General features: G+C 41.2%; 2 protein-coding genes across 2 annotated transcripts; one reads left to right on the forward strand and one right to left on the reverse strand.

Annotated features, from left to right (window-relative positions):
* Positions 1-11,433: 11,433 nt before the first annotated feature.
* LOC124605766 (E3 ubiquitin-protein ligase TM129) lies at positions 11,434-69,265 on the reverse strand. Its single transcript, XM_047137651.1, has 6 exons — positions 69,037-69,265; positions 68,718-68,964; positions 45,978-46,208; positions 33,045-33,198; positions 32,571-32,716; positions 11,434-11,636 (listed from the first exon to the last, which is right to left on the reverse strand). Exons 1-6 carry the CDS (start codon positions 69,233-69,235, stop codon positions 11,522-11,524), a joined length of 1,092 nt encoding a protein of 363 aa, XP_046993607.1. The 5' UTR covers positions 69,236-69,265; the 3' UTR covers positions 11,434-11,521.
* A 541-nt stretch (positions 69,266-69,806) lies between these two features.
* LOC124605713 (probable helicase with zinc finger domain) lies at positions 69,807-220,368 on the forward strand. Its single transcript, XM_047137586.1, has 19 exons — positions 69,807-70,590; positions 86,685-87,051; positions 102,119-102,316; positions 102,501-103,053; positions 112,378-112,588; positions 123,481-123,784; positions 126,302-126,408; positions 127,736-127,835; positions 141,069-141,195; positions 141,272-141,404; positions 171,814-171,932; positions 173,411-173,557; positions 173,791-173,937; positions 174,036-174,219; positions 181,141-181,339; positions 194,920-195,670; positions 195,795-195,916; positions 205,193-205,310; positions 215,491-220,368. The coding sequence occupies exons 1-19, from the start codon at positions 69,858-69,860 to the stop codon at positions 216,961-216,963; spliced, it is 6,093 nt and encodes a 2,030-aa protein (XP_046993542.1). The 5' UTR covers positions 69,807-69,857; the 3' UTR covers positions 216,964-220,368.
* Positions 220,369-288,358: the final 67,990 nt, after the last annotated feature.

Below are 288,358 nucleotides of genomic sequence, written 5' to 3' on the forward strand. Positions count from 1 at the left end.
AGCTTAAGGGCCTATTTTGAAAAATATTTGAATAAAACCAGATACTGGTTGAACCCGGTGTCTCAAGTTGATGTGCTGAAAATTTTAAAGAGCCATCTACCTGCCCACATTAGGGAAAAACTCATTAACACCCCGGAACACAACACCGAATACTTTCATTCTGTCCTGGACTCAATAGATTTGATATACGAAGAGGGACCAGTACAACCGAAGATTGTTAATATGCAGGTAGTGCCATAGAGATTTACGGACCAATAAGTGAACAACAGATTCATAGTACAACACAGATGGCAACCTTACCCCATACAGACCTATGGTAATCGTCCCTACAGAAATCGTCCCTTTGTCAGCCGCACATTATCCAAAGCTGAACGTTGATATTCAGTTATGGAGTTGGAGGGTTTGGCTGTAATATGGTCATTTAAAAAGTTTGGATATTTCCTTTGGGGTAAACGTACAAAAGTATACTGTGACCATCAGTCCCTATAATTTTTGTTAACTTGCAGATTGCTTCACCAATGGATAACCAGGTGGTGTACATATCTTCAAGAATTCAATTTTGAAGTAGTGTACATAAAAGGAAACCAGAACAGCTGATGCTCTTTCTTGATTACCACAAGGCTTAGAGGAATTCAATGATCTTTCAGAGTAGGAAGGGGAAATGGAAGACAAAACTCTCTGACTATACTATGTCCACATGTGTAAACACATGGAGAAATTACAGCAGGAAGACACACACTGGAATAAGGTAAGAGCAAAACTTATGCAAAATGATGATGAAAACTTAAAAAGGTTTTTCACTATTCACAAAAGTATTCTGCACCATAGGAGCCATCCCGAACAAGAACAATGGCACATGTGTGTGCCAGAGGAATATGTGGATGATTTTACCATGTCCGTATACAATACTGCAAAGTGCACTGACAAAATAGGTAAATATTGTTATTTACACAACCTTAGACAAAGAGTACTACTGGTGGTAAGGAAGTGTATTGTCTGCCAGAAAACAAAACATTCTAACATCTCTAAACTGATTGAACTACAACCCATTGTGGCTAAAACGGAAAAAAAAGGTCTAGAGAAGGTATCTGTGGGTGTGGCTGGACCCTGTCTCAGAGGTAGGCGTGGCATAAAGTATATAGTTTGTTTGTATGATATTTTCACCAAATATGCAAAACTGAAGACTGTACAAAACAATACAGCCAGTTCAATTATAAGACAAATCAAACAAGATTATTTTGTAAGAGTAGGAAAACCAGAAGTCATATTAATAGATAATGCCTCATTGTTTGTTGGATGTAAATGGAAAGAGTTTGTAGATTCCAACCAAATCAAACACATTTCAGTATCCAAATTTCATCTCGAAGCATCCCCCATAGAAAGGGTGTTTAAGGAATTCAACAGGTTGTGAGGACCCATATGCCCCATAAACATACCAAGAGGTTTGAATATGTCACTCCCTTCTTACAACTTGTTAACAACCTTCCCCATACATCAACTAGATTTACACCAAATGAGCTAATGTTCAATTGCAAACAAGTAGGTGAGTGGGAGAAGCCTTTGCCCAAGATACCATTACAGGAATTATCACTGGAGGATAAAATACAAGCAGTAATCAACCTTGAAACCTGGGCTAAATACAGTAAAGGAATTTATGATAGAAAGCTGAAATATACAACACAATTTTATATAGGACAAAAGGTGTTACTTGGAACACATCCCCAATCCACAAAAATTGGAAAATTGAACGGTAAGTGGCAACTACTATACACTAGACCATACATAATTACTAAAATCCCCTACCTGGGAGCATACACATTGATACAAACGAACACGTGTAAAGAAAAGGGCCTTTACCCACACAAAGACTTGAAAATGTTTATATATTGAAAGAAGGGCTGTATACACTGTAAGTTGTATAAATGTATAATAATATTAGATTTACACTGCTGGAAAGTCACATTCCAGAATTTATGTTGTTAGTTGTTAAGGAAAATTTTTGTTTGCGTTTTTTTCTTATATATCTAATGTGTAAATGATGAGTGGTTGTAATGAGGAAGACTTTTACTTTTATGTGTCTAGTGATTACAACAGTCTAAATACAGTGCTTTGCTTTGCTTGTAGCCCAGTTGTAAACAAATAAATGAACTTGTGAAATGCACAGTAGCGTGCACTGCAATACACAACTCGCCATGACCCAAGTTGTATCAGAGCGACACAGAGCATACGCATTGGGAAACAAGCTGGTCAACAAACCACAAGTGCATGCATGCCAGACAGGCACAGCTGGAAGTGTTGGAACCTCCAAAACAAACAAAACTGATGAGTTACAGCCTGCACTAGCATTTGTAAAGCTTACTGAATAAACAGACATAGAAAATTAAGGGAGAGATTTACTACACCTACAACTATCTACACAATACACACACACAAAGATAAGTTAAGGGATTATATACACAGGAAAGGTATGCTAAACTAGGAGATATCTGCTTAAGCTATGCTACTATATATGTACTATATTCACACATTTAAGTGCTGCAAGTGCACACACTAATTATACTTGGTAGATGAGAAAAGTCTTGCTGAAGGTCAACGAGCGAGTACAGTATAAGTGGCAAACTGAATAAGAGGCCGCACCATGCCTCTAATACACTTTATCTTTCAGATTTATATGGAATGACATGAAATACGTTTTGTGATAAAACAACTGCACACTGAAGTCAATGAATACATTGTTGAATATATGAAGAAAGTATTAGTACCCACTGAGCCACTATACACTTATCTATGAAGATTTAGTTTTAAGTTAGTATTCAGTTTTTTCTTCCACGGAACAATGCAGTGACACATCCCAAAGTGAAGAAAGATAAATGCTTGTAGAGTGTTAGGTACCATATAAACATAAAAAAGGACCGCACTGCAAGTAAATATGGCTATAAGTTTATGATATGTATGAATGTGATAGTGTAAAAGTATGTGAAGAAGAAAACAGCTGCACTACATCACATATCATGATGCTGAACTGAGGTTGGGTACTACCAAATAATCAAGGGGTCTAAACCTAACTACTGTGAGCATTGACTACCTATGAAGGCATCAAACACCTGGATTACATTTAAATTTTTATGCACATTTGTTTCTTATGTAAACATTGTGTTATGCTCATTATATGTAACATATTGTATTTATGATACAACTCTGCAAACCTCAGCACATGAAATGGTTACCCTTTACACAATAAACATAACAAGTAAATACTGAGCTGCACTTTTAAATAATGAACAGGTATTTAATACAACTGGTATCGTCAGATTTGAGTTGTGTTTAGAAACAACAAATTATTTTGTTCTTGGGATCACCATTAAGTCTATTAATGAGACATAACTGAGCACATAAATGCCTTTCTGTGGAATTTCAACAACCATATAGTCTGTAGACCCTTCCTGGAGAAAGCAAGAGAGGCAAGGCCATGCATAGTTATATGGGCGGTGTGTAGTGTCTATTGTGGCGACTATTGTTTACTTCTTTGATTCTTTTTGAATTGATAAATATGCTCTGACAAGAAGTTACTGTAAATTGAAATGAAATGTTTATCAATTTATGCTATAAATGAAAACAGAATCTATTATTTTATGAATGTTATATGAAGTATGTATAATCAAACACGAGTAAAATGTGTACTCATATAACTGGAATCAAATAATGCAATGAAAAAGAAATCTGGTAAAATGTACTAAAACCAAATGACAAGTAATGACCCTACATATAAAAAGGGGAGAGAATATGTTACAGACTATGATGCATATGAGTGACGATAATGGCATGTCAGCAAATGAATAGGATAAGTGTATTTTGTAATTGTATTTGTATTTTATTATGTTATGTGTACAGTATGCGGAAAGGACAGTGCAGGAAATTTATGTATTGCAACCGTATGAAACACTCTCAAAAACAAAGTGCAAAAACAAGCGAAATCTGGCTGCAAAGTGTTACATGTACATGTATTAAAACAATATGTGGGTGTGCATGTGGTATACTAAAAATGGCAATACTTCATGTAATACGAATTTTTTTGTGCTCGACAACGTCATACAAGCAGCAAGGAACTTACCTTGTCGACGGATGTTGGATGTACGGCTGGATCCCCACAGAATAAGTGAGAGCAACGAGGTGAAACAAATTCCTCAGGCCGCTGATATGGAAACCAGTTGTTACCACATTGAAGATTTCACAAGCGATCACACCGCTGAACACGAGCTTCACAAATTTGTGCAGTGAAAGCCTCTGGCCTCATACTGTACATATGAGTGCGAACTGTGGTGATAATGGACATTGGGCTGCGTGCGTGTACTTCGCAAGCTAAACACTGTGCAGATGATGACTGACAATAATGGGACTATGTGGTTACAGCATGCACTTTGTTAGGAGAGAAAACTTATATATGTATGGGTTAAAATAAGCTGACATGTCCATATTAATTGATAACCACTCAAGATAACTACAATGGCCAAAAATAAAGGTTATGCCCATTCCGGCCAGGATTATCAAACCTCAAAAAGGGAAAATAAGCTCAGCAACTGTGCACCTCCATATGAAATCAGTGCGCAGTGGGAGGCAATTGTATTGAAACAATTTTTTTCTTTTTTTTCTTTTCATATATGTAAGTTATATGTAAACTGAATGAGTTATAAGCCAAAGACACCACCAAAGGTAAATTAACAAGTTGTTTTGTGACAAGGATAATGTTTTGATACATCGTTAAATATCTGTATGAAACAAAGTAAGAAATACACTCTTCAATTTATTAATTCATGTATCTTCACCCTTTTGTTTCAGGGAGTGGTAGCGTAAGGACGTGTGCTTGGATCCGTTGTACGAGTATTGTTAAAAATGTGCATTTTAACCGTTCATTAAAAGTATTATAAAAAGTTATTAGAAAAGGAATATTTATTTGCACAGTCATAATTTCATATCCTATCTGTTCATCATTTTACTCACTGCCGAGATCCTGCATCAAGAGGTTTGGTGCAGACAATAATAATTCATGTGGTACCTGGAGGAGTGTTCTTGCATTCAACAGTGTCACACTAAAGACTAAACACAATGGAATTAATGTGAAGCTAATGACACAGACTTGATAGGCGTCTATTGAACTTGGTTTACTTATACTGAAAATATTGTACTTCGTGTGACATATTGACAGTTTCAATGGTTGCGGTGATTATTTGGTACCGCACACTACTGGAAGCAACAGTACGTAATGCAAATTATGTTTATTGACCTGGAAAAGTTAAAGTTCACCCAAGACTGTGCACAGATTAATAAATTACTTTCAAATTTTTGTTTTGCAATTATTCTTTCCAATCAATTTTTCCAGTTATTCAAGCAATTAATAATACATTTCCATTTCCAAGTCTCTATTCACCATTCAGTGTTGACTGGCCACCATATCATCCTCTGTCCTTGGCTTCATTCATATGCATTTGGAGGGGCATGTGGTCAAGCACACTGCTCTTCAGGCCATTGTCAGATTCCCAGATCATGGAGCAACTGCTTCTCATTCAGGTAGCTATCATTTGGAATCACAAGACTGAGTGGAACCTTCCAGTTCTCCCACCAAAGAAAAATTTCTGGCAGTACCAGGAAATAAACCCAGGTCCTCTGCATGGCAAGTTATCAATCCTCTCTCCATAACATAAAATATGTGCACTAAAACTATCCCCATGTGACGGTGTCTACCTGCACTGTTCAGTAAGCTCTCAGTCTCACTGATTGATGTCTTGTATAATAGCTATAAACTGATTTCTAGAAAAAACAATCCTGTCAAAGGAACATCCGCAATTGAGCATTATATCAGCAGTTGAAAATACTGCTACAGTTGTAAGATTCTTTTATTAACACACGACCGGTTTCGGGCTCTTGCACTAGTTGGTAGCACACCACATCTTGTACACGTCCACCGCAGTGCTTGGAGTGACAGCACCAAGTTATGACACCTGAAGGTGGGCGTATAAGAGCCCGAAACCGGTCATGTGTTAATAAAAGAACATTACAACTGTATTGGTATTTTCAGGCTCTGGTGATTTCTAGAAACTGTGCAAATGATGTAAACTGTACACATTTCCAGGTAATGTCCCTTTTTCCACGTTATCACTAAAAACATTGTAACAATGAAAACAATCAATTATTGACAAAATTATTTAATTTTTGACAAAATTATCAAAAAATTATTGACAAAGTTATTTAATTGGACAGATAAAAAATCTACTCACCAAGTGGCAGCGGAACATGCACATATAAAAGACGGTTGTAATTGGCAAGCTTTCAGAGCCAATAGCTCCTCCTTCAGGAATAAGGGTTGAAGCAGAAGTAAGAGGGATGAAGGAAAAGGACAGGAGAGGTCCAGGGAAAGGGGTAGATTTTGGGAAAGTCACCCAGAACCACGAGTCGGGGAGACCTATCGTACGGGATGAGAAGGAAAGACTGATTGTTGGGGACTGCATTGAGCGCAATTTGAACGAGAGCTTAAAGGTGGAATACAGGGTAGTATGCAGACAGAGATTACTGCTTAAACATCATGCATGAGTTAATAAGAGCAAAAAGATAAGTGCATTGTACGTAACAGAGGTGGGAGGGGGTGGGGGGTGAAAAATAGATGAGTAAGACAATGAAAGATGTAGAAAACTAAAACGGAGTGAAGCAAAGAGTAGTTATAAGGAAGAAATGCTGAGACGGAAGTAATTAACGTAAGTTAAGACCAGGTCAGTGGTGAGAACCAAGGACATGTTGTAGTGCTAGTTCCCACCTGTGGAGTTCTGAGAAACTGGTGTCTGGGGGAAGAATCCAGATGGTGTGTGTAGTGAAACAGGTGCTGAGGTCACAATTGTCATGTTGTGGTTTAATGTGGCTGGAAGTATGTAGCTGGCCTTCGGTGAGGATGAGATCAACATCAAGGAAAGTGGGAAGGGGTTCAGAATACGACCACGTGAAATTTAACTGGGAGAAGGTATTCAGAGATTCCAGGAATTTTAGCACTTGTGGTAAAGATGTCATCAATGTATCTAAACCAAACCAAGGCTGAAGACTTATCGCCCAAGAAAGCCCCCTCCAAGTGACTCATGAAAAGGTTGGCACATGACGGAGCCATCCTGGTTCCCATGGCCGTACCCTGATCTGTTTATATGTCTGGTCCTCAAAGGTGAAGCAGTTGTTGGTAAGTATAAAGATGATTAAGTTGAGTATGAAGGATGCCATAGGTTTGGAATCAGGTGGGTGTTGACTGAGGAAACGTTCAGTAACAGACAGAGCATGTACGTGGGGGATGTTGGTACAGAGGAAGGTGGCATCAATGGTAAAAAGCAAGGTGTGTGGTGGGAGTGGGATGGTCAGATTTCAGACGATCTATAAAATAGTTGGTACCTTTGATACAGTGCTACAACATGTGTTTGGTTCTCACCACCCACCTGGCCTTAATTTACATTAATTTCTTCCATCTCACCGTTTATTCACAGTGGCTACTCTTTTCTTCACTCTGTTTTAGTTTTCTACATCTTTCATTGTCTTACATGTCTATTTTTCACCACTCACCTCTGTTATGTACAATGTACTTAGCTTTTCACCTTTATTAACTCATGCAAGATGTTTAAGCAGTAACCTCTCTCCTGCATATTACTCTGTCTTCCACCTTTACGCTCTCAGGTTTTCAAATCTCACCCAATGTGGTCCCCAAAAAACAGTCTTTCCTTCTCATCCCATGCGTTAAGTGTCCCCTGATCCATGGTTCTGGGTGACTTTCACGAAATCTATCCTTTTACTAGACCTCTCCAGTCCTTTTCCTTCACCCTCCTTCCTTCCGCTTCTGCCTGAGGAGGAAGGCACCTGCTCCAAAAGCTTGCCTAATTACGATCTTCTTTTATGTGTGTGTTCTGCCACTGATAGTGAGTAGATTTTTTATCTATCTGTCAAAAATTGATTGTTTCTGTAAGTTAATTAGTTTCACAGAGATTGAAATGCATTACTGTAAAGTTGGAATGCTAGTCTTTTGTAATGAATTGTGTCACTAAGTCCATAAATACATACTAACTCACATGAAAATTGCCAAGCTGAACTATAGTCAAAAGTTCAAATCAGTCATATCATTTGATTAACAGATTTTCCAGTGAAACTAGCTGGATAAAGAGTTCTTCTTATGGGGCAACCACAGCTGTGTATGTCTATTTTGTAAAACGAAGGAACTGCACCACAGCTTTTTAATACACACTCTCTTATTATGTACAATAATAGATTACGGACTAAGCTGCTGTTCTGCAGTTCCTTCATTTCACAAAACGAAACTAGCTGCATCTTTGGAATCAGGATATTGAAAATAGTGCCTTGAATAATGAATTTAAATGAGGACAAGCATAGCTAAGGTTTTGAAATATTTGAGTACCTACATTCTGTATACTACTTAGAAAATATATGGATATTGAAAAATGAATAAAATAAAAAAAAAATTAGTAGAGCTGCAGTAAAACAGATGGGAGTTCCAGCTTGCTCTCCTTCAACCAACCACATAGAAAAAGTGATAGACTTCAGCCAGGCAAAGGAACAAGTTGGATTTAGAAGTGGATATAGTACAACGAATCATTTTAATTTGTATACAAAACTGGAGAATAGAGCAATGGGTAAGAATGACCAATTTGCCTGGGATTCCTTGATTTAGAGAAATTTTCTAAATCAGTTCAACAAAATCTGCCCTAGCAGTCCTTGGGTAACAAGGCACTGATTCAGTCTTTCCTCGTCCTCTGTTTACACTCCATCAGGCCACAGTCAGACTAGAGGTTCAAAACCACTAGTCTCAGAAACAATAAAGCAATTTTTCAGATCCTAAACTGGGAGAAAGAAGAAGGAATACATGTTAAATGAATGTAAGTGAATCAACTTTGTTTGCTGATGTAATTTTAATATCTGCCTCTTGTGCAGATAAAAAAGGAATGAAAAATCTGTATTGTGCAATTTGGAAAGTAAAGTTGAAAATCAGTTACAATAAGACTAAAATAATGACTAACCAACATACTGAAAAGAAATTAGTATAAATTAACAACATAATCACAGAACCAACTGTAAATTGTTGTATTCTTGTTTTTTTTCTATTGAATCCTGTAACTAGATGGACAGGAAAGAAATAAAGCAATAAAAGTGGGATGAAATGTTTAAGCTGAAAATGATTTTGAAATCTAAACCTCTGATCTGGCTGAAAACGAAATTTTACAATTTGTTTGCATTGAAAGTTTTACTTATGGCAGTAACATGTGAAAACCTTTCAAAATGTATGGACTGCTCAAAAACTAATAAAGAAATGAATGTTGGGAATTACTAAAAAGACAGCAAAACAAATAAATGGATCAGGTAACAAAAGACAGGAAAACAAATCAATGGATCAGATAACAAACGACTGGAAAACAAATAAATTGGTCATGTAATTATGACCACATGGAAATAAAATGGAGGTAGGGAAGGCATATAGACATATCAGTGGATTGTAGATAGCCCAAGAAAGCTCTTTGCTGGGTCCCAAAATGACTTAATGAAAAGTGAGCAGAGGACATTAGAAAACATGCAGGAGCAACATGGAGGCTTATGACTACAAGCTATAATGCATGAAAAAGTGCAGGATAGATCTTTATCTAACAGTTATATCACATGGGTACTGCTACTGACATTGACTATGATGTGCATATGAAAATGCTTAGCTCTTGTTCTACTGTAGTTTGGTTTCATCTAGTGGAGCAGTTTTTCATCTTACTTAGAAGTGAAATTTCAAAATGACATCACTCAGAATGAGAAGTTTTGACAAGTTACATTTTGTAACTGGTCTAATAAACTATAGTTATGTTACATAAAAATTACTGGTCCTATGTTTTCTTACGGTTGTGCAATTACTCACAAATAGAGAAAGTATTTCAGAATTTTACTCTCATGAGAATCACTACCAGATAGGCTAAACTTTCTTTTGTCGGCAATAATAAACAGATGCAGTCCTTGTGATTCAAATATATTATTGACTTGCCTTAGTGCTGTAGTTACTCGCCTATTTTGTGTTTTCCAAATAAAAATAAAAAATAGAGAACTATAATCTTTTAAAAAATGGCTATCCAAACTGAATAACTTCCTTTTTTCTAACAAAGAAACTATTCAGTTAGTGGTCAATGTTTTATGAATGGCTTCTGGCATCCTTTATGCTCCATCTATCAGTTTAGTTGATCACTTACACTTTAAACAAATGCCCTCCATTCTTCTGATCTCTTATCTCCTTTACCTGTGTGCTGGTACAGGAACTTATGATTACAAAAGAAGTCTACGACGCCTTTAATTGTCTATATGTATGTAAGTCTGGAATGTTCTCCCAAAACCCTGGATGGATTTCAGTCAAATTTGGCACATCAACAGCAAACGTCACGAGTATCAGCACTGTGTGGTTTGTAACCTCCTAACTCCAATAGGTGCACATATATGGAAAGATTGTCCCCCCCCCCTCAAGGTCTTGATGTATAGGCTGACTTGCAAGACAGGTGTGTTGTGTTGTAGAGTATGAGCCTGCCTTGTCAACCTGATTTGCTGGGCAGCCTAAAAGTCAGGGGTAAAAAAGTGGTTTTCCAGCACACGATGTGTAGACTGCCCAGCTCGCCAGGTGTGCTGTGGCAGTAGTATTGGCATGGTTTTTTTGACCTATTTTGCAGGAGTTATATGTGTGGATGGGCATGGCTGGTGAAAGTTTGAGACAGATAGGGGAGGGGAGGGGCTGGTCTGTTCGTGCAAGTGTTTGGAGCTCATAGGCACTCAACTCTGAAGTTATCAGTCACTGGGGGAGGGGGGGGGAGGGAGGAGGATAAGCAGAGAGATCAGGAAGGCATGAACAGAGTGAGGGCATGAGTGGATGGACAGAGAAATGGAAAAAGGAAAGAGAAATGGAGAGAATGAGATTGTTAGGGAGAGAGGGTGGAGGATATCAAGAGAGAGAGAGAGAGAGAGAGAGAGAGAGAGAGAGAGGGTGAGGAGGATATGGAAGGATGGAGGAGAGGGGGAAGACATTTTCCAAGAGAGGGGGCAGAGGATATGAACAAAGGGAGTGGAGCAGGAGGAGATGGAGAGACAGAGAGACTGGGGAAAAGGAAATAAGTAGAGTTTGGAGGACGAGGTGGGCAGAGAGACAGAGAGTGGAAGTGGGGGACAAAGGGAAGGGGCAGCAGGAGGTTTGTGAAATTTATGTGTTGAATACATCTGCAGGTGAAGCTGCAGGAAACAGGGAAAAGTCTAGTAAATATGTAGGTGTGTGTGTGTGTGTGTGTGTGTGTGTGTGTGTGAGAGAGAGAGAGAGAGAGAGAGAGAGAGAGAGAGAGAGAGAGAGAGAGAGAGAGAGAGAGACTGTGAGGATTAAAAGAAACTACCATCTGGAACGAAAATTCTTTATTATGAAGATACACAATTACAAATATAAAAAAATCTTGTTTATCTTAAACATACAAAAATACTTTTGTTGTCACTTTTGTATCATGCACACATCAAGGATACAAAATGTACTGCGACACAGAGGGCAAGTGCACTTTGAACTCAGCCATGTTTCTGGATGCTGCTGATCCTGCCTTGAAGCAAACCTGAAAATATATCAGTGCTTCATTTTCACAGTCTTCACTAAACATTACCTCAATGTTTTGTGATGTTATAACATTCAAACATTCTGCTTCACCTGTTTAAATTTAAAAGAAATGCCTTAGTACTTTGGGACAGCTACACATATTTTCTATCACATTCAGGTGCAGAACAAGGCATGAACATGGTGCAATATGGTCATATGGCCTAAATAATACCTACACCTACATGTGGATGGACACCACATGGGGCAGTGTTGCAACAACCTAGGACAAACATTAGGAAAGGGGGGAGGAATGCACAACTTTTTATTAGGTCATACACAACTGGTAACTGATATTGGCAAGTTTGTGATGCTTGTCAAGGTCTTTCTTTATCACATTTGACAGTTTAATTCCCAATTCAATCTTGTCCAAGTGACATACATTTCTTGATTGTATAAAGTGCAAGGAATTTTGATAAGTTTGACAGGAAATGATAATATGGATTTCAAAAGGATATATCCATAGCTGGAACTAAATTCTCAGTGACAAATGTCTGTGTAAAGCAGTACAGCATCAGAGGATCTGTGGGAAAGTGATTAAAATCCTACCTCCACAACAAGAAGCAGAAGGTAGCCTTGTATAAATGCTGCACAGTTGACTGGGGTGTGGGTCACTGTGTGTGTACCATGCAGTCTTGTGGGGATATGTCATTACTCTTAAATATAAATGACTCACCCTTGCCCTAAAAAGGTTAACTTTGCAAACATTTTGGCTTTGTGGTGACATTAAATTTTTAACTGATCTACAGGCAGATAATAATAAATTTGGTGTGAGAGTTTCTTACTTGGTTTGACGTAAATTCTTTATAAAACTGAACAAAACAAATTACATCCATTTACCATTCTGGTAGAGAATTACACAGGAAGTCCCCGCTGTATGTTGCACCAGATAGAAAAATACATGGTTCCACATGTTAAGGCAACTTAGACATACCTAGAAACAACACATGTTTAAAGGATTGGCCACAATTACATTCAGTGCTGGTAGAGTTTTGAAGATCAGAGTCGTCAGTATCAGAAAGTACATTTATTTTGGGTTCTGAGTCTTTCTATATTGCATTATGCAACTACCTTTTGAAGTTGTATAACAATTTCAAAGAAAATTTTCAGTTTTTTAAAATGTTATCCACATCATGTGGAGAGTATCTTGGTGTTCTGAAGAGTTTCTTGCTATAGTATTTTGAAGAATGTCAGCTTTCTTGCCACTACTTCCCAACAGATGTATTCAATCATAAGCTTCACGATTTACAAGCCAGCACACTGTGCATCAAATGACATGTATCATGGTCACAGCACAAGAAGGAAGTCTCACCTTTATTGCGATCTACTAAGATTAACACCAGTAAAGAAAAATTTAAGTCAAGCCTGGCAGTCTAGCAGTAGAGCTAATGCTGGTCAAAACACAGAAATTTCCAGTCTTGCTTTAATCTAACCTCTCAATGAAGTGTTGCGTATCCAGGAACCACATGTGGTTTGGACTCCATCTTAAACTGTGGGTCCCCTTTTCTCAATTGCATGACTTGGGCACGTTAGGGGCATGCAAGTCACTGAAGTGGCACACAACTGAAAGACTTGTACTCTGCCATCGAGCCACACACAATCATTATTAAAATCTTCCAGCCACTGCCAAATAGCATTAAATGTTTATGCAATAACAATACATTAATTGCAAATAAAATAAAAATTAAAATACTTCTACATAAGATTTTTTTATTCTTTAAATGAACTTTTTAGAGTGAGAGACATTTGGTCTGTTTCATGCTGCTTTAGAAGGGAACAAAATCTACACCCACTTAAGTAGGAAGTAGGTGAGCACATCCTACACTAGATAGACCACAACACTCCTAAAAAAGGAAAAGAAGTGTTCTTAAAAAGGCAAGAAAAGAACAAAGAAGAACTGAAGACAGCCGTTATGAAAACTAAATGTAGTGTAGTTCCTGGTGACTTTGTTGGGAAACTGTGTAGTTGTTCACTGAAGTGTGAAGAAATATAATTACACGTTAAGAATGAAAATGTTAATGGCTTCCAGAATCTGGCTCATTTTGACAAACAAAATTCCCTTCACAGAGGAATGGGGTACTTAAAACTCTAGTACATAGGGCGCGCACTATCTCTGACGCAGAGGGTCTACCCCAGGAATTGGAACATCTGAGAAATGTATTTCGAAAAAATGGGTACTCAGAGTGGCAGATTCAACGTGCTCTCCGCCCAACCACTACAGCACAACCTGTGGAGATGGATGAAATCACGAGGGAGGAGGTAGGCACTGCGTTTATTCCATATACAGGCACACTCTCGGGGAAAATCGCTCGTATTTTGAAGAAACACCGGGTCGGAACTGTGTTTTGTTCTCCGAATAAAACTCATGCACTGGTGGGGAGCGCCAAAGATGACCTCGGTTTGAGGAAGGCTGGCGTGTACCAGATTCCGTGTCAGTGTGGCAAGTCGTATATTGGTAGGACGATGCGTACCGTCGAGGATCGATGCCGTGAACACCAGAGGCACACTCGACTGATGTATCCGAGCAAGTCGGCGGTTGCTGAACACTGTTTGTTGGAAAATCACGCTATGGAGTACGAACGCACGAAGATTCTGGTACAGACGTAGAGATACTGGGACAGCGTTGTTAGAGAGGCCATCGAAATTCGCACCAATGACGACCTCATAAACTGTGACTGTGGCTATAATCTTAGCAAGGCTTGGGAACCAGCAATTGGGTTAATCAAGAGTAAATCGAGCAAACATATAGTTGTGACGACCACGGCAGACAGAGCCATCACACCGACGTCATCTCATTTGCCGTCGCAATCTGTTCCACCGCGCGACTGTGGCACGGGGCGAGGACGGCGGAGTGAGTGCGCCGCGGGCGGAGGGTATTTAAATCGGCCGCCGCTGCGACCGAACCCAGTTCCCCCCGAGCAGCCATAGCGTACAGATCTCCGTGCCGGCACGTTCACAGGAGCTCAGTCCATCAGTTCAGCTGATGATGGCGACATGTATGATCACCGAAATATTGTGCCCGTTGGACACTGTAGACCGGCAGCACACCCGTGGATATTTTGATTATCAAATACGCCAGGAGAAACTCAAGAATCACAAAATTCATACTCATACACAAAGGAACTACAAACACTGGCTGTGAGTCAGTGTTGATTTAAATCAATGGGGAAAGTTGAAAATTTCTGCTGGACTGGGATTTGAAACTGGGTCTCCTGTTTACTAGGCAGATGATCTGACCACTAAGCCACCTGGACACAGTGGTCATCGCAACTGCACGGACTATCCTAGCATGACTGCCGTTAGACACATATTCTCAACTTATCCACACATAACTAATGTAGCGCTCCTTGCCCCTTATCCTCATTATTCACAGCGTTTTGCCAATTCCCATAAGAGTTTGAGTCTGGTGTACATCGTCACTGAACAGATTACTGCTGTTCTCACTTTAATTATATATGTGGTGTCCATTCTTTTGGACACGCACAATGAAAACAAATAAAGGCCTGTCCATAAATAAAAAAATAAGTCAGTTTTCTTGCACAAGTGAGCTCACAATAAATGACAACAGATTGCCATTAAATACTGTTTAAAAAATTAAAACAATTGTTTAGTCCTCCTCGTGAGAAGCATCTTTCGGCACTCTTTTGCAGCTCTCCCGCATCGTCCCCTATGCTCCACGGAGTATGGGACCTCTTCATCATCATCATTACAAAGACAACGTCAGCCAATGCATGCAAGTGACCACTTCTTAAATTACTGTGATTTTGCATTGTTGTTGTGGTCTTCAGTCCTGAGACTGGTTTGATGCAGCTCTCCATGCTACTCTATCCTGTGCAAGCTTCTTCATCTCCCAGTACCTACTGCAACCTACATCCTTCTCAATCTACTTAGTGTATTCATCTCTTGGTCTCCCTCTACGATTTTTACCCTCCACGCTGCCCTCCAATACTAAATTAGTGATCCCTTGATGCCTCAGAACATGTCCTACCAACCGATCCCTTCTTCTGGTCAAGTTGTGCCACAAACTTCTCATCTCCCCAATCCTACTCAATACTTCCTCATTAGTTACGTGATCTACCCATCTAATCTTCAGCATTCTTCTGTAGCACCACATTTCAAAAGCTTCTATTCTCTTCTTGTCCAAACTATTTATTGTCCATGTTTTACTTCCATACATGGCTACACTCCATACAAATACTTTCAGAAAAAACTTCCTGACACTTGAATCTACACTCGATGTTAACAAATTTCTCTTCTTCAGAAACACTTTCCTTGCCATTGCCAGTCTACATTTTATATCCTCTCTACTTTGACCATCATCGGTTATTTTGCTCCCCAAATAGTAAAACTCCTTTACTACTTTCAGTGTCTCATTTCCTAATCTAATTCCCTCAGCATCACCCGACTTAATTCGACTACATTCCATTATCCTCGTTTTGCTTTTGTTGATGTTCATCTTATATCCTCCTTTCAAGACACTGTCCATTCCATTCATCTGCTCTTCCAAGTCCTTTGTTGTCTCTGACAGAATTACAATGTCATCGGCGAGCCTCAAAGTTTTTATTTCTTCTCCATGGATTTTAATACCTACTCCGAAATTTTCTTTTGTTTCCTTTACTGCTTGCTCAATATACAGATTGAACAGCATTGGGGAGAGGCTACAACCCTGTCTTACTCCCTTCCCAACCAATGCTTCCCTTTCATGTCCCTCGACTCTTATAACTGCCATCTGGTTTCTGTACAAATTGTAAATAGCCTTTCGCTCCCTGTATTTTACCCCTGCCACCTTTAGAATTTGAAAGAGAGTATTCCAGTCAACATTGTCAAAAGCTTTCTCTAAGTCTACAAAAGCTAGAAACGTAGGTTTGCCTTTCCTTAATCTTTCTTCTAAGATAAGTCGTAAGGTCAGTATTGCCTCACGTGTTCCAGTGTTTCTACGGAATCCAAACTGATCTTCCCCGAGGTTGGCTTCTACTAGTTTTTCCATTCGTCTGTAAAGAATTCATGTTAGTATTTTGCAGCTGTGACTTATTAAACTGATAGTTCGGTAATTTTCACATCTGTCAACAGCTGCTTTCTTTGGGATTGGAATTATTATACAGGGTGATTCAAAAAGAAGACCACAACTTTAAAAATGTGTATTTAATGAAAGAAACATAATATAACCTTCTGTTATACATCATTACAAAGAGTATTTAAAAAGGTTTTTTTTCACTCAAAAACAAGTTCAGAGATGTTCAATATGGTCCCCTCCAGACACTCGAGCAATATCAACCCGATACTCCAACTCGTTCCACACTCTCTGTAGCATATCAGGCGTAACAGTTTGGATAGCTGCTGTTATTTCTCGTTTCAAATCATCAATGGTGGCTGGGAGAGGTGGCCGAAACACCATATCCTTAACATACCCCCATAAGAAAAAATCGCAGGGGGTAAGATCAGGGCTTCTTGGAGGCCAGTGATGAAGCGCTCTGTCACGGGCTGCCTGGCGGCCGATCCATCGCCTTGGGTAGTTGACGTTCAGGTAGTTACGGACAGATAAGTGCCAATGTGGTGGTGCTCCATCCTGCTGAAATATGAATTGTTGTGCTTCTTGTTCGAGCTGAGGGAACAGCCAATTCTCTAACATCTCCAGATACTGTAGTCCAGTTACAGTAGCACCTTCGAAGAAAAAGGGACCAAAAACTTTATTGGCTGAAATGGCACAGAAAACGTTCACCTTAGGCGAGTCATGTTCATACTGAGTTATTTCCTGCGGATTCTCAGTGCCCCATATACAGACATTGTGACGGTTGACTTTCCCGTTAGTGTGGAAAGTTGCTTCATCACTAAACACAATCTTTGAAACGAAAGATTCATCTGTTTCCATTTGAGCAAGGATAAAAGCGAACAAATGTACAACTAAATGAAACTTTATAGCTCCCTTAATTCGCCGACAGATAGTGCTTAGCTCTGCCTTTTGTCGTTGCAGAGTTTTAAATTCCTAAAGTTGTGGTATTCTTTTTGAATCACCCTGTATTCTTCTTGAAGTCTGAGGGTATTTCGCCTGTTTCATACATCTTGCTCACCAGATGGTAGAGTATTGTCAGGACTGGCTCTCCCAAGGCTGTCAGTAGTTCCAATGGAATGTTGTCTACTCCGGGGGCTTTGTTTCGACTCAGGTCTTTCAGTGCTCTGTCAAACTCTTCACGCAGTATCATATCTCCCATTTCATCTTCATCTACATCCTCTTCCATTTCCATAATATTGTCCTCAAGTACATCGCCCTTGTATAGACCCTCTATATACTCCTTCCACCTTTCTGCTTTCCCTTCTTTGCTTAGAACTGGGTTGCCATCTGAGCTCTTGATATTCATACAAGTCGTTCTCTTATCTCCAAAGGTCTCTTTAATTTTCCTGTAGGCAGTATCTATCTTACCCCTAGTGAGATAGGCCTCTACATCCTTACATTTGTCCTCTAGCCATCCCTGCTTAGCCATTTTGCACTTCCTGTCGATATCATTTTTGAGACGTTTGTATTCCATTTTGCCTGCTTCATTTACTGCATTTTTATATTTTCTCCTTTCATCAATTAAATTCAATATTTCTTCTGTTACCCAAGGATTTCTACTAGCCCTCGTCTTTTTACCTACTTGATCCTCTGCTGCCTTCACTACTTCATCCCTCAAAGCTACCCATTCTTCTTCTACTGTATTTCTTTCCCCCATTCCTGTCAATTGTTCCCTTACGCTCTCCCTGAATCTCTGTACAACCTCTGGTTCTTTCAGTTTATCCAGGTCCCATTTCCTTAAATTCCCACCTTTTTGCAGTTTCTTCAGTTTTAATCTACAGGTCATAACCAATAGATTGTGGTCAGAGTCCACATCTGCCCCTGGAAATGTCTTACAATTTAAAACCTGGTTCCTAAATCTCTGTCTTACCATTATATAATCTATCTGATACCTTTTAGTATCTCCAGGGTTCTTCCATGTATACAACCTTCTTTCATGATTCTTAAACCAAGTGTTAGCTATGATTATGTTGTGCTCTGTGCAAAATTCTACCAGGCGGCTTCCTCTTTCATTTCTTAGCCCCAATCCATATTCACCTACTATGTTTCCCTCTCTCCCTTTTCCTACACTCGAATTCCAGTCACCCATGACTATTAAATTTTTGTCTCCCTTCATAATCTGAATAATTTCTTTTATTTCATCATACATTTCTTCAATTTCTTCGTCATCTGCAGAGCCAGTTGGCATATAAACTTGTACTACTGTAGTAGGTGTGGGCTTCGTATCTATCTTGGCCACAATAATGCATTCACTATGCTGTTTGTAGTAGCTTACCCACATTCCTATTTTCCTATTCATTATTAAACCTACTCCTGCATTACCCCTATTTGATTTTGTGTTTATAACCCTGTAGTCACCTGACCAAAAGTCTTGTTCCTCCTGCCACCGAACTTCACTAATTCCCACTATATCTAACTTCAACCTATCCATTTCCCTTTTTAAATTTTCTAACCTACCTGCCCGATTAAGGGATCTGACATTCCACGCTCCGATCCGTAGAACGCCAGTTTTCTTTCTCCTGATAACGACATCCTCTTCAGTAGTCCCCGCCCGGAGATCCGAATGGGGGACTATTTTACCTCCGGAATATTTTACCCAAGAGGACGCCATCATCATTTAATCATACAGTAAAGCTGCATGCCCTCAGGAAAAATTACGGCTGTAGTTTCCCATTGCTTTCAGCCGTTCGCAGTACCAGCACAGCAAGGCTGTTTTGGTTATTGTTACAAGGCCAGATCAGTCAATCATCCAGACTGTTGCCCTTGCAACTACTGAAAAGGCTGCTGCCCCTCTTCAGGAACCACACGTTTGTCTGGCCTCTCAACAGATACCCCTCCGTTGTGGTTGCACCTACGGTACGGCTATCTGTATCGCTGAGGCACGCAAGCCTCCCCACCAACGGCAAGGTCCATGGTTCATGGGGGGGGGGGGGGGGGGGGATTTTGCATTATCAATTGTAATTTATGTTTAAATATAAAGTTACTGGCAAAACAGTGAACTGTTCATTATATAAATACTGTAGTATGACAAAATGTGAGGTGTTCATTCTGTATCCATTTTCTGTGTAATTGTGAAGGATACAATGCTCTGACAAACATTGGCGTAATAAAAAGATATAAAGAACACAATAAATCAAGAAATAAATTCGATAAATTATTTAGCTTTCAGAGATGATAGCTATAGTGTAATGCTATCATTTAAGATATCATAAGTTGAAATCACATGAAGCTTGTAAAAGCTGTTAATTCAAACGTTCAGTGTGAAAAAGTTTATTCGCTGTGAATATTAACTTCAATAGTTTTAAAGGTATTGGGATGCTGTTGTCACTGGATGCATCTCATTTTTCTGAGATTGGAGATGTGTTCAGGTTTGCTTTATTACTTGACTGTGAATTATTACAGATCCTTGAAGAGCTTAACAAGCTGTCATTCAGTTTGTCTGACATTCCATCATTTCTTGGGGAACTGTCTCCTCAACAAATGTCATGCAAGCAACAGCCGTCCAAATTCCCAGCTTAAGGATTTACCCATTTCCAGTGGTGCTGCTCATGTTTGTATCTGGCTGGCCTGTACCGGTTGTTGTGGCTTGCCCACACATGGCACTTCGGCTGAGGTGGCCATGCCAGACCCTGAGCCCCAGGGCTGCACAAGAAAATTCACCTCACCTCCTACCAACTCTACATGGCCATATCGCTCACCTACATACACATAACAATACAACCCGGATACCTACTTACCACGAGCAGTCATCTTAATGACTTCAGCTATTCATGCACACTCTCCAGACTGACCCAAACTTCCATGTGATACACTGTCTACATCATTATATCATAGTCCACTAAATTCCTCACCTAATGGTTGCAGCATAACGCGGATTCCTGCAATAGAAAGGATGTGACAACAAGGGATTGAGACCACTGTTGTTATCATTGTGTGCCAGGCTAGGCTTGTAATACATGCATGTCTGAAAGAATAGACACTGCTGAGTGATGAATTTAGTGGAATACAATATAAGGATGCATAGTGTGTTTAAAATTAGTTGTGACTCTTGACGTTTGGCTGACCGGAGGAGGATGTTGGCCAGGTAACACCAATGGAAAAATGGGTTTCCCTACCATGCCAAGTGCCCCTGTTGCCAAAACATGAGTAAATAGTACCATGTGGTTTCATCCATTAGATGCATTGACGTTTGTCAGCTCTCGTATTAAAGTCATATTTTCTGGCATTGAAGTATTTTGTGGTCATCAGGTATTGTGAACAAGTGATTTGTGATGGCAATGCATTAATGGCAACAGTGCAGTACATCTGAATATGAGATTTGCAATAAAAGAGTTATTCAAGAACACGTTCACCAGCTGGGAAGATAATGTACTGCTGCAAAACATTCCTTGGAATTCAACAATAGTAACAGACAAAATGCCATACCACTCCGTTGTGATGCATGAAGCTCCAACAATGCAGTGGACGAAAGAGGATATTTTGCTCTGAGTACAAAGATATGTCCCATGAGATAAAGTTTAACCTACCATGTATAATGCAAAGTTAATGGAACTTTTAGTGTTGTACAAGCCAAAACTTCATGCTACCATATCAGGCCAATGAACTGGCTAACAGTAAAGGGCATAGATTAATCAGGCTTCATTCGTATCTTGCTCATTTAAATCCGGCAGAGTATATGGGCCTAAGTGAAAAGTAATGTGGCAAGAAACTGTTGTAACCACGACCGTTCCAGTCGCAGGATTGGCGTGAAGGGAAGTGCAGCGGGACCCATGGAGTGGCCCGCGAACAAAAACACGAACAGGAGAGGACGGACATGAACAATGAAGGACCTTACGAACAACAACCAGATAGAAACAACAGAGTCACAAGAAAACCTAACAAATCAACCACGTCCACTTGTACACGGAACAAAGAACGTAAATACGGTGTCTGAGGTGAGATGTCGATAGATGCACACCAAGGTTACACTGACTGGTGGAGGGAGAGGCAGGCACTTAAATACGTGATCGAGGACGCCGCTATTGGTCGCTGGGACCAAGTTTTCCACCATGGCCCCCTCACATTAAACGTGGGCCATGAGGCACGCGCCGCCACGACTTACGGTGCGACAGTGCAGAGACCTCTACGGGTCTTCGACGTCCATGCCATCTGGCGTGGATTCAAAACCTACGGCACGCGGTACCAGAGAAATAGCAAGAAGTTTACACTCACTGAGGCTGAAATGTTGATAAAAGAAGCCACTGCAGACATTACACAACAGGGCTCATCTTGAGCTATTAGCCATAATATCAAGAAGGTTGTTGAGCAGACATTGATTCATGAAGGACTGTGATGAGTTTTGAGGAATATGTAACTTCTCCTGTTGTCACATTAAAAACTGCTTCTCTTGTTAAAACATAGCAGAGTTTACAAATATTAATCCAACATTGTAGTGCAGTTAAAATTGCTACAGAATCCTGAAATAATGTATCATTAAACTAACAACTGAGTGCAAGTCAGGTCAATAGTTTATGAAACAGCAAATTTTCAGTATAAAAGTAAACGTGTATTTTCTTCACCTATATTTTTACAAAACCCACAGCAGTTCTAGTTCCACCATGGCCCTCAATCATTACATTATTTCTTTGAAAGAATCTGTAGTCACCTGAATATCACTGTAGATATGGAAATTCCACAAATTAATCATATGACAAAATAGTCTCATAATCATCATTATTTGCCATAATCTTGTTTCGAGAGAGTCCCCCATGGTATTCTGGAAATCGGCATGAATGTCCTTTGCTTTCATACCTTTATTTATGGATTACTTAATCACTGCTCGAATCTTGATTTTTTCCATCTTTGCAAATCAATATGTGGCAACAACGACAGAGCCACATCACCGCCACAGCTGTCTTCTGAGAGCACTGACCTTGCACATGTTTACAGGCAACAGTCCAATGAATATCACGTGAACAACTCATTGCACTAAAGCTGGCCTCTCGTGGTGATTCTGAGAACTTTACAAACCACCCTCGTAGTATAAAAAAATTAAGTTGACAAACCCTCATATGGCATTACATTTAACCATTCTACACACGAGATCTGAAAGGTGATAATAAGCAAAGAATATTATGCGAATGCTTGGTCCCTGTTCTTTCAGACATGTCCAAAAGAACAGACACCACAGAGAAACCACAACTGTGATACATTATATCTAAACTGAAGGTGGAGGTGGGGAGAAAGGCAAGGAAAGGGATCGCTGATTACGCAGACTCAGTGGTGATGAGTGAAAATGTGTACCTGATCGGGATTCGAATCTGAGGTCTCTTGCTTACTAGGCAGAGACGTTAACCACTCACACCATCTGGGCACAGTGTCATTGCAACCGTGTGGACTATCTAGGCACTCCCACTGAGTGCCACCTATCTGCAGTCCCTGTCCATTTGCTATATGTTCACTACTCTGAGCATGCCTGAAAGGAGTGACACCATGCATTCATATAATTCATTTGCCTAGATAAGCAATGGCACAACCTTCTTCAATGTAGATGCACAAGTACATCTGACCACCTGTAGGAATGCCAGAGTAGCTAGCACGGAGGAAATGGATGGGAACTGCAGATAGGCGGCGCTCAGTTGAGGTGTGGATCGGCCCTGAGGCGTGCCCAGATAGTCCACCCAGTTGCAATAACACTATGCTCCAGATGGTACAGTGATTAATGCATCTGCCAATTAAGCAGGAACTCCCGTGCTTGTTTGAATTCTGGTCCGGTGCACTTTTTCACTCTTCACTGCTGATTCTGCATAATGTTGCAATGCAGTTGACATCCGTAACACTTCCCTTTCCTTTCCTTTCTCCCTACCTCCACCTTCAGTTTAGATATAATGTATCACAGCTGTGGATTTCATGTTGTGTCTGTTTTTATGGAGATGTCAGACAGAACAGACACCGTGCATTCATATAATTGATTCGCCTAGATGGGCAATGGGTCTACCAACTTCAGGGTGCATGCACAAGTACATCTGACAGCCCGTGGGAATCTCAGAGTAGTGAGCACAGAGAAAACGGACAGGGTCTGCGGACAGGTGGTGCTCGGTGGGAGTGTGAATCAGCTTTGAGGCGTGTCGAGATAATCCGCACCATTGCAATAGTATTTTGTCCCGGATGGTGCAGTGGTTAACGACCTGCCTGGTAAGCAGGAGATCCCCGGTTCGAATCCCAGTCCAGTACACATTTTCACTTGTCACCACTGATTCCGTATAGTGTCCCGATGCATCTGACATCAGTAATCCCTTCCCCTTTCCCACAACTCCACCTTCAATTTACAAACAAAGCATAACTTCACAGAATACTGATGCAGCTGCTTGTACATCTTCAGATAAAAGGCTTGTTGAATTTTGTCATACTGTTCCAAAAATAAATTCTGTAAAACTTACGTTAACCCTGAAAACTAAAATTTAGTAAAACTTGTTTCATCTTGAAACTAACTCAAAATTGGATGGCCTCTTCTTCCACTTAGCTACTCAATTATTCTTTGAAAAGCTGCTTATACTGGAGTGGCTGGAACAAGTCAGAATGACTATTAGGCTCTTAAGACACTATATTATGGTCACAGGTGTTATAATATATTAACCTCATACAATAGAAAGTCCAGGATGGAATAATATTATGAAAAGGATAGATTGCTACTCACCAAATAGATGAAGTGATGAATTGCACACAGACACAATCAAAAGACTGCTAAACATTTAAGCTTTCAGCCAAAAGGCCTTCCTCGGAAACAGAGAGCACAACACACACACATGACCACTGTCTTCATCCGATGTGGTTTGCGTGTGTGTGTGTGTGTGTGTGTGCGTGTGTGTGTGTGTGTGTGTGTGTGTGTGTTTTCTCTGCTTAAAAGAAGGCCTTTAGGCTGAAACTTTAAATGTTTATCAGTCTTTTCATTGTGGCTGTCTGCAGCTCAATGCTTTCTCTACATGGTGAGTAGCAATCTGTCCTTTTCATAATACTATTATATAGAAACATTTATGACAAAATAATAATTTCATGTGGCTCAATGGCCAGATGCAAGCCTTACAAGTGGACACCACTTCAGCAGGTTGTGTGTCCCTAGTCTACTCCAGCTATCTGCGTAAAGGGGACATACATTTTGATGTGGGATTTGAATCACATGTCATTTCTTGTGGCTCCTCACATCATGGAGAGGTGAAGGCCAGATTAAATGTAGACCAAAAATTTATTTGGTCCAACCAAGATTTGACCTCATGACCTCAGTTTCCAGGTACATTCTTTACCACTATACCAACAGGCCTGACAATATCTGTTATATGACAGATGTTACACTGAATAATTTATACTGTTTAGAAACAAATATAATTCACCACTTTGTACATTAAATTGGTGACCAGTGTGTTTGTTTGGATGAATGTGGGTTATTTTCAGTAATTATTGATGTAGCTGGCACTGATGTACTCATGGCATACTTCCCATATTGCTTACTCAGAGAGCTTGATAGGTGCCACAGAGAATGTTGTACATCCTAATTGTATGTAATTGTTTACGAATGATGATGTTTTCCATTAAGAAAGCAGTGTTTATGTTGTATTATCTGAATATATTAGCAATTCTGTATGAGACTTTTGAATGAATGATATGCAGGCATGGTTTTACATTTTCATTCCATGGTATTACTTTCAAATACTATACAAAATGAATCAGGGACATCAAATGGACATATATTATATTGCAGCCACACGTATGTCCACATTGGTGCCAAGTTGTTCTAGCACTCCCCAGCATCTTTGCTGCTTGGCATTGCATTGCTTTCACCATGTCCTCCTGGCTGAGCTTCTTGACGTGATAACTCTGGTGGCTGCCATAATTCGAACCTGCCTTCTGTGAGCCCCAGACACCTAACCAATGTCATTGCAGACGGTCCATTTTTGGCTGAGCTGATAGGCACTCCGCTGGCTTCCAACTGGCCTTGAGAGGCATGCGGCAGTGCCATCAGAGACTTGACGCATGCCTCACTGCTTGGCCGACATCCTGCTGGTAACTTTGAGTCTTTGGCAGACATCATTGGCAAAGCTCCTGCCTTCCATCAGTCATTTCACAAAACTACGATGCTTCCTCAGGCTGTTGGTACTCTTGGGTTTTGGGTAGCTACTGATGGTCGAGCTCCTGTCTCCCATCGGCTGCAGATATCCTGCTGATGGTGCCTCACAGTTTCCTGCTGTCATGGACTCCTGTCGTCGGCCCTCCTGTTGCTCTTCCATGTCTTCTGTGTCTCTTCAGCATTTCCACACCCTACACCCATTGTCCCCTCTATCAGGTGCATCACATTTTCAGCTCACAACTCTATTATGGGCAGCTGGGCATCGTGCTGTCTTTCTTTTCTTTGGCGCCTTTTCTTGGTGTTGCCATGCTCCCATCTGTGGCACACCTTCTGCTGTTTTTGGGCCTCCTTCCTAGGCCTCCCATACTGTTTGTGTGTTTTTTCTGCTTGCCTTGGAGATCTGACCAGTAGCCACGGCTGTCATCAGCCGAGCTTTTGATTCCCATGACTGCCAATGCTCTAACAATCCATCCTTTCCACGTCACTCACTTAGGCACCAGAGCCCCATATCCGCCCGCCATGTGTCTCTCTCCCTATTCTCTCTTTCCATTTTGGCTGAGGTGGTGCCATCATCTCCTCTTAAGGGTGCGGCTGGAAGGGTATTGTAGTCGACCCCTAACTGAGCCATTACAAACACTAATACTACCCCCCTCCCCCCCCCCCCCCCCCCCCCCCGGAATCCTGTGCGATGTATAGAGGCTGGCCACAGGCGTTTCTCTGTCAAAGATGTGAGTTTTCTCACTACACTGTGTGTGCCACTATAGCGGTGCTGTGACCACAGAACTGTTTTCTTCATCCATGATCCTGTAGCTAGACATATCTACATCTGCACCAGCCATAGTAGTGCTACAATCATAGTTGTGTGATACTGCACATCTCAACCTGCCTGTCTTTAAGGGCCTTGATGAGGCCACCTGCAGAAAGATCAGTCTCCCGCTTGGGGCAATTACACTGGTCACTTATGCCCCACCCCCCAGTCTGGGCCTTATCACTGCCTCACTGGCATTTCCACATTGCTGATGTACTTGGGGGCCACCATACAATGAGCCTTCACTCCCATCAGTCCCAGATGCTTGCTGACATCGTCAACAGCTCACAGGGTCTAGCCCCTTTAATTCATCGGCATTCTCGTGACTCAGGTGGTCCAGCTGGTTGAGTGTTGCCTCCTGGCTGCTGCTGATGCCCTCACTGGCCCATCGACTTTGCCACATCCAAGATGGTCACATATGATCAATCACTGCCTAGCCAGCAGCTGCCAATGCTGACACTGGCTACCCACACTGCCAGCACCACTGGGCACCAGCTGTACACATGCCACAGTGCTACTCTGTGTCTAGACCAGATAAAGAAGAGGCTTCAGTATTGTAATACCAGATATTGTTATATCAAACAATGGAAAATCCAGGATGGAATGTAACAATACAAGAGAAGGAAAGTTGCTACTCACCATTAGCGGAGATTCTGAGTCGCGATAGGCACAACAAAAAGGTTCACACAATTAGTCTCGGAGAGCTGAAACCACACAGCTCTCTGAGACTGCAGATGTGTGTGCAAGTTGCATTTACGTGTGTGTGTGTGTGTGTGTGTGTGTGTGTGTGTGTGTGTACTGCTGACAAAGGCCTTAATGGCCGAAAGCTTCATTTATGTGAATCTTTTGCTGTGCCTATCGCGACTCAGCATCTCCGCTATATGGTGAGTAGCAACTTTCCTTCAGATGTTGTTATATATTGTTAACCACTGGACAATAAATCCTTACAGATGTCACTGCTTTACTTCCTGTATCCTTGCTGCCATGGTTGCAATGCAAGGACAAAACATTAGTAATCTGAAAAATTCATCTATTGTACGGTATCAGGAAACAATCTGCTAAATGACTGAGTAGAAAGTAACTGCATTTCCTCACTGGTTTCTCTTCACAAAAATTTCTGATTCATTAATAAAAACAACTCTATAAGATCTTGAATAATCACCACTTGGCTGCCCTAGTGAATAATTTATTTTGTTTGTTTGTTAGGCTGTGTGGATTTTTCTTGCTGATTCTTACAGTTCTTAAAAAATTTCTTAGGCCCGCTCTAGGAATCATGGATTTATGCTTTCTACATACCTTATGAATCATTAATTGCGTCAGTTATTCACAGACAACGAATGTTTGGTCCCATTCATGTGGAAAGTTTAATGTTGTGAATTAACAAGTAAGTAATTTGCTCTCTTTCATGCTATTCATTGTGACTATAATAGTCAACAATTTAAGCAAACAATTTTTTTTGATGATTTGGCTTCTAAGCTACAAAAGCAGTCTTTAAGTAAATGATTTACAAGAGCAGCCAAGCAGTTACAAGGTGTACAACTTTGCTTCTGCTGTTTTTTCTCAACAAGTGGTTACACATGTCTAGTACCTCCCGCCGCGGAAGTCGAACACGCGCCAGAACAAATGGACGTTGCCAGCCCACAGAGGGCTCCGCGTCCACGGCGGCTCTTCCGTGCAGTGGCTCTCACGCAGCGAGGGCGCCACCGCTACACCACGTGCAGACCACAGCCAATAGCCGCTCCCTAGGGTTTTGTATATAGGGACCCGGTCTGCCCTAGTCCAGTCAGTCTGGTACTCACTCTGGATTGCGTCTCTATCTTGGCGGTACTGCGTTCTGGTCATTGCTCGTTGTTGACATTTGCCTGGCTCTGGTTCCGAGTGGATTTACTGTTGGTGTTTGGTGTTGTGGTTTCTACAAGCCTCCGTTGTTTATCTCTTCCTTGTTGTGTCGGTCATAGTTGGTCGTTGTTGATTGTCGTTGGTCTGTCGTCCGACTCGTCCTTGTGTTTACCTGGTGGTGCATGCTCCACCGCTGGCGGCTTCCCCGCCAGGCGGCTCCGATCCCACTGCCCAAGGTGTTCCCGCAGTTGGTTTTGGTTACTACAACATGTATCATTCAAAGTATTTTCCATCGCTGGCCACTACTTTCTCCCATCTTTTGGGCAGTGTACAAATCAGGCATTGAAAAAATTGTTCATCTTTCGAAGTGAGCCATGAATCGATCCAATTTTTGACTTCTTCATGAGATCAGAAGTGTTGGTCAGCCAGGCCATGCACCATTGATCTAAACAGGCGATAGTCAGAGGGAGCAATGTCTGGAGAACACGGCGGGTGGGGTAGGACTTCCCATTTTAACGTTCCCAAGAATGTTTTGACCTCTTTTTGCAATGTGGAGTCGAGCATTGTTGTACTGCCAAATCACTTTATCGTGCCTCTCGCTGTATTGCGTCCATTTGTCTTTTAATGCTCTGCTCAAACGCATTAATTGTGTTCGATAACGAGCACTTGTGATTGTTTCACTTGGTTTTAACACCTCATAGTACACGGCGCCGAGCTGGTCCCACCAAATGCAGAGCATGATATTGGAGACGTGAATATTTGGTTTGGCCATCGATATGGAAGCATGGTTAGGATATCCCCATGATTTTTTTTGTTTAGGGATATGGTAGTGAACCCATTTCTTGTCCCTGGTCACAAAGCGATGCAGAAATCCCTTCCGTTTTTGCCTCTGAAGCAACTGTTCACAAACACACAAATGCCGTTCAATGTCTCTTGGTTTCAGCTCACATGGGACCAAAGTTCCTTCTTTCTGGATCATGCCCATAGCCATGGGACATTTTGAATTGGCTTGCTGTGTCACTCCCACTAATCGTGCCAATTCTTCTTGAGTTTAACATGAGTCTTCACTCAGCAATGTCTCCAGTTCTGCATCTTCGAAAACATTCTTTTCCACTACTATGCTGGTCTACGACGTTAAAATCACAGTTCTTGAAGCACTGAAACCACTCACGCCACGTTCTTTAACTAACAGCATCCTTACCATACGTACTTGAGAGCATCTGATGAGACTCGGCCACTGTTTTATTCATATTGAAACAAAGCAGCAACACCTCCTGCAAATGACGATAATTAGGCTCGTAAACTGACATTTTAAATCAAGAACAACTTTATGATGCAGACACAAACAGACTAATGTTTGAATGAGGTTATGTTGACCAAGGTCTAAGCTAACTGCCTGATGTCTGCAATCTGTTTCTATCGACCGTTACTTACCATTGTCGCCATCTATCAGCAAACGGCAAAAGCAAAGTTGTACACCTTGTATTATTCAAAATGTCACATTGTCCCTAATGCAAGATACTGTGTAATGCTGTGATAAATTGTGCATGTTTCAAAATAATATAATTCAGGCAGTAGAGAGAGAGAGAGAGAGAGAGAGAGAGAGAGAGAGAGAGAGAGAGAGAGTGTTAGTCTGTTAGTTCCATGGAAAAACACAGTCCAAATGCTTAGCAACGAATTCAATACCTATATTGTTTCTGTGCTTACTGATCGCTCAGTGCTTCAGGTATACAGTAAGTGGTTGCCTCTACACCTGTTGTTACTTATATTCCATCCACAACTTACCACTATAGTATCAAAATGTTTATGCATAATAGCAGTAGTGTGTACAGTATAGCATTTTAACAGCTTAATAATGTCTATGACCTTCTCCAGCCACCCAATGTAAACTTCTGTATGATGATGAACTTTGAGGTGTTGCATGCTGTTGCTTGAGTCATGCCATCAAAGAGCTCACACTTGCCATCAAAGAATTCAGAAAATTAATTTATTTAAACTTTCCTGGCAAGAGATGATATTTCATCCTCTTGCGTAGCTGTTACACTCAACAGAAATAACACATTTGTAATGAGTGTGGAATACACAAAATAATGTAATAACAGCACTGAGTATATGAAGATGGCAGTGTATGGTTGAAATATACTATACTGAAAATATAAAGTGATAGAAGACAAATATATGCACCAAGTTCTGTAAACATCCAAGTTTATTTGCTACAATTTTAGCCTTTGAAGTGCCAGACAGAAGATGATGATCAGTGCATTATGCCCACCTTTACGGCTTTTTACCTTCTCAATTGTTCTCACTGTCATCATCGTCATAAAACACTAAAGGCGATGCCTTGTTGATGTAGCCATTCTTCTTCCCCCTTACTCTCTGTAAAACACAGCTGTTGCTGTTGCTGCTGCAGGTCATGGCACTGGTAACACTTTTTAATATGGATATTCTGGAACTGCTTCTTCATTTTTTCACAGGTTTCTTCCTGCCAAGATGTTTTTAATGGAGCTGTTACGTCGAATTAAGTGTTCAAATAATTCAGTTTTTTTTTTCTCTCTATCATGTCAATCAAGGTCCCTTTCTCTTTAATTTCTTTAAGATTTGCTTTCAGTCCAGGAAGTTTTCATGATTCATCTCCATATCAACATCCACATCTTTATTGCTTCTGTTTTTCTCTTTTCTTTTTTACCCCCAGAGTACACCCTTCTCACAGCTTAAATGCTCCAAATAAACATTCTGACAAATTTTCTTTTTATTTCTATTTAGGGTGCTTTTTTGTTAGAAAATTACTCTCATTTCTGAATGTTTCTTTAGCTACTGCAATTTATCTTTTAATGCCCACTATACTTCTGTTGTCATCTGTTATTCTACTTGCAAATTAGCAAAATTCATTTACTTACACTAGCATTTGATTTCTTATCTCAATGTTTGCTGTTACTTGTCTTTTCAATTTGACTATCACCATTAGTTTAGTCTTGTTGGCATTTATTTTCAGTTTGTGGCCCTCTGAGATGTTGGCAACAATTTTTAACATAGTGTTCCTGTTCTTTTCAGTCTGTTAAGAGTATTATTTCATCAGCAAATCAGATGCAATGCATTTATTTATCACTGATTTTGATCCCTTTAGTGTTACTTTTCATTGTTTGTATTGCACTGTTTATGAGTAATTTAAATAAACAAGGGGAGAGAGAGCAGCATGTTGGACATCTTTCATTATCCTAGCCTCTTTCTTAGTGCCACTGATATCTGTTTCTGTACTCTGGTCTTTGTGTAGATGGAGACTCAATCCTTTATCTCTCCAGTCTATTCCAATTTTATTCAGTTTTCCAAACAGTACCCCCAGTTCACTCTATGAAAAGCCTTCTCTAGGTCAATGTTCACTTCAATTCTTCTTCCTAAGATCATTCATGGCACTATTATAGCTTTGCTGGTTCCTTTTCCTTTCCTAAATCCAAATTGGTCTTCTTGTAAACACTGGTTGATTTTTGCTTTTAGCATTTCATCCTCATCAAATGCTTTTACTGCTCTGTTCAAGAGTTAATGCTCATTTACTTGCCCTCTTCTAAGCAGTCCTTGAAATGATTGAACCTTTGTCACATCTTCCAAGCAAATTATATCTCTACTCATTCAACACCTCAGTGCATTACACACGCTCAATGATAGGTGGAAACATGAGACCTTTCTGTGTCACAGAATGGAAAAGGCAAAATGTAAAGCAGAATCAATCCTGACTCACATACATGTAAGTTCTGTTTCTACAACTGACAAAAGGCTTTTGAATATTAGGCACATTCTTTCTGTTTTATTTATTTTAGAAACATCTTTAAGACTTTTTTTATGGGCAAAGCCCAATCATCACTGTGCTGGATATCTTTCTAAGTTACACTCACATAGCACTAGGTAATAAATTTCACTGTTTATTAAACTCACATGTCACTGGCTGTTACTAGAGCATTCATTCTCCACAGAGGAGAGACAGAGATAGATAGACAGACAGACAGGCAGAGAGAGAGAGAGAGAGAGAGAGAGAGAGAGAGAGAGAGAGAGAGAGAGAGCAATGACTATCTCAGTGGAAAAGAAACATAGGAACAAAATGACTTACCATCGGCCCATACAATCCACACACCACATAGGTCGGCAGTAACATACTGAACACGCATCAGGTGCTGATGTATTTTCACAATGTCTTTCAAGTTTTACATCTGATGGAATCTGCATACAGCCAGCACAAGGTTCCAGTTCCTGTTGCTAAAAGTGAAAACAATAGCTCAGGTTTATATATTTGCTGCAAAAAGAGTGAATATCAGTCTACATCAAAACAGTCGTGTTCATTACAAACAACAGTAATTCATGTGTGAGTAATTTATAAAGTACTAATATGCACCTAATGAAGTGCTGTCTGTATCCACTGTTGCAGGCAATGAAAACAAGTATTTTCCAAAATTATTGTACAGTCATAATTTTAACAGCAAACTCTCAGTACAAGGTAGAGCACACATAAAATGTTCCAGGCTACAGAAGACTGTTTCACAGTGATTAACTGTAGTTTCTGAAAACAATAATCAAGCTGATTTACCTCATCAATCCTATAACGGGGATTCTGTGCAACAAGTTCACGGAAAGTTTCTAAGAACTGATCACTCAGGGAGCGGAACAAGGTAACATTTTGCAGAACTGTTATTGGACGACTAATCTTGTCTTGCAAATCACGGAAGTCTGTTGATTCCAACCTGTGAAAAATTTGCAATAAAGGGATAAGTTATAATCAAAATAAAGCAGCTGAAAACAAAACATCAACTTTTTGAATATGTGGGAAACAATTTAATTGGCTGATGGAAATGAAAAGGATGTGGTAGGAAAAAATGTAAATAATACAAGAGGCAGCACAAAGAGAGGACATAAATAAGAGCTGATTCTTAATGTGCTCTATACATGGCCTCATCAAAATTAAATCAAAGTTAAATCACAACCTTGGTCAACAACATTTAAGAAAACATTTTTTTTAATAGCTGGGGATTTCCAGTTTTCCATCTAATGCAACCTGTTATAGATTTTTAAACAAGAATATAAAACTCCATTCTGAACCTTACATAGACATGTATACTCTACCTGGAAATCATTTTTACTTCTAATACTGTGGTTGTGAACTGCACAGTTCATCCAAAATTCCATTCAAAATTCACTCCTATAACTAACTGCAAATACAAATTGGGGAATATACGAGGTCTGTTCAAAAAATTACAGAACATTCATAATTTTCCGCCAATGATGAGTTGAAGTGCAATGTGGTTGGCATTCCTGCACACACCTGTGTTTAATGTGTAACTGCTGGAATTTCATTGTTGTACGTGTGTTAGTTATTGTGCAGTGCTGTATTGAGTAGAAAATTGTGTTGCATGGTTTGCAAATTTCGATGGCAGGGATAGGCGAGCAATGCATCTGTATTAAGTTTTGCATGAAACTCAAGAAAACCTTTACAGAGACACACCAAATGATGCAGGAAGCCTATAGTGATGGGTGATTAAGCCACTCAGTGTTACAAATGGTTCACAGGGTTCAAAAATAGCTGGGCGGAAGTTAAAGATGATCCTCATTCAGGACATCCTAACACTCATGTCCATCCTAACACTCATGTCAGGAATGTCAATGAAATTGTATGTGCCAATCGCAAACCATCTGTCTGAGAGAGTGCAGAGAATGTAACCCTTCAGTTGGATCATGTCACGAAATCCTGACAAAGCATCTTCGAATGCATCGTGTTGCTGTCAAGTTTGTCCCATGGCTCATGTGTCAAAGCAACTTTCACCTCACAATCTGTGAACAGCTCTTGGAATGAGCAAATGAGAACCAGATTTTCCTTAAGAGAATCATAACTGGTGATGAGATGTGGATCTACATTTATGACATTGAGACCAAATTTTAATCTTTAAAATGGGTCGGGAAAGGTTCTCCAAGACCAAAAAAGCTTTTCAGGTCAGGTCAAATGTGAAAGCCATGCTGATCGTTTTGAAGGATTAGTTCAACATGAATTCGTACCACAAGGACAAACTGTTAATTGATGGTACTATTGGGATGTGTTGCAACTGCCTGCATTCAATGTGACAAGGAAAATGCCTGAAATGTGACGACACAATTCATGGCTCTTGCATCGTGATAATGCACTCACACATTCATCCCTGTTGGTGTTTGACTATCGCACAAAAAATGAAATTATTCTGCTGCCTCATCCTTTGCATTCTCCAGACCTGGCCCTGCAGACTTTTTTGTAATTTCCGAAGTTGAAAACCCCATTGAAAGGACAAAGATTTGCAGCAATAGACGAGATAAAAGAAAATTTGCAGAAAGTGATTTGAGCAATATAGCAAGAGGCACACCAAGACTGCTTCCGGAAGTGGAAACAGCATTGGGAGTGGTGTATCAATTGTGGAGGAGAGTATTTTTTTGAAGGAGACCATGCACAATAAGTAAAATGTAAGTGTAGAACAATTTTATGGACAAAGTTCCAGAATTTTTTGAACAGACCTCATATGTATTGGCTCTTAAATATAAGAATCCTTAAGTCCCTGAAGAGGCTTCTGCAAGATATTCCGTTTTATTCTTAATGCATTTTTTGTGTTTTTTTGTTTTGTTTTTTTTTGTTTTTAGGAAACCTCTTTCTTTCCCCTTAGCCGCACTGCCCCAAAAGTTTATACCATGGGGTAGCAATGAGCGAAAGCCAGCAAAATGTGCTAGCAATACAGACAGCACGCCATCCCAATCACAGACAGTGCAAAACATCCAAAACTGAGCTATTTGCTTAACTTATCCACATACTGGTGCCATCTCAGTTTATTAGTCATCTGGATGCTCAGAAAATTTATACATGGGGCCTTATCCCATATGTGCCTGTTGATATCTACTTCTGGTAATGTAAGTCATTTTAATTTTGTTTACAACTGCATAACATGAGTCTTTGTGTGACTAAATGGTAAACTGTTTGATGTGAACCAGTTGTAAGCTTGTTCCATTATTCTCCTGGCTACGTCTGGTATATGTTTGGGATCTTTATTGGCATACTAATAGGGGGACAGGATCCACCAATATATTGTAAATCTCTACAGTCAATGCTTTTGCAGTGGATTCACCTTTCAAGACAATAATGTAATAGCACACTGTGTGTACCTTGTGAACACTTACTTCCAGAAGGCAAAAATCAACCAAATGGAATGTGTTGTGGTATCTGCTGAAAAGAACCCAACTGAGCATATCCAGGATCAATTGAAAATTCACAGGAACCCGCCATTTGCAATGGATGACCTCAAGATGGCATTTGTTAAAGAATGGGATAGGCTAAAGCAGTAATGTCTCGACCACCCTGTGGACAGAATCTAAAGGAGGATCCAAGCATATTATAATAAGTGGGGTGGAGCAACACAACAGTGAATGTTACCCAGCACCAGATTTTGATTTTCATAGATATGCATAGTGAAACAGACAGTCTTAATTTTGGTAATTGTTTTGTTTTTATTTCAGAGTAAAGTTACTTCTTTAGGTTCGTAGTTCTTTGATTCCCTGCTCCATTCAAATCAAAGCCTACACACGTTCCTGGTGGTGCAAAATTTATTTTGAGCAGTTCACATGATGCTGTGCAACACTTATCTGTATTATCCAAAGTATGATAGGGTAATGGAAACTGGCAGTTGGCAAGAAGGTAGCTAGGAGGAGGAGGTATTCAGATAGTTGTACTTTGCATATATGCAATAGATTTGACCAACTGTCAGAGTTGAGTGGAGAGAAGCCTCTTGTAGCTGTAGGTGTAGGTGTAGGAAACATACAGCAGTTAGGAGGCCTAAGTCAGTTGCAAAGTCTAACAGAAAGAAGAAGGCTCTGCTGCTAGGTAGTTCACACGGCAGAGGTGTGGGCCAGCAGTTGCAGGTAGTGCTGTTGAGTGGGTACCAGGTCATCAGTACTGTGAAGCATAGTGCAGGTTTGGCTCAGGTGACTGAAAACATAGGGGAGTAATGTAGGAACTTTACGAAGGAAGATCAGGTACTGACAGTGGGTGGAACAGCGAATATTCTTGATAGGGATGAGGAATATGATGTAGGTGGTGACCTGGTAAAGATAGCTACTCCAACTAGTGGCACTAATGTGCATTTTGTGCAACTGTTTCCGCATCATGATTGGTCTCATCTTAATGCGGCTGTTAGGCTTGTTAACACGGGGCTCGAGAAGGCATTGATGGCAGAGGGCACGGATCACAGTGCAGTGGTGCTGGCTGAGTCTATTAGTAGATCGGTTTTTACTAGGCATGCCTGCACCTCAATAGGTATGGGAGGGCGAGGCTGCAAAGCTTATAGGTGACAGTATAGTGAGTGGTGGCGGTGGGATCACTCATGGAAAAATTCCTGTAGTATTTGGTGTTACAGCTTTGCCTCATTTAGGTTGAAGTCAGCCAATAGGTGTACCTGCTTAAAGGAAGTCTCTCTAAAAAATCACATTCAGAGGATGCCACATTTCCACGTATAGAAGGAATTAGCATATTTCATCAAAATATAAGAGGTATTAAAGATAAAGTTAGTGAACTGCTTATAGATGTTGATTCTGAAAATATTGGTATATCAGAGCACCACTTAAATAATTTGACAATTCAGAGGCTTCCTTTACCAGGATACACATTAGCTGGCTGTTTTTCAAGGAGTTCCTTGTGGAGTGGGAGATTGGCCATATACATAAAAAGCAGTATTTTATTTGAGTCCATAGATGTATCATGGCACTGCATTGAACAGATATTTGAATGTTGTGCAGGGCCAGTTGAATTTGGTGAAACTTAACTTCTATTTTTTGTTGTTTATAGATTTCCTAACTCTGACTTCAGAGCATTTCTGCACAAGCTAGAGAGAGTTCTTGATTCACTTTGTAGGAAGTACCAGAAATTAGTTATATGAGGCGATTTCAATATTAATTTTGTATGTGGTTGTGCAAGAAAAAGGATGTTGGTAGATCTAAATTCATATGATTTGATGCAGACTGTATTTTTCCAACTAGGGTGCAGGGGAACAATAGCACAGTCATAGAAAATATTTGTATTCATTCTTCATTACTAGATGGGCAGTCTGTTAGTAAAAGGGTGAATGATCTTTCAGACAATGATGCACAAATTTTAACAGTAAAAGATATTTGACTCAAACAAATGTCACATATAATTACAAACTGTGTAGGAAAGTTAATCCAATGGCAATAGAGACTTTTTTAAACCTCATAAAGAGTGGCAGGATGTTTATCGTGCCGATAACATAGATAACAAATACAATGCTTTCCTTAACACATTTCTCATGCTCTTTGAAAGTTGCTTTCCATTAGAACATTCTGAACAGGGTACTAGCATTAAAGGCAGCCTACAAAGTGGGAATTATATCAAAATGTTAGAAGTAGCCACAATCAAGCTACAGTAGCCCATTACAAACAGTACTTTAAGATGCTTAAAAACATTATTAGGAAGGCAAAGAGTATGAGGTATGCAAATAGAATAGTTAATTCACAGGATAAAATTAAAACCATATGGTCAGTTGTGAAGGAAGTGTCTGGTCAGCAGCACAAAGTCGATGATATAAAGTCAGTTTGTAGTAAAAATATGTCTGTTACTGATAAATCAGATATATGTAGAGTATTTAACAATCATTTTCTGAGCATTGCTGGTGAAATAAATAAAAATTTAATTTCTATAGGGAATCATATAACTCTCTTGGCATATGCCTTTCCGAGATTGATGTCTGAAATACTCCTCTGTGATACAGACAAGGGAGAGATTGAGTCAATAATTAAATCACTGAATACTAAGGACTCTCATGGATATCATAGAGTGTGTAGCAGAATACTAAAGTACTGTGTGGCAACATGTTAACTCTGTATTTAGCCTTATTTGTAATTTTTCCTTTAGGAATGGTCAGATTTCTGAACAAATTAAATACTCAGTAGTAAAGCCACTTTATAAAAGGTAAGAAAGGGATAATGTAGACACTTTTAGACCTATTTCTATGCCATCAGTTTTTGCTAAAGTTATTGAAAAGGCTGTGTATGTAAGGATAAATGATCATTTTATATCACACAGTTTGCTTTCAAATATACAGTCATTTAACAACTGAAAATGCTATACTCTCTTTTCTCTGCAAGGTACTGGATGGTTTAAACAAAAGGTTTCGAATGTTAGCCATATTTTTTGATTTAACTAAGGTGTTTGATTGTGTTGATCACAAAATATTTCTCCAGAAGTTGGACCATTACAGAATATGGGGAGTAGCTCACACTTGGTTCACCTCTTACTTCAGCAACACATAGTAAAAGATCATTACTCACAGTATTGAGAAAGGCTGTGATGTGGGGTCTGAGTGGGCTATGGTCAACTGGGGGGTGCCCCAGGGATCAGTCTTGGGGCCACTCCTGTTCCGTATTTATATAAACGATAAGCCCTCTAGTTTTACGGGTAGTTCTAAAATATTTCTGTTTGCTGATGACACTAACTTGATAGTAAAGAATGTTGTGTGCAACATTAGCTCAGTTTCAAATAGTGCAGTTCATAACATAAGCTTGTAGAAAATAAAATAATGCTAAATCACAGCAAGACTCAGTTTTTACAGTTTCTAACACACAATTCAACAAAACTCAATGTTCTAATTTCACAGAATGGGCTAATGATTAGTGAACCTCAACAGTTCAAATTTCTAGGTGTTCAGATAGTTGGTAAACTGTCGTGGAAGGCCCACACTCACGACCTTGTTCAAAGACTTAATGCTGCCATTTGGACAGTATCTGAAGTAAGTGATCGTTCGACATGAAAATTAGTCTACTTTGCTTATTTTCATTCGCTTGTGCTGTATGGTATTATATTCTGGAGTAACTCTTCCCATTCTAGAAGGATATTTTTGGCTCAGAAACAGGCAATTCAGGCAATAAGTGGTGTAAGTTCACGAGCCTGTTGTCAACCCCTGTTCAGTAGTCTGGGTATTTTGACGTTGGCCTCTTGATACATATATTCTTTACTGTCATTTCTTATTAACAATATCAGCTGATTCCCAAGAATAAGCAGCTTTCACTCAGTTAATACTTGGCAGAAATCAAACCTGCATTTGGATTGGACTTCCTTAACTCAAGTGCGGAAAGGTGTGCAGTATACTGCTGCATCCATTATCAATAAGCTACCACAAGAATTCAAAAATCTTAGCAGTAATCCACGGGCTTTCATATAGAAACTGAAGAGTTTCCTTATAGGTCACTCATTCTATTCTGTTGAGGAGTTCCTTAAAAAATTAAGCTGATTCTTATGTTGTATTGTTGAATGTGTTTACTGAAACCTATGGCTTGATTTTTTTTTTGGTTCATAAACATTTTATTTTTATCTGTTATTACTTGTACATTGTAAATTCATGTACTGACATGTTTCATGACCTAGGAGATCTGCTCCTCAATTTGGTCTTACGGAACTTAACATGTAAGTAAATAAATAAATAAATAAATAACAGTGTCAGCAGCAACGGAGTAGCTTAGAAAACTGACAAACAGCTATCAATACTGCTCACAGAAACAATATGAAATCACCAACAATGGCAAAGTTTGGCTGAATGGCATGGATTAAAGCATATTCCGTGTGGAACACTACGCAGAACTGTATAAGAGCAAATTTTGGCTCTGGATCAATTGTGCGAAGTGCTTCTTGGCAAATGTCCAATGTATTCAATAGAAGCCCAGTCTGGAAAGCACACTGATCATTGTGTTGAACTGATTTTCTCTTCTTAAAGCATGTTCTCCAACAGCAGAGCCCTATGGGGATGATCTCTGTTGCCTGCTATGCAGTAAGACTCCTTAATACCATCAGTATACGACAAAAACTTGTAAACAGATGTCATATCAGTATCTTTGAACCATCAATGAAGCATTTCGGATGACGTGATGTTTCGTATGGCTTCCTCTGGTCAATCCCACCATCTCTTTAACAACTAAATAGTCAGATATTCTGTGAACATATACGCAGATGGGTCATTCCATATCAAATCACCCAGTAAAAAATAAATTTTACACCCACCTCCTTAGATTTTCATGAAATTTGGCTCAAATGGTTCTAATACCATCCTCACAACACCTGCAAATTTTTTTTACTGTATCTCTTTTAGTTTTTTTTTATAAATTTTTAAAGTTTTTATGTTTTGCGTTTTCCGAACCTTTGGAAATGGTAAATTTAATTTGTACTAAAAACTTTAAAATTGCTTATCTTAAAAACTCTTTTAGATAACATCATGAATTTTTGCAGCAAGTTTATTTATTATACATATTTGAAGATAAAAATGATACTATTAAAATACATTAATATTTTCTATGAAAAAAAAATATATTTTTTTTTCTTTTTTTTTTTTAACGGATGTTTTGTTTTATAAGAATTGCAATATCTAGAGTCTCAGACCTGATAGAATGCTCAAATTTGTTTTAATTTACTCTTAAACATATAGGCTACTTGATAAAACAAAAATAATGATGGCTTTTTAACATGTTTATTAATTATAGTAGATTACATTAGAATTATGTACAAAGATAGTGTTCTTACAACACTTACGTATAACCCAACTGATTGCTTGAAACATTGAATTTTTTGAGTAATTTTGTCTTTTTAATAAACATTAATGCTGATTCAAACTGTTTTTCCACTTCATCCAAGAGCTTTCAGTTCTTTTGATACAGTCTTTTTTGAAGTAATACATTCTTCCAGTGCAGCTTGATTGAGGTGCGTCTACTACACAGACTATGTGCTCCAAAGGCACTATGCAAGAATCTTCTCTTTCAGGCCAATAAAATGATGCAGCTGGTCCTGAAGGATGTAGAAATAGAATTTCTGCATCTTCTTCATCATTGAATATTGTTTTTACCTGTCCAAAGTACCAGTTACCATCATGATTTGCATGGTTCAACACGAACCCAATCAGAAGAAGAATGGAAAGAAAAGACTAAGGAGGGTTTTACACTATCTGTAGTCCTTCTAATTTCAAGGTTGTTTGTTGGAAGTGGTTTGAAGTTATGAAAACTTCTTGTTCCACGAATGGTTCGGGTTGCTGAAAAAAAATTTTTCTAGTTTTAACCGTAGCATATCAGCTTCTTTTTTGTCAATAAAGCGAAAATGAATGTTTTCAATATTTTTTTCACAAAACTTGTACACATCGATTGCTGTCATTATTTGTTCATCTGAAAGCTGTAGACTGGCTTTCCTTAAAATTCTTTTAATAGTTCCTCCTGGGCCATCACAAATTGACTTCCCATGACTTGTTGCAAAAAAAGAGTGTTGGACCTTCAAATTAAAGTCTCTCAAGTGTTCAGTCAAATTTTTAAAACTGTTTCTATTTTTGTACTGCCCAGCACAACCATCTGTAAAGTAGTGAACTGAGTCAATGTCAGTATGATGTAATGACAGCCACTTTGTAATTTATTTTTGTACAAAGATAACAAAACCAGTGTCATGTTCTTGGTCATCACTAATAAAACAGTGGTTGGAAACAAAAACATTGTTTTCCTCATTTCCTAGGAAAACTCCAACTGGGTGTAGAGTACAACCACCTCTATTCCAGTGGTAACTTTGGATCTCATTTTGTATAACAAAGGAATAATTTTCACTGAAATCCATCACAATAATTGCTGTTTTGGGTGGTGGGTCTTCTTTCAATCTTTTAAAGGCTGCTGATTGGGATTTTGCTATAAACGAGTGCGGGGTGAGCTTTTCCAATGACCTAACCAATAAAGAAATGTAGTCTTCAACACTGATAGACTGTTGGATCATTTCTGCCCTGTCTGTGTTAACCCACTGACTGATTACAATTTCTTCTTCTAAATCATAATCTTCACTTAGTTTTTCAGTTAAGTACTCAGTTAGTGCAGCATTTGCAGGACAGCTGTCGCAATGATGTAGCATGCAGTTTTGGTTTTCCGTGTTGCACACAAGCATCTTAATTAGGTCTCTATAAGATTCTTCAATTTTCACAGCATCCAATAATAGTTTAATATTCCGGTGGATACTGCATACACATACAGTGTGTGTGCCTGCAGCACCAGTAAGGATACACCATTTAGGTGTCAAGAAACAAAATTTTGAAAATCCTACTTCTACCGTGGGATTATCCCATTTGAAAGAATAATGAGTTCTCTCAAGTTACACAAAATGAGTCTTTTTTGCATGTACACATTTTTTTGAACACTTACTTTGTCTTTTGTTCCAGGTAGCACTCTGGAACTTTCATCCTTTTCATAAAAATCTGTTACAAGTCTTACTGTATTTTCAGAAAGAGTTTTACCTTTTTTTGGACCAGGAGTTTCCAAAATACCCTTTTCAGATTTTAGCTTTCTAGCTTGTCGCACCATGTACTCACTTACATTAAATTCTTTCATCACTTTATTTCGACTCCAAGAATCTGGAGCCAAGGTCAGAATCTGGATTTTTCTAGACCTCCAACAGATGACATCTTCTCTTTCATAAGAGAAATCATTACATCAAAATCCTTTGCTTTCTCAACCACACTTGTATCTTCTTCGTCATCATCAGAACTTGGTGCATCATATTTTAATGCTTTTGAAACCGCCTTTTTTGCAGTCTTTTCAATACTACTAACCTTCCTTGTAAAATAAGACCCTTTACTTTGTTCTGACAAGCCATGAAGCTTTATCGGTGTTAAACCTAAATTATCAAAAGCAATGTTTGTTTGTACGAGGGATTCATTTCTGGATTCCAATGATTCTAATTCAACCATGACTTCATCATCTGTTTCACTTTCATTGACTTCAACTCTTAATTTTTCCTCACAAAAGTTACGGCATGTTGAGCAAAGCTTTTGTCCAGGTTTTATGCTACTATTTTTTGTCAGTAATTATTTAGAAAGATCCAAGCCTACACTTCTCAACGACTTTTGATGGGCTTTTTGTGTTCTTTTTAGTGGGTCTACACATGTTGTTTGATACTTTTCAAAAACATTTAAAAAGTAGTAGCTGTGGTGTGAACATATATTCTTAAATACACACAAATTAATTCCAGATCGTAAGTGGATCACATTTTTTTCTTCCTCACTCAATTCAGGTACCGGTTGTAACTTTTTTGAAGGTGTGTAGGTTGTTTGGAAACAGTCAGATTTTTTAAATAACCCTACGCTACAGGTTTGAATATCTGACATACTGATTTCACTTTTGGTCTGATTACTGTTCTGGTTACTTTTATAGGATATTGGAAAAGAATCTCTGTAAACTAAGTAACAGTACTTACTGAAAGTTCGAATAAAATACTATCCAAGCACTATTTAACACTGTAATAATTTTTTACTTCAAAACACAGGAATAACAAGACAAAATCCAAGCATACATTGTTACTCCAAGAAGACAAAAACTTATTTTTGGTGTCTAAGTCACTTGGTATTTTTTATTTTTAAAATATAATTAATATTATTTACAAAATTAGATAACTATTGAACAGGTTAAAAAGCCAACATAATTTTTCTTTTATCTAATAGCCTATACAATTAAGAGTATTTTAAAACAAATTTGAGCTTTCTATCAGGTCTGAGACTCTAGATATAGCAGTTTTTGTAAAACTAAACAACAAAACCAACAACTAATTGTAATTTTTTTTTCATTTGGAAGATTTTAATATATCTTTATGGTAATTTTTTTAACATTTAGATATAATACACAAACTTATTCCAAAATTTCATACTGATATCTTGAGTGTTCTTTAACATACAAAACTTTTTTAGTTGTGAGGACACGTTTAAGTTACGATTTCCGACTGCTGAAACAACACCAAATCTAAAAATTTTAAAAATTTATAAAAAAAAAAAAAAACTATAAGAGATAGAGCAAAAAAATTTTACAAGTGCTTTCAGGATGATAAAAGAAGTAATTGTACCAAGTTTCATCAAAATCTGACATGGTTGGTGTCAAGGCCTGGGTGACTTGACATGGAATGACCCAGATGTTTCATATTCACACTATTATCAGACATAAATAAGTTAATGTTCAATTCTGACATTATATTTATGGGTTCTCAGCCATAAAGTCCCTCTTCAGATACATTACTGCCATAAGGTAAATACACTGATTGACATAAAAAGTAAAGCACCCAGAAGGGATGGAGAAATGAAAGAAAATTTGTGGGTTGAGAGGGTATGTGATCTTATGTCAGTGATTACAAAATCAAGTCAAATTTACAAAGAACATGGCACTATGAGCCTGATTACCAGGATGTCATTGCACCCCCTCTGGCCTGGATGTATACACTGGCTCAGTTGGGAATGGTGTCATAAAACCTTTGTATCATCTCCTGAGGCGAGCTGGGCCACAACTGCTGTAACTGGCCTTTGATATCCTAGATACTACCACGGGGATGGAACTGACATTTGAATTGGCCCCAGGCGTGTTATGTCAAGGACATATCTGGAGATTTTGCTGGCCCTGAGTACCTCAACTTGATTCTGGCTGCTCACAGAGACATGTGCCACACATGGAAGGACATGGTTCTGTCGGAAACTAACAACACAATACTGTCCCAAGGGAGATAATACACAAGGAAGCACAATGTCCGCGACCTACAGTTGTGCCATCAGAGCATAGCACTGTGACACTAGAAGTAACATCACTTTGCCCCTCCAAAGCATTGGAAGAATGGGACCTCTCTCCAGGTCACCACCATACTCACTGACAATGGTCTTCCAGAGTAGTGCAAAACCAGGATTCATCATTGAATACAATGCAACACCATTCACCAGCAGTCCACGCTTCCCAGTCGTGGCACCATTCCAAATTCAGACACTTGTGTTGTGGCAGCATACACACGGGATGGTAATTTTCTAGTCTGGCCATTGGTAGTCTCCGACCAATAGTACTGAATGACACAGAATGTTGGAGGGAGTCCATTATTTGTTCTCAGATGGCAGTTGCATATGTGAATTGGTTACGGTGTGCCTGGTGCACAACACAGTGATATTCCCTTGTGGTAGTCAGATGTGGTCAACTAGAACCTAGGCGATGAGTCTGCCAGCCATCACGTTCCCATCCTGCCCGACATTTGGCCACTGTCACATCTGGATGCTCCATAAATCTGGATACTGCAAGATTTGACCAGGTCTGCCAAATGTAGACCTACAATGAGGCCCCTTTTGAACTCTGTCAAGTGCTGCCAATGCTGTCTCACATGAGTATGCAGCATGTCCTTGTCCTTAACAATGATCACTCGACATCTGATGCTGTTCACACCCTTTGTATATCCTACCGGACCTGGTAACAACACTAAACATGAACAACACTATCACACTCTGGTGGTCATTCTAACAGTCACAGTGAATTTCAACCCTAAATCATTTACACACATACTGATGGAGTGTTTATACAGACATCCTCCATTTCTTCTGGGTGCTTCTCTGTTTTTGTAAGTAGTGTGTATTAGCCCTTGTTACTGTAAGGCAATGACAAATGACAGAAAGTGCTTTACTTATATATTAGAACTCTTACTTGCCTTATTGTGAATGATGGCACAAACTGTCTTGTAGGATGAACTTCAATGTTTAAGAATTGTGTCCCAATAGGACTTTCAGGAGCAATGTGATGAGTGTCACTGCTACACACAATCAAGGCTGTGTCACTCTGGTGGGCACAGTCCATACCATATGGTCGCACCCAAAAAACCCAGTTGTCTGTTGCCACTACCTTGGTCACGGGACTTGTTTGCACACAGAATTTATCTAACCTGAAAAGAGCACAGCATAGTGAAAAACATACATAGCGCACAATAGCTAGGAGTAGCTAATGGTGTACATTTTAATTTACTTTTGGATTGGTAGGGTTTCTGTGATCTTGCAAAACACAGTTCTGTTGAAACTACTTTATTGTCACCAGTAGTGAACGCCATTAAGAAGTAAATGTACAGGAAGTGAGAATAACAACTCCATGATCTACAAAGAGACTTCCAGAAGATGCATGTTTATTTACTTCACACAATATTCATACTGCTTGTTTCAGGTGAATAAACCCTTTGTTTACTTTTAGTGCTCTGCACCAGAAAATTATTCCATACGGCAAAAGGGAGAGAAAATAGGCACAATAAGCAAAATTTCTTATCTTTGGGCCAAATCCATTACAAATACTTTTAAGAGCAGAACATGCTAGACTGAGCTTTTCGATTAGTTTACCGTTTTATTGACTCCATTGTAACTTGTTCAGTTTCACCCCAAAAAAATTTATTTCCTATCCTTGAAGAAGCAGGTGCTGACAGGTGTGAAAACTATTGAACTATTAGTTTAATACTAACATGAATCCTTTACAGAAGAATGGAAAAACTGGTTGAAGCCAACCTCGGGGAAGATCAGTTTGGATTCCAGAGAAATGTAGGAACGTGCGAGGCAATACTGATCCTATGGCTTCTCACAAAAGATACGTTAAGGAAAGGCGAATCTACATTTACAACATCTGTAGATTTAGGGAAAGCTTTTGACAATGTTGACTGGAATACTCTCTTTCAAATTTTAAACGTGGCGGGGGTAAAATAAAGGGAGAGAAAGTCTATTTACAATTTGTACAGAAACCAGATGGCAGTTATAAGAGATGGAGGGCACGAAAGGGAAGCAGTGGTGGAGAAGGGAGTGAGACAGGGTTGTAGCCTATACCCGATGTTACTCAATCTGTATATTGAGCAAGCAGTAAAGGAAGCAAAAGAAAGATCTGGAGTAGCAATTAAAGTCCAGGGAGAGGAGAAAAAACTTTGAGGTTTGCCAATGACATTGTAATTCTGTCAAAGACAGCAAAGGACTTGGGAAAGCAGTTGAATGGAGCAGATAGTGTCTTGAAAGTAGGATATAAGAAGAAAATCAACAAAAGCAAAATAAGGATAATGGAATGTAGTCAAATAATATCAAATCATGTTGAGGAAATTAGATTAGGAACTGAGACATTTAACGTAGCAGATGAGTTTTGCTATTTGGGAAGCAGAATAACGGATATAAAATGTATTAATATAATAGAGGGAAACATTCCACGTGGGAAAAATATATCAAAAAACAAAGATGATGTGACTTACCAAACGAAAGCGCTGGCAGGTCGAAAGACACACAAACAAACACAAACATACACACAAAATTCAAGCTTTTGCAACAAACTGTTGCCTCATCAGAAAAGAGGGAAGGAGAGGGAAAGACGAAAGGATGTGGGTTTTAAGGGAGAGGGTAAGGAGTCATTCCAATCCCGGGAGCGGAAAGACTTACCTTAGGGGGAAAAAAGGACGGGTATACACTCGCGCACACACACACATATCCATCCACACATATACAGACACAAGCAGACATATCTTTAAATATGTCTGCTTGTGGGGGAAGACATAAAATTTTATAGACATACGATTTCTACTCACCACATAGTGGAGGTGAGCTGCAGAAAGTAACAATGAAAAAAAATTGCGTGTCAAGCCCCAGTGCCCGGAGACAGTGGCCATATGTGCTAGTGTTTTCTATTTAAGAAGAAGGACCTTTCAGTCCAAAAGCTTAAATGTTTAGCAGACTGTTTCATTGTTCCTGTCTGTGACTCAGTGCCTCCTCTAAGTGGTGAGCAGCAATCTATTCTTTTCGTATTGTTATATATATTTTATTATATGCAATTGGACTCTATTAGATCATATGAAGCTATTATGTTTCAATCTTCAGAGTTTCCAGGTTGCTCTCAATTTTTTATTTGTGGATTTTTTTTTCTTTCTTCTGGCCACTTTGTCCTTGGTCTGGTGCTGACTTTGTTCTTTCGGAGTACTTCCCATTTGCCAATATTTTATCTGTATGAAATCTGTAGAAAATGTCTGATGGGCTTATTTGAACCTATCCATGTATATAAATATGCATGTGTGTGTGAGTACGTGCATGTATTTAGAGAAGATCCCACAATTATGTTGTTAAACACACTTCTGTCATGTTACCAAATCTGTGATGACACTACAAGAAAACAGGATGCGAGGATGAAGTGTACTCTCTAAATGGTGATTGATTATTAAAATGAATTTACAACACAATTTACTTTTGAACATAAAACAGTAGGATATGGGAGTAATGCCAATCTGTTTATACAGTCAAAATTCGCTAAAAGACCTTTGTGTCGCCGATCTGTCTGTAAATTCAAAGTAGAATTAGATAATCTCTTTACAGCATGATAAATCTCAACTTCTTCTAAAATATTAATGGTATCCCCTTCGCTTTCGAAATGTAGTACCCGTATATTCTTTTGGATGCTGGTAATAAGATGACCAGTCCTGTGCAAATGTGCTCTTAGTGCCAACTTTGTGCTGGAATCATTGATGTGCTCTCTGACACAGGTTCGTAAGATTCTTCCCATTTGACCTATATATTTAGCATTATAGTCATCACAAGAGATACTATATATCCCTGATGAATTAAAATTAACCTGTTTTGCAGTCTCCCTATGTCTGTATTTTTGACCATTGTTCTTGGGATGTAAGAAACTGGAGTTATATCTTTAGAAGTCAAACACATTTTACAGCCAGTGCAGATCATTTCATTCAAAATCCACAGCCTCACAAAACATAGCTTCGTTAGAGACTGTCTGATCCTGAAAATTGGTTGTTTTGCCCTCTCATTCCTACATTACAACAGCATGATCGTGCACCCAACTTCCACACCACGTCACGACCAGCTTTACAACCTTGCATGCTTCTGTAAGAGAGAATGAGACAATGAGTAGGAAGTGTCTCCTGTGTCATGGTTCTCAGACTCTTCATACTCACAGAAGGTACAGTGGGAAGAAAAGACACTGGTATAGCACTGGCATAATAGAGGCACCTTGATTTCTAAGATATGCAACCCTCACCATTAGATTTGTACCCATTGCAATTCTGATATCTACTGTGCCTGTTGATACTGTGGCTTGAGTAGAAAATGGGTAAGAGATGTGCATACGTGCAGTCCCACTGCTACCACCTGGCCCATGTTGACATCAGTCACATACACTCTTGTATGTGCTGTGGAAGCTATACAATCTGCCATTGCTGCTTTTGCAATGCAACAATCTTGGTGGGTGTCCATGCTGCTTGGATGTCCATTACCTTGTCTATGAGTGTGAGAATGTGCATGTGTCCACTGCTGCAAGCATCACTACACAAACAGTGTGGCATGTCCGACTTGTATGGCGATTCTCCAAAATCGCCATCCCATCACACGAGAGACCACAATTTAATCCCTCTCAAACTGTAGGAAGCAAATGTGCATCTCAGTGGTATGGAGCCTGCTTGCTCTACACACATCTGCACCACACTGAGCCCTATGACAATGGGCATTCCCTTTTAAAAGATAGACACAAATGGGATTCTGGTAGCTACGATACTATGTCTACTGCTCCAGAGATGCCATTCTGTTAATTGGTGTTAGTCTTATCAGTACTGTACATGTACCATCTTGCAGGTGGAATATTTGGTTCATCACTGATGAAGTCCTTTTATCAGAAATCCCTGAATCAATTGGAAAAATGTCCTCATGAAACACTAAACTATAATCATGGAAAGTTCTGGCAGAATGTAAATAATTTAAGGAGAAAAGGTAACAATTCAATGCATAGTAGAGGCACTGGGCCATTGAAAGGCACATAAAGAAGTGTGTGTGTGTGTGTGTGTGTGTGTGTGTGTGTGTACTTTACAGCTCAAAAATGGATTCATCCAAAAACTAGCAAAGTTTCCATCCTTATTTATGTCCCTATCAACAAATCAAGACGTCTATTATTCTGTGAGTTGTTATCTTTTCTCCTTAAGCCATGTACTCAGCTTACTGGTCCCAAGCAGAGGAGCTAATTAGTGGCGAATTTAATATATCTAAAAGCTGCATCACTAAGGCCCACAGATTTTTTCTTGAAAAGTTAGTGAAGATGCTTAAAAGGATGCACAATTTTTTTTAAAGTAGAGGGTAACAGAAAAATTAAATGAGGGTGTTATTGTTGTCACTAACAGTTGCTTCTTCACAGATGAATAAAACTGTACTGATCTGGAGCTGAGATGCTATTTAATGGAATGAGAGTCATCGGAATCAAATGCTAAAACTATTTATTATACGTGGATAGCTGACCACTTAATAAGAAACAGTGGCCAAGCTGTCCACTCTGATACCACTGGCATCTGCTCCAAATATATTTTAGCTATGAGGCCCAAAACTTCACCAAATTTCAAAATGAGTATTAAGCTAGGATGGTGGATAGGTTTTCAGTCTGGCTGAGGACTGTTCTTATGTCAACTTATGAAACATTTGCAGTTAAAATTTGTTGTACAAAAAGTCGTATTCCACTGGAGGACCATCCCACTGGAAGAGGAAACTCTGTCAATGGAAAGTGACCGATTTTTGATCTGACTGGCATCATTCCCTTCCATTGATGTGGCTGACATGAGGTTTGCCACAGCTAGTTGGAAAATCTGATTGACTACTGCTTGTCGTTTACCACCTCCAACCACTCCTCTTCACATTGACATGTGATCCTTCTGTACAATAGCGAGCCAACAGCTTACAGGAAGACAGCAGACTAAAACAACACCTGCTCTACATGCCTTTTTGTCAGATGCATCATTTTCCCATATCCCAACATGACCCACTACCTAGCAGAATACCACCTCTTTCCCTTGATTTTGGGTCTGCTCTTAGGCATCTTGGAGAGCCTGAACCATTTCTTTTATTGGATATAGTTGTTGTAGAGACTGCAGAGCATTTTGAAGGTTAATTAACTTTTAAAAAAAAAATGTGAAAACTTGTTTTATTTAGTGATTACTTAATTTTTAAAACACAATTAAAAAAAAAAAATAACGCCAGTGTTCTGTGGAACACAGTTTGGGAAACCCTGTGATACACGAGCATAGCAGCAGTGGGCAGTGGCTGATGCAGCCTAATTGCTCTTGGAAACTCCTACAATACAACAAGACTAACACCAATTAACAGAATGGCATCTTAATACGTATGCAACAGCCATACAATCCAGAAAGCTTACAAAAAATAACTATGAATCAGTTTCTGGGCAAAGTTGTTGTCTCATGGGATGAGCAAAGGTACCCCTCCTTATATTATGGCCTGGTTTGGCCATATACTTTTACTGACAGGCAAAAAACCACAGAAGTGCCACAGTCTCATATAGCAATGTTAATGAGGTTGCTTTTCCTAATGATACTCACTTTTAAAAAATGTGACTGTCGCATATGCGCCTCCACACACTGCTCGTGGCAATCTGAAGTTTTATGCTTTCAATGTTTTTATCATACATATCACCCTGCGGTATGCACTGGTTCTCCTAAAGTATAAAAGTAAAAAAAAAAAAAAAAAAAAAAGAAATCCAAGCAAATAATGAAACACCTTTTTTTTCAATTACCATTAAATATATAAGATTATATAAGATCAGCGACTATAAAATCGTATGTAGACATACAATTGTATTTGAACATGGAGTGCAAAAAATTTGAAATTGTGCTCTAAGTCACTATGCTACTGACTCACTTGGTTTAATGCTGTGTATGCAAACTGATGAAGTAGCATCAACTACAGAATGTTGCACCTAAGATAAAATAAGTGTCTCATTATTTTCATCCTCTTTTCACCAAGCAAGTCACCACAGTCATTGTGTCAGTGAGCGACCTATGGCGGGTTCCCTTTGTTAGCCATGCTTTCCGATGAAGTCGCAGGGTGCTAGTTGGGCATTATGTGGACTCTGGAAATGGTGCATGTTTCCGGATTAGTAGTACCAATCTGGAAGTTACATGAAGGAATCCCAACTGCTACAGAGAGGATGGTGATGTAGAACTGGTCACTTGTTTATCCTCACCTCGTGGGTCAAGGTGAGACTGGTGAGCCTTATATAAACTATTTCATTAAAACCAAGATGAAGGGTATTGATCTGTGTCTGCTAGAAATTTTTCCAATAATGGTATAATAGCACCAGTTAGTGGGAATGCTTGCTACATTGCACCAGGAATGTAAAGACAATAGTATACGGTGTAGGAAGCTCCACATTGCAACCTCGAGTTATCAAAGTAAGAGTCTAAAATGGCTTGAAGATATCTTCAGTGACACATATTTGGCATCTGTTAACTTGTAGGTCAATTTCAAAATGGGAGTACTTATAAAAGCAGTGATCCATATTTTATCTCAAAATGATTAATTTATTTCATCAGCCTGATTTCATCTAAATTCAATGCCTAACCAATATTCAACTTTTTCAAGTTGTTCCATGGTGATGTAAGGAGAGTGGTTTTTGGTCTCAATGTCCTTCTGATTTTGCCCTATTTATGTGAGCCTCAATTTTTAGCTAAGCAAGAGCCAATGAACAACTGTATCAGAAGACATGTTGATGCAAGGTGCGAAGGATCTATCTTAAAAGCATTATTAAGCCTTCCAACAATCTTTAAGATGAAATGAAATTTCCCACCGAGTCAAATTCACCCACAAACAATGTAATATTTAATGTAGCTGTCTGTTTTAACAGTTACACATTGATACAATTCTCATATGAATGTTATGACAGTCTGAAGTCATCATTACTGTGAAACAACCACAAAATAAACTATGAGCAAAATGCACCAACTGTGAAGTACTGCATAGAAATTCCGTCCCATATTCCCCCCCCCCCCCCCCATGAACCATGGACCTTGCCGTTGGTGGGGAGGCTTGCGTGCCTCAGCGATACAGATAGCCGTACCGTAGGTGCAACCACAACGGAGGGGTATCTGTTGAGAGGCCAGACAAACGTGTGGTTCCTGAAGAGGGGCAGCAGCCTTTTCAGTAGTTGCAAGGGCAACAGTCTGGATGATTGACTGATCTGGCCTTGTAACAATAACCAAAACGGCATTGCTGTGTTGGTACTGCGAACGGCTGAAAGCAAGGGGAAACTACGGCCGTAATTTTTCCCGAGGGCATGCAGCTTTACTGTATGATTAAATGATGATGGCGTCCTCTTGGGTAAAATATTCCGGAGGTAAAATAGTCCCCCATTCGGATCTATGGGCGGGGACTACTCAAGAGGATGTCGTTATCAGGAGAAAGAAAACTGCCGTTCTGCGGATCGGAGCGTGGAATGTCAGATCACTTAATCGGGCAGGTAGGTTTGAAAATTTAAAAAGGGAAATGGATAGGTTAAAGTTAGATATAGTGGGAATTAGTGAAGTTCGGTGGCAGGAGGAACAAGACATCTGGTCAGGTGACTACAGGGTTATAAACACAAAATCAAAGAGGGGTAATGCAGGAGTAGGTTTAATAATGAATAGGAAAATAGGAATGCGGGTAAGCTACTACAAACAGCATAGTGAACGCATTATTGTTGCCAAGATAGATACGAAGCCCACACCTACTACAGTAGTACAAGTTTATATGCCAACTGGCTCTGCTCATGACGAAGAAATTGAAGAAATGTATGATGAAATAAAAGAAATTATTCAGATAGTGAAGGGTGACGAAAATTCAATAGTCATGGGTGACTGGAATTCGGTAGTAGGAAAAGGGAGAGAAGGAAACGTAGTAGGTGAATATGGATTGGGGCTAAGAAATGAAAGAGGAAGCCGCCTGGTAGAATTTTGCGCAGAGCACAACTTAATCATAGCTAACACTTGGTTTAAGAATCATGAAAGAAGGTTGTATACATGGAAGAACCCTGGAGATACTAAAAGGTATCAGATAGATTATATAATGGTAAGACAGAGATTTAGGAACCAGGTTTTAAATTGTAAGACATTTCCAGGGGCAGATGTGGCCTCTGACCACAATCTATTGGTTATGACCTGTAGATTAAAATTGAAGAAACTGCAAAAAGGTGGGAACTTATGGAGATGGGACCTGGATAAACTGAAAGAACCAGAGGCTGTACAGAGATTCAGGGAGAGCATAAGGGAACAATTGACAGGAATGGGGGAAAGAAATACAGAAGAAGAAGAATGGGTAGCTTTGAGGGATGAAGTACTGAAGGCAGCAGAGGGTCAAGTAGGTAAAAAGATGAGGGCTAGTAGAAATCCTTGGGTAACAGAAGAAATATTGAATTTAACTGATGAAAGGAGAAAATATAAAAATGCAGTAAATGAAGCAGGCAAAATGGAATACAAACATCTCAAAAATGAGATCGACAGGAAGTGCAAAATGGCTAAGCAGGGATGGCTAGAGGACAAATGTAAGGATGTAGAGGCTTATCTCACTGGGGGTAAGATAGATACTGCCTACAGGAAAATTAGAGAGACCTTTGGAGATAAGAGAACCACTTGTATGAACATCAAGAGCTCAGATGGAAACCCAGTTCTAAGCAAAGAAGGGAAAGCAGAAAGGTGGAAGGAGTATATAGAGGGTCTATACAAGGGCGATGTACTTGAGGACAATATTATGGAAATGGAAGAGGATGTAGATGAAGATGCAATGGGAGATACGATACTGCGTGAAGAGTTTGACAGAGCACTGAAAGACCTGAGTCGAAACAAGGCCCCAGGAGTAGACAACATTCCATTGGAACTACTGACGGCCTTGGGAGAGCCAGTCCTGACAATACTCTACCATTTGGTGAGCAAGATGTATGAAACAGGCGAAATACCCTCAGACTTCAAGAAGAATATAATAATTTCAATCCCAAAGAAAGCGGTGTTGACAGATGTGAAAATTACCGAACAATCAGTTTAATAAGCCACAGCTGCAAAATACTAACACGAATTCTTTACAGACGAATGGAAAAACTAGTAGAAACCGATCTCGGAGAAGATCAGTTTGGATTCCGTAGAAATACTGGAACATGTGAGGCAATACTGACCTTACGACTTATCTTAGAAGAAAGATTAAGGAAAGGCAACCCTACGTTTCTAGCATTTGTAGACTTAGAGAAAGCTTTTGACAATGTTGACTGGAATACTCTCTTTCAAATTCTAAAGGTGGCAGGGGTAAAACACAGGGAGCGAAAGGCTATTTACAATTTGTACAGAAACCAGATGGCAGTTATATGAGTCGAGGGACATGAAAGGGAAGCAGTGGTTGGGAAGGGAGTAAGACAGGGTTGTAACCTCTCCCCGATGTTATTCAATCTGTATATTGAGCAAGCAGTAAAGGAAACAAAAGAAAAATTCGGAGTAGGTATTAAAATCCATGGAGAAGTAATAAAAACTTTGAGGTTCGCCGATGACATTGTAATTCTGTCAGAGACAGCAAAGGACTTGGAAGAGCAGTTGAATGGAATGGATAGCGTCTTGAAAGGAGGATATAAGATGAACATCAACAAAAGCAAAACGAGGATAATGGAATGTAGTCGAATTAAGTTGGGTGATGCTGAGGGAATTAGATTAGGAAATGAGACTCTTAAAGTAGTAAAGGAGTTTTGCTATTTGGGAACCAAAATAACTGATGATGGTCGAAGTAGAGAGGATATAAAATGTAGACTGGCAATGGCAAGGAAAGCGTTTCTGAAGAAGAGAAATTTGTTAAAATTGAGTATAGATTTAAGTGTGAGGAAGTCATTTCTGAAAGTATTTGTATGGAGTGTAGCCATGTATGCCCGCATCTCGTGGTCGTGCGGTAGCGTTCTCGCTTCCCACGCCCGGGTTCCCGGGTTCGATTCCCGGCGGGGTCAGGGATTTTCTCTGCCTCGTGATGGCTGGGTGTTGTGTGCTGTCCTTAGGTTAGTTAGGTTTAAGTAGTTGTAAGTTCTAGGGGACTTATGGCCAAAGCAGTTGAGTCCCATAGTGCTCAGAGCCATTTGAACCATTTGTAGCCATGTATGGAAGTGAAACATGGACGATAAATAGTTTGGACAAGAAGAGAAAAGAAGCTTCCGAAATGTGGTGCTACAGAAGAATGCTGAAGATTAGATGGGTAGATCACATAACTAATGAGGAAGTATTGAATAGGATTGGGGAGAAGAGAAGTTTGTGGCACAACTTGACCAGAAGAAGGGATCGGTTGGTAGGACATGTTCTGAGGCATCAAGGGATCACCAATTTAGTATTGGAGGGCAGCGTGGAGGGTAAAAATCGTAGAGGGAGACCAAGAGATGAATACACTAAGCAGATTCAGAAGGATGTAGGCTGCAGTAGGTACTGGGAGATGATGAAGCTTGCACAGGATAGAGTAGTATGGAGAGCTGCATCAAACCAGTCTCAGGACTGAAGACCACAACAACAACAACAACAACAACATTCCCCTATAGTAATATCTTCTTGTTACTTTGGTTCCTCTTTGTCTTAAGTTGTCCGAAAACTTAAAACCTCATTCACCAGGCACTTTTGGCTTTTGTTGACAAGATACAGGTAGTTATATTGAAGTCATTACAAGTAGACAATACTTTTCAATCCTTTCATTTCCATGGAATGAATGACAGTTTTGCTTAAGAATGGCATATTTGAGACATTACTGTCAGCACTTTTTTCCCTTGTTTCACATTCTCATCACATCTGCTTCTCCTTTCATGTTACCAGAAGCTGGGATAGAAATTGCACTGCACTCATTCACTTGTTTAATTTTCTTCACGGCTTTTGAATCCTATTTTTGGGTCATAATGGAAGGTTTCCTTGTATGTCTTCCTTTTCTGATTTGAAACTGTATGTTATTTGCATCATATGGAATTTCCTTGTGGATGTTCACTTTTGTGTAATTTGTGTTATGCTATCTTTGCATTTGTCTTATTATGTGCTAGAGGTGTTGCAACAAAAACATTCATAAGAAAAAGTGTATTCAAGTAAATAATGTTAAAATGAATGTTTTCTATTCATAATGTTATCAGCATCTGGCGATTAAAAAAAAAAAGCAAATCTTTTCCAGTGAATGAGTTTTTTTAGTTAGCAGTTCACTTAAGGTAGAAAAATAAAAATAGCTGCAATAGCCAGTGAAGCGGAGAGCAGACATGAAATTCAAAAGGAAGAGGATGGATCATATTGCAGAAGTCAAGTAATGGAATGAGTTAGTCATTTTAGCTGCTCTCACTAGAACAGAAGCGACCAGACACATTTCATGGAAGTAGTCTTTATATGTAGGATGTATCAAAATGAGTAGCAGAGGAGCAATTAGAAGTTTCCACACAAGGGCAGGAACAGGTAAATGGTAGCATCTAAAACACACATCAAAGACAGCAAATAATAGTGTGAACCAGAGTTCTTTCATTATGTGCCTCTGAAAGAGGGTAAACTATGGAAGCAGAAAAACGAACAGGATTCAAAACAAAAGGACAACAACAGAAGAGCAAAAGTTAACTACTATCTGTCTCTCTCTCTCTCTCTCTCTCTCTCTCTCTCTCTCTCTCTCTTAGTCTGCAATCCTGAGACATTTACATGCTCCCACATTATTTCTTTATCATTTCCTTTCCTTTCCTCCTCTCCTAAATGAGCTTCACAAAATGGCACTGTTGGTTTCAAAGGCTCAGTATTTTACTGTCTTCTTATGCAATCCTTGTACTGCTGCTCTTACAATAAATGAACCTCAGTATCTTTTTGTCTAATGAAATGTTCTTGTACTTTTGTCCACATGATTTCACAAAATGTGTATGGCATCTTGAAAAGTCTGTCTTTTCTCATCTCTTAGCAAAAGACCAGTATGACCCCCTAACACTAATATGTCAAACAATAAAAGGAAAGTGCTATTACAGAATGTTGTAATCAGAGAAAGAAATGTGAGTAAAGGAAACAGGAAATCTGCAAACATTTCATTTCAAGAATGAGATTTTCACTCTGCAGCGGAGTGTGCGCTGATATGAAACTTCCTAGCAGATTAAAACTGTGTGCAGGACCGAGACTCGAACATGCGACCTTTGCCTTTTGCGGGCAAGTGCTCTACCATCTGAGCTACCCATGCATGACTCAGGCCCCGTCCTCACAGTTCTGCCAGTACCTCATCTCCTACCTTCCAAACTTCACAGAAGCTCTCCTGCAAACCTTGCAGAACTAGCACACCTGTGAGAAAGGATATTGCGAAGACATGGTTTAGCCACAGCCTGGGGGAAGGTAGGAGACGAGGTACTGGCAGAACTAAAGCTATGAGGGCAAGGTGTGAGCCGTGCATGGGTAGCTCAGATGGTAGAGCACTTGCCCGTGAAAGGCAAAGGTCCCGTGTTCGAGTCTCGGTCTAGCACACTGTTTTAATCTGCCAGGAAGTTTTATTTCATTTCAGATCAAACAGTCCTCGGGTGTATTGCCCACCTACAGTATTGAACAGACACAATATTTCAGCGATCAGACATGTCGCCACTATCAAGTGTGCTGACGAACTGAGCTCCTGAGCATCGCCGTGTGTGCTGACATGCATCGTCAATTGCAGACTGTGGGGTTTTATCTTTCTCTGAGGACAACATACATTGCAGCAAAAATGCATTAAATGGATTGTTATGCAAAAAACTATAAATTTTTTTTGGAAAAGCTGTGTTTCATGGCCAGATTAAAGAATGTAAATACAATATAAATGTTTATAGATTTCTTGTACAAAATACACATGTTAAAATGATAGTTTGCAAATGTTTCACTGTTCTAGTTTCAGCTAGATGGTCTTCAAAACAAACAAAACCTTTTGTAGTACAAAAACACCTGAGCTTTCCAATGAAAATGGAGACAATATTTATTAATAGTAGAGCAAAGTACACGCAAATTTGATGTACAATTTTTTGGATAGCATGTTTACATACCAATAACTTTCAGAATATTAACACATAAATGCTGAAGTTTACTAGAACTGATAACAAGTGTAACTTTTCTGCATAACTTCTGAAGGGCAATTAATATTATTTATTTATTTATTTATTTATTTATTTCTCTCTCTTTATTCATCGAAGGATCATCCCCAAATGATGCAGTAATTGTCATTATAACATAACATGAATCAATAAGTCAAAACTTAACAATGGAAACTCCAGGTAGGAAAATCAACAATGTAGGAAAAGACAGATTTCTACTTACCGTAAAGAAAACACCTTACATAGCAGACATGCACAATTAAAAGACATTTCCATAAAGCTTTCAGTCACAGCCTTTGTAAGTGAGGCTGTGGCCGAAAGCTTTATGTAGCATCTTTTAATTGTGCCTGTCTGCAACTTAACACATCTTCTTTATAGGAAGTAGCAGTCTGTCTTTTCCTACATTGTTGATACTCTTAGCTCAAAATATAGATATACACCGAAACATAAGTATGCTTCATAAGGACAGGGCAGCTGTTTTGCTGTGGCCTTGAAAAGTAACCATTTTGGCACTTGTCTGAAGTGATTATAGAAAACCTACCTCACGATGGCCAGCATAGCTGGCCTGCACATATTCTACAAGGAACACTAGTGCAAAATTGTACTGCTATTGGAGATGGTCAGGTAGGGCTCACTAGTCCACTTGGTGTGGAGTGACCTATAGTTTATTTATTTATTTGCATTTTCAACAACTTGCTCTGATATGGAAAGTGCCAGTAGTGAGCACAGGGAAAAGGTCAACTCAAGTTTATCGACTCTTGGCCATTCTCCTCTACAATGTCAGAAAGTCTCAAAATTGGAGTCACAAGAGTATATAAAGTGAAACATTTTGTCAATTATGAAGTGAAATTTGTAGACAGATTATAGTCTCTATAGGGTTTAGGCCCAATAAATTTCTAAAGCTTCCGCTAGAAATTAAAATTGTGAAGAAGGCACAAACTACATATACTTTCATTTACTGACATCTTTCATTTAGCAGACATGAGCATTTTCATAAATTACTAGCCAAGGGCCGCATGTTAAATGTATCTAACTGTGTGTAGTGCTGCCATTGTACATAAAACATGTAATTACAGACCAATATCATTATCACTTTGCTGCAGAATTCTCGAACACATTCTTAGTTCAAACATAATAAACTTCCTTGAGACAGAAAAGCTTCTGTCAACAAATCACCATGGATTTAGAAAGCATTATTTGTGTGAAACTCAGCTTGTCCTTTTCTTGCATGATATCCTGTGAACCATGGGTGAAGGGCAACAGGCAGGTTCCACACTCCCAAATTTCCGGAAAACATTTGAAACAGTGCGCCACTGGAAACTTTTGACAAAAGAACATGTTTATGGACTAGGTTCTCAGATAAGTGACTGGCTCCATGACTTCTTAAGTAATCGAATTGAGTATGTTGTCCTCAACAGTGAGTGTTGATCAGAGACAATGGTACCATCAGGAGAAAGGGAAGTGTGATAGGACTGCTATTATACTCTCTTTATAGGTATAAATGATTAGACAGAAAGGGTGAGTAGCAATCTACAGCTGTGTGTTGATGATGGGAAGCTCTAATATTGAGCGACTGTAGGATTATGCAAGATGACTTAAACAAAATGACTGCTAACTTTAAATGCAGAAGACCGTTATTGTGACCCATTCTTGAGTACTGCTCAAGTGTTTGTGATCCCAACCAGGTTGGATGAAAGGAAGACTATGAAGCAATTAAGAAGCACACTTCCAGGTTTGTTACTGGCTAGGTTTGAGCAGCACGAAAGTGCTACAGAGATGCTTCATGAACTCCAATGGGAACCCCTGGAGGGAGGACAATATTCTTTTCATGAGGCACTACTGATGAAATTTAGAGAACCAGTATTGAGGCAGACTGCACAATGATTATACAGCTACCAGTGTACATTTCACATAAGGACCACGGAGATGAGATGAGAGAAATTAAGGCTCATATGGAGGATTATACATAAACGCTTTTCCCCTCACTCTATTTGCAAGTGAAACAGGAAAGGAAATGACTAGCAGTGCTATGTGGTACCCTCCTCCACGTACTGTGTGGTGGCTTGTGGGGTATGTATATAGAATATTTCTTTTATTGTCCTTCTGTTGTTCCAGCTCTGTTGGGCCTGATTACAAAGCCTGCATCATCAGCAAAGAGAACTATTTCTGCTTTATCAGTATAAATTGGAAAGTCATTTATGTACAGCAAGAACATTAGCAATACTTTTAGATTCATCATGTGTGCTGCATGATATAGCCAACATGGTCATTTGATTCCTATCAGTTAAATATCAAATGAATGCCTCACTCATTGTACCTTGAAAGCCACAGGGTCATTCCATATCAGTTCAACCAGGGGCTCCAGCTCATAGTCTAAGATTTGACTGAAATTCAGTACACTAATTCCATCATGTGTGGAACACTCGTGTACAAAGTATTAGTTTCCCCTACCAATTAGTTTCAGAATTATGACTTGTGAAATAAGGTGGTGTGACCCGGAAATTGCAACCCGCATCTGGCAATCTATCTTCAGACCCAACTTCAGGTCTTAATAACTTTGGAACTATTCCACACAGTCCACTGAAATTTTTACAATCCAGTAACATCCATTTAGAGAACACACTCCATGAATCAAAACACCAACAACATATTTCTGATGGAAAACAAAAAATTCCAAAATATGATTTAAAAAAATGTAATATGTTAAAAGGTACATATTGTAGGTGCCCTCTATGCTAAATATAATTCACCCAAAAAGGATATAAATTTTTTTTGTGGTAAGCTTAATGTGGCCTAAACACACTTGGAACTCATCATGCCCATATCAGTCACAAAAACTGAGTTACATGCACACGAAAATATAAAAATTTGAAAAATTACCTGAAAAACATGGATTTTCGAAGTGTGATAGCACAAATCGGACAAGTGGCATCCAAGCCAAATTTCACACACTGCATAATTAGACCATAATGATATATATCTCAAAATTTCAGCATGTTATTGCAAGACATTTGTGTAGAATGGAAGTTGACAGATGTATTTGGTGATGTGGTCATTGTTACACAACACAATTTTGTAAAAACATATCGTAAACTGTTCTGCCTCTTCTTATCCTCTTCCACAACTGTTTAATCTCTAAGCAACAACATATAGACAGATTAACACACCCTATAATTAATGTTTACTGCACCTTAACTGCTAAAAACCAGTCAATTGTGCTTCGAACAGTTCTCCCACACTTTAGCTACTGTACTCTGTACATTGAGTGGCAAATTGTACTGTCTTCCCGACACTGTGGTAGGAACTGGAACTGTCATAAGAATATGTTCAAAAGGAATCCAACACCTGTCTGTCAAACATGGCCAATGAAATGATCTTGCTGATCCTGATGGTGCCATGAAGTTCACAAGTACATCGCCTTCTGCTTCACAGCACTCTGCAACACATCCTAAGTACCACTTGTCATCATAAACAGCAATAACATAGCAACCTGGTTGTATGTTGCTGCTTTTGCTTCTGAATCCTGAGTCAGACACACTATGAAGACACATGTGCATGAACCTATAGTTATAACTGGACAGTCTGCTCATCTGCACATTGTCAGAGTCCGCTGGATGGGCCCTTGTGCCTGCAATAGTTTTTACGTGTTCTAGTCTGCTTTTTAGCAACTCTTCGACTGATTTCACCTCATCTTCCGAAACATAGAGTAATTGTATGCCAGAGATATTTTTCTGTACCCAGGTAAATAATTGAAGAGGTGTTAGAATGTGACCTTCTTTAGGGTGCTGCAGACTAGCTTGTGATGCCATGCACTTAATGGCAGCTCCAATACCATCACATACATTTTTACCATGACTTGTTGCGAAAAAAATTCCATTCTGTGTGAATCTGAAAATCATGGTAATGCATGCATAAATTTTTGAGATTTTTACAGTTTTTGTACTGTCTGGCTGCCCCATCACTGAAGTATTTCGCAAAATGTATGTGAGGCAGCTTGTTTTTCACATATGCCATGACAGTGCGAATGTGGGCATGAACTGCAATGGCATCATGAATTAAACAGTAACTAAAAACGCATAGGTTCATGACAGACACATCACCTGATTCACCTCTATAGTAAATTGCAAATGGCTGGAGAGTTGCTTGTCTGTTGTCCCAATGATATCCTTGGATGGCATCTTGAACTACAAATGCATAATTTTCAGAAAAGTCTAGTATTACTATATTTCATCTTGTTTCAAATTATCCTTACAAAACTGGAGATAAGCCGACTGTGCTGTTGTTGTGTGTGGTCAGTTTGTCCGTTTTCTGACAACACATTTCAACAAAATCTTCCACTGTACTTTGCTTTGTTTCAAGACTTGTGTGATCCATGTGTGTCCATTGTTTATAAGAAACAAGTTCATCATCATCCATAAGGAGTTCGCCATACAGTTTGTTATTCATGTGTTCTGCTAGATTTTCCATACCAGGACACTTTTCACACCTGTGTATCTTGCACTGGTAGGAACTGATGTCACACACTAGTAGCTTCATTGCATCTTTATAATCCAGACCAGAATCCTTTAGAGCAGCAAACATCAGCTTAGCATTTTGATGGGTCTCACATACACAAACATTGTGTGTGCACCTTGCAGCTACAGGCACAACCCATTTTGGCCGAAGATTGAAAAAAGATGATAAACCTACTTTGGTATTGGGATACTTTCCCTTGAATTCTACATATAGTTCTGATATGTTGTATAGCAACAGTCTCTTTTGCATCTGTACACGTACATTTCCCATTTTTACTGTTACATAGTCTTTTTTTCCAGGCATTATTCAGCTGTAGTCATTATTTTCATAAAACTCCGACACCAGCACCTTTATCTCTGAACTTAATTGCTTACCCTGAGCCTGCTGAAGTTGTAGAAGCACTCCTTGGGTTGCATTTATTTTCCTAGCTTGCTTTACCATATATGTAGAAACACTGAATTCCATTGCAGTGTAGTCAATAGACCAGCTGGAAGGTGCAAGGGTAAGAATAGGTACTTTTTTTCTGGAATGTGGATATGGCACATTTTTCTTTCAAATCATGCACAATTTTGTCCAAATCAGCGCATTTCTGGCATGATTTCTGATCCTTTGGAGCAGATAGTTCTTCCTCTTCCACCATTAGTGTGTCAGCTATTTTGTGTTTTAATTCCATTTGAGCTTCTTGTAGTTTTCTTCTACTGTAGCTGGGCCTGTCTCTCTTCCCAACTTTGTGTGTCTTCATGGGAGACAAACCAAGAGCAGCCACTGAAGTATTTAATTGCTCATCCACTGAGGTTGTAGGTGGCTGATACTCTTCATCACTGTCACGTAAATTATCAGAATATTTTTCATTTTTTAGCAGTGTAACACACCTGGAACATAACTTTTGTCCTGGTTTCATGTTAAGTCCCGTGCACTGATTCAATTTCAACACTGATTTTATATCACTTTCTCTGAGGCTACACTTCACTGTCTTCTTATGATTCCGAAGTTGATCAAAACAACTTCTTTGTAAGAAAGAATACTTAACCAGAAACACTTTCATATGATGAAAACAAACACTAAAGTTTCCTGGAACTGTACTTCTTGTGCCCACAGGGTGTATCCTGGATCTCCATAGCAACAAATCTTGGTCCAATTCATCCAGATCACACAGTACAAAGCGAATGTCACATTTTGTTCCATGTGTTGTTTTATGACATTCAGATGCTTGTGCTCCACCAATACTGCAACTTGTTTGAACAAAAGCACCACTAGTACACACTTCTGCCTGCATACTGACTTTCCACAACAGTACTGACCAGTCTGAACTAGAATCTTAAAAATATGAGTAACCTGTAATTGTTGCTTGTTTCCTTTGTTGTTCCTGCCTAACAATGATTCATTCTATCCCTGAAAACTACCATTGTTAAACTTTCTGTTGCCTAATGGTTCCCAACAATTGCTGCAGCTTTATCTGAAACAAGCTGTCTGCATCATCACAATTACTTGCTAAATTGTGTTAAAAGAAATGTAACCAAATACATCTCTTTCAATTTTTATTGTACACAAATGCCTTGCAATAACAAGTTGAAATTTTGCCACATATTATATTATGGTCTAGTTATGCAGTGTTTGAAATTTGGCTTGGATATCACTTGTCCCTTTTGTGCTACCACACTTAGGTGATTTTTCAAATTTTTGTATTTTTGTGTGCATGTAACACTGTTTGTGTGACTGATATTGGCAAGATGAGCTCTGTGTGTGTTTAGGCCACATTAAGCTTACCACAAAAAAATTATACCCTTTTTGAGTGAATTATATTTGGCATAGAGGGCACCTGCAATATGTACCTTTTAACGTATTACATTTTTAATCACATTTTGGAATTTTTTACTTTTCCTCAGAAATATGTTGTTGGTGTTTTGATTAATAGAGTGTGTTCTCTAAGTGGATGTTACTGGGTTGTAAAAATTTCACTGGACTGTGTGGAATAATTCCAAAGTTATTAAAACCTGAAGTTGGGTCTGAAGATAGATTGCCAGATGCGGGTTGCAATTTCCGGGTCACCCCACTTTCTTTCACAAGCCATAATTCTGGAACTAATTGGCAGCGGAAGTTAAAATTTTGTACATGAGTGTTCCACACTTGGTATCATTGGTGTGCAAAATTTCAGTCAAATCTGAGACTATCAGCTGGAACATTTTCTCAAATTGGTTGAATTTACACGGAATGGCCCCATATACCTTCAGGCTCCTCCAACATAATGTGCAACAAAATGGCTTAGACAGACCACAAAAAGAGGTGAAATCTTTTCATATTGTCGTGCATGATCAGTGAAATAGTAGATGGCATGTTCAGCAGAGGAGGCCTTATGCAATCCAAAATGTGACAGAGTCAGAATCTTAAATTTTGGGATGTAGACGTACTCAGTCATTGTTACATACATCACCTTTTCAAATATTTTATAGATGGTAGTCAATAGCAAAATGTCTTGATAGTTATTAATATCTGTCTTACTTCATTTGAAGGAAAATAAGCATACTTTAGTTTGCCTGTATAGGTACCTTGTGAAAGTGATGAATTAAACATATGACCAAGTATAGTAGCTAAATCAGAAGAATATAATTTTTAATATTCTTCTGGGAATGATAAATTTTGTTAAATATTTTCCTGAATTCCCTGGAAGAAGTTATGAGTGATCTTGAACTGACTGAATGCATGGGGTACATGTATTGGATTGACCTTTCTTTTCTGAGTTGACTATACGAACTTTCCCATTTGCTTAGAGAGTGACTGTTAGCAGGAGTGGCCATACCTGTGGCAGGGGGGTGGGGGTGGGGTTGAGAGCGGTGGCCCATCCATAGTTCTCGAGTAAAGAAAAACCTGCAGTGAAGATGGCTGCGTTCCTTTCAAGAAAATGATTATGCTAAAGAACTTGCCCCCTTTCTATCAGCAATTTATCGTAGATCGCTGGAAGAACGTAAAGTACCTAGCGACTGGAAGAAAGCGCAGGTCGTTCCCATTTTCAAGAAGGGTCATAAATCAGATGCGAATAATTATAGGCCTATTTCGCTTACGTCAATCTGTTGTAGAATAATGGAACATGTTTTGTGTTCTCGTATTATGACGTTCTTAGATAATACAAATCTCCTTCATCATAACCAACATGGATTCCGCAAACAGAGATCATGTGAAACTCAGCTCGCCCTATTTGCCCAAGAAATTCACAGTGCCGTAGACACTGGCGAGCAGATTGATGCCGTATTCCTGGACTTCAGGAAGGCATTTGATACGGTTCCGCACTTACGTTTCGTGAAAAAAATACGAGCTTACGGAATATCGGACCAGGTTTGTGATTGGATTCAGGATTTCCTAGAAGAAAGAACACAACATGTCATTCTTAACGGTTCAAAATCTGCAGATGTAGAGGTAATTTCGGGAGTATCGCAGGGAAGCGTGATAGGACCTTTATTGTTTACAATATACATAAATGACTTAGTTGACAACATCGGTAGCTCCGTGAGGCTATTTGCAGATGACACGGTTGTCTACAAGAAAGTAGCAACATCAGAAGACTCATACGTACTCCAGGAGGACCTGCAGAGGATTAATGCATGGTGCGACAGCTGGCAGCTTTCCCTAAACGTAGATAAATGTAATATAATGCGCATACATAGGGGCAGAAATCCATTCCAGTACGATTATGCCATAGGTGGTAAATCATTGGAAGCGGTAACGACCGTAAAATACTTAGGAGTTACTATCCGGAGCGATCTGAAGTGGAATGATCACATAAAACAAATAGTGGGAAAAGCAGGCGCCAGGTTGAGATTCATAGGAAGAATTCTAAGAAAATGTGACTCATCGACGAAAGAAGTAGCTTACAAAACGCTTGTTCGTCCGATTCTTGAGTATTGCTCATCAGTATGGGACCCTTACCAGGTTGGATTAATAGAAGAGATAGACATGATCCAGCGAAAAGCAGCGCGATTCGTCATGGGGACATTTAGTCAGCGCGAGAGCGTTACGGAGATGCTGAACAAGCTCCAGTGGCGGACACTTCAAGAAAGGCGTTACGCAATACGGAGAGGTTTATTATCGAAATTACGAGAGAGCACATTCCGGGAAGAGATGGGTAACATATTACTACCGCCCACATATATCTCGCGTAATGATCACAACGAAAAGATCCGAGAAATTAGAGCAAATACGGAGACTTACAAGCAGTCGTTCTTCCCACGCACAATTCGTGAATGGAACAGGGAAGGGGGGATCAGATAGTGGTACAATAAGTACCCTCCGCCACACACCGTAAGGTGGCTCGCGGAGTATAGATGTAGATGTAGATGATTTGAAAATCTGCATTATACAGGTTTTCAACATGGTCAGAGATGACAGTTTTTATGGCTACCTACAAGTCACCATTCATCTTCCAAAATATTAAAATACAGTATACCTAGAAGTCTAGCCTCTCCCCTTCTTCATAAGCTATAAAATGGGCGCTCTTGATTGTTAGACTTGTTTTAAGTTTAGGGTCATGGGCCATTTAATCATATCTTTAAATACAAGATCATCTTGTTCCCTGATGGGAGTTTCCTGTTTTCCTTTTAACTACACTTCATATTGTTTTTATTTTATTTTCAGAATTGTAAATCTCTGACATGACATGTTAATACTTTTTTTTATAGCACTTTTCAATAAAGATAAATATCTTATACAATTTGAAAGCAATTTGACTTCTGTGCTTATTATGACTATTTTGTACAGTTTTGACTTTCTGCTTCATGATAATGACTTTGCTACTCAAGGTTTCTACTACTTGTGCTATAATTCAGTTTCTATGGCAGAGATAAATTTAATTAGAAATGCATTAAATTTAGAATCCATTGCCACATATACTTCATTCGAGGTGATCCTTTGCGAGTTTCTTCTAAAGACGGACAGTAGTTTATAGCATTTTATAGGAGGCCTTAGATCGCCACTATATTTGTTACAGTCAGCAATCAGAAATTATTGTATACGATTGCACTGTGTACCGATGATGTTATACGTTAACATTAAGATTGTTGAATACCTTCTAAATTCCAAGTTTATATCTGATGCTACAGATTCCCAGGCTGTATTTTCGGTAGCAAATAACCTCAACGTCTGGCAAATTGGATGTCGTTTCCAGTTGTCTTTCCACCACGTCCATATAACACATGCTGTTGCTATAGGTAGCAGTACTGAAGCAATTACAAAAATGTTCCACAAGTATCCTCCTTCAAAGAACAACATATGCAGGTCTTCAGTGATAAACAGACATAAACCCACCACATAACCTAAAAAAAATAGAAACATTTACTCAATGTCAAGTGAGATTTGGCAGTTGCAAATTGACAAATACCGCATACCTAACGGTAAAAGTGAGTGGGAGAGTATAGTTATAGATGAACGTCGAATATGGTATAAAACAAAATTTTCAAACTCGCTACCGAGCCAGCTACTGAAAAGCTCTTCGACAGTTAGTCCTGCATAAACGAACGCACTCGTTGGATAAATAAAACAGATGGACACAGCAATATAGAAGAGCGTGAACAAATGAAGTGCCATAACAATAAACTATATACAATTATATACAAAACATACATCAGAGATGTTATGCTACGTTGAACGAAAACATAAATATCTACTCTGTTTGTAGTCGTACTGGCACAAGATCTCTGAAGAGCATATTGTATTCATCTGAATATGTTTACATTTTATCTTTGGTACTGAAGACTATGGGGACATGTACTTTCTTGCTCCCGTAGTTTTACGTGTACTATCAATATTCTTTGTAACGCATGGAACAGAACAAACAATGTGCAGTTTGCGTCAGTCTAGTAATGACTAATGGGTATTGATTTTTAGTTTTTTGTAATGTATATGTAGAAGGGGAAGATGCAAAACTAGCGTGTAGATGTCTACTTTGTCTCTGATTATCTTTGACAAGTTTGTATTTGAGAATCAGTGTATATATGATCAAGATGGCGGTAAGGTTCGGTTTGATGATATGGTGGGTGGCACACAGTGACTAAATTAATGTTGTTTGGAGTAAAAAATGTGTAAAATGTATACGTTTGTGTTATCCGCAAGAAATAATTACACACTGAAATTTATGACAGCGGATTTACTGCCTTAATTTGATCTTACCGCTTTTGTCATGTTACGGGATGTTTAAGAAGATACTCGTATGGCAAATGCTAGGCCTTTAGCGTCAGATATGAATGATCCAGAGCTACAGGCTCATGAGTACGTACGTCGGAAAGACTGGTTTAATGCTAAGGAACTTTTTGATCAACTTTTGCTTTCAGCGCTGAACAAAGGCACTCCAAAAGAAAAAGTTGTATCGTTTCTTCTAGCACGCTCCGAATGTTGTGTGGAACTCGGGTTGCATGAATTAACTGTTTCAGACTGCCGACATATAATCAAACTCACGTCTGATACCGATACTGTAAATCACAATGGAGCAAGAGCGAGACGTCGCTTGGTACATGCATTGTTTTCCTTGCATAAATTTTCTGAAGCCGAAACAGCAGCAAGAGAATGGGTAGATTCAAGTACTGGAGGACCAAGCCTTCAAGAAGCAGCGAAAGTCTTGGAACGCATTCGGATTGTGCTTCAGATGGTGAAGGGCCAGAAAACAAATAATCACAAACATGTACCGCCTCAACAAAGATTGGAACCAGAGTCCTGTGTAGAAACAAAAATTGAAAATTGGCCTGGTTTGGATGTGGTTGATCGACAACGAAGAAGCAGGAAACATCCCGTAGAACTTTTAGCTGAATCGAGTGAACAGCATCCTGTTGTACAAGATGGTTTGGTACCTGCATTTACTTTGGAACCTTTAAGGGGAAAGCAAACAGTGGAAGTTTTGCCTACAGAATGTGCCAGATCATCAACTCAGTCTCAACAAATTAATAAAGGTATGTATAGATTTATGTTTTTATTATGAGCAGAAAATATATTTCTCTTGATTTAATCTTGTTCTCTTGACTGAATCCTTTTTACAGGTAACAAATCCTATTTGCATTAGAGATTATTGTTCAAATGTAACTGATTTAATACACATTTTTAAAGGGAGTTGAGGTAGTCTCATAGGCTTAAAAATAGTGCTTGCATGGCAAATGAAGGCTGTTAGCAGCATCACAGGACTTTTAACTCTGTGAATCGTATGGAGATCATTTCAAACAACTAAATATAATGATAGTACCTAGCCTGTATATCTACTTCTTTGTTAAAGAAAACCTAAGTAAATTTGACCAAAGGTGGGTAATTCATGACCACAACAAAAGAAATGGACATACAATTTTCCATACACTGGGCTGCCAAAGAATCATAAAAGCTACAAATGTCATAGCTCTCTCTACTTCAGCAAATTACCTGAAAATGCCTACCAGTGCAAGTAAATAAATTTGAAACTAGTGTTGTGAAATGACGTAAAGTTAAAGAATTTTATTATGTTGCTCAGGAGTCATTTGAGTGTGTGGCAAATGAGCTACATTTAGTATGAGAATGAACACTAAACAAGCAACAGACTTTATTTAACACACACAAACATATATATTTCAAGCTTTGTAACTATTTTATTAACAACCAATGTTGATTATCAATTTACCTGTTTAATTCTTGGTTCCATTGGTCGTTCATTTGGTTATGTAGTGCAGTTAATTTTTAATTGCCCTATTATGGAATTATGTATTGTTATTGTGATTTACTTAGTTATATGGCGCATAACATTGTGTTTTTTGTTATACTTAGTTTTTTGGAAGATTTTTAGGCCCTGTAAGTGCTGAGGACTGAGGCAGCTGGTACCCTACTTTTCAGTCAGAATCTTAGAAAAAGGAGCATATTCACCCTTTTTGTACTCCAATAGGAACATTTGTCTGCTCGTTTTCTTCTTTTCGCTGCTACAGTAGGACGTGTCACTTATATGAAAAAAACTTTAAGTTTAGATAGTTTACGCATGTGAAATCAGAATAATGAAAACTAGTTTTACACCTCTGACTGGATTTTATGTGCACATACATTTTTTGTGTGCTTTAGTCATGCACCATGGGGTTCCCAAAATACTTTTCATGATAAGGAGACATTTTACAGAATATTTCTCCATGTGCATCACATGTTTTCAATGTATACTGCATTTTATGTTCATATTTTATGTGTATGAGGAGGGTAACATCGAACCTCTGTATCTCAGAAATGGATAAAGATATCAAGAAAATTTTCAAGACTGTTAGAGGTTGTGATCTTAAGAACATATTGTGAAAATTGCAGCCATGCAAAAATAACCAACCAATTGGCTCCATTTGCATAAACTGGAAGAAAAGTGTAATATTATAATTTTGGCCTTGTGCTGTAGGATGGTTAGAGTAAGACTATCCTTCTGTTGGGTATAAAAATGTTCCTTACCTCAAGGTCTGTCCAAAAAGCTTGAACCTTCCGTCCTATCACCAATAGAACCCAAGGTTTGAAGCTTGAAAAACTGTTCACTTTTATATGCGACTTTTTGGAACATATTGGTAGCATATGATGTCACATGCATACCGATTTTGACCGGAAAGTTTCATTGTCATATGAAGATTGTTTAGGCCTACTGAAAGAATGGCAAGGGTGAAAACATATAACTTTAAAGTTTTAGGATTGTGCTTTCAATTTGCTTACGTATTTAGGGCTGAGAGGAACATTTGATATCTGTTGTCAAGTTTGACCAGTGATGTAATGTTAATGGCTGCTGTGACGTCACCTTTTGGTGCATATTTTTATATTCTGGTTATTAGTTGACTAAGCCCAGAAATACGAAGCCAAAAAATCCGTTGTGATAAGGTTTCTGATCTGTAGCTTAGCCAAAGATCTAGATTGAATTGGAAGGTGACAGTTTAGTTGTGAATGAACAAAGCCAACAGATGTTAAAGAAAAACCCTGGTTATGATGACAGTCTAATCTGTAGCTTAGTCCATTTGAGGGGGGAAAATGCTATTGATGTCACTTTGCAATTGTCATGTTGAAACTTCTTGGCAGATTAAAACTGTGTGCTGGGCCAAGACTTGACCTCGGGATGTTTGCCTTTCGTGGACAAGGGTTCTGTTGTCTGAGCTACCCAAGCATGACCTGTCCTCACAGCTGTACATCCACCAATACCTTATCTCCTACTTTCCAAACTTCACACAAGCTCTCCTCTGAAACTCGCAAGAGTAGAACTCCTGGAAGGAAGAGTATTGCGGAGAAATGGCTTAGCCACAGCCTGGGGAATGTTACCAGAAGGAAATTTTCGTTCTGCAGTGGAGTGTACACTGATATGAAACTTCTTGGCACATTAACTGGTGCTGGACGAAGTCACGAACTGAAGTTGGAAGGTAGGAGATGAGGTCTGTAGAGCACTTGCCAGCGAAAGGCAAAGGACCTGAGTTCGTGTCTCAATCTGGCACACAGTTTTAATTTGCCAGGAAGTTACATATCAATGCACACTTGGCTGCAGAGCAAAAATTTCATTTAGGAATTGTCATGTTGTTTACAACAATTGTCTCAGTTCTCACTTGTCAAAGCCAATAACTAGTATCGAATATTCTGACATTATGGAAGCATCCGATTCCACTTGTCTGCTGTGGCTCGTAATGTCATCAGTATGGTGGCAATGACTACTTCCATGGTATACAAGATGACAGTAACATCACTACATACACATGTCAACAAATGTGAACAAAATTTAAAATGACACAATAACATCTCAAAAAAAGGGGGGGGGGTAACTAATGGGACAAGCCAAATATACAACAATAAAAGAACCCAGCACCACACCAAAACAAATAATATATAAAAAAATTAATTCACAGCATTCTGCTACACCAACATTAAAAAAACCCAATCACCTACAGCTCTGAAAAGTGGACCCAAAACCCCAAAAACTCAAATACCCCCTATTCACTTCACCAATTAAAACACAAACGACCTACCATTAATATGCAACACACAAAACATCACGATTATCGTAAAATAAAACCAAACTAAAAATTACTTACCAAAAAAAGCCTCTGGTAATACCACCTACGTCGGCCACCACACACGAGTGTGTGCCCTCACACACACACACACACACACACAGTGCGTGGCCTGAGCTGCAGGGACTCTCATCAACATCATGTTATTGCCACAAATGTGAAACCTAACATACATGTGCAGAAACTCATCTCAGAACGTAATGATATACTCATGAACTTCACTGTTATATCTGTACCCAACAAAGGGGGAATTTAAAAAAAAAAAAAAAAAAAAAATAGACTTCTTTCCACACAACAAACACCAAACTAATCGGACCTAACAAAAATGTCAAACATACGAACAAGAAAATACCGTAATAACTCACTGAAAACACTTCCACAACCCATGTAATCAAATCAACTACCTAAATTCAAAACCACGTTACCATGATGACAAGAAAAACTCAAATGAACCCAATACCACAGTTAAACTCACTACATCCACATCCACCACCGGATGGCACCATCAAATAGAACAACATGATATCTGCAAAGACAACCAACTCAGAAACTCCACACTGTAGTGACTTCACACACCATTATGTCGTGGGTCAAAGGAGGCAGGTGGAATCGGACACTTCCAGTGACACTCCTCTTCATCCCATATTTCAGTTTGATGAACAGAGCACTTACAAGTTGTTGTCTATGTACAGTTTGATGTGAGAAAATCTGTAATGCAGCAATACCACCCATCTACTGTCAGCCATAACACCATCAAACTGGGGGAACAAACCACGTATAGAAACCTGGTTTGCATAAAATATGTGTAATAAAAATACAGATATTATCGTGTCATGTTTGTTATCGTTGTTAATTATCAACCAAACTGTTACATTTCAGACTAACCTAAGCCTTGAACTAAGCTACAACTAATCGATCCCCACTACTAAAACGTCTTATTCACATTTTCTGTCTTCAACTACTCGCAATCAGTTACCTTCCAACCAAACTAGACTATAGAGTATGCTACAGGTCAGTCCAAAACTGCAACCTATGCACCAAAAAACCAAAAGTTGTCATTGTTCAGTCCTATCTCCATTTGCACACACATGGACAATAATAATTAGAAAAATATTACCTTTAGAATACCTTTGTGTTTTGTGTATGACATACATGAACTAGATATTGTACAGATACTTTAATATGGTAATATTTAACATAGGGGTCTGAGCAGTGGTTGTCTAAAATACTGATGTAGGGTGGGCCTTTACTACTAAATTTATGGCACTGCCATTCTCATCAAGCAGTTGCACTAGGCATTACCGAATAGTTTGTGTTGTACATTGCCAATGCTTCCTTTCCTTGTTTTAAAATTGCTGAAGAGTCTACTATGCGTCCATCTCAGGATTTGGGTACTACTCCCGCTACGTGAAAAAGTATCTTCGATCACCAGCACCTTGTGTCAGTTCTGCTTGCACAGAAGCTTATGTGTAGGTTCCAAGGCATGTTGGGGGGGGGGGGGGGATGTTGAGCCCCTACACTGTTCCGTTCCTCGTGGTGGTCCAAGTTCGTGTTTGTGCTCACAGCTGTCATTTGTCTAGGTGTTGTGTGTTTAATATTGATGCAGTAGTCTACCTGTTTCATTATTTAAAAAGTTCTGACAAATGATATTTAAATACACAGATCCTTGTTAGCTAGTTTGGTCAAAATTATTCTATGTTTGTTGTTTCTTACACCTTTCAGCCCGTGGTTGAAATGGAACAAAATAAGGTGTGAATTTTAACCCCCACTCCCCTGTGTTGTGTGTGTGTGTGTGTGTGTGTGAATCAATCGCACAGTTGTTAATTGGGTTATTTGCATTAAAATAGAAAGAGTTCACTCGGGTAACTACCTGCCATTAAATTAAGTTACTGTGTCAAAATAAGTTACGAGATTTATGGGGGGTGGTTAAGTTCGCAGATCAGCACAGCTATATATAAAAATCATTTTAGAATACACAGAGATTATTTCATGACTGCTTATAATACTGAATCAAAGTCTTTATTAGTCACAGTACTCTAAGGAATTAAAATTGTTATTTAAGAAAAATACTGAAAGTATGAGTAAAGCATTTGGTGACATGTTAGGTGGTTGGAGCATATGAAGTTGCAGAAATAGTGACAACATTGTGTCCAGTGTGTATCATTGTGGCACTACACATGTCATAATCCAAACTAAAGTAGAATAACTCTCAAAAAATTTGTGAAGTATGCCATTTAACACTTTTTAAACCACATTTGACTGGCTTTGACATACACAGCCAAACTGTCATATTGTCACATAGAAGAAGGTGTAATTAGATGAATGACGAACACTGACTTCACTTAACAAAGGTTTATTCAATGCATGCACATACAAGAGCATAGAGCGAACTGCCTCTGGCCAGAACACATACAGTATATAAACAGCTACAGAACATTCCAGTACAATTTGTGGATACTTCTAGAATGTACTCGAAGCGAATATAAAAATTAAAATTGTACAGTTCAGTTGAGTTTTGAACTCACGACCATCCATGCAACAGTTTAGTATCATACACCACAGTGCTACTCAGCTTCTTCTGCGACATTGCTCCCTCCTTAAGAGAACAGTGTCTCGGTGTTACGTCCTCCTAGTCCGGGAACAAGTCATCGGTCCTTCATCCTCCGACTCCCGATGACCGATGTTTGTCCTGGCAGTGATCTTCTTAGAACTTCCGTTGCCGCTATGCTCTTTGTCACCTTTCCGCTTGTTGTCTGTCACTTGAGCTTCGAATTTACCCTGAGTTGCAGGATCCTTATAGGGCTTCATTCGAAGGACGTGGACTGTACCTGTGGGGGTCGAAATCTTCAACTTCATAAGTAACTGTCTTACAACCTTATAAGGTCGAAAATAGTGCCTGAGAAGCTTATCAGAGAGACCAGCCTTCCGAACAGAAGTGAAGATCCAGACGAGGTCACCAGGCTGGTAGACAACAGGACGGTGGCTTGCGTCATACGTTTGGTGATAATTCTCTTGAGCCTGCAGCGTGTGGAGTAGACCTAACTGCCAAGCTTCCTCAGCTTTGGTTAACACCTGGCCGATGTAGTCATCATCCATGTCATCAGGATGTAACGGAAACACAGTGTCCATCGTCGTCGTCGCCTCACACCCGTGCACTAGGAAAAATGGCGTAAATCCTTGTGTCTTGTTTGGCGGTGTTATAGGCAAACGTCACGAAAGGTAGCACCTCATCCCAGTTGCACATTGACAGCATGTCGGCCAAGGTCTTATTAAGGAGTTCAGTAAGCCCGCTAGTTTGCGGATGGTAGGCAGTTGTCATGTAATGAGTAATGTTGAACCGACGGTTTATCTCTGTCACAAGATTCGATTGAAAAACTTTCCATTGATCCGTAATTAATGACCTTGGTGTACCGTGTTTTAATACAATGTCTTCCACGATAAATTTGGCTACCTCAGATGCTTTAGCTGTTTTCATGGCTTTTGTAATGGCGTAACATGTCACATAATCAGTGCAAACAATAATCCATCTATTGCCACTAGCAGATGTTGGAAATCGTCCGAGGAGGTCAATCCCAACACGCTGCAAAGGCGGTCGGCTGGTGGAATTGGTATGAGTCGGCCAGGTGGTTTCTGAGGTTCTGCCTTTCTCCTCTGGCACTCTCGACAGTGCGACATATGGTGACTGACACTCCTAAATAAACCTGGCCAAAAAAATCTCTTGCGGATTCTATTGTATGTCTTAATAAATCCTAAATGTCTCGCATTAGGTGTATTACAGAATTTCTGTTGAACATCTAAGCGTATGTGTTTAGGAATTACTGGTAGCCATTTCTTTCTAAATGGATCAAAGTTTTTCTTGCAAAGTAAGCCATTAACTGCTGTAAAATTGTCCTTTCACATCCTCTGACCAATTTAAGGCAACCATAATTTGAGATATCTTGGCGTCCTCCTTCTGCTCAGCAGAGAGATCCTGGAATGCAGCGAGACAGTCACTATCTTCATCGAAGTCTTGATTATCTTGCACAGGGTTTCTTGAGAGGCAGTTGGCATCTTGGTGTTTTCTTCTACTTTTGTACACTATGGTAATGTCACACTCTTGAAGACGTAATGGCCACCTGGCGAGCCGTCCTTTTGGATCCTTAAGGCCTGTCAACCAACAAAGTGAATGACGGTCTGTAACAACTGTGAATTGCCTTCCATAGAGATACTTTTGAAATTTGCACATGGCCCAGATCACACTAAGACATTTTCTTTCTGTAGTTGAGTAGTTTCTCTTGACTTTTGTAAGTGTCCTAGAAGCATAGGCTATAACCTAGTCTTTTCCACTGGAACTTTGCACCAGAACAGCATACCCACTGGCATCTGTGTGCAGTTCTGTAGGTGCTCTCTCATCATACAGATCAAGTACAGGGTCAGTCGTCAGAGCTTTTCGCAGCACATTGAAATAATCTTGTTGAGCACCACCCCAGATAAATTTAGCATCAGCTTTTAACAACTCTTGGAGTGGCCTGGCTTTGCTACAAAAGTCTTTGATAAAACAATGGTGTTAAGAACATAATCAAAGGAAGCTTCTCACATCTCTAAAACTTTTAGGAATAGGAAATTCCATTATCTCACCTTTTCTGGGTGTGGCCACACACCTTCATTTGACACAAGGTGTCCAAGTATTTTGATTTCTTTTGCTCCAGAGTCCACAAGAGCTTGGACTGATCGGCCATCCAGGAGGATATTGACATAGTTTACTATCATTTTTGTAGTGATTGGCAGTGGAGGATTTTTCTCTTCAGTGGCCCCACCTCCAAGGAAGGTCGCACACTTTAGTTTTCCAGGTTGCGAGGCTAGGTGATCGGCTGGAGCTTCTAAACATCGATGGAGACCTTGATTGGCGTGTTGGGGAGCATCCTCTCCAGCTGCTAGCTTGCAGCAATGATTACCTAAGTCGTCCTGACCCACATATTCTTGTTCACCTTCATTGTTCCGGAGTTGGTGTCGGCTAAGATTGATTTGCTGTCTTCTGGCATGGGCATCATCAAATATCTGCCACCTTTCTTGACAATAGCGCACCACATGTCCTGGTCGTCCACAGTGGAAACATACTGGCTGGTTATCCTGGGTCCTCCAGACGTCAGTCTTCCTTGGTGCCTAAACAGGTTCCTCATGCGGCATTGTAGAAACGTAACTCCACCTGGGTCTTGACATTTTCACCATTTTAAAGGGAAATGAAGGATGAGAGATTGGGTCCAGTGTCTGTTCCACTTCCTCCCTTATGACTTCTTGAAGCGTCTTGGTTTTTTGCTCACCATGCAATCCAAGTGCCTTCTGAACTTCCTCTATCACTATCTGATGAAGAACATTTGTGAAATCAGTTGCTTCCTCCATCACAGACACAGATAATACATTTGGAAGCCGTCCAAACTTCTTGCATGTGATTCTTTTTTGATGCATTGTCTCGATATACTGGCACCATTTTATGAAGTCGTCTGCTGTCAAAACCTCCTTCAGGAGTAGGGCTTGATACATATCCTCAGCAACACCCTTCGTGAGATGTGCAACCTTACCTTCCTCCTTCATTCTAGAATCTACTATTTTATACAGCTCCAAGACGTCTTGAATGTAGGATGCTGTAGTTTCTCCTGGACGGTGTGCCCTGCACTTTAATTTATCTTCAGCCTTGCACTTTTGTCATTGTGTGTCGCCGAAATACTTGCTCAGTTCGGCCTGGAATACTTCCCAGCTTGTAAACTTCTCCTCGTTGTTATCATATCATTGCTTGGCAGTTCCCTCCAAGTAAAAAATATGTTAGCCAAACGCACGGTGTCATCCCATTTGCTAAATTTGGCTATACGCTCATATTCCTTCAGCCACTTGTTTGGATCTTGGCCATTGTCATCAGAGAACGGGGAAGGATGTCTCATGTGGTGGCACACAGTTGCTGTTATAGTAATGTCCTCTTCTTCTTCTGTCTCCAGTATATTGTGATGTGTTGAATATGGCTCAATCTCGGGTTTCTCGCCACGTAAACAGCGGCTCTGTCGTGGCCTGATGCGAGCCACTGTGTCGTCGATAATGCGCGCTATCACAAGTTCCGATACCCAGCATCTCCACCAGAATAATGTCATATAGAAGAAGGTGTAATTAGATGAATGACGAACACTAACTTCACTTAACAAAGGTTTATTAAGCACTTGCACATACAAGAGCACGGAGTGAACTACCTCTGGCCAGAACACATACAGTATACATACAGCTACAGAACATTCCAGTACAATGAGTCTTGATGTTTTTGGATACTTCTAGAATGTACTCAAACTGAATATAGAAATTAAAATTGTACAGTTCAGTTGAATTTTGAACTCGCGACCCTCCATGCAACAGTTTAGCATCATAACCACTACACCACACTGCTACTCAGCTTCTTCTGTGACAATATTTCAACATAACCTAGACATCATACAGTACTTTGCTCACATTTGTTGACTTCACCATCTCACACTTAAACTCTCACTACGACGTGCATTCCAAAAAATTATAAAGAACAAAACTGAGTATTGTCAGTGTTCTGTTATATTTTCGTTCTCTTTTCGATACCTTGCTCACATTGAGACAAAATCATGTCACAAGTACATTGTCTCTGTTAGCTGATATCTTGTTCCATAAGAAGTGCTAGCACTGCTCTGAGATAAGAGTTGCTAGCTGTCCTTCATTTCAAATATATGCCTAAGTTTATTCATTTAAGAAACAATTCCACATTTATGGATACAAAAGTTGAGAATATTCAGATTTTACACAGACCTGAATTATACTTGATGGGGATTCCGAATTGCCCCTTTGAGCACATAATGCAAACAGCTCTTAAGTGTAATTTGAAAATACTGTATGATACATTTTACTTTTTGGAACACTTTTCCTTCTTGCTCATACTGAAACTGTCACAAACTTTGCAGCCACATTTGGTGAAGTTGTTTTTCAGTAGCTGGTATTTTTCCAGAAAACTGCCTACCATAAAGTATATTTGGTGCTTGGGCTAAGCTAAGACTGGAAATGACGAGTTTCTTGATTTTAGTTGCCTTTGCTGCAAAATAATTTCTTATATCTACAAGGAAATTGGAGGCTCTTCACTTCTGAAACAATGTTAGCAATGCCAATCACAGAAAATCGAGAGATGTTATTCCCTCCATTTGAACTGCATTCAATTGAAAAATCAATACCTAGACATCAAAAAGTGCTTTTCATATTAGTGTATGGAAACTATAACCCCATATTACACTGCTTTGATTTTCATAACTAGATCTTCTTTCAGTTGCTTTGGTATCCATTGCTAGATTAGCATGACATGTTGATACATCTAAACAGCTCTTGTGTGTGACTTTGTTCCAGGCAGAGCTGATTCTTCTACTGCAAAAATGTTTTTCCCCCTGTCTTTTTTTGTCTCTTAGTGCGAGTTATGCATTGGGGGTGAGCCTTTCTTTTCATAATACAGGTGTCTGTCATCTTAAATTTGTGCAATGGAACACATCATTAACAGATAGCGATAGTCATATATTCATTATAAGATTTGGTGAAATAATCTGCCTGACAAAAAAGTGAAGCAATCAAAAGTCTTGGACAGATATCAGCGTAACTTTGCAGAAGTACACTCCATCAGCAGGTATGTAAATTATTAGAGTTGCAATTCCCTGTGGCAGGTAGAACAGCTACCAGTATGTGACAGTGTTTTTTGTGTTTAGTGTTGTTACCATGTCTTATAGGGTATGTAAGAAGCTTGAACAGCTTCAAATGTTGAGTGATACATGCGAAGGATGTGGACAATGTCTCTTGAGACAGCGTTATCAGCACCTGATGGAGTTTGAAAGGGGACCATTGTGGATCTCTGGCTGGCCAGCTGGTTGAATCATGCAATATCCAGATTTTTGAGGCATTTGGTTATGACAGAGGCATAATGTTGGACTACATGCGGATTTGATGGCCGGCATACTTGTTGGTAAGGTTCCAGTTGACAGTGTCTGACCACCACAAAGAAGAATCACTCTATTCTGTACAAAGCACATCATAACCCCTTGACATTCATGCCTGTGATCTGAGGCCAAGTAATCGACATCCTGCTACATTCTGCATCATCCCGCACCATTAGTCAGGAGACTAGCAGCAAACCGGATTAGGGAATTCTGTTCCATGTATAAGCTGCCATTAACACAACACCACGAATGGCATTGTTTGGATTAATGCCATGACTGGGAAGCATGGACTGCTGATGAATTGAGCTTGGTAATGAGTCACGATTCAGCATTACCGGATGTGACGGTTTTCGGCAAGTACAACTGTGGCTTGGGGTGAGATCTGGTTATTCCAATGTTTTGGAGAGGCAGAGTGGTGTTACTCCTTGTGTCATGGTGTGGGATCCATTATTTGTGACTTTGGTCATGGCTGACAGTGATTGAAGGAACTCTGATGCCACAACAAACTGTCACAGGTGTCCTGCGTCCTTGTATGTAACCTCTCATTTAACAGTATTGTGCCAATTTTCATCAGTACATTGCCTTTGGAGAGGTTACAACGGCTTTATGACAACCATCCTAACCAGTGCATGCATTCGGGCTAGAGAATGTGGTGTGTCATAATGATAGGCGAGCTACTACTGTCAAGTTCTTTGCATATTTGACTTGATTTTGTAATCACTGAAGTAACACCACATGCCTCTCAATTCATGAAATGTCATTTCATTTCTTCCTTCCCACATGGGTGCTTCCTTTTTTTTTTTTTTTTTTTTTTTCCAGTCAGTGTAGTTCATGGGCAGTCCATAGAAAAGTACCATAACCACTAGCTCCTGTGGCATTTACCGTGCAGTAATCTCTATCCTCAGCATATAGCCAGTCAAAGAGTTTGGCAAAAAAAAACTTTGATGTATCGTGTTTATCTGGTTCATCATTCAAGTTGTACTGTGTGCCAGACCAAGATTTGAAGCCGGATTTCTGCAATTCGTCGGCTGTGTGCCATCACTTATACTGTCAAAGCATAACTCGTAGACCAGTTCAAATTTTCAGCTTGTCACAGGTTTTGAAAGATGAGTGAGAGACTCATTTTTCAAGCATTTTAAATGGTTCCAAAGTGTATTTGAAAGATTCAAAGGCATAAAGGTTTCAATTTATACAACTTCTGTGCATTCTGTTTTGTACTGAAAAATGCCAGTCAATGTACTAAAAATGTGTTCCGCTGCTTCAGTATCTTCCATTGAGATAGTGAAGCCTTCCTGTTGAACCAATAGGAACTGGAACACTTACAATCTTCAAAACATTGTGAACAGGAAGTGAGCACTGATGACATTGCTGCTGTCCTTCAGTGGGAAACCTGTATCCAGCAGCTGGTCCATGTGGTAGCATAAAGTTCACTACAATTTCATTTAACTCATAACTGGAGTCTATAATCTCTGCAATACACCAGTCACAGTCATGCACACACACAACAAACCTCCCCCTTATCAGGTTGTAAAGCTGAATATTATCATGCTGTTTCTGAGGAGTTGGCCGAACAAACAAAATTTCTTCTTTCTTGCCATTTAAAGTGCATGCAATATGAGTTTGCCCATCACTTTGAGTCCAAAGAGGTGTCTTCTGAATTGCTTTCACAGGAGTAGTTTGTTTGGACCAGTCTTCTTTTTTCTGCTCATGGAATTCTTCGATTTCCTCTTTGGACAAAAGAATGAGGACGCTGTGCATGTGTAAGTTTTCATGACTCTCGTAAAATTGTCAGCATTCTGAATCACAGCTGTATTTGTCCTGGAGAGATTATGTTTTGTAGTGTGGTGCTTCAGCAGGCCTCTTACGCCATCACAAGGACTAACACCTACCTCTGTAGTTAACTGATTCAGGGTATTTAATTCTTCCTCTATTGATGCAAAATCTGCATCATCAGCACAGTGGGAGGCTTCACCTTGTTCAGATACTATCATTGTTGTTGTTCCGTCAAAACATTTAGAACCCAAAAAGTTTTCACTGGAAACATCTTCACTTTGAAACAGAGTCTTCAAATGAGAACTTATTCCCAACATGAACAAAGTCTGTTTTTGTTTGTTTGTTTTATATATCACTCTTCTATGGATATGCAAATAGTCAGCACATTTCACTCTCGTGTGGCCCCAGTCAGAAGACATTTCAAACAGTCCTTTTCACAAAACACCCTGCAACTGTGTCAACTGGCAAATTCCTCACGAAAACACAGAACTCACTGGATGGTCTCGGCTTTCTTAGCAGCCTCGTCAGTAAACAAATTAGCACTGAACAATTACAATACAGAAACCCGCAATGAACTAAAATGACAAAGAAACTGACAAGAAACTACAACAAAGTGTAAGAAATATCTGCGACAATGAAAGTGAAAAGAAGTAACTGCAACAAAGGAAGTGATAAGAAATAACTGAAACAAAGACAATAGAAATAAACATTGTAACAAAGTAATTAGTAAGAAACAACTTCAGTGGAGACATACATTACCCTTGAAAGTTAAAAAAATGATTTTTTAAAATAAAACCTGTCCAACTGAAAAGTGGAAGCTCTTCTTTACAGAGAATATAGTACTGCATGGTACTAATCAACAGAAAAAATCTAACTTTTCTCGATTGGCATTTTTGAAAAAAAAATTTTTTTCTGTAAATTATTAAAAAAAAAAGTCTAAAGGCAACAGTAAAAGAACTTTGACAGATGTGTCCAAAGGGAGGATACCATTGTAATCATAAAGCAATTATCTTTCAAATAAAAGAAAACTCTAACATAATATCTAGAACTGTTACAATCTCTACACATTCAGAGTACCAGGTAGAAGAACTGGTGGAGCGCGTAAACACGTTCAGAGCACACAGGGACAGGTACAAAGGCGCACGCATTAACACGTCCAGAGCAGTTAAAGGGTTAATGAGTAGGCTACAGGTGATTGGCTGTGGTCTTGGTGGAGGAACCATTCTGACATTGCCTGAATTGCTTTAGGAAAATCTAAATTGGAGCACAGGGCATGGGCCTCCATCTCTTGAATCTGACAAGGGAACCTCCCCATCGCACCCCCCTCAGATTTAGTTATAAGTTGGCACAGTGGATAGGCCTTGAAAAATTGAACACAGATCAATCGAGGAAACAGGAAGAAGTTGCGTGGAACTATGAAAAAAATAAGCAGAATATACAAACTGCGTAGTCCATGTGCAACATAGGCAACATCAAGGAGAACTCAGAGCTCAGGAGCGCCATGGTCCCGTGGTTAGCGTGAGCTGCTGCGGAACGAGAGGTCCTTGGTTCAAGTCTTCCCTTGAGTGAAAATTTTATCTTCTTCATTTTCGCAAAGTTATGATCTGTCCGTTCGTTCATTAATGTCTATGTTCACTGTAATAAGTTCAGTGTCTGTGTTTTGCGACCGTACCGCAAAACCGTGCGATTAGTAGACGAAAGGACGTGCCTCTCCAATGGGAACCGAAAACATTTGATCGCAAGGTCATAGGTCAACTGATTCCTCCACAGGAAAACACGTCTGATATATTCTAGACGACACTGGTGACGGCATGTGCGTCACGTGACAGGAATATGTTGTCGACCCACCTAACTTGTACACTTGACGAATGGGTAAAAAGATTCTTCTACCTTGTCCGATTTAGGTTTTCTTGTGGATGTGATAATCACTCACAAAAAAGTGATGAAAATAAAAAAATTAAACATTTCACTCGAGGAAGGACTTTAACCAAGGACCTCACGTTCTTCAGCTGCACACGCTAACCACGGGACCACGGCGCTCGTGCGCTATCAGTTCTCCTTGATGTTGCCTATCTTGTGCATGGACTACTCAGTTTGTAAATTTGCTTATTTTTTTCATAGTTCCACACAATTTTTTCCTGTTTTCTCGATTGATCTGTGTTCAGTTTTTCAAGGCCTATCCACTGTGCCAGCTTATAACTAAATCTGAGGGGGGTGCGATGGGGAGGTTCCCTTGTGAGGCCAGTGTCGTAACAAATGTAACACATGTTCAGTTTGATTTTAGACTGTGCTCTTATGCTGTCATGTACAGGAAAGAATGCACATGTAAACAACTCCAGATGACTTAAAACAGCACATCAAGGAAACTTACTGCTCTCTCATCCATAGGCAAGTTAAGTTGTATATTCAGGAAAATGGGCATTCGTTTGAACACCCCATGAAAATGTATGTCCCCCACCAGAACGTCCATTCAAGCACAGCCAATTATGTATGTTCAGCATGGTGTATCTACCCCCAAAATTTTGAATATTCACAGTTCTAATGTTTTGTTTAAAAAATTAGAACTCATTACTGTAACACTTAGGAAAATAACTAAATAAGCCATGATCACAACTCCACGGAGTGAGTAACATTTTCTAGATTCACTCTAACTAAATAAATATTCCTTGCGCTTATTATTTTGTAAGTTACAGAGGACACCACCTTTTCTGAGACACCCTATATGCAGAAGAGATTATGGAAATCAGTTATGGAGAGTAAAAGCAAAAGAAAATATGCTAAACAGTATCTGCTTGTTGGCTGTGTGCATCAGTGTGTTTGCAATAGATTGTGCAAAAATGTAAAATCCTGAGCAAACGTGAACCATGCATTTTATTCTTCATCATTGTCTAAAATGAACATGCACTCAGTGTCTAATGACAACCTTTTTGATGACACATTAAATTTTGCTGCTCCTCCTTACCTTCTTCTTCTTGAACTATAAACAGTTTTACAAGGGGAACTGCCACTCACAGTGTTGAGAGTAGACAAGCAAATAAACTAGGTTTGTTTGTTGGCTGCTTTAGCCATTGAACTTTTATTACACACACACACACACACACACACACACACACACTATTTGGCATGGGTGGGGGGAATAATGTCATTTGTGTGCCTCTCTCATGCTTAGTGCTGTTTGTTTATCAGAATAAAAAAAAAACTTTAAATAACAAAATATTTCTTTTTGGTATCTTATTTTTCAACAGCTGCTCAAAACCATTAAAATTAAGGTTTTTGTTGTTTTTTATGTCTTAGTGCCCTCGGCAGTCAATAAAGAAAACAGCAATGACCAGAAAACGGCTTGTAGTTATTGCTGTCTCAATTTCCCTGATCGAGCTGCACTGCGTGCTCATTGCCAGACACCTGCACATCAAACGGTTATCATGTCAGATGAAGGGAGAGACTGGCAGTTTCGCCCACCCCCACGTGGTTTTACAGCTGATACTTATAGTTTATGTGAAAGTGGCACACACTGCCGCTACGGTAACCAGTGTGTGGAAGCTCATTCTGCCGATGAACTGGCTGAATGGCGGGAGCGGTTTGAATATCGACGGATGAAGATACAACGAGCCTGTGAGAAGGAACTTTTTGGAAAATCATATACAGAGCAATTACTCGAGAGGTATGATGTCCTGAATTAATGTAGTTCATATGTATTTCTTTGCTTATAAATTTTTTCTGTGTGCTTTATCATGGCAGTTTTATGCTGCAAAATATCATAGGAGTCTATTTTTGTAAGCTGAATCATGACCTTCTTTCGCATGTTTCTGTATGAGAGAAGAAATCGTGTCATTTGTCACATGTCTCTATCAGTAGAGTGAAGATACTTGTGTTTTATTTCTTAACTGAGAAACGTCTGCACATATTAGCAATGTTGGATACTGATTGATTATACTTCTTCAGCTGTGACACTTCAAACTATTTGCTTTCTGTGCTATTGTGTGGGTTTATTGCCATTATTTAATTGTTTAATGCAGTGTACCCAAAAATTTAAAACCAAATAGATTGGCAGTTCTTTGTTAGTCAATGAATGTTCTGCACAGTAAGCTCACAAAAACTTGATTTCAACTTATTTCTTCATACAGGCCTTTCTTTATGAAGCCTAGTATGACTTGACAAAATAGCTGAATATGAAATTAAAATTTTGATAACATATCAAATTAATCTGGATAATTTCAATACGCAAGTTGTGAAATTTGTATCTCTCTGGTTACCATTTTTGTGTTGATCTACTGACAGACTATTTCTTCTTAAGATACATGATCCTTTCTTTACACTTAGTGTGCAACTACAACAAAGTTCAGAGCAGTGATCACAACAGTGGAGACACTATTGTACTACCAGACACAAACAGTTATGTCATTTTTTTTTTTAAATATTCCAGAGTGTGTGCAGCAGTTAAGTTACATTGGATGAGTCCAAAGGACCACCAGTAATATTTGGTAAGTTAGTGGGTCATCTTTGATGGGAAACTAATTTTGTTTATGTTTAAGCGAGTTTCTACAGGTAATCAGACTGTCGCTATGTCTCCCAATTCTTTTCCTGCATCCACTGCATTGTCCACTTGCTTTATCCACTCTTTCTGCAACCTTATCTGTATTTTTAAAATGTGGATTACATACAAAAAGCTTCTCTACCCACAGCCTCTATTAAAGTGGATCCAAATAATCAAGCACGTAACATATTGGGTCTGCCATTTCCTCTAAAACTGGCTTCTTCCCCGGTTTCGAATTCTACCTTTTAATTTCACTATTGGTGATTCTCTTTAATTGTAACACTCCATTATTTCTCAAAGTGCCTTTATTGTGTTAAATTTCTACATTTTATGCACAGTGTTGTTTTTATTTTCATATGACATTACAGGGATACACTTCTTGACAGCACAGTGTATTGCGTTTCTTATTCAACTGAGAAAGACAATGCTATATTTAAGATACTGGACTCGCATTTAGGAGGATGAAAATTAAAGTCTGTGCTCTGATATTTAGGTTTAGGTTTCTCAGTGTTTCCTTTAATCGATTAAGGGGAATTGGAACGCCCTATCCCAACAGTGTTAAATTTAGTGACTTGGCTTCCCTGTATTTCAGGAACCACTGTAGCCATTGACATGAAACTTTTACAGGACATTAAACTGTATGTTCTGAGTCTACTGAACTACAATAATTGTGTTTCAGCCACTGCTTTCGGAAATACAATATTTTAATTATACTTATCATTATGATCTTCTTTTAGTTCAGTAGTCTCAGGATATGTATGTTATTACTCCCTGAAAATTTGAATACTCTACTCGAAGTGGTTTCTGAGATTTCAAGAAAAATGCAACAGAAGATGTAAATTTTCAGGAACGGCTTCTAAAGTTTCAAGAGACTGTAACTCACTTAATATATGCTTAATTTTTTTAAATTTTTAATCACTCGGAAGAACCCTGCATCATACTGTATATCGTCCTCTTGACCTTTTTTCTTCTTCCTGGACCCCTTAATGGCTGTAGGATTAATTCCCATATGCTGTAGTACTTTCACCCCACCAATGTTGCCATCATTAAAAGCAATAACAGCATCACTGAACCCCCACTTTAGTGTCTTCATTCCAACAAAAACATTTTTTGGTAAGGGAATCCATATAAGATTAATGAACAACTCATTGGGATTTTGAGTCTGACCTTGCACACACTTCATCAGTAATTCAGGATTTTCCAGGTTTCTGTAAATGAGTTTTATGATATCCATGACTGCTGCTGGGATGGAATGTTTGTGGCTGTATGAACTGTTTGCGTACTGGGCATTGTGATAATTGCACCATGAATCGTGTTCGAGAGGGCAAAGGTGGTGTACTTATTTTTCATCAGTTGATAGAATGTGGAAGAAGTTAGCCCATATTGCCTGCTTTATTTTCAACAAATCCTCAGTATTAGTTCTAATGGTCATCCCATAATACTGCTGGAATTCATCAATCATTTTGTCTGTCAGCATGCCTCTTATGGTTTTACCATCAGAAAGTCTCTTGTCTCTCAAACTTTTTTTCTATTTCCTCAGACTGGTGCCCATCCTCTTCTGGGCATGACCAACACATTCCAGTTTTGTGACAACCTTCTCACCATAAGGTTGAGTGGCTACTACATTCCCCCCTTTCATTCACAGATCGACTAAAATTTTCAACAGCTGCAGAGGCCTCCATACCACCACTTGTTCCTTCATAATTTGTGTCACAGATATGCCTTTCTTCATTCCCTGATTTACACTTATAACAGTGTTTGGTTAAAATCTGGAAATCTATTACCTTTCCAGAATCCACACTGATCACCGTAGCAACAGAATTCTTAGAACTGTAGCCGTGCTTCTGCCAGGTGCCATCAAACACTACTGGTATGTCAGTCATACCATCATTTATTTCAACAGCTTCATTTGCAGCACCATTCATTGGCTCACATGCAACAGATTCCACAGCAGCTCCAATAAATCCTGCATACTTGTCCATTTTACAAGGTGGGTGTGGCATATTCATCACGGCACACATGGTTTCTGCTGCAGTGTGTCCTTTGCCAATGGCTGTCAATCATTAAAACCACCTAACATTTAGGCTACTTCAAAATAATTATCTTTACACTAATCAGAATTCCAAAATGAATGAGTATATTTACAACTGGCACAATTAATGATAAGTTTCCTGGCTAGTCCATTTGATACCTCAGTTTTCATGTAAACTAACTGTCCCTCCACATATTTTACAACACACACATTCATCTAACAACCTTGCTAGGATGTATAAATCTATCAGAATATAACCTAACCTACCATTTACATCACTTTCATTTTGAAAAAACTGTCTATCACAACGCTTTTTTAATCTTCGAAGCACTAATGGATTTTTCTCTGAAGACTGATGAGTTTGCCTGTATTTCATCGTCTGTAACTTCACACGCCACATGTTGAACACAGTGTTTCCATTTATTCGAAAATCTATTACCATGAAACCTGTGTTTCTTGAAAACTCTTCATTTTGGCACCATACTTTACTTTTTGAGAGGTTTACCAATCTATTCGTCACTTTTCCTCGGAAAAGTGTTAGCACTTCGACATACAATGAGTGTTTACACTATGAAACGATATGATACTGTTTTTGATAGTGCTACCAATACGAACCCGCAATTTAACTGTTATAACACAGTAATCCACAACCTTCTATATAAAAAGTTACCGATTTTATTAGATCTTGAAGTAATCCACATAAAAATTTTAACATTTTCAACCGGTGTAGAATGATATTTAAAAAATAAATAAATAAAATACTTCCCATGTGAGTTTATAAGTGATATATGTTATTATATTTGGAAAATTGCAAATTTTATCATTATATTTGGAAAATAGCAAATTTTATAATGAGATAAAAATCCGAAAATGTGAAAAAAAATGTTTTCCATTCTGACTGCCCTTAAGATGACTGTTAAGATGACACTCTTGAAAAAGAGGTGAATTCTTTTTGTTCCCTCTCTTTGTCTGTTACGAACATGTGCTCCATCACCAATGGCCAGATCATTGATAATGTGGTAAAAACTTTATTTTACTTGTTTCATGCTTTATTTTATGTATCCTGTGCCTTCCTGAAATAACTATATTGCATTAGGTATTGGTTGATAAGTTGTGAATATTCTTAATTTTGATTTGTGTATACTAGCACCCAAAGTTAGTGTTTGCTGTTATGTCTCAATTACGAGCAGATGACACACATTCCATGTTGCAGATTCGTATGAAATGCCAGTACCTTAGACACAAGTCTCTAATTACTAAACAATATGTAGAGCAAATTGAGATAATAATATAGTGTTATGAAAATCTACAGAATACTGAACAACAAAATGGATGTAGGATAAGGAAACCTAAATTTGTTTCTACTGGGAAGGACCTTAATGAGAAGCAACACAACAAAAGTCCTGTCTCAGGGTAATTGTAAGATGACATTTATGTACACTTTCATGGAGCATTTGCAGTCATGGAAATTTATGGCTAGTTGGCATTGATAGAGTAGAAAAATGTTCTCTCAGAGCAATCCTAGGCATTTGCTATATCCTTTCTTCCAGATGTGCTGTTTCAGCCTGGCTGCATTTCCTCCACCCTGCCCCCCCTCCCTATCCTTGCTCCTTCCCCACTGTCTCCTCCTTTACCCTCTCGGTATTCTGATTTATGTCGTCCTGGCTATCAACCTAGTTCCCTGTATTGCTTGTAATTTTGTTCCTCCTGCCTCTTCTTTCATCCTTTTTGGCGTTTAGGTCCCCACTTCAGATTTGACCTCCATTTCTAAATTTTCTGTTTTTAGGGTGAGCCATTTGAACTCCCTTCCTAATGTCTATGGTGTGGCTTTCTCTCTCCCCCCTTTCCTTCTCCTTTTCCTTCCCCACCATAGCCTCCTCCCAACCCGCTAGATCCCCAGCACTTGTAGCCAGTCCGTGCAGTGGGGCTGTTATGTACCCATCTGGCTGAGCCTCATGACACCACAGGGATCACACTACTGATACCAGAGCAGTTCGTTCCCCATATATGCCAGGGTGTGGTTGCTTGTCTTCCCGGAGCATCGGAATTTCTGGCAATGGCCGCCATGCCAGGCAATTCTCACTGTGGCTGTATGGCGCCCATGGTGAGAGCCCCTGATTGGAGTGGGTTGTATCAGGACAGATCCTTGGTGCATGAAGCGTATAAAGCTGCAAAAATCTGACTGTTCTCAAGTGGCCGGATCATTGAATGCTGCTCCATGTGACCCAGCTGCCTTCACTTTCCTGTCTACACCCTGGGAGGAGGGCCAGGCTCACTGTCTTGGGATGAAACACTGTCCCTGCTACCTTGTCTGCACTAGGACGGAGGGGGACACATTCACCACCATTAAGCCATTGTTTTATGTTGAGTTGAGGACAGGTTTGGTGAATTGGAGTATCTCAGTAGGATGCAGTTGTGCTCCCTGTTGATCAAAGCTTCTTCTGCCACCCAGTCTGCAGCTCTTCTTGCATGTGATTGTGTTGGTAATGTTCCAGTGTCTGTTGCTCTTCATCTGTCTCTGAATGTAGTCCAGGGAGTGATTTTTCATAGGGACCTCATTCTGCAAACTGATGAGGAACTCTGGGCTAATCTGGAGCGATGCGGCGTTCAGTGTGGCAGAAGGGTTGTAAAGGTAACTGCACGAAACTTGCGCCTTCATTCTGGCTTTCGAGGGAAATAACCTCCCAGAGAATGTCAAGGTTATGTGCCACAGATGTGATGCAAAGCCATACGTCCCACCACCCATGAGGTGCTTTCGGTGCTTGCATTTTGGGCATATGTTTTCCCTCTGTACAGTGGACCCTTTGTGTGGTGTCTGGGGACACCCAATCCATGAGGGAAGCCCCTTTGTTCCGCCACCCGTGTGTGTCAGTTGTCTTGACCGCCACTCACCAGATTGCCCTGCTTACAAGAAAGAAAAGAAGATCCAAGAGTACAAGTCCCTGGATTGCCTATCTTATGCTGACACTTGCCAAAAGTATGATTGACTCCATGGAGTGTTGCTTTCTTCAACTTTTGCCTGTTACATCCTTTCCTCTTCTACCTCTTCCTTACCTCAGCTCCATCCCCTTCTCCCCTCCACTTCCCCCTCCCCCTCCCTTGCAGTTCCCAGGACCTCCTCCCCCCCCCCCCCCCATCTCTGGGAGCCACTCCCCCTCCCTCACCAAAGAAGTGCGCCTCTTCTTCGGCACCTGCCAGTGTGATGGGGCTCCCCTCCACCTCAGGACCCCTCCCCCTGGTGTCTCTCAGGCTGGAAGCCTACTACCACAACTCAGCGTGAGACACACCATATGTGTGTCCCGTGGTTGCCCATACTCTTTCGGTTCTGGATCTTGATGATGCCTATTCTCCCTCTGTGCCCGGCCCTCCTCCACCTCTGAAAGAGAAGAAGAAGCAACTAAGTCCTAGGACAAGGCTCCTCCCTCCCCCAGTGTCCCTAGAGGTGCCATCTTCCCCCTCGCAACCTGAGTCTGAAATTTAATTTATGGATGTCACCCAGTCCTTGTCTGTGACAAACAATGGCCGAGTGACATGACCTCTGTCCTCCCCTCTGCTTCTTTATGTCTAATCTGGCCTCTCACCACATGGTAATCCAGTGTAATTACAACGGATACTATCATCACCTACTGGAAATGCCTCCTTTCCTCCTATTCTGTGTTCTGTCTTGTTCTTCAAGAAATGCACCTCTGTGATGACCACTCTCCAACATTTCATGGTTATTGGGCATTGTGTTGGAACCATGCTGGCTCCGAGATAGCATTTGGAGGAGCCTGTGCTTTGGTTCATGCTGATGTCTTTAGTGACTGGATCCCCCTTCGTACCAACCTGGAAACGATAGTGGGGGAAGCCAAGGCCATCCACACGAGTGCAGGAAAGGTTCTGCTGACGTTCTTATTTGATCAAGATGGCCTCCTTCTGATTCACTTTCTGCAGCACGGGACAACAGTGAATGCCCAGCATTACTCACAAACCTTGACCACCCTTTGCCAAGCGATCAAATCAAAACGATCAAATCAAATCTCACCTGTGGGGTCATTCTGCTCTACGACAATGCATAGCCTCATATGACCAACACAGTCACGGCGTTCCTGCAGAAATTCAAATGGGAGGTTCTCGGTCACCTTCCGTACAGTCTTCACTTCTCTCCCTACGATTACGCCATTTTTGGTCCCCGTAAAAAGGCGCTGAGGAGCAAACGAATCACCTCGGACTACGAAGTCCAGCTGTACATGCACAACTGGTTAACATCGCAGGCCCGGGAATTTTATGAGACAGCCATTCATCGTCTTGTGTCGCAGTGAGACAAGTGTCTCAACAGCCAGGGTCAATACTTCTAACATAGAGGTACGGTTTCTGCAATTATGCCTGCGGCTCGTTTCTTTTTGATTGCCCCTTATAGTTGTCCACGTCTGTAAGGCTGGGAAGAACCCAACATTTCTTGACAGCTATTGCCCGATTGGCCTGAAAAACATACTTTGTACACTGCTTGAGAGGATGGTTAGCTTCCGATTTTGTTGGGTACATGAATTTCGGGGCATTTTGTCCCCATATCAATTTGGCTTCTGGACAGAACGATCTCCAACTGACCATTTTCTCAGATTTGAAACAGCAACCTGATGGGCTCTTACTAACCATCATCACCATGTCGCATTCTCCTTCAACCTCCATAAGGCATAAGACACAGTTTGACCCCGTCATCACACTCTTCCTCATAGTCATCAATGAGCTTGTAGCTTCTGTTGGGCATCTGGTCATTCCAGCATTGTATGCCGACAATTTTTGCATCTGGTGCAGCTCCCACTCAGTAGCATCTGCTGAGCACTGGCTCCAAAGTGCCATCCGACGGGCCTCTGCATGGGCTGTATGCTTTGGCTTTCAGTTTTCTCCCTCCAAAATTTGCGTTATGGTTTTTTGTAATTGACCCGTAGTACACCCCGATCCAGAACTTAATTAGGCGACCAGCTCCTAGATGTTTTAGCAAAGTTCTGTTACTTGGGCCTTATTTTTGATAAAAAGCTAATGTGGCCGCCCCATATTTGTCACCTGAAGACTATATGCATACGGAAGCTTAATGCTCTCTGCCGTCTGGCCCTCACATAATGGGGTACATAAAATCTCTCTTTGTCCAAAAGTCGAACGACATCTGGTGCACTACTGCTATCAGGAATAAACTCTGCACAATCAAGGAGACTACTATGGTTTGGCACTCTTCCTTCTGCTCCTCTCAGAAGCCGTCCGCTGACTAATGCCATCTATGCATTGGCCATACCAGGCTGACCCAATATTTTCTTTCCTGTGTAGTCTTCGAGATTCCTTAATTTTAATATTAGCAGGCGATTCGCTTTCCTCTGTGAAAGTGGTTTTTATTTTCAGATATGAGAATTTGCTTTACTCCTGGAGCAGGGGCAGAGTGGTTGTGGTTGTGTGACAGTTCTTCGTGTTTACTCGGTCCACTTCCCCGTGGAAAGATCGCACTTTTTTCCAGTTTTTATGTTTTGTCTACCCATTTATGTCTTCTACTGTGTGTTTTAACATCTTTATTTCATAATTTGTCTTCTCTGACTGGATCCTTCCACTTTCAATTGAGCCTCTCTTTTCTGTGAGTAAACTTAACAATCACGGGATTGATGACCTCTCCGTCTGATCCCATAACCCCTCTCAATCAATCATTCAGTTACAGTGAACTTTGATTTTAAGTTCTATGATTTTATGTTCGTGATTCTACACCATAAACATGTAGCCCCTTTGAAAAACCCATAAGATCAGTGCTAAAAATTCCCTGATTTTACATTTCTTTCTAGTACAGTTTACCTCAGTTCTAACTTCTTGCTTGACCTTGTCCTGTTTTCTTGCTACTGATGTTTGATGTGACTGAACGAGTTACAAGTGGCTCAAAAGACAGATGGTTCACACCATTGGTTGTTATGGAGTTATGGGAATATTTTAGGCCATTGTGAGGGTGGGGTCGTGAGAGAGGAAATGTTGCATTAATCTATGATCGGTGTTGCCAATAGAACTTGCAATACTTAACTTCACCACGCAATTATGATACAACTACTGCTTGGTTGCAGCGGTAATGGAAAAAAAAGACAATCTATGCAAAGTGTTCCAGACCGAGCCAATACGTGATGAAGGGGGCAGCCACCACCTTTTCTTGTGCCACCTGTAACTTGGTCTTATCTTTTTGCATTTAATTCTGATGTAGTGTGTTCAGCAACAGTGTCAATCGTTTAAATTCAAACCCTGAGTCTCAAAGAATATGCTCAGTTATAACTGAGGAAATGTCGCCCATTTCCGTCTAGTGAACTCTTATTGGCTGGTGAATTGTTAAGTCACTCAATAGCCAGTGCAGTCACCACAGCATACTTGCCAACTGGATGTGTGGACGGGGAGTGGCCCTTCAACAATGGGAGTGAAGGTAGGGGTGAAAGCATTTTGTGAAGTGCCGAAAATATACTTTTTGTGCAGATGATGATGTGCTATGATGGAGATGTCATATGCAAATAGAACAAGGGTTTTGCGATAGTACATTTTAAAGACTTTCCTGTTCGTTTCACACCACACCCTGCAGATCATAAAGATTGGCAGCAGAGATAGAGGGCATGAAGCAAAACTGTGGCACCTGAACTTTCTTTCAAATTTACATTTTACACGGTGTAGAAAAATTCATTGAGGCGACTTCTAATAAGGTTGTAATGTCAGTTGGGGAAGTAAACTCATTTTTTCATGTCTCTGTTTCTCTCGTCAAGCCTAAAATAACACTTTAATGGTGGTGAGCATATGAAGTGCAGCTCATAAGAGAAGCATTAAGCAATAAAAGCAGTGGTGATAATAAAGTATGTCATTAAGCAGATGTTCACAGTTATAGTTTAACCACTTAGCTGCTGTGAGGTTTTTGGTTTAATTCTACACATTCATCAGTTTTTGCTTTTTTCTGGGTGAGCACAAAGGGTGATGTCTCAAAAAATGCGTGTTTTGAACTTATAATTTGTGGTCATAGCATGTCCAAAAATAGCTTGATTACCATTAACTCAGATACCAGTTTAAATTTTTTGATGACTTTGTACTTGCTGTCACACATCTGTGATTTTTTAAGAACTGATGAAATTCATTACCACAAATTATTGTATAAGTGTTGTATTATAGTGCATTTAATTTCCTTCACTTACAGAGATTTTATACAAATTGTTGGAAATTATTGTGATTTTTAATCATATATGCCTATTACATGTGTTTTTTCTTATATTTTGAGGGGTTTTAATATTTTCCTTGATTGCCGCATTTTTCTCAAATTTGTGTTTTTGAGTCTGACGGCAGGTTCCACTGTATTTGTTTATATCTCATGCTAATACATACCACATTTGTGTTATTCTTTACTATAATCTGTCACGACAGTGTGCATCAGTGTCAGGTATGTAATAAATGACAAAATAAATAAACACATGGATAAAAAAACTTTGTTAAAATAACACGTCAAACTCCAGTATGTTGATGCATGATTGTTACAGCTGCAAGCCTATCTATAGACTTAGATGTTCACAAATTATGAGACATCCACGGCTGAGACTCCTGATCGGGATAGCATATTGTACTGTAATTCCGGAAATCATTGCAACTTTTAACCCTCGAGCAGGTGTGCAGCTCTCTGTACACATGTAAAGAGTAGTTGGCTTTAGGCTGCCAAGGTAGACATGTGCAAGCAGAATCACAGTTTAAACTTAGTTTAATTAAACAATGTTAAAATAAAGTTACATAATATGAGCCAAAGCATTGTCGTGTTTAACAATAATGAAATAAACTTTCATTACATCACTCTGTTGCCACACAGACAGGTGTTACTGAGGCAGTAATGACCCACTTGAACCATTAAATAGTGCAATTGCATCAGATCTGAGCCAACCACTTATTTGATTACTAATTATCTCGCAGAAAACTGCCTATTGTGGAATTGTGCTCCTAGCTCGTAATCTGGGTCATTTTCTTGCACAGACTGTAAATTTTTTCCTCATCTAGCTCATTTTGTATTTTCTGTTACTGCTGCTCACTTTGTGCAATAACACAATTTTGTTTTAGCTGAAGAAATAATGAAGGAATATTGGCTTGCAATTGTGAAACAACAATGAAAATGTCCAAAACCACTTTATTTGTGGTTGGTGCACTCTGGACCCAGGCATGCCCACTCGAGGGTTAAAGTCTTTATGATTGAAAGCCACTGGCTGACACTGTGTCACATGGCAGCAACTGTAAGCGTTAGTCATGGCTCAGCATAGCATATGGTTTTTGATGTGCTACAGTCTCACAAGTCTCTGCAGGATTGGCGTTCAATAGGAGCTGTTGTACAGAATCACTGACAAGTTCATTCCTGAACACATGATCATCTTTGTCAATTAGGAAAAGGTGCTGTGTACCTTGAGAACAAAACCTGGGTGCTCTACCACTAATCAGTAGTGAAAAGAGCAAATAAAGAATGACGCTGTTGCATGCCAACCAAAACAAAGACGTTCTGAACTCAACCACCAGCAAGAGAAGTTATGCTGAGCTTAATTTGGGCAAAGAAAGCATAACTGAGGAACAGTATGTGTTGTAAGGGACTCCTGTCTCTAGTGCTTCACACTTGCACCTTCTGAAAATTTTTCTTTGGCTTGCAATCAAAGTAAACAATGTGGACTTTTATCCATTGCCCAATATGGCCAGTGCAAATATTGTGATGATCATATTACTTGTATTTGGTGTGGCTTCTGTGTAAACCTTACTTGCGAAACTCTTCCCCAATCAATTTCCATAGTTTTGGACCACTCTAAGAAGGGCTGGGTGGCAAGGAGTTCCGTTCTGAAAAGGAAGTATGCCATGTGAAGTGCAAGTGCACTTTTTTCCTGTGGGATCTCAAGCACTTTATTAGTATTTGCAAACTTGCATTGAATGTGATGGAAATTATGATGAAAAAGGTACTGCTTTCTGCCATTTATGTACAGCAGAGAACATGTAAAATAATATTATCATTTTGGTTTTTATTTGATTCGCACTTGGTATTTGACAGTGTTGATTTACTTGAAGGAGTTGTTAGAGAAGACAAGCACATAAACATAAAACAAAAATAGTTAATGCTACAGATGCAACAACAAAAAAGTGACGCACCTTTAAAATATTTCACTGAGGTAGATGCACCTGTAAACAGTACTACCAAGATATCCAACATATCACAAGAAGTTGAAAACCCCTAAGTTTGTGCTCAGGCGGCATTCTTGCAGTTTTACTATGGAGGAATACAATTTTTATTACATGGATTGTCATGATAGCCTAAAGAAAATAAACAAATTGACTAAGAATGACAACACTGAGCCTCGGGAAACTAAAAGAACAAGAAAGAATGTTGTGTTTCTCTGATAATTTTTGAGGTAGTGTCATGTTTCAGTAAAAGAATCCAGCTCTGGAACATGACAAATGATTAGTAGTCTTTTTCACATCAAAAAATGGTATTTCGTAATGAAGCATATCAATTGCATAAAAAGTTATAAAGGTGACAACAGTTTGATTGCTATCAGAATTGTCAGTTGAAAATATACAAATTCTAAAGTATTTTCTCAAACATACATTTGGAAATGAAAACAGAATTATGGAATGCACAGCAGTGTTAAAGGTATAAGATAGCAGATAAACTGAAAGAACAAAGGCTATGTTAGTGGTATCACTATTAGTTTCAGACTAAATTTTTGTGGTTGAATAACCACGGCTATTAGGTACGATTAAACAAGTGCACCTTGTTCGTAGATTGTTTGCAGATACTGAGAGAGTGTGGAAATCATACATCTCAACAAGAATAGCAGTGACTCATAACAAACGAGAATGGTTGTGAGTCTTATTCTTGCAAATATCAGTGTGAATCACTTCTTTGTTTCATTTACTGTCCATACTTACAGTATGGAATTTTTGAAATTAATGTGCATAACTTTTAGAAACAGGATCAGCTTTGTTTAGCAATTTGTTACAAACCAGTGGACCAACATAAACAGAACCTTAATATTAAACCATCACTATGCAGTATGTTACAATTAGTCATACTGAGTATGGCAGATGTATATTTGATTATTTTGAGCTCTTATTTGGTAAAGATCATCTTTATATCAAAGGCTTCTGTGTCATTGAGGAACTCGGAACTTGCTTGGATGAAATTTGGGATACTGTAATAGGATCACAGTAATTGTTAGCATTTTAGGGCACAAAAAAAAAAAAATGCAATTGTAGAGCGCTTTTGGATGACCATTTCATTTGTTATGATCTCAGGAGAGTGCTGCTTCAGAATCAAGCCTTTGTCTGCTACGAATCAGTTTGGTGTAATGATAAATGCCCATTGTGGATATGAAGAAATGAGAAGTAACAGTAATACACTGTGGCTTTTTGTAGCGATACATAAGAGAGATTTAGTGGGTTGGTGATTATTTTCTCCTACGAACTTTGCTCTAAGTTACAAAACTTTATATAAATACAATTTAAAAATGGGTTGTAACTGAGGCTGTCAGTGATAGTGAGAAGCATCGAGAATATTAAAAATGTGATGGTGATGCAGCAAATGTTAAAAGTGTTCAGTTGTTTTTCTATCATAGCATTATCCCTCTTCAATCATCTGATGACTTTCCTGGCAATGGAAAACAGTGGAAGCACTAGAAGGTTGCATTTTCTATTGCAGTTAGTGCCTGGGTGAGTTGAAATAAGACGAACAAAGCAAGAACAGAAAAAGATCTATAAATAAATGTCACGCAGAATATAACCGTACATATTCAAATAGAACTCACTAGGATGCTGCCAATTACTTCCTGCTTCCAATCATTTTCTGCATAGATCCATCAACTTCAGTGCTTTTGCCACAACTTCATTATGTTTTACTATTTGTTCCTAATACATCAGGAATTCCTTGTGGTGCTAGATACATCAGTTTGTAGACATTTCTCCGTAACTAAATCAGATCTTTGTTAAAACTGTGTAGTATATGTTGTACCATTAGTAATGAGTAACAACAAATGTTCTTTTTATTTCCTAAATTTTTCGTATCTCAGTCACGTAAGTCAGTCTTATCTTCTACAGTGGTCTTCAAAAAGTCAAGATCCACAGATACTTGTGTGCATGACAGTTATCTGCTTTTCATTCACAACCATAGTCTTTTGTTTCCTTTCAGGTGTGCTACATTCCCCTACAGAGAATGTGTTTGATGTTTTATTTATTCCTTGGCTTCTTAGGTTTACATCAAATAACAATTTTTGCTTATAACTTTTTAATTGTTTTTCACTACGCATTTCGGGAGTGCCTTTCCATCGGGTTACATTTATTTATTTCATAATTCCTTGTGACAAGATGTAGATTCAGAATGATCCTGCTATACTTTCATTTGAATTCTTGAATGGCCCTCACCAACCATGGTAGTGCAGTGGTTAGCATGCTGGGGTTGCATTTTGGGAGGATGACAGTTCAAATCTGTGTCCGGCCATCCTGATTTAGGTTTTCCATTATTTCCCTAAATTGCTTAAGGCAAATGCTGGGATGGTTCCTTTGAAAGCGCACAGCCACTTTCATTCACCATCCTTCTCTAATTCAAGTTTGTGCTGAGTCTCTAATTACCTGTTGTCAATGAAATCATAATCTCCTCCCCCTTAAATGGTCCTCTAAATGCGTAGTGAAGAGCAAATAGGTATTTTTGATTGCATCTACTAATTTTCCTCTTACCAATTTGAAACAGCCTTAGCATTTAAATGCTTGGTGCTTTGTGGATGTTTTCATTGTAAAGCTCTAATAACTATAGCTGAAGTGACTGTGTACAATACTAAGTGTTTTCTGCTCATCAGTTGTGTCTTGCTCTGAAAAATCTGCTGGTCATCACTAACGTGCCTGACATCACCACCATGTGTTTTAATATCTTAATTTATTTGTATTTAAGCTTTAATTAGTCTAAAAAAATATGTTGCTGATGTCTGTGCATATGACCGTTTCGGCTGTTTTGTCGTAATTATTTACATTGTACTATGAAGGATATATTGAAAGTTTTGTAAGTAACATGAAATTCTTCAATTTTTACTTTTCTTAATTAACTAATCAAATATACAAAATTTCTGAAGGTGTGTTGCAGTACATATGTGATTATCACTTACGTAGAAAATGTTACTACTGTTTCAGGTGGATACAAGCGCCAAGCCCTGAGAAAGTTATGCGGGAAAAGTTGGAAGGAGTGGAAGATAGTTGTTCAGCAGATCTTATCACAACTATTTCATCAAAAGTTAGTCATAAAGAGTGGAAATTTGTGCTCCACACAAACCAAAGGCTCCATGTCATTGCCCTGCTGCAAGATGCCCACCGAAATCATTTCTCCATCAGGTTGGTGTCTCAAGTGTACTTAAAACAGTAGCTATGTATGAAAAAATCCTAGATAGTCTCATATGAAGCAGTTGATTTTATTATGCAGAAAATTTTTAGTGCTTTACTAGGAAATGTGCAAGGCATTGTTCATTTATTAATATGACATTTTCTTTCATAAAGTGTGCTTTTTATTTATTTTCAGGAATATTTCAACTAAGGAAAGAGATGGGAAGCAAGTTGGGGAGTGGGTACCCACAAATGATCAAGAATGGACGGCAGGGCCTTTGCCAGACAACAGTGATTTTCAACAGCTGGAACATAGTATCATTATTGCGTTTGCCACTGATATTTATGGCACATTTCGGCAGTCTGTTGTATTTGACCTAGGGGGTGAGCCAGTGTTGGTGCGCCATCTGTGTGTTGATGTTGTACCAGTAACGGATGTTGATAGAGTACGTGAAGTACGACACGAAATTGTACTGAAGTCTGCAGAGCGCTGGGATTCCAGCAATTCCACGATAATAAAATTTGAACATCCATCAGGAAATAATAATGATGAACATGATGATGGAGACAGTGTTCCTTCTGATGATGGTGAGCGTGAACGAGATTTATTGAGCGCATATCCTAGCCCCCGGGCTGATACGTTCACTATAACACAGTCAACATTAACGGAAAAGAAGTTAACACGAAACAATTACAGAGCACGCATGCATGAACTGCTGTGTGTCGAGGAAATGGCACGCTATGAGCAGGTTTGTCGTCAGTACTAATTTTAAAAAGGATTCTGTATTAGAATATTTTAAATACATTGTGCTGCTTTGAAACCACCTAATATACTGGTGAGCTGTTGTTGAAATCTAGATCTTGGCAGGTCTTAGAAGCATGATATTAGTGTTAGATATTTTTATAAAAAAATATCAGTTATTTTTGCGTAGGGGTTTTTCTTTTTAATGTACGAAAGGAATGGAATGGCTCTACATTGCAGCTGAGAGTAGATAAGCAGTTTTCCAAACCTTCAAGATGAAAATTACACAAATGGCAAAGAATCTTAAACTGAGTACTGTGAGTTAAGGAACTAATGGTCTGACATGAATGATAAATTTCTGTTTGACATAAACAACTAGCACACTGTAGAAAAACTTGAACACTTAGTAACACTTTGTAGTGCTACCCTACTCTCAGTGTTTGAATTACAACATAATTCATTGACAGAACTGAACTCGAGGTTTAAAATCAATTCGCCTAATTACCTACACACATTGTTTATGATAAAGATGTAATTTCTGTTCCACCAGTAATCTCCATACAGTGTTCTTCAAACTGTGAACTTCATGGGAAGTTAATGGATGCCTATTGAAGAATCTTCTCCCACACAATCCAACACCAGCTCCTCAGATTTCTACTGTTTGAAAAGCTGGGTATTGAGAATCTTGGCCAGCTCTGTGTAGCTTAAATGACCAAGTTTCTTATAAGTTCCATTTCAATGTGATATATTTCTTCCTATTAGGATGACTCCTGCATGTAAAAAAAGTGTGTTGATATTTCATCCTTGTGCACCATACATGAAATGCATGTCCGAAATTCCATCAGCTTGTTCCTTATTTCAAAATTTTCAGTTTAGAGTGCTTTACCATTTGTATAGCTTAACCCTACCAGCTCAGAATACCATGGGATACCATATTTGTGGAAGACAAAAGGCACCCCCCCCCCACCCCCCACCCCTACCCCAATACATCTACAGTATGCAGAAAAGTGTTGTTGTACATAGAGTATTTCTAGTGTTTTGCAGCCTATGTGGCCTGGCCGAGCGGTTCTAGGCACTACAGTCTGGAACCATGCGACTGCTACAGTCGCAGGTTCGAATCCTGCCTCGGGCATGGATGTGTGTGATGTCCTTACGTTAGTTAGGTTTAAGTAGTTCTAAGTTCTAGGGGACTGATGACCTCAGATGTTAAGTCCCATAATACTCAGAGCCATTGCAGTTTGAGGCACCAAATATGCAAAAGATGATCTGTTTCCTGGCATGTTTTCTGCTGCCTATACAAGCTACTACTTGAGAGCTCCTGGCAGTTATTTTACAAATGCTGATCAGTTAGTCTCATTGTTGGGACTACTCAGAAGAATATTGTCATCAGATGAGATAAACTCTGTGATTTTACAGATTGTGGTGTGGAATATTAGAAACTTGTACTTGGTTAGGTAAATTAGAGAATTTGAAAAGAGAAATGGATAGATTGAAGTTTATGTAAGTTGAATTAATGAAGTGCAGTGGCAGGTAGAATAGGAATTCTCGCCGTTGAGTACTGGGTTATCAACACTAAATCAGAGAAATGTAGGATTGGGACTAATAACAAATAAGAAAATAGAAATGTGTATGTAGTACTATGAACATCATAGTGAACACATTTTCATAGTAAAGATAAATACAAAGCCAAAAATCCACCACAGTAATACAAATTATAAGCAGTAAGCTCTGTGTGTCAGTTGTATATAAGGCCTTTGGATGACAAAGATTGAAGAAAAATGTGTGATGAGATAAATGAAATCATACAGATCATTAAGTGAGATAAAAATGTAATGTTGATGGGGCACTGGCAAGAACAAAAGACCCAGAGAAATCATTGAGCTATGCAAGAGACACTGAATATAATTGACAAAATGAGAAAATACAAAAAAGTATTGCAGATGAAGCAGGCACAAAGGAATACAGATGCCTCAAGGAAATGAGACCGACAGAAAGTGCAAAATGGCAAAGCAGGCATATCTAAAGGAGAAATACAAAGGTGTAGAAGCCTGCTTGAAATCTCTGGAGAAAAGAGAAGGAGCTGTATGAATATCAAGAGGTCAGATAGCAAGCCAGTACTAACAAGATAAACTCGTCACAGCTGCCTCAGTGTTCGTGGTAAGAGGGCCCAGTGGACAGCCTGTCAAAAACTGAACACAGATCAAACATGAAAACAGGAAGAATGTCTACTGGACTGTGAAGAAGAAGAAGAAGAAGAAGAAGAAAGGCAAAATAGAAATGGTCCGAGAACAATAAGTGCAAGATAGAACAGTTCCTAAGAGAAATGGTGTTCTGGTTAAGTGGTTACGGTGTTGGGCTGCCAAATGGGGGAGCTGTGTTCAAACCTCCTTAGCACTCTCTCTCTCTCTCTCTCTCTCTCTCTCTCTCTCTCTCTCTCTCTCTCCCTCCCTCCCTCCCTCCCTCCCTCCCTCCCTCCCCCTCCTTTTTAAAAAAAAAAAGAAGATTTGTGCCTGTGTCATGTTGTAATGACAGTTCGCAACAGCGAGGTGTCAGGTAGGGACCTATGACAGTTGATTCTGCACAACTATTCTATTAGCAGCCGAAAGGAAGTAGCTTTAGAATGGGAACTGCAAATGTTTTATGACATAGCAATAAGTCAACTGAATCCTCCACTGAAAAACACGTCTAGTGTGTCATACATGGCACTAGTGACAGTACGTGTATCATATGATAGGAATCTCTTATCGACACACCTAATTTGTATGACTGGTGAGTGAGATATGGCTCCTTGCCCACTGTAGGTGTTCATGTGAATGTGATCACTCCCAAGGAAATGATGAAAACATAATAGTTTATAATAGAGGGAAACATTCCAATGTGTGTGTGTGTGTGTGTGTGTGTGTGTGTGTGTGTGTGTGTGTGTTTGCGAGTGTTTACCTGTAATTTTCCCCCCCTAAGGTAAGTCTTTCTGCTCCCGGGACTGGAATGACTCCTTACCCTCTCCCTTAAAACCCACATCCTTTCGTCTTTCCCTCTCCTTCCCTCTTTCCTGATGAAGCAACCAGGGATTGCGAATAGCTTGAATATTGGTGTGTGTGTTTGTGTTTTTTATTGTGTCTATCAACATACCAACGCTTTGTCATTTGTTAAGTTAAAACATAATAGTTTGTCACATAAGCTGCAACAGATGAATGCAACAGTTTCACAATCACATAGTTTCTATGTGCTCTATCAAAACACACATTTTTAACATTTTTAAAGCTGCATTCTGTTTTGGAAGTCTCAACTCTTGAATTCCTTTGTTTTTAACATAGTTCACACCTGTTTATGTGTTGTTTTCATTTCTGTGAGACGTCTATGTGGTGTCTCACCTGCTCTCACTATTCACCAAGCTTACTTGTGATGGTAATGTATTCTTACCACATGACTCATATTCTATAACTGGTGTATAGTATGACAACTGCCAAGACTACAAAAAAAGAGCAAACATTGCAGTGAGCGGACAGACAGTTCATAATGTTGTGAGAAATAAAAAATAAAAAATAAATCCCACGAGGGAGCTTTGAATGTGGCTCGCCCGTTAGGCATTCCAACACCATCACTTACTCATGACGTCATTGCTATCGAAGGTTGCTCTTTATTGCATTTCTTGTTCTTGGACCATTCACTGTTTCCATTTTGCTTTTTTTCACAGTTTAGTACAATTTCTTCCTGTTCTCATGCTTGATCTGTGTTCAGTTTTTGACGGACTATCCTCTGGGCCATCTTACCACTAAATCTAAGGGGGTTTCAGTGGGGAGTTTCCCTTGTAAGCCAAAAAGAGAAGGCTGAAAGATGGCAGAAATGTTTAGAGGATCTATGCAAGGGAAATGAACTTGAAGACAGTATTAGAGAAGAGGAAGTAAATGAAGAGATGGGAGAACTAATATCGCAAAAATAATTTAACAGAGCACTGAAAGACATAAGTCAAAACTAGGCACCTGCAGCAAACTACATTCCCTCAGAACTCTTGAGATCCTTGGGAGCACCAGTTATGACAAAAGTATCCCACGTGGTATGTATCAAAGAAGAGGAAGAAATAAAAACTATAAGGTTTGCTGTTGACATAGTATTTCTATCAAAGACTGGCAAACCAGACTTCAGGAAGAATATAATAATACTAATTCTGAAGTAGGTGCATACTGATCGGTGCGAATATTAACTGAACTATCCATTTAAAAAGTCGTGGTTACAAAATACTGACATGAATTATTTACAAAGTCCTTGTGAAAGATCTGTTTGGGTTCCACAGAAATGTAGGAACATGCGAATCAATACTGAACCTAAGACTTATTTTGAAACATACGATGAAAAAAGGTATAGCTATGTCTGTATATTCAGAGAAAACTTTTGACAGTGATGACTGGAGTACACTGTTCAAAATTCTAAAGGTAGTCTGAATAAAATAGAGGAGTAAAATGTTATCTACAACTTGTACAGGGTACAGCTGTAGAGCTGAGGAATGTGAAAGTGAGGCAGTAGTAGAGAAGCGAGTGAGACAGAGTTGTGGCCTATCTCCCATGTTATTCAGTCTGTACACTGAGGCACTGCATTTCTATCAGATATAGGAAAGAACTTGGAAGATCAGTTGAATGTAATGGATAAATTCTTGAAAACTTCCCATTGTTTGTATGTATAAGACAGTGACAGGTTATAGGTATAACATCATTGCAATAAAACTATTAGTGTTGTTTTCTAAATACGGACATAGACTGCAGAAATTACGATTTTGCTGCAGTTTACTTGGTCTCCATAATGAGAAGTTTTTCATCATATGAATAGATTAGATTACATAACAGATCTTTCTTTTGACATACACAGAGAACCTGTATGAAGATAGATCAGAATTTTCCAAATAGAGCAGGAGTAGGCACATCATAAATGATGATTAACAGCAAAGGTTCCAGGCAAAGCTCTTCTTGGGAGAACTAACAAATCCTCCTCCACCTGCCCCTCTTCTCTCTCTCTCTCTCTCTCTCTCTCTCTCTCTCTCTCTCTCTCTCTCCCCCTCCCTCCCTCCCTCCCTCCCTCCCTCCCTCCCTCTCCCTCTCTCTGTTTTGTGGCATTGGAGGCTAAACATATTGTTGTGGAACTTCAGATTCCATTTTCTGGAAACACACATGAGAAGGTGTTTTTATTAGTAGAGTAGAAACAGGCAGATCACTCACAGTTTTTGCCCTCACCTGGCTGACATCTAACAGGGTATCCTCTTATGACCTTATAATACCACACCTACACTTTGTAAGTGATAATATTAAATGGAAACTGGGCATAGCAAGGAAGGTATTTCTGAAAAAAAAGAACTTGTTAATATCGAATATAAATTTAAGTGTTAGGAAGTTTTTTCTGTAGATATTTGCCTGGAGTATACCGTTGTACAGAAGTGATATATGGGCGATAAGCCATTCATACAAAAGGAGAACAGAAGCTTTTGAAATGTGGTGTTATAGAAGAACCCTGAAGATTAAATGATAGGTTGTGTAACTAATGAGGAATTATTGAATCAGATTGGAGAACAAAGATATGTATGCCACAATGTGACCAAAAGACTGAATTGGCTGATAGGACATATTCTGAGGAATTGTCAGTGTGGTATTGAATGGGAGTGTGAGAGGTAAAAATTGTAGAGGGGGAGCCAAGGACATATACAGTAAGCAAGTTCAAATGGATATAAGCTGCAAGAAATATTTGGAGATGAAGAGGTTTGCACAGGATAATCTAGTGTGGAGATACATCAGACTAATCTTCGGACCACAGTCCATGATAGCAACATTAAAAAAAAACTACTGAAATATGAAGCATTGGCTTATTTGTTTGATTGTCTTGTCATATTTTCATGTTTGTTGTGTTTGTATTTATATTCTATTTTAATATAGTTACATAAAATTCAAATAGAAGCAACATGTAGAAAATGAACACAGGCAACCACTCTTCTATAGATAAATTGCTGGTTGATACATACCATTGCTGGAGTAGGAGTGACAGTCAGAAACTAGTGATGGCAACACTCCATACAAATACTTTCAGAAAGGACTTCCTGACACTACAATCTATACTCAATGTTAACAAATTTCTCTTCTTCAGAAACACTTTTCTTGCCGCTGCCAGTCTACCTTTTATATCCTCTCTATTTCAAACGTCATCCTTTATTTTGCTTCCCAAATAACAAAACTCATTTACTACTTTAAGAGTCTCATTTCCTAACCGAATTCCTTCAGCATCACCTGATTTAATTCAACTACATTTCATTATCCTCATTTTGCTCTTGTTGATGTTTATCTTATATCCTCGTTTCAAGATACTATTCATTCCATTCAGCTGCTCTTCCAAGTCCTTTGCTGTCTCTGACAGAATTACAATCTCATTGGCAAACTTCAAAGTTTTTATTTCTTCTCCCTCGACCTTAATTCCTAATCCAAATATTTCTTTTGTTTTGTTTACAGCTTGCTCAGTATACAGATTGAATAATATCGAGGATATGCTACAACCCTGTCTCACTCGCTTCTCAGCCACTACTTCCCTTTTGTGCCCTTCGACTCTTACAGCTGTCATCTGGTTTCTGTATGAATTATAAATAGCCTTTTGTTCCCTGTATTTTAGCTCTGCCACCCTGAGAATTTGAAGGAGAGTGTTCCAGACAACAGTGTCAAAAGCTTTCTCTAAGTCTACAGGTGCTATAAACGTAGGTTTGCCTTTCCTTAACCTATCTTCTATGAGAAGTTGGAGGGTCAGTGCTGCCTCGTGTGTTCCTACATTTCTCTGGAATCCAAACTGGTCTTCCCTGAGGTCGGCTTCTACGCTTTTCCATTCTTTTGTAAAGGATTCATGATAGTATTTTGCAGCTGTGACTTATTAAACTGATAGTTCAATAATTTTCACACCTGTCAGCACCTGCTTTCTTTGGAATTGGGATTATTATATTCTTCTTGAAGTCTGAGGGTATTTCACGTATCTCGTGCATCTTGCTCACTAGTTTTGTCATGGCTGGCTCTCCCAAGGCTATCAGTAGCTCTAACGATTTTTGTCTACTCCTGCGACCTTGTTTCGACTGAAGTCTTTCAGTGATTTGTCAAATTCTTCATGCAGTTTCATATCCTTCTTCCTCTATGCCCTCTTCCATTTCCATAATATTGCGTTCAAGTACATCGCCCTTGTGTGTGTGTGTGTATATATATATATATATATATATATATATATATATATATATATACTGCTTTCCCTTCTTTGCTTCGGACTGGTTTCCCATATGAGCTCTTGCTAGTCGTACAGGTGGTTCTCTTTTCTCTGAAACTGTCTTTAATTTTCCTGTAGGCAGTATGTACCTTGCCCCTTGTAATATATGCTTCTACATCATAACATTTGCCCTCTAGCCGTTCCTGCTTAGCCAATTTGCACTTCCTGTCGATTTCATTTTTTAGACATTTGTATTCCCTTTCACCCACTTCATTTATTGCATTTTTATATTTTCTCCTTTCATCGACTAAATTCAATATCTCTTGTGTTACCCAAGGATTTCTGCTCCCAAGGATTTCTACTAGAACTCGTCTTTTTACCTACTAGATCGTCTGGTTCCTTCACTATTTCACCTTTCAAAGCTACCCATTCTTGGTGAATAAAATTCTTCAGGGTTTGTGATTGCACTGTCAACTATAAAATTCTTCTTCTACCGTATTTCTTTCCTCTGTTCTTGCCAATTGTTCCCCAGTGCTCCCTCTGAAACCCTCTACAACCTCTGGTTCTTCCAATTTTTTCCAGGTCCCATCTCCTTAAATTTCTGCCTTTTTGCAATTTCTTCAGTTTTAATCTGCAGTTCATAACTAATAAATTATGGTCCACATCTGCCCCAGGAAATGTCTTACAATTTAAAACCTGGTTCCAAAATCTATGTTTTGCTATAATATAATCAATCTTAATACCTTCTGGTGTCTCCAGGTGTCTTCCACATATACAGCCTTCTCTCGTGAGTCTTAAAGCAAGTGTTTGCTATGATTAAATTATGCTCCATGCAAAATTCCACCAGGTGGCTTCCTCTTTCACACCTTTTGCCCAGTCCATTTTCACCTACTGCTTTTTCTTCTCTTCTTTTTCCTGCTATCGAATTCCAGTCCCTCTTGACTATTAAATTTTTAGCTCCCTTAACTGTCTAAATAATTTCTTTTGTCCCAACATACATTTTCTCAATCTCCTCCTCATCTGTGGAGCTAGTTGTCATATAAACTAGGACTACCATGGTGGATGTGGGCTTCATGTCTATCTTGGCTGCAATACTGTGTTCACTGTGCTGTCCGTAATACCTTATCCGCATTCCTATCTTTTTACTCATTATGAAACATACTCCTGCATTACCCCTATTTGATTTTGTATTAATGACCCTGTATTCACCTGACCCAAAGTCCTGTTCCTCCTGGCACCGAACTTCACTAATTTGCAATGTACCTAGCTTTACTCTATCCATTTCCCTTTTTAAGTTTTCTAACCTACCTGCCCGATTAAGGAATCTGACATTCCACGCTCCGATCTGTATAACGCCTGTTTTGTTTCTCCTGATAACTACATCCTCATGAGTAGTCCCCATCCAGAGATTGTAATGGGGGCTATTTTACCTTTGGAATATTGTACCCAAGATGATGCCATCGTCATGTAACCATACGGTAGAGGTGCATGCTCTCAGCAAAAATTATGGCTGTAGTTTCCCCTTGCTTTCAGCCGTTCGCAGTACCGGCACAGCAGGGTGTTTTGGTTGATGTTAGAAGGCCACATCAGTCAATCTTCCAGACTGTTGCCCCTGCAACTACTGAAAAGACTGCTGCACCTCTTCAGGAACCATACATTTAGCTGGCCTTCCAACAGATACCCATCTGTTGTGGTTGCGCCTATGGAGCAGCTGTCTGTATTCTGTATTGCTGAGGCACGCAGGCCGCCTCACCAATGCCAGGGTCAATGGTTGACAAGGGGGGGTCATACTTATATTAAATATCTTCATTGTTTTGGTTCACATGTGTCTCTTGTGTGTTTTTTTTGTGCATGTCCACACATTTTCATTGTGTATTGTTATCTTGCTTTTGCATTCTGCCATCTCTTGCTCTAATTGTTCCTTGGTATCTTGGTATCTCCTGTTTCACATGATGTTGTTAAACCTAAATGATCTCATACTGTTACATTTTATTTCTTTTAAATAAAATAAATTTAAACATTATTTCTTTTAAATAAAATTAGTCTTTTCTGCAGTAACAAATGCCTCTTGTATATTATTTATGAATTAATGATATTTTCTTTCATGATGACATTCTAGGTGGCATTATACAATTTGACAGCAAAGCTTCACTTGGCAAGTTGCTATTTGCTTGCTCCTAGTGGTACATCGGCAAGTACAGCTAAGTATGCACGGCCTGGAGAATTATTTGCTGTTTTGAACCTTGGAAAAGATGTTTCTGAGGACACATCTGCTGGACGACTGATTCTGAATAACTGCACCACAGTACTGCTCTCTGTAACTGGATCAGGTAATATTTATAATAGTTTTTATGTGATTATATTATTTCAAAAGTATTTTCAGTGTTCACTGTTTGTGATAGATTGAACTATGGAGTTCAAGGATAAAATTTTTACTTGCTGCTGCAAGTTGATCAAGTACAGGAAGTCATAATGCTAACCTCAGTTAATGTCTCACTTGCAAAAGTATCACCTGTACAGTAACAGTCCAGATGGGTTGTTCTGTGTGTGAAGTGATGAGGGAGACAGAGAGAATACCTTTTATTTTCTGTTTCCTTTATTAACATTAGTTTCTTTGTGTGGTTTGTGTTTTTGTGGTTGGTGTTATATTTTATATACAAATTTTGAATTTTAGAAGTAATTGTTTCAGTTGACAAGAGAAATAAATAGCAGCTCTAGATTCTTTCAGGCTTCTAGCTATCCCTCACGACTTTTGAGTGTGTACTGCTTTAGTCTGCATAGGCAATTCTTCTCAAGCCCTAACAGTACAGTGACTGTCTCTCCCTCTCTCTCCCTCCCCCTCGCTCTCTCCCTCCCCCTCGCTCTCTCCCTCCCCCTCGCTCTCTCCCTCCCCCTCGCTCTCTCCCTCCCCCTCGCTCTCTCCCTCCCCCTCGCTCTCTCCCTCCCCCTCGCTCTCTCCCTCCCCCTCGCTCTCTCCCTCCCCCTCGCTCTCTCCCTCCCCCTCGCTCTCTCCCTCCCCCTCGCTCTCTCCCTCCCCCTCGCTCTCTCCCTCCCCCTCGCTCTCTCCCTCCCCCTCGCTCTCTCCCTCCCCCTCGCTCTCTCCCTCCCCCTCGCTCTCTCCCTCCCCCTCGCTCTCTCCCTCCCCCTCGCTCTCTCCCTCCCCCTCGCTCTCTCCCTCCCCCTCGCTCTCTCCCTCCCCCTCGCTCTCTCCCTCCCCCTCGCTCTCTCCCTCCCCCTCGCTCTCTCCCTCCCCCTCGCTCTCTCCCTCCCCCTCGCTCTCTCCCTCCCCCTCGCTCTCTCCCTCCCCCCGTCTCTCTCTCTCCCTCCCCCCGTCTCTCTCTCTCCCTCCCCCCGTCTCTCTCTCTCCCTCCCCCCGTCTCTCTCTCTCCCTCCCCCGTCTCTCTCTCTCCCTCCCCCGTCTCTCTCTCTCCCTCCCCCGTCTCTCTCTCTCCCTCCCCCGTCTCTCTCTCTCCCTCCCCCTCGCTCTCTCCCTCCCCCTCGCTCTCTCCCTCCCCCTCGCTCTCTCCCTCCCCCTCGCTCTCTCCCTCCCCCTCGCTCTCTCCCTCCCCCTCGCTCTCTCCCTCCCCCTCGCTCTCTCTCCCTCCCCCCTCGCTCTCTCTCCCTCCCCCGTCTCTCTCTCTCCCTCCCCCCGTCTCTCTCTCTCCCTCCCCCCGTCTCTCTCTCTCCCTCCCCCCGTCTCTCTCTCTCCCTCCCCCCATCTCTCTCTCTCCCTCCCCCCGTCTCTCTCTCCCTCCCCCCGTCTCTCTCTCCCTCCCCCCGTCTCTCTCTCCCTCCCCCCGTCTCTCTCTCCCTCCCCCCGTCTCTCTCTCCCTCCCCCCGTCTCTCTCTCCCTCCCCCCGTCTCTCTCTCCCTCCCCCCGTCTCTCTCTCCCTCCCCCCGTCTCTCTCTCCCTCCCCCCGTCTCTCTCTCCCTCCCCCCGTCTCTCTCTCCCTCCCCCCGTCTCTCTCTCCCTCCCCCCGTCTCTCTCTCCCTCCCCCCGTCTCTCTCTCCCTCCCCCCGTCTCTCTCTCCCTCCCCCCGTCTCTCTCTCCCTCCCCCCGTCTCTCTCTCCCTCCCCCCGTCTCTCTCTCCCTCCCCCCGTCTCTCTCTCCCTCCCCCCGTCTCTCTCTCCCTCCCCCCGTCTCTCTCTCCCTCCCCCCGTCTCTCTCTCCCTCCCCCCGTCTCTCTCTCCCTCCCCCCGTCTCTCTCTCCCTCCCCCCGTCTCTCTCTCCCTCCCCCCGTCTCTCTCTCCCTCCCCCCGTCTCTCTCTCCCTCCCCCCGTCTCTCTCTCCCTCCCCCCGTCTCTCTCTCCCTCCCCCCGTCTCTCTCTCCCTCCCCCCGTCTCTCTCTCCCTCCCCCCGTCTCTCTCTCCCTCCCCCCGTCTCTCTCTCCCTCCCCCCGTCTCTCTCTCCCTCCCCCCGTCTCTCTCTCCCTCCCCCCGTCTCTCTCTCCCTCCCCCCGTCTCTCTCTCCCTCCCCCCGTCTCTCTCTCCCTCCCCCCGTCTCTCTCTCCCTCCCCCCGTCTCTCTCTCCCTCCCCCCGTCTCTCTCTCCCTCCCCCCGTCTCTCTCTCCCTCCCCCCGTCTCTCTCTCCCTCCCCCCGTCTCTCTCTCCCTCCCCCCGTCTCTCTCTCCCTCCCCCCGTCTCTCTCTCTCCCTCCCCCCGTCTCTCTCTCTCCCTCCCCCCGTCTCTCTCTCTCCCTCCCCCCGTCTCTCTCTCTCCCTCCCCCCGTCTCTCTCTCTCCCTCCCCCCGTCTCTCTCTCCCTCCCCCCGTCTCTCTCTGCCTCCCCCCGTCTCTCTCCGCCTCCCCCCGTCTCTCTCCGCCTCCCCCCGTCTCTCTCCGCCTCCCCCCGTCTCTCTCCGCCTCCCCCCCGTCTCTCTCCGCCTCCCCCCCGTCTCTCTCCGCCTCCCCCCCGTCTCTCTCCACCTCCCCCCCGTCTCTCCACCTCCCCCCTCTCCCCCCTCTCCCCCTCTCCCCCCTCTCCCCCTCTCCTCCGCTCTCCCCCCTCCCCCTCTCCCCCTCTCCCCCTCTCTCCCCTCTCCACCCTCTCCCCTCTCCCCCCCCCCCTCTGCCCCCCTCTCCACCCCTCTCCCCCCCTCTGCCCCCCTCTCCACCCCTCTCCCTCCCCCTCTCTCCCCCTCTCTCCCCCCTATCCCCCTCCCTCCCCTTCTCCCCCCTCCCCCTCCCCCTCTCCCCCTCCCTCTTCTCTTCTCCCCCTCCCTCTCCCCTTCCCACCCCCTCCCCCTCCCTCCCCCTCTCCCCTTCCCACCCCCTCCCCCTCTCCTCTTCCCTCCCCCTCCCCCTCTCTCTTCCCCCTCTCCCCCTGCCCCTCTCTTCCCCCTCTCTTCCCCCACTCTTCCCCCACTCTTCCCCCACTCTCCCCCCTCTCCCCCTCTCTTCCCCCCTCTGTAATGAGATTGTCACCTTTCACAGTCCTCATTTTGCTGCTGCTCCTGAGAACCAACCATCTCCCGCTCTCATTACTCTCCCAACCCTCCATGCTGCCGACATCTCAAGCGGTGCGTATGCTCTGGAGCAACTGGGAAATCCAGGAAAACCCCGGTTTTTTTTTCATCCTGGAGAAACTAGGAAAAATCGGGGAATTTTTGAGAATTTCGGGAATTTTTCAGTGTTTTAATATTAAGTTAAATTTTTGTAATTTTGACTGTTAAGAACTGATACTCTAACAAGGAACATTGCTGTTTCCCACAAATGCAGAGCAATAATGCAGCAGTAATACATGAGTGAGAACAAAAAGAAAACTTAAGTTGGAAAGGAAATGCACCATTTACAACAGCAAAATGCAGTGCCCACACAAGTGTTTGCCAACAGCAAAATGTGTTGAAGGCCTTAGGGCGAAGACTATGCAGTATGTCACAACAACGAACTGCTTCCAATGAGTGTGACGTCGCAATCGTTTGCATTAAGTTCATTCGAGTATGTGCCAGCTGGCTCATGCGCATTCACAGTTGAGTCACGCATGAGCTGTATCTTCTCCTGCCACTGGCTACTTGATGTGTGGCTGTTACGTGATTTTGCTGTTTCCTCTTCCTTTCAAACTCTCAGTCAAATGAAAACAAAATGGATTTCTGTGGCCAGGAGTTACCAAGTGAATTAAAATGCATTCACATAATCACGGAAGGCTGGAATATGTTATTAGTTTCAGTTTTCTAATTTTATTTTATTTCCATGTTTTTGGCTGACAAGCATTAAGTGCCTTCCAGAACAATGAAGTTACTTTTGTCAGTTGGCTAAAGAAATTTGGCTTTTATTTATCTTTCCCTCTGTGGCAGTCAGATTATTTGGAACGACATCCACACTATTGGTTAGACTCAACTGTTCATTGAATTTGAAGTGCACATTTTCATCTTCTGGCATGTATGGCATTATGCCATAATAAAGAAACTAACATGTGATGATACAATACTTGTACTCCAAAAAAAAATCTACATCCTGAAAACCACACTGAGAAGCTTAATATCAGATTGGGGCCTACTTTAATGTGAATCAGGACATACAAATGTGCACTTTAACCTGAATTATGCATTTTAGCATGGTTTACAAAATTCCGATACTCTTGGAGTAACCTCTGATGTCCTGTTTCTTTTATAATGTAATGTAAGTTAATGCTTCATATGTACCAACATGTGGGATTCCTACATCTCCTAGCTGTGCACGATCAGTAACTACTATTTTCTGACACTCTTCTGGCAGCTGCTGAAACAAACCTATTTCTAACAGTTTGCAGAAAAATGTCATGAATGGTGGTTTGAAAAGCGTTACTTTCAAAATAAATTTCCATTTACACAAGATGAATTATGTTATGTGTGAGAATGCTGGATGAATTTCTTAAATCACAGAACATTTGACTTTCATTTAAAACTTAACACTTTAAGGACCAGCCACTTGATCAGTTATTCATTATTTAAAAGTTTACTGGCGCATTTATGTGACATATCTTAATGGGTAACACACACAAAAATTACCAATATTATATGTGAAAGCATAGCTTTTCTTGTTGCTACGCAGTGTATATTAATTTAAACTACTAACTTTTCCATTTTTGTGTTGCCATTGGCTCACCACATGGCATGTCCTAAGCTCCGAATATCTGCTGTCATCCGCTGGCAAGATCACGTGACGTGAGTTATGATTGGTCTACAACAGCACATTGCAGTCTCAATTTCAATGCTTTAGAAATTAACATGCTGTGTTTGATGGAATTTGAATTTATACTTTTGTGATATGAAAATATGCAGCATACATGTTGCTCTACACCAAAGGTCTTTCCAAAACACGCCCCCCCCCCCCCTTTTCTTTCCTCCTGGTGTTCATTTTCTAAAGTGCTGGTAAGTTCTACGTCGGTGTATATAAACTTAACCATTCAGAGGAGTGATAAGCTTTACAGTCCCGAGGGGAAAGTATCCTGTCAGTTAACCGGAAAAGTGTATTTTCACTGGGGAAGAAGTGTATTTTTAAGCGGAAAATCTGGTAATTTCTTTTTCCGTGTTCGCGCATACACCTTGATCTCGTATCCGCCTAGTTGCAGTACTACTTTCCTCTCCTTCACTACTATCACACTGAGCAACCAACGAGTGTTAGACAGTGTCGGTGCTGGTGTTCGAGTGTCTTATGGTTGTATTTGGGACATACTATATGAGGTCTGTTCAAAAATTTCCACAACTTTGTCCACACAATTTTTCTACACTTATCTTTTATTTATTGTGCATGGTTTCCTACGAAATACTCACCTCCACAATTGATACACCGCTCCCAATGCAGTTTCTACTTCTGGACGCAGTCTTGGTACTCCTCTTGCTCGATCACGCGAAGCACCGCCTGAGAACATTTTTTTTTAAATCTCTTGTTGCAAATCTTTGTCCTTTCAACCGGAAAAGTGTATTTTCACTGGGGTTTTCAACTTTGGAAATAAAAAAGTCTGCAGGGGGCAAGACCTGGAGAGTCCGCTACAGCGGGCAAGACCTGGAGAGTCCGGAGGTCGAGGCAGCACTGTGATTTCATTTTTTGTGCAATGGTCATGCAGCAACAGGGATGAACTTGCGGGTGCATTATTGTGATGCAAGAGCCTCGCATTGTCTCATCACGTTTCAGGTCATTTCCTTCTCACATTTTCTCCCAGACATCGCAACATATCCCTGTGGCACGAATTCATGATGATCTAATTCTTCAGTGTTAAAGAAAACCATTAGCATGTCTTCGACATTTGACCTGACCGTATGAGTTTGTTTTGCTCTTGGAGAACCTTTCCAGACCCATTGTGAAGATTGAACCTAGGTGTCAGCGTCATAACCATAGACCCGAGTCTCATCACCAGTTATGATTCTTTTAAGAAATATCTGGTCCTCATTTGCGCAGTCCAGAAGCTCTTCACAGATTGCAAGGTTCTGGTCTTGACTCATGAGTCATGGGATGAACTTGGTGACAACATGAAGCTGTGTTATGATTTCATGACATGATCCAACTGAAATGTTACATTCTTCTGTAATTTCTTGGACAGTCAGTCCCTGATTGGCACACACAATTTCATTGATGTTCCTGACATGAGTGCCATCAGTAGATGTTGAAGGGCTTCCTGACTGAGGGTCAACTTTAACTTCTGTCTGGCCATTTTTAAACTGTACCAACCATTCATAACACTGAGTATGACTTAACCACTGATCACCCTAGGCTTCCTGCATCATTTAGTGTCTCTCTGTAAAGATGTTTGTGAGTTTCATGCAAAATTTAATACAGAATCATTGCTCCTCTATCTCTGCGATCTCATAATTTGCAAACTGTGCCACACAACGTTCTATTCAATACGGTACTGAACAATAACTGATTGACAAACAACAATGGAACTAAAGGCAGTAACACATTAAACACAGGTATGTGCAGGTATGCCAACTTCATTTCGCTCCGACACCCCATTGGCATGAAATTATTAATGCTTCGGAGTTTTTCGAACAGAAAAAAGTGGTGGCTTGTAAGTTAGTCCTATTTTTGTCTTTGTGTGGAGTGCCAAAATGGAATTTGTGATATAAATTACATTATTTCTAAATATGAAGGTAAAATATTTTAATAGTGTCAACCGACCACTTAACCTGAAAAATATTCTCCCTCCATAGAAGTCTTCCTTACAGTTGGGCATTTTTGTCATAATTAATGTAGAAGTATAGAGTAAGGTGATATAGTGGTTATGGCTTGGGACTTGTATTTGAGAGAAATAGGGTTCAGTCCTCTCTGCAGTTACCCTAAGTAAATGCAAGGATAATTCCATAGAAAAGGCAGCAGTTTTTCCTGTACCGTTTTTGCCCAAACATGGTTTCATCTCAACCTCCAGGTATCCCACCACTGACAGGTAGGGAAAGGAAAAAATTATTTTATTTACAACCAAATTCGGTAATTTTTTTTTTTTTTTTTTGCAAATTTTATGTTATTTTTGGTCAGATTTGTTGTTATTCTTGCCGAGTTCATCACTATTTTTGACAGTTTTGTTGCTATTTTTTTGCAAATGTGTTGCTATTTTTGCAAAATCCAGTGTCTCTTGACAAATTTGATGTTATTTTTTTGCAAAATTTGTTGCCATTTTTTCTTGTCAAATTCAGCATAATTCTCCCCTCTCCCACCCCCACCCCACCCCCCAGCTGTTTTTTCCCAATTTAAGTATTATGTTTTGCCACATTTGGTGTTCCTTTTCTGCCCCCCCCCCCCCCCCCCCCCTCCTTTTTTTTCATAACTATAAGTTACGAATATTAGTGAACTGTGATCCTCAGATTCATACTGTAACATTTTTATATGGGGGAAAAATTTCATGATATCTTGTAAAAATCGCTGATTTTGCATTATTTCCCTAAAGCTGCTAATTTCATAGTATTTTTCAGGTTATTGTTTTCGCAAATTTTTCCTGTCTGTATCGATAGGACGTAAAATATCAGACTTCCATTTCTTTAGGTAGCATGTCATTAAATATAACAGAGCCCACCATCACACCAATATAGTAGAGACACTATAATTGTAAAATATTAAATTTCAAGTCCATAAGTCCTTGCAATATCAATACAGCCCCTTACTATTTCAGAGCAAGTTTAAGGTAGTTTGTTTCTTGTTGCATACATCACATGTACAGCAGATTGTTATTATCTGGAATATGTCAATATGTTAAACAGTTTGTATAACATATACATGTCTCAGATGTAGGATTATCTGTGTGTATTATTTGGAAAAAAAAAATGTTGGGAATATTTATCATTATTAAATTTGAAACTTCCGGAGCACTACACTCCAGCCCTGTTGCTCTTCGGGTGTCTCCAGTGCGATCCCAGGTCCTCTTGGCCTACTACCCAACTAGGTACAGGGGATCTTCCCTGGGGGTAAACAGTGCCTGCGGTGATGGGCTTACCTCCCTCCTCCTCCTCCTCCTCCTCCTCCTAGTATAGCAGCGAATGAAAGGCTGCAGTATACCTGCAGTCAGGCCAAAAGCCCTTTCTCGACCTGAGAACCACAGATTTTACCTTTTTATTTAATTTTGAAGTTGTCTTGCCTCATACTGAGTCTGGTAATTTCAATTTATTGATATTATGTGGAAAAAGGCCACAGTAAAGATCTGAAACTTACCTGTTGAACCAGAAGGCACCCAACACCAATGTTACACTGGAAATGTATTTTGGGGCGTGTTGGTCTTCTGTTGACATTCTTGCTTTAGAGACCCAAGCACAGGCTGCGTGACTATTCATAGTAACAGTAGAAATTTTGGTATATTAAGTTAGGTTATATGTTTCAATTCTACATGGTATAATATTGCTATTGCTTCATTCTACGTAGAAAAAAAAACATTTGTGTAAGTTTCTCCTGTATTGTTGAAGCTACTAAAAAGCTCAGTAATTTCATATTTAAAAGAGAAAAATTATGTATACCTACATAAGTGTGCCTATTTCTAATTCAAACTAAAGTCTGAACTAAACTTTCATTTTGGTCTAGCTTCTGGTATCTGATGAAAATGATGCGATCATATATTTTCAGAATTTGGCAACAAATCAACGTATTTCAACTTCTGTCTGTCTCTGATAATTAACAGCAATATCTACTCCCATACTCATTGCAACTAAGTAATTATGTTTTGGATGGTAATATTCCACATATTGCAAGGGTAACCATAAATTTTTAATCATCCCCACAAAAAAAATAGTTACGTAATTAGCTTCTTTTTTAACTTTGCAGGTAAATTTCTGCAGTCCTGGTATACAATGAAATCCCAGCGCCACAGTACTGTAGCATACTGCTGCACCACAGTACTGTAGCATACTGCTAGAGTAGCAAAAACAATATGGTGCAGTCCATCTCTATCTTGTCATTGGGCTCCACTGTTTTGTTTTGGCTACTTTAGCAGTATGCTATGGTACTGTGGCGTGGGATTTCATTGTGTAAAAGAAGTGCAGATACTGTATGTATGAGGTATGATCAAAAAGTATCAGGAACTCTTTAATTTCTTGGACTTTATCCATATGATCTTAAAAAAAATTAACTTGTTGGTACACATGTTCCTCTTGTATGTTTGCATTTTGAGCTGTTTTAGGTATTTAGTTTATTGTTGAAAGTCGAAAAGGTTACACGTTTTTAAGTGCTTGGCAAATTTTTACTTTTGAAAAAGATGGATCAAGGAATTTTCAGAAAATTTTGCTTGAAAAATTGAATAAAGCACACCATCACATTCAAAATGTTGACTGTGGCATTTGCTGACTCTACTACGAGTAAGACAAGAAGTTACGAGTGGTATAAATGTTTCAAAGAGGGTCGAGAAGGCGCTGATGATAACCATCACTATGGACAGCTCAGAGCAACAATTACTGGCTACAATGCAAAAGGAGTAAAGACGATGCTTCTGGAAAATTTCTGAATCACCATCACAGGGCTTACTGATAATCTAGGCACATCCTTTGGCTCAGGCCTAGCAATATTTTTTGGATGTTTTGGACGTGAAACGTATAGCACCAAAGTTTGTTAAAATCGTTGAATTTTGACCAAAAATGACATCATTTAGACATTGCTCAGGAATTGCCGAATGAATTCAACAATGTTCTTGAACTTATAAAGAAAATTATAACAGGTGACAAAACATGGATATATGGGTATGATGCCTAAACCAAGGCCCAATTGTCCCAATGGAAACTGCCTGAAGAGTGAAGATCGAAGACTGAAAACAATTCCACAAGTTAGATCACTTGTCACGATTCTTCTCACTGGGCTTCCCCCGCTGCCCCCCCCCCCCCCCCCATTTACTATGGCATAGTGCATAATGAGTTCCTGTCGTCTGGTTGTATTGTCAATAAGGAATGCTACCTGGAAGTTATCTGTCATTTGTGTGAAGCTACCGGAAAAAAAAGACCAGAATTGTGGTAAAACCACTCATGGAAATTGCATCATGATAATGCTCCTACTCACATCTCAATGCTTGTTTGTAATTTTTTGACAAAAAGCAGAACTGTTATGTTGCCTAGCCACCATATTGCCAGACATGGGCTCCTGTAACTTCTTTCTGTTCTCAAGCTGACGAGAACCATGATAGGGTGTCGTTTTGTCACCATTGACGAGATAAAAACAAAATCGCTGATGGAGCTGAATACTGTAATGAAAAGTTAATTCCAGACATGCATCCAGGTTTGGAAAGAGCACTGCATAAGTGTATTCTATCCAAGGGGGGTTATTTTGAGGGTACAAAGTTAATGTTGTTGATTAAAAACAAAAATTCCCATTACTTTCTGATCACACCTTGTATCTACCAATAAACAATTTATAACCCAACTTCATTTTTCGAGGTCATAGTTATGGCTTTATGTCTACCTCTTGTACTGCAGTGTGCATCATGTTGAATCTTGGTGAATGATGAAAGCTGTGTACCAAACTCGGGTTTAAATCCAGACATCTGCATGATGTAAGCAATATTCCTTCATGTGACCTACTTGAGTACACCTCACAAAATGATGCATTGCTTTACTCTCATTCTGTTAATATTTGTTTTGCAGTAAGCCAATGACTGTTTACAATGCGTGATTATCAGCAGTGACTACAAAACGCTCAATAAGGGCTCTATATCATATCGAACAAAATAGCTACATAATGAAGGAAACTATAACTGTCAGATTCTTTACATATGTTGATACTTTCCATACTTCATGCCGTCACCAATTATCATAAATTGTAGTAATTTAAGTTTTATGTTTACAGATAAAAACAAAGGTCAGTCTGCAATGGCAGAAGACAGAGACCGAGCAGCTGTGAACAAACTCAGAGTGGTGTATGAGGCACTTGTTGAAGATAAGGGAAAAAATATCATTTATTTGCGTTTGTCGGCTGACACTGTTGGATCTCTTCAGTTGAGACCAGATACTGATCTGAGAGCTGATGTGCAATTTCAACTGAATCGTATACCGTACTGTGAGTGGCATTATGCTGTTGATAAAATGTCAGACTTCCGGATTATCTTCCCAGATACTTACCTGGAGCCAAGCATACCATGGACACCTCAGAGGTTTACAAATATTTTACTTACATTCTAGTTTTGGTTTTGCATAAAAGTGATTAAAATGCTGAATTTAAGTCCAGATTATGTTGTTATAAATTTACTGTGTATGATTATTGCTTAGGTTTGCATCTGTTGTTATCCTTTTACTGCCAAATAACTATCTAATTGTGACACAAAATTGACATAGGAAGTGTTGCTCATGATTTGAAAATGATTGTCATGCTGCCGGCCACCCCCCACACCGCCTTCCCATTCCGACCCCACCCTACTCTTCTGAGTTACAGCAGAGGTTTTAGTACATTAACAAAAGATTCAAAGGCAATGGCTATTTGTATCTTTTCCACTCTTGATATGATGTAGTGGTGTAATTTTGCAATAACATGGAGAGTAATAAGAATGTTTTTTTTCATACTTGGGATCTGATTTTGAAAAAGGAAAAAAAATCATGTTGATGCCAACTTGTTCTTTTATTCTTTTAGTGACAAGTGCACATGTAGATACTATGAAGTAAGAAACATTATTTCAAATAGTGAAATATTTAGAAAATGAAAGATTTTGCTGTAGGAAGCCTTTGCATATCCAGTGTATGGGACATAATTTCCCAGGCTATATGATTAAGTTTTCAGATCTTCATTTCTGTGCCTTAGAATATTCGGTGACTAAAATTGCAACATAAGTCTTGGAATTAGTTACTTTCACTGACTATAATTTACAAAAGATGACACTGGTTACGTCATAACCCAACGTGTGGTGTGACCTACCTACATTTAGAAGCACACACAGACATTCAGGGTTGGCGCACTAGTCTGCTTCATTTATTGCTTTTTCATGTGTTAGCACGGAACATGCAAAGAACACAGATGCTTATTTGCAAAAACATAGATGAGATTTACTAGATTCTCCAATCACTTATACCAGAATAAATGGCTGTCTTGGCCTGTAACTTAGTTGAGAACTGAACAATGGAAAATCCAGGATAGAATGTAACAGTACTATGAAAATGATAGTTGCTACGCACCATATAGAGGAGACGCTGAGTCACAGTTGTGCACAGCAAAATAACTGTCAGAGAGGGAGCTTCCGGCCAACAAGGCCTTTGTCAAAAATAAACAACACAACACAACACAACACACACACACACACACACACACACACAGGTGCGCACAACTCACACACGACTGATACAGTACAGAGACTGTGGTCGTGTGTGTGTGTGTGTGTGTGTGTGTGTTGTGTTGTGTTGTTTATTTTTGACAAAGGCCTTGTTGGCCGGAAGCTCCCTCTCTGACAGTTATTTTGTTGTGCAAGTCTGCAACTAAGCGTCTCCACTACATTGTGAGTAGCATCTATCCTTTTCATAATATTATTAGTTGAAAATTGGGTACAGTAGTGCATGGCACAAACCATGGAAGTGCCAGATTCTATTTTTCTAACTAATTCTTCAGATTCAAGTACTACTCGCAGTGCACGTGACATAGAGACATAGGTACAGGTAGACAAATGCATGTTGGAACCCTGTATAGAGGTACATCCAGGCAAACTTTGCAAGTCCTTCTTAGTGCATGAAGTTAACAGAGACTGACGGTCTTTGCTTTAGGCTCAGCCACCCAAGGGCACCCTTGCTCATTGAAACTCATGAACTGAGCTTTGTTTGGCATTTGAGGACCTCAAATTCACAATTGGTGCAGCTGAAATCAGCGATGTCTCGGTGCTTGTGACCTTTTGTTGAACTGACGAACGCATCTTGCACTGTTTTCCTCTACCTAAGTTACAAGACTTATAGCTAATATTCATATTTGGTGGATTTTGTTTTCTTTCTCTGGCAGCCTTTCATTTTTTGGTCATTACAGTTATTTTATTGAGCATTTAATGCAATATTCAAAACTAACAAAACCTTTTAAAATAACATTGATAAGTATGTCTCAGTGTGAGTTGATTCAAAGTTTTAATTGTTCCCTTTTAAAAATTCTCACTCATATTCCCCACCCCCACACCCAACCCTATCTCCTGGAAGTTTAGATTTCATTAACCTGTACTTCATATAATAGTACAGCCCAAGAGATTACCTAAAAACAAAATATTGGATTTTTTGTGACATAATTAAGAAGTTTCAAACGATGTTGCAGCCCAAAATTTTTACAAAAGAAAATTTTCTTTGTATACCAACAAAAGCATTGAAATGAGGAAAATAGTTCTTTCTGCCCAGAAGAGGGGCAAAATAGAGATTATGTGGTTATAGCATGTGGATATAACATTACTCATAAATAAAAATGTATTAAATGTGATGTGATGTGAACAGTTCCATTGAAGAGATGTGGAAAATGCTATCCTTGCCTTCACTACAGGTGGGGCCCCCATTTCGCAATCTCGGTGGCTCCTTTCCCTAACTTCCTGATTCTATCCCACTTTCCTCTGTCAGGGAGGAATTAACAGTTGCAAAAACTGGGATAATGGGATAAAGTCATCACTTTTACACTTATGTATGCCTAATATTTGAGAGTGTAATTTTTTTCCCTTCCTTAGGCAATGGAGTGATATTCTTGACCCAAAACTGAACTTGAAGCAAAAGGAAGCTATTGTTGCCATCACAACACCAGTCACCTACGCACTGCCACCAATTCTCATCATAGGTAAGTAAATGTGTGACATTTTACAAAGGCATTCATTCTTGACATGGTTTTATAGTCTGATGAAAGACAATAGGTAAAAATAGCTACTAGCTGTTTAGTTTTGATACAGATAATGATTTTCATTGCTGAACTTGAGTTGTAATAAATCAGTTAATATAGTGTTACGAGAGAAATATGTTCACATGTGTTCTAATATTCCGTTGAATCTCTCAAAAAAAGTCTCCCAGCAGTGATAACTGTAGAAATTGACAAGAAGCTATAAAGTTCATCATGGAGCATGTGAAATGCGCAACTATGTGGTATACAAAAATGTGAAAATGTGTAATCTTCACCTTTTGAGGTCTTAAGACTTTCCAGTCAGTCACTTTGGCTGCCTTTCGCTGCTTTGGGCTCGTATACACGTCCTCTACACCGTTTCCCAAATGGGATGGATGTGTGGATGTTGGCCACTTGGGTTTTCCTGCAGTGATATGACATCTATGTGCATCCTTAGTTGCTGACCTCTCACTGCTGCGGATGATTTATTTCCATATCTCAATGAAGAAAAGAGTTCAGAGTATTTAGCATGCAACATTTATGCCTCATTGCATCCTATCTGTCGCGATGACTTAAAATCTTTAGAACAGGCTCTCACTTTTGATTAAGGAAAGACTAGGCCCAAGTTTGCTCATATAATGAATTTTGTTATCATGCAGTTCCTCAGCACATGTTAGACGTGGACACATCACTATCATTTGTAGAAAACCTCATTTTGGTATCTTGAATTGTTTGAGATGTAATGTTTGATAGCCCTTCAATTTGTGATGTGAATCGGTGTGTCACACACAGCCATCTGTTGATATAAAACCCAATACTCAAACGAAATGGGATACTGTTGTGCTCTCAATTTTAATTAAAATTTCGATATCTTATCTACATTTCATTCACTGCAATGTATGAGCTAAAATCAACTGTTTGCGACGTTTACACAATGCGTTTTAACCTCTGCAGAATCTTAAAAATTTTGCACTGTTTTATGTAGTACAGTAACTGTGATGTATAATGAAAAGTAATTCAGTCATTTATCAAGCAAAGATGTCAAACTATAAACTGTGCAAAAATCAAACTTTTGTGCTAGTAATAGGCTTAAAATCGGATGATAAGTACTTTGTAACAGCCAGAACGCCATTTCTCAGAACGAGAACCAGCATTTGGCAAGCAATACAGCTGTAACAAAAGCCAGCTTCAGCATAGAGTGTGGAGAGCACGTCTTTGGCAGCAAAAAGCTTTATATAAAATTTGTTGCTTTGTCTTTGGAAATATTTCTGAAATCATTATTCTTTTTCAGGGCCCTTTGGCACTGGGAAGACTTACACTTTAGCACAAGCCATCAAGCATTTACTTTTGCAATCGGGTACACACATCCTAGTCTGTACACATTCCAACAGGTATGTTTGCATTATTTTTACAGCTTGCCTTTCTTTTCTCACTTTGTTCAGTTGCAAAGTATTATAAGCAGTTCCATATTCATTAATTGTGTATCAGAGTGCGTGAAAGTGTGCCCCCCCTCATCCTCCTCCCTCCCTCCCTCCCTCTCCCCCCCCCCCACACACACACAGAGAGAGAGAGAGAGAGAGAGAGAGAGAGAGAGACAGACAGGGGGGGGGGGGGGGGGATGCAAAGTATAAGCCAGCATGTATTTGTCACTGCTTGCTAGCCTTCCAGTCCATTACTTTAATTTACAATTGAATTTGATGATTGTAAGACAATCAGTGTAAACACATATCTGATTTCTGTACAATTTAATTAGTGAAGGTTGAATGCCATCTAAGTGAAATTGTGTGATCTGCATCTGCAAGTCCGAATCAGGCTAGTTATTTTACATGAATCAGAATCAGGCTAATTATTCTATATGAACAACTGAGAGAAGACAATAACTCCTCACTTACACGTACAAGTTATTTGCCATCGTTCTGTATATAAAGCAGTTTAAAGATGGTATGGAGCAGTCCACTCGATTAAAAAAAGTCAGCATTCGCTCAAATGAGCAGATATCAGTTACAGCAACTAAATAATCCTACATATAACTTGTGACCATCTTCAGCTGTGTTAGTATCAATTATAATTTTTTACAGAACCAATAAAAGTAAATGCTGCATTGTCTTTTTTTGTAATTACCAGAAATTTGTTATAGTATTCTGTCCACTGTCTGTAGATATAGCAAATGTTGTGACACTTGTCTCCTTTGTATGTCATTAGACAGCCAAGAGATTACTGTTAGGCATGATTTTTGCATTTACCACTCAGTATCTTTATTGGCTGTGAAATATGGCATCCCGGCTGAGACACAGTTGAAATTATGGCATCCCGGCTAAGACACAAGTTGAAAATATGGTCACTATTTTTTATTTACTTAAATTTGCCATATTTCGTGACAGTACCTTTTCCATTAGACGTTTGCAAGGCGATATTAGTCTTGGCTTCAGTTGTCTAAGTATGATTCCACAATGCATCTTTGTCGGCTGCAGAAAAGACGTGGTTCAACGTGTTTGCCTCATTTTGGTGTTTCAAATACCATTTCTTCAAATGTAATTTCTTTTTTATAGTTAATACAACAAAAAAAATAGGAACATAATTGAAAATTATTTATGACGGCGACCTTCACATTGTTCTTCCGTCAACACACACCAAGAGTTAGCTGCCGACTGACTATAGTCGAAGACGACTCCAGTGTCAAAGATGTTTTGCACAACACACAAGCTTCCACTTGTAATCAGTCTCTTTGCTATTCTTCGATACATTTACTAATCGTAATCAATATGCTTTCACTCTCAAAAACAGAAGTAAATTAACATATAATAAGACAAATTATAATAAATTCTGACAAAAAATATAAGAAAACATTTACAATTCGGTATCGACAAATACGGTAAAAAAAATAACATCTCCCAGATCCATTACAGCTGTTTACTCATACAGTACATGTAAAATTATTTAATTAGGTGGATAAAAAATGTGCTCACCAAGCAGCGGCAGAACACACATAAAAGACGGTTGTAATTGGCAAGCTTTTGGAACCAGTGGCTCCTTCTTCAAGCAGAAGGAAGAGGGGTGAAGGAGAAGGACTGGAGAGGTCTAGGAAAAGGGGTAGACCTAACATACGGGATGAGAAGGAAAGGAAAAGTCTTTCCTTCTCTTCCTGTACAGTAAGTACCCGCAGTTCTGGGTGACTTTCCCAAAATCTACCCCTTTTTCGAGACCTCTCCAGTCCTTTTCCTTCACCCCTCTTCCTTCTACCTGAAGAAGGAGCCACTGGCTCTGAAAGCTTGCCTATTACAACAAATCTATCCAATTAAATAATTTATATCTAAAAACACAGATGATGTGACTTACCGAACGAAAGTGCTGGCAGGTCGATAGACACACAAACAAACACAAACATACACACGAAATTCAAGCTTTTGCAACAAACTGTTGCCTCATCAGGAAAGAGGGAAAGATGAAAGGATGTGGGTTTTAAGGGAGAGGGTAAGGAGCGGAAAGACTTACCTTAGGGGGGAAAAAAGGACAGGAATACACTCGCTCGCGCGCGCGCGCGCGCGCGCGCGCGCGCGCGCGCGCGCACACACACACACACACACACACACACACACACACACACACACACACACACACACATATCCATCCGCACATACACAGACACAAGCAGACATAATTGAATGTCTGCTTGTGTCTGTGTATGTGCGGATGGATATGTGTGTGTGTGCGAGTGTATACCTGTCCTTTTTTCCCCCCTAAGGTAAGTCTTTCTGCTCCCGGGATTGGAATGACTCCTTACCCTCTCCCTTAAAACCCACATCCTTTCATCTTTCCCTCTCCTTCCCTCTTTCCTGATGAGGCAACAGTTTGTCGCGAAAGCTTGAATTTCGTGTGTATGTTTGTGTGTATGTTTGTGTGTCTGTCGACCTGCCAGCACTTTCGTTCGGTAAGTCACATCATCTGTGTTTTTAGATATATTTTTCCCACGTGGAATGTTTCCCTCTATTATATTCAATAATTAAATAATTTTGTCAATAATTGATTGTTTTTGTTAGTACATGTAAAATATATCACGTAGTACTTAACATTATGAAATAAATCAATTCTTCTTGATATAGAGATTTTACTCTTGCTCAGTTATGTTCTTCACTTACGAAATAACTGAAAGAACCAAATAGTAACAAAATGTCTCCAGACAAGTTACAAAATCCCTCTATATTGTACTTTCAGAACCTTTACATGTGGAAGGTGGTGAAACACCTTCTCTCTCTCTCTCTCTCTCTCTCTCTCTCTCTCTCTCTCTCTCTCTGTGTGTGTGTGTGTCTGTGTGTGTGTGTGTGTGTGTGTGTGTGTGTGTGTGTGTGTGTGTGCACGTGTAAACTGCATGTAATGGACTGTGACTTGTGAGGTTAATAAACGGTGAAATGTACCAGGACGCACTACATGATTGTACCACTAACAGTTTTCAGACACGTGCTGGATCTTTTAAGAACATAAGCCTCTCCATCTATTCTGACCTCACACCACCATTCTCTCTCCATGACACGCTCCTTCTCTCCAGTGATCCTGTCTCTTGGTCTTCTTCTAGGTCTTCTCATTTCTTACTCTATCCATTCCAGTACACCCCGTTCTGCTTCTTTGAAATTTCATCTCGTAAGCCTGTATGCTGCTCATTTGCCTTACTTCATTACTCACATTTCTGACGCATACATGAGTATTGGAACATAATACATCACTTACGTTTTGGCAGTACATCCCTGCTCCACACCAGGCTTCGGACACAGTGCAGAAATCTACGTGGTTGACTACCCCGTGCACTTACCTTATATTATTCCTCCTGCTATCTTCTATTATGCTTTCCAAGTACTTGACATTTTCACTATTTTAGTACTTGTCCTCTAATATTTACATCTATTGCTACTTTCCTCTTAGTCCTGTCACTGTCATTTCGCCCTTCTTCACAACAAATTTTGATCCGTACTGACCCGCCACTTCCTCCCACACATTTAAACTTTCTTGTAGCTCTTTGTCTCCATTTCCCCATGCCATTCCTTTCTTATTTTCGTATCCTATTTATGCTACTGCCCATCGTTATCTTTCCGCAATGCTGATGAAAACTAGGAGGGATAGTGCAGTCACTTGCTTGTGCCCATTTTTCTCTTCAAACCAGTCTGTCTTCTCTTACTTTTACACAACTCACTTCCTTGATACATTTTTTTCATTCTCATAGTCAGCCTTTGAATTCCCATTTTCTGCTTCTGTAAAGATGTTGCTTTCTTCACACTGTCATATGCTTTCTCAATGTCCAGTAACACCATTATTATATTCTTACCACATTTGTAATGTCTGTCTTAATTCTGCCTTACATTAAAAATAAGATCTTTGTTGACCTTTTTGGTCCAAACCAATATTGTCTGTCTCTGTCCTCCTCCTACCACCTTGTGTACTGTGTTTTACAGAATGTTCTCAAATACTTTGGCAGCATAAGAATAACTCCTTTATAATTTTGATGAAGTTTCCTGCAAACCCCTCTTAAAAATTGGTGCTACGATTCCCTTTTCTAGTGTTCACGTGTCCTCGTTTTCTTTCTCTTCTGTTCTCGTGACGTGATGCACCCACTGTGCTCCATCATCTCCATACTTTCTCATTCAGTGCATTTCATCCTTTGATTGTCTCTGTCATTTCTCTATTTCTGTCCAGATTATGTCCAGCTTGACATCCTCTACATTCCGTGACTCACGACTTTCCTCTTCCGTATTTCCGTTGGTGTTTAGTAACTCTTCAACATATCCCTTCCACATCTCCTTGATTTTTGTATCTTCTCAACTTCCTTTCATTCATTATTGATCATCCTGACACTTTCCATCAGGTCTCTCTTCTTAGGCATAACCTATTCCATAGAGGACCTTTGTACTCCTCTCACTGTCCTTTTTCATAATTTTTGTCCACTATTCTTTCCATTTCCTCTTCTCTGCTGCTATCCGTCTCTTTGCTATGTTGTGTATTTTTTTTGTTCTGCTTCTGATCTGTCCTGAAATCGTATATGGAATGCTTTATTTTTCTCTGCAACCTACTTCCTTACTCTATATTTCCACCAGGGTATTTCTTTCCACTTTTTCTTATTAATGGTTTTCACACACAATTTTTGTCCTGTTTCCACCATAATTCTTTTGGATCTTTCTTTCTTTTCATCTACTGGCTGCATTGTATTCCACAGTGTGTCATTCTTTAATATTTCCTGAAATTATTTACATTTTGCTTCTTTCAATTTCCACACTCTTATTGTTCTTTTCTGTTGTTCTGCCCCCTTTTCCTTTTTACACAGCCTCACCACTGAAAGAAAGTGATCACTGCTTAGGGCTTTGGAAGGTATTAGCTTGACGTGTGTGCTGGTCATGTATTATGTAGTTTATCACAGAGTTACTTAACAAATCGTGTCAGTACCATGATACCTTGTGACTTCCCTTTTCTTAAACTAGGTGTTACTGACTGGTAGCCCCCACCTTTCACAGATGTCTAACAATTTTTGCCCTTCCTCCTTTCTCTTTCCCAGCCTTCAACTACCAGTACTTCCAAATAGCCCACATGCCCATTTAAATCTCCCATTATTGTGATCTTCTATCCGGTTTGTTGTTCCTACATTTTCTATTGAACAGAACATTTAACTCGTGGTTCCTGTAGTAGCATCAGCAGTACTGAGATCATTTATAGTTAACAACAACATTCAGTTCCATTTATTGCTTTTCCTCCAGCATCACATTTTTCTTCATGTAGCTGAATGTATGTAAACTGTAACAAATCTTGGTTCAGTCTGTTTGATGCAGTAAAACCAGCGGTTCCAAACACTGCTGCAAATGTAATAATTTTGAAATGCACTTTGTTCACACAATTAGGGCTGCAAATTTCTGTTTTTAATGCTGCAGCATACAGGTGTAGAAGGTCTCAGAAAGATTGATCAGTATTCGGGGATCAGACAGAAGTGCTCATTTGAAGCAAACAAACTTCCTATGGACAAATGTCCTTTCCCAAATGGTTTCCGGGACAGAAAACATTTAATGTGCATTGTTATTTTTCTTCTGTATTATTCAATGCATTGTCAAGTTCACACACGTATAACAGTTTGAAAACATTACAACATGTATTGTGCTAAGTATCAGTTGAAAAATACGTATTTTTGACACATTAGCCTCTAAACATTATCATACACGTTACACTACAGCTATTGTACTCAGCACAATAAATGCCAGAATAGCCCACTATCAACTTCCGTACATTGGTGCACTCGTGGCAGAACACGTTGTGTTGCCTGTCAGTGCCTCTGCACCTTTTCTAATGTGTTCAGCTGCATCTGTGACATGACCAAGCAGCTCATCTTGCATATTCACCATCTGTTTGTACATCTTGGACTTAATCCAATTCCATAAACAAAAATCTGATGGCGTAAGGTCTGGTGATCTGGGTGGCCAGTTAATTTTACTACCACAACCAATCTGGTGATTAAGGTAGATGCAGTTGGGATGTTCCCCCATACGTCTGGTAAAATGTGGAGGGACCCTGCCATCTTGTAAGCACATTGCAGTCTGTGGGGGCAGGAGAATTTCCTCAAGGTGTTCAGCTAATGAATTTTTCAAACAATACTAGTAATTTGCTCTTCTGAAATGACTGGATCTATCAACGTATTACCAATCATACCACATGAAACATTGATCGAAAAATGAACTTGTAAATTCCATTCCGTGTAAACATCTCTTCATCAGTGAATAGTATTAATGGAAGCAAATGACAGTTGTCTTTGAACCAGTGACAATTCAAGTCATGTAGCATTATCGCCAATACTGAGATTACGAACTTGCTCTACGTGAAATGGGTACACGCTTTCTGCATTTAATGTTCATCGTACACTTGTTCATGGGACATTGATACATGCAAAAAATCGCCATGTGCCATTTCAACAATGTGTTGCTGTTGCTGCCCAAGTTGTTGAACTACACGCTCAGAAGAAAAATGGATAAATGGTAGAATACACTTTCACACAGTGTGCTTGAAATTCTGGTAAATACTCTATGATCAGGAATTCGACTCATTGGAAAGCACTGACATTGTTCTTTGACAGCAGCAGGAGCACTATCATGGCAGAAGCTGTGAACATATTTCCTAACTGCATATTCTTCATTATTGTAAATGTGGGACATTTTAGGCAGCAAGCGTACAAACACAGTTAACCGATGCTTCTTCGTGATACGTGCCTAATCGCTCACACTACTTTGCTCACAACCTGCTTGTTTAATGGGAGAAAGACATTCCAAGCAAAGAGATTGAAAGTAATGAGGCAAGATGGGCTAGAATAAAATGTCGAAGGTGTTGGGCGGGTAAGACATACAAAAACAAATGTACATTCAATGTGTTCCATCTTTGAAACCATATGAAGTTTTTTGCTTCAAATGAATGTTCCTGTCATATCCCTGAATATTGATTCCTCCTGGGATACCCTGAGGTGCTACAGATGTTGATTTCTATTATTTATTTCTTCAATTTGTAATACATTCTATCAAATGAGTGAAAGCAGTCCCTTAACAGTCACATAGACTTCTTCATTACTAAAGCTTATGGCTACTAGTGTTCAGTGGGTAATATACTCATGGGCTCCTTTCTTGTTATAAGCAACAAATTTAGCAGTAAGGTGGAGACAATAACTCTTGCTCTTATCTTAAAGAGAACTACAGGATAATGTGCATGTACCTTATTAAATACAGATACTGTTTATTATGTAACAGAAACTTTGCAAAATTTTTCACTTATGTTGATTTTCTATACTCTCTCAGTTGAACAGCTGATGCACAGTTTCAGCCTGCCATTACGTGTCCCCTAAACTGACAAGCTCCACAAAGACTGTCAAGTAACACTGCTGAATAAGCACATATTACAGAAAGGATGCCACATAGAAATGTTGAAACACAACTGTTGTTATATTTGTGAATGAAAAAATTATTTTAGGGGAAATTTATTTGGTTGTTCAATTCTTGTACTAATGTCATGTTACGGTGTGACATTAGTGCTCCACAAATTGATGGAAATATACTTTTCTCATGTTTTTCTATCTTCTTGGCCACTGCTTTTTCTATTCTTTCTTATAAGTTTCTTCCTTTTGTGGAGTAAGTCCTCATCCAAGCTTTATTTTTCTTCTTTCCTTGGTCTTCTTCTTTCTTGGTCTTCTTCTCCCAATATTATGATGTTATTTTACTTTATTCTTGCCAGTTGTTTTCTGCAGTTTCTTTCTGATTTCCCTTCTATGACGCCTTTGCTGGTAATATTTATCAAGGAAGTAGTAGTCTGAAACAAAATTGTATGTCAGAGAAGGATAACACTCCCACTATCCTTTTGTGAAGAATTGTCTGCACCAAGTTACCTTGGATCACTTTTTCAGTAGTACTTTCATACTTGCTTCGCTTTGAAAATCTTTCAATTTTATATTTCCTTCAAGCACTACTTCAGTTGTTTCCAGGAGGAATTGGCTCTCTAGTGTCTACGTGATTAACTCGAGCTGCTGTTTGCCCACATTAACCACATTTATTGTTGTCTGAATATTTTTCATCTCTTTCTTTCACTGCACTGAAGTACTGTATTCCCATTTCTCTGAGGATCATAAAAAGGTACCCATTTTACATTTAAAACATAAAGAGCAAAAAGTTGTGAAAAAAGTATGTTGTCATCTGGATGGACCACTAGTCTTTCAATTGTTTCTCTGTGCATGTTGTAATTAGACAGAAACGGCAGTGAAATTGAAACATTTTCATTTGATGATTTTTACTATTTTACGTAGGTCTGAATGAAAATCTGTTTGAAACATTAAACACAAACTGAGGGGCATTTTGGGCCTTCACCAACAGAAAAAAACCATTCGTGATTGATGGCCTAGTAAAGAAGAACTAAAAAAAGTGAGGAAGACTAAATGTGCAAATAAAGGACTGAGTGCAAAATGACCCAAACTAGGAGATGACGTATTGAAATGGATTAAAGGACACCATCAAAATGGTGTTGGAATTAATACAAAAATGATTCAAATACACACTCTTAAACTAGTGCTACAGTGAAACTTGACAGACTTTGAGGGTGGAATTGGCTGGTGCTACAGGTTTATGTAGTGTCATGGGCTTAGCATGCGAAAGAAAACCAAAATTTCTTAGAAAATGCCACAAGAGTATGAAGAGAAAATATTGTCTTTCCATTGCTTTATTATTCAACACCGAAGGAAAACCAGTGTCGAACTAAGCCAAATAGCGAATATGGACGCAACGCCTCTGACATTTTTTGTGCTGAGTAACAGAACTGTTGCTGTGAAAGGTGCTAAAACTGTAACTATAAAAACAGGTGGACATGAAAAAATGCACTACACTGTTGTCCTTTCATGTTGTGCTGATGGCACCCAGTGATCATTTTCAAGCATGAAACAATGCCAAAACCTTCCGAAATACTGCCAGTTGTTGCTCATGTACATGAGAAGGTTGGATGGATGAGGCTGATATGATACTGTGGATTAACAGAGTGTGGGAGAGAAGGAAAGGTCTTTATTGAAGTAGAGTTCTTGTCTTGTTCCAGATCAGTTTAGTAGTAATTTGAAAAATCGTGTGAAAGATAAATTGAGAGAGGGAAGTACGGAGCTTGTTATTCCGGGAAGACATGCTTCACAATTGCAACCTCTTGATGCCTCAATAAATAAACCATTTAAAGTGTGTATGAGAGAGGATTGGAACAAATGGATGAAATGCAACATGAATCACACTGATGGGAGTTTTAAAATTGCCTACAATCAAAGAAGTGTGTCAGTGGATAAAAGTCATGTTCTAGAGTGAGATAAGACATTATTGTTAAATCTTTCAAGAAGTGTGGCATAAATAATGCTCTCGGAGGAAGTGAAGACAACCTTGTATGGGAAGAGGAGGAAGAAGAAAGTTCAGATGATGTTTTCATGGATATTAAAGATCAGTTTGGTTTTATGAACTAAGAATTGTTTTAGTCTGGCCTTGCAATCTAATAATATAAATGGTAAAAATGTTAAAAAAAATTGCTCAAAAATTAAAATGTGTCTTATAACCTGTAACATCTTATAGTCCATAAAACATGGTATATGTGTAGTAAGACATCCTTGCTGCACCTTTCAATAAATTTAGTGCACCTTTAATATCACATTGCTTGTGTTTTATAAGTTCATACATGAGAACTCTCAGGTTATAAAGATGCACAGTCATTTGATACCCATTGTATACCAAGCTACTACACTGTACAACTCCTGAGATAAATTCCGTTGTTTTAGTTGTCAGCAGTAAGGTTGGTTTGATGTAGTTGTTTAGCCCTGTTACCTGCAGCTATATTCTTCATTTCTACGTAACTGCAGCATCCATCATCCTCAACAATCTGCCTTCAGTATTTATTTGTAGGTAGCAATACTGCTGTGATTTTTTCCTTTCATCAACACTTAAACTACAGTTTTCAACAATGAGTCTTGTAATGATGTGTGAATAACTGTTCTATTCTGTCACTTTAATTCATTATGTTCTTTATTAAATATACTCCCTTGTTGACTTATTGCTGTATATCCTCATTATTTACTTGAACAATACATCAAGTCCTCAGCAGTCTCCTGTAATACTGAATTTCTAACGCTTCTAATGGATTCATTTCTGTCTACTCCATTGTCTGTGCTGCACAGAAAAAAATCAACGTGTTGAATTCTGCTCCATTAAGTTTCGGGAATGCAGCCACATAAATTCTGCTTCTTCTTCTTCTAATATTTCGGCTGTATACCTTTCAGCCATCTTCAGAGAGAGCCATACGACTGACGCTCCAGCGCTCGCTCCATCCTTTTAAACTCGCGGGCCGCGCCACTGCGCATGCAGCCACAGATAAACAAGGTGCCAGTGATGTTGATCGGCGGCAAAGACGTACAATATGCATGAGTTACATCTATGGCTGCGCATTCGATCCATGCTGGGAGGTCGATGTATTCCTGGGAGCTGGACTGTAGCGACGTCTTTGTAAGTTCAATATTGAAAGTGCCGGATTCCATGATTTATCTAATGTGAAACCGCTGTCTCTATTAATTAAATTCTTCGTCAAGCGGATTTCAATGGCCTCTTTTACTACGGAGTCCCAGAAAGATGAAACAGAAGTCAGAATTTCGACATTTTCATATACCATAGAGTGACCAGAATCAATACAATGCTCTGCCACAGCCGATTTACTGGGTTGTAAGAACCGAGTGTACCTGCGATGTTACGTACACCTCTCTTGGACTGTACGATTCGTTTGTCCGATATATGAAAGGCCACATTCACATGGTATCTTGTAAAATCCAGGCTTGCGGAGTAGTAAGTCATCTTTAACGGAACCCAGGAGTGCAGCCGTCTTCGCCGGTGGACGAAAAATTACTTTTACTTTGTTTAGTGAGGATCTGTCCTATTTTGGATGAAAGGCTTCCCACATACGGCAGGAAAGCCATGGATTTAAATGTTTCCTCGTCAACTTCTGCATTCCTTACGGACACCTTAGGTGCAGTGTGTAGTGGGGTGAAGGATGGAGAGAGGCAGAAGGCAGGGAGAAGGTTGAGGGGTTGGGGGGGGGGGGGGGGGGGGAGTGAGTGTCTAGGTCTAGCAGCTCGTGGGAGAGTGGGGAGCCACTAGATGCTTCCACTCCCCAACCCCCTCCCTGCCTCCTACCTCCCTCCATCCCTTACCCCACCCCACCCCACCCCACCCCACACTGAACCCCCACCACACCCCAGTACACTCACTGTGGACCAGGAAAGAGCTGGCAGTCAAATGAAAACAATGTAGGTAGACAGGTGTGTGTGTGTGTGTGTGTGTGTGTGTGTGTGTGTGTGTGTTTACAGCTTGAGAAAAGAATTCCGTTCCAAAAGCTAGCAAAGTAAAGCACCTTTTGTGTGTCTATCTATTGACGACGCAGCACTTGTGCCTTTAGCCGAGTTGTCTCCTTAATTCCTAAATAATTCGTCAATCTTTGTTAGAGTAATACTCTGCAAAATACAGGACTGCATTTGTATGCATGTTCTTGCATTTAGATTCCTATCTTTTCTCTCTCTCTTTTTTTTTTTTTTTTTTTTTTTTTCACCTTCATATGATCTTAAAGAATTTTGGAATAATAATGATGTATGGTATGCAGATGTTTTGCGTTTCCATTGTGTCATTTAGTGTCATGTTCCCCCTATGATAGCCTCTTTATGTTTCCATCTCTCCCCTTTCATCTCAGAGGCTGGTGACTGGTCTGGAAAACCTGAAAAATTGAAAATGCGCATGGAAATTGAATTTACTGGAAAAGCTGGGAAACCTTGTGGTACTTTGAAATATTTAGGGAATTCTGAGAGAGAAAGAAATGTTTGGAGTCATTTTATTACAAATTGTTCAGGGATTCTTATTTGAGGACACCTCTGGTGTGATTATTGGCCTCAATCCTTTTTATTGTCCGTGTGCTCTCAGGCTCTACATCTCCCCACCGCAGGATTGTGAATGTGACAAGAAGTGTGAAGTACAGGAGAATTTGTCACATAGCTGTGAGTTCCTCATTTGCACAAACAAGAAAGTGGGTTTTTCGGTTCTATAAAAAAATATAAATACAGATCTATATTGGAACATATGTGTTTTTTAGCTCACATTTTAATAATATTCACATGTCAGTTCTCCTTTTACGAATTGCAGTGCAAAGTAGTACTTTGATATCTTTGTTACAGGGCCATTCTTCAATTTAACAATAAGCATAGCATGACATGCATCTGATTTGAAACTAATGCTTTGTTGCTATCGAAGTATATTGATATAACATTCCAATGACAACAGTTTGAAACATATTCTATCAAGGATTTCTCATTTATCTAATGTTATTGCACAGTGACACAGCATAGTGCAGAAATTTTGACAGACAGTGGCAGTGAAGGACAATGAAGGAATTTCCACTGGTAGCAAGAGCTTATCACTTACAGAATTGTTGGTGAAACTTAAATCCAAGCTGGACTTGGAACAATCACTAAGTGATGTGGCAAGAAAAAGGCCATAATAACAAGTTAGGAAAAACTTGCTTTCACATAAAACAAATATTGTTGCTGGAAAATTTGGGATATAGCCTTGAAAAATCTAGAAATTTTGTGATTAAATAAAATTGCCACCTTGTCCTAGTTCTTGAATAAAGGTCTTGTTAAATAAAATTGCCACCTTGTCCTAGTTCTTGAATAAAGGTCTTGTTCCAATAATTCCAAGAAATTATTATATTTGTCTACATGTTTGTCACATGTTGTGTCAGTGTGTGATTGCTATACCTACTCATTACTTGATTTTTACTTTAGTATTTTCTGTTTCATGATTATTGAGGGCTTTAGGTATTTTGACTTTTGTCATTTCTTTGTTTTGTGGGTCTGGGATTACAATTCGTGTGCCTCTGATATTTACTTTTTGTTTTTAAGTAAGTCAGTTACCAATTTAGTATTGGCATTATTTAGTTGTTCCACATTATTATTTCCATGGTGAGTGTACAAATTTGGACAGCACGATGAAGGCAGTACGCATACTTTACAGGAAAAAAAGGTATTTCTTTTGAATAAAGTAATTTCTGTTGCTGAAGTACCATTATTTTTTTAGTGCAGCAGACCTTTACATCAAAGATTATCTTCATCCATATGTGGAGGCTGGTAATGAATATGCGAGACCTTTAAGAATCTATTACCACAAACGATGGGTTGCAACTGTAAACCAGGTTGTGCAGAAGGTAAATATTACATACAATGTTACTTACTAAACTTAAAAGTGACATTCACACTGATACAATTTTTTTCTTTTCTCAGTATTGTCTAATAGATGTTAAAGGAGGAGTGAAATCATTTCGTATTCCTACAAGAGAGGATATTATGAAGCACAGGGTTATTGTTGTAACTCTGAGTATCTCAATGTACCTATCAACATTAGGTTTGCCAAAAGGTGAGTTGAAACAGTGGTTAGAAATTCTTTGATATGATTATATTTCATATACTTTCTATTCTATATGAGAGAAGTTAAATAAAGGAAATATTTTTATTTTTGCAAATAAATAGATTTTGGTAGCTGTTTAGTGATAAAATTGCACTTAACAGTGAAGAAAGCATCTACAGACCCACTCTTCTTAGACTTCCAGAAGCCAAGTAATACCTGTGATTGGTTAGCTGCTTGCCCTTGATTGGATTTTTATATCTTCAGGCAGATATTATACCAAATTTGTGGCTGAGTTTAGCCCCTCTTTTAACAATAATATATGAAAGATACTTGAACAAAAAACTTTGCCCAGTGGTTGGAAGAAGGTGCAGGTCACACCCATCTACAAGAAGGGAAATCGATGTAATTCACAAAACTACCGTCCAGTGTGCTTGATGTCATTTTGTTGTAGAATCTTAGAACATATTTTGAGTTCAGATATAATGAGGTACCTTTGACGAATGTTATGAGGTATCTTAGACACAATTACCTCCTCCGTACTAACCAGCATGGCTCCTGAAAATATTGTTGATGTGAAACCCAACTTGCACTTTTCTCATATGACATCTTGAAAGCCTTGGATCAAGATACAGATAGATGCAGTGTTTATTGACTTCTGAAGGGTATTTGACTCACTGCCACACACATGTTTGTCATCAAAACTGTAATTGTATCGGTTAGCAAGTGAGATTTGTGACTGAATTGAGAATATCTTGAGGGGGAGGGCTCAGCATGTTATCTTGGATGGAGTCAGTAACAGGTGCAGAAGAAACTTCAGGTATGCCCCAGGGAAGTGTGTTTGGACCCTTGCTGTTTACGTTGTATATTAATGACACTGCAGACAATGCTAATAGCAACTTAAGACTTTTCACAGATGATACAGTTGTCTATAGTTAAGAATTGTCTAATGAAATATTTGCACTAATATTCAGTCAAATCTCTATAAGATTTCAAAGTGGTACAAAGACTGGCAATTTCCTTTACATGTTCAGAAATGTAAAGTTGTATATGTGAGAAAATGGGGAAAAAAAGACTTAGCATTCTATGAGTCAGAGCTGTAATCATCTATTTGTACAAATACATACCTGGGTGTAACAACTTGTGGTGATATGAAATGGAATAATCACATAATACCCATTGTAGGTAAAGCAGGTTACAGGCATTGATTTATTGATAGAATACTGTGATATATAATCAGTCTACAAAGTAGATTGCATACAGCCTACATACATTTGAAGATAGACACAAACTATCCCGTGAAAGTCTGTTTAGAACTTTCTAGAATCAGCTTTGAGTGATGAATGTAGGAGAATATTACAACGCTGTATGTATTACTCCCATCCCATAGGGATCGGGAAAACGAGATTAGACTAATTATAGTGTGCATAGAGACATTTAAGCAATTGTTCTTCCCACACTACATATGTAAATGGAATGGCCAAAAATCTTAATAAATGGTATCTTGGGAAGTACCGGTACCAAGCACATCACAGTGGTTTACAGAGTATATATGCAGATGAAACTTCCTGGCAGATTAAAACTGTGTGCCAGACCGAGACTCGAACTTGGAACCTTTGCCTTTCATGGACAAGTGCTCTACCATCTGAGCTACCCAAGCACGACTCATGCCCTGCCAGTACCTCGTCTCCTACCTTCAGAAGTGAAGATGTGAGGACGGGGCGTGAGTTGTGCTTGGGTAGCTCAGATGGTAGAGCACTTGCCCGCGAAAGGCAAAGGTCCCGAGTTCGAGTCTCGGTCCGGCACACAGTTTTAATCTGCCAGGAAGTTTCATATCAGCACACATTCTGCTGCAGAGTGAAAATATCATTCTGTAGATGTAGATGAACACACGTCAACAGAAGTTTTGCATCACCCTTTTATTTTAAAATTTGTGGCACAGAAAAGAGAAATTGGCTTTGAGACATGCTTGTACATTCCATGTGCAGTGTGTCCAGATCGTCAAATAAAAAAAATGGTTGTTTGTATAACAACAAAATCATGTTTTTACCTTAGAGGATTTTTCCCAGCACTCCTGAGAAATGTCATTACTTTGTGGAACACTCACTTCTTTGGATGCAGGCATGAATCTGTTGTGGCATACCATCAATGAGTTGATCATGCCAGCTCTGCTCCACATTTTCCCACTCTTTAGTGGCTATTATGTGTAAATTGCACAGTGCATGGTCACTGTCAATGTCCAAAAACAGATCATTGGAATCAGTCCCCCATATTTCAATTGGGTTTATGTCCAGGGAAGGGCAAACCACTCCACTCTGGTGATCCTAGCATGCTGACAGAATTTGTTCATTATAACAGCACAATAGACATGCGAATTAGCATCCATCAATGTGAAATTATCACCAAAATGAGTGCAATAATGCCCCACTAATGCTTGCAGAATCTGGTCCCTGTATTGTAGAGCAATAACAGTGTCCTCAATACCCACAAGAGTTATGCAGTGGTCCCACAAAATATAACGAAAAACACCAATCGACCACTACCTTGTTGCAAAAGTGGGATGCCATGTCAGAGGTGTTTAATATTAATGGTTGTCTCCAAACACATTCATGTGACTGTCACACCTTACAAGAATCTCAGTACGGTCCAGGGCATCATCTTTCACCATGATCTTTTGCAGTCTGATGATGAGCTGCGGGCCAACTTAGAGCGACAGAGTGTGCACTTCATCCCTCGTGTCCATAGGGAACCAAGGAAAAACAGAGTTGCTACCGAGATCTTCATCTCTGCTTTGGAGTACAAACAGATCACAGTTTATCAGAGTACAAGCAGATCACAGTTTCGCCCATAAATGAGACCTGCCACCAATCCTGGGGCATCCATTGTGCATGACTTCTTGCCCATCATTAATGGAATCACTGGTGTTGTGGTATACAGTATGATGCTTGCCATAGCCGTACATACATACATACATGCATACATACTTGGAGATACACGTTGAGCATTCGTGTGTGACGTGATGCTTGATGTCCTGTAGCCCCTTTGAATGCTGAATTCAGTTCTAGAGCACTCAGTCGACTGTTCCTTTGATCGTGAAGTCATAGATATTTGTCATCCTTTGCACCTTTCAAAAGCAGACAGCCTGTGCAATGCAAGTCTTCAACACTACCTGTCATATGGAACTGATTCTGTGTCCACAGCACATCACTTTGACTCTGGTGCACACTTCGAGCAACTTTCCTGGTTGATTGCGGACAAAATCAGTGGTCGTTATTGTCCTTTGTGGCATGATGGATGTTCACTCTACTGGTCTACAGATGTGTCTAATGTGTCCCTACTGGTACCTTAATTTCAACTGAAATGCTGCAGTCCATTAAAGTACAGAAATCTGCCAGCAGGTAGTGCTGATGCTAACTGTGTGTGCATGTGCGCGTGTCTGTGTACACAATGTCAAGGGGTGCCCTTCTGACTGGTACAGGAACAGTCCGAGGAGCAACATGCCTGTATGATGTATTCGGGTGATGCAACACTTTTGTTGATCTGTGTAGGTTCTGTCCTAGGTTCCCAGAGACTGGAATATTTAATGATGTCAGAAAACAAAAAAGAAAAGTATGTTCTTAATACATAGCAGCAGAATTATAAGCCATTTTTCATCTGCAGTAGGAGCAAGACCTCTTCCATTCTTCTCTGTGTATCACATTCTTCATCCTTAAGTTTCAAAATATACCATGCTTGTTTCCTGACATTGTCATCTGACTTTTCTCTTGCTATTTAAACCTCTTTCAAGATGTCAGAAAAAAAACACTCTTGAAATGGAATCACTGTGACTAACTCCTCTCCCCCCATTTTTTTCAATTCTGAAATTTCTACTCTCTTGATATAATGTAGTTGGAGCTGTAACCTTCCTGCAGATTTTTGTTTTATAATTTGATATGTGTAGATTCATTTACTTGTTTATTAAGCGCTCTTGGAAAAGATTGTCTCAATATGGAATCAGTCATTTTTTAAACCAATAACTGACAATTAATTGAAATAGAAATTTCAGCTATACATTGACATGGCAATGAGATCTGCTGTTGCAGTGGTTATTCAGCAGATTTGCAATGGAATTAAACCTGAAACACACACAGACTTTCTAAAAGACATATTTTAACCTATTGACTTACTTCTTCAGACCATTGTAATTTTGAAAGTCACAAATCTTTTTCACAGTCATTTCTTGAATACCGTAGTAATATGCTGGATTCAGTAGAAGATGGTCATGTATTTAGTACCCTCCCCCTGGCCTCATTGTGCTACAAAACTCTGTCAACTCAGAACTGTTATGCAGCCTGAGTGGCACTACACTGCAGTGTGACACATCCTTTTCCAGTAGAACTCTCATGTAGTTTGACTTAGAGGTTCTGCATTGTTGTTCTGTGTACTGTTCAATTCCAGAGATATTTTATTTCCAGTCACCGTTCTCAAAGTTAATTCATTTCATGGTGCTGTTATGCAGTGTCACAGAACTGTACTGTTGGATTTCTTCCCCTTGTAGCAGTGCGAGGTGCTGGAAGTGATCTCCAGTCTGTCCAAGCTACTAAATGACATAAACAATGTAGTGTTATCTCTTCTGTATTTTATGCTCAGTGTTTTTTCTCTACAACTTAAGTACAATGATGGGTGAACAGGTCTCTTTTACTCTGTAGCTTGTTATAGACCATTACAGACATGTTTCTTGCTTTGACATGAGCAGTCAAGAGAGAGACAGTTCTTATAGTCATTCTTCAGTTTGCTTATGATCATTTACATTCTTGAATGAGTTTGTTTGCTCCTTGACCTCCAAGGCATGGTAAGGCTGTGATGTCCAAAGGACAAGCACTCTGCCACAGCAGGTGGAGAGGTTTATTCTTCATCAGACCTTGCCAGAGCTCACAGATCTTACATTTTTTTTTGTGCATACATAAAACAAGAGCGTGCACAGCAGGATGTTCTACACTTAACAACTAACTAAACTACATTTTCACATCTCACCCCTCCACCCACAGGGTCACCACTCTTTGGTGAGTAATGTTTGGTTACCACAGAGCCCCTGCCTTTGGATTGTTGCTCTCTTTTTCTTTGCTGCATACCTAAACTTCGACTATCTCTTACCTCCTCTGACTTTGTTGGCTGGTCCTTTTTGAGGCAGATCCTGCTTGGGTTTGGTTCACGATTTTTATCTTGATTTCTCGTTTCACCTCCCATAAACAGTTATATGGTCCCCATTATTGTGATTCAGGAGGACGACGGTTCAATCCCGCGTCCGGCCATCCTGATTTAGGTTTTCCGTGATTTCCCTAAATCGCTCCAGGCAAATGCCGGGATGGTTCCTTTCAAAGGGCACGGCCGACTTCCTTCCCCGTCCTTCCATAATCCGATGAGACCGATGACCTCGCTGTCTGGTCTCCTTCCCCGAAACAACCAACCAACCAACCCATTATTGTGGTTGACCTGCCATCTTTTCCAAATTTTACAGAAGTGCGTGTTGTGGTGGAAAGGTTGCCCACTGCGTTGTATGCACCGTCTCTGTGCCTTTCCACCCTGGCATCTTCCCTTCGTCTTGTCATAGTACATAGTATGCCCAAAACCCAGTACAATAGCCATCCTGTTGTGAGGCAGGGAGGGGAGCGGGGGTATTTGTCAAGTACTTGCACTTAGTAGCCCCCCTCTCCCCCTCCCCCTCCCTCTCCCTCTGTCTACCAGGATTGCACTGTGGCGCCTGCACTACCCACTCCCCAGGTATTCCCTGGAGTTTATGCCTATCATGACTGGGGCACAGAAACTCCCGGCAATGGATTAATGGCCAGATAGCCATTGATATGGCTGGGTGGCACCCATGGGGAGAATCCTCATTCAGAGTGGGTGACACCATGGCAGGTAGTTCACCCATGGAGTAACAAACTTTCTCCCTTTGGTGGTCACATGGCCCCAGCAGTCTCTTCAAATGAAAAGGCCTGATATGTTGCAAGGAAATATGATTCCAATACGTTCCCTTCCATGGCCACACCATGGGAGGAATGTAGGACTAAACGACTAGGGGAAAAATGCTCCCCCCAATACGTGGTCTGTACCAGGAGTATGCTACAAATACTTTACTGTTCATCAAACACATTGAAGACATGTGGGGAAGTTGCAGCCACTTTTAAGATCAGGAGGGATTCCTCGCTGATTAAAGTGTCTTCTCCTGCCCAGTCACAGACGCAGCTCTCTAGTGAAAAGGTGGGTGACATTCCCGTGACTGTTATACATTACAAGAATCCGAATACGGTCCAGGGCATCATCTTTCACCATGATCTTTTGCAGTCTGATGATGAACTGCGGGCCAACTTAGAGCGTGGAGTGTGCACTTCATCCCTCGTGTCCTTGGGAAACCAAGGAAAAGCAGAGTTGCTACCGAGATCTTCATCTCGGCTTTGGAGGTTGATAAATTGCCTGAAAACATCGAGGTGATGATCTACTGGTGTGATGTGAAACCCAATGTTCCTCCTCCTATGAGATGCTTAAAGTGTACGAAGTTCGGACACCGGTTTTCCCGTTGTGCCGCTACCCCGTCCGCATGGGTTGTGGATGTCTGTTGTATGCGAGCCTTCCTTGTTCCCCTCCCGTCATCTGTGTAAACTGCAGTGGGCTCCATTCTCCCTGCTCACCAGATTGCTCAAATTATAAATGTGAGAATAATATCCAGAAGTATAAGACTCTGGACAAACTCACATATCAAGAGGCCAGAAAAAAGTATGAAGTCTTAATCTCAGGCAAATGACACAATCTTACACTACACTTGCAAGATCATTGCCTCCTCTGTCATTGGTGCCTTCCTCTGTTGTGCCTCTTACAGTGGGCCCTCATAGCTGTCCACTGACACCGCTCCCCCCCCCCCCCCCCTCCCCTCCCCTCCCAAGGCAGTTTGGGGCCCTTCTGGTGCTTCCACCACAGCCACTTCAGGAGTATTAGATCCCCGCTGCTGTGCAAACTGGTCTCCATCCCCCAGCCAGAGGCATCTCATCCTCCTCCAGCTTCTCCAGCTACGAAGAATCCCCACGGGACACTTTCTTCCACTGTTCCTGCTGGTCCACAGCCAGATACCAGCCTGTGGCTGAAGGAACCACAGGCTGGTGGCCATCGGTCTTCTTGTTCTTCCTCTGTCCCTGAAACCAATTCAGGGAAACCCTCTCAGTGCTCGACTTCCGAGAAGGACAAGTAGTAGTCCACTAGTACAAAGAAAACTTCTGTGGCCCCCACACCACTGCACAGTGCATGTACTCCTTCTGTGCCCAAGGTGGAGATCCCAGTGGCCACCAAGGCCCCTGAGGCACCAGTTCTCCCTAGGCAAAGTGCCACAGAACCTATGTCATGTCAGGGGATCCCCTGACATCTCAACCGATGGCAGCACATGATTGCATGTGTGTCTGAGAACTGTGAACCCGCATTTTGGCTCGTAAAACAGCAGGAGGGGTGAATGTGCTTATCTTTTACTACCTGCCACCTGGAGCAATATAATGTTCCATTCAATGAATGGGAACTCTCCAGTTCCCTAGCCAATTGCTCTGATACAGCCCCAGGGCCTGACCGCATCCAAACCAAATGCTGAAACATCTCTCAGTGGATTGTCAGCGTCACATCCTTGCCCTCTTTAATCGGATCTGGAACTAGGGTGAGTTCCCACCTCAGTGGCAAGAAATCGCATAGTATCAGTACTGAAACTGGGTAAGAACCCCCTAGAAATGGGCAGTTATTGCACAATCAACCTTACCGACATTCTGTGTACGTTGCTTGAGTGCATGGTGAGCAAGCGGATTCGTTGGCTCCTTGAGTCTCGGGGTCTTGTGGCTGCATCTCATGGCATTTCTCGCAAAGGCCACTCCATTGCTGATAATTTGGTTCACCTGGAGTCCACCATCAGCATGACCTTTGCATGTCATCAGCACCTCATTGTTTTTTCAACCTGTAGGTGGTTTATGACACGACATGGCATCACCACATTATTACTGCGATACATGAGTGGGCTCTCCAGTGTCCACTTCCACTTTTTGTCAAGAACTTCTTGTCACATTGTACATTCCAGGTTCAAGTAGTTTCTTCAGTCAGTACCCCCTATATCCAAGATAACAGCATTCCGCAGGGGCTCTGTGTTGAGTGTCTCCTTCTGTATGGTGGTGCCATTAATAGTCAAGCTGTTGATGTGGGGTTTTTGGTGTCATCATCCTTATGCCAATGATTTTTGCTTTTATTATTGCTCCTCTAGTATGCATGTTGCTGGGCGTCCCCTACAGGGTGCCATACTAAAGGTGCAGTTATGGGCTCTGTCCCATGGCTTTCGGTTTTCAGCTGCCAAGACTCATGTCATGCACATCTTTCGTTGTCGTACTGCCCACCCACACCCAGAGCTTTTCCTAGAGGATCAGCTACTTCTTGTAGTTTAGACGCACCCTTTCTGGGACAGGTCTTCGATTCCCAGCTGATGTGGCTTCCCCACCTTCACCAACTTGAGCAAAAGTGCTGATGACACCTCAGTACACTTCGCTGCCTCAGTAACACTAACTGGGGTGCAGAGCACTCTACCCTTTAATGGCTCTGCAATGCCCTGGTTCAGGCCTGTCTTGATTATTGGAGTCTTGCATATGGTTCAGCATCACCCTCAGCAATTTGGATACTGGACCCCATTCATCATTGTGGGGTGCGGTTTGCAACAGGAGCCTTCCAAACTAGTCCTGTGAACTGCCTGTTAGTCGAGGCTGGAGTCCCTCCATTATCTATCAGGCACCAATAAGAGCTGCTGAATTAAGCTATGTACGTTTGTAGCTTCCCTGAACATCGCAACTACCGTGTCCTTTTCACTGGAAGGGAGCTCCATCTCCTACAGCAGTGACCCAGAACTGGATTTACAATTGCTGTACACCTTCAGTGTCTCTGTTCAGGACTGCAACGTTCTCCACTGTTGCCTGTGTTGAGGGAGACGTCACATCTGCCCCCATGGGCTGCACCCCAATATTGGATTTGCCTCGAAATCTCCTTCAGTCTAAAAGATTCTGTTGACTCCATGATTTTTCACCACCAGTTCTTGGCTATTCTCGAGAGTATCCGGGTTTGGAAGCAATTTTCGTCAATGGCTCGACAGTCAAAGGACAAACAGGCTTTGCATACACTGATGCACAGTGCAGTGAACTCCACTCTGCCAAATGGCTGCACTGTCTTCACTGCTGAGTTCATGACCATTAAATTAGCCCTTAGCCATGTTCATCCTCGCAAAGGCAAGAGTATCCTAATCTGTTGTGCCCCCTGTAGCAGTCTTCAGACTATAGACCATTGCTACTCTCCTCACCCACTGGTTAGGGCTATGCAGGATCTTGTCTCAGACCTTCATCAAGCAGGCTGGCCAGTTGTTTCCATTGGGAGCATCAGTTATGTTGGGATTTCGGGAAATGGATGAGCTGATGGTTAGCCAAGCTAGCCACCAGGATGCTGGTTCTGGAAGTGGGGATCCAGAACCGGACCTTTGATTGTTTATACGTCATTGATTGCTGGAAGTCTGGAACTCGGAATGGTCTATCATGATTTTCCCAAACAAACTGAGGGCAATTAAGGGGATGATGACCAAGTGGTAGCCCTGCCAGCATGCTTCATGCAGGGAATCCACTGTCGTCTGTAGACTCCTCATTGTCCACACTTGGCGGACCGGTAGCCACATTCTCAGACATGAGGATCCCCCTCACTCCCGAAACAGAGCCCACTTGATGGTGGCAAGCTTACTTGTAAATTTTATTTATATTTCAACCTTGAAGTATTGTTATTTTGAAAAGCATTATTCTTTGTAAAAGATTGCAGATAAAACAAAAGAAAACTGAAAAAAAGATGAAAAACAAAAATTGTAAGATGTATGACCTTTTTTAAAACATTCGGTAACAGGTCTATAATTTGGCAATAAATAAATAAATAAATAAATAAATTACTTGTAGACTGCCCTAATTTGGCTGCTTTGAAGGGGAATTTTAGTCTTCCTGACACACTGTCTCTGGTACTTGCGGACAATGTCGACTCGGTTGGTGTGGTATTACATTTTGCCCATGAAGGTGGTTTCTATGCATCCCTGTACTGCTTGAAGGTTTGATGAATCACCCCTCTCTGGCCACCCTCCCCCCATCCCTCCCCCCTTAGGGTCCCTTGGCAGCTCTTATTGGATGGCCCACCCAGCCTGGCCTCTACCCTCTCCACCTTTTTATTCTCTTTATTCTTTTTCATTTCTTGGTTTTCATACCTTGTCTTGGCTGACCTTTTAACGACTAGTGTTTGCTGTTGCTGTCTTTTCTCTGGGCTTTTGTGTGTGGGTCGTTTTTATATTTGTTACATGTAGCCTTTCCAGGATTTGCCTTTCACCTCCTTCCTTTGACAACTACTCCTGGTTTCCTACTTAACGGATGAAGGGACTGATGACCTTCCAGCTTAATCCCTTTAACTTCAAGCCCACCAAACAATGATCACTTCTCGTTAACATCTTTCATTGGTCTTAGAGGATAAAAGTGGAATATGTCATTCCTAAGAATCTCAAGTTACATCTCAGATCACAAGATGTCATGTAGCTCAACATACTAAGTTAATCACAACATTTCATAGCAACAAAATATTCTTCAAATAGTAACAGGTTTATTTTTATTATCGTTCTTTTCAGGGCTTAAAGTATTTTAAAACAAAATCCATTTCTATTTATGATGAAGTGCCATCAGTTAAACAGGTTTCGTCAGACAAAGGATCGAATCATACCTAATATACTTCATCAGGAATATTCAGTCATGTTCAACTGACCATTTCCTCATTCATCACATCCTATATTCTGGTAAATAATTTTTCCTTTTTGCATTTTGTTGCTCTCGTTGTATGGGATTTCCATGTACATTGTTTCCCTTTTTGTAGTGAAGAGTATCAGAAAATAAGAGGTCTGTTTATCTCAGATGAAACAGTTGTTTTGTGCTTTTTCATCATTAATCATAAGAGCATAAGTTGTCAGATTTATTGGGATAGGAAAAAAAGATAAAATTAATCTTTATGGTAAGGAGTAATGTGCTGACATGTTAAACTAAAACCCTCTTAACAACTTCAGCTGTCAGCTTTGTGGTATGTCAGTATGTGTGGAAACAAAAATAAAAGTAATCATCAGTGTCCAGGTACATCTGTTATACATCAACTATTTTGGAGAACACTTCAGCAGAATGTAGAACTTCATACCTCTGTAAGAACTGCACTCACACCTTCCATTGTTTCTCCTATGCTTTAATCTCCAATACATACCCAAAATTGGGCACATCCTGCCTTGAATCTTTAACAGTATTCACAGCCTCCAACCCCTTTTCTTTATTCATTCTAATGATGAAGTTTCTCTGTAGTATGTTGACTCTACCCAATTACTCCAAATGTGTTTTTTCTAGCTCCTTCTTTTGTAACTTTGACTTCTTCTCCTTGCAGTGTTATAATTTAATTATGCCTGCATACCACTTGTTAATTACTGATCTCCCAGAATCTACTGGTGACTGCTAAATTACATGAGTTTGCTTTCTCTATTACCACAGTGGTCACGTTCCACTCGCACAAAAAAAATTCTGCAGGTGAATATCTTAATGATAACATAGTCCATTTTTCACTTCTTGAGACGCATGCTTGCACTATATATTCAAAACCTCATGACAGGTTCTACTGATAATAACTTATAAGTTTGCCCTTAAGCTGTAGTTATTCTTCTTTACCTATAAGGTATGACACATCTACTTAATATCTCATCAATTCATTGATTTCAGTTTAATAGAAATAATATATTCATAACTATTGCCTTTTTATTGCATTTGTTCAACTCATTTGTATAGTAGTGCTCTATCTTCAGGGATAACTTGTCTCCTGTATTACATTCGCTGTTCATCTTTTATTCAGTTCTCTAGTGCTCTTTTTTACAGAAATAATTACAGGCTCAAATACAGCTACCAAACATTTTTTTCGTTGAACTACTGCTTTACCTTTATTTATATGTTAGTCTGTCATACCTACCTTCATTTGGGCAATGGTTTCCGTTCCCTTGCTTCCCCCTGTTGTAGTGAAGTGGCTAACATATGTATTAATACAAATATATCATCTGTGTCTGTTAACAGTATGTGTGTCGTCATCATACATGTGTTACTGCCCCATGCTATGTTATATTAGTAGGTTGTAATTAACATAATATGGTCTGTGAGAAACAAGGGTTTCAGCAATAGAAATGTATGAATGTGGAAAAAGGTAATCCAGTCAGAGAATTAATAAAAAGAAATTTAAGAATGAGTTTGTTTGGATCAAAGGAAGAAAGAAAATAGAACCCCCAAAGACAGACTCTGTCACCTGCCACATCAGAATCCTCTCCCTGATGGGTTCGTCACCGAGACTCTGGAAGATGGATTGTGGTCAGCATACCATACAGAATGGACTTGTCTTGGTTTCACCTGTACAGGCCCCTGTTGTAAACATGGGTGGTATGGAGTAACAGCACATTTGTAATTTGTCAAGCAGTTATCATTATAAGTAAATCTGTCTATTGCCTCTGTCTCCTGACATTGCTACTGTCTTTTGGTGGATAACCTCCTTTATAAAAGTCATGGAAACTCAACTGTAATATGTCAAACATAGGTAAAGTAAGAAATCTCCTTACCTCTAATATATATTATGTGTCATGTACATCCTGATTCTGCTTGTCATATACAATAACTGTAGTGGGTTCTGTATCATCATATGTGTTTCTTGTAGTTGCAAGAGAATTATGTTAAGTACTTGTGTAACATGTCATTCAGCAACTAAAATTAGGATAGGACAGTGATAGACACATAGAGTTAAGGATCACAAAATAGCAAGAATAAAGGAAGCTACTTCAGAGAAAATGCAACGTGAAATAGTGACACAGTTAATTCAGACATTTAACAGACTTCAACATGCTGAATGTGCAAAGCCCGCAGATTCCTCTAGGGATTTGAATTTCTTTAAAATATCAGTGTTTAATAAGCCCTTCCCTTGACCAGTGTATAAGGCTACTAAATACAGTGAAACCACTATTTTAGATTTTCGCACACTCCAAACTTAAAAAAATGCAGAATTGAGGAAAATGTTAAAACCCCAAACATAACAGCAAAAACTTGTGTAATTGGCATATATGATTAAAAATCTCAAACCTCTCCAATAATTTGTATAAAATCTTTCTAAGTAAAGAAAATTAAATGTACACTACAATGTTTATACAATAATTTGTAATAATGAATTTCATCAGTTCTTGAAAAATCACAGATACATAACAGCAAGTAAAAACTCATCAAAAAATTGAAAATTGACGAACATGTCGAATTAAACCAAAAACATCACAGCAGCTAAGTGGTTAAACCATAACTGTGGACATCTGCTTGGTGACATACTTTTCTATCACCTTTGCTGTTATTGCTTAATGCTTCTCTTGTGAGCTGCACTCATATGCTCACCACCATTAAAGTGTTATTTTAGGCTTGATGAGAGAAACAGAGACGTGAAAAAATGAGTTTACTTCCCCAGTTGACATCACAACCTTATTAGAAGTCGGCTCAGTGAATTTCTGTACACTGTGTAAAATGTAAATTTGAAAGAAATCTCAGGTGCTACAGTTTCGCTTCATGCCCTCTATCTCTGCTGCCAATCTTTATGATCTGCAATGTGTAGTGTGAAACGAACAGGAAAGTCTTAAAATGTGCTATCGCAAAACCCTTGTTCTATTTCCGTTTGACATCTCCATCATAGCACATCATCTGCATGAAAAGTGTATTTTCAGCACTTCACAAAATGCTTTCACCCCTAGCTGTACTCCCATTGTTGAAGGGCCACTCCCCGTACACACATCCAGTTGGCGAGTGTGGTGTGGTGGCTGCACTGACTATTGGGTGACTTAACAAGTCACCAGCCAATAAGAGTTCACTAGCCGGAAATCGGCAACGTTCCCTCAGTTATAGCTGAACATATTCTTCAAGACTCAGGGTTTGAATTTAAAATGTTGCTCATTGGTGCTGTTGCTGAATACAGTACATCAGGAATTCATGAAAAAAGATGAGACTGAGTTAGAAGTGGCACAAGAAAAGGTGGTGGCTAGGCCTCTTCATCACGTATTGGTTCGGTCTGGAATACTTCACATCGACCTTTTTCCCCCCTACCCTCATTGCCGTTGCAACCAAGCAGTAGTTTATCATAATTATGTGGTGAAGCTAAATGTTGCAAGTTGTATTGGCAACACCAATCATAGATTACGGCAGCATTTCCTGTCTCACGTCTCCCATCTCCATAACAGTGTAAAATATACCATTAACTCCGTTACCACCTGTGGTGCAAACCATCTGTCTTTTGTGCCACTCATAAGTTGTTCAGTCACATCAAACGTCAATAGGAAGAAAACGGGACAAAGTCAAGTGAGACGTGAGTAAGAATTTAGAATCAAGGTAAACATTACTAGGAAGAAATGAAAAATCATGGAATTTTTAGTATTGATCTTATGGGTTTTCCACAGGGGCTATGAATTTATGACATAGAATCATGAAAAACATAAAATCAGAGAATGTGAAATAGAAGTTCCACTGTATGCTGCCTTTTGATAAGGTGTACCCACTATTTTAAGTGGTCTGCAATATTCTGCCATACGCTAAATAAATAAATAAATTACTAGCCTCTTCCTTTATTCACTACCAGAAAAAAATTAGTACACTCTTTTAGAAGTTTGTAATTCACTCAATATTTATTGTTGCTACATTGATGAAGTACATGAAATGATTACATTTATAGATCAATACCACAAACAGTTCTGAGGTACTAGGTATAAACCCACACTGAAACACCCATATTATTATATGGTGTAGCCTCCAAGGGCGTCTTTTTGGCACTGACCCTGGCATCCAGTCGATTGTACAAATGGCAAATACTGTCCTGGGATACATTATTCCACACCTGTGTGACCTGTTCTTGTAGTTCCGTAAGAGTTGTTGGTTGATGAGTTGCATGAGTCACTTCTAGTCCCATCATATCTCACATGTACTTCATTGGAGATAAGTCTGGAGATCGTGCTGACCAGGGAAGTTGCTGCACATCTTGCAGAGCACATTGAATTTCGCAGGCAGAGCTCGGGTGAGCATTATCCTTTTAGAACAATACATCACCTTCCTGTTGGAGAACGGCAAAAGAGTGGGCCTAAAAGCATTGTGCATGTTCCGAATGTTGGTTAGCGTCCTCACCAGAAACACCAAAGGTGAATAGGAGTAATAGCTTATCTCACTCCAGCCCATAAGGCCTGGGGTGAGGTTAGTATGTCTTTACTGAATGCACTCTATAAGACAGTGCCACCAGGTCTACATCATTAGCATAAATGACCATCACTTGCACGCAGGCAGAATCTGCTTTCATTGCTGAAGACCATGGCATGCCATTTCATCTTCCAGGTGATCCTCTGACAGCACCAGTTGAGCTGTGCACATCAATGCTGTGGCATGGGCGGAAGACAGCCTAGAGGTGCGTGTGCCCGTAGTCCCACTTTGCAACAGTTTGTATTGACATGTGTGGACTCCCAAGCCCTCTTATCTGTGCTGTGATAGCGGTACGATCTGCCACTGCTGCCCTTACGATATGACAATCCTGGTAGTCGACTGTGCTGCCTGTACATCGAGAATCTTATCTATGGATGTGAGAATGTTCACGTGGCCACTGATACCAGCATCATAGTGCAACTGACACAGCCTGCCCAACTTGTGTGGCAATTCTCCTAAAGGACCATCCTGCCCCTCAGAAGGCCACAATTTGACTCCTTTTAAATTCGTACAGTTCGCTGTAGGAAGCACAAGTGGATTTCAGTGGCATGGTTGCCTGGTTGCTTCATATATTTGCACGCACTGAGCCATGTGGCCGTGAGCATTGACTTTTTTATGGGTAGACACAGAAGGTGTTCTATAGCTATGCCACTGTGCTATCTGTTGTCAGATGTTGAAACCATTATCAGTGCATCTACTATCCCTCAAGTGGCATATGCCATCACTGGATCATCTATCCAGGTGTACTAATTTTTTCTGGCAGTGTATTTGAATTATAATAATACGATGTAATCAATACACTCCAGAGATTACACAGTGTTCAGGTGTTATGCTCGCAACTCCATTGATCATCTTTCATTCACTTAACCAAACAGCTGAAACTCTGGAACAACTGAAAGTGCTGCTTACTTTGTCATGTAGCTTAAAAGAACACTCCATTAGTGTTTACCAACCATTTAGTAAATAAGTAATGAAGCTGTAGAGCCATGGGTAAACGGTAGAATTAATCAATAAGATACTAATGTAATAAACATAACTAAATATAATTATACACTCTCAGCAAATGAATAAAGTTTGTACTGTCTTGTGCTAAGTCATATGAGAGACATCACATTACTAATGATCAGTGATATTCTCTAGGGCAATTATTATAACCTCCTCCCAAGTTGGGAGAACAGATACAAAATGTGTCTTTAACACTGCCTGTTGGATTAAACAATACATGTATTGTTAGTGAACATCCTGCATCTACATTATGTAGGATATCTATCTCAACAAGGACTGCATCATCACCAAACTCTGCTGTTTCAAGTAACAGTAGTTGACACAACACCTGATCTATCATGCATTCACAATTAAATACTCCATTATTCTGTGTGTTCGCATTCATGTGCTGACTACAGTCAAACTTAAAACCAGTATGTATTTTAACATTTGTGCTAGTAAACCTGCCTCTATGATATACGTCACATTCAAACCATGGGTTACATAATTTTCATAATTATATTTTCAATCATTGTAGTCTTTAATAAGCTCACTGGGACACAGTAGTTTAGGCCTGTTCCTTTCAGTGATTTCAATCATGGCCGTCTTATCCTCAAATTTCCCAAATAACACATTACATTGGTTTCCATATATGGCGAGCTCACGGGTATAAAAGAAAATTACTTTTAAAAGCCCTTCAATAACATCAGTTCTTATTTACCCTTCTTCACCAATTAAACTCTTTTGGAGTTTAAACACAAACAGAGCACACAAGAACTCAGTTCTGGGTTCGGTACAACTCAACTAATAACTTGGAGTGCTGATTGCCATGCATTGCCGATGTGTCATATATGGGCAATGTGATGTCATGATGAGCCACTGTGCAGTTGCTGCATAGTCAGCTTATCAGCTACTGCACATTTGCCCCATTGGTTGACCACCATTGAGATGCCATTGATTGTTGTTGCTGTACTCGTAGCTTCGAAGGTAACATGCAGAATTTTTCTGTATCACTGAGTGATGCTTCTGGACTCAAGTGCCAAAAGCTTTTGCTGAAATACACAAACATATCTCACTGTTGACCTCGTTGCTGTGGTCAGTTATTTTCCTTTATCCAATTCCTTGCAGCAATTCAAAAATCTTTGGTTTTCACCAAATGAAAATTACTTCTTAAACACACTTATTACTTCGGGTGACACTGCAACATGTGCTCACTTATATCTTCATCTCTGCTTACTTAAGTTGCTCTGGGCAATGGCCGGCCAAAGTGCCGTGCGGTTCTAGGCGCTGCAGTTTGGAACCGCGAGACTGCTACGGTCGCAGGTTCGAATCCTGATGGTAACATTGGTTACCGATACCAGCTATCAAGAATAAAGGCTATTATTAGTGATTATATGCAAACAAATTTCTCTTCTCTAAAGTACTGTGCCAGACTGTGTTACTTTGTCTCCCCAACTGTTCCTCCGTCCCCGCACCTGTACACTACTGTTCCTTCCCCTTCCCCTTCCCCCTCCCCGTCCCCTCCAGATTGCTGCTGCCATCCCACGTGATTGTTGCGTTCGGGCCTGAGCTGTTGGAGTTGGCAGTCATGTTTGCGTGAGGTGTGCTTGCTTGCGTGTATGAATGGTGCGTGTCTCTCTGTTTCTCTTTTATTGATGAAGGCTATGCCCAGAAGCTTTGTGTAAGTGTCTTTTAATTGTGCCTGTCTGTGACTTTACATGTATTCTTTACGGTAAGTAGCTGTCTGTCTTTTCCCACATTGTTGATATTCCTACATGGAAATTCCAGTTCTTGATTCTGTTGAATGGCTTTTCTTCCATCCTGCAACCCTGTGATGGTTCTCTTTGTTACTCTTCTCTGTAGCATTACTCTTCTCTGTTTCCATTGTTTTTCTTCTGCCCTGTGTTTATTCACCACGTTCCAAACAACTACTTCTGAACCACACTGTAACGACGATTTTCTAGCATAACACATTCACACAGATTGTTGATGCAGCATCTGGTGCCCCACATTCTTTCCCCGATATTTTTTTTAAAGTCATCACTCAGTTTGATGTGCCCTATCATGAATTCTTCTCCTGTGCCAACCTCTTCACCTCAGAATAGCACTTGCAACCTACGTCCTCAATTATTTGCTCGATTTATTCCGATCTCTGTCTTCTTCTACAGTTTTTGCCCTCTATATCTTCCTCTAGTATCATGGAATTCATTCTCAGATGTCTTAACAGATGTCCTATCATCCTGTCCATTCTCCTTGCCATTGTTTTTCATGTATTCCTTTCCTCTCCGATTCTGCACAGAACCTCCTCCTTCCTCACATTATGAGTCCACCTAATTTTCAGCATTTGTCTGTAGCACCACACCTCTAATGCTTCGATCCTCTTCTGTTCCATTTCTGCCACAGTCCATGTTTCACTACCATACAGTGCTTTACTCCAAAGGTACATCCTCAGAAATTTCTTCCTCAAATTAAGGGCTATGTTCGATACTGGTAGACTTCTCTTCACAAGGAATGCCCTTATTACTAATGCTAGTCTGCTTTTGGTGTCCTTTCTCCATCCATCATTGCCTATTTTGCTGCCTAGGTAGTAGAATTCCTCAACTTCATCTACTTCGCGACCATCAATCCTGATGTTTAAGTTTGTTGTAGTTCTCATTTCTGCTTCTTCTCATTACTTTTTTCTTTCTTTGGTTTACTCTCAATCTGTATTCTGTACTCATTAGACTGTTCATTCCATTCAGGAGACCATGTAATTCTTCTTCACTTTCAGTCAGGATAGCAAGGTCATCAGCGAATTGTTTCATTGATATCCTTTCACCTTGAATCTTAATTCTACTCCTGAACAATTCTTTTATTCCTGTCATTGCTTCTTCAGTATAAAAATTGAACAGTGGGGGCGGAAGTCTGCATCCTTGTCTTACACCCTTTCTAATCTGAACACTTTGTTCTTGGTTGTCCACTCTTATTATTTCCTCTTGGCTCTTATACACAATGTGTAACACCCATCTCTTCCTAAAGCTTACCCTTATTTTTCTCAGGATTTCAAACATCATGCACCATTTTACATTGTCAAATGCTTGTTCCAGGTCAACAAATCCCATGAACGTGTCTTGATTTGTCTTTAGTCTTGTTTCCATTATCAACCACAACATTAGAATTGCATCTCTGCTGCCTTTGCCTTTCCTAAAGCCTAACTGATTGTTTCTAGCACATCCTCAATTTTCTTTTCCATTCTTCTGTATGTTATTGTCAGCAACTTGGATGCATGAGGTGTTAAGCTGATTATATGACAATTCTCACACTTGTCAGGTCTTGCAGTCTTTGGAATTGTGTAGATGAAACGAAAGTCAGATGGTATGTCGCCAGACTCACACATTCTACACACCAACATGAAGAGTCATTTTGTTACCACTCCCTCAATGATTTTAGAAATTGTGATGGAATGTTATCTGTCCCTTCTGCCTTGTTTGATCTTAAGTCCACCAAAGCTCTGTTAAATTCTGATTCTAATACTGGATCCTCTCTCTCCTAAATTGACTCCTGTTCCTTCTTCTATCACATCAGACAAATCTTCCCCCTCATAGAGGCCTTCAGTGTACTCTTCCCACCTATCCGCTCTCTCCACTGCATTTAACAATGGAATTCCTGTTGCACTCTTAATATTATCACCCTTGCCTTTAATTCCACCAAAGTTTGCTTTGACTTTCTTATAAGCTGAGACAGTCCGACAGTCCTTCCAACAATCATTTTTTTGTAAATAGTCTTAACAGGTTTGCCGCTGGATCATGTTGTGCAAATTCTACAATATTTCCTTGGAGCAACTGTCTGACATCTACAGGTGGTTCAACCTTGCTCATGGCTAGGTACGACTGATGGTATCCGCACACCAATGCCCCATTTTTAGAACACTTCCATGAAGAATGCGCAGCCGTGGAAATCACACATGCGTAGTGAGTTATCCTATTCAAACTTCCTCCGTTGAAAATTGCAGAGTGGCTCTCCCGCATGTGCACTGTACACTGCGTTTGTCAACAGTGCGGCCAGATGTTACTCACCAACGGCCGTACTAGACCAGTGTTATGACTGGCCTGTTATCGAAGAATCTTGATTTTTGCGTTGTGATTTAATAGCAGCTAATGCAGGGTTCCAGGCTGTGCTGAGTTGAAATCCTGCATCCTTGTTGATGCGATTATTGGCTGTACGGATATGTATTGCTTCCTTAGTAATGCAGTCCCCGAAAGATGATGCCGGGGATAAAACTTGCGTCTTTTCATAAATCATATGACGTGTTCCGCAATTGCATCATACACGTATTCGTCAATCGGAAAAGTCGACAAATGCGGAACACTGCCTGAATACAGGACATCGTATGATTTATGAAAAGACGCAAGTTTTATCCCCGGCGTCATCTATCTGGGACATCACTGAGAAAGGTATTTTGGTGACAGTATTTGTACAAGGAACTTCTCATTGTTGCATATTTCCTTCCATAATTGTTTAGAGGAAAAAAAAATCTGTAACGCTCTGTGGCAGGGCTGCCCAAGGCATGCCCCACTTCATGTGAGCCCTATGTGTGGGCTGCGTGTGAATTGAAGTTCAACCTGTCTTGACTTTACTTGATCATTCTCAGAACTACCTGGTGCAGCACAACATTTTATTTAGTGTTGCAGTGCGATATGTTTTGATCGGCATGACTCTCTTCAGTTTAGCAGAATCATGGTGTCAGCATTGTTTACCCCTCTGGTGTCAGTACTATTTACCCCTTGCTGTTTGTTCATGGTATAAAGGAAGTTCACAGTTCCACTAGCTGCCCAGAAAGAGCCAATCTAACAGTCTATAGTCACAAGGCTTTAAAAATGAATGGTAGCGACAGAAGAAAGGGACAAAAATTCTCAATATCTATAATGCGGCCTCCTAATTCACAGGTATTGCAGTTTTGTTGTAAAATGACATTGCAGCAGCATGCAGAAAGAATCTAATGATTTAGTTGACAGTGAAAGAACAAAATATTTCAACAATCGACAGATGGGCTTAATTTTTCTGTAGATCAAGAAGCGTTTTGTGCTATATTTGCAGGCATGGAGCGTGTGAAATTACAACAGTTGTCAATGAAACTGAACAAAGGTTAAAAAGTTATTTTAGGTTGTGGGCAACTGCAACTAAATTCCACACATTTAGAATGAAATGATCTGCACTGGCTGTAAAATACAATAAAAGGTACAACTGGTTTCGCATCAATTGAAGACTCATTCTCAGGTGACCTGTACAAAAGTTACAAAGAAACATTTTTATGGTTAATTCTTAACAATGATCTGAAGAATAAAGGGTTACTGAAAAAAGTATCATATAGCAATACTTGAAGTGTACTCACAGAGATGCTATTTAACAACTCGTATTGGAATGGTGACTGTATGTAGGTTAAAAGTATTTTACAGCCAGTATGGATTGTTTCATTCAAAATATAAAGATTATGGACACTTTATATTACTTTAAAGTGCCTTGGTTAAGTGAAGGGGCATGCTGGGAACAATTTTTTTTTATTTAAAACCTGCTATTGTTGCATTTACGAGGGAAAAAGGAGTGCAGGAACTAAAATTAGAATATCCAGAATGGATTGCGGATGTTGCGTTTTAGGTGGACTTGACTGCACACTGTCCATAGCAAAACACTGCAAAACACTTTAAAGTGCCTTGGTTAAGTGAAGGGGCATGCTGGGAACAATTTTTTTTATTTAAAACCTGCTATTGTTGCATTTACGAGGGAAAAAGGAGTGCAGGAACTAAAATTAGAATATCCAGAATGGATTGCAGATGTTGCATTTTAGGTGGACTTGACTGCACACTGTCCATAGCAAAACACTGCAAAGTGGGAAACAGCTTATTTCTGATTGGATGGGGATGCATTAAAAAAGACACATCGTAGAAGGGACAAATTCTGACAAGAGACACAGTCCCAATACCTAAGCTCAATGCCATTAAAGAAGATGCGAGTTTCGAAGAATTCATAATGGCCTCAAAAGAATTACAAGGATAGTTTTCTAAACATCTTGAGATCACTATCAGTCTCACATGTTTTTGAGCTACTTTCTTGACCGTTTGCCAATTCAGTTGAAAGTACCCTTGTGCTTGTGCAAATGGAACTGATTACTCTGTTGTGTAATCCCTGTTTTAAAGAGAGATGCCTGTGCATTAAAACTGTCCAGGACATTTACGTTGTTTTCCTCTGGAAGAGTTTCCTCAACTCCAAAATATTTTGATCAACGTGTGTGTGTGTGTGTGTGTGTGTGTGTGTGTGTGTGTGTGTCAGAGAGAGAGAGAGAGAGAGAGAGAGAGGCACCTTTTTCCAATAATGAAACTAAATATGTCGCAATTAGGTGGCAACCTGTGTGCGAAGTGCGAAAATCAGTTCATTGGCTTTGTCTGGCCTTATCCTGAGGGTTTGTACCAGGTAAAAATTATATTATGTCTTCAGCGTACCAAAAATAAATAATATGAAAATTTGTTTCATTTATGATCTGTGTTGCTGAGAAATATGAAATCAGGTCATTTGCAGTGCAACTGCTTTGCTATCTATGTATGGTGTGTTAGCAGTTTCTCCCTCTTTCGCACTGAGCACTGTGGTGTGTTAGCCAGGGCAGGGCTGTCCCTGCTCAATGGTTTCTATTTGGATCAGTATTTGCAATAAAATTTGTTCTTAAATTTCAGAAATGAATCATTCACGCAAACAGGGTTGTAACTACCAAGGAAGGGGGGGGGGGGGGGGATAGAGACAGAGAGAAAAACTGTTTTATGGGTACCTATTTTGACTTTCTTGATGAAGACAGAGTATATGATGTGAAACACCATTCTGCGTATTTTTGTGGTAGTTATTACACAACTGATAATGTTATCTGTGAGTAACAAGTAATTTTTAATTTTCTTGGATCAACAGCATTGTATCTCCACATTTATAGTGTTAAGCTGGTGAAACACATTGTTTTCTTTTGTTTTACTTACTGCGGAAGCAAAAATCGTATTTGAGAAAATTCAACAACTCAGTTCAAAACGCATAATGTTTATTGCAGTCCTAATCTGCACAAGCAGCAGCAGAAGATACTGAAAAATTTAATGCCGTTGCTGTTGCAATTACACTAAATATGTACATTCAGCATGTCATTTTCAGTTTTCAGTCAGTGGATTTTTCCAGAAAGATGTGTAAATCCACTGTTTACTTGGTAGTTGCTTAGAAGTTCCATTTTTCGACTGGGATATTCTGGCATATGTCAAGTAAGTCTTTCTTCTTGGAATTTTTGGCAATAGTTTATCATAGAGCATACGAAAGCTGAAATATCAGCAGACAGTACATATATTTTCCTGATACCTCTCACCTTCTTTGCAGTGATTGGACAAACTCATGGTTGCAGGATTTTGTGATCTTTTCTTCCTTTTAGTGTAGTAGTGTCATCACATGAAATTTGTGGCCAGGCATACTCAGTTATTTTGAATGAGCATGTATGCAGCCCTTGGTTTAGTGCACTAATATCCCTGAATTCCTCAGTTTCCATCTTGCAGACATGGAATTCATTATTCTTGGCATTGGCAATAGCTGGCTTACATTTGTTTGGATGATATACATCTTTTGTTTCTCTCCGTGAGTTCAAAATCATTATCATATTATAGGAAACTATGTGCTCTAATGAGGAATTTTTGGTGCAAGCAGTGAAATAAATAGTGAAGATCAGATTCTGGAAAAAGAGAAATCATCTACCAGTTGTTGGTCTGCTCATTGCAGTGGTTGGACCAGATTGCCATATTTCAGACTTCATCATTATGAAATGTATTGAAATGTGTAAGATTACACTTCAGAAAACCCAGAGAGGTCTCTGCATGAAAACAATGTTACTACCAGTATTCTGTATTGATACGTTTTAACAAGAATACTGCTGCTTATAAAACTCAGAAGAATGATCCATCTGCGAACAGAAGAATACCTGCTGAAGATCAACACACCAAGTGACATTACTAGCTGTTGTTTTGCCTTTCCGGTATCAGCAGCAAGTGATTTGTAAGCTGCTTTGGCTCTCACTCGATGAATTGTGTGTTCCATTTCCGCTTTTATAATTCTTTCGACAGGGTCTGCACTAACCACTTGCATAAAATGTTTGTCGCTATATGAACACAAATCCGACCTTGGAATATCAAATTTAAATTTAAAATCACTTCTGAAAATACCTCTGTAATCTCTGTACATACTTTCACTAATATTTAGTTCAGGGTACTTCTCCTGGAAAGGACATACATTATACGCATGCTCGGATCTCCTCCTAAATAGCAACTAACATTGTTGCACCTGGAGTAGTGCCTTTCTTGCTTTGGAAAGTATTTCTTGTGTTTCTTCACTAAGTCTCTGTCATGATCTGGGATTCAGTGAGGCCTGTTGGAATACTTTCCTTATTTGTCTTTGAGGAGTGAAGTGTTCTTTCATTTGTCGATCAAAATTTGTACTGTTAACTGTAATACATGAATTATTACATTGTATCTTTTGACAGATGCGTTTCTTATCAATTTCTAAAGGCAAATAAACAGTGGCGATGATACACACTCTTCTGTTCTTCAGCTCTCCACATCAGTCATAACAGTGAACGGGAAAGCCAAAAATTGTGTTTGGTTGTCATAATCAAATGTGTAAAATCTCTGAGATCTGCACCTTAACATTTGCCAATAAACGTCTGTATGAAAACTGACAGTGGCAGTCTTTTTCCTGCAAAAGATTGAGATTTCATTCCTAATATTTTGAATATCTTCCACAAAATCTGCAAACTTTATGTTTGAATGAATATCATGCAAAAATAGGAATTATGTTCAAAACATTACAGTTCTTACTTAGTGTTACACTATTATATTATAACTCGCAAATTCTTAAACATATACAACTTTTTGGCTATGTGAATTATGAAAAACTTTTGTCATTACAAGTAGTAGTTACAGCATTGTTCCACTCACCCCATTAAGTGACAGATTAGCTGGTATGGGACCAATTCTCCTCAATATATAAGGGCATCTATTATCACTGAGTGCCTTGTGTTTATTGTCTTTCTACTCACAAATGTTTACTTCATGGAACCTTTCTTTATTAAAATGTTTTTGCACTCTGTTCGTTGCGTCGCCCATGTTGCCTTCACATGCAATGTTGTTTGTCTCAATACAGAATTTTGTAGTTTGACAATGGGATTAAAAATACCATGAGATGGAAACAATTTAATGAGCAAATGCTGGGTGTCAGGTACAACACTATTCCAACTCTAACATACTTCTGACAAATGTTGGTTACTATATTGTTTGGGCAAACAATTCAAATGTTACATATTTATTAGGAAAACAATTTCCCTATGTTTGTGCACCAGTACTCGTGTGTTGTACACACGTATCAGTTTTTTCAACTTCGTGCAGAATACATGAAAAGGCAGTTCTGACAGCTTCATGGCATCAACCGGGTGAACGTGTTTACGGAGGTAGAGTTCTTTAAACTGACCTCAGTTTGTAAGATTGTGAATAACAATCTTTCTACTACACTTGGTGTTACGATTTTTTTGTATTGTTGCACTATCTTTCATGGACATTAAATCTGTATAAATAAGTGAACTGCAGGTTTTTGTATGTATGGTAACTTATCTAGTTCCTGATTATTTGTTTCTAATTTAGAATCATGTTGCTCTATACCAGCCACAGTCATTTCTACCTCCTGACACTGTCCTCAGACTTCCATCTCTGACTTCCTTAATATTCCCTTTGAAGTCTTTTAATGCTTGAATATGAGCCTCTGATTTTTAATCAGTTGTCTGGTTCCCTTCCCTCATCACCTGACTTTGTGTAATTTCTGTCCTCATTACTATATTTTCTGTCCTCATTTGTGACAGAAGTTGCATTATCAGCATATTACTTTCATGCACCTCACTAGCCACAGGGTTACTTATAACCAAATCTTGTGCCCACACATTGGAAATTTGGACCTGAATTGTCACTTGCAATTGAATTTACAGCATCATTCTTATTAAGTACTGTTAGCCTGTTAAGGTCTACAACACTCAAATTTGAATAAATTCCACCAACAGTCGTGTGACCACTATCATCAGAATTAGTCATTTTTGACTCAGCTCAAAACAAAATGCTATTAAGTTAATAATACTTAGAATTAGCCACTTTCAGTGCAGCCCTATGTAATATCTGTTGGATTATGACTAAAGAGCAATCTGAGTTTCGCACGAGTGATGCTTCACTTAGTACATATTTATCCAGAGCATGATTTACAATTGTGTAAACTTTGCCCATCATTCTGCTATGTCCATCATACTGGAGCTAAATTACGTCCATCCATTGTCTTAAGTGGGATGCTAACAACTATGTATCTGCTCTTTGTAGAAAAAATACTCTCATAGCCTCCTTTATTGTTTTATTAACTTTAGTAACCATTGTCGTCCAGTGCCCCATAAAGATTCAATGGTCTTGGCCCTATTTGATTTTCTTCATACAGTAATTATTGGATTTGAAGCTCAGTGCCTCCACATCATTTTCTTAAAGCAAAATAATGCAGTGCTAAGAAAGAAAACTTTCAAATATGAGAAGATTTCTTAACAAAAAAATTTTACCTTATTAATATAGTTGCCGGTAACTGAGTGCATGGCTTATAAATCTTGTAGTCATGAATGTACTGGTTTCATTCCTGCTGGCAGCAATGTCTTTCTTATTTTTATTTAAATTACATGTTTATTGGCAAATGGAAATGTTAGTTAACAAATAAGTATAGCTGTTATCAATCCAGAGATTGGTGTGAACAATACTTAGGTGTACCAGGCATGGTCCTATTGGAGGCAGTATCCTATTGCCATTGTCTAATCTCTGAACTGACTATGCAGCCTGTTGTATGGGGCCTACGGTTCAAGTGGACTATGAAGCACAGCATAACTTGCCGGAGATGAAAGAAGTGACAAGTGATGGACAAAAATCGTAGGACTGACTGGGAATTTTACAGTGAATTAAAATTTGGTTCAAAAATATGAATTGTCAAAAAGAAAAGAAAATATTTTATTATTCCTAGGTAGAGACTGAACAGTATTGTTGATATATACATTGATCAACCAGAACATTATGACCACCTGTCTATCAGCCAGTACGTCCACCTTTGATACGGATAATAGCGATGACACATCATGGCACGGAAGCAGTGAGGCCTGGTTGTTCACTGGAGGGAGTTGGCACACACACACACACACACACACACACACACACACACACACACACACACACAAATCACCTAATTCCCGTAAATTCTCAGGAGGGAGCTGATGAGCCCTGATGCTACATTCAGTCACCTCCCAGATGTGTTCCATTGGGTTCACATCTGGTGAGTTGGGGGATCCATCATATCAATTGAAACTCACCACTATGTCCTCAACCACTCCATCACACTCCTGCCCTTGTGACATTGCACATTATCTTGTTGAAAAATGCCACTGGTGTTTGGAAACATGAGTATCATGAAGCGGTGTACATGGTCTGGAACCAGTTTACAATACTCCTCGGCTGTTATGGTGCCCACAAGCTCCACTGTACCCACGGATGCCCAAGTGAATGTTCACTAGGGCATAATGGAGGTGCCGCCAGCTTGTCTCCGTCCCGCAGTACAGGTATCAAGGAACTGTTCACCTGGAAGAAGACGGATTTGCACCCTCCCATCGGCGTTGTGAAGAAAGCATCAGGATTCATCAGACCATGCAGTACTCTTCTACTTCATCAATGTCACATATCAGTTGTAGTTGCCGATGTTGTGGTGTTAACATTGGCACATGCACTGGTTGTTGGCTGTGGAGGCCCCTAGTTAGGAGTGTTCGGTGCACTGTGCATTCAGACACAGTTGTACTCTGCCCAGTAACCTCTGATGTTAGTTCTGCCACAGTTCGCCCGCCACCTGTCTTGTTTTACCAGTCTGCCCAGCCTACGAAGTCCAACATCTGTAATGAGGGGTAGCTGCCCAACTCCAAGTTTCACTTTGGTTTCGGCATGTGTTGAAGACATGCAACACAGCACTCCTTGAATGGCATGAAAGTTGTTCAGTTACCAAAATGCTTGTGCCAAGTCTTCGGGCCATCGCAATCTCTCGTTGGTCAGACTAGGAAAGATCGTGAACCTTCCCCATTGTACACACAGACAGCATGTTCACAGATATTACATGCACCATTTGTATGTCTGACTAGCAGTCATTCCTCACCAGGTGCTGCAGCCATCACCTGGATGGGTTTATACCGATAGTAGGTCAGTTGTTATAATGTTTAGGCCAATCAGTGTATAATTTTCTCCTCATTTAACAATAGGGCATTACGTATGTCTGTTTCAAATTTTAATTTACCTTCATACAGTCCATAATGAAAACTAAAAAGTTATTTTTATTAAAAATTATGGTTCAGTATTTGTTAATTAACATTTCCATTTGTTAATAAACATAGAATTGAGATTAAAGTTGCTACTAATCTGAATCGATCCAATGACCTTGATTATAAGACTTTTACATTAAGTGCTCAACTACTGGTGACTGTTAATAATCTAAAAATGCTTTGTACTTAACTGCACTTGGAAGTCTTAATATCTTCAAAGCAACTTTTTTAATGAAATTGTGTTGTACTGCCTTAGAAAGTTGATGCCTAGGCACTGAGCATCAAATAAAAGTATCTAGAAAATGGATGATGGCGAGTTTGTGCCTCGTACCATTGCAGCATGATTTTGGCCTTGTAATATGGACAGTTACCCTGCTGGAAGATGCCATTGCTGTTGAGGAAGACATCAAGCATAAGAGGTTACAGGTGACCATAATAATGTTCACACAGTCCACAGTTGTCGTCGTGCCTTCGATTACTACCACAGGTCCAATGGAGGTACAGGTGAATGTCTCCTATAAGACTATACTGCTCCCACTGGCTGGCATCCAATGGCCATTGGAAAGCTCTCAGTTGAAATGATGGTAAATTTGAATGGAGAATGTTATTTAAGAGTAATTTTGCATGATGGAAAATTTGACAAGATGATGGCGGACATTGTTTGTGTAATTTTTCGTCACATATATTTATTGAAAAAGAGTTTTATTACCATTTATCTCACAGTATCCTGAGTTTCCTCATCTATTAAAACTATGGTCAAGGATAAAAACAAAATAGCACAGAAATTTCTAGAGTGGCAGAAGTGTTTCATCTATTCCACTAATTTATGACATAGGGAGAAAGTAAGAAGAAAGTCAGTCAGTGTTCTACACACAACATTCCCGGGTTCGATTCCCGGCGGGGTCAGGGATTTTCTCTGCCTTGTGATGACTGGGTGTTGTGTGATGTCCTTAGGTTAGTTAGGTTTAATTAGTTCTAAGTTCTAGGGGACTGATGACCATAGATGTTAAGTCCCATAGTGCTCAGAGCCATTTGAACCATTTTTACACACAACATAAAATGGGAATACAGTAAAATAAATTTTAAAAAAAGGAGCTCCCCAGTTCTTCCTAGGATGATATGGCCTATAAGTTCACATAATTTATTATTTTAGTGCACTGTCAGGACAGAACCAACTAGAAGAAAATAAATTTTGCGTACGTGTCTTTTCCAATGTGGGGGTGAAGCAAGTCTAAACATGGTATTAAAAGTTACACTGCCCTTTGGAAGAAAGTTGACGTAACCATCAGATTCTGAGTGTAACATTTCCTTGAACAGGTTTTCAAGTATATATTTCTCATTTTAAGCCATTCCCTGGTCCAGTCTTCTTCTTCTTCTTCTTCTTCTTGCTTAAACCCAGTACGAGAGTCATGCTGAAAATGTTTTATCTGCATTTGTAGCCTTCCCACTAGTGTCAAGGTACAGCATACACAAACAGTATCTGCATCGAAAGTGATTTTAAAATGATAGACTTGTTGGACCATTTATGGACTTGTTTGAGAAATCTGTGAATGTATAGGAGCAAGTTCGACAAACAATATTTATCACACACTGGGTCCCTCAACACTATTAATGAACATTTATAAATAAAAATGTAGGAAGTCAGTGCAACATACCTTTCTTAATGTCTTATTTAATTAATTGATGACTTTGTTTTCAGGTCATTTCTCTCACATTCTTCTTGATGAAGCAGCACAAGCAATGGAATGTGAAGCAATAATGCCACTGGCTTTGGCCAGTTCAGAAACTCGTATTGTATTGGCTGGAGACCATATGCAGGTAAACTTTCAATATGTGGAATCCAGATTTCTGTTTTATCTAGGAATAGCTCTTTTAAAACATATCTTGGGCAGTACTGGAATTTTGCCCCTGAATATAAGTATTGTCCAGCTTTTCTGTCTCCTTGTAATTGTATAGTTCTCCCAAATGATTTTTTTCAGTACAGTGTGAACATATGTTGTTATAAGTATGAATACATGTCCTGACAAAAATGATCATTTTCGATATTGTGTTAAGGGGGGGTAGGACGTCAAACAGGCCGACTTGGAGCAGGAGAGGCATCGCAGGACATTTTAATTTCCAGTGTCTATACTATTACAAATAAATTCATAAAACTTTGTCAGCATCACCAGGAAGGATTCAGGATTCACACCCATTGCAGTGGAAGTTTGAAAACATAATAAAATAAATTTTTTTTACGTGCGAAATTTCATCATTTTTTCACTTACTAATGGCTGGATTTATTGCTATAGGTGCACTTTTCTTCATAAGTTAGAGAGATTCTTCGATGAATTTTGCACAGCATACATGCCATACTCACAGGTGTATGAAACTCTAGAATTTGTTTAATTTATGAAAAAACGAATGAACTATTGTATTTTAAACTTCATGCTTAGAAAAAACACATATTTTATAGTTAATTACCTCAATTTTTACCACAGTTTTTAATAGCTTTGGAAAATTCTAGAGTTTCATACACATTTTAGTATGGTTTGTATGCTGTGCAAAATTCATCGAAGAATCTCTCTTACTTATGAAATAAAATGTACCTATAGCAACAAAGGCTGCCATTAGTAAGTGAAAAAAATGATGAAATTTCACATGTAAAAACAATTACTTTGTTATGTTTTCGAACTTCCACTGCAATGAGTGTGAATTCTGAATCCTTCCTGATCATGCTGACAAAGTTTTATTTATTTGTTTGTAAAAGTATATACAGTGGAAATTAAAATGTCCTGTGGTGCCTCTCCTGCTGCAAGTTGGCCCGCTTGAGTCCTACCCCCATTAAAGTGGTCGCATTATTCATATTTACAGACCTAGTGTTACGATAGAATAGAAAAGGCAACAAGCTGTAGGTTTTTGAATGAAAACTTTATCTGGATTTTTCACTTTTGTAACCCAAAACACATTTTTGCAGTGACATACAACTTGCATACAGCCAGTTCATATCCTGGTGGTGGAAAAAAATTTCATCTCCATTATTTGGTTATGAAGGACACGAGAAGCAATGGTATAAACTCTTTGATCACTGGGCTGTATACTATCATCCTAGTCTAAATTTCAGTCTTAGCTGTATCTCATGGACTGAGGGCATATGACACTGTTGTTGATTTCTGTTGGGTTCATAAAGATTGACAGTCCCTCAAGAGGAGTAGGCTATGTCAAATTAGTGTCTTGTTATAATGGTGAACTGTGTTCCATCATTTTGTACTGATTGTAGTTCATGGTGTTATTAAATTTATTCTTCTGGTTTTCAGTTAAGTCCAGAACTGTTTTCTGATTTTGCCAAGGAGCGTAATCTTCATGTATCTTTATTAGAAAGGCTGTATGATCATTATCCTGCAAGTTTTCCGTGCAAAATCCTTCTGTGTGAAAATTACCGTGCTCATGAGGCTATTATACAGGTAATACATGTATATTACATCTGAGAAAAAATGTGTTATTTTGTGTTTAAGTCTTTTTTACATTATTTGAATGCTGTAGTTTCATTTTTGTGTAGAGAAAGCTGATGATAACAGTAGTTTGTGTACTCTCTCTTACTATGCACATTGAAATTTTGTAGGTATTAATGTGGGGATTGTGATGAGTGTTAATATCTTACAATGACAAAGTAAAAAAGTTTTGTATTGTGTTTCAGTTCACATCAGAGTTGTTTTATGAGCAAAAATTGGTCAGCAGTGGAAAGCAACCAAGACATGAAAAGTTTTATCCACTTACTTTTTTTACAACTCGAGGAGAAGATATTCAAGATCAGAATTCAACCGCTTTCTATAACAACTCTGAGGTAAACAGCATGCATAGATCTCTGTTACAGCTGGAAAAGCTCAAGAACTGTGAAGTAACAGATGTATGATTAGTAAAATGAAATCATAAATTTTGCAGGTGTATGAAGTTGTTGAACGTGTCTGTGAACTGCGCAAAAAGTGGCCTACTGCATGGGGAAAAATGGATGATCAGAGTATTGGAATAATGACACCTTATGCTGATCAAGTTTTTAGAATTCGGTCGGAACTACGAAAAAGGAGAATGGGTGGTATTTCAGTGGAACGTGTTCTCAATGTCCAAGGTATGATTAAAATAAAATATGTAATAATGTTGTTGATGACTAGGTTTATAGAATTTATTGTTTGTTGTCTTTAGTTCGGTGCTCCCTGGTCTTTAATTGGAAGAATTGGAAGTGCACTATCTGCACTGTATTTTTTGCCAGCCTTTTAGAAAAGATGATGCAGAGGCACATTCTGCAGCCTTGGTGAATGTTGACAGTTGTTTCATAGTATATTTGTGTACTCTAGTTCCATTTTACACTAATTCTACAAATTCTTCATGTGTTCATTACCAATCTAGGGAGATTGCAAAACAATAGTAGCTCTGAATGAAGAATTATACAAAATTGTCAAATCTTAAGTAGCCAGTGACGCACGGCCTTTTTCTACCATTTTAAAGCCAATCACTCTTATAACAAGCGTTTGTCCTTGATACCTATTGTGGGTGTTGCACACTTTATTAATTGATGAGTCTCTGCTTTATTCACAGAAGAAATACATGGATAAGTTTAGTTCTAATAACAACTGAAATATCATTCGTGACCAATTGAAAGTAACAGAAATAAAGTTTATGGCGTGATACAAAGTTCAAGGGAAGCCTTAGCTGTAGAGGAAGCTGTAGAGCAGCATCCACGGGGCTGCGGTGTGCTGAATACTGTGAAGCAGTGTGGGGACAGTATGCTGTAGAGCAGTGTGTCCAGGGTGGTCTCGATGAGTTCCGATTGATCAGCTATGAGTGTAGCCAGCTCTTGGCCTGGAACTGAGTGAGCTGTTGAATGAATCACCAGAGTTTGCAGTTCTCCTTAAGTATCCAATGGCCAGAAATATGTCCATGACCATGTGTCATGGGGATGGTACTTTTTACCTTGCTAGCAATACCATCAGTTTCCTGGTGCACACGCTGCTCGAAAGTGTGGCTGGTGCCCCTGATGGAGCTTGTAACAAACGATATATCGACAGGCTGTTTGTACACCTAATGTGTCCACAATGTGTGATGTCCTTGTGTTATTAGCAAATAGTTTCCGGAGGAGAGTTGCCTGTGGGTGAAGGGTAAGCAACCTGCAGGGCAAAGATGTTATGTTGGAAACGTAGTCGGCCTACTGCTATTATACTAAACCCCTTCCCCTTCAAGGAAGAGGTGGTGAAGGAGTCTCGATGAAAACCACAGATCATGAATCCCTTCTTCTGTGATGGGTCACAGTGAAGCTGGAAAGGAAGAGTGGTGCTCTTGGACATCCATAGAGCATTGCTTCTTCCAGGTGATGGGATTGTTCAAGAGGGTGGGGTACTTGGGGTTGCAGTGACCCAGTCGTACGAACCTGGGACCAGGGATTTGTGAAGCAGTTGCTACCAAGGGCATGGACAAATTGGGCAGTGCTGCAAATAGAAATCGTATGAGAGTTAGTGACATCACTGAGTACAGACGTGTGTGATCAGGCCAGAGGCCTACGGAGGCAGTCCTAATGACCAGGTGGTGCCAGGGCATGAGTCGTGAAAGTGCCAAAAGCGAAAGAGGTGGTGGTGGCAGTAGTGCAGGGTGCTGGAGACACTGGGAGACTAGGTTTGACCAGTGCGGACTCATTAAGAACAATGGTGCCGGTGACAGACATGGTGTCAATGGGAGCTGGTGGCACTGGGAAACTGGGCTGGACCAATGTGAGTGTCAGGTGCTGACAAAACCTATGGGTAGTGGTTGCTAGTGGAGAGAAAGTAGGGTTAGTGTGGGTGTGGCATGGGTGTGGAAGACATGGGAGAAAATTGGTAGTGTGTGTGAGGAGTGCAATAATGTATAGTCATGTGTCGGTATGTGTTGGTTGTGCTGTAAGAATACATCTGTATGTTTTGGGAGTGCATTGGTGCACAGTAGCGGCACCTTGGTACGTGTTGGTAGTGTGTTGGTGCACGGTACGAGCACATCAGTACTCGTTGGGATCGCGACGGTGCATGTTAGGAGTGCAGCAATGTAGGTTATAACCCGGAGGGCAGAGAGTTGCCTAAAAATGAATGGAAAAGGGAAAAGGAGAAAGACCAGAGAGGTGGTAAGGTCATTGCTGAAAGTGAAGTGCACTAGCGCACGGCAAAAAACTGGCTGGAGAGAGGCCACGGGTCAGCAGGAAGAACATAGCTGTAACAAACACAGCAGCACACAGAAAAAAACGTGAGCCAAAGGGAGACCCAGTGTTTCAGGGAGGCGATCACCACAGCGTGCATATGAGTGTGGAAAGAAACTGGCCGAATGGTGACCGGGGTCAGTGTATGGCTATTGTTGTGGGATATGTAGGAGGATGAAAACAATCTACACCACAGAGAAGCATATACGTTGCGAGAAGCAAAGCAGAGGCAAGTAGCGCAGTGCAGTCGGAGGAGGAGGAGGAGGATGTTGACCATGGCTGTGTTGACCATAAGTGGTGGTGCATGTTGATGGGCAGTGTCGGGCTCAACCTTGAGAGGAGAGCATAGTGTTCGGCTGTAGTGGAGCTGGGGAACAACAGTGGGGCTCCAGACTGCACACTTGGCAGCAGTTAAGATGTAGTGCCACCCTGGAAAGGGAAGCCGGTTGTGGCTGCACCAAGACAAAGGTGCGGGAAATAGCAGCGTTGGGTGCGGTTGGGAATGTCAGCGGCTGGATGGCATTTGAGTCATGGCAGTGTATGCAGTGATCCGGTCTTGACTTCATCAATGTGAACAAGGTGTCGGTCACAGCAGGAGGGAATGCATGTGGGGGATCTTGGTGCCGATAGATGTGCATCACTCTCGTGAGGGCGGCTGGCAGTGACTACACCCTTGAGGACTAGGCGCAGCTGTTGGCTGCAGTTGATTGTATTGGCAGCTCCAGACATACAGGTGTATGATCTAGTTTAACAGTATTAATAAAAATTAGGTTTTCTTGCCTCTAACAGTGTTCAGTTATTCATATGCAAGTTTATTCTTTCCACATGTCCATTTCTCATATACTGATACACGTGCAAAAACAAAATCTCAGATTTGCAACCCCACAGGGGGCTCACTATTCGTGTGTATGTGCTTGGCTACCACGGGACCTCAGGCTTTACAGCACTATGTTCTATTTCTGTGCTGCAAACCTATACTTTGGCCATCTCATACATCCTTTGACTCTGTTGGATGGTCCTTGGACTGTGTTCACAATTTTGGTCTTCATATCCAATTTCATTCCCAGTGCTATAATCACCTTCTGTTAACTATTATATGGCCCCCCATTATTGGGTTTGACCTGCCACCTCTTCCAAATTTTACAGAAGTACATGGCTGTGCGCAGAAGGTCACCCACTATGGTGTATGCCCCACCTCTGTGCCCTTCCTTCATGGCAGCCTTCCTTTTTGTTGTCATAGTACGCCCAAAACTCAGTGTGTTAGCCATCCCGTTGTGTGTGTGTACAGGGGGGGGGGGGGGGGGGGGGTCATCAGTTACCTGTCAGGTAGTAGCCTCCTGACTACACAGGAATCACACTGATGGTGCTTGTGCTGTACTCTCCCCATGTATGCCTGTCATGACAGAGGCACCATCACTCCCATCAGTGGATTAGTGGCTAGGTAGCCATTGCTGCGGCTGGGTAACGCCCAAGGGGAGAGCCCCTGTTTGGAGTGGGTGGCGTCATGATGGATAGTTCACACATGAAGTGACAAACTTTCTCCTGGTAGTGGTCACATGGCCCTAGCAGTCTCCTCAAATGGAAAGGCCTCATATAATGCAACAAAATAAGATCCCAACATGTTCCCTTCCCTGGCCACAACGTGTAGGGAATGTAGGACTAAATGACAAGGAGAAAAATACTCTCCCCAATACCAAGTCTGTACCAGGACCGATGGGGACACTTTTCTGGCCACAAATCCTTTATTGTTTATCAAATACATTGAATACAAATATGGGGAAGTTGCAGCCATAGCTAAGATGAAGAGTGGCTCCCTCCTGATTAAAGCATCATCTCCTGCTCAGTCACATGTGCTGCTCTCTTGTGAAAAGTTGGTTGACATTCCCTTGACTGTCCTTCCTCACAAGTGTCTCAGTACATTCCTGGGTGTTATCTTTCACCATGATCTTTTTCAGTCTGATGAACTGCAGGCCAAATTAGAGCGACAAGGTGTGTTGTGTCCATAGGGAACCTAGGGGAAACAGTTGCTACTGGAGCCTTTATCTTGGCTTTCAAGGTTGATATGTTACCTGAGAAGGTCAAGATGATCTACTGATTTGACGTGAAACCCCAATGTTCCTCCTCCTGTAAGACATCACCCTCAGCATTGTGCATACTGGACCCCATTCATGATTGTGGGGTGTGACTTGCGACAGGGGCCTTCCAAACTAGTCCTTTGAACAGCCTGCTGGTCAAGGCTGGAGTCCCTCCATTACCTATCAGGCGCTAATTACAGCTTCTGAATGCTGAATTATACTATATGCATTAGTAGCTTCGCTAATCATCCTAGCTACTGTGTCCTTTCCCCCAGAAGTGAGTTCTACTCCCACAACAGTGACCCAAAACTGGGTTTACAATTGTTGTACACCTGTAGTGTCTCTGTTCGGAATGGCAACTTCCTCCACTGTTGCCTCTGGTCAGGGAGACAGCGCATCTGCCCCCATGGCTTGTTCCCCAACCTCTGATTTGTCTCAAAGTATCTATTAGTCAAAAAGATTTCTTTGACCCCACAGTTTTTCCTCCGCTTTTTCTTGGCCACCCTTGAGATGTATCCTGGTTCAGAAGTGGTATTCTCCGATGGCTCAACAATCGACAGACGAACAAGCTGTGCATACACACATGCACGGTACAGTGAACTCCACACTCTACAGAAAAGTTGCAGTGTCTTCACTGCTGAATTGATGGCCATTAAACTAGCCCTTAGTCGTGTTTGTTCTGTAGTGATTCCATTAGCGGCCTTCAGGCTATGGACCAGTGCTACTCTCCTTACCCACTGGTTACAGCTATGCATGATCTGTTTCTGACGGCCAGTTGTTTTCTTTTAAAAGCCCTGTCATGTTGGAATTGTGGGTAATGAAGGAGCTGACTGGGTTGCAAAGCTAGTTACCTAGATGCCGATACTGGAAATGGGGGTCCCAGAACTGGACCTTTGGTCGTCTGTACCTCATTGGAAGTCTAAAATCAGAATGGTGTGCCCTGGTCTTCCCAAACTAACTGTGGACAATTAAGGAGACCATGACCATGTGTCAGTCTTTCTTGCACGCTTCCCACAGGAAATCCATTGTCATCTGTTGACTCCACATTGGCCACAGGCGGCTGACCCATCACCACATTCTCTGACATGAGGATCCCCTCAGTGCCAAAGCGTAGCTCGCCTGACACGGCCCCACTTACTCATAGACTGCCCTAATCTTACTGCTTTGAGGTAGAATCTTAATCTTCGGGACACACAGCCTCTAGTGCTCGCAGACAACTCCAAAGCAGTTGGCCTTGTGTTACATTTTGCCTGCAAAGGTGGTTTCTATTCATCTCTGTAAGGTAAGGCTTCTTGACCTCATTGACTGCCTGAGTGGTAGGTCAGGGCCACCCCTCTCCTGCACACTGTCCCCACCCTCATCCCCCCCCCCCCCTCATCCTCCCCCTCATCCTCCCCGTTTCGCCTGCTCCCCAGGGGTCCCTCAATGAATGGCCCTTGCTCAGTGGGACGGCCTGGCCTCTGCTCTTCCTATCTTTGTATTCTCTTTGTCCTTTTTCATTTCTCAGTTTTAATGCCTTGTCTTGACTGATCTTTTGACGACTTGTCTGTGATGTCTTTTTTCTGGGCTTTTATCTCTGTTTTGTGTGTGTGTGTGTGTGTGTGTGTGTGTGTGTGTGGGCGGGCACGCGTGTGTGTGTGTGTGTGTGTGTGTGTGTGTGTGTGTGTGTGTGTTTTAATTACAATTAGGTTTTCCAGTATTTGCCTTTCACCTCCTTCCTTTGACAATCACTCTTGATTTTGCGACTTAATGGATGAAGGGACACATGACCTTGGAATTTAGATCCTTTCACTCCAAACCAAGCAACCAGCCAACAATCAGATTTGCGTGTCACTGCATCTTTGCATGACTCTCACAGATGTTTAGATTAATTGGTGTGGGACACACTTCATAACATGCATGGGGAAGCTGGTTATGAATAGGGGAGGGATGTTAGCTGCCAGTTGAAGCCATTGGTGGCTCCCGTGTAATAACAGGGCAAATTAAATTTGATGAAAATGTCACATAAATTTGAACTCTGAAGTGGATGAACAGTTTGTTGTCTACTCATATTCTCTGAGTGAGTTACGAGCAATACGTTTATTCTGAATCTCTTTTTATAATGAACACACAGACTTAAACTTCCTCTCAGACTGAAACTATGTATGGCACTGCAAGTTGAATTCAAATCTTACATCTTGTGGACAGCTCTTTCTCCAAGCTGCACAAGCACACGTAACAGGTCAACTGTTAGCTTCAGTCTTCCATACTTTTCTTATATTTTTAAAATTGTACCGAATATATGATTAGAAATTGGCTCAGGCAGTCTAAGGGAGTATGTTTGTTCATTGTTTGCATAAAAAAATAGTTAGTACTGATGTTGACAATGAGCTTTGTACAAAAAATGTGTTTACAAGAAAAAGATAAGTTTTTATTTGTGTTACTTTGAGGAGTGTTAGAAGGTGAGGGAGAAATGGAATGAACACTGTCCTAGTTTCATTTCTTCTAGATCTTTGGTTGTTGGAGAAAAGTTACTGGTGGGCAAGTGTTAGCACCCTTTCAAAAGCAGCAACATTTCCCAAAGCAATGTTAATATATATGTGTGTAGCGCTGTCGTGCCAATGGCTCAATGGAAAGTGGTCTCAATAGATTTCTGGGATTAGGAAAAATTTCTCATTTTTTAAAAACATTCCTTATGTCTGATGTGTGTGTTAAAGCTGCAGATAGTACTCCTAAGCTATACTAAACTTATTTTATTTATTTAAATATTTATTTGCAGGCAAACAATTTAGAGCCATTTTCCTGAGTACAGTGAGGACACGCCGTACTTGTTTGTCAGGAACAAAAGGTTCAACGAGTGAAATGGACTATGGATTTTTATCCAATTCAAAGCTACTTAACACTGCGATAACACGGGCTCAGAGCCTCGTAGCAGTTGTTGGAGATCCTGTCGCTCTTTGCTCCATTGGAAGATGCAGGTTAGTTTCCTTAGACAGACAAATGTAGCACTTGGCACACCTTAAAATAAAATAGGGGTCCAACATGACTTTCACTGTTCATTAGACATATAAATGACGTGGTAGATTTGTATATCTCTGAAGCTGTTACAAATAATGCAGTTTTTTACAGAGTTTTTCTCATAAGGTAGTGGTTATGAAATGCATGGAGATTTGGAAATGGTTCACACTTAACTTCATGAAAAGTCTGGAAACTGGCCCTAAAGATAAATAAATATAATGTAATGCATTTAAATATATGAAAGTATTGTTTGACTATATGATCCCCAATCAGTCACCAGAATCTATTACAACTAAAGAAGTATCTGAGTATCTGTTCAGAGTGATGGGTGCTGTGATGACCTTGTAAATTTAGCTGTGGGGAAAGGGGGATGCCATACTGACCAATATTATTATTGACCGATATTATTATTGACCAATATTATTAAAAAGGTAGGTTGCTACTCACTGTAAAGATAACATGTTGAGTTGCAAACACACACGATGAAAAGACTGGTACATAGAAGTTTCAACTAAAGCCTTCTTCAGAAAAGAAAAATGCACACAGATTCACACAAGCAAGCATACCTCACACGCGAATGACCAAATGACCCATATCTCCAGCAACTACAGCCACAAAAGTGCACACACATTCACACAAACAAGAACGCGCACGCACACACACACACACACACACACACACACACACGACTGCTATCTCCAACCGCTAAGGCCATTCTGGCTGAAGCAGGTATGCTTGCTTGTGTTAATGTATGTGCGTTTTTATTTTCTGAAGAAGGCTTTGGCCGGAAGCTTATACATAAGTCTTTTCATCAGGCATGTCTGCAGTTCACCATGTCATTTTTATGGTGAGTAGCAATCTATCATTTTCATAATATTGTTGATGTACCAACCTGGACTTTCCATTGTTTGAGGTTTATTGCAGGTGTTTTTAAGACCGTAATTCCCTTGCAGTGTAGACCGGCTTACGAAGCTCTCATTTGAGAAATTATTTAAATTGACCGCCAGTTTGAGACTCTTATGAAGTTGTATTAATGAAAGAGGTAGAGAGGATTCAGAGAAGCAAAAGGTCTACTGCCATCTCTGCATAAGGGTTAGTATTCACTAAAGTGAGGTGTCGCAGGATGTGGGTACTGCGATGTTTGCGTACGTCTGGTTAGGATTAACCATTAATACGCGCTCATCTGGAGATAGATTGGTCGAAATCTGACGAAGGGTAGCGGTTTGAAGGGCAGAGGAAAAAAAGTGCCAAGGCAAGAGCCAAGGGAAAGAAACCTCTGCGAAAGTTAGGTCGGGCGGCAAGAGCAGTAGCGGTTGTCTTGCTGCCTGCGATAGGTTGTGCAAGGATAGGCTTTGTTAGTAGTGGGTATCATGCATGTCGATACCTTGGCGTTGTGCGTTTGTGCTGCTCGGCGGCTGGCGCTGGGTGCTGGTACAGAGTCCTCGTTCAGCGTCCTGCAACCTGCAACAGTTATGTTTGTTATCGGTCTTGTGTCCGATAGGTCATATACCGGAGGCACAGTGTGAGGGAGTGTTGGGAGATTGTTCGTGCGTCTGTGGGCGAGCTCGTCGGTGTCCCTGCTGTGGCCTGTTGGTCGGCTCTAATAGCAGCTGGTAGTTGCCAGTCAGTATTGCTGATATGCAGGGGCTTACCGACGTTTGTCGCTGTTTGCGTATGTTAGTTTACCATAGGTGGTTATGCCCTAGCTAGCAGTGTCTTTGGTCGCTTGTGTTTCCACCTGTGGTTGTGATCGTAGTTTCCCAGAGTGAGGATGAAAGGATTGTTCGAGTGTCTCGAGTTCCTGTATAGTCGTGTGGCGTGTTTCTTGAATACTTCCTTGAGGGTATCAAGGCGGTATTCATGGTGAAGATCCACGGTGCGTGTGTAGCGTGGAGCATTGCTAATGATTCGTAGCACTTTGTTCTGTATGATCTGCAGGCGGCGCAGTCGTGTGGGAGCTGCATATCCCCAGACGGGAGCTGCGTACGTCATCAGAGGTCTAATCAGTGTCGTGTATAAGGACCTCAACACCCTCCTATTCAGTGTGCTTTCCCTGTTGAGCATTGGGTAGAGCTGTTTGAGCCTCGCGTCCGCTCGGTTGGCAACGTATTCGATGTGGTCCCCCCATGTAAGTTTACGGTCCAGCCAGACACCAAGGTATCTGACTTTCTCTCGGAAACGTATTGGGCGTGTATGTAGTGTTATCGGTCTACAGTGTTGGTGTTTGCGCAGTAGTTTCGGTCTGCGTGTGAACAGAACTGCTTCGCACTTGTCGACGTTTACTTTAATACGCCATCGCTCCAGCCAAGGCTCAGCTGTTCTGAGTGCTGTCTGTATTCGTGAGTTGATGTTCGACGGTTTCCAGTCTTGCGCGAGGATGGCTGTGTCATCCGCGTAGACGGCTAACGTCGTGTTTCGTGTCGCTGGGTAGTCATTAATGTACAGGTTAAACAAGATGGGCCCCAGAATGCTTCCTTGGGGTACTCCAGCTTGGATACCGTGTTGTGTTGATTGTTTATCCTGCACGTTAGTGTTGAAACATCTGTTCGTGAGATATGAGTGTATGAGACGTACGAGTCCGTCTGGGAAACCAGCTTCGCTTAGTTTGCGTATGAGTCCGTTGTGCCAGAGACGATCGAAAGCCTTTTCGATGTCTAGGAACACGGCCCCTGTGGCTTTGTTCATGTTGTAGCCGTGTGTTATATGTTCGACTACGTGGAGGAGTTGTTGTGTTGTCGAGTGGTGATTTCCTAAAGCCGAATTGCTCCGGTCTTAGGGTGTCGTTGGCGATGCAATGCCTAGTGATACGTTTTAGTATTACCTTCTCAACAATTTTGCTGAGCGAGCACAGCAGACTGATGGGTCGGTAATTTTGTGGGAGGGAGTGGTCTTTCCCAGGCTTCCTGAACATCAGGACCTTGGCCGCCTTCCAAAAGTCAGGGAAGTGTTGGTGTGTCAGGATGGCATTCGTTAGGTGTGTGAGGTATTCTACGGCTTTATCCGTGAACTCCTGGAGGACACGGTTTTGAATGCCATCAGGCCCAGGGGCTTTTCTAGCGTTGGTGTGCTTGATAGCCCATGTGACTTCATTTGTGCTAGCACGTCTGATTTCGTCGCGCGAGGGCTGGGCTACAAATCGTGTAACCTCCTGGTCCGTTTCAAGTGTGAATGCTGGGTCTGAAGGAACCAGATTCGGCATGAAGGGCGCTGCAAGTGTTGTGGCCATAAGCTCTGCCTTCTCCGTCGCGGAGTAGGCTGGGCCGTCTGGTCCTTGTAACGTGGGAATGTAATGTTTCTCCCTGGTGAAGTGTCTGGCCAGCTGCCACACGCCAGGACGTGTGGTATCCAGCCGAGCGAGTTTCTGTCCCCATTGTTCGTTTCTGAATGTTTGGATTTTATTCCGTATTATGCCCTGGAGTCTGTTGACGTGCAGTTTATAGAACGGGCGCCTGGTACGCTGCCAGTATCTCCTGAGGCGGTTCCTCATTGAGATAAGGCCCAGGATTTCCTGGGACAGGGCCGTCGAGTGTTGTCTTGGTGTTGTAAATGGAATGGCGTCAGTCATTGCGTCTTGGACGGCAGTTGTGAGAGCCTCCACAGCCTCATCGATTTGCTGTGTGTTGTTAATTTCGTGGGTGTCAGGAATGCGACTATCAAGCGTTTCCTTGAACAGTGTCCAGTTCGCACGCTTGTAGTTCAGCATCCTGCGTGGTTCGATGTCCTGCAGTGTCTCTTCCATGTGCAGTATTACAGGCATGTGGTCTGAGTCCAGATCGTTTTCAACCGTTAGGTTGAGTGTGCATGTGATGCCCTTTATGAGGGCTATGTCTAACACGTCTGGCCTATGTCGGGCCTGTGTAGGCACGAACGTGGGAACGTCCGGCCCAAGTAGAATGTAGTTTCGGCCTAGTGCGTGTTCGTACAGTTTCTTGCCGTTGGAGGTTCGTATTCGTGAGTTCCAATCGGGGTGTTTTGCGTTGAGGTCTCCAGCGGCTATTACCCGCGGTGCCATGTTGAGTACTGTGCTGATATCGCGTGTTACTATGTTTTTAGGAGGATTGTATAGCGATACCAGTGTGGTGTTGGCTCCGTTGAACTTGACCCTAACGGCCGTAGCCTCTAGTCTTTCAAGTGCTGGGAGCTCGATGTTCGTGTGGTCTATGTCTCTGTGTATAATGATTGCCGTTCCGCCTCCCCTCCTGCCATCCGCTCGGTCGGTACGATAGACGCAATAACCTGGGAGGTTTAGTTGTTTGCGAGGTGTAAGCAGTGTTTCGTTCACAAGAGCGATTCGGATACCCTTTCGCTCCATGAACGCGGCCATCTCGGCTTTTTTGTTTGCGATCCCGTTGGCATTCCAAAACAGGATCTGTGTGATTGTGTTTAAGTCTGCGTTTCGGGGCTGGTGTGGTGTATTATCCATGTAGTAGTGTAAAGAGCGGTGTGATAGTGGCTTGGAAGCTAGTCCAGTTGAGCGTACCCGACATGAACTGCATGAAGAGTTGTGAGACACACCCCATAATCTTAGTGACTATTTCGGTGGTCGTGCGTCCGGGGAATAATGTTTCCATTATTCTCTGGAATGTTGTTGTGATGTTGGTCATGTCGGCCTGGGAGTTGTTGGTCGTGTTAGCGGCCGCTTGTTCCAGTGTTGGCGTTTGGTGAGGGCTGGCCTGCGAGTCGGTTGTTCGTGTGGCAGTTGTGGGCGCCTGTGTATTTTCTGAGGTGAATGGGTGTGTTATGTGGGTTGTTGAGTTGGTGTCCGGGATGTGTTCATGGGTGTTGGTGTTCTGTTGACTGTGTACTTGTTGTGGTGCGGTCGTGTTCCTCGTGCTGCGGCTGTTTCTCCTTCTCCTCCTCCTCTGGCGCTGTGGTTGTCCCTGTGTGGGTGCGTTTTCTGTAGCCTGTGGTGGGCTGCAGTTCGCGATCTCAGGGGGTAGGGTGGTGTTGTTGCTTGTTTCGTGTGGTGTGCCCGGTGCGGGTGTGGTGTCATTTGTTGTGCTTGTCTGTTGTGTGTTTGTTGCTGGGGGTGTTTGCTGAGCGTGTTCTGAGCTCTGGGGCTCCTCTGACCGTCCCGCGCTGCTGGGGCTGCCAGCGACCGCTCCAGCGAAGGATATTCCACTTCTTACTGGGCGCGGGGGCAGTTTTGAAACTGTGATGGCGGTTGGTTTCGCATGTTTCGCGATTTTGCGTCTCAGAGCTGCTTTGTATGCAATGCACCCTCTGTAGTTTGCCGGATGGGCAGCACCACAGTTGGCGCACTTGCGAGGTGCTGTATTGGGGAGTTTGCAGCGTTGGGTTGTGTGACCGCCAGCGCAAATGCGGCAGCGGGGTGCGAGACCGCATCTGATACCCGCGTGCGCATAGCGCTGGCAGTTGTGGCATTGTTGGGGGGTGCGCGGCGTGTTGTACACCTCTACATTAACGACCATGTGAAGAAATAATTTTAACTTCAGCAGGTCGCGGGATTTGGCCGTGTCGGCCAGCTCCGCCATGTAGTTATGTGACGGTCTCGCTGTGCCGAACTCTGACATCCGGTTTACCCGAATGCACTCCCACCCGAGAGCAGAGAGTTTGTTGTGTACCGTGTCGGTCGGGGTTCGTGAGTCTATCCACTTAATCACGTACTGTTGTGTTTTTTCCAAGACTGTCCTGTACGTGAAGTGTTCTACCTTCCTTTCTTTGAGAAAGTCCAGTAGATTCGTGTAGTCTGCCTTGTTCGCCACGTACAGTGCGGCGTGTTCCCCGGTGAGCTTAGAGTAGTATGTTGTGGGGCTGTGCTTATTGTTAAATTCTTTGTTTAGGAGACTTAGGTCTCCATAGTTGTGAATGATGACCGGTGGGAAGCCAGTCGCGGTGTTGTTTGTGTTCTGCGTAGCTGCGTGTATGTTTGTGGTTGCTGCAGTCGCAGGGTTGTTTGTGTTGGTCCCTGTGTTGTTATTGTTTGTTCGCGGCGTGGATGGTGTTGGCAGCAGCGCTCGGCCGTTGCCTCGTGAGTTTGTGGGCTCACTTGTTTGCGTAGTTGGCTGCTGTTTGCGCCTTGGGCCGACCTGCTGCCACGGCCCGTCTTCATCTGTGTTTGTTGTGTCCTCTGTCGGCTCTGGATCCGGTTCCGTCGGTGCCTGGGCCGCCAGAGGTGAAATAGGGGGCATGTCCTTCTGTTGTTCAGCAGGTGCCTGTGTGTGTGGTGTGGGTGTTTCTGTTCGTGTGTTTTCGCTGCCCATCAGCTCTGCGATCAGCTCCAGCTGTTCCGTGATCTGCTGGTCCTTCAGGGCAACCTGCTCCTGGAAGGTGGACAGTGGGACGGAAATGATGGCGGGAGTAGCCGGCATTACCGCCTCTTGTGCTGCAGCTTTGCTGCGGGTGAGTGGTGGGGAAGCACAGGAAAGATCGGACATCTTCGCTGTTTCAGGAGTAATTATTTATTTGGATAGGGAAGGATGGAACACGACAATTTTGCTCTTTTTAAGGAGCGACAATAATGCTTTTTAGCGAAAGCGCTGTGTACCTTGTTCCTACAGAAGAGGGGTGTCCCTACGACCTATCTGCGCGGAGTGCAATGCGCGGCGCAAGAGAGCGCGGGTTGAAGAGAGCGGCCTACAGTGCGCGGGGTTATCCGACGTGAACGGGCCCCTGACACTGAGATTACCCTACCAAAGAACGGGAGAGTCCCGCTGGGGAGATTTGCAACCGAAGTTGCAGGAAGTGGAGCCGAAGCTCTTGCCACTTAGCGCCCGAAAGCGTTAAGCAGCTTGCGCGGGTTCGTGCCGCTCAGAAGAGCGTCACTGGCAGCTACGCCAGTTGTAGCTTATTAGAGACCACTCCAAGGAGCTATCCGCGGGCAGCTACGCCAGGTGCAGAGAGCAGCGTTCCGCTCGGGTCGGCTGCTCGACTGCGAGTTCGCGCTGGTTCATAACTGTGTTGTTTTCTCAACATGAGTGTGTCACAGAATTCCAGTTGGGAACAATGAAGAGTGTCGTTACGTCTCAACAGACTTGCTTTCAAGATTCTTAGAGACCACATACCAATATGAGACAAGAAATGTTCTGCATTCTCCAAACTAAGAGATCTCTTCAAAAAATTCCACAACTTTGTTCACAAAATTTTTCTACGCTTACCTATTGCTTATTGTGCATAGTCTTCTTTGAAATGCTCCACTCCGCAAATGATACACCACTCCCAATGCCGCTTCCACTTCCGGAAGCCATCTTGGTATGGCTCTTGCTGGATCACACAAATTGCGAATTTTCTTTTATCTCATATGTAATTGCAAATCTTAGTCCTTTCAGTGGGGTTTTCAGCTTTGGAAATAAAAAAACCCACAGGGGTCAGGTCTGGAGAGTATGGAGGATGAGGCAGCACAATGATTTCATTTTTTATGCAGTGGTCATGTGCCAACAGGGATGAATGTGTGGGTGTATTATCATGAAGAGCCATGATTTGTCTCACCACATTTCAGGCAGTTTCCTTCTTGCATTTTCTTGCAGGTGTCGCAACACATTCTGATAGTACTGTCAATCAACAGTTTGTCCCTATGGCACAAATTCCTGATGAACTAATCCTTCAGTCAAAGAAAACTATCAACATGCCTTTGACATTTGACCTGACCTGACAAGTTGTTTTCACTCTTGGAGAACCTTCCCCAACCCATTGTGAAGATTGAACCTTGGTCTCAACATCATAACCATAGACTCGTGTCTCATCACCAATTATGATACTCTTTTAAGGAACATCACGTTCTTATTTGTATGATACAAAAGCTCTTTACAGATTATGAGGTGAAGGTCTTTCTGGTCTTGACTCATGAGCCATGGGACGAACTTGGTGGCAACGCAATGCATTCCAAGACACTGTGTCAGGATTTTATGACATGATCCAACTGAAATGTTACATTCTTCTGCAATTTCATGGACAGTCAGTCTTCGATTGGCACACGAAATTTTGTTGATGTTCCTGACGTGAGCATTGTTGGTAGGCATCGAAGGGTGTCCTGAACGAGGATCATCTTTAGTTTCCACCGGACCATTTTTAAACATGTGAACCACTCATAACACCAAGTATGGCTTAAGCACTCATTATCATAGGCTTCCTGCACCATTTGGTATGTATCTGTAAAGATTTTCCTGAGTTTCACACAATATTTAATGGAGATGTGTTGCTCTTCTAACTCTACCGTCTCGAAATTTGCAAATTGTGTGATACAACAGTCTACTGAATTTAGCACTGAGTAATAACTAACAGACTACAACAATGAGACTTTCTGCAGTTACACATTAAACACAGGTGTGTACAGGGATGCCAGCTGCATTTCGCTCCAACACACCATTGGCGTGAAATTATGACTGTTCCAGAATATTTTGAACAGATTGTACACCTGAAGGTGACATGCTGTACTGAGAGATGCCTACAATCCTCCTTACCAACAACCACCCATGAAAGAAAGGCATCAAAATCGGAAATGATTCTGATTCACCATGTTCCTGCTCCTTGCAAAGTGCAAATGTGGGGGCCAATAACAGAGTGTAAGTTTTGTAGACAGCTATTATGTTCTTCTTATTACTTTGAATTCTGACATGACAAAATGAAAAATCAACTGCACAATAAACTCTGCACAAACTGATTTGATTTGATTTAGCCAATGAGACAAAATAAAAGTAGTCTTAGCCCCAGTTGCCCACATCAAAACAGAGTTTATTCTGTGGTATCTCTCCCTGACATTGTAGTAAAGGCAGTCAGTAAAGTAGTAGGAGACCCCTTACTAGGTTTTTGTTAGTCTCAATTTCTCCAGAAATTAATGACACAAATACATTGTGTTCTGGCTTTGAGTGCTTAGAGTTGGAGGATTAAATTTTTTGTGGTTTCTTCCCCTGAGTGACATAGTGTGTACTTAGGCAGTTGTTTCTGTGTCCCCATCATGTGCAGGTGTTTCCTGAAATTCACATGGCGTGTCATTAGACCTACCAGGCATTCAGTCCCTGTTCCAGCCCAGAATTGCACAACTTTTAAAACACGATGGTGAAAACATGATTTCACAATCATTAGCTTTCCATGTTTTTGTTTTTCGATTTTAATCCAATATTCTACTTGTTGCCTCCTGATCCACCTACATAGTTTGGGTTTTATTATTGCCTTAGTGATGGTTAAGACAATTTCTGACTCAAAAAATGGAGTTATCTCCCCTGACCTGTCCAGTCTATCAGCTTGTTCTACCACTAATTACAGAGTTACAAGGGATGCACAGGAGGCTTAACCTGTTGTTGCTTTCTCCTAGCCTCCCAAGGGCTTCATGAATACCTCAGACAGCTTTCCCAGAAAGATTGCACTCTCTGGTCAAGACTGCCCAGCTCCAGGACCTTCACCTGTTTTCGACCCTTCAGTAAACCAGACTATCACATGAATGGTATCTTGATTCTTTCTTCCACAGCTCTTACTTCATATGGTTACAGAGAAATATTTTTGTAAGCAGCTGGACATTATTGCGTGGTTGCTATTCCTATGTTACCACATGTGTTGTACTAGTGTGTGATTCCAGAAATCCTAAAGATTTCCAGTTTTCAGCCTGTAAGCTCCTGTTGCAGCTCTATTGTAAAGCTTGCCTCACATAGAGTAAGATTCACCAAAAGCTTACTTGCCAGCTCATATGACAGCTCCCTTGCAGGCTCTGTCATCTGCTACCCAATTGCTCTGCAGGGAGCTGTGCATGTTTCCTGTGATAGCTCCTGTACTATTTTCCTTGTGAGGCCTTGTAAGGTTTCCTGAATGCTATGTGCTCTGGCCTGTCAGGACTCATTTTTGGTGTCTGATGTAATAGCCTGTTGAACAGGAACACTCAGGCACAGCCATTTAACCCTCAAGACCAAACAGAATGTCATGTACCCGCTGGTCAATTTGTGATCTTTCTCAAACGATTGTAAAGAAACTATTTGTTAAAAAAATGATTCTCACACATGTTATAGTCTCATTTGTCAGCTTTACCATTACGTTAATGGCTATTGTTATTCTGATATTTCAGGATTAAGTAAACTACTGCAAAAATTTTGGAAGGTTTGCATTAAAAAATAGAGGTTGCTATGTAACTGTGATTAGTATATATTAGGCCACATGTTGCTGTGTACGAAATATAGCTAACATAGTGAATTATTCTTCTAACTTGGAATGATATTGCTAACCATCATTGATCTTGAGAAAATGGATTGTATGTAAAGTGCTTTGTCACGAAATCACATGCTAGTGAAAAATCCAGAGTAAAATATTCACAAAATTCCTTTTATTTCATAAACGACTGTAGATATCGGAACAATATTTTGGCAAATGATAGTACCGGATGATCAATTCGGATTGCCTCTCTCTTTGCTCTTGGCCTGTTGCCATCTGAAGTTAGGCTTGGTACTGAAACTAGATGTTAATAAATAAATTCTTTGCTCAATGAAATTTTGATTTCTAACAATGGGAACCCCAGGTAGGAATATCAACAATGTATGAATAGTTAGTTTGCTACTTACCATAAAAAAGACATGTTAACTTGCAGATGGGCACAGACACTTACATGAAGCTTTTGGCCACAGTCTTCACCAGAAAAAGAGAAACACACACTTTTTTTATACGCACAAGCAAGCACACCTCATGCACACATGATGGCTATCTCTGACAGCTTGGGTCAAAATGCAACTGTCACATAGAAAGCAAGCAGCAATCTGGTGGGGGCAGAGAAGGGGAAGGGAAAGTAATGTATGGGTGGGGGGAGAGAGACGAAAGCTGTCTGGCGGAGTGTGCAGGGACTAGAATGCCAGCAGGTGAAGTATCAGGAGGTTGTAGGAAAGTTACGGCTTCAACCTGCAGTAACATACTGTCCCCACACCCTCCACCCAACAGTTTCCACCCCCTCTGTTCTATCATGTCCTCCCCATTCTTGTCTCCAGTCCTCTTTGTTTGCTGCCCTCCGCCAATGCACCTGCCCATTTTTCCCCATTCCTCTCCTTTATCACTCCTTTTTTTCCCTGCCTTCCTGCCCCTCACAACCTTCTTGCGCTTCACCTGTTGACATTGTAGTCGTTGCACACTCTGCCAGACAGCATTCGTCTCTCCCTCCACCCATACACTACCATCCCCTCCCCTTACCCGCCCCCTACAGGTTGCTGCTTGCATCCTACCTGATAGTTGAATTCCGACCCAAGCTGTCAGAGTTTGCGGTCATGTGTGGATAAGGTGAGCTTGCTTGTGTGTATGAATGGTGTGTGTTTCTTTTGTTGATGAAGGCTGTGATCAAAAGCTTTATGTAAGAGTCTTTTAACTGTGCCTGTCTGCAACTTTGTGTGTCTTCTTTACAGTTAGTAGCAGTCTATCTTTTCCTACATTGTAAATTTTGATTTCTCGTTGTTTAATTTAACTTTCTGACTTCGCAGTTCACTGTGAATCAAATTTCGTGCTATGTTAGTAGCAGTCTATCTTTTCCTACATTGTAAATTTTGATTTCTCGTTGTTTAATTTAACTTTCTGACTTCGCAGTTCACTGTGAATCAAATTTCGTGCTATGTATCCCAAAAACATTTTGTATACTTTATCGTGATGTTTTCCAATGTAAGGAGGCTTTACGGTGTCCAGTCTAGTAGTTTTTTCTGATAAACTGCTGTTGAAAGGTTTGGAGAAACTGCAGATTTGAGATTGATGTGGCTTGTATATAAGGAGCCATTAGCAGCACGTCAAAATTGTTTCATCAGTGAGTTACACTGGTAATGGAGAAAATATTGTTTTGAGCCAAAAAGAAAATTTCAACATTTTGCTTACAGTGCTGTAAGGAACTCTATTCATGAGACTTTCTCGTATGTAGCAGACATTACTGTAGTGCCAATTAGAACACAATAGGTTGTCATTACACATGTTGTATCTTGAAATGATCATATGGCATTGATGGCCTGGAGTCCCCACCTGGGAAGGTTCGGCCACCAAGTTGCAACTTCTGTCAGTTGACACCACATAGTGCGACTTGCGTGTCAGTGATTATGAAATTGTGTCGGGGGCAACACAACGTTCAGACTCTGAGTAGAGAAAGTCCCCCCACCTGACTGGGTATCAAATCCAGGTCTGCTGTGTGGAAGTTAGACATTCTGACCACTCAGCTAAGGATGTGCACATTTATGTCATAATATGTGTCCATTATTTTCTCTGTTTAAGTGCCCATACGAAATTTATTCAGTAGTGTTTAATCAATGTACATCCATTGTTTTAGATAGTATTTCATTTCAGAATTGAAAAACAGACTCCATCTCATAACAATTTGTGACAACAGATAGGCAGTAATGGCCATTTATGCTATCAACATGTTTCATTATTGTCTAACAAACTGTCACTCATGCAGCTTTGTGGTTACTAGGTCACTGTTGTGGCAACCAGTGTTGAAGATACTTTTTGCATTTCCATCTCTTTGTACTGGATGGTGTACACAAATCATGAAGAAAAGTTCACTTTGAGACCCTATCACTTGTACTCAGCATCCATTCATTACTTCTTGCATTCACTGTCATGTTGTCAGACCAACTGGTTTATAATTGCACCTACTTCAGTTCATTGCCTCTCAATACTTCGGAAATTGGCATGCGTGAACACAGGTTTGTTATTGTCATAATACTGATAAGCGTCTCACACATTTGTTGATGGATTTCATTCTGTCAACATGTCCAGCAAGTGGTTATAATATGTGAATATGTGCAGTTGATTCACATAGTGTGTAACCATGTAAGTAATGAATACACATGCATGCATGCATGCATGCATGCACAAGCACACACAGCAGCCACAAAAACATTCAGGTCTGTGAAGCATCTGCAACATACACTCACTTATTTTAAGTTCACACTCGTCTTTCTATATGCGCAAGACCTTAGAATTTGATAGATTGCCTGCAGTTCTTCTAAAGATTTTGTATTAAGGCAGCATATAGATTTCAATTTTAATTATGCATTAGCATCCTCATTTGGAATGGGTGTACATTGTAGTGGCTTTTTTTTTTTTTTTGTGCCAGTAGGATTTTATGGGAATGGATATCTTGACTTCAGTTATGGTTGAGGATGAAAAGGAAGATAATATAAATGCTATAAACACTCTGCTACCATCCAGGGAACACCAACTTTAGAGCTCTAATGCAATCAATGACGGTGTTTGCTCAGATTGTAAATCAGAATAGAATAGGCTCTGTTCATCCCAATGATTTTAAGCTGCTGGCTTTTTTGTCTGTACTGCAGTATGAGTGATTTATTAGCATAGATCATCAAGGTTGGTACAAATAACTTGACACATTTTTCAACTACACATTTTGAAATAATTATCACAGAAAATAATTTGAAACCATCTCAAACTTATTTGTCTTATATTTACCTCTTTATATGACAGTGATTTTTTTTTTTTCATGACAGTGACAATGAGTTAATAAATTGGATATAACTTTCTCAGTCATTACCTTTGCATAGTCACAATGTAAACTTGGCGTGTTTATACTATATTGTAATAAGCAAATTATTAAGACTTCCTTTCTATCTTCTTTTAGGAAAGTTTGGGAGCGTTTTATAGAAATATGTAACCAAAATAAGAGCCTCTTTGGTATAACATGGGCACATTTGCGGAGTCAGCTGGACACAGTTGAATTGAAGAAGACATATACATTAAATCCACTTGCACCGGAGTTTGTGCCACGGCAGTATCAGGCTGAGTCATATATAAGGCTTCCAACACTATTGGGGCCATTTAATTCGCCTCCCCAGCCTTTTGTTCGAATTCCTGCCCAGCCCCCCCCAATCACAGCTATTCCACCCCCACCATATGTACCGTACCATGTACATCCTGCAGCTGTGTACTATTATAATCAGCAGGCACAACCTCCAGCTCCTCCACCCGGTATTTCGGCTGCTCCAGGATTTTTCCCTTTGAGGCCACCTCCTTCAGTGTTTCCCGTGGCACAAAGCACTGGCACTCTTCCACCTCCTCTAAACCCTTGGGCATTAAGCATTCCATTGATGTCTCCATCTGCGCCAGCATTGCTACCTAGGAAAAGACAAGTTCGACCTGGTCCTCAGTCAGCACCAGACGAATGTGGACCTGGTTGCGTAATTCCTGCTGCCAATTTCTTGCGTCCATCAAATCTGGGATTGGGAGATCCTGCAGCAGCAGCAAATTTGTCTGCACCAACTACCACCACAATTCCAGGAATAGATCTGTTAGGAGGACGATCCGTAGCAGATAAGCCTGAGCAAATACAGTTTCTGCAAAATGTTCACTTTCCTGAACGACAGTTGGCACAGGTAAAGTATAAAAGAAATACACTTACTTAAAAGTATTCTAGCATGCTTATGTGATTTAGGATAGTAGCTATATTGACACATAGTCACTACCATATTTTAAATATTTTGCTTTAATTGCCCACAGGGTGACTATACCAACCTCCTCCCTCCTGGTGTAAGTCTTACAGACATGCTTCAGTCACAGGAAAGGCAATTACAGTGGTATCATCAGTTGCTTGACTCCTTTGCACCTGAAGTAGCCAACAGGTAATCATAATATATATATTTATATCTTACAAATGTCTGCTTGTGTCTGTGTATGTACGGATGGATATGTGTGTGTGTGTGTGTGTGTGCGCGCGAGTGTATACCTGTCCTTTTTTCCCCCTAAGGTAAGTCTTTCCGCTCCCGGGATTGGAATGACTCCTCACCCTCTCCCTTAAAACCCACATCCTTTCGTCTTTCCTTCTCCTTCCCTCTTTCCTGATGAGGTAACAGTTTGTTGCGAAAGCTTGAATTTTGTGTGTATGTTTGTGTTTGTTTGTGTGTCTGTCGACCTGCCAGCGCTTTCGTTTGGTAAGTCACATCATCTTTGTTTATATATATATATATATATAAAAACAAAGATGATGTGACTTACCAAATGTAAATGCTGGCAGGTCGACAGACACACAAACAAACACAAACATACACACAAAATTCAAGCTTTCGCAACAAACTGTTGCCTCATCAGAAAAGAAGGAAGGAGAGGGAAAGACGAAAGGATGTGGGTTTTAAGGGAGAGGGTAAGGAGTCATTCCAATCCCGGGAGCGGAAAGACTTACCTTAGGGGAAAAAAAGGACGGGTATACACTCTTGCGCGCGCGCACACACACACACACACACACACACACACACACACACACACACACACACACACATATCCATCCACACATATACAGACACAAGCAGACATATTTAAAGACAAAAGACCCAAACTCTTTGTCTTTAAATGTGTCTGCTTGTGTCTGTATATGTGTGTGTGTGTGTGTGTGTGTGTTCCATGCAATGTCCATTGTTAACAGAGAAAGTAATTTTTGTTTTCATTGTAAACAAAATCTCCCCTACATTATTTAAATAAGGTAGAATAGTGTATTGCACTAAATTTAGGTTGTTGTAGCATATGGGCAAATAAGAGTATTTGTGGCACTAAGATAGGTGGCACCTGATGACTCTCTGGAGAGGCACCATGTATACTACATTTCAGAAAACTGTTTCCTTAACTCTATCCCTTTTTGGTGGTGGGGGAAGGGGTGGCATTTACATATTAGTGTTAACTTACAAGGTGCAGGAGGAAAGCTTTTATTAGGGGCAAATGAATGGATGTATAGATGGCAGGAATGTATCAGAAGTCTGTATTATAAAGAAGAATTTTACTGTATTGTGACAGAAATAAAGGGGAGAGTGGGTGTTTGAAATTAAATGAATCACTAGCGTAGTTGGAACATGATAGTCTGTTGAAACAATTCAACAGGAAGTATGTGGTATAGAAACTACCAGCTGTTTCACGTACAATGCTTGGGGAAGCCTGCAACTCACATAGCAGATTTATCAGCCATTGCCTCTTCCGTCTACCACAGGATGGCTGCAGATGCCTCCCATGAGAGTTTCACATACGACCCTGTGCTGAGTTTGCGGCTCCCGCTACCTGTGTGTCGCTGTGCTCGATCCTCGACAGTAACACTGTGCACTTGACTCCTGTACTCTGCAATTGAATGCACAGGTGTTTTCTTTTGAGTTTTTTGTCAAGTTTCCATTCGTTATTTAACACGCGAAGGATCAATGAGTTTTTTTTTGTGTAGATTTATACAAAACAGAATATTTTATGGAATGTTGGCTTGCATTCGTACAAAAATTTCCTGTTCTCTGCGTTCCCAGTGAGTCAGTGGTACATACATCAGTGAAGAAATTTCAAGAGACTGGACTGTGTTAGACAAAAAAAAGGTCTGCAGATCCCAGTGTATCAACTGAAAATGAATTTGACGAGGCAGAAGAGCCTTGGAAAGAAGTCTGAGAAAATCAGTGCTCTGTTTAGCACTTACGACTGGTGTATTGGTAGCACCTGCTCTTGGAGCTGTGCACAAAACTTCGACTGAAACCACACAAAATAACAGTAGTGCCTTGACTAATTGAGATTCTTTTGCGTTATTGCAACTGGCTGTTACAATTTGTACACAATTAAAAGGTTGATCCTGAAATGCTCTTTTTATGAAGAATGGCTGCATTTGTCATGATATGTAAATTCATGGACTCATTGGTTATATCAACAGCTTCTGCATGATGTGAAAGCAGGATTGTCATGTGCAGTTAGTACAAGACATATTATTGGACAAATCTTTTGCCATGATCAGGAGTGTCTCTGGTGTGCGAATGATATAATGTATCCTTTTGTAGAGAACTAACACCCAACGAAAAGACCTAGGATTATTTCATCCAGGGCAGTGCAAGACCACCCACTGACATTCCTCCAGTGACAGTAGTAAGAAGTGTTTTTAATGACAGGATATTTGACTGGCCTCCTTGTTCTCCAGGTCTAAATCCCTGTGATTTTTAGCTTTGGGGAATGTTAAAAGATAAGGTATATGCAAACAGTCCCCATACACCCAAAGACTTTGACAGCCGAAATTCATCATATGTGTGGTAATGTGTTGAGATGATGTCAGTCTACTTTTGCCATAGAGAGACATCATTTTGAGCACCTGCAGCAAATAAAGATAAGCTTGATTTAGTCGGACTACATCATTATTTATGCTCAAGTCGGGGGAAGAGCATACAGCTGTCCTGGGCCAGATGCAAGGGAACAGCCAGTAAATGTGCCATGTGAGCTGCAGGCTTCCCAAGGCATTGTACATTAAGCATCTTGTAGACTGTTTCATCAGATATCCAGAACACATTAAACAGGAGACACGCCGTCTGATTCCCAGATAAGCGTAGTCACTTCTCTATAGAAAAGGCATTAGTGTAGATACATGTGAGAACTGTCACTTGATCATTTTGCCATCTCATGCCTGTCAATTCATGATAATAATAAATAATAATAATACAGATAAATGGAAAATTGCCGTCCCATGCCTATAAATTTGTGGTGGTAATAATAATAATAATAATAATAATAATAGGCAGAGATCAGAACCAACCAACACACAGAAGAAACCCACAAAACCAGCATGGCAACACAGGCTACAGATCAGAATAGAAAAACTGAGAAAAGACATCGGACAGCTAACACAATTTATAAGAAATGAAATATCAGACAAAAACCGAAAAAGGTTAGATAAAATCTCACAACAAGACGCGATAGAGCAATTAGATGAAAAGAAGCAGGAATTACAAGCATAGGCCAAACGACTTGGAAGATACAAAAAAGTGAAAATAGAAGGAAACAAGACCAAACATTCAACACAAACCAAAAGAAATTTTACCAGGCAATAGATAACACACACATTAAAATAGACAATCCACCAAACATAACAGACATGGAACACTTCTGGAGCAACATATGGTCAAACCCGGTGCAACATAACAGACATGCACAGTGGATACAAGCAGAAACAGACACATACAAGATGATACCACAAATGCCTGAAGTGATAATTTTGCAACATGAAGTCACCCGAGCAATTAATTCTACGCACAATTGGAAAGCCCCTGGAAAAGATAAAATAGAAAATTTCTGGCTAAAGTAGTTCATCTCAACACATTCACATCTAACTAAATTTTTTAACAGTTAAATTGCAGACCCATACACATCCCTGATACACTTACACAAGAAATAACTTCTCTGAAACCTAAAGATCAAGCAGACACAGCAAACCCAGCGAAATATTGCCCCATAACATGCCTACCAACAATATACAAAATATTAACTTCAGTCATTACACAGAAATTAATGACATATACAACACAGAACAAAATTATAAATGAAGAACAAAACGGCTGCTCCAAAGGAGCACGAGGATGTAAAGAGCAACTGATAATAGATGCAGAGGTGACATATTAAGCTAAAACTAAACAAAGGTCGCTACACTGCGCATACATTGATTACCAAAAAGCTTTTGATAGTGTACCCCACTCATAGTTACTACAAATATTGAAAATATACAAAGTAGATCCTAAATTGATACAGTTCCTAAACATAGTAATGAAAAATTGGAAAACCACTCTTAATATCCAAACAAATTCAAATAATGTCACATCACAGCCAATACAGATTAAGCATGGAATATACCAAGGAGAATCATTAAGTCCTTTCTGGTTCTGCCTTGCTCTGAACCCACTATCCAACAAGCTAAATAATACAAATTATGGATACAATAATACTGGAACATACCAACACAAAATCACACATTTGCTATACATGGATGATCTAAAACTACTGGCAGCAACAAATCAACCAATTACTAAAGATAACAGAAGTATTCAGCAATGATATAAATGTGGATTATGGAACAGACAAATGTAAAAAAAATAGCATAGTCAAGGGAAAACACACTAAACAAGAAGATTACATATTGGATAACCACAGCGACTGCATAGAAGTGATGGAAAAACAGATGCCTATAACTATCTAGGATGCAGACAAAAAATAGGAATAGATAATACAAATATTAAAGAAGAACTAAAAAAAAAAAAATAGACGAAGACTAACAAAAATACTGGAAACAGAATTGACAGCAAGAAACAAGACAAAAGCTATAAATACTTATGCTATACCAATATTGTAGTGAAATGGAGTAACACAGACCTAGAATCACTCAATACACTTACATGATCACAATGCCACAAATATACACTCCTGGAAATGGAAAAAAGAACTCATTGACACCGGTGTGTCAGACCCACCATACTTGCTCCGGACACTGCGAGAGGGCTGTACAAGCAATGATCACACGCACGGCACAGCGTGGCCGTCGAATGGCGCTAGCTGCGCAGCATTTGTGCACCGCCGCCGTCAGTGTCAGCCAGTTTGCCGTGGCATACGGAGCTCCATCGCAGTCTTTAACACTGGTAGCATGCCGCGACAGCGTGGACGTGAACCGTATGTGCAGTTGACGGACTTTGAGCGAGGGCGTATAGTGGGCATGCGGGAGGCCGGGTGGACGTAACGCCGAATTGCTCAACACGTGGAGCGTGAGGTCTCCACAGTACATCGATGTTGTCGCCAGTGGTCGGCGGAAGGTGCACGTGCCCGTCGACCTGGGACTGGACCGCAGCGACGCACGGATGCACGCCAAGACCGTAGGATCCTACGCAGTGCCGTAGGGGACCGCACCGCCACTTCCCAGCAAATTAGGGACACTGTTGCTCCTGGGGTATCGGCGAGGACCATTCGCAACCGTCTCCATGAAGCTGGGCTACGGTCCCGCACAACGTTAGGCCGTCTTCCGCTCACGCCCCAACATCGTGCAGCCCGCCTCCAGTGGTGTCGCGACAGGCGTGAATGGAGGGACGAATGGAGACGTGTCGTCTTCAGCGATGAGAGTCGCTTCTGCCTTGGTGCCAATGATGGTCGTATGCGTGTTTGGCGCCGTGCAGGTGAGCGCCACAATCAGGACTGCATACGACCGAGGCGCACAGGGCCAACACCCGGCATCATGGTGTGGGGAGCGATCTCCTACACTGGCCGTACACCACTGGTGATCGTCGAGGGGACACTGAATAGTGCACGGTACATCCAAACCGTTATTGAACCCATCGTTCTACCATTCCTAGACCGGCAAGGGAACTTGCTGTTCCAACAGGACAATGCACGTCCGCATGTATCCCGTGCCACCCAACGTGCTCTAGAAGGTGTAAGTCAACTACCCTGGCCAGCAAGATCTCCGGATCTGTCCCCCATTGAGCATGTTTGGGACTGGATGGAGCGTCGTCTCACGCGGTCTGCACGTCCAGCACGAACGCTGGTCCAACTGAGGCGCCAGGTGGAAATGGCATGGCAAGCCGTTCCACAGGATTACATCCAGCATCTCTACGATCGTCTCCATGGGAGAATAGCAGCCTGCATTGCTGTGAAAGGTGGATATACACTGTACTAGTGCCGACATTGTGCATGCTCTGTTGCCTGTGTCTATGTGCCTGTGGTTCTGTCAGTGTGATCATGTGATGTATCTGACCCCAGGAATGTGTCAATAAAGTTTCCCCTTCCTGGGACAATGAATTCACGGTGTTCTTATTTCAATTTCCAGGAGTGTAGAATACATCACATACATTCAGCAACAGAAAGATTCACATTAAGCAAAAAGGAAGGAGGAAGGGGATTTATCGACATAAAAAACCTACATTATGGACAGGTAGACAATTTAAGAAAATTCTTTATAGAATGAGCAGAAACTAGCAAAATACACGAAGCAATCACTCATATAAATACATCGGCTACACCATTGTAATTTCATAACCACTTCTACAACCCTTTAGATCACATAACATCAACAGATACGAAGAAAGTAAATTGGAAAAAGAAAACGCTACATGGCAAGCACCCGTATCATCTAACACAGCCACACATCGCTCAAGACGCATCCAACACATGGCTAAGAAAAGGCAATATATACAGTGAGATGGAAGGCTTCATGATTGCAATACAGGATCAAACAATAAACACCAGATATTACAGCAAGCATGTTATTAAAGATCCCAATACCGCAACAGATAAATGCAGACTTTGCAAACAACAAATAGAAACAGTAGATCATATCACAAGTGGATGTACAATACTAGCAAATACAGAATACACCAGAAGACATGACAATGTAGCAAAAATAATACGTCAACAACTTGCCATACAACATAAACTAATAAAACATGTTCCCACATACAAGTATGCACCACAAAGTGTACTGGAGAATGATGAATACAAATTATACTGGAACAGAACCATTATAACAGATAAAAAACACCATATAACAAACCTGAAATCATACTCACCAATAAAAAGAAGAAATTAACACAACTATTCGAAATATCCATACCCAATACAACAAATATACAGAAGATAACAGGAGAAAAAAATTGAAAAATGCATCCAGCTGGCTGAGGAAGTCAAGGACCTGTGGCATCAGGACAAAGTTGACATTATACCAATTATATTATCAACTGCAGGAGTCATACCACACAATACCCACCAGTACATCAATGCAATACAGCTACATCCAAACGTATATATACAACTACAGAAATCTGTAATTATTGATACATGTTCAATTACCCGAAAGTTCCTAAATGCACTGTAACATATACCATACAGTTAAAAGGAAGTCGCGCTTGATCAAGGTCCGCGTCACTTTCCATTTTTAACCAGACATAACGTCTGAGAAAGGAAAGAATAATAATACAGTTAAATGGAAAGGGCGCATCTAGAGATACTAACTGAAAACCAGTTTGCCTCCAGAAAAGGTAAAAGTACCACGGAAGTAGTTCTTACTGTGCGATTAGTAATACTGACAGTACCAAATGAATTTACTTGCTGCAGTAGAGTATGCACTGATTTGGAACTTCCTGGCAGATAAAACTGATTCCCAGACTGAGATTTAAACCTGGGACCTTCCTTTATTACAGGAGTGCTAGTCCCATGAGATATGAGATATGCAGGAGAACGTCTGTGAAATTTGGAAAGTGGGGGAAGAGATACTGGTGGAAGGAAAACCATCAGGGCAAGCCTTGAGCTGTGGTTGGAAAGCTTAGGCAATAGAGCACTTGCCCATGAAAGGCAAAGGTCCCAGGTTTGAGTCCTGGTCTGGCACACAGCTTTAATCAGCCAGGATGTTTCATTTCAAATAAATTGTCTGATATACTGTAACTTAAGTACCGAGATTGAAGAATAATTTGAATTATTTATGAAACAGAATTTTTACTGCCGTATACGCTTGTGTGAGAATTACTTTGGTGCAGCAGTCAGTTAATCAAATGAACTGTCATTTTATTCTCCTATATATTTATATTAGTGTCCATTCACATGCCATTTTCATTTGCTGTTAAATATATAATTTAAATTTTTTAATGATTCAATGGTAACAACTAATTATTTTCACTGTCGTCTGGTTGATTGCTGTTGACACATAATGTTATCGTCATGTAGAAGTTCCCTTTTGGGTTTCATCTTGAATCATGTATTTAGGATGTACATTTTTTTCTTCTCAGAGAACTCAAATTGTGTGTGTCCCATTTTTATTCCCAGTGTCAAACACTAAGATTTCCTGTACAGGTCATTTACATTAAAATTACTCATTATTAATCTGTAATGTGATTCACAGTTGCATAGCAGTTTTTGTAACTGTTGATTACTGTCTTGAACCTTCATTTGAGTGTAAAGATGTTGTCTTGTACACTTGAATTATTCCCAATGTGTTTATATTTCCTGTTTGTGTCCAAAACCAATATTTTTGTTCTATCTTTGCTTTCTGTTTTGTTGAGCTTCTAGTTCTAGCAAACTATCCCCAGTCCTTAATGTTATACATAAGTTGATTTGAACTGTCAAGATGTTTTAATTTGGCAGTCTTACCAATGTATCATTGGATGAAATTTCATGCAATTTCACACTTCCCTTTGTTGTTTTGCCATCATGGTATTTCTTAACATATGTAAGGAAGATATATCCTAGCATTGCAGCCTGATAAGATTGCAGGTTGGTCAAGTTACTGTCACATTTAAGCTGTCCATTCAGACATAGCCACTGTAACATCTGCTAGCAGCTAGATCTTTGTCCAGAAAGAATAATCCTATTGTCTTTGTCAGTAAGGAGTGCCATAATTTATCTCTTGTATCAGTGCAGCCTTTCAGAATGTTATGACTGGCATTTATCAATGTTTTATCAATCCAGTCTATGTCCTGAAATTTAATCTTTCCCATTTCACATAAAAACCTTTATCATCATAAAGATGTATCACCTATCTCCATTAGCATTTTACATCATAAGCGTAGTAAAAGAGCACAGTAATCAAGTATTGTTTGAAAAGTAAACCAGATGGGTAGTGCACACAATGTCAATCATGGATTACTCATGAATCCTGCAAGTGAACTGACCCTTTGATATGGCACATTAGCAACAACAGATATTTGCACACGATATTGAAAGGCTCTGATTAGAGGATATTCATTCCAAAACATGAAATGAAAGAATGATTCTTTTAATATTTTCGTAAATTGGTATTTATTGTAATAAAAACCTTATATTGCCATTTGAAAACGCATTTTTTATTAGTGTCATAGAAACAAATGTACTTAAGGTTGGAAATTACAGGCGGAGAAAAATTAAGACTGTTATACAGGTTAACCTGTTATGCTAGTTGATGGTTCTGAGAATTAAATGAATGAAAACACCAAAGTTTACTGTAAAATTCCTTCTCATCACACACCCCATCCCCACCTTCCTCTCTTTTTCTGTGAAATACATGGAAATTGCAATACAATTGTTGGCAGTACAGAAACATTCCAATTATAAATGTTCATCAAATTATTATTTGTGGATAACATGAGGTGTGCTTTTAATAAACATCTTTATTTCTAAAGGTTTCTTGAATTGCTGCGCATGGCAAGTAGGAAGCAAATGAGTCCCGTACAAGATCTAGCAAGAACACTGGATGAGATTCTTGGTGATAAGACGCAGCCTACTTTCCAGCAAGTACAGGTGTGTTATAGCATTCATTTACCTTTTTCGTACATTGATATATATGTGTAGACTTGAACAACAAATAGAAATTTGTACCAAGACTGGAATTCTGGATTTCTTGCTCCCTAGGCTGATGCGCTAACCACTATGTCAACCTGACACACTCACTTTGCCGAGCTGCATGAACTGCCCTAGCATATCTTCCTTCTCAGTGCAAATTCCCATTCACACCTCAGCCGACTTTGTTTTCCCCCTAAAGTCGAACAGATGTATTGGAGTAGCACCTCAGCATTGAATGAAATTCGGGATCCTGCCTGAGACCGAAGCATAGGCGGCTGAATCAAATGAAAGTGTATGATTCACAAGACTTTTTTGAGTCTCAAACATCTATGATTTCTATATGTGCAGTGCTGACGAGCAGCAAATTTCACAAGTTAATGTGGCTGCTGCATTCAATCATCATCATCATCATTCTCAGTCTCAGTTATTCCTCTTTAGGAGAACACATGAATTTGAGCAAATCTCAGCTTCGCTTCCTTTTCTTTTCTTCCCAAAACCTCTTCACTGATTCGCGTTTTTTTCCAGTGTGACATGTTCAAGTTTCTTGTTTTTGATTTTACTTCTGAACTGCTTTCTGTCCTCAATTTCTTCTTCTGAAATTTTCAGTTATTGCGTCTTTTTGTGTTTCTTTCATCTAATTCGTCTTTTTGCTTGTTTTAACAATGTTGACAATTTTTTGAGTGTTTTTCTTGCATCCTACCTAGGTGCCCGTAGAACTTCAGGTGAATTTTCCTAAATTTTGTGTTTGTAGAGTTCCTTTGTAGGTCGTCTGACCTAAGTTCCATCTTGGGGAATAGCGCCATATATTTTTCTAAGAATTTTTCATTCATGTTTTTTGGTGTCATGGATTTTTTTCATCCCTGTAATGACCGTAGTTTCTGCTGCATAGAAGGCTTCCAGTGAAACGACACTGTTGTAGTGTCATAGTTTTGCATTACAAGATACTGCTCTTTTTTGTTTTGATTCCATTTCAGTTTGTATGCCTTTTGCATTTTGAATATTCTTTCTGTGTTGGAGATTGTGTTTAGTCTTGTGGGTCGGATGGTATCTCCTAGGTACCTGAAGTGGGTGACCTGAGAGATTTTTTCATACTGTGTTTTCAGTGGATGTTTTCCATTTGATTTGGCGTTTTTTTATAGAGTTTTTTTGTAGCAAACTTGGAATACAGTTTCAAGGGCAATTTCACGTATAGGGTGATTATAATTAAAGTGCAGCTACGTACGGAGGTCCAGTGTAGGCTGTATTCATTGTGAGCAAATTGTGTAGACAGTGGTTAATAATAAAATCAGCATTATGCCTTTTTCTCTTGTTTGATCTTCTCTGCTCATGTCCTGTTCCTGATCCATTACATACGGAAACATTTTTATATATCTTTCTTGCATTTATAGTGCCAGATTTTCATCTTTGTACCAGGTGGCCAAAATTGGAACTAATTCTTTCCCTGTCTAAATCTGTTCTCCATTAACGCATTAGAATATCTATCAAGTTTTGCTATCGTACAATAACTACACCCCATGCTGGACGTTTGTGAGTAGCTACACTTGAATTATAACCACCTGGTAGTTTATCTAGTTGTATGTTGGCTTCATCTTTTTTGTTTTTTATATCACCAGGTCGTCTGCAGAGGCCAGGCACTTTACAGTGATACTTTTTCTTTTCTCTTTGACATAGTTATCCCATTCCCTGATTATTTTTCCTGTGGAATGTTGACAAAGAGTGATGATAAGCCATCTCCTTGTCAGAATCCTGCTTGAATTTTGAGTGAGTTTGAGATTTCTCCCATGAATTTCACTTTTAATGTGGTTTCTGATAAAGTTTTCTGGATGATGGCACTGGTCTTTCTATCGACTCCTAATTCTCGTAGGCTATTAAACAGTGTTTGTTAACAGAATCATAAACTTTTTTAAAATGAACAGATGTGTGTGTAACACGTAGTATGGCTTTTTGAGGTCCAGATCTGTTCAATACGGGGTCTCCCTTTTCTGAACCAGATACTTGCCAGTCTGAGGCTTTGCTTGCAATTAAAGTCGCTTCAGCAAAGCCATAGAGAGAATTTTATAATTTTCCTATGTAATCACTGGAATCTGTTTTGTTTCCTTTCTTGTGGAATGGGTAACAAGGTGCTCTTCTGTTCTTTTGGAATTTTCTCTGTTTTCCAGATTTCTGATATTATTCTGTGAATCTTTGGCGTTATGTTTTTGTGATTCAGTTCCATAATTCTGAAATTATGTCATCTTCACCAGGTGCTCTGTTGTTTTTCGGTGGTGTGATTATTTTCACTATTTTTTCTTGTGAGGGTGGAAGCAAATAAGGATTTTGGTACTGGTTTTACAAATCAGAGTTGTTCAGATGGATCTTCACTGTGGAGGAGTGCACGGAAATATTTGGCCAGAGTTTCACAATTATTCTGTGTATCAGTTTTCAGGGATCCGTCAGATCACTGGAAGTTTAGGCTGGGAGGTTGGTAACCAGTTAAATTCTCTCCGAAGATTATAAAAATTGTGGATGGTGTTTTTGGTAGTGTCTTCTTCTATTTCATTCAACCTCTTATTATTGTATTTGTATTTTTGTCGTCAAATAAATTTAGAGACACCTCCCCCATACCTCTAAAACTTTGTGCCTCTCTTTTGTTTTACGATTATTGAAATTATTCCATGTTTTAATCCTAGATTCGACTTCTTGATTGCGTGTGATGTTTCACCACCTATGGTATGTTTTCATCTCCTCGAGGGTTGACCTAATTGTATTGTTTGCTTTACTTTCTCAATGAGTTCAGGCCATTTGTGGTGTCCACCCTACATATTTCTTCAGTTATTTATTTTCTTCTTGCTGAATTGTGGGTGTTTGGAATATGTCTGGAAACTCTTTGTTTCTCTTGTTTGTTTTTTTACTTTGATCTGTAGTAAGTTGTGGTCAGACTCTAAGCATACTGTCCTGGTTTTTGCAGTGAGGACATCTTTGGTGTTATATCAAAGAGGTAGCAGTATGGTTAACCTGGAGCTCTCAGTGTGTTTTATGGGGCCTTTCCATTTCTTTAGTTTTTGTGTGGACTTCTTGAGTAGTGATGACATAATTTTGAGATTAAAATTTTGGCAGAAGCATATGAGATGTCCACCATTTTTATTGGTTCTGTTGTAGCTGTGTGCAGCCCAGTGATTCTCTTGCATTTCTTTTATTTTCGTAACTGCCCATTGAAGTCATTGATGTGGTGTTAGAAATTTTTTTCGTGATTTCTTGCAGAAGTTCCCAGAAGTCTTCTATCAATCGTGAGTCTTTTCTACTGTAGTCATGCACATTAATCAGTGTGTAGGCCTCCTTTCCTCATTTTATTGACAGTATTGATAATGTTTCTGAAGGTGATGGAAAGTCAGTGACTGAATCTGTGATGGACTTGTGAACCGAGAAGCCTGTGCCAAATTGTTTTGGTCCAGTGTTGATATGCACTGCAGGGTTTCCTTATAGAACTTTCAGTTCTCAGAGTTGAAGTGATTTTAATCTGTAAACCAGATTTCTTGCAGTGCCATAATTTCAATGTAACCATAAAATTTTTTGTTTTGTTCTAAGAGGGTTTTAGAAGTTCCGATAGTTCTATATATGGCATGTCTGGTCCTCCAGAATCCTGTGACTAGAGTGGGAATCCAATCTGTTGATGGGATCCTGGGGTAGTGTAATTGTTTCCTGTTGTTCTACCATTATTTCTTCAAGTTGAAGATTGCCAAAAATCAACCTCCGGTGGAGATCATGAGATTATAAGACTCAATTGTCAAGATTAAGCTGCATTCCTAACAACTGCACCAACTATGTGAACAAATGCTAACCAACAGCCACTGATTACCATATCTGATGGTGATTGATTTTATGATTGTATTTTGTCCACCTTGGGCATTTAATTTCCCCAGCACCACTCAAATCGAGGGGGCTTTCCACAGTGCACCACCCAGGAAAGCACCTGATGGGAGATCTAACAACCCCTCACAGGTTTATTATTAGTTAGGCATTATTATTTATTAGGTATTATTAGTTGAATATTAGAAGTTATAAACAATATAATAATAGTAATAATAACAACAACAACAATAATAATAATAATAATAATAATAATAATAATAATAAGTTTAGATATTTTCCACAGTCTTTAACTTAAATGATGGAATTTGAGGAACTTTGTTTTCACATTTAAAACTAATTTTACCCCTAAAATTTATTACAGTCTCAGCAGTGGTTTTAATGATTTCAAATTATAGGCGAAGTCATCATTTTTTAGATTTGAGAGAACACACAGTATTTACAAACATTTTAAGACACTCACTGAACCATTAGTATTGATGGAAAATACTTGATCAGATTATGGCCTGTGAGTGATAGGGTGTACTATTTTATCAATGGAATAAGTACACTTGAGTCTACATTTTGTACTTCTTTCATTTGATAGTACAGTGAGAGCTTCAGGGATATAATTCATCATGTAACCAGGAGTCGGAGACAACTTGATAGATTATAACACAAGTTACATATATGTTTTATGTAAATTCCAAATACTGCTGCTTAGTCAAAAGTGTTTTGAAATAATTAGATTTATTCACACTTGAAAATAACATAAATTTGGATGATAAAACATTAAGTATGGAATAATGTTCACAAGTCCTCCATCAATTATATAATCATAATAAAATACGTAATTGTACTTTTATTTTCGTAAAAAAAAATTTCTATTTATTTGTTTCCTACCAGTCCACTTATAAACATTCTCATTATATACTAATCAAAACTGTTTTCTCTCCATGCTAAATATGTATTTCTACATATACTTTAATCTTGAGTCATCAGAGTGAGCATTAAGTTCATTTTCTACATGCACTGCTGTATTGTGCTTTTAAAATATAAAATAATCTCGCCTCCACACCAGGACCTGAATGATGAACAGGCAAAATATACACTGTAATCTGTGGTGTATATGAATTTAGTCAGCAGCTGTAGAAATCAGTTGTATGGGTAGTTCTGTACTGCCCATATGCCATGATATATGTTCTAATCACATGAGAGGACATCACACGATAACACAACAAACTATATTAAGTCTAGAAAACAACTTATTATAATAGGTAGACTAGCCATGGAGTGGCTCACATTAACAATCCAATAAAACTTATTCAGAGATAAAACATTTAGGGCCTAACTGAGTTAAAGCTGGCTGGGCCTGCCTCTAAAAGCTGTTGGCCAGTGGGTAGTGTGCGTGTGCATACATATCCTCGAGTGGCAGCCTCTGACTGTAGTTGAATGTCTAGCTGTGTCTGCTGACTTGTGGATTTCTCCAGGTCACTGCACTTCTCCCCTCTTTGGGAACAGGGCATTACAGATCTGTGGGGCGAGTTGTGGATGGTAGCATTGTGGAGATGGTGCCTATGTCCTCAGAAGCAAGAGGAGCAAGCAACTCGTGGTAGCTGGAGACCAGGGATATGTGCGAAAGTAGGTAGCAGAAGGAGGGCCCCGACAACCCCCCTCCTTTTCATGTCTGGGCATGAAACTGCACAACCATCAGTGGGCAGTCCAAGTGAGGATCCATGGCAATGTCCAAGATGGAGGCAACACTGCTGCAGGCTGAGACTGCTACTGTGTCATTGAAACAGCAAGACGTATGCACTCCAACTGGAGCTCCACTGGAGCCACTGCAGGAGGCTGCAAAGGTATAAGCTCTTCAGGCAGAGGTGCTCCTGTAGGTGGAAGAGGAGGCAGGAACCCTCTGTTGCAGCCAGGATGGGGTTATGGGTGCTCACCTGGATGCAGAGCTGACTGCTGGTTCCCTGTCTCTAAGGTCCAGATGCAGCGGCCGTTCTGGCACATGATGACTTCTCGTTTCCAGCTGGGTTGCCGACCAAACCCTACGCATCCAGATTGCCATTCCCTGCTTAAAACCAGTCTGCTGGAATGCAATGGCGGGCGAGATCCAAGAGGAGAAAGAGCAATGTCCTCAGTTTGCCCCATGAAGCAGCTCCCCTGGTCTATCTGAACCAATAGGAGTGATTTGATAGCTGTCAGAATAGAATTCAACATTTCTTCTACAAGGAAGTCTTGCTGATATATTTTCCTCTGGATCTTAAACATGCGAATCGTGCGCTCAGTCTTCCTGTTAGATTGATGGTAAAAGGGAGGGGAACAAACATGGCATATGGCTGAGTGCACACAGGAATCGTGAAATAGCTGAGGTAGGAACTGGGGTCCATTATCAGAAGTGATGGTAACTGGAAGACCTTCCACAGAAAAAAATTTGGAGAGCACTTAAATAGTGGCCTCAGTAGTGGACAAAGGGCACCAGAAAAATGCAAAAAGACGCCAATGACAATCAACCAGAACACATTCAGAAATGGACCTGCCAAACAAACATGGATGCGTTCCCAATGCTGGGTTGCTAGAGGCCATGGAGAGAATGATGACCTGGGAGCCACCTGTTGACAAGCACACTGGGGACATACAGCAACCAAGTTTTCTAGATCTTGGTCAACGCTGGACTGGTAAACATATCTGCGAGCCAAGGGTTTAGTCTGGGAAGCACTTGAGTGCCCCTCAAGTAACAGCTGTGAAACCTCTCGCTGCAGACTCCCAGGAATGACCACAAGGGAGCTGTGTCATCTGTGGTGGTGAAGAGAACGCAGTCTAAGATTGAGAGATGATAGTGCAAGACAAAGTGAATTGGATAAGCAGCTAGGACACCGGGAAGGCAAACCTGTCGGATGAGGCAGTCTGCCTACCTGCCTGCCTGCCTGCCTGAGGGTGGGGTCAGCTGTTGTTGCCTTGGCAACTTGGGCACGCTAGTGATCAGAAAACCATTCTGCTGCTTGGTGGGAAGAGATGTCCAAATGAAAACACACAAGCTCCTCCCAGTCTAACTCAAGGGCCAACAGGCAACCAGGATAAGGTGTCTTCATTGGCACAGTACTCTGTGATATGAAAATTAATGTTATAGTTGTATTTAGAGGGGAACAAGGCCCACCTCTGCAACCTGTGGGCTGCTTTATCAGGGACCCGGGAGCCCTGACTAAATTATGAAAGTAAGGGCTTGTGGTCTGTAATTAGTTGGAACTCGGTGCCATACAAGAAAATGTGAAACTTGGTGACCAGGTACACAATGGCCAGAGCCATCTGCTGTGTCTGAGAGTACTGGATCTGTGCTGGACTGAGAGTTTCGGATGCAAATACCAGTGGCTGCTCAGAGTCGTCTGCATTCTGATAGGTGAAGAACGCACCCTCCTCCCCCTCCCCAATGGTTTTTTGGGATGATCAATGGTAGCTAGACACTGTGTCGACCACAGGAGTTCCGTCTGTGTGTTGATGGCCTGGTTGCATGATGGAGACCTGACAAAAGGAGCACCTTTGCATAGAAGGAGATGAAGAAGTGGTTACGTGATGGTGGACATCTTGGGAATGAACTGTTGGTAGTAGGTAATTTTACCTTCAAAAACCTGCCATTCACACAATGATGAGGGACTCGGCAGTTCCATAATGGCCGTGACATGGCATTCCACAGGTTGGATGCCTCGAAATGATGTGGCCCAGATACTCAAGAGATGGTTGATAAATATGAACTTCTGCAGATTGCAACACAGACCCACAGCCCAGAGTTGTAGGAAGAGGTCATAGAGGTCCTGTAATGATGATGTGATGTGTTCCAAATTGCGGGGTTACTTCCAATTCAATCATCAACCCTTGATATTGATAAAGGCCAAATGGTGTGTTAATGATCATGATACACTTGGATTCATCATCCAGGGGTAATTGGTGATATGCTTTGGAAAGATAAAGTTTGGAGAAGATTTGACATCCTGCTAAAGTGTGTGAACAGGACGTGTGTTGATCACGGACTATGAGTTCACAGTATCCTTAACATTGCTGCAAAGACACAGTTTGCCACAGTGTTTCTTACGCATGACAAAGGGGTGTGGCCCATTCACTAGAGGAAGTAGGAGCCACAACCCAGGAGGGCGGAGCTGTTCCAGCTCTACCTTTACTTGGGAGAGGGGGACCAGGGGAATCCTCTTAGCATTAAAAAAAAATCCAGGACAAGCTGACTGCTTCAAGGTTATGTGGGGTTGAAAGTCTGTGGCATACCCTATGCCTACCTCAAAGAAATCCCAAAATTCCAAGCACAGAGATTCCAAAGACTGTTAGGGGATCTCGGCAGATACCAACTGTCAGAGTCCATGACTGAAAAGCCAAAGGCCTGATGTGGACTTCCATCATGAATTGGCCAAGACTTCCACAATGTGGCTTTTTTTCTAACACTACAGATGGCTCAATGCTGGGGAACTCTTAAAATGCGAATCATATCGACCTTGAATATAACCAATTAAGTAAATAAATAATCTATATAAACCTTGTGATCTGTTATGTTTGGAGTAGCATGATGCACATGACAGCAACAGAGTGGTGGCTGGAATGCTCTGTAAGTGCCATGCAGGAGCTTACAGATCGGCCGACTTGCACTGCCGCAATGTTGTCCTCCCCAGATGCAGTAGATGCGGCCGGGCCAACCTGTACTGCTGTGACATCACACCAGGCTTTCAGTTGCTGAACAGTGGCTTACAAGACCTCGTACGACGGGGCAGTTGATGAAACCCTCTTTCAAGGGAGGGATTGTAACTGGAGGGCCCATTGCTGGGCTTTGTTATGTGGGGTGGAGCAGATGATAATGTCATGGACCATGGTGTCTGCATATGACTCTTTTGACTTGTTCATGACAAAATGGCACTTGTGACTATGGCTGTGGAGGGTCACAGCCCAGGCATGATAAGACTGAACGGACTGCATCTTGCATTGGTAAAACCCTAGTGGCCACGACATGCATGAAAAAGAGGAAGACAACAACGAAAATGAGACATCGAATGACACTGAGGAAGGCTCCTGCAAGGAGGCCAACTGCTGCAACATCTAACCCGAGGTGGGAGAAGCCAATGACAGAAATAGTGCATGACGTACCTCCTCATGTGTAATGTGGAAGGCATGAAAATGCTGCTGTAGGCAGCGTTTGTCCACCTCCAAATCTTTTGCTACCACATCGAATGGTGGAAACCGAGGAAAAATGGAGTGAGAGATTAATTTTTGGAGGGCAACACTGGCAAAGCCTGTTGCATCACTGTGATGAGGTCCTTTTGTTGCTGCACCTATGTTTAAGTCAGAGACTCCACGCAATGACAAACTGTGAAAAGCAACTGCACAATGGAAAACACGTGAAGATACGACCCTACTTGCCACCAAGAGAACACCACATGATGACTTATCACAACAAACTTTATGAAGTCTTGAAGACAAATTTATCGTAATGGGTATACTAGCCATGGAGTGGTCACAACAACAGTATGATGACACATATGCAGAGGGAAACATATAATGAGCTAGAGTTGGCTGGGCCCATCTCTAAAACCTGTCTGCTGGCCAGTAGGGTACGCGGAAAGTAGGCTGTGGGCACATTCGAGGCTGGTGACCTCTGATGATTGTCAAACTTCTAGTTGCATTGCCAACTTAATGTAGTGTGCCTTATGAATGCCTGCCCAGATCTCGGACCTCTATCTGTGCGGGTCACTAGTGTACACACTGTCTGGGAGTCAGAAGATAAAACATGTTGTATCTGAGCATCTGACACCCTTATCAAAGATGATTAAATTCTTATTGCGGATTTTGGTGTGTGGGGGAGGAGAGGGCAGGGGGGAGAGGAAGAATTATTTTAATATACCACTCGCAGATTTTTTCCTGACAACTTTAAATTTATTCACATTTGTGTATGGCTTTTATTAACCACTGGGAGAGACTTTTAAGACATTACATCTGAAAATACAACCACTGTTTACTCACTGTTTGCCTCATGGGATAAATACAGCAATAATATGCATGCTGTGCATCAAAAATTGTATGCATGTGTAAGACAGGGTTGAAGGATTGTGGATTTGGTTACTAATATCTTTTTTTTAGCTGTCCAACCATGCTATGCCTCCAGGCTTTGCTGTATTGTATTGAATAGGTTCAACTTTTAACACTCAGGTGTGTCTTTTTAACTATAGGGTGTAAGGCTGAAAAATCATTCAGTGTAAAGTCATAGCGTGGAAATTTTCTTGTTGTATGTTTTAATCATATTTCATTTTGTCTGCAGTGTAACCCACTGGTGCAGAACTTCCCAAACATTATACTCGAGAAAGCAGTGGAACCAAATGCAACCTGCAACACGAAACAATTTTCACTTCATGAAAGTGAGCTGCGCCGGCTGCAACAACAGCAGTTACTGCTATTGCAACAGCAGCAGCAGCAGCAACGGCTACAGCAAAATATACAACAGCAACAGCCGCAGCAACCACAAAGTGTGCAACAGCAGCCACAAGGTACACAGCAGCAGCTGCCAACGAGTGTACAGCAGCAGCTGCCAACGAGTGTACAGCAGCAGCTGGCAACGAGTGTACAGCAGCAGCTGCCAACGAGTGTACAGCAGCAGCTGGCAACGAGTGTACAGCAGCAGTTGGCAACGAGTGTACAGCAGCAACTGCCAACGAGTGTACCGCAGCAGCTGCCAACGAGTGTACAACAGCAACCACCAACTACTGCACAGCAGCAGAGTCTCCCTGTCCAGCAGCAACTGCCAACGATGGTGCAGCAGCAGCAGCCGCCACCTTTGAGTACACATCCACCACTATCTGGTGTACAACAGCCACTACCATTAGCAGGTGTAAATCAGCCACTGCCTGGTCTGCAGCAGCCACTGCCAGGTATGCAGCAACCCCCACCAAGTATTCAACAGCTGCTACCAAGTGTACAACAGCAGACAGCAGGCATGCAGCAACCTCAACCAGTAAGTGCACAGCAACAAACTCCAAGTGTACAACAGCAGCAACTGACTCTACAACACCAGCAGCAACTACAACTGCAGAACATACAGCAGCAACAAATTCGTTTTCATCATCTGCAGCAAATGCCATTGCAACAGCTACAGCAGCAGCAACAGTCACAAGAACAACAACAGCAGCAGCAGCAGCAGCAACAACAACAACAACAACAACAACAACAGTTTCCACATCAGATTTTTGTGAACTCACTGACTCTGGCACCTCACATGCAACCACAATCCCCTCAGCAGTCTGTGCCCCTGTACCGCCGCCAGGCCGCTTTATCGAATCAAATATCCTCTCAGAGAGATCTGTGCTGTATGCTAGACAATATGACTGACAGGAGCCTGTCTGGTAGCAGTGGTGGCAGCACCAGTGGAGCATTTGCTGGCTATGCTCGTGCTGCTGTAAGTGTGGGTTTGCAGATGCAGCAGCCGTTAGTGCAGAATGTAGTTAGTTCAGAATCTGGGGCAGATGGTGAGAAGAAATCTGCACGGAGAGAAAGTGATAGCAGTGGTGATTGTGGCATTGGACAGCAGCCGGGTCCTACTTATGCGAGTGTGGTGAGGGCACAGCCACAAGTAGGTGCTGGTGGATCAGGTATCAGAGATACTGGTGGACAGCCTGGCAGTGGTGAAAATGGAAGAAGAGGGAGTGGAGCGGTGGGAGATCCATTTGCCGTTTTACGTACACTAGGGTCACGTGGGTCTGATGGTGCTAACCCTGGCCTGTACCGTTACTTCTCTTAAGGCAGCAGCTTTGTAAGAGCAATTTTAATGTACTCTACTTTTGTAAAAGAAGGAAAATGAAAAAAAGGAAAAGATTTTCTGTGTTGTTCTGTGAGACACAATTATACTTAAAACATGATTTGTAGAAACATTACTTATGTGATGTGAAACATAATTTTTACCTACATTATGCCATTACATTACATACATTTATAGTATGTAGGAAGTGGCAAAAAATGGGTTTCTGGGACTAACGACTCTTTTTAAAATGTACAATTACTAGAATATGTTTTCTAGTAACAGAGAGAGGTTCTGAAATTTTACATATGTAATTTAAGACTGGATCATTTGTCCACAAAGGTGGTTGCAGTTGCGATAAACAAATGGAGGGTATTGTGGGGAAGGAAGGGGGGGGGGGTGAGATATCAGTGTTTGGAGACAGAACAGGTAACACATGTTTAATTGTTTATTTCATATGTAGTTTAATGATGAAACATAAATTATTACTTTTCAACATTTCTGATTTTGTACTTACGAAGTGAATCTCAAGCAGTTAATCACATTCCGTGTGGTATTATGCCTTTACTATACTGACAGATCATCAGAATTTTAACTATGAGCTGCAGTGATAATCGTGATTGATTCTAATTATTGTATTAGTTGTTAACTGACATTGAAACATTTGAAGTAAAAGAAACTAGGGATTATCTCTATATTCAAAGTCACTTTTTTGGGTTAGCTTTATCAGGAATGTGGCTTCATTGCTTTCTTGAATGTTCCTGACTAAGTGTGCATTTAATTGTGTAAGTAACAGGTAAGGTGTTTTGGAAGAATGTTGTGGCTTGTAATTCTCATCCTTACATCATCACAAAGCAGTTGTGTTGAACACACATTCCTTTTTTAGTTGAATTCATGTGTTCATGTATTTAAAATTTAAAATACAACAAAACATTTGCTCAATGGATAGGGTTGAAATGTGAGCATTGGGTATATAAGTAAGACAGTATTATAATAAACTTAATGATTTTCTTTGGTGGAAAGTCAGAAGCTCTCCTACTGTTTGCTGACCTGACACTTGATCCAGCAGAGAATGAATATTATGAAGGATTATGTATGAATTGCCAGCCTTATCAAATCTTTCTGTCAGCTGAAATATGACTCCTCTTTCCCATTTCACACATTAAAATTCTTTGGGTAATTTTCATTTATTATTATTATTTTATTTTTTTAAATTCTTTGTAACATAAAAGTACAAATTATGCAAAAGGCTTTTTGCAGCCATTCATAGTTTCTGAATGTCTGTGAGATTCTTACAGAGAGAAAAGATGAATAATATGTTTGTGTAAACCATGAATCAACAATTCAAGCATTATGATTGTACATATACATGTATGCAGGGTCACATTCTGCTGCCTGAGGATTTTTTTTTCCCCCTAAGTATTAATGTAATGTTAGAAAAATCTTGTTACTTTTGTCATAGACGTCTGTGTTTGGCACCTTGTTTCATTGTTATTAACACTGTTGGCTATAACACAATCACCAATAGTCACTTAGAGTAACTGAAAACGTACTGATATTAGCAGACTGACTTCTCAGCTGTCAGTTTGTCTTTGTGAGAAGGTGGTGGTCTTGATTGTGACCCGTGTTCATTCAGTTAATCAGGAATTAATTTTCTTACTGCAGCCCTATTTTGTTCAGATTTTAAAAAGTTACATTTATGCTCAGAGTTCATTGTTTGTATGTTGTTCTCGTTCCTGCCTTGATACTTCCTAGACCATCCTTATTGTTGAACCGGTAAATTTTAAAGATCTTGGTATAGGCAGATAGAAGATGATAGAGGTAACTTTCTTAATAAACAATTACTAACTATGAAATATGTCTTCGGCTGTTGTAAATATGGGAAAGAATGGAAAAAAAACTGAGGCTGGTGTAGGGTGAAAGATGGGAAAACTGATGCATTTTATTTATAGCAATCTTGGGCAAAAGAGGCAGAAAGTCTGACAGCCAATGTGCAAAGAAAAAATTGACACAAAAAGGCATTGTATATTGGCCTTCAGTTGTTACTTATTGATGGAAATGACATTCCATTTCCTAGATTTTTTTTCTTCCATTAACTTTATTCCTTGAGAGTTCTTTGACTTGAGATCGTTCATATTTACTAGTCCAGATTTGGTCAAAATTGACTTGGCGTTCATGATACCATCATCATTTGTATTTTTATCTTATGAGAGAGGAAGCTATGATCCTAAAATCAGAATGTAACAATGACAGTAACTGATGTATTATAAATATGTGCAGTATTCAGACATAAATTATGTGTTGTATAATTGGTGTGTAATAGATTTTTCCACCTATTGTTGTACCACAATAGTATGCCCCAGTTTTTGCTGGATTTTTTTGCTGATTGGTGCTTGTCTGTGAAACTGCATTTGTGCTATTTTTATTTTTTATATCTCGTAGTGCAGCTGTGTTGAACATAGTGTAAGAAAAACAGTCTTCTTATGAAAAAATTTGTTTTTTGATACTACATTTTGTGCTAATCTGTTGCAAATGTGCTGGAAGACAGTTTTTCATTTGTTTTATTTTCTGTCACCTATAGAAATATAATTTAACTTTTCTGCACATTAATGCTAGTCATCACCAATGCATGATGAATACATTTTTGTATTCCATCTTGTGTAAATGTCACAAATATTTTACAGATTTTTTATAATTTTTGTTTTCTTTATTACTGCTTATAGAATCTTTAAAAAGTATTATTCCTATACTCTACATGTTTCTCAGGTAGAATTTTTTTTTTACTTTTTGGCAAGAGAGTAGTATATTGCAAAACATATATTGGTCAAATATAGATGTATGTTGTTATTGTTGAAATGTAATGTACTTGTCATTTCTGCTTACCTCTGCAGTAGCATTGACATGTAAAGATGGACTATAAATGTTGCATGCACTTAAAATAAAATCTTTCAGCTATGTGTAAAGTTAATGTGCAATTTGTCTGTCCCACAAGATCTGTTCATTGACACATTTAATAATTTGGATTTGTGGTTTTCACTGTGATGAATCTTATAATATTTGCACCACCTTTCAAGATTTTGCATCAGTAGGTCTCAGAAATACCAATATTATAAAAAAAATTATTACCTGCTATAAAAAACATGCACAATAAATCCAACCTTTTCAGCTTTTTGTTAGATTATTTCGTGAATGATATGTAACAGCACTTGTATGTAGTATAGTCAGTATGAGTGTAGTTTCGTTTTCCTAACATAATTTTGAGAAGTTTGTTAACATTTTTGAGGGGGTTTTTGTCCCGTAGAAGGTTTCCCCCTCAAAAAATATTCTGCTGTTTGATACAAATTGTGACATTTCTTGTAATTTCTATTATAGAGTATATTTATTTTGTATTTGTAAAATAAATAATAAAGAAACAAAACAAATGGTTTTGTTCTTTGATCTGTACATTAATGAAGTCAATCCCACCATGTTTTCCTTTCATGATGACTTCCAGTTGTGCGAGATAATTTTCACAAAATTACGTATAAAGAATGTAAAAAGTTTTTATTCGTTTCTAAGTACAAGTTCCTGAGATGAATAATGCACATGTGATAAGGTATGACTGTGTTCTTGCATGATACACTGTTCAATTTGTTGTAAGTTTGTCAAATGTAAACAAGCTTTTAGTTACAAAGTGGTTCTTTGAAGTAAATTTAGAATGTGAGGCCAAGTAAACATTGTAAATAGTACAGAAGCTCAGGCTGTAGACCTTTGTTGAAACACGTGTATATTGGCAACTGATGCCTTGCTTTATGTTCCTGGTGCATAAATAGTTGTTAGTTGCCAAATTGTTATGGGGTATGAGACTCTGTAGACATTGCAGAACAGAATTGCAATCACTTGCACTTGACCAGAAGGGAAGGCATTTTGCACCTAAGGCATTAAACTGTATTCTTCCTGAAACATTAATAACATTAATTATCACAAAATAACCCCCCACCCCCTGGGTCTCGCCACTCTTTGACGGGTTTGAGCTTGGCTGCCAAGGGGCCCCAGCCTTTGCAACATAGTTTACCTTCCATGTCTCATGTGTATCCTCTTGCTATTCTTTTCCCCCTTCCTCAAGGAACAGAAGCTCTCCTGCGCAGGAGAGCTTCTGTAAAGTTTGGAAGGTAGGAGACGAGGTACTGGCAGAAGTAAAGCTGTGAGGACGGGTTGTGAGTTGTGCTTGGGTAGCTCAGATGATAGAGCACGTGCCTACAAAAGGCAAAGGTCACAAGTTCGAGTCTCGGTCCGGCACACAGTTTTAATCTGCGAGGAAGTTTCAACTCAAATAAATGTTGGATATTCAGTAATTTGCAGGTATAAGATTTGACAGAAATGGTTTTAGAGTGGTTATGGAGTTCTCCTATATTGTTACAGTATGTAATGTCAAGGGTAGTGGATGCTTGACACCCACTTATTGTCTAAATAGAGCTGATTATGTGATGAAATACCCTTGAAGTGAAGTTGTAACAAGTTTCTAAATTAGTCTAGAATTGTAGTGGTTGTTGTGAAAGCAACAACGTGCAAATAATCAACAATGACTGGAAGTGGTACCTCAGCACAACTGAATGTAATATAACAATGAAAACAAATTATTGACAAAATAAGGTAATTGGATAGATATGAAATGAGCGTATAGCATTGTTGGCCAGGAGGCCCCATTCAGGGAAGTTTGGCTGCCAAGTGCAAGTCTTATTTCCAGTCAATGCCACATTGGGCAACTTGCGTTTAGGTGATGAGGATGAAATGGTAACGATGACAACACATGTTCTAGCAGCGCAGGTAGAGTATCCCGTATGAAATCATGATAATGTGCTCCATTGAGTGTAGGTGGAAGAACATGGGGCCCAATGAAGACATCACCAACAATGCCTGGCCAAAAGTTCACAGAAAATCTGTGTTGATGATGTGATTGCACAATTGCGTGCGGATTCTCGTCAGCCCGCACATGTTTATTGTGAAAATTTACAATTTGATCATCAGAATTGAGGAAGTACAGTACATACTGATGAAACTAAAATGAGCTCTAACATGGAAATTAAGTGTTTCCGGACACATGTCCACGTAACATCTTTTCTTTATTTGTGTGTGAGGAATGTTTCCTGAAAGTTTGGCCGTACCTTTTTGTAACACCCTGTAGAAATCTAAAACACAGTGGAGAAAGGACTAGTTACTGTGGAGAAATACTGAGTCAGAAGAAATAAACGTAAATTAAGGGCAGGTGGGCAGCGAGAACGACAGACATCTTGTGACGCTAGTTCCCACCTGTGGACTTCTGAGAAACTGGTGTCCTGGGGGAAGAATCCAAATGGTACGCGTGGTGAAACAGGCACCGAGGTCGTGATTGTCGTGTTATAGAGTATGCTCTGCAATAGGAAACTGTGTTGCTAGTATACACCCTCTGCCTATGCCCAATTTGCTGGTAGTCATGCCAATGGAAAAGGCCGGACAGTGCTTGCATAACAGTTGGTATATGATATGTCGTTTCCCAGGTGAGTCTCCTTTTGATAGTATATGTTTGGCCAGTTACAGGGCTGGTATAGGTGGTGGTGGGAGGGTGCATAGGGCAAATCTTGCATCGAGGACAGCCACGGGTAGTAGTAGCCATAGGATAGGGAGATGGGTGCAGGAGGAGTCGTAGAGTATGACAAGAATACTGTGAAGATTGAGAGAGCAACGAAAAGCTTTCTAGATGTTGTGGGCAAAATCTCGGACAGAATGGATCTCATTTCAGGGCGTGATTTTAGGAAGTCGTGACCTTGTCAAAGTACCTGTTTATAAGACCAGGATGATACTGAGTGACCAGTGGTGTGCTCTGAAGTTTTTGTTTTGAGGGATCAGTAGTACCGGGATTGGATGTGATGTCCCGGGAAATCTGCTTTTGAACTAAGTTAGTGGGGTTATTGCGTCCAGTGAAGGTTGAGGTGGGAATTGTGGTGTATTGTTGTAAGGAGTCAGCATCTGAACAAATACGTTTGCCTCGAATGTCAAGACTGTATGGGAGGGAATATTTGACATGAAAAGGATGGCAACTGCCAGAATGTAAGTACTGTTGTTTGTTAGTAGGTTTTATGTGGACAGAAGTGTGTAGCTGCCCTTTGGTCAGGATGGGATCAACATCAAGGAAGGTGGCACAGGAATCGGGATATGACCAAGTGAAATTTAATTGGGAGAAGGTATTCAGAGATTCCATCAATTTTAACAGGTCAACCTCACCATGAGTCCATATAGACTACATCTACATTTATACTCCGCAAGCCACCCAACGGTGTGTGGCGGAGGGCACTTCACATGCCACTGTCATTACCTCCCTTTCCTGTTCCAGTCGCGTATGGTTCGCGGGAAGAACGACTGCCGAAAAGCCTCCGTGTGCGCTCAAATCTCTCTAATTTTACATTTGTGATCTCCTCGGGAGGTATAAGTAGGGTGAAGCAATATATTCGATACCTCATCCAGAAACGCACCCTCTCGAAACCTGGACAGCAAGCTACACCGCGATCAGAGCGCCTCTCTTGCAGAGTCTGTCACTTGAGTTTGCTAAACATCTCCGTAACACTATCACGCTTACCAAATAACCCTGTGACGAAATGCACTGCTCTTCTTTGGATCTTCTCCATCTCCTCTGTCAACCCGACCTGGTACAGATCCCACACTGATGAGCAATACTAAAGTATAGGTCGAACGAGTGTTTTGTAAGCCACCGCCTTTGTTGAGGGACTACATTTTCTAAGGACTCTCCCAATGAATCTCAACCTGGCACCCGCCTTACCAACAATTAATTTTATATGATCATTCCACTTCAAATCGTTCTGTGCGTATACTCCCAGACATTTTACAGAAGTAACTGCTACCAGTGTTTGTTCCGCTATTGTATAATCATACAATAAAGGATCCTTCTTTCTTTGTATTCACAATACATTACATTTGTCTATGTTAAGGGTCAGTTGCCACTCCCTGCACCAAGTGCCTGTCAGCTGCAGATCTTCCTGCATTTCGCTGCAATTTTCTAATGCTGCAACTTCCATCATCCACGAAAAGCTGCATGGAACTTCCGACACTATCTACTAAGTCATTTATATATATTGTGAAAAGCAATGGTCCCATAACACTCCCCTGTGGCATGCCAGAGGTTTCCTTAACGTCTGTAGACGTCTCTCCATTGAGAACAACATGCTGTGTTCTGTTTGCTAAAAACTCTTCAATCCAGCCACACAGCTGGTCTGATATTCCGCAGGTTCTTACTTTATCAGGCAACAGTGCAGAACTGTATCGAACGCCTTCCAGAAGTCAAGGAAAATGGAATCTACCTGGGAGCCTGTATCTGATATTTTCTGAGTCTCATGAACAAAAAAGCGAGTTGGGTCTCATAGGATCGCTGTTTCCGAAATCCATGTTGATTCCTACAGAGTAGATTCTGGGTTTCCAGAAATGACATGATACGCGAGCAAAAAACATGTTCTAAAATTCTACAACAGATCGATGTCAGAGATATAGGTCTATAGTTTTGCGCATCCGCTCGACGACCCTTCTTGAAGACTGGGACTACCTGTGCTCTTTTCCAATCATTTGGAACCTTCGGTTCCTCTAGAGACTTCCATTACATGGCTGTTAGAAGGGGGGCAAGTAGTAAAGATGTAGTCAATGTACCTAAACCAATCCAGGGGCTGAAGACTTATGAAACTCAGAAAAGCTCCAAGTGACCCCTGAAAAAGTTGGCATAGGAAGGAGCCATCCTGGTTCCCATGGCCATACCCTTGATTGTATTTCTGTCCCTCAAAGGTGAAGTAGTGTTTGGAAAGTATAAAGTTGATTAAGGTGAGTAGGAAGGATGACATAGGTTTGGAATCAGGTGGGTCCTGACTGAGAAAATGTTCAGCAGCAGACAGACCTTGTACACGTGCAATGTTGGTGTAGAGGGAGGTGGCATCAATGCTTACACGCAGGGTGTGTGGTGGGAATGGGATGGGCACAGATTTCAGAGAATCCAAAGAATGGTAGGTATCTTTGATAAAGGGGGGAAGTCTTTGTACTATGGGTTGCAGGTGCTGATGAACTAAGGCAATCTCCATAACATTCTTGTCAGCCCTATGCTCCTTCTGCAACCATCTCCCTACCCTATGACTCCTACCCCTGTGACCACCCCCACTGCAAGACCTGCTCTATGCAACCTCTCATCACCACCTACACCAGCCCTGCAACTATCAAAATATATACTATCAAAGGGAGAGCCACATGTGAAATGACACATCGTATACCAACTGTTACACAAGCACTGTTCGGCATTTTCGATTGGCATGACTACCATCAAATTATCAGTTAGGATGATTGGACATAGGCAGAGGGTGTATACTAGCAACACAGTATCCTCTTGCAGAGCATGCTCTTCAGCATGACAATCGTGCGTGTTTCGCCATGCGCATCATCTGGAGTCTTCCCCCAGACACCAGTTTCTCAGAACTCCGCTGGTGGGAACACAAGATGTCCGTGGTTCTCGCCGGCCACCTGGCCTTAATTTACATTACAGCATTTCGTCACAGTAATACTCCTTTCTTCACTCCGTTTTAGTTTTCTGTATCTTTCATTTACTTACCTGTCACTTTTTCTCCGTCCCCATCCCTCCTCTGTTACGTACAATGCACTTAGCTTTTCACTCTTATTAACTCAAGCACAATGTTTAAGCAGTAATCTCTGTCTTGCATGTTACCCTGTCTCCCACCCTTGATCTGTCAGGTTTTCAAATCTCGCCCAGTGCAGTCCTCAACAATCAGTCTTTCCTTCTCATCCTGTCCGGTAAATTTGCTGTGACCTGCGGTTCAGGGTGACTTTCCCGAAATTTCCTAGACCTTTTCCTTCACTCCTTTTGGTTCCCCTTCAACCCTTCTGCCTGAAGGAGCCACTGACTCCGAAAGCTTGCCTAATTATAATCTTTTATGTGTGTTCTGCCTCCGCTTGGTCAGTAGATTTTTTTACCTATCCGATTACCTAACGCGTAATAAAATTCACACAAATAAACAGAAGAGACCCAATATTTATTACTAGAGACAGGATTACATGTAAAATAAAAATCTCAAAACATGTATGAAAAATGATAAAAAGTATGCGTGAAAAGTTTGGAAACATGCAAGATTAAATAATAAAAAACATAGTAGTTGATTTTTAATGCTATAGTCCTGCATCCACGAGGCCTATCCGCATGGTACGCACGCGCTTGTGGTGTGCGAGTGAGAAAAAGACGCTTCGCGGACGTTGCCGAAGATTACTGATGCTAGTGACAGCAGCGTGAGCATATGGACAGCAATAAAGGTGGACTACCTGTTTTTAAATCGTGACTAAGGCTTTGCTGCAATAATTGCAGTTGGTACAGAAAGGTGGAAACGTCTTACAATCGTCTCTTGACAATCTCACGGCACACAAGTTGCGAGCGTGCTGCAATATTGTGAACTCTTTTTTTATATACTCGAACCCAGTGTGTCTCCTGAAATTTTTGTATCTCAAAGCTCTATGTAACTGCATGGAAGGACGTCGGATCGAAAACTATTCCGTATTCTAACACAAGCTCACTCAGGGTTAACCCTAAAAAACTTCAGATCACTCTGGACATCCAGCAGCATTCCGTAAACGTTTTAGGAAACTTCAGATTAAAAGGCTGGTGATTTTAATCGTTAGGACCGGTTCACTCATTTTGTAGCACTGCAACTACAAATTGTGTAGTTGTACTAAGGAGACACGCACATCCGATAGTGTTAGCAATGTAAGAAAGGCTTTGAAGATTGAGTGTTTTTGTCAGCTGCGTTCTCATTGTTGGCTGCTTGCGTGGACCTTTTGCGCCATGTTAGTAGTTGGAAGGGGAGACTTATTGACAGATGCAGATACACATGAAGCGGGCCGAGTCGGTAATGAAGAAAGGCTGTAAAGCACTAAGCAGACCGCCTGCGGCAGCCGTTAAGAACAGTGGTGCATTGCAGCCCGCGTACTGGGCTTCTGCGACAGCCAGCTGGCTCCGCGCTGCCAATTGTGAGCAGATTGTCTCGTAGAGAACTTAACGTGGCTGCCTTCGGCGTCTGTGCACTTGTCGAAACAGCCAGATCTTCCTTTCATCTTGAAACAAATTTCATGACGACTTTCGTCAGCTTGTAGGACTTGGAAGAATTTCCAGTTCTGGAGGAACGTACAATGACTTTCAAATTTTACAGCCATTTCATTCTGGCACATTATTAAAATACAGCATCCATTTACTACAGCAACTGCAAATTCTTCTCGAACATCCATTGGGCAATGAAAAATTCTCCGCTTCCATTTATTTGCTAGGGAGTATTCTATATATCTCCTAGTCCGAGACGATCAGGTTTTCTTGCTTGTTAAACTTTGTCTCCGACAATGACGCACGGCATCAGCACTCCCTTGTTTGATATGGAGACTTTTCACCGATATTCATGTATCTACTAACGAGATTTTCATGTTAAATTGACTGCATAAAAATAAATGAGTCACTGTATTTTCCACATGCTCCAGCATCCATATAAGTGAACTTATAATCCTCAGTGCATAAAGCAAGTAAAACGATGGAAAAATAATTTTTATAATTACAGTGAAGTACGTTTGTTATGAGTAAAAACGCATAACATATTGGACGTCCATACCTCTCGGACGATCGCTCACGATTGACCGTCAGGTGGCTGACTAATTGGCAGCTTAACATTGCGACTGCCGAGTGCGTTATGGCTTAAAATGCTGACGCCGTCCGCCTATAAGCATTCTTATGTTTCATTTGTTACACTGTAAATGAAGTAAAGCCGTGCTCGACTTGAAGGATGGTTTCAGCACTGCAGTGCTTTCCTAGGCCTCTACTTCCTCCCACCTCTAAACAGATATAGTCAGAGGGGAAGCTACACTTCAACACGTACTCCGAAATATAGTGCAACTTGGTATTATTGTCATTGTTATAGGTGGAAAAAGCGATAACAGAAAATCGTATGACCAACTGGGGTGGAACCCTAAGCATACGTTTTGTAGTCTGCAACTTAAGCCACTGAGCCATAAAAGCACACTTCTGTACAAACCATTACTGAGTTACTTATAAAACAGAAACCGCACTGAGCCAAGGGAACAAATGCTAATTTTGTACTAGAAGTAAACAAATAAAATCCAGTGGTGTTACATGTTCTTAAACATTTAATTTACAGATAATTTATTGGTGGTTAAATTTGTCTGAATGATCTACTTATTCGAATAATCATCCAGACAGAAATCTGTTGGAATAATACCCATCTCTTTTCATCACTACACCCTTCACTTCTTTTCTCTTTCTGTTCATATTGTCAAATGTAACGAGCCCAACTAGTTCACTTGCTCGAGTTATTCATAAAAACCTTCGGTGTAGCTGGTTTGAATTTTAGTTGATTCTAAACAAAGCTGACAATTAGTCTGTTGTCACACTCTCAATGTAAATCTTTTTAATTTGTTCTGATAAAAACTTGACTAAACCTCAGTGCGATTTTAACAGCTGACTGAAAATGAACATTAATTCATCACCTATTATTTCACGGAAATATACAGTTCCACAAATGAAACAAAGAGCTTCAATAGCATTCCATATTCTGTTGTCACTTAAATTGTCCTTGTCCTGTGGTAAGACTTGGTGAATCTCAGGTATAAGTGCACTCCTTCTCCATAGAAAAAATGGAAAATCTACAGCTAAAAAGAAATTCTAATTCTAAACGCATCTGAATGCTTGCCGGGGTCATTAGTGCCGCTACGTTGTGTCGAAGCTGTAGAGGTAGAGTCTGTTTCGTTATCGGCACGGCGAGGCCACGCGGCTGTTGCCCGTCACTCCTCGAGTGAGCGTCGCGTGATACCGAGTGAGTAAACTACTAGCCGCGTGTTTCCGCTTGCGCGTGCATAGCGAGTGAAATAGACGAGCACTACTCACGCGGATTTGCCACGCGGCTGCAGTGCTCCAGATACTGCTTCTGATATCTCGAAGTGGTCCTGTGCATATCGACTGCGAGGAGGAGCGCCGGCCACACGAAAAATCGGGACATTTAGAATGCTCATCTCATGATCTGTATACTTTGTGGTAGAGTTTCGGTAGGGTCATTTGAGACAAGTTTTTAAAAAATTGCAGAGAGAAGATGCATACCATGTTTCAAGTATTGTTCCTTCTTTACTGTTGCTGCTGTCTGTAACAATCAAATCGCTGTGAAACAATCTACATTCAAAGGTCCAGCTTCGAGAAATATCACACGCAGAGGGGCTCGCATAAGAACTCTGTAATATTTTATTTCAAAAATAACAAATAATAAGGAATTTTTGAACAACATAAACGTTTAATTAATTTTATTGGACTGAAGTATCGTTTACAAATTGTTTTACATTTTGCTACTACTGTAAACATCACGTATTGTTCCAAATGTTCAGTAGTAGTCTTCGATCACTCAAAATGAGGCAACTGGGCAGTATTTCAAATGGTTCAAATGGCTTTGAGCACTATGGGACTTAACTTCTAAGGTCATCAGTCCCCTAGAACTTAGAACTACTTAAACCTAATTAACCTAAGGACATCACACACATCCATGCCTGAGGCAGGATTCGAACCTGCGACCGTAGCGGTCACGCGGTTCCAGACTGTAGCGCCTAGAACCGCTCGGCCACCCCGGCCGGCGCAGTATTTCAATTTGGGTGCTATGTTGGCACTTATTGTTTCTGGTAAAAGTTCACCCATTCCCTTAATAAAACTATCGGTTTGGGACCAAGGTTCAAAGCCTGTTTCCAGACTGTTCTCAAACTTTTGTTTGAGTTTTCTCGGGAATACCTCCAGCAATGAGTTTGAAGCATTTTAATACTCGCAGGTATATGGGAAAAATGAGTGCTAATCACAGCATTTTTTGTTTTTACTGGAATCATTAAATGGTTTCTTGCACTGGCAAACTGACAAAGCCTTTCCGCTATCGAAGTCTTTTACTATACCTCTGATGGCCTCAAAATGTCCATCGTAAAACAACACATTTTCTATCCGCGTACCCCAACGAGTTACCTACCAGTGGTTCAGGAGGTAGTTTTTCTTTGTAGGTGCTGATGCAAGCAGGTTCCTTAAGAAACACTTTCTTTATGGAAGAAATCAGTTTGTTTACATTCCCAAACGTGGATCTTACTACATCACGAGCAAAGAAGTTGTCGTGGTTGCCGCACCTTAAAGACCTCAAGGTGCGGGCCCTGAAGGCGCTGAATATTTTGAAGTGTCTGAGGCATCGGACCTGGGGAGCAGATCGGGTGCGTCTGCTGCAGTTTTATAGGGCTTTCGTCCGGTCGCGTCTTGACTATGGATGCACTGTGTATGGGTCAGCGAGGCCCTCGTATCTGAAGATTCTTGACGCAGTACACCATGAGGGTATCAAGCTGGCCACTGGTGCCTTCCGTACCAGTCCCATCCCCAGCCTGTGTGCTGAGGCAGGGGAACCGCCGCTCGCCATCCGGCGGAAACTCCTCATGGTGCGACGGGTGTGTCAATTCCTTGCCTGTCCTACCTCCCCTACTGTTGCCCGACCGCCTATGGAACGTCTCTTTTCCAGTCGTCCAAGGGCAACGAGACCATTTGGGATTCGTGCCAAGCATTTGCTTGAGTCCCTTGGTGTGGAGCGTGTGGCACCCCAACTCCAGGGTTTTACCCACCTGCCTCCCTGGTTGCTCCAGAGGCCCAGCGTCCTTTTAGACTTGTCAGAGAGCCGGAGGAGCTGCACTCCTGCGTTTGTTTTTACCTCCTTATTTTACGATATTTTAAACCAGCATGCCGACCATGTACCAGTATTTACGGATGGCTCTAAACAGGGGGACTCTGTCGGTTGTGCTGTTGTTTTCCCTGATCGAGTCGTCAAGTTACGGCTTCCTGCGGCGTTTACCATCTTTGATGCCGAATTGTTTGCGATCTTGCGGACATTGGAGCAGATGAGATGTGTTCCCAGTCTTAAGTTTCTCATCTGTTCTGACTCCCTGAGTGCCCTTCAGACGATGAAACACTTGTACCCAGCGGATACGGTCGTCCAGAACATCCACGATGCCCTACTCCACCTGCAACGGCAGGGGAAGGAGGTTTCTTTCTGCTGGGTGCCGGGGCACGTGGGTATTAGGGGACACGAACTGGCGGATGTGGCTGCCAAAGATGCATGTTCCCTCCCTCACGTTGTTGAATGTGCCGTCCCTCTCCATGCTGTTACCTCCCGTTTGCGTTTTCGTGTTATGCGTCAACGGGAAGAGGAGTGGCTGGCAGTCGGTGAAAATAAGCTGCGTCTGGTCAAGGCCACCACGCGGCCATGGCGTACGTCCTACCAGTCATGCAGGCGGGATGAGGTTCTCCTCACTCGCCTCCGCATCGGGCATAGTCCCTTAACGCATGGTTTTTTACTCCGGTGGGAGGACCCCCCAATCTGCAGTCCTTGTGGCGTCCAGATTACTGTCCGCCACATTTTACTTGACTGTCCTTTATTCTCTGACCAGAGGGAGGTGGTTTCCTTGCCAGCGGATTTGCCCTCTATTTTGCAAGACGACGCAACAACTGTGGTTAAGGTCTTACGGTTTTGTGTCCTGTCCAATTTGTTGCCTCGGATTTTAGGGAGAGGATTTTAATGTGCTGCTGGGTGACTGGCTCACCCAGGCTTTAGGTAAGAGGTCCGCCAGTCACGATTACCTACTTGTTTCACTTCGATTTCTGTTCTCTTTTCCTTGTGTTTCCTTTCCTTTTTTAGTGCGTTTCTTCTCCTCTTGTTTTGCCTCTGTATGTGAGGATTTGTAACTGCGTCAGGTCTGTGTCTTTTAGCCGTTCTCCTTGTTCGCTGTCCGTCTTCGTCCCTTCACTGCATGTGTTCCCGTTTCTATGCGTTTGGGCGCTGATGACTACGCTGTTTAGCGCCCGAAAACCTCAAACCACACACACACACACACACACACACACACACACACACACACACACACACACGAGCAAAGAACGTCACATGAATCAAATTCAGATAAAATACTTGGAGGGCTTTTCCTGATTTTGTTATATAGGATGCAGCGTCTGAGAGAAAGACGAACGCGCTTTCATCTGCAGAAGCTTGCGAAAACTTGTAGTACCCTCATTCACAAATCTGGCGATTGTAGAATGATTTGCCTTTTCCAGTTCTTTATAGGCCACCAACTGCGTATTTCTTCAAGAACATGTAGATAAATTGTATGTATGTAATTTTTACGCAATGTTGCTTCATTTGGTATATTTTGATTTGCGCAATATTTGCGCAGGAAATCTTTGATGATAGGGCTTGTAATGAAGCGGAATATTACTTGCAATGTATGCTTCACACAGATCCATTTTTGGTTATTTTTGGAGGTTTAATCCCTGCTACTACTACTTGCCGCTGTCAAACGTCGTGAGCCTTTCTTTTACGTCCCCGTGATATGAAGATTTTTCTTTACATACTGGTCTATCTGAAACATTTTTTTATTTTTTGCACGAGACTTTTTTCTCGCAGACTCGACAATATAAAACATTTCCGTCATATGTAAATGTTTCAGGATGGCCAGCTATCAACGAAACGACATTTCTTTTCTCGGGCGGCATGGTGCACAACACATTGCACACTACGGGTAAACATTTTAAATTTTGTACAGATTAAAAGAAAACCAAACTGAAACAATGGACCTGCAATTAACGACTTGCGTAATTTAATTTAATCGTTGCCGACGCATGCGGTGTGACACGGGAGCGGATTACGCGAGGGCGTGGGCAGGAGGCGCGTTGACTCTGCCTGCCCTACTCCTGTTCAGTAAACAGTAAACAGTTGGCTACCCAGTAAGTAGCCTCTCAGTTAGCGATAGCACGCAGTTGTTGGTCGCGGTCACTCTGTGAGATTGAACTAGAGCCGAATCGTCTAGGTTTTTAAACTATTGTAAACTTACAGCGGAAATATGCAGTAACTAGTAAAAAGGAGTCAAATACGAAATACATGTGCAACGTACAAATGCATATAATCCGGTCTCTATTTATTGCAAAATATCAGATAGCTGACAACTGCCAAAGGTTATTTGCGCAGAGTAATTTTAAGGTATAGAGATTTCACAAATCTAGTTAATGGGAAGGAAGATATTAGACTGTTACTGTGAGAATCATAAGCAAGTGGAACTGATTCATGGAGGTCTCACAATGAAACTCATTAAACTCTTTCTTGAGCACTTTAAAGTCACAGAATAGCTTCTCTGTTTAACTCTATATATTTAGTATTCTGTTGTAGGCCACATCCTCTTTTTAAAAGTGGATTGAGAGAAATGGGCCGGTAATTAGAGATAGTTAACTTATATCAGGTTCAAAATGGTTCAAATGGCTCTGAGCACTATGGGACTCAACTGCTGAGGTCATTAGTCCCCTAGAACTTAGAACTAGTTAAACCTAACTAACATAAGGACATCACAAACATCCATGCCCGAGGCAGGATTCGAACCTGCGACCGTAGAGGTCTTGCGGTTCCAGACTGCAGCGCCTTTAACCGCACGGCCACTTCGGCCGGCCTTATATCAGGTTTTACATTGGATGTGACTATTTGAGCATGTCAAGAATTATCCATGAAGTACGTGACTGGTAATAATGATACCTCAAAGGAGGTCATATCTAGTTATCTTTGAAAGTAATATCTATTATTGATGTATAGAGAGTCTACTGGAAGAAACAGGTGCTGTGATATTTTGGTTTTTTATTAGCAGGTGCATAGTTTGCTGATAATATGAGGAACTAATCATTGTAATTCATGCCAATGGTTTCCTAGTGCCATTTCTTCCTCAGCTATTACCTGGGAACTGAATTTGAATTTCCTTTCTGTTTTTATTTGTTTCTTGTGTAATAACTCTCCTTATATCTTTAGTTTATTCTTGAACAATTTTATTTTTGAAAGTTCCTGGCAGATTAAATCTGTGTGCTGGACCGAGACTCGAACTCGGGACCTTTGCCTTTCGCGGGCAAGTGCTCTACCAACTGAGCTACCCAAGCACGACTCACGCTCCGCCCTCACAGCTTTATTTCCGCCAGTACCTCGTCTCCTACCTTCCAAACATCACAGAAGCTCTCCTGCGAAGGTAGGAGACGAGGTACTGGCGGAATTAAAGCTGTGAGGACGGGGCGTGAGTCGTGCTTGGGTAGCTGAGTTGGTCACCGGCACGGTAGCTCAGCGTGTTCGGTCAGAGGGCTGCGTGCTCTCTGTAATAAAAAAAAATGAGTCAAGGAATCAACGAAAAAAAGTTGGTAGAGCAGTTGCCCGGGAATGGCGAAGGTCCCGAGTTCGAGTCTCGGTCCGGCACACAGGTTTAATCTGCCAGGAAGTTTCATATCAGCGCACACTCCGCTGTAGAGTGAATATTTCATTCTAGAATTTTATTTTTGTGTGTAACACATGTGTCACTTTTCTGGCAACAGGCAAACACTAAAGGATAACATATTTATGCCAAACGAAACACGCATGTCACGGTAAAGGATGCCCAGACAGTAGCATCAGTACACAGTGTACTCCCCCTGTAGCGGCAAAGCAGGTGTGTTTCCTCGCATGCAAACCATCATATAGAAGCCAAATGGCATCCTGAAACAGATTTTACCAAGCATCTGGCGGCTTTCGTTGCAGTTCAGCAATGGTTCTTGCAGGCCCAAGAGAACGATCAAGTTCCTGCTTCATCATGTCCCATACGTGTTCAACTGGCGAGAGAACTGGTGATCCTAGTGGTAAGGGCTGTTGCTGTATACCACAAAGAGCACGTTGCATCGCAGCAGCGGTATGTCGATGTGCGTTGTCCTGCTGAAAAAGCACATCACCTTCCTGTCATTGAGCTGGCAAGGAGCATGGGGATAACTACCTGTGCAATGTAGCGGGCACCTGTTCCTTTACGGCACTAGTTCCTTTACCCTGAAGAAACGCCGGATATAAAAACTGCGGTATCGGCCGCAGTCTGGGTGACCGCACTTTCAAACACGTGCACTGCCAGTTGTGCTGCCACGTCTCCTCCAGCCACGACTGCGACACAAGAGTGCTGCCACCATAGAGTAAATATCTCTGGAGTGAGCATTGCGTTCTGCGGATGTTGTCAACATCAAACCAGGATTGTCACGTGTTTTCGGGACTTCGCTGTGCGTGTGTGCTTTCTGCAGCGTTTGAAGTTTATAATATCAAGAGTTTTTGTTCTGTTTAACCGTTTGTTGATAGAGTAATAGCGATGGTGAATTACTGTTGTTGCTACGGATGCAAAGAAAAATATGTAAAAGGAGGGATAGTAACTTTTCATGGGTACATACCATGTAGCTCTAATTGTAGTTATCATATTAGTAAGAGACACTGTATATGTTTAAAAATTTCGAGACGCATTATAATTAAGGATTGATTCTGTAGACCTATTTTTTTACGATTTTATGACTATATAATAGATATAACGGCTCGTACAAAAGCTTACAAACAATCGCTTCCTCTCGCAAATTTGTTAGTGGAACAGGAAAGGGAATGGATAATTGTTTCAGCAAATACTATCCTCCAAGCATTTATCAGTAACTTGTCGATTATGTATATAGATTACTCAGTCTACTATTTATTTAATAAACTGGGAGCAAGTACGTAAAATGCGTTAAATAAATACTTCAAAGCATCACCAGTAAGAAAAACTGTGCTTTAGGTCGGAAAAACGAGAAAATAAATATGCAGAAATAGAAGAAAAAAGGACAAATTAGCAGGCATATAATCGCTAATGTATGGCAAATTCGGTGTTTTTCGGACACTTGCAAAAGTACTAGCGTACTGTCAAGTCGTTTTGCAAGACCATCACTGCAAAAATGTACGTCATTCTCTGTAATACTAAGTGCCGTATCATACCGAAAACTACCAAAAATCGAGTGCATCCCTAATGTGACACCTATCGCAAAGAAGCAGGATGCCTTGCCCTTAAAAGTTACGTAGCTGGTTTATTCCCGGCATCAAATGCATACTGTTAAAATGTCTGCGCAACATATATAAATAATCCACGACACGTTCGAAAAGATTCCGTCTGTACTAGGGATGTAGTGACATTCTAAATATACACGGCGCTATACGGACAAACACACGTCGTCCCGATATCACGTGACCAGGCCGGCAATGTATGTTGACAACACAAAATCTGTTCTGCGCATGTGAATGCTCACTCCAGAGATATTTACTCTATGGCTGCCACAAACGATTATTCTACTGCCAAAGAGATGCTCTACGAAGCTCCAGTGGTGGGTATACTTCAGTTCGATCGTTCATGCACTGACCCCGTTTTGTGAGTTTGCCAGTTGAATAACATTTACACACTTTCATAGTGGCCAGGGCTAGACGGCTTTTGAATAGATATTTTACCGAAGAGTGACAGATTTATACATCTTTTGTGTCTGTATGTGCACTGAAGTGACAAAGAAACTGGTATAGGCATGCGTATTCAAATACAGAGATATGTAAACAGGCAGAATACGACGTTGCGGTCAGCAACGCCTATATAAGACAGCAATTGTCTGGCCCAGCTATTACACTCATGCTCATAAATTAAGGATAATTGCTGAATGTGGTGCCACAACGTGGCACTACACAAAACTGGCGCTAATAGGATAGGCACATAGGGAAGTCCACGGTATTGGTGATAAGTTGAGAAAACCGTCCCGAAATACATGTGCTAGAAACCGCCACGTTTCCTGCGCATATACCCCGACATCAGTATGGGATATGATTACCATGGACACGTACACAGGCCGCACAACGGGTTGGCATGCTCAGGATCAGGTGGTCCAGCAGCTGCTGGGGTATAGCCTCCCATTCTTGCGCCAGTGCCTGTCGGAGCTCCTGAAGTGTCGTAGGGATCTGAAGACGTGCAGCGATACGTCGACCGAGAGCATCCCAGACGTGCTCGACGGGGTTTAGGTCTGGAGAACAGGCAGGCCACTCCTTTCACCTGATATCTTCTGTCTCAAGGTACTCCTCCACGATGGCAGCTCGGTGGGGCCGTACGTTATCATCCATCAGGAGGAAGGTGGGACCCACTGCACTCCTGAAAAGGCGGACATACTGGTGCAAAATGGCGTCCCGATACACCTGACCTGTTACAGTTCCTCTGTCAAAGACATGCAAGGGTGTACGTGCACCAATCATAATCCCACCCCACACCATCAAACCATGACCTCCGTACAGGTCTCTGTCAAGTAAATTAAGTTGGTTGGTATCTGATTCCTGGTTCACGCCAGATGAAAACCCGGGGAGAATCGCTGTTCAGACTATACCTGGACTCGTCCGTGAACATAACCAGGGACCACTGTTCCAATGACCATGTACTGTGTTCTTGACACCAGGCTTTACGGGCTCTCCTGTGACCAGGGGTCAGAGGAATGCACCTTGCAGGTCTCCAGGAGAATAAACCATATCTGTTCAGTCGTCTGTAGACTGTGTGTCTGGAGACAACTGTTCCAGTGGCTGCAGTAAGGTCCCAAGCAAGGCTACCTGCAGTACTCCGTGGCCGTCTGCAGGCACTCATGGTAAGATATCGGTTTTCTTGTGGTGTTGTACACTGTGGACATCCCGTACTGTAGCGCCTGGACACGTTTCTTGTCTGCTGGAATCGTTGCCATAATCTTGAGATCAAACTTTGTGGCACACGGAGGGCCCGTGCTACGACCTGCTCTGTTTGAGCAGCCTCCAGTCGCCCTACTATTCTACCTCATAACGTCATCAATATGTCTTCTTTGAGCTATTTTCAACACACAGTCACTATCAGCACATCTGAAAATGATTGCACACTTACTCGCTGCACCGTAATCCTACATGCACCAACACACCTCTGCATATGTGGACTGCTGCCAGCGCCAACGTGCGACGCCCGCAGGTCAGTGCATGGCCATACCCGGAGGTGATTTAAACCCGCAAACCGCCAACCAGAGCGTTGTTTTACCATGTGTCGGCATTGTCCTTAATTTATGATCGTGAGTGTAGAACAGTTACTGCTGCTACAATGGCAGGTTATCAAGATTTAAGTGAGTTTGAACGTGGTGTTTTAGCCGTCGGACGAGCGATGGGACACAGTAGCGATGAAGTGGAGATTTTTCCTTACGACCATTTCACGAGTGTACCGTGAATATCAGGAATCCGGTAAAACATCAAATCTCCGATATCGCTGCGGTCGGAAAAAGATCCTGCAAGAACGAGGCCAACGACGACTGAAGAGAATCGTTCAACGTGACAGAAGTGCAACCCTTCCTCAGATTGCTGCAGATTTCAGTGCTGGGCCGTTAACAAGTGTCAGCGTGCGAACCATTCAACGAAACATCATCGATATGGGCTTTCGGAGCCGAAGGCCTACTCGTGTTCCCTTGATGACTGCGTGACATAAAGCTTTACGTCCCTCTTGGGCCCGACAACACCGACACTGGACTGTTGATGACTGGAAACATGTTGCCTGGTCGGACAAGTCTCGTTTCAAATTGTATCGAGCGGATGGACGTGTGCAGATATGGAGGCAGCTTCATGAATCCATGGACCCTGCATGTCATCAGGGGACTGTTAAAGCTGATGGAGGCTCTGTAATGGTGTGGGGCACGTGCAGTTGGAGTGATATGGGACCCCTGATAAGTGTAGATACGACTCTGACAGGTGACACTTACGTAAGCATCCTGTCTGACCACCTGCATCCATTTGTGCCCACTGTGTATTCCGACGCAGTTGGGTAATTCCAGCAGGACAATGCGACACCCACACGTCCAGAATTGCTACAGAGCGGTTCCAGGGACACTTTTCTGAGTTTAAATACTTCCGCTGGCCACCAAACTCCCCAGACATGAACATTATTGAGCATATCTGGAACGCCTTGCAACGTGCTGTTCATTAGAGATCTCCACCCCCTCGTACTCTTACGGATTTATGGGCAGCCCTGCAGGATTCATTGTGTCAATTTACTCCAGCACTACTTCAGTCAAGTGCATGCCACGTCGTGTTGCGGCACTTCTGCGTGCTCGCAGGGGCCCTACACGATATTAGGCAGGTGTACCAGTTTCTTTGGCTCTTCAGTGTATTTCTACATTGAAATCTGCTGTTAGCAACTGACACTGCAAATACGTCAACCAAGTTATGTTTTATTTTTACTATTTGATATTAGATGTAGAATAAATTAATATCTGAGTTCTCTCTTCATGAACAGCATCTCTTCCTCGCTCCCGTATCCAATAAAGAACTACACAGTGTGCAAGGAAGACATAACGGACTAGCGACGAGGAAAAGGAAATGGAACAAGGAGATTTGGACACCAGAGCAGCACGATTCTTTTCATTCTATTGTATTGTGTGTTCATATTTTAAGTTGAAATACATAAGCTGAAATATTTAAGTTGAGATATTTAACGAATTACGGAAAACCAGGCAGAGCAACATCGAAGTGCCGTGCACATCTCTTGTTCGGTTTCAGAGTCAACAAAAGCAGAACTGCTGTCAGCAGTTTCTCGCCTCGTACAAGCACTAGCAGCTCGGCAGCAAAAGGAGCCTGAAGCTAAAGAATGTATTCAGCTGCCACCTCCGCCCTTCTGTTGTTTTAAAAATTTCTCAAACAAGTAACGTCCAAGGTGCCTTGTTGTTTGAATTATCATGACGACATAATCACCTCTGGATAAACACCAGAACAACACCTTTAAAATTTGGACTGTGTTTGCCAAGTTTGAACTGAGGCGGGTCTCAAATGTAGCTTGCAGAAATGTTCTTTATTCGGTTCAACGACTGAACACTTAGGACATATCATCGACGCCAGTGGTGCTCGTCTTTCAACAAAACATTTGCAAGCAATTCAGCAATTGCCATCTCCTAAGAATTCCGTGAACTGCAACCTGTTCTTGGAAAACTAAAGTATTACTTGAATTTCATTCCTGATGCAGTGCATATTGCTGCGCCTCTAAACCGCCTCAGACGTAAAAATATTCCGTTCCATTGAACAAAAGACTGTGACCAAACTTTTTAAAGACTGAAAAATGTATTGCTTCGTCAATCTTGTCTTATGTACTACGATACGCTCAGATCACTTGTACTTGGAGTCGATGCTCTCGTCCCTTGGCGTCGCGGCGGTTTTATGCCATAGTATTGGCAAAACAGAACGCGCTTTCGCATTTGCTTCCAAAACTTTGAACTATGCTAAGATTAATTATAGTCAGCTGGAGAAGGAATATAATATATGGTGTCACTAAATTTCATCCTTACCTGTAGCTGGCCGGGGTGGACGAGCGGTTGTAGGCGCTTCACTCTGGAACCGCGCGACCGCTGCGGTCGCAGGTTCGAATTCTGCCTCGGGCATGGATGTGTGTGATGTCCTTAAGTTAGTTAGGTTTACGTAGTTCTAAGTTCTAGGGGACTGATGACCTCAGATGTTAAGTCCCATAGTGCTCAGAACCATTTGAACTTTAGGTGTATGGAAGAAAATTTTTACTGGTCGTGGATCATAAGCCTTTGACTGCACTTTCATGAGTCGAAACAAGTTCCCGAGTGCACGGCGCAAAAGCTTCAACGATGGTCGCTATTATCGTCAAATTACCAGTATGAAATTCTGTATTACCCGAAGACGCAACACGTAAACGTCGACGTATTTTCATGTTTACCTGTCAGTACAGATGAAGCATTCAACGTGTCGGAAGCTTCTTGTTTACATATTGATTCCCCTGATTCGCAAGCACTGGATTCTTTTTCTATTGATTCACGGAGGGTCGCACAAGCCACGGAGCGTGACCAGTCACTACGACTGCTAAAAAGTTACATTCGCAAAGGTTCACTGCACTCTCAGAAATGTATTCCCGATCCCTTTGTTCGAAGATACTTTTGTGGCGGCGTTCGTAGCGACAAGCAATTCGCTGTAGAAACGGCTTACGAAGTCACCGCCACACTTTTAATAGCGGGCCGACCGGTCCGCTGGAACAGTGAACAGAAAGATGAAAACCCAAACACTCTGATTAAATAAAAGTCGGTACTTATCTTTATTAACGAAGATACAGAAATCTGTCTAGTTCGAGTCGGAGCGGCTAGGTCAGCGTCGGCTGACGACAAACAACAACTCTGCTGCGATGAACACACAACTGACTAGCAAGTACACAATTCGGTGGCGAGTATACAACTGAGCGGCGAATACAGAACTGTCCTAGCGCTCGCGACTCCAGCGCTTAAGAACCCAGAAGCCAGCGGTGGCGCGCGCAGACTTGCGGCGATTTCCTGTCTCGCTGGCGCTGCTTATGCGGACGGCGTCCGGACTTTGATGCTGCCAACCTTTTGGCAGCGGGCTCGGGTGGCATTACTGGCTAGGATATAACAGATACTTTGTGCACTTCAACAGTTTATCTCTTCCGAATGATGTGATTCTGCTTCACACTCCTAATGAACAGACAAGAGTGTTCATACCTGGCTCACTGCAACAGCAGGTGTTCAGTCTTCTACGTAGAGGTCATTGGGGAACAGTTCACACTAAGCAGCTGGCATGCCAACATTGTCCGTGGCTTCGTTCCGGTAAGCAAATAGAACGTGTGACGGCACACTGCGGACCATCAGGCCGCTCCGCGCCGGGAATTTTTCTCCTGGCCATCTTCTGATACTCCGTGGCAACAAAATGGTTCAAATGGCTCTGAGGTCATCAGTCCCCTAGAATTTAGAACTTCTTAAACCTAACTAACCTAAGGACATCACACACATCCATGCCCGAGCCAGGATTCGAGTCTGCGACCGTAGCGGTAGCGCGGTTCCAGACTGTAGCCCCTAACACCGCTCGGCCACGCCGGCCGGCTCCGTGGCAACACCTCCTTATAGACTTCGCTGGCCCCTTTTGATGAACACGTAGGTTGATTATCATCGATGCCTACAGCAAATACCGTTTTGTTATGCCAATGCATTTGACGAATGCCGCCATCACTATTAAGGCTCACGCTCCTGAATTTTCTCTCGAAGGCTTGCCACAAACAATTGTTTCTGACAGTGGACATTCTTTTTCTTCCAAGGAATTCGCACAATTTGGAAGCACACTGGAATTCATGTGAAGATACCTTACTGCTGTTTCTGAGTTCACATCGTGCTTTCCGTGCTCCTGACATCCAGCCGGCAGAACGTCTGCGTGGGAGCCGCCATCGGACATTGCTGCATTTGCTTTGTCCTTACTGTTCTGCTCCAGCTTCAGACTTCACCACGAAGTTTCACCCAAACGTCAGAGTTCAATATCGAACGCACAACAAGCTATATTTATGGGAATCTTAAGTTGTTCTCAGATGAGAATCGTGCTAAGACTCTGAGTCTACTATTCGCGGCTGCTCAGCTACGCGTCAGCGCCACCTCAGTCAGATATGACTCTATGAATTCAGTGAATTTGCCGTAGATCAAACCGTTTCAGATTTCTTCACTGGTCGACGTCCACCGCCGTGACGCAGCCACATCCATCCGCCTCAACGCAGCCTCCTACGCAGCTACCGAGCGGGTGCCTCCATCCGCGAACGTCTTACCGACGGAAGTTTCCGCCTGCTCACCTGCGACGCCATTGCCGCCAATGCCGCAGGTCGCCTTTTCATGGACACCGACGCCGTCACCATCAGATAGTCGCCGGCACCCTCTGCAGCACCCACCTCGAATGCGTCCTGCACCTGGTTTTCCGGGGCAGCTTCCCTGACTCTCACAAGACACAATGTGTGTACGCGAGTTGGTCTGCTTTAACACCAGCCAAGCAACCAACCCCATCACTATCCACAGCGCTTCCCCCCCCCCCCCCCCCCTCCCGCTTTCTCCCACCGTCCGTACCTTCCAAGTTGAGTGGGTAGGGGGGAGGGATGCGGCATCAGCCGCAATCCGGGGGGGCTGTTCTTCAACCGAAGAAAATATACATAATGTATCAAAAAGAATCATCCGATTCAAAAGAATCATAACTGTTATGTTATTTGAGATGTGCATGAACAACGTACTGTTGGAAAGAGCAAGCTCTCGAGTTTTACATAGTTCCCGCTAGGTAGCAGCAGTAGGCGCCCACTTCATTTCTAGTAGTTGGAAAGAGCAAACTCTCGAGTTTTACTTAGTTCTCACATAGTTCCCGATAGGTAGCAGCAGTGTGCGCCAACTTCAGTTCTAGTAAAAATGGCGTCGGGACAACAGAAAGCGTTTTGTGTTCTACGTTTTGTGCAGTGCAGGTCAGTAATAACTGTTCATCGAGACTTTCGTACTAAGTATGGTGTGGATTCTCCTACAGCACAGAGCATTACACGATGGCGTGAACAATTCCGAGCCGGCCAGTGTGGCCGGGCGGTTCTAGGCGCTTCAGTCTGGAACCGCGCGACCGCTACGGTCGCTGGTTCGAATCCTGCCTCGGGCATGGACAAGTGTGATGTCCTTAGGTCAGTTAGGTTTAAGTAGTTCTAAGTTCTAAGGGACTGATGATCTCAGATGTTAAGTCCCATAGTGCTCAGAGCCATTTGAACCATTTGAACAATTCCGAGAAACAAGTTGTTTGTGCAAATGGAAGTTGCCGGGCCGTCCCCGAGTGTCTGACACATACGTCAAATGCATCCGCAGAAATCCGGTCGTTGTGCAACTCGACAGCTCTACATGCCCCCCCCCCCCCCCCACTGTCTATGTCCGTCCAGCGTGTGGTCCGTCGACGTTTACACATGAAACCACATAAATCCAACTACTGAAAGCTCTTCGTGAAGGTGACAAACAACTTGTGAAGTTCTGTAATTTGGTTCTTGACAAGATGGAGGAAGATAGTTTTCTTCCACACTTGGTGTTTAGTGATGACGCAACATTCCATTTAAATGGAAAGGTGAACCGTCATAATGTGAGAATATGGGGTACGGAACAACCACATGAAGTTGTACAACATGAGAGAGACTCTTCAAAATTTAACGTGTTTTGTGCAGTTTCATGGGAAAAGGTGTATAGTCCACTTTTCTTTCTCAAAAGCATTGTTACAGGAAATACATATCTCGATATGCTTGAGAACTTCATTTTCCCAGAGGTGGAGATTGATTCGAACGACTTTATTTAGCAACAGGATGGGGCGTTGCCATACTGGTATCTGGAAGTGTGGGAATTTTTAAATCAAAGGATTACTGAACGATGGATCAGTCACACTGGACGAAATGATTCAGAATACATTACTGGCCTCCACGGTCATTGGATCTGACAGTATGCGATTATTTCTTGCGGGGGTTTATAAAAGTCTCTGTTTATGCGCTTCCGTTGCCAACAACAATGAATGAACTGAGACATCGCATTACAGCAGCTGTGGAAACTGTAACTCAAGACATGCTTGCTGCAGTGTGGGGACAATCTGAATACCACACTGGTATATGCCATGCATCTCAAGGGCGGCATATTGAACACCTACGAAAAGGTATCAAAAAACTTTTTCAGTTTCCCATTCATTGTATGTGTATTTAGTTTCAGAAAGATAGACATTCCAAATCGGATGATTCTTTTCGATACACCCTGTAGAGCCTCCACTTTGTCTGAGAGATGATTGTAATCCGCCCATGTCATTGCTGATGACGATGACGCGACTACAGTAATGTATTTCATCCTGAACCATGGAAACCATATCTGCAATGGTATTCAAGGGCGTCTCTGTCTGAGATACTACTGTAGCTTTTACCTGAGCCAGAGGATGACTTCTCAAGAGCATCTGAAGTTATGTGTTGGGTGCAGTTCCCGTGTCGACATTACTATGCGTGTGCCTCAGATACTGTGGCAGCTTCCTGTCTCTGAAGTCTTCTTACATTAATACTTGATGCACACGCTCTTATTGTGATGCATACAGTCGACGAATCAACTTTTTCTTAAGTTTCCGGTATGAACGCTGTGCAGGAAGTGCAGTGGTGACGCTGTGGGGTGTCATGTCACGTAATAAGCACTTTAATACACTTTCTCTGTTTAACACGGCTCAGTCTCGTTACATAGAAGAGAAGCACATGTATAGACTGCATCACAACACAAGTAGAATAAAGCAATGAAGATAAGTTACAAGATATGACACACATATAATGCACATCCGTTACTAATTCGACCTATCTCAGTGGTTGCACACGCCACATTAGCCCCCACCGCCATTTGGGAGAGCTATGCAGGAACACAAGTTTAAGAGGCCTTGTTGCAACAAAGCCTGGAGCACCCCGGACCTCAAGGAAAACGCACTTGATACATCTGCAGGAACAGGTCTGGGCTGTGGAGGGTAATGGGGGAACTGGCATGGGTGGTCGGGATGGTTTGGCTGGAGATTCCTCAAGTGAAGGTGGCTGCTACTTCTTGATACTGGGACTGTGACATCTTTTCCGTTTTCTTCAATGACGAAGCTCTTGTGATTGCGGGACATCTCAGTGAATGGTTTGGAATAAAAGGGGGGCCAATGGGGGCTGACAGTGCTGTCCCCGATACAAACCTAATGTCTTTGAGAAAAAAGAATGGCCGAGATCCATGCCGCAATGAGACAGAAGAATGTAGCAAGCGCATGGAAGCTCGTAATTTTTGCAGAAACTGGCCGTATTCTCACATTTCACAACCACATAAGGTGAAAAATTCACCCAGGACCGTTAAGCCCTCACTGTAGACTGATTGTGCCGCAGAATATCTGATATTCTCCTTTAACGTATTACTTAGCCCCAGCAAAACCGTCGTTAGGGCAGCTGTCCATGCTCCATCGTGACAGGCCAATGTGCCCTTAAGGGTACGGTGCATGCGTTCTCGTAATTTGCAGGTTCTTGCAATTTGTCAGGCATACTAATTCATGAAATAACTGAGAATCAAATTGACGGTCTCTTTCAGAAGTTATTGCCGTTGGATTACTGAACTACGTGGATACGATAACTCTGGCAACGAAGCAAGCAGAAATGTCAAATACTAGGGAAGCCACGGGCCATCTCATAAGTTTGTCAATTAAGGTGCACACAAACCCTCTGAAATAGAAGGGATTGTACGATGTCAACATGAATGTGAGAAAATCGACCTTTAGGTGTGGCGAAAGAGTGCATGGGAGAAGTCGTGCGATGGCCAATTTCCTTTACCTGGAACGGAATGCAGAATCGTGCCCATTGCCGACCTTCCTTCCATACTCCTGGCCATACTATTTTGGAGGCCACTAGCTTGATCGAAGCGTTAATTCCAGAGTGTGACAAGGCGTGTAAAACATCAAAGATGGCCCGCCTCCAGCGAAATGATATAAAAGATCGTAACATATTGTGAGACGTCGCGCACCATAAGCAGCATAGAGAAGACTATAACAGCACATATTCAAGTTTCAGACTCTTCATGCGTGTCTCACCACGAGCTATTTCATGTGGAATGGCAACTTCTACGAACAGCTGGAAGGTGTCGTCGTGGGTAGTCCTCTTAGTCCAGTGGTGGCCAACTTCTTCATGGAAACGTCGAGGAGAGACACTGGACTTGGCACCTTGTAAACCTAAGGTGTGATACAGATACGTCGATGATACCTTCTTTGTGTGGATCCATGTTGAAGAACAGCTCGGTGACTTTCTAAGACACTTGAACAGCCTCCACGCCAACATAAAATTTACCATGGAAGTAGAAAAGGACAAAAAACTAAAATTACTAGATGTGCTAGTCACAAGGGATGGTGAAAACCTGGGACACAGCCTGTATCGCAAACAGACACACACGGACCGACACCTGCACAAACTATCAAATCACCACACGAGCCAGAAAAAAGGCATGATTAATACGCTCGTAACGCGGGTAAGACGAATATGTGAGCCGCAGCACCTCAGACGCGAAATGCAACAACTGGAAAGAGTTCTGAGGAGGAATGGGTACTCCACAAGTTATATTAGAAGTGTAACAGAACCAAACACTCCGCGAAGTGACAAATCAGAGGCCGGCCGCTGTGGCCGTGCGGTTCTAGGCGCTTCAGTCTGGAACCGCGTGACCGCTACGGTCGCAGGTTCGAATCCTGCCTCCGGCATGGATGTGTGTGATGTCCTTGGGTTAGTTAGGTTTAAGTAGTTCTGAGTTCTAGGGGACTGATGACCACAGATGTTAAGTCCCATAGTGCTCAGAGCCATTTGAACCATTTGACAAATCAGAAAATGAAATGCCGTGTACGGCCTTTCTGCCATACATTCCCAGAGAGACGGACAGAATAGGCGGTATATTGCGCAAACACGGCGTAAAAACGATTTTCAAACCGACAAAGAAGATCAAAGAGTGTCTCAGATCGGCAAAGCAGAAAAGGGACCCACTTGCAATGCCGGGAATATACTGCATACCATGCAGGCGCGGAAAAGTTGATGTCGGAATGACTGGACGATCGATCAACACCAGGATCACAGAACATAAGCGACATTGCAGGTTGGGGCAGGTGGAGGAATCCGATATGGCAGAGCACGCGCTGTATGAGACCGACCACGTAGTAAAATTCGTCGACACGGAAGTTCTGGCTGCAGAAAAGAACTATAACACTCGCTTGTTCAGGGAAGCTATAGAAATACACAAACAAGAGAACAGCTTCACCAAAAAGCAGAAAACCTCAAGGTAAACGGATCCTGGCTTCCCGTGCTGCAGCGAACGACCGTCGCAGGCAGCAAGAGAACCGAACCGGAGATGAGAGCGGAGCAGCCCTCGGACGTTGGCCCGTCAGGTACATATAGTCTGCAGACGCAAGCTCGGCTCCAGTGCACCACCAGCAATGGAGAGGGAAACTTTGACAATGCCAGCCACTCGTGTTGGCAAAACGTCAGAAAAATCATCAGACGGACGTCGGCTGAGGAACACGAGACAGGAGCCAACAGGCAGATAGTCATTGTCGAAAATGTTTGACAGAGAGGTACATAGCAAGTAAACGTTGACAAGTCTCGCCAGTAATAATTAACCATTCCGACACCCTGCGTGAGTCTTTGTATGTCGTGGAAAGGTGCATACGCAAAATATCTTCCACGTTCTGAGGTATGGGAGAAACACCGACTTTGTCGGCCGCTGTGGCCGAGCGGTTCTAGGCGCTTCAGTTCGGAAGCACGCTGCTGCTACGGTCGCAGGTTCGAATCCTGCCTCGGGCATGGATGTGTGTGATGTCCTTAGGTTAGTTAGGTTTAAGTAGTTCTAAGTCTAGGGGACTGATGACCTCAGATGTTAAGTCCCATAGAGCTTAGAGCCATTTGAATTTTAGAACACCGACTTTGGACGCGAGGTAACCAAGAAATGCATTCTGTCCTGAGCACACATTTATCTTTATTAATTTTGACACCGTGCAGATGAGAGAAAACCACATGCAAATCGGACATCAATCATATTACCAGAAAAACCAACACACCGGCCACATAGCAAAACACGTGATTTAAACCTTGCAAAACTACTTCCATAAAACGTTGTCACAGCTGGGCAGCATTACGGAGACCGAAAGGCATGGCGTTATGACGAAACAACCCAAAAGGCGTTGTGATGGCACTCTTATCCTTGTCTGCTTCTGCCATCGGGATTTGCGCAAAAGCCTTAGCACAGTCTACGACGCTGTGTACGGAGGCGTCCTCCAAACTGCTTGTAAAACGTAACACGTCCAGCTTTGGATAACGTGCCTGAGTTCAGTCCTTCAAAGTCGTCTCAAAAACGCTAAGAGTCGTCTTTGTTATGAACCATCCGTAGTGGGACTGCCCAAACACTGTCGGGAGGAGACGTTGTTCCATCTGCCAGTATTGCTACGAAGGCAAAAGCCTCTCTTAAATATTCCAGCTGTAATCGCCGTGGGTGGTATGTCGCGGGTTTATTGGGCATTGTGTGAATGTGGTGGACGGTAGAATCTTTCCGCTGGCACTGCCCCGATACCGGATCCATAATGGCAGGGAATTCTTGAAGCAACAGACGTGCAGTGTCATTGGCCGGATGGGGAGGTGAGGTGAAAGATGAAGGCAAGAGTGGGGCGCCATTAGGACTCTCGTCGGGCATCGCTTCTGCCTGGGCCTTGGGAACAGATTTCTCCGTGTCAGCAATCTGCTGCTTTAGACAACCATTGCTGTCAGTCATGATCCTTACAGACTCCTTTCCTTTCTGGTAAAGATAAGTGAAATGTTCAATCCCCTGCTGTAACGTAGTGAATGCTGCTGAAGTCAAGTCAGCTCCGTGTATTCATGCGAATCCAATAGTGCAGTCTTCTTGCGTGAGGCACTTATGTGCATCCTACAACGAGACATGCACGGGATGGAGACAAGTTGTCGCAATGTAGAAGTCATGGGAGACGTGGAAATCTTTGTGACTTCCGTGCAGGCAGAATGGCATATGCTGTCCGATGCGGAAGGGTTTGCGGCTACAGAAGAAGACTGTACAAGAAGATGATTACGGAGGTCTCTAGAAACAAAAAAATTAAGAAAATCAGCGTCCAGTATGGGGCCAGTAACGTCGGCCACTTAAAAAGGTCACGAGAGGAAAAGCCATCCTGCACGCACCAAGTCTCCGTCCATATGTCTTAATCGTAGATTCATTTGTGAGTGTAGAAGCGCCATAAAATTGAGGCTTAGCTTTCGTGTCCTGTGGAATGACGTTTATCTCTGGCCCTGTGTCGACTAAAATCTCCATTCCAGATCTTTTATCCAAGACAAATAATCATGACGATTCGCATCTGGCAGCAACTGTGGTAGTATGTAATTCAGGAAGGCGCTTGGTGGCTTTGAAACGGACTCGCGAGCCTGTACGCCACCGCTATTATTGTGTGGGAACCCGCAACGTTGTGAACATTGCCTAGCATTGTGACTGAAGCGTATGTTGAAACGTTCCCTTTGAAAAATTATGAATGACTGTGCTGGTAAACTTCTATGTTATTTGATTTTCAAACAGCTGAGCAAAAATGAACGCACTCAGACATTTCTCTATTTACTTATTCTGATTATCACTAAATTGACACACAATATTTTTAGCGCAACGCAGTCTGACTTTCAATAATCCTTACAAAAGAATGGTCCTGACTAACAATAACCTATACCTTTCATGAATCACTTATCTAACAAAAATCTTCGTTACTAGAACTACTGCAATACAGCGAGCGCCAATAGTGCCAACTAAATAAAAGATTCTAACTACTGAAGGCACTAACTACTGATAGGCACATAGTTAGCAAATGAAAGATTTTGATGGAGAACAAACAATGTATTTACCTTAATAATGTTCAAAAGTCATCATATATATATCAACTCATGACATCCATCTTTACAAATTTCCTTTTTCTGGCGGACACAGATCCAGATCGTCCGCTTATAGTAACCTCTCAAAACTCTGGCATCTCTCTCTCCAAATCCACCACTGCTGGCGGCTCATCTCCAACTGCACAACGCTACGCGCTGTTCACATCCGACTGTCCGTGTCCAACACTACAATAGTGAATGTTCCAACAATGCCAATCAGCCACAGACTGCACACAGCACAGTCAGTGATTTTCATACAGTGTTACGTGGCGTTACCAACATAAAAACCTAAAAAAACCTAAATAGCCTACTTACAATGTAATACCAACATCACTCGAAACGGCGTGGAGGCCAATCGTCGGCATGCCGTCTATATAGACCCTGCATGCCGTATGCTCCTATGGCTGCCATCTGTCGTCTTGACGTTGACTCTCGCCATTTCAGTGAGGATTCGCTCCACAGACGGCTCTGCCGAATTCTCAGCACGATGAACATGAATTGTTGGGCCAGATACGCACAGTTCGGTGCCGGGGCCCAAAACCTCATTTACTTCTGTGCATGACTAACAGTTTCGCCACGTGCATGTACTACAGCATCTGCCTTCAGAGCCAATTCGTCCTTAGAAAGGTCTCGAAACGCGGATAAAACTCCGTAAACTGCCTGCAGGAGCTGCAGTAACCAAAATAATTTTATAGACTGGCTAAAAAGAAGTTCTGGACCAGCTAAAGCACATAGCGAGTATAGTAGCTGAAATGGGGATTCCTCGCTACCAAAATCACTATTCAAAGATTCTGGAGGAACATCAAATCGCTGCAAGGCAGTCTCCCTACGCACGGTAAAAGAGCAGTGAGACAGAATATTTTCAATTTACTCAATATTGTTCAAGTCCAGCTGTGAAGTAATGACGGCGAATTGGTCATCGTCTGAAACAATGTCGTGCAGTTGAAAACTGACGTCCGCTTGTGCAAACCATAACTGAGGCCTTGGAGGTCAAAAAGGCTGTAGCTTTACATTACTTAATCTCGATCTCTCGATGTCTGATGTCAGCGTGCAGACTGGAAAAAGGAAACGATTGTGGTTAAACAGACAACCTCCAAAACGAGCGCCTCCAGGGGCTGGCCCACGTGCTAATTGACACCTACAATATAAGGGAGGTGACTGTCTTATTCCTTACAATAAGTGCTGTTATTTTTCAATTCATCTTGACATATCTACAGACGTCGTCAAATACTGTATATGGAAGATGAAATAACATTTTATATACATCAAGGAAGTATAATAGGGCTTTTAATGTTCTCAGTATGTGTAAACAATTCATCAAATTGGGTCAATACTAGTCTCAGATTGCTCAGCTTAAAATAAAATTGGCCAAACTGGTATTTGCAGGCGATTCTACACAGGGTGGTCAGAAAGAAGAGGTTGTAAGGGTGTTGCAAGGTGGGTTTGCCCCGTTTTCGAACTAATTAGCATTGAAGTTAGCCAATGAGGCTGCTGCCCGCGCAAATATGAACAGCCCACCAGGGACGGTATCGCCAAAAGTTTTCTTCATTCGGCTTCACAAAAGCGCACAAAAGAGCGATACAAAAATTGAGCATAGGATGGTGCTAAGGATCGAACCTGAGGCAAAGGCTCCGCAGTCTCATGTGCTGCCATGTGCGCTACCGAGCGAGGTGGCGCAGTGGCTAGCACACTGGACTCGCATTCGGGAGGGTGACGGTTCAATCCTGCGTCCGGCCATCCTGATTTAGGCTTTCCGTGATTTCCCTAACTCGCTCCAGGCAAATGCCGGGATGGTTCCTTTGACAGGGCGCGGCCGACTTCCTTCCCTAATCCGATGAGACTGATGACCTCGCTGTCTGGTCTCATTCCCCAAACAAACCAACCAACCCAACCCATGTGCGCTATGAGAACGACTGAGACTAATTGTATCTGGTTAGTCACTTGAATTTGCGCACGCAGAGGCCTGATTGGCTAGCTGTAATGTTAATTAACTTGAAAACTGGCAACGCACCGAATTTCTTTCTTAATGGTTATTTCTCAGCACAAGCTACACTGCAACACCGTTACAAGATTTTCAGACAGTTTCTGGCCACTCTGCATAATTACATGGATTTAACGTGTAGTTGACAATGACAGAAAACCGTACAGAATAATGTTCAGTCTTTATATACATATGTTCAAAGTGTGTTTTCAGTAAGACTTTGCCTGCCCACGTAGGCCACACGCTAGAGTGTCTATACACGGAGCGGCGGGTCCTCGTGTGGCCGCTATGTTTTTCAAGATTGCATGTGGGATGTACGACTTCTGTAGAATATGTAGATAGCATGGGAGGGTCTGAGTACATTTTTCCACACAAATTCCAAATCATTTCCCTGCCCCACACCTTGCCCCCTTCCAAATTAGTTTTCTTTCTTTGAGATCTTTGTAAGTGTTACGACCAGACGAAACTAGAATCGTCGAGTCATAACTGTGGGTTCTTTGATTGCTCTGAGAGATGGCTAGTTGGAACTACAACATACGAAATACACTATTGGTCATTAAAATCGCTACACCACGAAGATGACGTGCTACAGACGCGAAATTTACCCGACAGGAAGAATATGCTATGATATGCAAATGATTAGCTTTTCAGAGCATTCACACAAGGTTGGCGCCGGTGGCGACACCTACAACGTGCTGACACGAGGAAAGTTTCCAACCGATTTCTCATACACAAACAGCAGTTGACCGGCGTTGCCTGGTGAAACGTTGTTGTGATACCTCGTGTAAGGAGGAGAAATGCGTACCATCACGTTTCCGACTTTGATAAAGGTCGGTTTGTAGCCTATCGCGATTGCGGTTTATCGTATCGCGACATTGCTGCTGGCGTTGGCCCAGATCCAATGACTGTTAGCAGAATATGGAATCGGTGAATTCAGGAGGGTAATACGGCACGCCGTGCTGGATCCCAACGGCCTCGTATCACTAGCAGTCGAGATGACAGGCATCTTATCCGCATGGCTGTAACGGATCGTGCAGCCACGTCTCGATCCCTGAGTCAACAGATGGGGACGTTTGCAAGACAACAAGCATTTGCACGAACAGTTCGACGACGTTTGCAGCAGCATGGACTATCAGCTCGGAGACCATGGCTGCGATTACCCTTGACGCTGCATCACAGATAGGAGCGCCTGCGATGGTGTACTCCATGACGAACCTGGGTGCACGAATGGCAAAAAGTCATTTTTCCGGATGAATCCAGGATCTGTTTACAGCAACATGATGGTCGCATCCGTGTTTGGCGACATCGCGGTGAACGCACATTGGAAGCGTGAATTCGTCATCGCCATACTGGCGTATCACCCGGCGTGATGGTATAGGGTGCCATCGGTTACACATCTCGGCCACCTCTTGTTCGCATTGATGGCACTTTGAACAGTGGACGTTACATTTCAGATGTGTTACGACCCGTGGCTCTACCCTTCATTCGATCCCTGCGAAACAATAAATTTCAGCAGGACAATGCACGACCGCATGTTGCAGATCCTGTACGGGCCTTTCTGGATACAGAAAATGTTTGACTGCTGCCCTGGTCAGCACATTCTCCAGATCTCTCAACAATTGGAAACGTCTGGTCAATGGTGGCCGAGTAACTGGCTCGTCACAATAAGCCAGTCACTACTCTTGATGAACTGTGGTATCGTGTTGAAGCTGCATGGGCAGGTGTACCTGTACACGCCATCCAAGCTCTGTTTGACTCAATGCCCAGGCGTATCAAGGCCGTTATTACGACCAGATGTAGTTGTTCTGGGTACTGATTTCTCAGGATGTATGCACCCAAACTGCGTGAAAATGTAATCGCATGTCAGTTCTAGTATAATATATTTGTCCAATGAATACCCGTTTATCATCTGCATTTCTTCTTGGTGTAGCAATTGTAATGGCCAGTAGTGTATTAGTTCACTTTATCACATGAATGAATAAAAAAATTTCCTTAACTCGATACAATCCTTTGCAATAAGAGTGCTTGATAATTTACAGCTATCATTGACTGTTAGAGCATCACTTGATGCGTACAATCACAACTCTTTCCTTGAAGTACGATGTTCAACAGTTACAAAAGTACATTTCCGTCTGAGACTTGAATAACTCTTTAGTTCACCTCAGTGATGTTGACTGCTGCAGCTGAGGTCACGAACTGGGCAGAGCACTTCCATGTTCGTCTCTATGGTGACCTCCGTGCAACGGTGCTGCTTTGGAGAGTCAGAGAGGGCATATCTTCTTCAGCCTCTTCCATTCGTCGTTGTGGACTGTAGTGAGACATTGCCTACTTTGGTGTGGCGCTGCGATCTCATTGTGTGAGGCGGACACATGTTACGATGGTGGGACAGACTTCCCAGGATTGAACAGATGAAAAGCTTATGATGTCAGCAAGTAGAACTTCCGACCATACTAATACTGTTAGAATTTCTTAACACCATAGACAATGGTGAAAGCCACTTTTTCAAGCTGACTAGTTACACTGCGTTTTTTAGAATTTTCGAGACAAAAGCAATAGGTCTGTCACAACAACCAATCTTATGGGAGGGCACAGCCCAGATCCCATAAGAAGACGCATCCATAGCTAATACGACAAGCTTAGCTGGGTCAAAATGAATCAATCATCAGTGACTTGACAGTGCGTCTTTCAGTTGCTGAAATGCGTAATGGCATTCTTTGGACCACACAAAAGAAACATTTTTCCAGTGTAGACAGTTAAGCGAAATAGCAATTAGCGGAGCGTTTGGAATAAAATTGATATAATAGGTAAGCTTGCCCGTGACTCATTGGAACTGTTACGGTGCGCTGGCAGATATCTAATAGCAGCCCAGTGCGACGTAGCATTTATTATGTGAGCCAAATAAGAGTAAAGATTGGAAAGTAACACACAATAATTTTTATACCAAGAAGCTCAATAGGTAACACGACAAAAAATCACGAATGAACTTACACCTTTTACCTTCTTTTCTACATAGTCACCAACGTTCTCAGCACATTCCTCCCATTGTGGTACCGGTTTCAATATGCCCTGTTCGTAGAAGTCTGATTGCTTACGTTATAGCCATCTGCGGACTGCTCATTTCACTTCCACATCTGTCGCAAAGCGTTTGCCGGCCAGGAATTTTTTCGTTGCACCAAACAGATGATTGTCTGACGGTATAAGGTCCATACTGTATAGTGAATGCTGGAGCGCCTTCCACCCAAATTTGGCGATTGTCTCACGAACAGGAGCAGCAAAATGGGGGCGAGCGTTGTCTTGAAGAATTCTAACATCATCAGCATTAATGTTGTGCCTTTTGTCGCCAAGGGCACGACTGAAGTTTAATCGAAATTTTAATGAAGGCTGCAGCATTCACAATGGTCCCGTGTTCAATAAAGTCCACCATTCATATCTAGAACACTGTCACAAACACCTTCCTGAATTACTTTGAATCTTTTTCGTGCTGGGGAACGAGCATGTTTCCAATCTATAGAGGTCTGTTGGTTTCGGGCGTGTAGAGGTGCGCCCACGACCCATCAGCAGTGACGATTCTTTTCCGAAAGTCAAGCCTTACCGCGGCGTAGCACGTTAAGTGATCCAAGCTTCTCATCATTCTCTGGCCCTTGTGGTTGTCTGTCATGTTCTTAGACACTCAGCGAGCACTAACTTTACGAAATTTCAACGTGCCACGAATAATATCGTACACTGCACCACAGGACATGACGGTCGTTCAAAATTACTGCCTCAACGGCTCCGACATTCTGCAGGGTTGCAGCTGTTGCCGACCGCCCGGAGGGTGCCGAATCACTAAGGTTCACCTGGTCCTCTTGGAAGAATGCAGACCACCTGGAGACATTGCTACGGTCCCCCTACACGCTACGCATGTCCCTGTGAATTTCACTCGGTTTATGCCATTTGGCCCACAAATATCAAACTGCACTTCGCTGCTTTTCACAAGTTGAGCACAGTAACAAGCGGACTTTGTTTGTTTCGTAGTTCAGGGTTCTCTCGCTAGAGCTACAGATGGAAACAAAATACTCTTCAGCGCAAAGTTCAAACTAAATCGTCACCAAATTTCAACATTCCAGCTACAATACCACGGTGGAAAAGAATTATTGTATTTTACTTTCCGATCCTCCCGCGTAGTTCAGTTTTTCCTGGAAGAAAGAAAAATTTTCTACATCGCACTTTAAGCCAGCACCAGAATGAACTTTAAACAAACACTCCAAATTTGCTACATTTTCAGCCAGCGGATGACCCGTGACAACAATATCATCTACACTCCTGGAAATTGAAATAAGAACACCGTGAATTCATTGTCCCAGGAAGGGGAAACTTTATTGACACATTCCTGGGGTCAGATACATCACATGATCACACTGACAGACCCACAGGCACATAGACACAGGCAACAGAGCATGCACAATGTCGGCACTAGTACAGTGTATATCCACCTTTCGCAGCAATGCAGGCTGCTATTCTCCCATGGAGACGATCGTAGAGATGCTGGATGTAGTCCTGTGGAACGGCTTGCCATGCCATTTCCACCTGGCGCCTCAGTTGGACCAGCGTTCGTGCTGGACGTGCAGACCGCGTGAGACGACGCTTCATCCAGTCCCAAACATGCTCAATGGGGGACAGATCCGGAGATCTTGCTGGCCAGGGTAGTTGACTTACACCTTCTAGAGCACGTTGGGTGGCACGGGATACATGCGGACGTGCATTGTCCTGTTGGAACAGCAAGTTCCCTTGCCGGTCTAGGAATGGTAGAACGATGGGTTCGATGACGGTTTGGATGTACCGCGCACTATTCAGTGTCCCCTCGACGATCACCAGTGGTGTACGGCCAGTGTCGGAGATCGCTCCCCACACCATGATGCCGGGTGTTGGCCCTGTGTGCCTCGGTCGTATGCAGTCCTGATTGTGGCACTCACCTGCACGGCGCCAAACACGCATACGACCATCATTGGCACCAAGGCAGAAGCGACTCTCATCGCTGAAGACGACACGTCTCCATTCGTCCCTCCATTCACGCCTGTCGCAACACCACTGGAGGCGGGCTGCACGATGTTGGGGCGTGAGCGGAAGACGGCCTAACGGTGTGCGGGACCGTAGCCCAGCTTCATGGAGACGGTTGCGAATGGTCCTCGCCGATACCCCAGGAGCAACAGTGTCCCTAATTTGCTGGGAAGTGGCGGTGCGGTCCCCTACGGCACTGCGTAGGATCCTACGGTCTTGGCGTGCATCCGTGCGTCACTGCGGTCCGGTCCCAGGTCGACGGGCACGTGCACCTTCCGCCGACCACTGGCGACAACATCGATGTACTGTGGAGACCTCACGCCCCACGTGTTGAGCAATTCGGCGGTACGTCCACCCGGCCTCCCGCATGCCCACTATACGCCCTCGCTCAAAGTCCGTCAACTGCACATACGGTTCACGTCCACGCTGTCGCGGCATGCTACCAGTGTTAAAGACTGCGATGGAGCTCCGTATGCCACGGCAAACTGGCTGACACTGACGGCGGCGGTGCACAAATGCTGCGCAGCTAGCGCCATTCGACGGCCAACACCGCGGTTCCTGGTGTGTCCGCTGTGCCGTGCGTGTGATCATTGCTTGTACAGCCCTCTCGCAGTGTCCGGAGCAAGTATGGTGGGTCTGATACACCGGTGTCAATGTGTTCTTTTTTCCATTTCCAGGAGTGTATATAGTTTGTACAAGGAGGGCCTTTTGCTGTTAATATTTCAGGAACCGTTGAAAAAATTGCAGGAGCTGAAGCATTTCTAAACGTTAGGTTTTGAAACTGGAAGACACACCTAAGTGAGTGTTTATAATACAGTATTGCTTGGACTACTCGTCTAATAATAGCTGTATATAAGCCTCTCGGAAATCAGGTTTCGAAAGGTATCTGCCGTATCCCAATCTGTTCATCAGTTCCTTTGGACGTGTAAAAGGAAAAGAATCCATTACAGTTTTTGCCTTTACTGTTGCCTTATAGTCCGCACACAAACGTAAACCACCTGAAGGCTTCTTCAGAATGACCATGGGTGACGCCAACTGGCTTGCAGAAATGGGTTGGGTGACGCATCTTGGCAATTTCTGAGCAACTTGTTCACATAATGCCTGAGGGGCAGGTCATGTGCGACAAAATGACGGCCGTGCATTGTCCTTCACAGTTGTGTGTACTTTAGAGTCTTTAGCCGTTCCTATGGCTGGTTCAAACAATTCTTTGTACACAAGTCAGAAACATCTATATGAAGCACAGAGACAATGATTTGTTACACATTGTTTTGAATGCACAAATTGGACAAATCAAACCAGTCTAACGCAAATATGTTTGCACTGCTTTTAGAAGTGAGTACATGAAATGAAATATATTTGGTCACACTCTGAAAAATTTCTGGCAAAGTACACGCACCAACGACTGGAATTCTATGTCCATTACAGGCAGACAAAATAGAAGTAATAGAAGTATGCTGATGTAGTGGTGCGCTATTGATTCTGCCATAAGTGTCTTAATTTATCAGGGAAACGGAAGCACCTGTGACCAACCGTAAATTAAAAGCCTTTTGCTCCAGTTTTAAGCAAACAAGAAATTTGTTCACCTGTCGGCATATGGCAGTGGAAGACTTCCGCAACGCAGAAGTACATGGTTCGGCTTGTTCCTTAGTGAATGGCTTGGCCTTTATGTAATCACCTGTTGACATCGTAACTGTGGGCATCGAGCACTCGCATGACTGCTGTTGCTGTGGCCTTATGTGCTGTATAAACACACTGACTGAATATGACGTTTACGTCCACATCGAAAGCAGTTTAAGTTAAGACAACGACAATCCGATCATACCACGAAAAACACCGAGGAAATGACTTTCTCCCAGAGTTTTGTAACACACGCCGTGTGACGTGAGACTGAAAGTTTCTACTTCTAACGTTCTTACTGTTTGTCTGAGCCCTGTTCTTAATTATTTGAGCACTATTCTGTACATGAGACTGAGTGTCTGGCGCATTAAAAACAAAAGAAACGTATGGACCCTCAAAATCAACCTCTGTTTAGTCCACAATTGCCTGACAGTCAACTACAGATCGAATCGTTTTTGAATCAGGGCCCGGCAGTTTTAGAATTGCAGTGCGAAAGCGTGCGTCAGATACATACTGTGTGACAAATGGCTCTGAGCACTATGGGACTCAACTGCTGAGGTCATTAGTCCCCTAGAACTTAGAAATAGTTAAACCTAACTAACCTAAGGACATCACACACATCCATGCCCGAGGCAGGATTCGAACCTGCGACCGTAGCGGTCCCGCGGTTCCAGACTGCAGCGCCTAGAACCGCACGGCCACTTCGGCCGGCTTCTGTGTGACAACATCACATAATGTGACTTCACTATATTTAATCCCACAATAACACCTAAACTTGCAATGCCTGGTGAGACTTCTGAGTTCTACTATCCACTGTTTGACTGACTGAGCAGGCCGCTGTTTCAGACGAAAAAATTTAATCCGTGCTGGTATTACACGGATTTGACTGTCAAAATGTTAATCCAACAATTTCGCAAGATTGTCGTACTTGAATTTCTCGGGAATAGTTACAGTACGTAATCTGATACAGAGGCGACACACGTAAAGACCAATGGTGTGCAAAAAGTAACCAGCACACACTATACCTGTCACTTTGGAGTCGGTAGTCTCTAAATGCGCCCTAGAGCCTGATGATTCTTCGTCTTACCTGTGGTACGGGCAAATTTTGGAGCAGTTACTGGCGGTTGTGCTGCCTACAATCCAGTGAAGACGTCAGTTCACTAACAGTGGGCAGAAGGAGTTCAATGTACTGTGCCTGAAATCGTGCAACCTAGATTAGAGACATTTCCTATGGCGATTCGGACATGGTGAAATATAGCTAGGCACACACTAACACAGCAGACCAGCAATAGGGCAACACACAGAAAAACCTGTGCTGAGGGCATGCAGTTGGCGTGAAAGACGAGCAGGTTAAGTCCCAGTTCTCGTCGGCATTTGTTATAGCGAGACAAAACTACAGTCGTTCAGCCATGTGAGTTCCTTGATTGCCTTAGAAGATGACTCATTGGAACAACATAAGAAATATTAGTTCATTTTATTACATAAAAGAATAAAACAATTTATTTAATTGATACACTCCTTGTCACAGGGGTGTTTTATCAAGCTGTCATTGACTATTAGAGCATCACTTGATGCTTGCAATTACAGCTGTCCTCATGAAGTACAATGTTCCACATTTACAAAAGTACATTTCCGTCTGTGACATGAATAACTCTTTAGTTCTACTCGATGATGTCGATTGCTTCGGCTGAGGTCACGAACTGGGTACAGCGCTTACATGCTTGACACTATATTGATCTCCATACGAGGGTGATGCTGTGCTGAGAGACAGGGCGTGTCTGCTTCAGCCTCTCACATTGGTCGTTGCAGACTGCAGCGAGACATCGCTAATGTCTGTGGTATCGATGTTCTTTGCCGACTTTGGTGTGACACCGTGATCTCTGGACGACACAGTAGTAAGAACTGTAAAAATAAGTATTAATCTTGTGGTGATGGAAATGGATTGGTTTTTACTTTAAAATAAGTAATGCATAGACATTCCTTTGTCATAGAAATAAATTTCTAAATCTTATTTCACTGTCATCCAGACAATTACCCCTCCAATTACCACTTTGTAAACAAATATATGGACTCCCATGAAAGTGATAATTATCAATGTTTTCATCTTCATGAAACAAATCCTCTTCTATGTCTCTGAAACTCATACCTCTCTCTTCCTCTACGTATTCTCCACTTTCCACAGGCTGTAAGCTTTCAAAAATTACATTGTAATCTACTGGTTCTTCATCAAGCTCAAAATTCACCCCCCCCCCCCCTTTGGATGTATGTCCTGACAAACTCCCTTCAAAACTTCATGTATTTCCCTACCGTTACCAACATTATCAAAATAATCACAAGTAACCTTCACAATTTCATCACTAATTACCTCACTTTGCTTACTGACATCACAACAAGTGGGCACTATTTCACTTATTTTAACTGGTATAAGCAGATCATTATGTACTTCGCTATTCTTCACTAAATCATCTCAAGACCTGCGGCTATGCTTTGTATCATCATCTTTCATCAATGTTTCCTCTTTAATCTCAACATTGATCACCCCATCTAATTTCTTAGAGAGCATAACATCGTCATCACTTTCAACAACAGAAACATCATCAACAGTATCATTACCTAAATCATCATCAATAACATCATTATTCACAGCACAAGCATCATCAGTATCATCATCATCACAGCTACTACCTGTACTATCTTCTCCCTCCTCAAGTGCATGATTCTGTGTCAACACATTTAACCTCTGCACAAATAGGTTCACCATTCTCCACTATGTCTTCATCACTCAATAGCCTCACAAGTCTAAGCTCATCACAATTATCACCACCAGTAACTTTAACAAAAACACTGTTATTGCTACAGGATTCATCAAATAAGTGTGCCAAGACATCACCATCAAGATCAGCTTCAGCCCTCCGCTTCCTCTTTTCTTCCTCTTTCATTTCCCTTAATACATCTTCCAAAAAATCCCTGCTATACTTTGTTCCATTTACCTGGTGTGAGGTATTGTAATCTGTACTGTGGAACCCACGCTGAAAATTACAACTTCCTCCCCTAGAATTATTAGCCTGATTTTGGTATCTATTATCTCTCACCCCCAAACTGACAGGCTCCCCATGAGGCATAGTTTAATTTTACGATCCATCCCTGTTATCAAACTTTGTGTCATTGCCTTCTCACTGGCCGCTTCTTTGCTTATGATCTTCATGATCCTCTTCATTGTATATTCATGTTTCATTCCAATTATTATTTCTTCTGTTATTATATTTGCGTCTTTCATTGCAGTGGTTGTCCATCCTATGTCCCTGCCTCCACGATGATCACTCCTTGTTCCCTTTGCCTATCGCTCTGTCTCTCATTTCTTTCTAATGTCATATCTAGCGTATCAACATATTTTAAAAATGTTGAATGGAATCATCTTGTCTGTCCACCAACCACACTGCACTTTATGTGGCAAATGCCTCTTTATTGTATCTATTTGTACTATCTTATCTAATTGTTTATCAAAGCGTATAAGTGTTTTAAGCTGCTGTTCCCAAATATCTTTCATGTGAGTACTACCTTCTTTGAAACATGATCCATTCAAGAATTCTGATTTAATCCTAACTTGTTTGGCTTCAAACCAAAATTTCTTTAAAGACGTTTTTCAAATTCTGTGGAAATCATAGTTGTACATAAATTCTGATTAGCCCACGACAGCGCCTCTCCATCTAAAATTTTTTTGTGTATTTAATTTTCAAGTTATCTGATATACTGTTAGTAAAATTATCCCTATACTGGCAAATAAATTCTACAGGGTGGAATTTGTTTTCCCCAGGAAAGCTAAATCTTTTGTGATGCATTTTAGTGGCTGACCTTGCCTCTTTAAGTTTTTATCTAACCGATCTAATTGTTTGTCAGATCCTCACTCTGTTCTTGAAGCTTTTTCCCTATTTGTCTATATAGCTTCTGGCTTTGTTCATCCAATTTCTCCTCAGTGTTTCAAAAGCATATTAAAAAGGTTATTGCTAAAATCTTGAATCGATAAACAGATACTGTCTGAATTTTCACCTACTGCTTCCCCTTCTGATTGTATATCACTTACATTATCTTGAATTTTCTCCTTATTATCTTGTATCAAATTTATCACCCCCTCCGCCTCTTTACTGTTGGTCCTACTGTTGTCGCACTTGATGAAAATATACGAAAAACACACACACAAAGAAAAGAAACACTCCCTAAACAAAAAGTTCTTCACATAGCGTGCTGCATTAACCACGTTGAAGAAAATATTAAACAATAGTAAATGATATTCCTCGGTTGATGTGATGTCCAAATTTATAGCAGCCACTGGTACTCGCAGTTCCACTACCCAATTTCCCCATTCTCGTAATTTTTCGTACCAGAATGTTTCAGATCCAGTCAAAAATGTTACTTAGATTTTCTAATACAGCCAACAGATCGAAGTCCTGGTCAGCTATCATACCAACACTGAGACATTTACAGCTCGAGTTGTTTAAACAGTAGCTAATGTTAAACACTCGGTTACGCTGCTTCTTCACCACATCTGGCATGCATCTCGACGTCTCAGCCCTTTGCCAGATCTCCAAAGATGGGGTGAGCTGTTCGTTATCGCAGTTTATATGCATTATTTGTAGCAGTGTATGCATCTTAAAAAAGTATTATGACTGTATATAAGAGAAATACACTGACCTCTGCTGCCAGTTCATCATCAGAATGAGTAAGACTACGATCATCTGTGTAGTAGTGTAGCGAGCGTACACGGTGAGTGAGATCCGTTGGTGTGCTAACCATTAGCTCGCAATATAGGGTGGACAGTGACTGCGCAACTATGGTCTACTCAAGATAATGACTTAACCTAGACGTTCTGGATATTCGTGATTATGTAATGACTGTTCAACTGATGGATTATGGCTTCAAAGAAGATGATAAGCGAGTTACTACTGCCTGTTCCATACCTGAGTGGCTGCAATCAGAAAATAATTATGATGTGCCCTTGGTCATTAATGGAGAGTTGCTTTAGATGACGCATCTGTGATATAAAAAATAATGCAAGCAATTTCCATTTTTTCGTTTAAGAGGTTTTGAACGCTTGCTTTCAATGGTGCAGCTTTCCGCAAATGTTTGATAATATTGAGGCAAACCGTTTTCGTTACATATACTCTCTTATCCAGTTTAAAATATTTAACTAAAATGTAGATTTACTTTATAAATGCGTTGTTTTAGATATATGGGAGTGCTTACCTCATCGTCCACCGCGTTACCAGCACAGTGTTCCTGTTGCTGGTACACCCATGGCGCAAGTAACTGCAGCGTCGAATCATCGTCGGCTTCCATAATCTTGGTACCTACTTGAATACTACGAGAAAATAAATTAATTTCCACTGGTTTGGGAACTGGGATTGCCCGGTAGCTGACATTTTTCCAGATTCACGTAAAACTTCGGCAATTTGATCATGCTACATAAACACGGACTTCAGCACGACACACGAAGTATTCCAGCGAGTCTCAACGTGTTGCTTCACATTAACCTAGAACCATGAATCTTTCACATGGCTATTCATTTTTAAGTACGTTACGATATGTTTCGATGATTCCAACAATGGATGAACATTACGACGATATTCCTGCAACAGTTTTTCCTCAAGGGTGTGTTTCTTTCTGTGTATAAGCCGTGCTATAAATGGTTATACGTGAATGCACAATGCCAGAGTGATGGACCTTCTCCCATTAAAGTGTTCTGTCGTACTTTTGATACAACCACAGAAGGAGATTTTACTCGTCACCACCCTCAACTACTCATAGTGCGCTGAGGGAAACACTATGAGATGAGAACACTGAATCACTGGTAGCGATTAGTGACCTGAACACACACATACGAATACTCAGTTTCGTGCAAATTTAAAAAGGGAAATGGATAGGTTGAAGTTAGATATAGTGGGAATTAGTGAAGTTCGGTGGCAGGAGGAACAAGACTTCTGGTCAGGTGACTACAGGGCTATAAACACAAAATCAAATAGGGGTAATGCAGGAGTAGGTTTAATAATGAATAAAAAATAGGAGTGCGGATAAGCTACCACAAACAGCATAGTGAACACATTTTTTGTGGCCAAGATAGAAAAAATGGTTCAAATGGCTCTGAGCACTATGGGACTGAACATCTGTGATCATCATTCCCCTAGAACTTAGAACTACTTAAACCTAACTAACCTAAGGACATCACACACATCCATGCCCGAGGCAGGATTCGAACCTGCGACCGTAGCAGTCGCGCGGTTCCCGACTGAGCGCCTAGAACCGCTAGACCACCGCGGCCGGCGGCCAAGATAGACACGAAGCCCACGCCTACTACAGTAGTACAAGTTTATATGCCAACTAGCTCTGCAGATGATGAAGATATTGATGAAATGTATGATGAGATAAAAGAAATTATTCAGGTAGTGAAGGGAGACGAAAATTTAATAGTCATGGGTGACTGGAATTCTACAGTAGGAAAAGGAAGAGAAGGAAATGTAGTAAGTGAACATGGATTGGGGCTAAGAAATGAAAGAGGAAGCCGCCTGGTAGAATTTTGCACAGAGCACAAATTAATCATAGCTAACACTTGTTTCAAGAATCATGAAAGAAGGTTGTATACATGGAAGAACCCTGAAGATACTAAAAGGTATCAAATAGATTATATAATGGTAAGACAGAGATTTAGGAACCAGGTTTCAAAATTGTAAGACATACAAGGACAATATTATGGAAATGGAAGAGGACGTTGATGAAGATGGGATTAGTGAAGTTCGGTGGAAGGAGGAACAAGACTTCTGGTCAGGTGACTTCAGGGTTATAAACACACAATCAAATAGGGTTAATGCAGGAGTAGGTTTAATAATGAATAGGAAAACAGGAATGCGGGTAAGCTACTACAAACAGCATAGTGAACGCATCATTGTGGCCAAGATGGATACGAAGCCCACGCCTACTACAGTAGTACAAGTTTATATGCCAACTAGCTCTGCAGATGATGAAGAAATTGAAGAAATGTATGATGAAATAAAAGAAATTATTCAGATTGTGAAGGGAGACGAAAATTTAATAGTCATGGGTGACTGGAATTCGACAGTAGGAAATGGGAGAGAAGGAAATGTAGTACGTGAATATGGATTGGGGGTAAGACATGAAAGAGGAAGCCACCTGGTAGAATTTTGCACAGAGCATAACTTAATCATAGCTAACACTTGTTTCAAGAATCATGAAAGAAGGTTGTATGCATGAAAGAACCCTGGAGATACTAAAAGGTTTCAGATAGATTATATAATGGTAAGACAGAGATTTAGGAACCAGATTTTAAATTGTAAGACATTTTCAGGGGCAGATGTGGACTCTGACCACAATCTATTGGCTACGAACTGTAGATTAAAACTGAAGAAACTGCAAAAAGGTGGGAATTTATGGAGATGGGACCTGGATAAACTGAAAGAACCAGAGGTTGTACAGAGTTTCAGGGAGAGCATAAGGGAACAGTTGACAGGAACGGGGGAAAGAAATACAGTAGAAGAAGAATGGGTAGCTTTGAGGAATGAACTAGTGAAGGCAGCAGAGGATCAAGTAGGTAAAAAGACGAGGGCTAGTAGAAATCCTTGGGTAACAGAAGAGATACTGAATTTAATTGATGAAAGGGGAAAATACAAAAATGCAGTAAGTGAAGCAGGCAAAAAGGAATACAAACGTCTTAAAAATGAGATCGACAGGAAGTGCAAAATGGCTAAGCAGTGATGGTAGAGGACAAATGTAAGGATGTAGAGGCTTATCTCACTAGGGGTAAGATAGATACTGCCTACAGGAAAATTAAAGATACCTTTGGAGAAAAGAGAACCACTTGCATGAATGGAACCCCAGTTCTAAGCAAAGAAGGGAAAGCAGAATGGTGGAAGGAATATGTAGAAGGGTCTGTACAGGGGCGATGTTCTTGAGGACAATATTATGGAAATGGAAGAGGATGTAGATGAAGATGAAATGGGAGATATGATACTGCGTGAAGAGTTTGACAGAGCACTGAAAGATCTAAGTCGAAACAAGACCCGGGAGTAGATAACATGCCATTAGAACTACTGACAGCCTTGGGAGAGCCAGGCCTAACAAAACTTTACCATCTGGTGAGCAAGATGTATGAGACAGGCGAAATTCCCTCAGACTTCAAGAAGAATATAGTAATTCCAATCCTAAAGAAAGCAGGTGTTGACAAATGTGAAAATTACCGAACTATCAGTTTAATAAGTCACAGCTGCAAAATACTAACGCGAATTCTTTACAGATGAATGGAAAAACTGGTAGAAGCTGACCTCGGGGAAGATCAGTTTGGATTCCGTAGAAATGTTGGAACACGTGAGGCAACACTGATCCTACGACTTATCTTAGAAGAAAGATTAAGGAAAGGCAAACCTACGTTTCTAACATTTGTAGACTTAGAGAAAGCTTTTGACAATGTTGACTGGAATACTCTCTTTCAAATTCTGAAGGTGACAGGGGTAAAATAGAGGGAGGGAAAGGCTATTTACGATTTGTACAAAAAGCAGATGGCAGTTATAAGAGTCGAGGGACATGAAAGGGAAGCAGTGGTTGGGAAGGGAGTGAGACAGGGTTGTAGCCTCTCCCCGATGCTATTCAATCTGTATATTGAGCAAGCAGTAAAGGAAACAAAAGAAAAATTCGGAGTAGGTATTAAAATCCATGGAGAAGAAATAAAAACTTTGAGATTCGACGATGACATTGTAATTCTGTCAGAGACAGCAAAGGACTTGGAGGAGCAGTTGAACGGAATGGACAGTGTCTTGAAAGGAGGGTATAAGATGAACACCAACAAAAGCAAAACGAGGATAAAGGAACGTAGTCGAATTAAATCGGGTGATGCTGAAGGAATGAGATTAGGAAATGAGACACTTAAAGTAGTAAAGGAGTTTTGCTATTTGGGGAGCAAAATAACTGATGATGGTCGAAGTAGAGAGGATATAAAATGTAGGCTGGCAATGGCAAGGAAAGCGTTTCTGAAGAAGAGAAATTTGTTAACATCGAGTATTGATTTAAGTGTCAGGAAGTCATTTCTGAAAGTATTCGTATGTAGTGTATGGAAGTGAAACATGGACATTAAATAGTTTAGACAAGAAGAGAATAGAAGCTTTCGAAATGTGGTGCTACAGAAGAATGCTGAAGATTAGATGGGTAGATCACATAACTAATGAGGAGGTATTGAATAGAATTGGGGAGATGAGGAGTTTGTGGAACAACTTGACTAGAAGAAGGGATCGGTTGGTAGGACATGTTCTGAGGCATCAAGGGATCACCAATTTGGTACTGGAGGGCAGCGTGGATGGTAAAAATCGTAGAGGGAGACCAAGAGATGAATACACTAACCAGATTCAGAAGGTTGTAGGCTGCAGTAGGTACTGGGAGATGAAGAAGCTTGCACAGGATAGAGTAGCATGGAGAGCTGCATCAAACCAATCTCAGGACTGAAGACCACCACAACAACATCAACAACTAACCCAAGGTGATAATGACCATACAGCCCGCTCACAGCTTTAAATACCAAAGCACCGTCTGACGGCGCAAAATTGTTACTATGATTGTTGACAACAAGAAGTTTGCAATTCCAATTTAAATGGTGACTGAAGTTTTATACAGAGAATAAACCTTGATTCATAAAATTCACCGCTTAACACATTAACAGTACCAAATAAAAAGATAAGGAATGGCCGAATGTCTGTCACACTTGTAATGCAAGGGAATCAGGGCACAGAGCAGTTAGATGGACTTGTAGTACCAAGTGTCCCGGACCAGCGTGCAAGTGGTTTAAGGAATGACTAGCGAAAATCAAAGTGGCTACACGGAACAACGACATCCAAAGGTTCCACCCCAAAATGTCTCACCATTTAGTCCAGGAGCTCGCCATTAACATGCACGCCAGGGTAAACGCCCGCGATCTCCTCAGGATTCGAGATAGACACGACTCTTAAACAGCGCTTATGTTAGCCGGTGACTGCTTTCGGACTCCAATTCCGCTCGCCGCCAGACCCAGGCGCCGGAATGTCAGCACCGTACCTCGCACCAAGCGCCGCCTGACTACTCACGATGCTCTATGCGCTGTCTTCCCTCTGTTACTGCCGCCAACCGAATCTCGTCACTGCCCCGACAGCTCCTCACCTCGCGAGCCGCGGTCGTCCTAGAGGGCTCTAGTCAACCAAGACGCCGCTAAGCGCGTAACTATCCTGTCAAGAGCATCGCAGGAAGCCGTGGATCAAGTTCCTGTTTGCTGGAGAAAAATGCAACAAATGTACGGGACGAAACTGTAACTGACATAAGCAAGTTAGGGATATTCACAGGCCATCCCCTGAACGTTACATTCGTTACCGATCAGGGGAAAATGTGAAGAAGTCTCTACAGAGCTGTTGTCGCCGTTTATACAACAACAACAACTTCCACAACTTCAGCACTGTTCTACGCCCCCCCCCCCCCACCCACAGTTGTGAAAAGATGGTTACAGAGATATTGTCGTAATGTTCACTCATTGCTGGAATCAATGAAACATGCCGTAACTTACTTAAAAAGGAGTAGCCACGTGAAGGAATCACGGTTGTAGTTTACCGGAAGCTGCACGTTGAAACTCGCTGGATTAAATGGTTCAAATGGCTCTGAGCACTGTGCTACTTAACATCTGAGGTGATCAGTCCCCTAGAACTTAGGACTACTTAAGCCTAACTAACCTAACGGCATCACAATCATCCATACCCGAGGCAGGATTCGAACCTGCGACCGTAGCAGTCGCGCGGTTCCGGACTGAAGCGCCTAGAACCGCTCGACCACCACGGACGGCTCGCTGGATTACTTTGTGTGTCATGCTAAAATCCGTGTTTGTGCAGCATGATCAAATTTCTGAAGTTTTACGTGGAATCGGAAACATGTCAGCTACCTGGTTATCTCAGTTCCCAAACAAGTGGAAATTAATTTATTTTCTCGTATTATTTCAAATGGATACCAAGATTAAAGGAAACTGACGGTGATTCAACGCTGCAGTTGCTTGTGCCTTGGGCGTACCAGTTACAGGAACATTGTGCTGAGTATGCGGCGGACAGTAATGTAAGCAGTCCCACATACGAGGGTGAGTCAAATTAAAATCTTAAATATTTTTTTAAATACTGTTTATTGTGCAGAAGTGGTACAAAGCTGTATCACTTTTCAACATAATCTCCCCCACGCTCAATGCAAGTCCTCCAGCACTTACAAAGTGCATAAATTCCTTTAGAAAAAAAATAAAATTTTTTGTAGTCCGCGCAACCACTCATGCACCGCGTGGCGTACCTCTTCATCAGAACGGAACTTCTTTACTCCCATTGCGTCTTTGAGTGGTCCAAACATATGGAAATCACTTGGGGCAAGGTCTGGTGAGTATGGTGGATGAGGAAGTTGTTGGTGGAAGTGAATCCAGGTTTCGTCCCCAGTAACGATTCTTGCAAGGAAGCCATCATCTTCTCATTCAAAGCGTCGAAGAAGTTCTTCACAAGCATCAACAGGTCGTTCTCTCATTTCAGGAGTCAGTTGCCTTGGCACCCATCATGCACAATGGTGTACCGAGCCATGACTAATCTGTAAGCATGCTGCCATGTCATTCAGTGTCACTCGGCGGTTTTCCTTCACTATGGCTTCAACTGCTGTCACAATTTGATGTGCCTGACCGGACGAGGAGCATCTTCCACTGAAGTCACACCATTTGCGAACTTCCTACTCCATTCGTAGACTTGCTGCTGTGACAGACATGCATCACCCCGTACTGAACCTTCATTCGTCGATGAATTTCAATAGGTTTCACACCTTCACTACGCAAAAACCGAATAACAGAACGCTGTTGTTCCCTGGTGCAAGTCGCAAGTGGGGCAGCCATCCTTATACTGGTACTGCGAGTATGTGTGCATCTGCACTGTGCTGCCACCTACAGGCCATTCTGCACGCTGTTTGTAGCACGCTTACCAACTTACAGGATAATGGCGCGAAATTTCGATTTTTTATTAGAAACTTAAGGTTTTCATTTGGCTCACCCTCGTATAAAAAACGATGCATTTATAAATAAAATATATATCTTGGTTAAATATTTTAAACAATCATAACTGGGTAAGAGTGAGTATTTAAAGAAGACGGTTTGCCTCAATATTGTCAAGCATTTGCAGAAAGCAATATTACTGAAAGCAGGCATTCGAAACGTCTTCACCGAAAAAAGTGGAAATGAAGTCAATGCGTGTGCTTGAATTATTTCTAGTACCACAGGAACGTCATCTAAAACAACTCTCGATAACTGAGGGAAGGGAAGCACGTTCCAGATGTGCTGCACTACTAAGTAAATGCTAGGTTGATTAGCTATGCTAAGTGAATATTTTATCAGTGATAATGTCCTCAACGTTTTCGAGAAGTTTTGGCCATAAATATGAATGTGGTTGTGAATTTGATAAATGTACTCAACCTCTGTAGTATCGATACAGCCATATTCTTCGTAAGTCTGTTTCTGAGAGCACAGATGTTGGTCAGAGAGGTAAATTTTTTTGAGGAGAGTGGAAGTAGTGTGTTTTAGACAGTCTGGCAATGTACCCAGTTTGAAAAGGATGGAAGGTGACCTGCCATGTACTGGAGGCGGCATTATTTAAAAAGGATTTTATAATAATGACGATTTTGAGTAAATATTAATGAAGGAATTACAAAGTCAACCGTTAAGGTAACCCAGTTTTTTCATCTTTGTAACTGTGTAGTTTCTTATTGTAGGACAATGCGCATGGCTGAAGTTTGCAGTATAAATATTATAATTCAACATATGGTTTTGTCTTACAGTTGGAACAAGTGTCAAGAAAATAATTGTGCTTAGGAAAATTATTAAGAAATATTTTGCTAACTTGTCTGTTTGTGAGAACTTCATGAAAGGACGTATTGTTGTTATGGCTTAATAAAGTATAGTTATACTTGGAGTCTTTGTTTTCATTTGTCAGTCGTTAAGTTTAGTTCTTCATTTTTAATTGTTTTCCTTTATGAATGTGTTTGTATACTCGCATTACACATCGCGAGTTGTGCGCAGCAGAAGCATTTTTATGAAAAGTGGTAAGATACCATCTTGATTTGATTTTGACAGTTTCATCATCATATTAGTAGTAACAGGTTGCAGAACAAACGAGCATTCCATTCTCACATGTAGGCCAACGAATTTCATTACCATCAAAGTTAATCTCCACTGTAATATACAGTGATTGTCAGAGCGTATGGTGAAAATAATATCATATCAGTTTAGAAGTTTCAAATAAGTAAAAGATTTGTGGAAAGTGGTATCTTGTGAGTTTTCGAGCAGTTTAACAGAAAGTCGGATACGTTAAACTTAGATGTTCATTTGCTCAGTTCTATCACAATGATCGTTTAATAGACTAAACATAAAGATTATCTATTTTCAGGGGCATCATTGCAATATGAGTAATTTTTGTGTTGCATTCAGATGGAATACATAAATCTAATTGAAAATGGATTATTTTCTCGCTCACAGATTGTTTAATACACCGACTGGTCTGGATTTCACACTGTGAGCTTCACATATTTCCATTCAAAATTAAATTTTAGCACAGTTCTGTTGCCCTGCACTGAGATTTGCGTGTTTCTCTATCAATTTAAGTTTCCTGATACCAACCAGACACATAAAAACACAAATTTAGAAGTTTAACATTAAATTTTCAAATGCATCAAATTTACTGATAGCTATGCGATGTAATATATTTGTCCTCCATGTGGTATTATTTGCACAAGGTCATACAGAGAACGAAGCCACAGCATCGACCCCTTCGAAACGTAGAAAGAGTGTGCGAAAACACTTCTGCCGTGATAAAATCTTCGAACCTCAGTATGCGTCAACAAAAACTTTTTAATACCTGCCATTTCCTCGTAAAGTATTACAAAAATTCGGTAGTTAGTGGGGTGACGTTTAAAAAAATTAATTGCATGGTAAGGTATAGAATTTTTACGTGGACGTAACAATAATATGATCTAACACTTACAGGCGATGGAGGAGATTTAAGTTGTTCGTTAGCAGCCCACTGCCTTTGTCTCTGTAGCTGAGCCATTTTGTCGTGAACTGCTACGACAAACAGGTTATGTCAGGTCACTTGTGAGCAGACTTCCTCAAGCTTCAGGCTTTTAATGTACACGCATTCAAAACAATTCACATAACAATATTTATACTACAATAAACAAACTCTTTTCAAAATGAAAAATACATAGGAAAGCCGGACGTACAGCAAATCATCCTCAGACAGGATTGGGTCCTGATCGAACCTCCTAATCCCAACTTCCACACCGACCTCCTCCATAAACTCCCGTATAGTATCTTCGGTCTCAATGCCCACCTAGCTCCTCTCATCACCACAACTCCCAAACCAAACCACTGCTACCATCCGCTGTCCACCACGCTCCTGCTGTGATCACAAAAGTCGACCGTGAGTCACTGATGAGGACGTCGCAGCAGAACTCAACACCACCTATTTTAAGATGGAGCCCTGATTTACCCTCGTCATTATAAAGTTGAACTCTCAGAATCCCAGTCCAAAACGCAGTCCTACCATTGCCATAACTGTCTAATGTATGGTGAGCACCACACTGCTGATAGTAAAAGTCCACCCGCCTATCCACACTGCAAAGTTCATTGCTTTCTAAAAGAGTGCCGCAATCGTACCTCCCCCCCCCCCCCTCCCCCGTCTGTCTACAACATCTGCGACCTTCCACATCCTACGAATTCCTCCAAATGTAAAGCCCAGCTTTCACCCATAAAGCCAGAATTAACTGTTCCCATTCGTTCCACTGATGATCTCATCCATCCTAATAATTCCCTCTGCCCAGTTCCCACTGCTGAAGACTTAATCAGATTCGTAGAAATCGTTTTACAAATATTCACTCCTTCCAAAGATCACACACCCATCACCATGTCTCCCTCGCAGGCCTGTCGGTATTCCCCCTAAACACTCAAACCGTCTCTTCGCACAACCAGGTCCACTCTAATGTTTGGGCACCTCGACATCCTAGTCTAACGCCTCCCGGTCCCTGATAGTCCTCAATCATATGTCATAGTGCCCTGATATCTATTCCTCCTATCAGACATATCGCTTTCTTCCCCCACCCCCTTTCCTCCTCTTGATCTTGGCCTGGCCCACATCCTAGCTTCCTGTATCCTGAATCCCCATGTTTTTCCTCCCAACCGTCCCTCCACGTTATATCTATCCCCACAGCCCAATCAGCCTGAACCCAGTAAGTAATCCTCGACGCACTATAACTATCCAAAAGAGCCAATCCACCTTCGCTCTACCAATTACTCCCCGTCGAAGCAGGTCATCCATCATTCATTTTTCTACCAGGTCATTGTTTCTAAATGCCCTACATCTTTTTGCTGTACGTTATTTTAAATGTCAACAATGAAAAGCATCAATATATGTACGGTATATATCCGTTTAAAAAAAATTTTCCCATCTTAGTATATTTTGAACTGTTGGCGGAAGAGCGGAGTATTGTTCCGCCGTCAGCCATCACGCCCATCTGGGACGAGGGGGTGAAATAACAGTTTTAAGAAATCAGATTCGGAGTTCTGGAAACAGTATACCAGCATGTCACCACTTACCGTTACAGAGTGGCCTGTAACATGTCGTGTAATCCCCACTGCGCACCCTTTTTACTTTATATGTAGTTTATATGGAATAATATTTTAATTAAATTTATATTGCTTATTGTTTCGAGCACGACAGATAAAATATGATTTTCACTATTAGTTTCTGCAGTTGAAAATATTTTAACTTTATGCACTTTGACCTATAATGTGGGGATACGCACAACACTGAAAGATTTCCTGCTGTGGACGTACGATCTTTAATTTGCAAACTATTTTTATATATCACTTACCTGGCTTGTTAGATATGGAACATGGTATCATTACTGTAACTAATTATGGAATAAAAAAATGCCCTTCGCTACTTTCATCTCTTGAATGCACAGAAAATTACTCTTATTACCTGTACGGAAGTTACAGTATGTTATGTTCACTAAACGCAAAAGCTGGAGTGGATTTTTTAAAAAATATATGAACACTATTAACTGCCCCGACTAACATGAGAGCATGGAACTAAAAAAAAAATGAAATTTGATTATTATGTTAGTAGCCAGAACAGGTTTTGTACAGCAGTCTTTGGTCACCCACAAGTAAAATTTTATCGCTCATGAATTATTTACGACATAACAGCAGCTGCCCATGTCCACCTGAAAATGGCATAATAAAATCCACAATTTCCCTCTGAAGTCTCCAGGAAGCTGAAAGAGAATTTTAATGTACCGTTTACCTGCCCGCTATATTGCGGGAAAACTGCTTTCATTCAGTCTAATTTGAATTTGCCGCGGAGGCGGCTCCCGCGATCGCTGCACGGCTCTGCGTCATGAAAAATTCCTAATATGCTGAAAACTGCTAAGAATGTGGAATGAAATCTTGGGCAAGTTAGCAATAAATTATTACAGGTAATAATTTTAACAATTTCTATATTCATAAAATCAATATAAATTGAAAGTACACCCCTTTTACAAATATCAAACTCCAATTGTGTCTTTCTCGATCAAAAGAAACGAAGGCTATCTAAGCATTCAAGCGAGCGTCACAGGCTCTTACAACTTTAACGGCTACAAGAAGACAGAGAGAGTAATGTTTTAACCTCCACTATTTATAGAGAATTTAATAAGCATCTTTGTAATTATTTTTCATTATCTGCTTTGATACATACATTCGCCGACCACAGACGTTATTTGTGAAATGTAGATACATAAATATTGCAAAAACATAAAAATGAAAAACTGTTATTTCCTTTGATATATAATCTATAACCATTCATACAGTAATGAAATAATAATAATAATGATAATAATAATTTTGTGGCGGCGTTCGTAGCGACAAACCATTCGCTGTAGAAACGGCTTACGAAGTCACCGCCACACTTTTAATAGCGGGCCGACCGGTCCGCTGGAACAGTGAACAGAAAGATGAAAACCCAAACACTCTGATTAAATAAAAGTCGGTACTTATCTTTATTAACGAAGATACAGAAACACAGTAGTGAACTCCGTGTCTACAGAAATCTGTCTAGTTCGAGTCGGAGCGGCTAGGTCAGCGTCGGCTGACGACAAACAACAACTCTGCTGCGATGAACACACAACTGACTAGCAAGTACACAATTCGGTGGCGAGTATACAACTGAGCGGCGAATACGGAACTGTCCTAGCGCTCGCGACTCCAGCGCTTAAGAAACCAAAAGCCAGCGGTGGCGCGCGCAGACTTGCGGCGATTTCCTGTCTCGCTGGCGCTGCTTATGCGGACGGCGTCCGGACTTTGATGCTGCCAACCTTTTGGCAGCGGGCTCGGGTGGCATTACTGGCTAGGATATAACACTCCTCCCCCCCAAATCGCCGCACCGTCGTTGAATAATGACGTGGCGAGCGTCGACGGCGGGGGAGGGGTCTGGCCGCAGGCGTAGCAGAAGAGACCGGGGCGGAGACTTGTCGGTGGCAGTCCCCGGTCCGCACCCCAGCATGGGCTGCGCGGGGCCTCGGGAAACACCGACTGAAAACCGAGGTCAGCGTGCACGCCTGTGACCACGGGCGCAGCTTCTGGTACTGGACGCGACGGGGCGTCGGGACCCACGAAGAGAGGCAGCGTCTCCTGACGCTGCGTCGACGGCTGCTGAGTGGGCGCCGGACAAGGCGCTGCGGTGTCAGACTCCTTGGGGGTGCCCAAGGAAAGCGGCTGCAGGACAGGCTGCACAGCCACCGCTTGGGAAGGCGGCCCGGCTGAGGGGTCGACGTCCATCAGCTCCGAAGGCGGTGGCGACTGAAGAGGGACCGCAGGCGCCGGAGCGACCACCTCGGGCGCTCCCGGATGAAGCTGCGCGGGAGGCATCAACGGGACGGGCTGTCGGCGTGGTAGCGGCGACGGCTGCTGCTGCTGCCCTGGGGGCGGCAGCGAAGTCGGAAGGCGCGGCTGGAACCCGCCGCGGACCAAATCTGTGGACAAAGAACGAGCGGCAGAATCCGGGCGGCCAGCGCGGCGCAACTGGTTCTGATGCCTCCTGTGCACCTCAGTAGCACCTTGAACAGTATAAAAACCGCGACCCTGGACACTTATCACGGTACCACGTTCCCAACGACGGCGACCGTGATAAACTGAAAAAAACGGCGTCGTTGCGCTGAAAACGCGTGCGATGCTCAGAAGCGGCGGGTCGATCCGGGGGGTGCAACAACCGTAGTAGGGTGCGATGACGACGGCCGTGGAGAAGCTCCGCAGGCGAAGGGCCGTCGCGTGGCGTGGTCCGGTACGACGACAGGAACGTGATGAGGGCCTGCTGACGAGAGTGCGTAGCACGAAGGCGGTCCATATGATCCTTGAATGTGCGTACAAAACGTTCCGCTGCACCATTCCATTGAGGGTGGAACGGCGGAGTAAGAACATGGCGAATGCCATTGGCAGAACAAAAACTTTCAAATTCAGCAGAGGTAAATTGTGGACCATTGTCAGACACTAAAACTTCTGGAAGACCCTCAATACAAAAAATTGAAGTCAACGCCTGTATAGTTTGTGCAGACGTTGTAGACTGCATGGGCACAACAAACGGAAAATTACTAAATGCATCTATCACGATGAGCCAACGAGAATGCCAATATGGACCAGCGAAATCAATATGTACTCGCTGCCAGGGACCGGCAGGGCGTGCCCACTCAAAATAGCGTTGAGGCGGAGCAGCTTGGTGTTCGGCACACGCCGAACAATCTGTAGACATCTGCGTAATCTGCTTATCAATGTCGATCCATGTACAATGACGGCGGGCAAGCTGCTTGGTGCGGACCACTCCCCAATGACCTTGATGCAACAAGTCGAGGACCTTGGATTGGAGCACTTGGGGAACCACTACACGAAGCTGGTCATTCTCGGTGCGTAACAGCAAAACTCCGTGCGAAACAGACAACAGATGACGTTGCGGATAATAGCGACGAACCACAGGATCCGATATGTCCTTTGCCTTGGACGGCCAACCACGTTGAACAAAACGTAATAGTAAACTCAGATGAGGATCCGTAGCTGTCTCACGTGCCACCTGACGATAATCAATCGGAAAATCCCGGAGGGATTGATGCTCATCGGCGTCAATCTGATGGCAAGAGTCGTCAGAGGAATCGAAGACATCATCCGCAGCAATCGGCAATCTAGAAAGCGCGTCAGCGTTTGCATGCTGAGCTGTAGGGCGCTACAGTATCTCATACTGGTATTGTGATAACAAAAGAGCCCAACGTTGTAATCTCGGAGCTGTCCGCTGAGGAACTGGTTTAGACGGATGAAACAGTGACGTCAGGGGCTTGTGATCTGTTACTAAATAGAATGGTCTACCATAGAGGTAGTGATGGAATTTTGTGACACCGAACACAATAGCCAACGCTTCCTTGTCCAATTGGCTATAATTACACTGAGCTTTGTTTAGCAATTTAGATGCGTACGCAATAGGACGTTCGGTGTTACCGATTCGGTGAGACAACACAGCACCGAGGCCGAAAGAAGAGGCATCACAAGCTAACACCAGAGGCTTGTTAGGGTCGTAATGGACCAGACAACGATCATTCAATAAAGCCTCTTTAAGCTGCTGAAAGGCTGATTGGCAATCAGCTGACCACACAAACGGAACATTCTTACGGCGGAGACGATGCAACGGTGCAGCAATCTGTGATGCATTAGGTATAAACCTAATATAATATGTCAATTTGCCAAGAACTGCTTGCAATTCCTGCAGATTGCGAGGGGCGGGCAAATCACGAATAGCTGCTAAATGTGACTGGGAGGGATGAATGCCTTGAGCATTAATAACATGTCCCAGATACTCCAACTCCGTAAGGAAAAATGAACATTTATCGATGTTGCAACGTAGGCCTGCCTGAGACAACACTGTAAACAAACACTCCAAATTACGGAAATGTTCAGCAGGCGTCCGACCGGACACAACAATATCGTCTAAATAGTTGCAACACGATGGCACATTAGCCAGAAGTTGTGACAAAAAACGCTGAAAAACAGCTGGAGCTGACGCACAACCAAAAGGCAAACGCAGAAAACGGAACAACCCCAACGACGTGTTTATGACAAAATACTGTTGTGATTGCTCGTCGAGGGGCAATTGCAAATATGCTTCACGGAGATCAATTTTGGAAAAGAAACGAGCGTCCCCTAACTTATCCATCAGCTCGTCCGGTCTAGGCAAAGGAAAAGAATCAATGACAGTCTGAGGATTAACTGTCGACTTAAAATCAGCACACAAACGTAACTTGCCAGACGGTTTCTTTATAATAACTAAGGGAGAAGCCCACTGGCTCGCTGAAACGGGTTGAATAACACCGTTGTTTTGCCAACGACGAAGTTCATCTGCTACAGGTGCCCGGAGGGCGTGAGGCACTGGACGAGCACGAAAAAATCGAGGCTGAGCATTATCTTTTAACGTAATATGAGCGGCAAAGTTCGCAGCACAACCTAGTTCGTCTTTAAATATGTCACTGTATTGTTTACACAAATCGGTTATGCTGTCTTGAGGAACAACAACAGAATTAATTTGCAACACATTGTCTTGGATAGACAGGCCAAACAAGTCAAAACAGTCTAATCCGAAAATGTTTACACTGTCTGTAGCGCGGAGCACTGTGAATGAAACTTTTTGTATTGCCACGGAATGTGGCTGGCATGCTACATACACCTAACACAGGAATTTGTTCTCCACTATAAGTAGCCAAAGAATGTTTTGCCGCTGAAAGTTTAGGGCGGCCGATAGCCGCATACGTAGCACTATTTATGAGAGTCACAGACGCACCAGTGTCTAATTGAAAATTGAAGGTCTTATCCTGGATGCGTAGCTGCACAAATAGTTTATTACACTGTCTCTGGATCGGTGCAGTGGAGGCGCAAGACACAAAATCAGCGCGTTTAGCGCGTGTTCGCTGCTTACGACAACTCGTGGGTTGGGCGGGTGGAACAACAACTCCCGCTTCACTTGCAGTCTGCACATTACGTTTTACAGCGTTTGAATTACGCTTGGGTCGCATAGCAGAGGGCTGGGTGGGTGGCTTATTGCGAACAAGTTTATTACCCACACGAACCGTGGAAGAGTCTTTAAACGCGACCTTCTGGGCGGGCTGGCTTTGAAGAACATGAATATCCATGGGCTGGGCAGCACTAGAATTGTTCTTGCATTTACGCAAACAAACAGTCTGGATGTGTCCTTTCCTTTGACAAAAGTGACAAACCGCGTTTCTTAACGGGCAACGTTCACGAGGATGAGCAAGAACACACTTAGGGCAAGACTTAACTCTATCATTTTGCACACGCGGCTGACGAATGTGTTTAACATGACGCGGCCGGCTAGCATTTACAGTCTGACTCTGCCGGTGGGGCCGCGGGCGTGACATAACTTGCTTAGCACAGGCAATTTGAGAAATACATGGCTGATCTAACTCACACTCAGCATAGTCAAAAGTATCTTGGGCTTCAATGATGTTCATCACAGTCTCTAATGACGGGTCAGGCAACTTTAAGATAGCAGCACGAATACGAGAATCTGCAATGTTTTGAGTAATAGCGTCTCGTAACATGACATCACTGTAGGAAGCTCCACACACACAATTAAATCGGCACTGACGGGTGAGGCCCCGTAAATCTGTTAACCACTGTTTATTAGATTGATGTGGCAGTTTCTTTAATCTGAAGAACTTGAATCTGGCTGCTGCCACATGAACTCGCGACTCGAAATACTCAGCAAGCTTGTTAACAACAACGTCATAGTCTAAAGCTTCTGGCTTGGATTCCGGGAACAACTTACAAAGTAGTCGATAGACGTCCACGCCTGCAGTGGAAATCAAATAAAGCTGCCGCTCAGTACCCGTGATTTTGTAGACTGTCATGTGCGCCTGCAACTGCGCGAAATATTCTCGCCATTCTTCTCTTGATGCATCAAAAGCACGGAAAGGTGGTGCTGCCTGTGCTTGTTCCTTTTGTGTTGGAGGATTAGCCGCTTGTTTGGCGATTGCTTCCACCAGACTTTGTATTTGCTGACTCTGTAACAAGATCAACTGTTGTAATTCGGCAGACATAGTGAACACAAATTAAACCAGCCCCCAAAATTTTATCGCTATAATTAGTATAACCAGAAACAAGTTGAACCAGCCCTGCACACGAGTTCGGAAGCCCTCGTCGCCAGTTTTGTGGCGGCGTTCGTAGCGACAAACCATTCGCTGTAGAAACGGCTTACGAAGTCACCGCCACACTTTTAATAGCGGGCCGACCGGTCCGCTGGAACAGTGAACAGAAAGATGAAAACCCAAACACTCTGATTAAATAAAAGTCGGTACTTATCTTTATTAACGAAGATACAGAAACACAGTAGTGAACTCCGTGTCTACAGAAATCTGTCTAGTTCGAGTCGGAGCGGCTAGGTCAGCGTCGGCTGACGACAAACAACAACTCTGCTGCGATGAACACACAACTGACTAGCAAGTACACAATTCGGTGGCGAGTATACAACTGAGCGGCGAATACAGAACTGTCCTAGCGCTCGCGACTCCAGCGCTTAAGAAACCAGAAGCCAGCGGTGGCGCGCGCAGACTTGCGGCGATTTCCTGTCTCGCTGGCGCTGCTTATGCGGACGGCGTCCGGACTTTGATGCTGCCAACCTTTTGGCAGCGGGCTCGGGTGGCATTACTGGCTAGGATATAACAAATAATAATACAGATAAATGTTTATTTTTATTATTTTTTTATATATTATAACGATTTTGTAAATATCTTGCCAGGAGGCGTCACAAACATCCTAGTCAAGTACATCCATGTTTTGAGTTTGAAGATTCTGTTACTTTATCTGAACTCTAGTATATTTTGTTTGGTGACTGTGTTCGCTTTCAGAATCTTTGAAAATGACAAAACGACGAAACTGAAATCGCAATAAATATTTTTAACAGCTTTGTGTGGCATGATTATATACAGTAGATCATAATGGATAGATGGCGTAAGGAATGAATATGTCCCACAACGAGCAATCGACAAGAAATGTGTAGTAAAGAATTAATGTACGGAAGAGAAAGGATGACTGGTGACATATTGTGATATCAATTGTCGCTGAAGGGATGGTGGGTGATAGAACGAAAGGCTCACTGGATGAAAACCTGAAAACGAGTATATAAGGCAGAGCGATTCATTGGATTTATCGACCTGCAAAAAGCTTCGGACAATGTAAAAGGCTGCAAGATGTTCGAAATTTTGAGAAAATGAGGAGTAAGCCATAGTGAAGGAAGGATAATATTCAGTGCCAGTTTGTAGAAGAACTAATAAGGAACAATAAGAATGGAAGACCCAGTGCTCGGATTAAAAGGGTATAAGACAAGGCTATAGTCTTTCGGCCGTAACTTTCAATATAAACATTAAAGAAGCAATTATACATCGTAAAAGCAATGATGTGAATAAAATGTTTAAGAGTTAGATTAAAATTCAGGGTGAAAATATATGAAAGATAAGATTCGCTAATGATATTGCTACCATCAGTGACTGTAGAATTTCAGAAAATGTTGAGTGGATTGGACAGTCTAATGAGTACAGAATATGGATTGAGAGTAAAGCCAAGAAAGATGAAAATAATGAGAAGTAGCAGAAATGAGATTAGCCATAGACTTAACATCAAAACTGGAGTCCATGAAGTAGATGAAATCATGGAATTCTCTTACCTAGGCAGAAAAATAACCTGTAACAGACGGAGCGAGGAGGACATAAAAAAGCAGACTAACTGGGAGAAAGAGTATTCTTGGGCAAAAGAAGTCTACTAGCACCAAAAATAGGCCTTAATTTGAGAAAGAAATTTGTGAGAATGTATGTTTGGAGCACAGCATTGTATGGTAGTGAAACATGAACTGTGGGTATACCAGAAAAGAAGAAAATCGAAGAGTTTGAGATGTAGTGCTATAGAAGGATGTTGAAAAATTGGGTGGACTGATAAAATGAGGAATGAAGAGATTCTCCGCAGAATCGACGATGAAAGCAATATAAGACAAACAGACTAGGCGAAGACACAGAAGGACAGGACATGTGTTAATACATCACGTAATAACTTTCATGGTATTAGATGAAAACTGTACGAGAAGAAACAAATTGCAATACATGCAATTTGGGACATAGAGTGCAAATGCTACTCTAAGATGAAGAGGATGGGTAGGAGGGGAATTGTGGTGGGTAGCATGAAACAAGTCAGAAGACTGATGATCCAAAAGAAAAGAAAAGCACAGATGTCAACAACGTGGGGTGTAGCAGTTTTCCTGGAATATGGAAGATAACCGGAGACAGAAATGGAGAATAGCATGAAACTAATCTTACTGTTGCTCACCAAATTAACAACAGCGCAACGCCCCTGGAAGACGGATTTCTGAGTAAGGGCCCAGAGCAACACACGGTTTCACTACTCATGAATTAATATCGGAGTGTGTACCCTGTGAAAGGGTAAAAACATGTCAGAGCATACGTGGAATGCCGGCGGCAGTGGCCGAGCGGTTAAAGGCGCTACAGTCTGGAACCGTACGACCGCTACGGTCGCAGGTTCGAATCCTGCCTCGGGCATGGATGTGTGTGATGTCCTTAGGTTAGTTAGGTTTAAGTAGATCTAAGTTCTAGGGGACTTATGACCACAGCAGTTGAGTCCCATAGTGCTCAGAGCCATTTGCATTTCTTTTTTTTTTGCATACATGGAATAGTCATAAAATTCACGTAAATATTTTTGTTTTTTTTTTGTTTGCAGAGCGTTAGAAGCGCCTAAACAAGATGGCATCACCCGATATAGTGAAGATGGGTTGCACCATTTTGTTTTGGCAGGACGATATGGTACTGTGGTGCGGGAATTTCAGTCTGTACTAGGTATGCACGCATGTACCTGCAATTAAATAAAAAATGAATTACATAACGTGATAGCTTCAAGGTGATAATTAAAACTTAATGACTTAATGACACCAGATCACTAGCGTCGTTGTACGAGTAATTTACCCAGTTATCGGCCATTATTTACCATGTCTATTTACTTGCTTAGGAAGCAACTTAACTTGAGATGGAAAAAATCAAAAAAGAAGTTGTTGTTGTTGTTGTTGTGACCTTCCGTTTCAAGACTGGTTTGACGTAGCTCTCTGTGGAAGTCGGTCCCGTGCGATCCTCTTCGCCTCTGAATAACTATGGCAACTTACGTCCTTCTGCATCTGCTAAGTGTTTTCATCTCTTGGTCCCCCTCTATGATTTTTACCCCCCACACTTCCCTCCAATACTAAACTGGTGAACCGTGGTGTCTCAGAATCTGTCCTATCAACCGATCCCTTCTTTTGGTCAAGCTGTGCCACAAATTTCATGTCTCCTCAATTCTGTTCAGAAGATTGTATAGGTAATCGACCCCATCAAATCTTCAACATTCTTCTGTAGCGCCACCTTTCGAAAGCTTCTATTTTCTTTTTGTCTACACTGTTTATCGTCTATGTCTCACTTCCATATGTGGCTACATTCCAGACAAACACTTTCAGGAAAGACTTCCTAGCACTTAAACCCATATTCGATGTTAACAAATGTCTCTTCCTCAGAAATGTTTTTCTTGCCATTATCATTCTATATTTTATATCCTCTCTACTTCGGCCATCATCAGTTATTTTGCTGTGCAAATAGCGAAACTCATGTACTACTTTAAGTGTCTCGTTTCCTAATCTAATTCCCTTAGCATCATCTGATTTAATTCGACTATATTCTATTATACTTGTTTTGCTTTTGTCGATGTTCATGTTATATCTCCCTTTAAGACGCTGTCCATTTCATTCAATTGTTCTTCCAAGTCCATACATTGTCATCGGAAAACCACAAATTTTTTATTTATTCTCCCTGGACTTTAATTCCCACTCCAAATTTTTCTTTGAAAAAGTAAGAAGTACAATTACCCAAGGAAAACTCGCCAAGTGCGTGTGGAACTCGTGCACTGAGTGTCCTGTACGAACTTCGTTATGTATATAGACAGTTCAGCCATCCCAGGAATTGAGAATCTCCACGATTTTTGCCTGTTATTGATACCGATACCAGCAAGATATCGGCCCTGGGAATTCCAAGAGTGTATCAAAATCTCTACAGTAGCTTCTAACACTAGCCTAGACACAAAAAGAAGTGATTGGGGGACTTCGGGTTATCTATGCAGAGAGAGAAAACTTAATAAATTATTTTATATTTACTTACTAAAAGATGACTGCACATACATTTTGTTTTTGCATGCAGTAATATTTTTCTGTTATGCTTTTGACAGATGACGAATGCAATGTAAGTTCTAATGGCAAAAATATATCTTTTATGTGATATCAATACAATTTAACAATTTTTGGGTTTGTTTACTTTATTGGTACTGTGAAACTTTGCTGCTTGTAAAATTTGATGTTTATAGGTCAACGGGAAGTACCCTGTATATTTTGCTGAGTGAGTTTGGGGGTATCAAAATATGCGACATCAGTGGCTGTTTCTTTTGATTGCGTTGACTTAAGAAGCTTATATATTATACACCGCCAAGGCGCCATAGATCTGGCATAAATTTCAAATTGATATCTCTACCAGTTCCTGAGAAAAAAAGACTCTTGAAAGTCCGACAGACAGACGGACAATAAAGTGATTCTCTAAGGGAACCGTTTTTACCGATTAAGGTGTGGAATTCCAAAAAAGGGCCTTCGATAAAAAAAAATTATCAGCCACAAAACAGGAAAAGATTTCTGAGATTTTTCTGGGGCGTGGCATGAGATCTGCATACTGCATACTGGTAACATTGGAAAGGAGGTTTTTAATTTTTTTAAAATCTTTTACAAGTTGTGTTACCGGTGCACCCTGAAAATCAAATGGACTGGTAAGATCACAAATGACGAATTCCCTTAAAAAATCGAAGAGGAAAGGAGTTTATGGGATGGCATTGTAAAAAAAAGGGTTTATGTTACTGGTTATCTATTGGGGCATGAAGAGGTCGCAACAACAATAATAGGGGAATATGTCAACGGTGGAAAGAAAAATTCGGGATTGGTATTAAAATCCATGGAGAAGAAATAAAAACTTTGAGGTTTGCCGATAACATTGTAATTATGTCAGAGACAGCAAGGGCCTGGAAGAGCAGGTGAAAGGAATGGACAGTGTCTTGAAAGGAGGATATAAGATGAACATCAACAAGAGTAAAACGAGGATGATGAAATGCAGTCGAATTAAATCAGGTGATGCTGAGAGAATCAGATTAGGAAATGAGACACTTAAAGTAGTAGATGAGTTTTGGTATTTAGGGAGCAAAAGAACTGATGATGGTCGAAGTAGAGAGGATATAAAATGTAGACCGCCATTGGCAAAGAAAGCGTTTCTGAAGAAGAGAAATTTGTTAACATCTAGTATAGGTTTAAGTGTCAGGAAGTCTTTTCTGAAAGTACTTGTATGGAGTGTAGCCATGTATGGAAGTGAAACGTGGACGATGTGGCGGAACCGGTTTATAGTATTTCGTGACTTCAGTTACTTATAAATGATATTTCAGGTAGATCAAAAAAATTTAAAATCAGTCACCTATTGTCAGCGTAACAATTCGTTTGATCTCAAAAATGATTATCCCGGGTAATATTTGTCATTCTGCTAAAGAAATCTCCACTTAACGTTGTGTATAAATGTTGTCTGTAAAGTCGTGTGAGTGACATTAAATTGCATATCATTTATCAAATTTTACACAACTGTTACTTAAGACGGAAGCACTTTTCTCTAGCAAAGGGAACATTTAGTCACAAAATTCTACCCGCGCACAACACTGTCGTATGTCTCCTATTAAAATATTTCATGTACTGTAAATCGTCCGAAATAATTAGACTTCATACATCAGCAAATAAGAAATTGATATTACGTAACGTGCTATGAGTTCTGTATTTAAGGATTCAATCTGAGTTGAATTCCGTTTTTTAAAGTAGATTCGGGACCATCAGTGCATATTTACTTCCATTCATTTATATATAACAACACTTATGTTCGTCACAATTCTCGATTCAAAACTGCAGCGGAGATATTTTTGCTAAGATGGCGGCAGACTCACGATAGTCAATTTGTCTATTGTTATTCTCGATTTATTTTATATCAAGTTGATGTATTTAGATATAAAAGTCTCCTGTTCTCTATTCTTTAGCATTTAAAATTATGCTCAATGAAAATGTTTCGTATTTTTTATACCAGCTACTAGTGAACTCCGCTGTAAGTTACTACCGCTACTGGCTGTGCTCCTAATTGCGGAGCTGAAAATTAACACTTAAAAACATTAATTAGATTGGATTAAAATCGAAATAAATATAAATCCACGTCTAGACAATCATCATCATCATCATGTGGTCTTCAGTCCTGAGACTGGTTTGATGCAGCTCTCCATGCTACTCTATCCTGTGCAAGTTTCTTCTCTCCCAGTACCTACTGCAGCCTACATCCTTCTGAATCTGCTTAGTGTATTCATCTCTTGGTCTCCCTCTACGATTTTTACCCTCCACGCTGCCCTCAAATACTAAATTTGTGATCCCTAGATGACTCAGAATATGCCCTACAAACCGATCCCTTCTTCTAGTCAAGTTGTGCCACAAACTTCTCTTCTCCCCAATCCTATTCAATACTTCCTCATTGGTTATGTGATCTACCCATCTAATCTTCAGCATTCTTGTGTAGCACCACATTTCAAAAGCTTCTATTCTCTTCTTGTCCAAACTATTTATCGTCCATGTTTCACTTCCATACAGGGCTGCACTCCATACAAATACTTTCAGAAACGACTTCCTGGCACTTAAATCTATACTCGATGTCAACAAATATCTCTTCTTCAGAAACGCTTTCCTAGCCATTGCCAGTCTACATTTTATATCCTCTCTACTTCGACCATCATCTGTTATTTTGCTCACCAAATAGCAAATTTCTTTACTATTTTAAGTGTCTCATTTCCTAATCTAATTCCCTCAGCATCACCCGACTTAATTCGACTACATACCATAATCCTCGTTTTGCTTTTGTTGATGTTCATCTTATACCCTCCTTTCAAGACGCTATTCATTCCATTCAACTGCTCTTCCAACTCCTTTGCTGTCTCTGACCGAATTACAATGTCATCGGCGAACCTCAAAGTTTTTATTTCTTCTCCATGGATTTTAATACCTACTCCGAATTTTTCTTTTGTCTCCTTCACTGCTTGCTCAATATACAGATTGAATAACATCGGGGAGAGGCTACAACCCTGTGTTACTCCCTTCCCAACCACTGCTTTCCTTTCATACCCCTCGACTCTTATAATTGCCATCTGGTTTCTGTACAAATTGTAAATAGCCTTTCCTCCCTGTATTTTACCCCTGCCACCCTCAGAATTTGAAAGAGAGTATTCCAGTCTACATTGTCAAAAGCTTTCTCTAAGTCTACAAATGTTAGAAACGTAGGTTTGCCTTTCCT

This window comes from Schistocerca americana, chromosome 3, assembly GCF_021461395.2.
Source record: "Schistocerca americana isolate TAMUIC-IGC-003095 chromosome 3, iqSchAmer2.1, whole genome shotgun sequence".
Taxonomy (NCBI): domain Eukaryota; kingdom Metazoa; phylum Arthropoda; class Insecta; order Orthoptera; family Acrididae; genus Schistocerca; species Schistocerca americana.

Coding starts and splice junctions, on each gene's coding strand:
- LOC124605766 (XM_047137651.1), bottom strand. CDS start 69,235: ATGGCACTTCATTTGTTCACGCTCTTCTATATTGCTGTGTCCATCTGT. Junction 46,209..68,717: donor ATAAACTTGGAATTTAGAAG/GTATTCAACAAT, acceptor TGCTCTTTTCAG/GTTAGATAAATTCTGTGTGC. Junction 11,637..32,570: donor GTGGATTGTATGGGCCGATG/GTAAGTCATTTT, acceptor ATATATTTTCAG/GTTTGCTTCAAGGCAGGATC.
- LOC124605713 (XM_047137586.1), top strand. CDS start 69,858: ATGGCAAATGCTAGGCCTTTAGCGTCAGATATGAATGATCCAGAGCTA. Junction 126,409..127,735: donor GCCACCAATTCTCATCATAG/GTAAGTAAATGT, acceptor ATTCTTTTTCAG/GGCCCTTTGGCACTGGGAAG. Junction 127,836..141,068: donor GTCTGTACACATTCCAACAG/GTATGTTTGCAT, acceptor TTATTTTTTTAG/TGCAGCAGACCTTTACATCA.